The following is a 223666-nucleotide window of genomic DNA, read 5'->3' as shown; positions in this document are numbered from 1 at the left end:
ATCTGTCTATCTGTCTATCTGTCTCTGTCGGGCTGTCTGCCTGTCTGTCTGCTCGTCTATTTGTAATTGTCTCAAAAACACATGCACACACAAACTGCACACACAAACTGTACACACTCAGAGGTTACAAGTTCATTGCATCGACCTGCTCTGAACTGAACTCATCATTTACACCTGTACCAACAGCTGGGTTAAAGACCCATTGATTTCCATGTAATGCCTGAAATTATTACTTTGCCTAATTGTTACAAGAGAGTAAAGGGGAAAACAAAGCCAGGCTATCAAGCGTTCTGATTAATGCTTCCACCAGCACTGCCCTCTGATGAAAAACAGAGGATCTATATGGCACTTTGTCAAACATACTCTCCCAGGACTTGACGTTAGGTCCTTCTGCTTTAGGGGCAACTAGGATGAAGCCCAGTCAGCAATCCATATTATCAGAAATCAAACTCCTGACTTAGCTGGGAGGAGAAAGTGGAAAAGGAAGGCCAGCGTTCACTGTCTGGTAATTAAAAGCCATTTTATCAGACCCCCTCTCTTGTCCAGTACCTCTTTTCTAGCTATTGACAAGCTGCTTAGCACAAAGTGAGCTCAGTTTGACTCTAAATATATGAGGCACACTTATTTAACTTTCTAAGCAAAGAGGGAAAAGCAAGTAAACAAGACAGCAACAAAATTGTCCGGCAAGGTTGCCCTGTAGTTGTTTACTATAATTTTGGTATTAATCCATGGCTGGTTTTTGTGTGTAACTGAGTGTCCCAATGCAACCCATGTTTGCTTTGTCTTCCTCTGATGATGATTATTATTTCATAAGTCTATGCCAAATTTATTGGTTGGTTAGTGCTTATTGATTAATGAGCCAAAGTCAGTTCTGTCTTCCGTCATTGTAATGCTGATAGAAGATCTTGAAATACTATTTGTTAGCTGGTTAAGCATTGATTGCTCTTGCAGATATTGACTGTTACTTGGTAGCTTTCTATTTACTATGCTTCTTAACATTAATATAATTATTTAAAGAAAAAATGTGTTAGTAGTTTGTTTAAGGCCTTATTTACCTTAATTGAACCAACAGTGGGTAAGATATCACTGACTTTGGTCTCACAAAGGAGCTGGACCTGCTGTGAGTTAACCAAAAAAATAAAAGAAAAACATCCCACCATATGTCCAGGCTACGTCCCAACTCAGGTATCCAGATGCGAAGCCCCCAGCTGAAATAGAGATGTGTCTCCTCAGCCTTGAAGCCTGAAGCCTGTTGTTTATTGATGCTGCCAGAGTCCCTGCTCAGATCGATACCATCTCCCTCAGATGGGCCTTCAACATGCAGACTCCAGATTGAGGTCAGGATATTTGGAGCGTTATGGCACTTCAGCAGATATGAATGGCCCGACAGGCTGAGATCATTTGTTACATCTTCCTTTAAAGTTCATCTCTAAGTTGACCTGTGATGAAGCATGGGGTGTTTTTGAGTCACTGGTGTGAGAGTTATGAGGAAATGCACCAATACATGGACAAGCCGGTGGGAAGAAATGGACTGTGTGACTACCTCTCAGCTCTCTGAGCAGCATGCTTTCCCTGCCATTCCCACTGTTTCAGATTCACCTCTGAGGTGCCCTTTATGGCTGCATGTTGTTTCTGTTGTTTCTAATAAAGAGGAAATATTGGTGCCTTCCTGACCTGCTCATAGAGGCCATAGAAAAATTTATGGGGTGCATCTGCTCCATAGAGGCTGCTTTTGAACTGAGCCTGACATAAATAACCCATCACCAGTTCACCACAGCTCTATTGGCTCTTCTTTCATGCTGTGGTCAAGTGACTTTATTGAAAACAAGATGTGACTACATGGTGTTGTTTTTCACATGATACACGTGGACACAAAATGCCATCAGATATATTTCACTTTGCTTGAAAAACATTTTTTTTTGTCATGAACATGGCTTACACACATAGACTACATTCAAAACCTTTATGTTTTCTCCTGTTTTATACTCTCATCTACATCACTAAGTACCAAAATGAGTTTGGACATATAAAAAAAAAAAAATAAACAATGCTGAAACAGGTCATGCCAGTCCTCAGAGCTACCAGTTTTGTAAATATCACAGTGTAAAAATATCCAGCTCCAAGTAAAACTCCAGAATTCAAAATCATACATGAGTCAAAAATAAACCTATTTCTTATTCAACAAAATGGCCCTTTCCACTCTTACATAGTATAACAGTTAATTATGATTACTGATGTTAATGTTGTAGCTGTTGGGTAGTTCCATCTACATCAGTGATTTATGTATTATGTAGTCATCACTGGTTTTACACGTAGGATCTTAATCTGCAAACTGACTTGTACCCATAGCTGCCAGATAAATGTACTACAGTGATAAGGAACAATATTCCCCTCTGAAATATAGTGGAGTAGATAAATAAAATAAATAAAAACATAAAATACTCAAGTGAAGTACAAGTACCTTAAAATTTCACCTAAGTACAGCACTTGAATAAAGAAAGATTCCACGACTGCCTATGCAGTTTTTTTGAATCTCAGACTATTTTACCTGCTTTAAATTAAGCCATAATTATTCTCATTGGTTAGTTGTGGATAGACAGAACTAAACAGAGCTGACAAACACACAGACCACGACAATGTATGTAAATAAACAGTAACTAAAACATTTAGAACAGAATAGCAACAACAACAACACTGTAACTGTATATACATGTGCATGCATATGTACATGACTGTGGCCAAGATGAGTGACCTCTCTCTAACCACACATTGCTTCAGTGCAGAGTGTCAGGTGGCCTGTTTGTCATCTGAAATATTCATCAAACAGATCAACGGAAAGTCTGGCTGTCTTTTCAACTGACAACTGCACGTCAATAATTGATAAGGAATGAGCTAAATGACTGAGTGAGTGTTTGAGGGGTCCTTCTCTTTCTGTAAGTGATGCCTCTGACCTTTGCTGTGTGAAAGAACTCATCATGGTCAGTGCTCACATGTCATATATAGCCCAACACAATGAACACAACAGTGAAAGTAATAAAGAAAATAAATAAGATGTTGAAAGAAAGAACGTTTCAGGTATTTCAGGTGAATCAGTGTTTTAAAAGATGCTTTTCAGAAAACATTTTTATGCTTACAAAATTAAATTATTACTAAACTTGCAACAACAGGAGCTTTTCATGCTGATGCTGATCCACTAAATGGTTGGATATTGTGCTGATATATAATGGAAAATATTATGTTGAAACATTACATACTGAACCCACAAAAACAGTGGATTTATTTATTAGCTTCTGAATTTAATTTAAATATGAAAGACATTATTGAAGTTTTATAAATGTGCTACATCAGTCATGCAGGCCTATGATAATTTCAATCAAGATGATGATACGATAAAATGTTTATATCAGCACATTCCTTAAAACCTGAAAATATTTTTTAAAGTGTCTTTAAAGTGATCAGTTTCAATAAAGTAATTTCCCCAAACCCATAACATCTGCACATCCTTCTGTATTTTCTTAATTTCCAGTTAAAAAAGCATCTGTCATTCCCTGGTGCCCTTCAAACATACATATCCTAGTAACTACAAAACAACTGTGCTGTCACTGACCTGACCTCTGACCTCCCTGGGGAGAAAACTGTTTATCAAACTCAATAAAATTTGGTATCATTACGTTATTGTGATAAGCATGTGGTGTGGGTAACAAATTATTTACAGGTTGTGGTCAATAAAATAGGCCATTTTCACACGTACGTACATTTGCTCTAATTTATGGCAGACAACATACCTGATACTGTGGTGAGTCAGTGGAAAGTTGTGGTGGGGCTGGTGTGAGTTGGTCCTTCCTGTCAGATGAGATTCTCCCGGCTGCCAACACACTCAAATCTTTATCCTTCTGCCTGTTGTCTGACCTTCTGCTTGCAAGAGCCGGTAACGGCTGAACCGTGTTTTCATGGTTCCAATTCCCTCCAAAGCATCTGCAGAACAGAGTGTATTTAAGCTTCACCATGAAGTGGTGCACTTGTCTGGGCAGGTGTAATATTTTTGAGTTATCTTACATGCATGAACTGTAGATTACTCCAACCTATTATAGACCAGAAGCAGCACCAGTCTATTGTTGGAAGTGTTCTTAGCAAACATTTGTTCAGCAGACTGGAATACTAAAAGCCAAATAAATAATTTTATAAATCATACTTGAGCACAAAATATAACATAAAAACTGTGACAAGGTAGACTCACGTCAACTCAGCACTAAGCAGTGTTAACCTTTATTCTACTGCTGAAACTGTTAATCACATAATTTATTGTCAATAAATAATAAATAGAGTAAAATCCAGATTTTCACAGAGAAGGATCAAATTATCTTGGGCAAAATTATGTCAGTGTAAAACATCATCTTTTAAACCTGGCCGTCCCTTTAGCTTAACAGTCTGTGTAGCAGAAGAGATTCATTGTACAGGAAATTAGTAGCTGAGTAGCTGTTCCACGATGTCATTGCCTTAGCTAGCTAAGATATTTCCTGACTCATGTGACTCATCTTTCAGTTGGTAAAATTACTCCAACTATTATTATTATTATTATTATTATTATTATTATTGTTGTTGTTGTTGTTATGGAGCTTCATGCCTCTGAAGCTGGTTGTGGGAGGCATCTTTGTGTTGTGATGAGATCTGAGTATGTGGGTCCAGCAGGGCAATAAACAGCTGGTTGGAGAAAACAGCACAGATTAAATGCAACAAAAAGCACACTGCTGCTATGCAACTGCTATATTTCCCAGTTATTTGCACTTCTGGAATTTCAAAGCAAGCTATCTCAAACTGTCAGGGTCAGTCGTGCAGTCAGCTGTGGGTGGCATAATAAAGTTTTTGAACTGCTGAGCAAACAATTTTCAACTGGGGACAGACATGTTATTTGCTAACAATAAGCCACAGTGTCTGTGAAGACAGAGGTGTGTAGTGCCGTGTAGGAGAGTATAACCCTGTGTTAATCAGTGTTTCTGAAACACCACAGCTGGTAAAATTTAAAGGTGGCCACTGGATAGCTCCAAAGATATATAAAGTAAAAGCCTGCTGTTCTTTGGTTGTGTTGGACTCTTTCTTCCATTTTCCTCTTTTTGTTTTTGGGTGTCTCCTTATTCATTTGGATGATATAATGTTCAGAGGCACCGATGCAGCAGACCCAGGAACCACCTAAAGCCACCTAAAGCCTGGATGTCCATTAGCCAAATAAAATTAATCATTATTTTATTCATATGTATATTTTTCTCCTGGGCCTCTACTCTTGTTGTATGTCACTGGAAACTTCTGGTTTGCTTTTCTTCTCCTTTACTAAACCCTGATGACTAAATGCCTCATTGTATGCCATCATGTGCTGCTTCAAAACTGATAAAAAAGAACTGGTCACAACAAAATTTACACAGTAAAAGCCTTATCCCGTTTCAGACTAGTTTTAGGAATGATGAAATACGACTCTAGACAATTATCAAGTGTGACTTCCTCAGAGGCATATTTCAGGCAGTTCTGGTTCACCTCCTTGCAAACCTTAAACAGCTTAAATAAAATCTCAATAAAATTTCAGACTCGTCTGTTTATTTGTTTATTTATTTATTAAGTTCTATAACACAAACACATTGTATTGTACACTTTATTCAAAAATCAGTCATAAAACCTAGCAGGATGTGAGTGTTATCTGTTAATCACCCCTCATCCCGACTGAAGGCCAACATTTGCTGCTGATACAAAACAAGTTAGAAATGAGGAAAAAAGACCAGCGTTATTCAGATAGGAAAATTATAACATTTTGAGGCATTTCAACTAATAGCAATAAGACTGAACAAGTCTGGCCTTGAACATTACAATGGGCCGACAAAGAACTCCAAAATGTCTGGCTGTCTGTTTTATATTATTACCAGAAACACTAAGATTTCCAAAGTGGCAAAGTTGCAAAGCGGCAAAGTTCTTTTTACAGGGAAAAAAACATGTGTGTGTATTATCAGCCACTACTGTAGCTATCATCGTCGGGTTAAATCTGTATGTGTGTGTGTGTGCGTGTGTGCACACGTGTGTGTGTGTGTGTGTGTGTGTGCGTGCTCGTATTTGTGTGTCCACATGGCCTCATTGTGGGATATAACAAAGCCCTGGAAATACAACCTCCAGGGGTCTTACCTGGATGTGGCGGCCCCCACTTTTTCATTAAAAACTGCAATCCTGCAGCTGAGGCTCTGTTACACCACAATGTGACAGAACTATACAAGGGCAAACATATGCGACCTGGACCCAACCTTCAAATATGCCCCAATAGATAGATCTTTTGCTCCTCTCTATTTTACAACAACTTTGAATGCAAATTAATGCAGACCGTTTTCAAAGAATAGGTGTCGGGCATTGTCGCTGGCTTTGCTGAGCTGTTTTCTCAGGCTTTCCTTGTTTAAGTACTGAAATGTCTGCATATTGAAATGGGTAGGCTCTAAGAATTTAAAAGCCTTTCTATGGGGATGCATCAGGGTTCAGATTTTAGTTTTTAACCCCTGGAAAAATCCTGCCTATTGATAAGTGTACAAAGAGAATAACAACACTTTCCTGAAACCAAAAAAAATAAAACAATTTAAAAAATCAGTTTCATTTATTTTGTTATTTTTCTTATAACATTCTCTTTTTGTAGTGGCTGTCTGTTTTGCTGTGGCACATGTAGTAAAATTTGAATCAGTCCATTCCCTGGACTATCATTATGATTTTGCTGGCGTGTGAGAGCAACAGAGGCACTGAAGTGAGGTAATTGAAGTATCCAAGACCAACCTGCTCCGGTGAGATGTGAGAGCAAAGTAGCAATGTAATTACAGGTCATAAGTTGACCACCTCAGGACCACAGCAGGTGCAGGGAGAGCTGAGCCTGTCAAGCACTCTGACAAACATACACACACACACAGACACACACACACACAGAGGCACAAACAGCCATAATTTTTGCCATAAAGCCTAAGAATCAAGTCTTATTTCACCGTCTTTAAGCTTAACATTGTATGACCCATCCTTGGGGTTGTCAGTGTATTTGCCAAAATCATATCTGATCATTGCTGAACAGCCCTGTGGCAGGATGTCAGGCTCTCTCACTGGGAGTTAGTCAGGTCATTCCATATAATACTACCCCCTAGTGGTAAAATAAGGGACTACTAAGGCAGGGAGTGTGATGCAATGCAAGAGGGAAATGTCAGTAAAATCTTAAAGAATTAAAAATAGCATTTATATAAAATCCTTTAATATTCAGATAAATTGGATTTAAATGTATTAATCTATAGATTTATCAAAATTAGAATAAAACTGAAACAGTGATTCTAAAACAAACAACTGATCCATAAAGTGTGAGCTATTTGTAATTGATTTGGAAACATCCTTTACCTGGTGAAGTGGTGGAACCGGTGCAGTGGAGTGATTCTGGCGTAGCACCCAGCCCCCTCAGCTGAGTCATTTGTTATCACCTCATGGCTCCTCCAATGCACTGTGCAATTGGCCGAGATCCTCCAGGGTGAGGGGTCAAGCCTTTAAAGGGGAATTACTTCATTGACACAATAAGAGATGACAGTTTATTTGACGTCTTACCACCACTTCACTCCCCTCCTACATCCAGCCCTGCCCTGCGTTCTAACTGCTCCCCAGGGTGCACTGTATCTGTGTGTGTGTGTATATATGTGCGTGTGTGTGTGTGTTAGTTAGTGGGTACATCCATGTGCTTTGCTGTGTGTTTTTGTGTATTTTATCTGTCTCTACGTGTTTATCTGCACCCAGTGGACCTTTTTCTTTTTTGAGAAAAGCTTCTGTGTCTGAGGAAACTGACTTAGCTGTAATCACAAACCCTATATAATCTGACCAGAAGAAAATTAAGACACCACATTGGAAATTATTGTGGTTGTGAAAAGATGCATTGAAATGAAATGGAAGAGTATTTATGTTTCTGGTGTTAGGCTGTCAGTTAGTATCAGTGCATCCAGTGCTTGCAATGTATTGTGTGGTGTGCTTGTGTGTATTTATTCCTGCATTCCTGTCAGGTGTACTTAGAATGAATAGACTGCAGATGTTACTTAGGATTCAAGCACAGTCCTGGGGCTTCTGTTTGCGCGTGTGTGTTCATCAGTGTGTGCGAAAGAGGGAGACGGAGAGTGAGTGAGTGAGTGAGTGATTGACACCAGACATGTGTGCCACACCCAGGGGGACTGGAAGAGGCCATGCAGCCAGTCTGGCAGGTCATTATCAGTGTGTCACATGGCGGCGTGACGGCTACTTCCTCAGAGACAAAACACACCACGCACACACACACACGCACACACACACACACACCAACTCCTTCCCTGAGTCATTGAGGAATGCCTATCCAAGCCAATCAATTGGGCGATCAATTGGGGACCAACTGGCAATCCCCTGCAATCAATACGCCTCTTGTTGCACGGCTCCAGAAGTGCCACAATGGCTGTGGCACTTAATTAAGTTGTTAATTGCAGTGTTAAGCTTTCTCAGGTACCCTCCCTAGACGGTAATTGAGAGTGGCTGGACAATTCGGCTATCGGCAGCACTTTGCTAAATTTAATCACAAATCCAACTAATGGCAAAGGCTGTAACACAACGAGCCAAACAACAGTGACAGTGTCAGTTTACGTGGAGGAGAGGCAGTGCAGGCTGTTGCAGCCTAACTTCTGGAAAGCAGACATAATACACAGTTCTGTTTCTGTTTAGCACCCTATTTATTGCACCATGTACACATCTGGATGACATCATGCAGCTGTGCCAGCCAATCACAGAGCGCAGGAGGATGAGATTTATTTTGGGCGAAAAGGTACACTCTCTCCACAGGAGGTCCACAAATCCTAATGTTTTATGATCTAAACAAGCACATCCTCCCAGGGTGCTGTTTATGTTTTGAAACTCAGGTTTTAACTTTATTAAACTTCAAAACAGCAGCAATCACTAAGTTATCCACAGTTAAAATGAGTCATTATTTAATTAACTGCATTTTGTCAACAGTCGTTTCTGACTTGCAAACTCTGCATGATCTTGTTATAGGAAGACAGATGTTTTAATCCCTGGCTAATCACTTTCATCTGAAAGCTACTTAGTAACAGCATGAACCTCCTGTCCATAGTATTAGAATAAATATTTTGTGATGAAATTAGTTTAATGCATATCCAGTTCCCCTCACTGTTTCTCAGTGGGCAACTTTTCACATTTATTAAAATTACATTCTACAGTTGAAATGTGTTGGTGCAGGATCACATTTTGTGTACTCAGAAGAAATAATTAAAACAGCTTAGAATTTCTAAATGTGTTCAATAAAAAGACATCAATGTTATTTATGTCTGTTGTGAGTTACTTACATGATTAGGTCTCTCATGAGTCCATAAAGGCAGCACGAAATAGAGTCAAGTATGGCTGTCGGTGCCTCAAGCACCATCTAGAGAAAACAGGTAAAGTCTGAGATACACAAAATCAGGATTAAGGACATGTCGCCGTATAAATAAAATCCCTGATCAGTCGTAGTTTTCTGGATTCTAGTGTGGTGTGACCTGATCTATGCTCATGTATGGAGTTGCCCGAGATCATGGCAAACAACATGAACTGGGATTCAAATGGACTTCATAGTCATTATATGCCATCAGATGAAAGACATCCAGCACAACGCTCCGCCGTCTGATTGCTGTTCTGTTAATATTTATCTAGTTTGAAATGAAAACAGCAGGTGCTTCATTTCAGGTAGTTTTGTGTGTTTGTCACAAAATGGGTCTAATTTAAAGAAATACTCATGTTCTTGCAAGAGTTCTGTGATAAAATCAAACACTCAACCTCTCATACAGATACAACCTTATTCCTCACTCCCCAACGTGGTGCTTAGTCTAAGGGGGGTGATTACCAGAAGTGCCTCCACTCAGGGTGGGGTTACAAGGGAGTCAGACCACTGCTGGCTGGCACTTTTATGGTGTTATTAGCACACTTCCCAGCGTCTCGGTGTTAACACGCCTTTTGTAGCCTAATCTCATTACTTTCAACACTCAAATGGAATTCAGATGGAATCTCCATTTTAAGAAACGACTCCAAACACAGCAGGTGTCTACATTCTTATTCCTGCTTTGCCGGGAAATTGGAACAGCGCAGGCAGGAGCCAAAAGCGTATCAAATCATCATTACAAAATAGGAGCTTTATCCTCACACATGGTGCAAACGTTTTCGCCGCAGCGCATCCACTTCTCCAGCTTCCAGAGAGGCCTGAAAGTGCTGCACAGCTCTTCAGAGATTTGGTAGGAAGTGTTGGGGTGTAGTGGAGCAGGAAAAGTGGAAGTAGCACTGAGACAATGAGAAACAGCCACTGCTGCTCTAGGCTCTGTGAACAGGCTTGCCATTGATTAAAACAGCAAGGTGTGCAATAAAGCGCAAGGCAAAGTGTTGCCTTCCATATGGACCCCCGGACCCTTAGGCTCTGGCCACCAATTGGGCCTTTCTGTCTACCACTGTTCCCCCTTTCCCCTTTCTGCTTCCCTTTCTCTCTCCCTCGGTCCCCAGATGGTAAAAACAATTTTCCAGCCCTCTGTCTCTCTCTGCTGCTGCCCGCCACTCCAACCACAAAGGGCCCTGGCCATGATTCAACCGTTTACTCCAGTAATTAACAGCACCCATACCACAACAATTACAGTCACTAGGCTACTACACTCCAAATATACACTCAGACACACACACTCACCAACACACACACTGTGTTAACAGTGTCACAGTGTGAATTAGAAGGGAAGGTAATAGCCGGAAGCTGTAAAAATAAAATGAAAATAGTATTAACAAAAAGGTGAGAACAACATGCTGGCACTACAGCAATGATTACCTCATAATTAGACAAGACAAAGCTCTCTCCCTATCTAGTGGCAAAAAACGGTAATTACTGCCGTGACAGAAAATCAAAGGCTACTTTGTAAGCAGCAGGAAAAATTAACATTTCAGGCCCCGAAGCTGTATGTCCTGATTAGAAACGTATTAAATCAATGCATTGCTAACTGCTGGGCATAAATACGTCCCTCTCCTGAAGGGGCCTATAATTGCGAGAGCGAAAAAAGTGGGTTTCAGTTTCACAAGGATGTGACATTAATTGTAATGGCAGTATTATGCGGCAAATGTACACTCCTTTTGTTATAAGATGATGCACTTAAAGCAGCGCTGTTTTTGCTTGGAGTGAAGATCAAAGCGCGTTTTACATAAACAGCTGGAGACCCCTAACCTAACACTGCACCAAAGCAGCAGTGTTTGTTGTAAACTCTGTTTGTCCAGGGCCATCACCTTACTGTACTGTGCTGGAGACTGGCTGCTGGATAAAGACACCGTTGAGGCATTTGATATGAAATCTAAGAAAAATGCAGTAGCTGTGTTGCATATTCACATCCATATCTTTCTCTGTGCGTCTGCTTTTCCTTTGCTTTGCTGCCTTTCTTACTGTGTTTTTTTCTCCTTTCTACCTGATCCGCTATTTAAGGCTTTATCTATGCAGGATGACATTGTAAATAAGAATGCGCTCTCAGGCTGGTTGAATCAAGGTTAAATAAGAAAGGAAATGAATTATGCGATAGCTGACACCCACAAACAACATGCAAAAAAAGCTGCTGTTGAACTGCACCCTGGTCATGGCTCAGAGCAAATTAAAGCCAGTTTTATTTATTTAATTTCACAAACTGGTGAGTGTCTGTAAAAGAACAAGTCAGTTTCACATCAGAAAAGTCAGCTCCAGTTTAAATTTTCTGCCACTGGAGATATTTCATCATGTCTAATTTCCAAATCTGCACAATGGACATGTGACTCATCAAAAACCACATGGGCTGTGACCCACCTAGCTTCTGTTCCTGTTTAAACGGATAAAAGCAGCTAGTAGGAAAGCCAGCTGATCCCTAGCATCTTTAACATGCCGACAAAAGGCTCTTTGGGAGTACAACTAATTATACCACATCTGTATTTATTTGATCCGCGTGGAATTCTCCCTTCTGTCACCAGTGCCGAGCTATGCCAGCTTGGACTAACAGTGATTTATCTAAGTGACACTTCTGGCGCGGATTCACATCAAAGCAGCGCCAAAATCAATAGAGGAAACATGGGGAAGACGGGGAGGAGGAAGTTTTTTTTTCTCCTCAGCAAAACTGTCATGCATAAAATCCACCAGCATAAATAAAGCACGCCTGTGCTTGCAGGTTTGCTGAATCAGATAGGGTGGAAATAAGACACAAGCTGTTTGTTAATGGCAGCTTAAAGAAAGACTTTCACAACTACAGCATATTTTGGGAACTTTAGTTCACAGCACACAGTGTGGCACACCGGCTCTGATGTGCCAACTTCATCCAAGAGCAGTTTCTAGTGACCTCTGTTGTCTATTGAGCGAATTGCAAACAGGTCACCCTGTTGTGGACTGATGGGGCCCTGTGCGGTGAACCAGCTAGATGAAAGGACTGGGAAGCTGAGCTACACTGCAACATTTTTGGCCTGTAAAACATCAGATATTTACACAAAACCACATTCATGTCAGCTCCTCATCACTACTTCACAAACACACATCTCATCCAAATTAAACTTGAAAAATGACCATGGCAGCCTGTTTTAAGAGAAGGAAAACAGTTTGATAATTGTTCTCATTAACAGGCTGAATACTAAAGTCTGAAGTGGCCCTCTAGAGGTTGCAACATTCATTGCACCATGTCAAAGTACTGGACAGAATAAACAACATACTGATTAATAAGTTATTATTATTACACCCTTGGAGCAAGTACAAGGCCTAAGTGTGGAAAAGGAAGGAAAGGTCATGATCAAAATAAATAGCACAAATGTGTCCAGGTTCCTCCCCTGGGGAAGATCCTTCATTTAATTTGTGATTTTGGCCATTTCAATTCTTCAGAATCTGAATGAGTTAACTTTTTAATTCCTTGCATATCATGTGACCTCACCTATTTATCTCAAGACCACATGAAGAGTCAGCTGCACCATGGCAACTTTTCTATTCTGTCTTTCTAAAGCACAAATTAAATGGTATCCATTTCTTTTATGGTGTCCATTAAAAAACAACAACTTTGTTTTCCCTTACACATATCAAGAGAAACACAGTACTGAAGCAAAAAGTACTGTTCGACTCACTTGATGAGTTACTGTCTCCCTAGTGAGCCCTCAGGTATTGTGGAACATCTCAGCATGAGGCACCGCAGCCTTTACATGCTGCTTCCCTCCGGAAAACAAACAAACTGAGGTTTCAATGAAAAAAAAAAAATCCCTGCATCTTCTCAACCTTAAGGCTTGGAGGTGATGGATGCCCCTGGCAAAGCATTCATATAGCTGTATAGTTAATTTAAAACAAATTTACATCATAGTGTTGATTATTTAAACACAAGTTGGAAAAAACAAGACTTTAACTTCTTAATTATTCTTGTTCACACTGCATTTCCCATGCACACAGTCGCCTTAAGTGCAAATAAAACCTCCCATCTGTTTGTAATTACAACTACATAATTTCAGTCATTGTGTCTAATTGTTTTGACTGCACATTCGATTAAAACTAGTGCGGCTATGGTACAACTTTGAGATTCTGTGTTAAACCTTTTGAGCTACATACAGATGTGAGCTGAAAATGTAGCGGATTAATGTCTGGCTGCAAAAAGAGAGACTGAAAATGTATAAAAGCTTGTGTAGGCCAACTGGCTAAATACTAAATCCTTTATAGCCCATTTTCTACGAGCACCAAAAATTACACTACAGCTACAAAGCTTTTCATCCTAGCTTGTGTGAAGCTTTTTATTTGCCTGATCCTCAAATTAAATGATGTTTGACGCAAGATATTTCAAACCTCATGTCATCAAGCCTCTGCTCTCATCATGTCTGATTTCCCTGTGGTGTCCATAGAATAGGACAAGCAGGCTGCATGGCAGGCTACTTCAATAAAAGGAGTTGAGAAACGTCATGTAGTATCACTTTACTGCGTCTCTATGTAAGCTAACGACATTATGAACCCCGGGGCAATGGTGAAAGCTAATGATGGGAGGATGATGGCAACGCAATGTTGCCGTAGAAGTCAATTTCCAGTGGCTTGCCAGATGTTAAACATCTAAATGTGCATTGATCAGTGACAGGATAGCCCATAGAGATTTCTTCTTTTGCCCAAAAAGAAAACAAGGTTTAACTACGCCCCTCTTCAGTTTAACAGGAACTGAGCGAAGCATAACTTGTATGATTTAAATTAATTACATACATAAAAACATCCCGTCTCAGTTGATTCAGTTAGCCTGCAACATGATTCCACTGGCAAGGGGTAGATTAGATGGTGTAATTAACAGAAAATGCATCACAACAAAGCACACACACACACACACACACACACACACACACACACACACACACACACACACACACACACACACACACACACACACACACACACACACACACACACACACAGGAGGAGTAAACCCTAATTAAAAAGTGATCAGCATTTCCAAACAGATGACAGTTTTGAGTTAAAAACTATTGGCCTTGCATTGATAAAGACAAAGTTCACTGTAGCACTGATGTGACTGATTAATCAATCAGTCAATCATCTAGCATTTAAACATTAGGTTCACATTTTCTTTGCTTTGCAAACTGAAGATCTTAGAGTTTTTAGACTGTTGATCTTACAGTTTGTAAACCAAACAAACTGATTAACCCAAAATATATTTGTCAGATTAATCAATGACGAAAAAAATCATTAGTTGCAGCCCAAAACACATTAAGGGTCTTTGATTTAATTTAATTCATTAAAATGGAAGTGTGCACTTACCATAGAAATGGCCACTTGCTACAGGTAGAAAAGAAGAGCTGTGCTCAAAGTGTTAGTGGTGTAATCAGGCACAGCAACTGAAAACACCTGTGCAGGTGTGCCACTGGTGGGTAGAGCCTTTTAAATGTTGACCAGAATTATTGCCTTGTTCTGCATTTTGAATCTGAGCAGGTTGCAGCGCTGAAGAGAGACTGCTGAATCTTCCCCTCTGTGGATTTGGCCGGTTCAGCAGCTTGTGATCAGTGCTGAGTCACACACACGATGCTGCTCTGGTATCATGCACCACCTAACGCGCTGTATTAATTTGGTTTGGTGGAGTATAATAATCACATGATGACACATGTTCAGGTCATCCTTAAACAACATGGTTATTCATAATGACAGCCATGCAGATCTTTGACAAACAATCAATAACATCATCCTCGTCTACTCCCAACTGACTCCAGACCAGCGAGAGCGATAACAGCGGCTCTAGTTACTGTCAAAATGATTTTCTCAACTACACAAAAGATGACAACCAAGTGACAGGGCCTCGCCCAATAAACACGAAACAAGCAATTAACCCAACTATCACCCTATAATCATGAATCGACTGTGGAGCTAGCTGGTTCCCGCTTTGCTAGTGATTGTCCCCATTTTGGCAGCAGAGCCTTTTGGAGGGAAAACATGGAACATCTGGTGGAGGAGACAGGGGCTGGCACAACACGATGGGAGAACAAGTGCCTCAAAGCTTCATTATGTCCCAGCTGTTGGGCTTGCTGTTGCCCTCAGCAAAAACAACCTCGGCAGGATGATGTTCCTGGCAAATCCGCTGCAGATTATTTGAAGCAAGACCTTTTTTTGTGTGTGGTGTTTTGTAGCTATTGGTGATTATGTTGTGTGTTCTTTTTCAGTGTGAGCTGACCCGTGTACATGAAAAGGTTGAGCCTTCGCAGTAGCAATATCAACATGTAGCTCAACATGAAAACTCAGAAGAGGGGAATCTGTCTTTGGACGTTTTCTCCCAAACATCATTTCTTTCTTTCTTTCTGTGATGACTTGCCGATGTTGTGGCCCTCAAACATTGTACAGTAGTGATGTGAATTTGTCAGTTAGTCCTAACTTGACTAAAAGCTACATTTTATACTTTTAATCTCACTTCCTAAATACTTACTACAAACTATTTTAACAGTTCTTGTGCAGGTAAACACACGTAGGCTCCTTCAGAAACCACTACCTTGAGCTTGGATCGAGTGATGGAAATACTGGAACTCAGGTTGTTTAAAACCCCGAAATTCCAAGAGACACAGGCTGAGGACATGTCCCACAAAGATTCACCTTAGCCAGTTACAGTTATGTGACACTACACCTGCCAGTGATGGTGCAAAATGGTTTATTCATAAGTATCTAAAACTTACTGCTCACTCTGAGTAAATTAATGCATGTGTAGAACAGTTAATAAAAGAACAAAGTGATTTCGAACATAACGTGGAGTCAGGGTGGGTGCTCAAAGTCCAAAGGTTGTGATGTGAACCTTCCTTGTTTCCCATTTCTAACTTTTCTTATTTCCTACTTTTTTCCAGCCGGGTGCTGTACCGTCAGCAGCGGAGCCCACTCTCTCAGGTTGGACAGCTTGTTCAAGTCGAATGCTATTAGTTCTGGGTCAGCGCCTGGGCTTTCTCTACACCCCAACAACACCTTTTCACCAGGCAGGGATTCCAACCACCATTAATCAGAGTGGTGACAGCCCATGGATGTCAGTAAATATGTTTCCCTCACTGCCTCTTTTTTTCCCACCACTTTCCATTCTCACTCTATTGCGTCTACGATTGTTCTTTTTTCCCTGTTCTTTGGGGTTTAATGTCGACCTGTTCCTGCTTCCATGTTTATTATTATCAGGATTCAGCAATGGAAGCTTTCCTATACACATCTATGTGAGATAGTTTTACGTCGGATGTTTGGTTTTTGGTTTTGGAGAGAGAAACTGAGAACAAATTGACAGAACAAAAACACTTAACCAAAGAGCAGAAAATTGCTTCCAGGGGCGAAACTGAACTCCTTTGGTTGTTTGATGCTGCACCACACATTCTCTTTACAACCAGCTTTCTTCTGAACATTTTGTCTGCATGTTTTTTTGCACTGAACATAAGTGTTTGCCAGGTGCTTATGAATGTTGTCTGAACAAAATGTCTACTCAGTTGAGACACTGTGACAGTTTCCTCTCCTGCACGGGTGGTACAGCTGACAGGAGGGGATGAGTGTTGGCTTGCACAGCGGCTGCTGATGTGTGTGTGCGCGTCTTTTTGTGTGCGTGAATGGGTGACATGCAGGCAGAGGGCCAATATCAGCCAGTTGGAGTAGTGGGTGCCCATCTCGGTTTGGCATGCAGGGCCGGGTACCTGCTGCTGTCCAGAGACAGCTGTAACGTAGCCACCCGTGGCTGTGCAATCAGGTTGGTGGCTACTGAATGCTGATAATGCTGCAGTCTGCACGTTCCTCTGCCTGGCAGACGGAGCCGCGACCAAGCCAATGACAGGCATCCCCCATGAAAATAACTCAGGCTGGAGCCAGAGAAGTAAACAGAGAGCAGGAAAGAGCAGGAAGACGAGAGAGAAGACGTGACAAAGAGAGGGAGAGAGACGAAGAGATGAGGAGAGGATAAAGAGAGACAGAAACAAATGGTGACCTTTGCAAAGATGGATTTGTTTACCAACAAATGTTCACGCTGTCAACACCTGCTCCAGAGTGACCTTCAGATGGCGACAGAGCTGACGGCTCTCATCTGTTCATCTTTGAGTCCACTTGTCAACACTAAGTCGTATCAATTCAACAGACAAACATGAGCCGTGTTTCTGCTGCGGCTGTCAATGCATGGAGCCCTTTCATTCCGCTGCAAACAGTCATGTTCATTCAATCACTATTAGCTGTAATCATGTGGGCTCAAACAGGCCCACGCTAACCCGCTCGTCATGATGCTTCTTCCAGTAATTTATTGGTTGGGGCAATAAATGTGCAGTCAATACTTGTGCAGCCATTGAATGTGCTCGCTATTATGATATATTAATATATATGTTATTATCATGATGTGCATATATATTATCATTCATGTTGTCACATAATGCGGTATGTGTTGTCTCGGGGCAAATGCCTGAGTTTTGGCTCATGTAAAACTCTGTTGTCATCTGTTTGAAAGGTGTGTTTCAAACACATGTAGTGTCTGTGCTATAGGAAATGTTCTCTCCGTCTAAAGCTGACAAATTTCACATACGGATAATACAAGTAATAGTATAAAACTAAACCTAATAGTAGTGTATCATCCTGTTGGTCTAAATGTCTAAGGCACTGACTATGTAGTTGCACTGATCCTTGTTTGAGTCCTATCAGTGATCTCTTGTCAGAAAACCTCCACTGTCAAATAATAAGACGAATAAGGTGAATAAGAATTTGGAGCCATCACAACATTAAAGTCGTTATATTTATGGCACTCATGTTATATTATGCTTGTAGCCAGCAGGTGGCAGTGTTGAGCTAAAACATTTCATTACCAGGCCTGCTGCTGATTTCAACTACTGAATAACATTAGAGAATACAACACTGATATTTTATCTAGACCAACAATCAGCTGGATGAATAATGGCGTTAACAGTATGGGAGCATTTAAAGGTTAAACAGACACCTCGTTGTTGAGCATAATGCACTTAACCTGAACTCAACCTCCCATTCTGTCAGGATCTTTTCCGTGTGGAGAAAATCATCTGAGGACATGATTTATAAATGATTTTCAGTGTCAGACAGGACCAATCCTCCTCTCAAAGAACCAGTGTCTGCTCTCTGATATCAAATACTGTATAACTTCAAATATTATTTCTTATACAGAACAGAATTAAACCTGTTCAGTCTTTAGCATAATAGGCATAATATCTTAATATTTAACATCTTGTGCCCATGTTTAGAGGAGGAAGCTCCAGATCTGATGTATGCACACGCACACATCTACAGTCTCAATCACTGATTCATAGTTGCCCTCTGTTTGACTCTCCAACAACCCACAGTTAATTATTAAATGCTTGTGTTGTCTGGAATGACGCTCAGGCTGTGGTGGAGACACACACTTTGGTAACATAAAGCTGACTGTGCGCAAGTTCACGCTTTAGCTCTTGACACCATCATACAATGAACACACTCAGCTCTACAACTATCACATACAGTACAAAAATGTAAAGAATTCATGATGGACAGTCTTGATACTGCGTCCAGAGTGAACCAGCAGACTGTTCAGCTTTGCTCCTGCCACCCTCTCGCTTCCAACAATTGATTTTCTCACGCACCCAAACTATTTGTCACCACAGTGAAGTGGTTTTTGAAGTACCTCGCAGGTTGTTCAGTCCTCTTTACCTTACAGGCATCAGAACAAAGCTTGCATTCACATTCAAAGCCACGCTGTGCCTCTGTGACAGCAGAGATGGTTTTCGTTTGCATTAGTTTGTAACATAGCAGCAAGTGAAGAAACCAGAGTGTCTGCTTTGGGCCTGTAATTATGGTTTCTGTCTGCTTCAGAGGACAGCGCCAAATTATTTACCACAGACTAGGAAATCCCCAAACTACAGAAGGAAACAGACAGACAGAGCACTCTGTAACATGAAACGTCTCTAGAGAGGCCTGTAAGAACCAGCTCTATGTGCATTTCAACAAACTTTTTAAGCTGCAAAATCAAGTTAGCACAGTGACTGTGATTTCCAATGCTGAATCCACATTTGACCAGCTATGCTCAACAAAGTGAATCTGACTGAATACAAAACTAACGGACAGTTACTGAAATAAAGATGCAGCTTGACCTTTAAGATTTGAACAACCCAGCTTCAGTTCCCTTCTTACTTGGCATTTCGACCCCGGTATCACCACAAGATATATATTTTATTCATAGACCAACAATAATAAACAAAAATATAAAGCATCACATCAACTTTTTATAGGCAGAGAAAAATAAAAGGGTATAATTTTATACAAGACATCTAAAAAGACCAATTCAGAGCACAAAAGCATAAATCACAACTAATAATCACGATTACAGTGAAAATTTAAAGGGGGGAGCACAAGCACTATATCTTGAAGTGTATAAAAATGACAAATTTGCTTGCAAAATATCCCCTACCGGGTAATTACATTGACTATGGGGTTTAAAAGCCCATCAGGATCAGGACACTAGAAGCTCTACAAAGAGCTGGCTTGTCTCAGATTGGTAGATGCTACTGTTTCTGAAACAACCTGACATTTTAGTTAGAAGGTTCACGAGTCATCATCATTTAATAGAGATCAAAATCTACCAGCTTTAAGTAAAAATCAAATCTCATGGCTTTGCTGTTCTCTTGAGTCCCTAAAATATTAAAGATTAGCACCACTGGGCTGACATTAACATCAAAAGCTGGGTTAATGTAAATAAGTACTGTAAAAAGATTCAAAATATTGTCCATGTTCACCCACTGTGTCTTTGTCTAGTGTTATGGAACCAGAAGGAAATCGATCCACTTCCACCACAGTGGGTGGCTGAAAGGAAATGGGACCAAAGCTAAGACTATGCTTCTCTATCTCACCAATAGCTTTCCCCAACTTAAACATTTTTTTTTTTTTGCATTTTAAGCTTATTTTTTGTTCTCCAGTTTCCAAAACCATCAACATTACACAGGTTAATGGTCACACAATAACACGTATGTATGTACGACATGTACATAGACCTAAAAAATAGGGACATCAGATTTTGAAGAGCTACTGTTCTATTTTACACGCCTCTGTCGATCTAAGCATTTCCCTTTGTAAAAAGCTGTGCTTTGTACTCAAACTGCTTCATCTTCTCAGGTACAAAAATACATGGTTAGTATCCCCAGACCTGCCAGCAGTATTTTCTGTCATTTCCTGCAAAAACACTTTAAGAGGACAAATTTGTCAATACGTTATCACCTTATTGTCCTACAAAAATAATTGGTAGCAAAATAGACTTTAAAAAGTCTCATGAGTCATGCATCTGACATTTTCACTGGTTTCTGTACATAATTCCACTGTTTTGTTTTTTCTTTTACCGTCTTGAGTGTGCAAAAAGTCATTATTACTGATGGTTAAAAATATGTTATGGACTGCTGAGAGAGAAAATTAAGAAGGCAAAGGCATCTTCCTGCTCTCTTTACACTTGAAAGCCTTCTGCAGAGCTCTCCTGCCACACACAAGCATTACAACTACATTTTGTGTGTTCGGTTTGTAATTTGACTAAAGGTTTGCACAAATAGTACAGTATGTGAGATGTTTTCAAGTTCTGTGTAAATGCATATAGGTGTTGCCTAGTACACAATACAATGCTGCAAATGTATTTTGCAAATTGGCAAAGCTTTCTGAAATTAAAGCAGGCTATATTCCACATAACCCTGTGATCAGCACTACTGAAGCTATACTGAACTACAACTACCACTGAATGTTCTTTGTCCACATTGCCTTACTAGAATACTAACATTTTACAAAAGTGCATCATCCATCCTGATGACATTTGATGAATCCCACTGTTTTTAAATACTCACATATGGGTTTAGAGAACCAACTGAAGCCTCAGACTCGCCTTTGTCAGAGTAATTTGAAATCAGTGAGTGGTTTACAGCTATGAGAGGGGGTTAAAGTTTAATCTAAAGTTTGACTGATTCCTGGCTGGCTTTAACGTTTGTTTCGGTCTGAAGCTCAGAGGTGTAAGTTAAACACACTGTTATTTGCCTTATCAGAGTAACACAGGCTGACGACAGTACGAAAACCTAATTATTTGAACTAGGCTTACAGTATATTCCTTCACACAGTGTTCACAAGTGATGTTTGACCATTGCCATTATTCCGTTATCTTCATTACCTATCAAATGCCCAAATACAGAAACAAAGTCAAGTGAAATGCATTTAACATGATCTTACATATGCTTTACAAAATTGTTATTAATGCTTAAAAAAATTAAATTCATTTTTTTAAATCCACGGTTCACTTTAACATCTGTACAAAAAAAAAAAAAAAAAAGTAAAAATCATGAAAATTAAATTTCAACAAAAGAGCAAAGAAAAATAAGAATCTCTTAATTGAAAAGAAAAAACCCTCCTCCCATTTCTACAGCCTTTCTGGCCCATAGACGCCAAAGGAAAAAATTGCCATCGAAATAATTCTGGACAAAACGTGGAGATCATACTAACATGGTACTGCTTTAATGCACTTGTCCCCTTTTGCCACAAACAAAAACATGTATATAAAAAGTGCTACTGACAGCTGGTGGGAAGGAAGGACAAAGTTACAGATTGAGGATTGGCTGAATAAGGGGGGCTCATCATCTTTCCGTACTTGTGTAGCCATTTTTGTCTGCGTGAAGTCTGTGTGTTTTTAGTCAATGACAGGAGATGTGGTGTACAGGAAGTGGGTGGATGAGGGGTCTCCCTAAGAGACGCTGGAGCAGCGGATGCTGGGGGAGCCCATTTGCGTGAGCACCTTGTCGAGCCACTGCAAGGGGCCGTTCAGGTGGAGCTCGATCCAGCAGGGGGTGCTGGTCACTGTCTGTCTCCTGGGAGACACACACAAGGAGAGCAGAAACAGATGTTAAGTACACAGAGAAAGCTGCTCAAAGGAGAGGACCAGCGTGAGTAAACTCGTAAAGTCAAGTTTCAGCAGATCCAAACCACTGTACTTTCATTTTAGCAGCCATGGAAGTCAGGCGCAAGAAGCTGGCCTCAGAAAAAAACAAGACAACAGTGTGTAAAAAAAACAGGGTAAATGCAGGTTTCTGTGAGTTAAACTTGAACAATTTTAAAACACATTACTGCTGGTTTTCGGCAAAATTTAAGACCAGTTTGATGTTAAATAAGTCCAGTGTGTGAACTGAAAAACCAAACCCCTCTTGTCTATTTGTGTTGTCATGTGTTTTTTTGTTTGTTTTTTTTTTACTGGGGATTGGAAAATCTAATCTTGCATGCTCTTAAAAAATGGTTTTAAGAGTAATTTATTTCTCTTTATTTTTGAAAAAGACACTCAGCCTTTTGATCTCCATATCCTTTGGCCCTCCCCTGATTCCCTATAGACTTTATACAGAAACCCTTAGTGCTTTTCCCACAGAGGAGAGGAGAGGAAAGAGTGTTCAAAGTAAGATAATGTATGAGTGTAAGTGGAGTTCAGTGACAGCTCTTTAAAAAAAACAGAAGGGTCAGATTTGCAGAAAGATTCTGTTTTCAGTTCGTCTCACCCGGCGATAACCCTGTCATTTCTGCCTCTGTGCTCTGCCACACTGTCACACACTGTTTTTTTTCTCTGGCAAATCATGTTTGACACCAGTGAGTTGTGTGGACTGGACACAGAAGCAAGACAGATGTGCTTTTTTTTCATTTTCAGACGGACTGACTGAGCTAGAACAACCAGTTTTATAGTAAACTACTAAAACACTGCCAGCAACAGAAGGTAAAATGAATCTTGCCTGTTGGCATCTATGAAATTTCTGCATTGACATGTCAGATGGGCAGAGACACTCTCTCGCTGCATGACTTCCCTCTTCTTTATATGGTTTATTTCATAATATATTGTATACCTTAATAAATTAGGTGCAACAATTATATTATTTGTTTTTGCAAGATCTTTTGTTCATATTTACATTTGTCTTTTTTTAATGACTTAAAAAACAACCAACAGTCAGCATTGGAAAGGACAGACAGAATGAGGTGTGGGTGGAGATGGAGAAGAAGGAGGGCTCAGCTGGTCCAGTAACCTGAATCTTGTTTTTAAGTGTATCCACATGTCAGCATTTGGTCTGGACTGGACTGGACTGCTGAGCAGTCGCTCACAGAACAAAGGTTTCTCCCTTGTGGAAACCTCCTGTGCAGAGCCAACTTCCATCCAATCGACTGCTCCCCTTTATTCCGTCTCCTCCTTCCTTACTATCAGTGAGTCAGACTGAGTGGAAAACAGGGAGGGGATGGAAGAGGGAAAGTCTGACATCTCTTTTTGACACAGCACATGTGTGTTTGTTTAAAAATAGTCTGGCGTGCCAGCTGGGGCCCGTTTCTATTGATGAGGGCTCGGCAACGTCACACACCGGATTCACCAGAGTGTGAGCAGATGCCTGGGAGTGGGGGCGGCTGGATTGTGGGATGTGATTCACAGTCTGTTTGTTTCTACTGTCTGTGTTTACATACAGGCTCGCCAAGGACTTGATCTTTACACAGCAGCGCCTATAATGTTGCTGACATGTTGGTTGTAGGTTTCATCTTCTGTTAAGCAGTTCAGCTCCGTGGCGGTCAAGGTTTACCGTTTAGGAAATGAGTGAGTGGTTGTCATTAACCCAAAGCGGATCTGTCACTGGAGCTTACCGGTACTCTGCTCCCCAGCCCTTGACAAAGCTCATGCGAATGGTGCACATCCTGGTGAGCTGGTACACAGCCTCAAAGCCCTGGTTGACAGACTGGGCCAGCAACGCAGCAAACTCCTGGTTGTTGAAGATCTTCAGGTTACATCCTGGAGGAAACAACACCAGGACAGATGTATTAAACAACCAAGACACTTTACTTTTACTACTACTAGTTTTTTTTTTTTGCCATTTTTCTTCTGACAACAAACCTCTGTTAAGACTTATAGATATCTTGTGCTCACACACTACAAATCTCTTTTTTTCCCCATTTTTCTTCCCATCAACCTCCCTCTCTCCTCGTCTCTCCATTTGTCTCGCTCTCCTCTGTCCCCATTTGCACGTCTCTCTGCTTCTAACTTTCCCTCCCTGTCTCTGTCAGACTGACACACACCTGGAGGGATCTTGCAGACCGTGGCAGGGTGCCAGCCGTAGCGCTGGTTACAGTTGGGGCTCTGGACAAAGATAGCGCTGTCACTGAGACACTCAGCAAACACTTCTCCTCCAATGTAATACAGCCGCACACCACGGCCTGGACAAAAACAAAGACAGAACAACAAACTCCTCAGATATAACTCATGTCACAATACACACATGAGCAGTAATTACACATGAAATGTCTTATTTAGTATTGCTATACTACACACTTGCAAGAGAAGAAGAACAAGTGGCTAAAGGAGCACAATGTGATGATAAATGTTTATTATCTGAGTGGAGCCCCACCGATATGTCTGCGTGTTAACTCCACAGATGCATTGCGGTTGACGTTGGACAACAGGCCCAGGCAGAAACGCTCTGAGTTGGACGGGTCTGTGAAGCCGTCCACTGTCAGCGAGGGCTGTGAGGCGTGGAAGGTCTCTCCTACTCGCTGGTTCAGCTCGTAGTATGAAATAGAGCACCAGAAGGCCGGCTCGCAGTATGTCACTGGCTGAAGGTCTGAGAGACAGAGATACGTACAGTTTGTTTTCATCACACTGAAATGGAAGCGGAGACACAGCAGAAACAGGAGAATGGAGTGCTGTAGCTCGTCAGGTGGCTGTGAATAGACTGAAATGTTCATATCAATAAGAAAAGTAATGCTTGAAATAATACAAGAGGAAAGAAATAAATGAGAAACAGGACGAGAATAAGAAGTGGGTGCAAATCAGAGAAATAATGGCCAAAAAACCAGACCAGATGGTAGAGAAAATGGAAATGAAGAGCAGCAAGGAAGAGGCAGAAATGTGGGGAGAGAAGGGGCTGAGGTGGATGTAGAGGAGGAAGAAAAATACCACCCAAAAAAAACAAAACAAAACATCAGGCTGAGTTTGCGTCAGAAAATGTCAAACCCATACGCCATTTCCCAGAAGCTTTTACCAGACAAAATGTGGAAACTCTCACTGATGGGACACTGAAGCCAAAATGGTCAAATTACAGGCTTATCCATAGTTTTCGGTAACTTCAACTGGTTCTGGTAATTTGCTCTTTTTCCCCTAAACATGGCCACTCTCTAACAACTTCAACATTTTGTCCTTGGCTTTGAAGTGCAGAACAGAGCTGGACAGCACGGCCAAATGAAACTGGTGTGATTTTGTTATTTCACCAGTAGCCTTCCAGCCAAGCCCCCTGGCGTGTGTCTCCATCCTGATAGAATAAACGTAGGATATTGTCATTGATGTTAGTGTGGGCTGGAAGGTGTCTTGGCCTGTTCAGCAGCTCACATGGTGCAGGGAAGACAAAGGCTTCTTTCATCACGTGGTTTCCTCTTACAAAAATGGAGTTAAATCAAACAGAGAATTCCCACTGGGGAGATACACTATTGAAACATTTGTCTGTATGTGAACGCAGACGGACGGAAAAGTACATAAATACACACTTAATGCACACACAGACACACAGGCCTTACCTAAGTTGCTGTGTGTGGGTGAAACAGGGTTAGGTGACAGGTTTGGGGAGCTTGTGTCCATGCTGTGGGTCATCTGGTGATCGCTGGTTTCTCCATCCTCACTGAGGTAGCCTGGTGGTGGCGTTTCTGAGACACACAAAAACACATGTAACACAATTACACACATATGCACACACAGAACATCTCATTACATTTGTGGCAAGGTTCCCTGAGCTATAAATGTTTAGTAGCTGGCAGATTGAAACACAACACAGGAAGACAAGAAAAGAATAAACAAAACCAACAATATACAAAGAATTACAATACATAAGATTAATACACAATACAGAAAATAATCTGTAAAGTTTTCTCACTTGTCTATCTGCTTGCTGTCTGTTTCTCTCATTAACTTGCTCTTTAAAAAAAAAAAAACTACTCTGACACTGAATAAAATTCACTTCCTAAGCCTGATTAACAGGAGTGAAAACTTACTAAATACATTTACTTTTTAGTATAATTTTGGAGTACTCATACTTCATTTCACTATACTGCACTACCTTTATTTAGATTAAACTTATATTTCAGTATTTGTACACTGTGGTATCACTACTTTACTTAAACAAAAAGATCTGAGTACTTCTTCCACCACTGCTGGTTAGCATCTGATCTGTGTTTAACCCCGGTTCAGAGGAGTAAGTTGAAACCATGTCGAATAACAATTGTTGACCCATTCATGAATGCAACTCTGGTCCACAAGATGTAATTGTCTCTGAGCAAATAACCCTGAGTGATAAAGTGACTAAACAGACAAGACAACAATGTGATGCATAGTAAAGATTCACATGTACGTCTTGGTGTTGAAGCAGGTATCTGAGACTCAGTGTGAATCATGTTAGGAGGCATGTTGGTACCTGGTATGTAGTTGCTCTGGGGCTCAATTCCAGCAGGGAAGTTGGTGTTTTCGGGGATTGAATGGCTGTAGTCATCCAGCGGTGGGAACTCACTGGGGATTTCTGTGTGTCTGGGCACCAGCACTGGTGGAAGTACTGTATAGTGGACATCAGGACAGACAAACACACACACAACAAATCGTTCCTTAGAGCATAGAAATAGAGATTGGTTTCATGTCTGGATAAAATAAATAAATAAATATCTTATGCGACTCGATTTAATAACAAAACAATAAAATGATGCAACAAAACAATAAAATACAACAAACTTATGTGCAATAAATTACAGCAAAAATACCAGATAGAGTCTGTACATAAAAACAAGTCAATAAAAGTGTGCCTTGGCAAAAAGGCAGATGGTTCCACAGAAAATGGCCCTCACATGAAAATGAAATAAAGTTGTGACAAACTGTAAAACATCATCCTTTAAATTCTTGGAAAAAGTTGTGTTTTTTTCGCAAAGTTTTTAGAACCATGATGATGTCTGCAGACGAGATAAACAAGCTCCAAGCTGTCTTACCCGGCGTCTCTACTCTCTGGTAGTGGTACGGGTTGACACACACTTCATCCTTCTTTGTGTGGAAGGCGTACTCGCACAGTTCCACTGCCCGCAGCTCATGGTGGGACTGCAGGTCGGGCCAGCGCCACAGGCGGCAGTAGATGACGTGGGGGAGACCTTTTCTGTGGGAAACCTGCAGACGGCCATCCAGAGACCTGCAGACGGGACGAGAGGAAGGCGCAGAGAAGTTCGTCAATAATGTGCAACTTTTTGTTTGAAATACTAGTTAGCGTTTTTCAAGCATTTTTGGGCTTTTTCCGTTGTGGGCTTTTAACTAAAAGTCATCTATTTTGTACTGCCCATCAAATGTTTTATATAAAAAAGAAATACACAATACACAATTTCTTTTGTCTACTCTGATTTGTTTTTTTCTGATTGTTAGATTCCTGATGAGGCTTTGTGATCAAAATGTTTGGTCTTTAATAAACTCAGAGCTGACACTGTGCAGGAATACAATATCAGAGTTCACCATACACAATCCTAGGTGTGGTGTTCGCTATTGTTGTTCAGTCTGGGCTCTGACACCACCACCTCTTGACGAGGGTCCCAGCTGTGTGTGCACCGGTTATGAGGTGATGTCTAATAATAAACAACCGGCAATGAGATTACAGTATGTATAACAAGAATTTCATTGTATTGTATAACATCTGCACTCATCTGGTATACAATACTGTCGGCAGGATGATGATTTAGGCCGCCAGATATTAATGAGCCGCAGTTCGACGTTACAGATTGACATAATGGGGTTGTAGCCTGTAATCTCTGAGCACAATGACCCATGAAAGAGAAAAAAAAACAAACTCATCATCTTATGCAAGAGGCAACGACCACATATGTCCCTTCTATCTCCCTCTCTCACCCACCCACTCTCACACAAATACAGAGTAAGGGTCAAAGGCTTAAGCTAAAGCCCTTTAGAAGGACAAATATCAGTCCCCAAATAAAAACAAGGCTGTGTGCTGTCCATCTACTGAAAGCTCAGTAGTGCCCCATCTAGGTCAACCATTATACATCCAGCAAGTGAAGAATGGTGTTTTAATTTTTCATGGCAAAAGCTTTCATTCACTGCCCCTGTACTTTAAAAAGGGGCTGGGGAGTGTGTATGTTGTGGGGGATGGTGTGTTGAATTTTGCAAATGGTGTCTGAGTACTTTTATGTGCACACAAGCATGCGGGGGCAAACAGTTGTAGAAGCAAGCCGTCACCGAAGGAAAGCTGGTGGAGTTCAGAATCTGAAAAACACAACCCTAAAGACTGCAATGCCCACCCGATTCACACCACAAATCTGCATCCAAAAGTTTAACAGGGGACCAAATGTTGGAAGAATAAATCCAGAAGAGCTGCCCTGTACCCTACAAACCTTATACTACATTAACTTTATACAGTTAAGGCAGAGCAAAGTTAAGGGAGAAGTCTTTTAGGTTAAGTGTTTTTTTCTTTTTTGGTATCTAGGTTAATAGCAGAGCAATCTTCAACCATGAAGGCTGCAATGGTCAATCAATTCCACGTAAAAAATATGTTTTTATTCATAAATGTCACAATAAAAACAGATATCACATCTTGCTCCTTGTATAACCTGTATTGTTAAGTGATACGATGTATTGTATTTACTCTATTAAAGCTTTTTTCTTAGTAACGGGATGTTTTTCAGAGTGAGCCATAGCTGCATCACACAGCTTATCACTGCTGACACATCAAAAAAGGGAAGTGAGCCACGTAATAATCACAGTATTAATAATAATAATAATCATAATCATAACCATAATATGACTTTTTGATCTTCCTCTTCAGAGATTTAGATGCTTCCACAAGTACAATCTGGATACTTACACAGAGCAGACAAATAAACTGGAAAACTTTGGGTTATTATGCAATGAGTACAAAGCCATGCAACTTTGCCAAAACCCTTGTCAACATTTTTAAAGTTGCATTGTAGCTTGTAGTCTTGTTAAGCTTTAAAGATTTTGTTAAATGCCTTTTGCTGAGTGTTTGTGAAGGCCTACTTTTGATCACTGTTCCTCTTTTCTAATGCAGTTTTCCTGTGTTTGACATATAACTAGTCATTATTTATTGAGGCTGTTTCCCTTTACAGCGTTGCATAAGTTTGTACTGTTTTTCACTGCTGCAGCAGAAATTCAGGCCTTTCTGTACCTCAGTAAGTTGCCTCAAAAGCTGATAGGTATTGTTCAACAAACATTAAAAAAAAAACATAAAAACTGTTGGTAGCTTTGAAATAACTAAATCACGGTTACGAAGGCAGCAGAAAAAGTGAATCATAGGAAATTGTCCAAAAGTCATGATGCCACGAGGGAAACACATGAAAAATGCATTTGCGAAGAGGAACAGTGATCACATGCAGACATTCAGAACACTGACCGGAGGAAACAAGATATCTACTTAATTACAGAGCAAACTGTACAAGTTGAAACAATACTTCTCTGACATTAACCACAAAAGCTGTACATTAAACGTGGCCCTGTGGTTGTACTGTAAGGTGCTCCCTTACTCCTTTGGAGAAGAAAAACTAAGAAAAATAAAACTTAGATGTGTTAAATGGTCAGACAGGGGCTGATCTGATGTCAGTGGTATGTGTGTTAGGTCCCTGCTGCCGTGTGGGTGTTTGGTGGGGCTAGACTCTGTGTGGGCTGAGACAGACATGCACAAACTGAAGTGGCATTACTGGCTATTTGGTGTCCTACTTAATATCCTTGTTTTTGCAAAGCCCCTTCCAGTCACTGTTCTTAAAGAAAAGGCTTACGGTAATGGTATGGTATGAGTCACACTAATAAGCGCAATAACCGAACTCACTCAAGACTCAAGACGAAACAACAAATATGACTTTATTTCGCAGCAACAACGACCAACATCACAAATCGTCAGACAGTATAAATAAGAACACAAAATACGATTAAAAGCCTTGCTATATCCCCCACTTGGCCATTATTCATTAACAAACCAAGTTTATTTATGTAAAATGAAAATGTCTCAGGGGGAAATACAGGTGCACTAACGCAACCGTTCACAAAGCAACTCAAATTCTCCAAGAAGACAAGAAAAAAGTCTCACAAAGCTCAGAGCATAGGGAGGGAAAAAAAATGGAAGAAACCAGGGGAACAGCTGATATCAATCTGAAACGCAGTGTCCAGTGAAACAGAAAGCAAATCAACATGGACAATCAGCACGTAGCCCCGATGAGTGTGGAGGTCTATGATTAAAATCTCCAACCTCCCAACAAAGGCTCAGACCTCACATTTAAACACGTTCAATTTCTGTGACAGGAACCATGGCGAATCTTAAGCTAGAACCAATCTCTTTTATTTATTATTTTTTTTATTTTTTCAAGTTTTCAGTGTCGTGTAACTTGTCACTGCGCTTAAAGGTCACCTGCGGTGTTTTCTTGTAAACAAACAAAAAGCATGTCTACAATCAGTCTGATGAACAAACTGTGTATAACTTTGAGGTCTAACAAACAGACACGTTCCTCACAAAACATTTAGAAAAGCCAGTTTTTAAAAAATCTAATATTGTGAACTAGGTCTGCAACTTACAGACTTACAGACAAAATGGCAAAAAGAAAAAAATCGGAATTTCAGAGACTGTGATTGATTAATTCTAAGGTGTCATGATCAGATTTCTTGTTTTACCTAAAAAATTTCAAAAACAGTTCAAACCCCCAGGATGCTCATTTTACTATCTGAATCCTTCTTCCACCACTGTTTGTCTACAGATAAAGAAAAGAAACAGCAACAGTCAAAACATTGTGCACATAAAATACATGGACAGGTCTGAACACACACCATACCCTTCTCAATCAGAGTGACTCATTTTATTGGAGAGATTTATGACGGCATGCTGAATGAGACTTTGGTGAGAAACAGATCCCTGACAGTAAAAACCACTTCAGCACCACCACCACGCCTCAGCCTGTTGTTTAGAGGAAGAGCCAGTAGCACTGTCTAAACAGTCAACCTCAGATCCTGCAAAACACTTTAAAATGATTTGAAGCTCAGAGTCCTTCAGCTATGTAGCAGGAGGAGGCGGGGGGAACTATGACCCCACATTCCCTGCTGGGCTCCGTAGTGTGTTCCAGACTGAAGATTTGAGGGACATGGGTGGGATCTGAAGGCTTCCAAGAATTCAGGCCAGCACTTTTCAACCTTCAGTTCCTCCCTACAGCACCAGACACTGGTCAACACAGGGCGATTTTATTTACAGACCAAGTCACAACTCACTCTGAAAAATCCGATGGATACCAGTGATGAACAAAAAGCTTTATTTTGTTTTGATTAAAATATTTTTACTTTTGTGTAAATGCGTTTGTCTGTACTTTTAACTTCGCAAAACATGTAAATAATTTCTAACCATCTGTGAAGACAACATGTAAGGCTAGTTAAAACGTGCCTGTGACTGTATCTTTAGGCCATCTTGATTCCCTTTCTGATTGAGAACAAGAGTCAAAGCACTGACGTTTCTCTGTCAAGAGACAGTCAGAGTGAAATTGGTGTCCAAAAATGAAAGGGACAAACTGGAATAGACTTTTTCACCAAAGGGGAAATTGTGTCGACATCATTTTGAGCTCGTGACCTGAAGCCGAGGCTGAACCTGACCTTTACGCCCAAACCAGCTCATCTGTTTGTGTGAATGGTAGGGAGTGCAACCTCTGTGCACGCACACACACAAACACAAAGATGTGAGTGATAGCGAGATTAAAAAAAAAAAAAAACTATACTGCCAAGGGATTCACACATTTAGTAATCAACTCTGTTAAGGGGGTGTTCGAAAATGAGGAGGAGAAGGAGGATATGCAGAAGTGAGTGATTGTGAAGAGCAGTAGATAAATTTTAGATGTGTGTGTGTGTGTGTGTTTGGCTGACTCATAAAACAGACTGAGACAGAGCAGATTGAGCTTCACTGAGCTGGGGAGGAGGGGGGCAAAACAAACACTCTGAGGCATGCCCAGTTACACTCACAAGAGACACAAACATATACAGTGTGTGTGTGTTCAGGCTGGAGTTTTTTTTTTTTTTGACGTGGACCTTTTACAACTCTCTGCCAAGCTGCAAACTCAAATGAAAGTCTAGGCTCACTAAACAAGTGCAAGCAAACACTGTGAGAAACTAAATATCTTTGAGTTAACTTTATTTCTTCTAATCCCCCAGCGTTGGTCATTAGACTGTAATATGTGAGCTTTATTTAAGTTGCTAAGCTCTCTCATTGCAATTCATAAATTGAAATGAGTAGCTGTGGACATTTTAAGTCCAAGTTTACATGTAAAAATCTGGACCTCCAGTCTCAGTCTGTCCTATAACAGCACATAGTGGAGACAACAAAGTGGATGACGGATAAAGAAAGGAGGGTGCTGCTGGACAATAGGGCTGGCAGACTGTCTCAACAGCTCAGGGCAGCTCAGAGTGTCTGTGACTGGGCCCCCTAAACCCCCACCCAACACCACCACTACCGCCCCCCCTCTTCCCTCTCCTCCGTCTGTCCCACTATCCCTCCGTCCCAGTGCTGAGTGAGGGGTGCGGATGGTGGGGGAGGGAGTGTGGGGTTGTAGTGCTGAAATGGCCTTTGTGCCTTTCATAAAGTCTGTGGCCAGTCTGTCGAGCCATGAGCAACAGGGCTGCAGTCCAGTGACATTCAGCAGAGGGCTGCTGTCCTCCAATAACAACATGTGAAGAGACAAATCATTCACTAATTCAGAAGGAGGGAATTAATTTAGTTTAGCTTTTAAACCTGACACACAGCTACTTCACCGTCAAGTGAATTCCAGTGCATTTCACAGGTTATTTTGCAATGAGGTGTTATAATTTAACAACGCCGGTGAATTCATTTTCCCTAAAACTACTTCACCTGCTACCTACTCCACTTTTTCCCTTTCATACAAGACTTCTACGTCACATGCCAATGAAAGCAGTTTCAACCCTCGCTGAACCGGTTCTTGTATGACTGTTATCACATGTTAATCCCTTGTTGTGCCACCATTCAAGGAATCTGCAACCACAGAATTACACAGAATTATCAATATTACATAATTACAAAGTTAGTTACAGTTTGAGTCCTCTCTGCCACTAACCTCTCCTCAAGCGCTCTTTCTATTCCTATCCTACTTGAGTTGGTTGGAGGAAGGGTGGTTAAATTTAATGTAAACAACAGTAACATTGAATTAAACTTACTGGAAACACCTGTTCTGCAAAGCTGAGCAAGTGCATTCAGCCCTGGTCAGGATGAAGACCATGAAGCCAGACAAGCACTGACCTTTCAGTTCTGTCACTTACGGTGGTTTAATGTCACTGAATTGGTTGCTTATGTGCAAAAGTCATGTGTAACGTGTAGATTTTATGTTTTGTTTTTATGCGTTTTGAGGCTTATGCTATTTTTTTGGACAAAAAAAAAAAAACAAGGCATTTTATAGACCAACCAATCAAACAACTAATCAGTAAATCAAACAGAAGATTAATCAATAATGAAAATAACCATTTGTTGCAGTGCTATAAAGAAGACCTCGTTCTTAGACACTGAGTGACCTACAGTAAAAACCTCAGACTTGGTAATTTTTATTTCACGTGGACATTTTCTCAGAAGTCAAACTGTATTTAGACTTTCTGGTTTGCAAATATTTTATCACTGTGGGCCAGCAGTGATCAACTTTATCACAGAAAAAAAAATGCTCAAAGTGCACAAACCTTGGCTTGTGAATGCATTCTGGCAATGGTGCAACTCACACAGAGGAACATATTCCACACACACCTCCCACTCTCTCTGGAAAAGCCATCAGACTTCTCGTTTTCTTACAAAAGAAGAGGGGAGGGGGCTTGTGGGGGTGGAGGAAGCAAACCAAGAATAGAGTGTGAGAGAAAAGCAAGTCCCACAGGTGATATCATAGGGCTGGAGTGTGCTGGGACCAGTGAAGGAGGGCCTAATGCGAAATAAGAAACCAGGAGACAGACGACTGGCAAGGCTAGACGACAAATAACAGAGTCTGAACTCCAAAAACCGGGGAGACGATAGAGGACTGGCAATCATTAGTTTTACGGCTAATAGTCAATGAGCTGAGCAGCCTGTCTCTCTTTTTCTGAATCAAAATGATGAATGACTGAATATATTCCAGATGCAAGGCATCAATAAATTTTTCCCCCACAGGCCAGTTAAGCAATTTTTCCTACAGTAGGGAAGGAGTGTAGGCAGGTCTACTCGTCCAGTGATAGCTCATCTTCCACCTGGATATAACATCCCACAAAGTGAAATGTCTAAAATCAAAAAAAAAAAAACAAAAAAAAAAAAACCTGTGAGTTTGCTTTATGTTTGAGCATTCAGTGTGATTTGATAAACAGCTGGTATTAACCCCACCATATATCGGACAGGTCGACACTCTATTACAGGGCTAACATATACAGACAAAGTCTCCAGTTCACCTAATTTTAGGTTGTAAAGCACCAGTGATATTTAACTATGCCTTTTTTCCCAGGGTCCTCTGTGTTCCCTGTCACAGTCCAGGAAACCTGGAGGACCCTGGGAAAAAAGGCATAGGAAAATATCGCTTTTACTTCACAACCTAAGTTGGCTAGTTGAGGGAGTATCTATGGATGAATACTATATTATGACCACTTGTTACACTACACAACATTGAAATTCTACACCAAATAACAACAAACTCCAAAGCTGCTCTCAGATGAGGTTCCTTGGGTCAAAATCGCATCAGATTGGGGTCCACTGTCTTTTGTAATGATGAGGTTTGACAGCAATTTATGAAATCCAAATCAGATTCTCACTGGAGGTCAGAATCTGCCTATCAAATCTGAATGTCAATTTTTTTGGTGGAGAATGAATAAATCTGTTATTTTTTAAAAAAAGTAGTGATAAAAGTGAAAATAAATAACTAAACTGAATACAATGCCGCAGCACTGGCCGTAGGCTGAGGCCCATCACTCGTCCTTCTCAAGTTATCAAAATTAACACAAGTTCTAAGCTGGTCTGCCATGTTTGTTGTTAACAACAGCATTGCTGAGTTATCACCCGTTTGTTATGTCATCAGTCTTTTTATTTTTTGCCGCTGCCTGTAACGTCAGAGAGAAGAAAAAGAGACAAAACTGAGGATGTGAATGAAAGATTCAGTAAGAGCTAATCATCAAGCTTAACGAATGCAGGTATTTCACCAACTTGGAACCCATCCCTAGTTTCCCATGCTGCTATATTGTGTGTCCTTGACATTAAAGTGTATGGAGAGCTCCTCACTCGACTTAAGTTTCTGCTTCTTCTAATTTGACTTCTAATTTGAAGTGGTTCTCTCATCTTGAGAACAGATTCAAGGATGAGAATGATTCAGACAACTTAATAAAATAAATGCTCAACACATGATTTTTTTCCAACAAGTGGCCCACAAAGAATCATGTTTCTAGACCCTTACTGACTCATGTCCCAAGGCTTCTGAGTGAGTCCTTGGCAAGTAGGGAATCTTCAGCGATGGGAGCTGATTATCCTCAACAACTTCTAACCAAATTCTCAGCAACCTATTGCTCTGTTTCTGTATTTTAAGACTTTCACTTGTGCTCATGGCTTAAAAGTAATCTCCCTCTTTCCTTTTAAAACCCTGCTCCTTCATGTCACGTTTTCCCACACATATCCAGCTGCAGTCCAGCACCCATAGCAGCAGCAGCAGTAGCGCTAGTGGCCAGTGGAGCACAAAGGCAGGTTTGTTGTCTGGTGAGCGTGTCTGTGTGCGTGTGACTGTGTGTGTGTTTTTCTGCGTCTCGCACGCGCTCTCCCCCGCAGATAGTGAGACGGCCGGGGCCAAGTCGAGGCAGCGCTGTCTCTCTAACCCCCTCCACCTCTGGTGCAAGCCGCAAACCAAACAGCAGCCCACGCCCTCCTCAAGGCCCCGGCAGGCAGAGAGAGCATTCCTCTGAGCTGACTAACCACACACACACTCTCTCACACACTCACGCTCGCACAAACATGTAAGATGACATAAAATTTGTATGACATTAGTCTCCCACTCAGTGGCTTGAATGTGGTTATCACCTTTTTTTTTTTTTTACTGGTATATAATGATAATACAACTTGCATATAAAAAAAATCTAAACTAAAAGTTTATCACATCAAAGAATACTACAACGTTTCATGTACTTCAATGTGATTCAGTGTGGTTTCAATTAAAACCCTTCGATGAATTGCTCATAAACTGTTTCCTCATTTTTGTCAAATTGTCAAATAAATCAAAATTGTTGACTCTACTTAAAAACAATAAACAATTAAATTAAATTCTTACCCTGCAGTAGCAGCCAGCCGAAGACACTGAGGTCTGACTCATTCCAGTTTTTGTTTTATGTCATAACTTTTTGATTTGGACAACGTGAACACTTCAACACAGGTACAAATTTATGCTTGGAGTTTGTGTCTGTCTTGACTCAAAGCAGTTTCCCATTTCTATCAAGCAAATCAAACAATGACAGAAATCCTGAACCTAACTGAAGAGGGTAACATACTACCATCATCAGAGCAGCCGACCACTCACAGACAGACAGTAAACTCTCTGTGACCCGGCTTATATTGCGTCTCTGTCAGACAATGCTGTCTCAGATGACTCAGGTGTAATAACTGACGTGAAAGCTGCTAAAGTGAGTGAGAGACAGACAGAGAGAGTGTGTGTGTGTGTGTGTGCTTGTGTTAAAAGGAGATGGCAGACTTTTGACCACACAGAAGCATAATCAAGACAAAGGTCAGAGAGGAACAACAAGTGGAGAGTCAGCAACAATCTCCTCATAAGAAACTGTATTCATGGTGAGGGTGTCAGTTCAGGCACTCTGATTATGTATTTTATGATTATGTAATATTGTGATTATTTGATGGTTTACATACTTTATAAATGGTGGATTCTGAAGTGCATCTAACTGACACTGTCGATATTCAATTATTATATTCAAATATTTGAAGTAAGATGTTTAGAAAGAGAGGCAGTGGATCAAGCGTTAGGGAGTTTCTATATAACTTTTTAAACGGTTCCTACTTCTCAAATGCAGGTATTTGTACTTTTCTATCTTTTAACTTTAGAGTAAACATAACATCTTTGGGAGATAATATCTTTGGACTTTTGTTTAAAATTTTATAGACCAAACAATCAACATGCACCGATAAAGACAGGACTGCATACCTCTGCTGCTGCTGCAGTTCTACTATGTTAAATGAGAGAATGTGTAGGAGAGCTATGCATACTATAGGCACAGTGCATATGTGCAGTACTCAAGCAGGTGGAGTATGACGCACGGCAAGTGACTTTAATGCCGTCTGTCATCCACACACATGCAGACACACTTCTTTTGGTGTTGAACTGCTGTCTAGCTGGAAAACAAACCAGTTCTATCTCAGCTATTAGCGTGTTTCTTTACTTTCATGCAAACCACACTAACCACGGTCTCCGTCTGATAAGCCAGAGAATCCAACACGCTGCCTCTTGCCAAATATTCTGTCTCCTTCCCTTCCTACATCTAAATCCTTGGCTTTCTGGTTTACCTTTCCAAAGCCCCCCTAATTTCAATCTCTGTTCTCACCTCTGTTGATTACAGTCTTCTTATTCTGCCTTCTTTTGTCTATCATTCATGTGTCCTCAACACTCATTTAAGTACATTCTTCTGCAATCAGGGCAGGTCTTGACACTGGGAATCCCCTGCTCCTCTTCAGCACTCTGTGCTCATCTGTTATCTCTGGCACAGTTTCTCTCATTTGACCTTTTGTCCCTCTCTCACAACCCTTAACATGAACCTGGGTGATAACAGCTTGCATTTGCATATAGGTGTAACTGTATGAAACTGGTAGGGTGGGGAAGAACCAATAAGTTTCAGAACTGAGACCACAGTAATATTTTTTAACCTTTCTTTCAGAAATAAAACACATTTTTCTGCAAAACTGTTTCCTCATTTAACAAAAGAGGATAAGAGCAAGCACTAAGCCTAAAATCTGCACAACTTTGATTTAAATCAAAGATATTTGTAGAAGTTTAAAAAAGAGATTTTGACAGACATTAATGCTGGCTTTTGGTTCTCTGTGGTATAGGTATATTTCCACCAGTACCAAAAAAGTACTGCGGTTCAATACCCAGCCCAACCCGAGTTTTCCGCTTTGGGTCCAGTCTAATCTAAACAGGTTTTCCTCCAAGTCTGCTTTGGTGTGAAATGTTGACTACAAGGTTCTATAATTAGATAATTTCCACAAGGCTACTATGGAATTGATAAATGAAATCTATTGGCTTTGACTTATAGTTCTTTCAGTCATAAATTGTGGCATTCTGCATCACAAAGACACCTCTACGTGATTTTGGAGCTGCAGTTTTGGCTGAAATTCTTTCATAAACTGAATAAATCAACAGAACACATCCTCTACATTTATCCCAAATTTTCTGCAACATCCTCCATGAATTTCCACTACCATGCAACGCAATCACATGTAGGCGCAGTTGTGGACCTGGGTCTTGTCCTGTGAATGGTGAGGATTGTATGTGAAAAGGGTACTGGTCTCTGTCCTCCTCTGCTTCCTCCCTTTCTTTCCATTTCCCTCTTTCTCATGGACGCAGTCCCTCTCATTCTTAGTAATATAATGTCTTTATATTCCCTATCTTTCTTGTTTTATCCCATCTTTTATTTCTGTGCTTGGGACTTCTTCACTCCCTACCTCCTGCCCTGACATGCAGTATGAATCAGACAGTAGTCTTGCTGCCAGGAGGGATGTGTGTGAACAAGACCACAGAACTACCCAGCACTGGCCAAAAAACAGAGTAAGTTAAGGTAGGTAGGAGTGAGGAATCTACTCCCCCAGGCTCTGTGAAAAGACACAACACACAAATACACGCAACACATGCCTTGGATAAATTCTGTTAATATATCACCAGTGTTCTCACACTGAACTGCTTTTTGATTCCTGCATTATTTCACCACTCTGTAAGCTCCAACGCAACCCTATTAACTCTTAAGGCTGAGTCCTTACTGGCCCTTTGCTGCATGTCTTTCTCCCTCTCTACTCTGTCTCTTTCTACTGTCTATCTAATAAAAGCAGAAATGCAAAAAAAAAAAAAAAACTTATCCCTGTCCAAACATGACAGGACGGTTACAGATGTTACGCCAACACAATATTGGTGTAATAATTGGCATGCAATGCTTGACAATGCAAGACATTATTGAGACAGTTAACCTGTTATTGCTTCCTAATTTCAATGTGAGACTATTTTCCATGCATTGATGCAAAAGTAGAGTAGGAAAAGTAGCTTACGTAGGCTGTGAAAGTCTGCACCTTTGACGTGAAGTCCACGATCAAGATGTAGCATTTGCAAAACACTGAAAAATGCTACACGGTTCTAACTGGTCAAAAGTGGAGATTTTTCTGCTTTTACCTTTTTTACGTCATAGTAAATTGAAAATGTGTTTGGACCATTGGTGGAACATAAACAATTTACAGGTATCACCTTGGGCCCCGGGAAACGCTTAACAATTAATCAAGCAAACGAAAAAATTCTATTAACCAATGTTGAAAAATAGTTGTTAGGTATGATTGTCCTCCAGAATGACTAAAAATGGCCTGTTCTGTTCAGACAACCTCAACAGCAGGACGACGTCAAATGTTAGGGCCTTCCAAAACAGTTACAAATCACTACAAAGTTAAAACCATGTCCTGGCCTGACACCACTATGGTTAAGGTGTGGGCAGGTTTAGGCCCAAAAGTGACTTGGTTAGGGTTTGGGAAAGGTCGTGGTTTGGGTTTAAGTAAGTCACTGGTCAATTATAGAGGAACAGTGTGGTTTGGGTTAAAAGAACTGCTCCCTTAAACTTAGGGAACCTTCATCATCTTGGTTAAGGTTAGGGAACAATCATTACCAAAGCTAAAAGAAACTAACATTGACTGTCAGTAGAAAACAGGAACTGAGGAGCAGTCTACAGTTTTGTTGACCGATCCAACCTGACCTCCTCCCTCTACCCCTGACTTCATGCCTATTTCTTATTTTGCTCCCAAGATGGACAAGAGTCAGAATTCCTATGGTCACTGAAGGGCTTTGTTAATTCAGGGTATGAATATTTAGTTATTGGGCAGCCGCAGCATAAGAGATATTTACCAAGCCACATGTAAAACTGAAACAAACCTGGCTTCTGTTTGTAAGTGCACTGAGTCTTGTTAAACGCCAAAAAGAAAGTCATTTGTTAGTCATCCTGTCACATTCAAGCAACGTAGCCTACCACACTTCACATCCACCCCTCCACCATCGGAAACTGGTAGACTTTCTTAGCTTGACGCACTTTACACACCAATGTTTGTGACTAACCCAAGTTTACAGCTCATAGGAGGAGAGGATTTTAAAAGGAGAAACAAGGAGAAAAAGAGGGAGGGAAGGTAGGGCAGTACCACAATGCCACAACTGCTTGTTGTTGAGTGACTAAGGCTTGAACTTGGAAAGTAGCCCGAGCGTTCACTTTGCTTAGTGTGCTTCAAAAAAGTAAAAACAGCACACTGTCAAAACCACAGCGACCAAAAAGGCAAGTAAAGCAGTAGCCCTGCCCAAGCGATAGGCAAGATCTGATATACCGTAAAAGCCTTTTGTTTTCGACTTCAAATGGGAATGTAAGTCAGAGTGACTGTGACTAATGTTTTTTCATTGGGATGTGGACTTTATCTCCAGTGTAAACTTACTGGAACATATACACACACACATGCACAGGCTGACCCAACGCCCACATCTACCACCCACGCACCACACACACCCAAAAATAACTGTCTTGACCAAAACTCTCTAAGCTGTGATACCATGGCTTCTAACCACAGAATGACATGTTATTTTACATGTTATCTAGCAGCGCACAGCCCTTTTAAATCAGCTGGCTTTCTCAAAGCTCATGAGCATTTCATTTTTGCCACCTGGCAAGCTGAATAGTTCTAAGAAGGCAGATGTAATACAGACGTAGAACTTACAGGAACTCACAGAACATATAAACATCATTAACTTTGTTTGAAACAACTGGAAAACATTAACCTTGAGATTTCAAAATCAGCCTCTGGTATTTGGCCCTCTAAGATACGATATCTGATTCAGCTGTGATGAGTAAATCGCCCATATCCTTCCTTAAATTACCCCACCAGATACCCACTGGATGCAACTATCGACTCAACCAACGCACAGCGGCCGCTTCCTTCAGCACTCAGCATCCCAGCAAACCGTCATCAAGAGGGGTAGCGATGAACCTCACTGGGGAGTTCATGTGTCAGAGAGACAGGAGCTGACCTCCCCATAGACAGGCCCGAACACGCAGGCAGCTGCTGTCAGCGAGCCAGAACGTGGGGGAATTAATAGAAACAGCAGCTCTCCAGGGACACTGTTAGCCCACACTGACAGCCAGCCCTGATCTGGGGGTCATCTTAATGCACTCCACCTCTTCCCCTCTACATTAGTGCTGAGAAATATGAAACCTGGATCATGGCAAACATTATTTAACTTTCCGGGTAGGCTTAACTCTGAATGCTGGTCCAGACCTGTGCAAGCTGTGATATGCACACTTGCGGCAATCAAGAATGTGGGAGTGCCCTCTGTGGGGTTCAATTTTCATCTGAAACACTGAGTACTAGTAGATTTAAATTGCCCACACAGGCAAGCAAGATTTTGTGGACACAAGCAAAAGTTTGAGGCCTTTATTTATTACTTACTACAACTTGCAAAAATAGCAGAGACTTAAAAATAGCTGTGAACTGTTGCCAGTGTACGAGTTACACCTGACTGAAACTAATATGACAGCTCAATAAATCCTACTTTACTGTCATTTCAGAGCCTGTGGCATTGTTAAATTCTTTTGCACTACTGTGAGATGTAGACTGCCCTAGTTAAGGGATGTAACTAATTACTGTTTTCATTATTGATCAATCTGCCAGTTATTCTCCTGATGAATTGTTTGTCCTACAATGTCAGGAAGAAGTTAAAATGCTTTTTATTATTCCCTGCAGCCCAAGGAAATGTATTCAAACCAGCACTTATTAACTGTACACGGGGTGGACAAAATATACCTAGGTGTAAAAACACTGGCAAGTAAGCGTATGTATGACATGCTGTCCTATTATATCAAGTAAGACAGTTGGAGACTGTTATACTAAGACAGAACCTTAAATTCCAACTCTGCTCTACTAATATAATACACACATTTTAGGAAGTGAGATAAATAAAACTCAAGACTTCTGACTTACATGATCTGTGTTTACAAACAGAACCTCTCAAGCTCTTACCTCCCACAGCCATTCATCACGAGAGGGAAGTGAGCACTTATAAAGGAACTGAATCCTTAAAACTATGAGCAGTGATCCAATGTCAAATGCCAGTACAGTGTTGATTATATTTTCTAACTAATGTGTGAATGGACAGACTGCTGTATAAACAGGGTTTCTGTAGGGTTCATCAAGTAAAATCTAAGACTTTCAATATCACATAGAATTCAGTTTTACAAACCAAAGTATTAAATTCGAAAACCAGTAGAGACTATATAGGATTATAAGGCACACATTTTCTGTATTTCCCAGCTGTACATAACACAAATCTCTAACAATATAATTAGTTAAATTAGTAGATTAATTAGTTTAAGTTCATTTAGGTTTTTGCTAAAATCAACACTTACCCATGGTAAACGGATGAGCCTCTAAGCTACTGTGGCTATGGCAGTACTAACAGTAGTCGCTATAGGTTTGGTGTTGCTGACTGAAACTCAACAAAAAAAAACAAAACGACTGAACAGCATCCTGCTGCCACTGTAAGGGCAATTCTACATTAAATTTGTACATGTATAACTATCAGCAATCTCATCTAGCTTTGCATTTACATCTAATATTACAGTCTCCAGCAAGCATGATTGTGACTTTTGTGAATTAAACTGAAGACTATTTAATATATTCTGATGCATTGCTTTTGAGGAAACTTTTTTTTATTTACTTTTCAGGATCTACAGAAACCCTGACAGAGGCACTGAAAGGAGATAAAAGAGCCCAGCTCCGTATACCCGTCTACGCACTAACACTACAGAGCTAGAAAGCGTCCCAGATTAAGGCCAAGTTATATAACTTGGACTCCATTTGTGCTTTTGCATTGCATGTGCGCTGCTGGCTAGTCAATGAACAAACTGCATGCCCTTTACAGCAAACCGACTTCTGCTAAATGTCATTTTCATCACAGGAAACTGCAAAAACTTGTTTCAATGACTCGCTTCACTTCAAAGCGGAGCGCACATATGATGGCACGGCAGCCCATGGGGCGAGATGTTTTAGCTAGCTTATCTTATGGACCAGTGTTAGCTCGCTCGGCACTGCCTCGGCCACCATGTTACTGGGCAATAAACGTAAAGGAAAGAGTTTGAAATATTGACGCGAGAAAGGAAGTGGAAATGCCACCTTCTCAGTCAGGAAAGGATGCCAAACGTGCGCTTGATGAACATGCTACAGTGCTACAGTTAGCAGGATGTAACAGCAGGATGTGTTTATAGTTTTCTGTAACAGGGGTGTAAATAGTTAAGAGCTTTAAAAAATAAATAAATACACAAATAAGAGGCTAACCTGTCCACCTGTGATGGCTGTGATGCTGATTCTCACGGTCAACATCAACACAGCGCTCAAACTCCCCTTACCTTGGTATGGTGATGCATTTCGTGTTGATATTCTGGGTGGTGATGGCTTTCTCCAGTTCGTCCAGTTGTCCCGTCTTCTTCAGCTTCTTCACCAGACTTTTCACGGCTTTTTCGCACCATTTCTCCTCCTGGCCGTTCTGCTCTCCTTTCTTCCAGCCCAAAAGTCTTTTGACAATGGGGGGAGTGAAAGGCAAAATTGACATCTTGAGTTCAGTTCCAAGTCCTTCCAGTGTCGAGAAGTCCGTCGGTTTGGACAGACAGCTGCTCTTCAAAACGGTCCAAACGGGGGAAATAAGCGCGTTACTTAGCTGAAGACGGGTTGTTGTTGTTTGTTAATCGCGACACGGAAGCATCCCGAAGTTAAACCCTCCAGTTTTAGCGCACTTCGTCCGTCTGAATCGAGCTCAGCGGCTGACTGTGCACCGGCAGGCTGTTGCACTGAGGACTTAGTGCTACTCCGCCAGGAAACCTAGTCCCGTCCGCACTTCTTCAAGCCGGAGCTCTTTAAGGCCCGCAAACATACACCCAGCTCGAGTAACACACAGACAACGTATTTAAGTCGCACAAAGTTCAAACACCCAAGTGACAGCACTTTGTCCTTGTTTTACCCCGGATGCACTCAGTCCCCGATCAGCAAAGTTTTGCTAAGTTCATCCGCGGTGCTGGGTCCGCCGACTGAAGTCTACAAGAAGTCTGCATCAAATGCAAATGCATGAGCTGCTGCTGAGACTCTCCATTCAGGCTTCAGGCTGCACAGCAGACCCGTGAAAGGCTAGTCTGAGCAGCTGGCCAAATGTTCAGCGCTGATGTTGCACAATCCATGCCTTTCCCTGCTGTTTCTCGCGGAAAAAAAGTGCATGTGGCTGTGGCCTAAATAAGCTGTCACAATCACACACACACACAGATCACTTGATTTAGTTATGTAACACGAAGCAAAACAGTTTATTGCATGTGAGTGGACTTAGAAAGTTTTATGAAATTAAGTCCTTGTTCTTGGTGTTGATCCTTTATTCATTTATTTGTTTATTTTCTTTATTTTTGTGGACCACATAGGATATTGACATGGTTGGATCACCAAGCGGGCAAAGTATGCAAATTCGGCAGGGCCACAGACCCCCAAGGGGCCCCAAAAACCAGGTTAATACTGTATGTGTTTATTGTATGTTTTCAAAAACTCATTCAAAAACTTTTTTTTCAAATTTTAGGAATAGATCTTAATTTAACTAAAGTTGAGCTGTAAGAAATTGCTTCTAAGTAATTAACACTCTGTAAACTTGGGACAGGGCAGTATCATTCCAGCATGGGCGTACTGGTTGAATTCTGAGTGAGATAATGAAGCTGCCGCGTACTTTACAGTGGATCAGTTAGGGCCTGAAAACAAATTTTGCCCTGGGGTCCCCTTGCAGGCTCATCCAACCATGGACATAGGGATGGTATCTGAAAGAAGATGCATAGGTGCTGCTTAAACTGGGGAAAAACTACAGTTCCTTGAGCGAAGATTTTTTATGTATTCTTTGTGAATCGTCTTGAAAACTCCCCAAATTAAATCACCCATCTGTTTCAGTTTATCTGCTCAACATAATTATAGTCCAGAGAGGGCCATGATGTTCTTACCTCCTTATTTCCCTCCACACGGTAATAAAGTCTAGGTTTTTAACTTTAAGAGGAAAATACACTCATTTTTTCTTTTCCATTTTATTTTGGGAAATACACACATTCTTAATTATGCGACTGGCAGTCATGTAACTGCTATTGCATAAGGATACATTCCTGTGTGTGTTTGTTGTACAAAGACTTGACATTTAGCATCTCCGACACAGAACTTTCCAGTAATTGCTGCTGGGTTGTTTGTCTCCGTATGGGTAAATAACTTAGGAGCTGCTGTAAGATGGAAGGTGATAGAAGTCACGCACACACACACACAGTCTGAGCCACTGACTTGCCTCAGCTTGTAAGAGGTACGAACATACTACGCCCTCTCATCAAGGTGGCAGTTTGAAGGTTTGAAGAGCAGCTTAGCCTCTGAAATCACAGCTATAGGCTGACATGTGCACACGCTCATATGCATACAGACGTACAACCCCCTCCCTCACACTAGTCCACAAACACACACACACACTCAGTGTCAATGAGTCAAAGTGCCAGATGTACAATAGAGTGTATAGCACAGCTGAGCTCACCACAGAGAGAGTGATAGCCGGACAGTTTCTGGGTGTGAGGCTGCCTTTGTTCTTCAAGCTTCAAAGACTTTATTGCGTTCAAGAGTGGTTTCCAAACTTGAGAGCCTTTTTTTGCACACGATTGAAAGAGTTGTAAAAGTTGTGAATTCTCTTCACAGAGAGACCTGTGCACTTGCTGGGTGTCCATTTACAAATCCCAGTTTTTTAAAGAACTGTAATACATAAAAGGTATCGGGCTGGGCAAAGCAAAGCAGAAAAAACTTGCATACTCAGGACCCCAAAAAGACTGTGAATGGCCTTGGGAACTGTGCATTTAAAACGTTTGCTCATTTAATTTCTTTTACTTCATCCACTGAACTGAACTGAACTGTGTGATTAAGGAAAATTTAAGGAATGATGGAAGGTAAGCTAAACTTCACTTATCAATTTTCTCATCCACATATCTTTTGTTTTTGAGCGCAAACTTTAGATGAGTGCCTCTATTGATGAGTGCCTCTATTGACAGTTCACAGTATAGTATCATTGACCTGTAGTTACCATTTTGGTATGTGTATACAGGCGCACTGACATGCATCCTGCCGTCCCCCTCTCTGTGCACAGTGTGTAGTTTGTGCTAAAAATACAGCTGGCTTCAGGCTCAGCAGGACAGACACCTTTCCTTTTATCTATTTTGGGTACACAGCAATGTATATTTTTCTACCCACTAAAGGCATGTCAAGGTTCTTTCTTCTTTCTTAGAGGCTTTAATAAATGAATGTACACTGCACAGCAATGCCTTGAATTGAAAACCTTATATAAAATACAATAATTCTTCATCAATTGAATTAGGGGATAATAACACATTTGCTTTTTAAACCAGTTCTATTGCAAAGATTTACTGTGAATTGATGGCTTGACCCAGGGAGAAGGTTTTATATGAGGTGGTTTTCATAGCAATAGCCATCAACAACTCCATGTCTGTGGTAACAATCAAGGCTACAGCTGTAAAACGCACCTCTCTCTCCCTCTCTGGTGTGTTGGCAGGTTGGAGGAGAGGGCTGGAGGAGCGTGCAGCCATGTGTCACATGCTGAGGCCCTGCGGCCCTCTTGGCACCTGTTTACACCCCCGGGGACACGACCGGCCAAGACAGCTGGTTTGTTTTGGAGAAGTGTAGGGCGAGACAGGGCGGATATGGGGGTGCAGGATGGGGGATGGGATTACAGATGGGCCACAGTAGACGGGGGGTAGGACAGGGTGTAGGGTCGGGGTGGTGGTGGTGGTGGGGGTCTGTGGGGGCTTCTGTGAGAAGAATTACTGAGCACAAAAGGCACGTCAGCAAGACTGAATGGGCAGTGACCACATACAATCCGATGGATGATAATGACATTGTGCTGGCTTCGACCTCAGGGGACTCGGTCCAGTGTGTGTGTGTGGGTGGGTGTGTGTGATGTCAGCTGGTGTCCCAGTGGAGTAGGGGCTGAAAGAATTGAATCTGTGGGTCTCTGGATAGATGTGATAAGAACACAGATGACCAGTGTGTTGCCAGCTTTAAGAGAAAATTACAGTGGCGCTAATTTTAACAACTCTGTCGTAAAAAAAAAAGGAAAAGAAAAGGTAATCTGCAAAGTAATCAGGAACAATCGAAGTATAAAGGACATATAATGGAAACAGCCACGTACAGGTACCATAAAACTGTACTCCAATACAGGCCTTGAGTAAATGTACTGAGCTACATTTCGCCACTGGTATTTGAACAATGCTAAATATCAAGGATTGTAAATTAAATAAATATGCTCTATATACATAAAAGTGGCAAAAATATACACAATCACACATAACAGCAGAGAATAACAATAATATAAAATAAAAACAATATAAATTAATTATTTTAGAATAATAAATAAAAGAATAATGTACAAATAAAATATAGAATAAATATTTTGAATAGCACAAATCCTTCATCACACAAATGAAAACACACTAAAGGCAATCTAATTATAACACTATTAACAAAAACTAACAAAATAACAAACAAAAACTAAAACTTAAACCTGACCTTTCTGGCCTTCCTTGATGCAAAATCATCAATAATGTCATCACATGAAACCTGCTCCCCTATTGAGTGATTGATACTGATGACAGCAAGGCCAGTGAGCCATTCCTGACACATGGTTAACCTCAGGCACGACTTGATCAACTTTAGCTTTGAAAAGCTCCTCTCTGCTTGAGCCACAGTGACTGGCGGAGTAGATAAATGTCGGCACTCAAGGATACGGTTTTTCCATAATCCCTTGCGGCACAGCTATAGCACATATTTGATCAAGGAGCAATGTTGTTACTCAGGGAATTGTGCCAAAGTTTTGGATACACTGACTCCCCCCGTCGAGATGATGTGCGACAGTTACTCCTCAGTTATCTCCCAAAGTGCAGATCTGTATTGTCAGCCCTTCACGTTCAGTTATTTTGAAAAACAATAATGCTGTTCTGAAGTGTTATTTGATCTTGGTGTATATATTTACACTATGACAACATTCTATAGGAGCCTACAATCCAGAACAGCAGCAGCCTGCTCCAGCCATTGATGGAGTTTTTGGAAAGGACTGGTGTATGGACTTTTGGAGAGAAGAGAAACACCTCTCTCACAGAAAAGACACAATGGAGCCTGCTGCTATGACAAGCATGGGAGTACAGGTCAGTGGATCATTTACCAACTGGTTTTGGTTTTCATCTTCAGTGCAATAACTTCTTTAATGAACAAAGATGACCGAATGATTTTTATGTTCATAGCTTTTTGTCACCTGTCTTGTCGGTAGGCAATAGACTTGATGGAGAGGGAACCTGATCTCATCTTTGTCAAGGAGGAGTCATATGATGATCATCCCATTGGCCAGCAGATTAGTTTCACAGATAACAAGAAAAGTAAGTTTGCTTTAAAAAAAAAAACCCCAAACAAATCATTAAAATCCTGATAGTTTCTGTGACTTAACTGCATTTCATTTAACAGTTGGAATTTCTGAGGACAGCATGTTTCATAGATCTGTTGATGAGCTGCAGCTTCACTCAGGGGACTTAAACAACTTCCCCATGGTGGCTGACACTCAAACAGAACAATGCACACAGCCAACATTTATGGACAGGTTAATAGGTGATGCAACAATGAATACTCTGGTTGATAACACATATCCTCCGGGCGCTCTCATGCTCCTCTCTTGAGCTGTGCAATGCCCCGCGAGCAGGCCCGAGAGCCTGTGCACTTTCATCTCAGTCAGGGTGCATGCATATAGTGCTGGGATATACTGGGAGATGGGGATGGCTCCAACACTCTCCATGAAGCCAGCAACCACCCTGAGTTAGGGTGCCGTCTATACACGTACATGCTGGGAGATGGGGAGTCTGACTATCATGGAGCTAGATAAATAGTACTTCTGTTTGACTGCACCAGATGATAATGTGGTTTCAAGTGGATTAATAATAATAGAAAACCATGTTTGTTATTTTGCTTGGCTGATTGTAACCCTACATAATCTTCACTTATATTTTGTGTTGTGAAACATTGAAATGGTGCTGGTACATTCATGAGATGTGCCCTACAAATACAGACTGATGTCATTTTCACATGGTACTGGTGCAAATACAGATTATATCATGGTATGTTTTGGGCTTCGTTGGTAAAGAGGTTTATGTGTACATGGGTAAAGAGGGTGTGCTTGAAGAACAGGGCAGTGGGTGTGCTTGGGTAACTGTTTGAGTTTTTATTAAGAAATAACAGTTTTTCTACAGTTTTTAGACTCAGTTGGTTTCTTCTTTTACAAACTATTTCCCCAGCCTTGGAAAAAACCCGTTCAGATGGCACAGATAAGGCTGGGGTGTGCGTATGCATGTGTGTGTGTGTGTGTATTTATATGTAATGATCTATATGTCTTATCTATATATGTTTTTTAGGATTATATATCTATATACCTATCTATATAACTCTTTATCTATATCTATCTAATTAATATATATCTATTGCTCTATATACTGATTCTCCAAAAATACACTACTATCAAAACACCTAACAAACGCAACAAACCGACATACTCTGCAAAGAAAAATGTCTGAAACACTCACCTGCTTCGAACGTCATTCAAGTGCTTCAAACCACACCTTGGTACAACGGTTCAATACAACTGCCTCATGCGCTGCTGCGCATGTGTCGGAGCCTCGAGTGATAGAGGACCATCACTAGGAACGACTCCCACACTCTTCCGTCCTAACCACCAACCTGAGTCAGGGTGCCGTTTCTACATGCATATGCTGGTGGTGCATGCTGGGAGATGGGGACGGCGCCAATTGGCCAGTTTCCCCACACAGTAATATGATAGATAATAGAAAACAGCTTAGCGGCGCAGATGATTTTCTTTTCACGTGGTTGTGCCGCCCCCCATGTGATGCTGCCCCGGGCGGCTATCCGGTTCGCCCGTGCCAAAAACCGCCACTGCTTGTGCTGTTCTGTTGAATCAAGAGACATGGCTTTCCTCTCTCACCAACTAATTAAACAATGAATATGCCTCCTGTGTGACTTTGATTTTTATTATCATGTTTGTACTTAAACGTTTGATGCGGTCACCTGTCTTGGTTCTGTGTGCGCTCTCGACCTCCTTCCGCATCATATTGATGCTGACGCCCTTTCGGTGGCCAGTTATGGCGATGACGTAGCCTCCCAGCAGTCCAAAGAAAAAGTTTAACTTTTGTCTGTTTAATGGGTGCTTCTCAAGGTAACCTGTAAAAACAGAGGAAGAACACTGTATGCATAAACTTGTAATGTGACGTTCTTTGGCTAAGGACCATGGAGGGATGGCACACACACCATAAGAGACCAAACAAGGGCCACATGCTGACCACAAAATGCCACAAAGGACCACTGTGTTCTTCTATTTAAATGAGAAGAAATCACCAGACCAACATACATACATACATACATACACACACAAAACCCAGTTTCTGCATGTAGGTCCCTGTAATGTAAAAATGTGCAGGGCTCTATCTTAATCCAAAGCTGTGCATATAAACCTGCTATGTTTCAGCCCTGGATCAACTAACTTTATTTCATCAACCACCACAATACACAAAACTGGAAGATGTCCTAGTCATCAAGGCCATTGACATATTTGGAACAGCACAAGAGGACTGTGCAGTCCAGATTTGCGCGAAAGCTGTAGAAGTAAAAACAGTCAAAAATTAAAAAACCACCTAATGAACGCACTTTATTACTGGCCACCACTGACTGCCCAATATAAATATAAATTAAGCACTGTTAAGAGTTAAACAAGAAACTGGTTGTCAATGAAAAAATCTGCTCAAAAGAAAGAGCTCAGTCTTATTGATGACCTGCTCAGTCAATTGTAGGGACGGCCTTCCACACTATCCCAACCCAGATACCCTCCTAAGCCACGCCCCCTAGACATTTACTGGCCTCCCCGGCCACTGTGCTCTCTGCATCCCTGGCATTAACCGTGCACAGCCTTCTCACTCGTGGTGCGGTGGCCTCCCCGGCCACTGTGCTCTCTGCATCCCTGGCATTAACCGTGCACAGCCTTCTCACTCGTGGTGCGGTGGCCTCCCCGGCCACTGTGCTCTCTGCATCCCTGGCATTAACCGTGCACAGCCTTCTCACTCGTGGTGCGGTGGCCTCCCCGGCCACTGTGCTCTCTGCATCCCTGGCATTAACCGTGCACAGCCTTCTCACTCGTGGTGCGGTGGCCTCCCCGGCCACTGTGCTCTCTGCATCCCTGGCATTAACCGTGCACAGCCTTCTCACTCGTGGTGCGGTGGCCTCCCCGGCCACTGTGCTCTCTGCATCCCTGGCATTAACCGTGCACAGCCTTCTCACTCGTGGTGCGGTGGCCTCCCCGGCCACTGTGCTCTCTGCATCCCTGGCATTAACCGTGCACAGCCTTCTCACTCGTGGTGCGGTGGCCTCCCCGGCCACTGTGCTCTCTGCATCCCTGGCATTAACCGTGCACAGCCTTCTCACTCGTGGTGCGGTGGCCTCCCCGGCCACTGTGCTCTCTGCATCCCTGGCATTAACCGTGCACAGCCTTCTCACTCGTGGTGCGGTGGCCTCCCCGGCCACTGTGCTCTCTGCATCCCTGGCATTAACCGTGCACAGCCTTCTCACTCGTGGTGCGGTGGCCTCCCCGGCCACTGTGCTCTCTGCATCCCTGGCATTAACCGTGCACAGCCTTCTCACTCGTGGTGCGGTGGCCTCCCCGGCCACTGTGCTCTCTGCATCCCTGGCATTAACCGTGCACAGCCTTCTCACTCGTGGTGCGGTGGCCTCCCCGGCCACTGTGCTCTCTGCATCCCTGGCATTAACCGTGCACAGCCTTCTCACTCGTGGTGCGGTGGCCTCCCCGGCCACTGTGCTCTCTGCATCCCTGGCATTAACCGTGCACAGCCTTCTCACTCGTGGTGCGGTGGCCTCCCCGGCCACTGTGCTCTCTGCATCCCTGGCATTAACCGTGCACAGCCTTCTCACTCGTGGTGCGGTGGCCTCCCCGGCCACTGTGCTCTCTGCATCCCTGGCATTAACCGTGCACAGCCTTCTCACTCGTGGTGCGGTGGCCTCCCCGGCCACTGTGCTCTCTGCATCCCTGGCATTAACCGTGCACAGCCTTCTCACTCGTGGTGCGGTGGCCTCCCCGGCCACTGTGCTCTCTGCATCCCTGGCATTAACCGTGCACAGCCTTCTCACTCGTGGTGCGGTGGCCTCCCCGGCCACTGTGCTCTCTGCATCCCTGGCATTAACCGTGCACAGCCTTCTCACTCGTGGTGCGGTGGCCTCCCCGGCCACTGTGCTCTCTGCATCCCTGGCATTAACCGTGCACAGCCTTCTCACTCGTGGTGCGGTGGCCTCCCCGGCCACTGTGCTCTCTGCATCCCTGGCATTAACCGTGCACAGCCTTCTCACTCGTGGTGCGGTGGCCTCCCCGGCCACTGTGCTCTCTGCATCCCTGGCATTAACCGTGCACAGCCTTCTCACTCGTGGTGCGGTGGCCTCCCCGGCCACTGTGCTCTCTGCATCCCTGGCATTAACCGTGCACAGCCTTCTCACTCGTGGTGCGGTGGCCTCCCCGGCCACTGTGCTCTCTGCATCCCTGGCATTAACCGTGCACAGCCTTCTCACTCGTGGTGCGGTGGCCTCCCCGGCCACTGTGCTCTCTGCATCCCTGGCATTAACCGTGCACAGCCTTCTCACTCGTGGTGCGGTGGCCTCCCCGGCCACTGTGCTCTCTGCATCCCTGGCATTAACCGTGCACAGCCTTCTCACTCGTGGTGCGGTGGCCTCCCCGGCCACTGTGCTCTCTGCATCCCTGGCATTAACCGTGCACAGCCTTCTCACTCGTGGTGCGGTGGCCTCCCCGGCCACTGTGCTCTCTGCATCCCTGGCATTAACCGTGCACAGCCTTCTCACTCGTGGTGCGGTGGCCTCCCCGGCCACTGTGCTCTCTGCATCCCTGGCATTAACCGTGCACAGCCTTCTCACTCGTGGTGCGGTGGCCTCCCCGGCCACTGTGCTCTCTGCATCCCTGGCATTAACCGTGCACAGCCTTCTCACTCGTGGTGCGGTGGCCTCCCCGGCCACTGTGCTCTCTGCATCCCTGGCATTAACCGTGCACAGCCTTCTCACTCGTGGTGCGGTGGCCTCCCCGGCCACTGTGCTCTCTGCATCCCTGGCATTAACCGTGCACAGCCTTCTCACTCGTGGTGCGGTGGCCTCCCCGGCCACTGTGCTCTCTGCATCCCTGGCATTAACCGTGCACAGCCTTCTCACTCGTGGTGCGGTGGCCTCCCCGGCCACTGTGCTCTCTGCATCCCTGGCATTAACCGTGCACAGCCTTCTCACTCGTGGTGCGGTGGCCTCCCCGGCCACTGTGCTCTCTGCATCCCTGGCATTAACCGTGCACAGCCTTCTCACTCGTGGTGCGGTGGCCTCCCCGGCCACTGTGCTCTCTGCATCCCTGGCATTAACCGTGCACAGCCTTCTCACTCGTGGTGCGGTGGCCTCCCCGGCCACTGTGCTCTCTGCATCCCTGGCATTAACCGTGCACAGCCTTCTCACTCGTGGTGCGGTGGCCTCCCCGGCCACTGTGCTCTCTGCATCCCTGGCATTAACCGTGCACAGCCTTCTCACTCGTGGTGCGGTGGCCTCCCCGGCCACTGTGCTCTCTGCATCCCTGGCATTAACCGTGCACAGCCTTCTCACTCGTGGTGCGGTGGCCTCCCCGGCCACTGTGCTCTCTGCATCCCTGGCATTAACCGTGCACAGCCTTCTCACTCGTGGTGCGGTGGCCTCCCCGGCCACTGTGCTCTCTGCATCCCTGGCATTAACCGTGCACAGCCTTCTCACTCGTGGTGCGGTGGCCTCCCCGGCCACTGTGCTCTCTGCATCCCTGGCATTAACCGTGCACAGCCTTCTCACTCGTGGTGCGGTGGCCTCCCCGGCCACTGTGCTCTCTGCATCCCTGGCATTAACCGTGCACAGCCTTCTCACTCGTGGTGCGGTGGCCTCCCCGGCCACTGTGCTCTCTGCATCCCTGGCATTAACCGTGCACAGCCTTCTCACTCGTGGTGCGGTGGCCTCCCCGGCCACTGTGCTCTCTGCATCCCTGGCATTAACCGTGCACAGCCTTCTCACTCGTGGTGCGGTGGCCTCCCCGGCCACTGTGCTCTCTGCATCCCTGGCATTAACCGTGCACAGCCTTCTCACTCGTGGTGCGGTGGCCTCCCCGGCCACTGTGCTCTCTGCATCCCTGGCATTAACCGTGCACAGCCTTCTCACTCGTGGTGCGGTGGCCTCCCCGGCCACTGTGCTCTCTGCATCCCTGGCATTAACCGTGCACAGCCTTCTCACTCGTGGTGCGGTGGCCTCCCCGGCCACTGTGCTCTCTGCATCCCTGGCATTAACCGTGCACAGCCTTCTCACTCGTGGTGCGGTGGCCTCCCCGGCCACTGTGCTCTCTGCATCCCTGGCATTAACCGTGCACAGCCTTCTCACTCGTGGTGCGGTGGCCTCCCCGGCCACTGTGCTCTCTGCATCCCTGGCATTAACCGTGCACAGCCTTCTCACTCGTGGTGCGGTGGCCTCCCCGGCCACTGTGCTCTCTGCATCCCTGGCATTAACCGTGCACAGCCTTCTCACTCGTGGTGCGGTGGCCTCCCCGGCCACTGTGCTCTCTGCATCCCTGGCATTAACCGTGCACAGCCTTCTCACTCGTGGTGCGGTGGCCTCCCCGGCCACTGTGCTCTCTGCATCCCTGGCATTAACCGTGCACAGCCTTCTCACTCGTGGTGCGGTGGCCTCCCCGGCCACTGTGCTCTCTGCATCCCTGGCATTAACCGTGCACAGCCTTCTCACTCGTGGTGCGGTGGCCTCCCCGGCCACTGTGCTCTCTGCATCCCTGGCATTAACCGTGCACAGCCTTCTCACTCGTGGTGCGGTGGCCTCCCCGGCCACTGTGCTCTCTGCATCCCTGGCATTAACCGTGCACAGCCTTCTCACTCGTGGTGCGGTGGCCTCCCCGGCCACTGTGCTCTCTGCATCCCTGGCATTAACCGTGCACAGCCTTCTCACTCGTGGTGCGGTGGCCTCCCCGGCCACTGTGCTCTCTGCATCCCTGGCATTAACCGTGCACAGCCTTCTCACTCGTGGTGCGGTGGCCTCCCCGGCCACTGTGCTCTCTGCATCCCTGGCATTAACCGTGCACAGCCTTCTCACTCGTGGTGCGGTGGCCTCCCCGGCCACTGTGCTCTCTGCATCCCTGGCATTAACCGTGCACAGCCTTCTCACTCGTGGTGCGGTGGCCTCCCCGGCCACTGTGCTCTCTGCATCCCTGGCATTAACCGTGCACAGCCTTCTCACTCGTGGTGCGGTGGCCTCCCCGGCCACTGTGCTCTCTGCATCCCTGGCATTAACCGTGCACAGCCTTCTCACTCGTGGTGCGGTGGCCTCCCCGGCCACTGTGCTCTCTGCATCCCTGGCATTAACCGTGCACAGCCTTCTCACTCGTGGTGCGGTGGCCTCCCCGGCCACTGTGCTCTCTGCATCCCTGGCATTAACCGTGCACAGCCTTCTCACTCGTGGTGCGGTGGCCTCCCCGGCCACTGTGCTCTCTGCATCCCTGGCATTAACCGTGCACAGCCTTCTCACTCGTGGTGCGGTGGCCTCCCCGGCCACTGTGCTCTCTGCATCCCTGGCATTAACCGTGCACAGCCTTCTCACTCGTGGTGCGGTGGCCTCCCCGGCCACTGTGCTCTCTGCATCCCTGGCATTAACCGTGCACAGCCTTCTCACTCGTGGTGCGGTGGCCTCCCCGGCCACTGTGCTCTCTGCATCCCTGGCATTAACCGTGCACAGCCTTCTCACTCGTGGTGCGGTGGCCTCCCCGGCCACTGTGCTCTCTGCATCCCTGGCATTAACCGTGCACAGCCTTCTCACTCGTGGTGCGGTGGCCTCCCCGGCCACTGTGCTCTCTGCATCCCTGGCATTAACCGTGCACAGCCTTCTCACTCGTGGTGCGGTGGCCTCCCCGGCCACTGTGCTCTCTGCATCCCTGGCATTAACCGTGCACAGCCTTCTCACTCGTGGTGCGGTGGCCTCCCCGGCCACTGTGCTCTCTGCATCCCTGGCATTAACCGTGCACAGCCTTCTCACTCGTGGTGCGGTGGCCTCCCCGGCCACTGTGCTCTCTGCATCCCTGGCATTAACCGTGCACAGCCTTCTCACTCGTGGTGCGGTGGCCTCCCCGGCCACTGTGCTCTCTGCATCCCTGGCATTAACCGTGCACAGCCTTCTCACTCGTGGTGCGGTGGCCTCCCCGGCCACTGTGCTCTCTGCATCCCTGGCATTAACCGTGCACAGCCTTCTCACTCGTGGTGCGGTGGCCTCCCCGGCCACTGTGCTCTCTGCATCCCTGGCATTAACCGTGCACAGCCTTCTCACTCGTGGTGCGGTGGCCTCCCCGGCCACTGTGCTCTCTGCATCCCTGGCATTAACCGTGCACAGCCTTCTCACTCGTGGTGCGGTGGCCTCCCCGGCCACTGTGCTCTCTGCATCCCTGGCATTAACCGTGCACAGCCTTCTCACTCGTGGTGCGGTGGCCTCCCCGGCCACTGTGCTCTCTGCATCCCTGGCATTAACCGTGCACAGCCTTCTCACTCGTGGTGCGGTGGCCTCCCCGGCCACTGTGCTCTCTGCATCCCTGGCATTAACCGTGCACAGCCTTCTCACTCGTGGTGCGGTGGCCTCCCCGGCCACTGTGCTCTCTGCATCCCTGGCATTAACCGTGCACAGCCTTCTCACTCGTGGTGCGGTGGCCTCCCCGGCCACTGTGCTCTCTGCATCCCTGGCATTAACCGTGCACAGCCTTCTCACTCGTGGTGCGGTGGCCTCCCCGGCCACTGTGCTCTCTGCATCCCTGGCATTAACCGTGCACAGCCTTCTCACTCGTGGTGCGGTGGCCTCCCCGGCCACTGTGCTCTCTGCATCCCTGGCATTAACCGTGCACAGCCTTCTCACTCGTGGTGCGGTGGCCTCCCCGGCCACTGTGCTCTCTGCATCCCTGGCATTAACCGTGCACAGCCTTCTCACTCGTGGTGCGGTGGCCTCCCCGGCCACTGTGCTCTCTGCATCCCTGGCATTAACCGTGCACAGCCTTCTCACTCGTGGTGCGGTGGCCTCCCCGGCCACTGTGCTCTCTGCATCCCTGGCATTAACCGTGCACAGCCTTCTCACTCGTGGTGCGGTGGCCTCCCCGGCCACTGTGCTCTCTGCATCCCTGGCATTAACCGTGCACAGCCTTCTCACTCGTGGTGCGGTGGCCTCCCCGGCCACTGTGCTCTCTGCATCCCTGGCATTAACCGTGCACAGCCTTCTCACTCGTGGTGCGGTGGCCTCCCCGGCCACTGTGCTCTCTGCATCCCTGGCATTAACCGTGCACAGCCTTCTCACTCGTGGTGCGGTGGCCTCCCCGGCCACTGTGCTCTCTGCATCCCTGGCATTAACCGTGCACAGCCTTCTCACTCGTGGTGCGGTGGCCTCCCCGGCCACTGTGCTCTCTGCATCCCTGGCATTAACCGTGCACAGCCTTCTCACTCGTGGTGCGGTGGCCTCCCCGGCCACTGTGCTCTCTGCATCCCTGGCATTAACCGTGCACAGCCTTCTCACTCGTGGTGCGGTGGCCTCCCCGGCCACTGTGCTCTCTGCATCCCTGGCATTAACCGTGCACAGCCTTCTCACTCGTGGTGCGGTGGCCTCCCCGGCCACTGTGCTCTCTGCATCCCTGGCATTAACCGTGCACAGCCTTCTCACTCCTGCATCCCTGACAGGATATTGAGTTGAGGTGATTCAGTTTGAGCTGGGGTGCAAAGGCAAGTAGCACATAGCATTGAGCCACATGTGTCATTTGGTATCATTTAACAACATATGCTCTATCAAAGCACTTGCACTAAATTGGTTTGGCATGTTGATCCAGCTGAAGTTATGCATTTTCTGAACATCAGAGTAACAGCCCAAAGTCTTTCCACTGTGTGCACTCAACAAAATCCTTCCTACAAATGACTTAAAAGCACCTTCACTGATGAGTCCGGTTCATTTTACACAAAACTCATTGCAGTGACACAGTCGATGGAAGCTTCCTCTCTCTAATTTTTCATGATGCTAACACTGAGAAGGAGAAGGAGCACACCCAGGCCTCTAACAGCAGCATGAAATAACTGACACAGCAACACAGTGAGATCTGGACATAAAAAAACAAAACAAAACAAAACAAAACAAAACAAATAAAGTAAATGGACAGTGACACTTGGAGATCAGTAATGAGTTAATAAATAAAACAAAGAAAAATATGATGAATGAATGAATGAATGAATGAATGAATGAATAAATAAAAAAATAAAAAAATAACACATCGAACTGATTTATAATGCTTATCTCCTGAGTCTCCTGTCAAACATGAAGTACACTGTCCTAGGAAACAGTTACCTAAATATTTCTTCTTTGAAAATGTCAGATTATGACTAACAGGTACATTTAAACAGGTTAGTTAGTTCTGTACACACGGCCAAGCAAAACCAAATATTTTCCAAAAACCATAAAAGAGTATGCACAGACTACAATAACTCAGTGGTTCCCAGCCAGAACCAAAACAACACAGGTGACAACACAACATTAACTCACTCTGTGTAACCAGACTTTCCCAGCTGATCCAGGGATTTAACCTGGTAACCATGCAGCCTTTGGTCATTTCCACTCCTCTGAACATTATTATTATAACTCAGTTTTGTCACTTCATCCTCCAACTTTTCTCAGAACTAAGGTCTAAAAACCAACAAAATACAAATGAAAGCATGAAAAATAAAATATCTAAAGTGTATGAGCGCATCACAAACCTGTTAAGATAGAAAATTGTTACCAGAAAATTATAATTCTAAAACTATAATGACCTATCATCATATTAAACCACCACATACTTATTACAAGGAAAGAAAAAAAGGACATCTTGTTTTTAATATTCTACTGACTGTGAAGTATAATTCTAAGGGAAAAACATGTAATTAAATAAAAATCTGGTAGATTGTGCCACCCAGTGGTAGCAAGTGCCTTATTACAGGCATCTGACAGCTGAGAGAGGGGAGCGCTTTGACTTAACAGGCTGTCTTTCCATGAACAAAATTAAATCAATCATCATAGCTATCATATTGCCATCAAATAATAAGACTTCATCAAATCTGGCCATCAAAATCATCAACCATCATGATGAAGGAGACTGATGAGCCCTGACTATTACAGATTACGATCTACAGCAAATGAATTATGTCTCAAATCATCCTACTATGTGGGATTTGTATGATACTGTCCACTGCACATCATACTATGCAGAACACTAAAGAGGATTTGATCAAGTAAAATTCCTTTTTTTTGAGCCATAATTGCACATTACATCTTGCATACCAGTCTCCCATTTGCATTTTTATGACAACAAAACCCCTCAGTCTCAGATAACATATGCATAGATGATCAAGCATTTGGTCACAGACCATTGATTTTCTTTGTGGCTGATATAATTTCTCATTCTCCTAAGCCCTATTCACACACCCCTTAACAATATGCAAATAATGTCCCTGGGCTACCATTGTATTTCCACACTTGAACAGTATGAGTGAGAGGAACACTATTGTTGGTGAAGTTGTTATCAAATTCCATGAGCCTTTTAAAAGGGCTGCAGCTGATCATAATGTAGAGGCATAAACAAAGAGATCTATGTGATCTGCCTAATGTTGTTTTGAAATGAGAGTCCTGTATTATGAACAACATGGAAATGAGATACTCACATTCGTACCGCTCGTCTCCATTTATTCCACCTTTTTTTCTATTCTGCAATGACATTTGGTTACTTTGAGATTAAAAAAAAAAAAGACAGGACACGATCACTGGTGTCACAATCCGGCTCAATGTTTGGGACAAGAAGGGGAGCCACAAGTCAGATTAATGTCCCAAAATGTGCCAAACGTGTTTTAAAATAAACAAACAGAAGACAAAGTTCAAACATGGAGAGTGAGTGAGAAGGAACTGATAAATGTGGCCTGTGTGGAGGCATCACCAGGTGCTACCACATTTACACTAATGACCTCTGCTTGCCTGCAAAAGAGGACAGGTTTGTCAGAGCAAACACAGGAAGTAGAAATGAAGGTATGTCTCAGCTCCCATCTGAGGACAGAGCTCCACTGTCCACAAGTATAATTATTTATTTTACAGATTGTTTTAGATTTAGATTTGATTTATGACAAAGTAACAATTAAGCTTTAAGACATATTAGTTGTGGGAAATTGTAAAGCCCACTATGGATAAAGTCAGAAGTGTTTTCAGACGGTCTGAAAGCAGTAAAAAGTTTTTTTTTATCTGTACACAAGGGAGTCTTTGTATTAATAACTCATTATGTTTTGATGATGAAAAAGACCCTCAACATTTCATGGTATCGCTTCTTCTTGAATGAAACTCATGCACAAAAGGAGCGTAAAAATGACATGTCATACTTGTGCCAAAAGATGGCAGCAAAAACTAACAACACTGGCAGTAAAACTTTGAAACCCCACTGAAGACAAGGCTCTGGAGGAGGCAGAGACATTTAGTTAGGGTTCGGGTAAGGTTAGATTCAGGTCAAGGTAAAGGAAAACACATAGTAACAAGGAAACAGGCCTCAGTTCCCACAGAATCTAATCCCGAGCCTTGAAAACGAAGTCCAATTATAAATGTAATCACCACACCACACACTTTAGACATGAAGACAAATACTTGACCCGAAGCTTTAAATTCTTCACGGGGTCTAGTTCTAATGTCTTTTACATAAATCTTAGTCACAACTATTACTGATACTAATATGGATGAGTCCAAGAATTCCCAACAATGTAACATCAATTATTATGTGAACTGTGAGTAAACAATGAGACACCTGCGTACTTCTGTGATTGAAGATAAGGTGTGGTGGCTACTGATTTACTTAATAACAGTAATTAATTAGGACTCTTAAATACATTATCAGAGATCGGGACGTGGAATTCAGCAGCAGTAATAAAAAATAATATCATGACAGACCAAGAGTGACATTTAACCACCGTTACACACTGGGAAAAGGACCTGTTTCCCAGTTTCTGCACATTTCTTACTGTAGTGAAACAAATGGAAGTCAGTGGCTGCCTGGAAGACAGGAAAAAGGCAGCCTACACTTTTAAGTTCTAACACTAAATTGACCCAAGCGTGCTGGCTTGATCTTTCAACTGACTGAGCGTGTAACAAAAAATAAGAGAAGGTGCTTTGTTATTATTCTGTGACTGTTTGAATCTTCTGTCTAGACACAGCGTCTTTGGAAAAGTCCTGTGAAAAATACACCAAAATTCATTATATTCTTTTGGGAAAGTGTGAATACATCTCCTGTGTGGTGAGAAAATACTAATCTTACAATGCACATGTACAGGATATCTGGCATGTATGAGCTGTTACGTGTACACTATTCGATTTAAGGGTGCATTTAAGGTACAAGGTAAGCTCTAGTGCAATATTACCCCAACACATCTGTTGTAGTTTCCTCTTTATGTAATTTATGACCTACTTTTTAGGTTTTTACTTTTTAGGATGTCTTCATTTTCAGGACTTTCCAACATACCAAAATGAAAATATACAAACAAAACATTGAGCAATGAGAGAGGGAAAAAAAATCTGATTTTAATGCAGCAGCAAAGGCCAAGTGCAGCACTGCAGGGCATGTGTTGACAACTCCTCCAACAATCTCAAGAACATCAGTAGTTGTGGTAATGTTGCCTTCAGGGCTCAGGCTAGTACCTGCAACACTAGCACACTGACAGGCCGACATAGCTTTCTCACCTCTTCCTCAGTTTGACTGACAGGTTCATACAAAAATACAGAGAATCCCCATTAATGCACTTCAGCTGAACAAAAGTGCTGGAACTTTGATGTGTTTTGATGTTTTGACCCTTTGCTTCAGTAAAAGTATGAATATCACATTGCAAAAATACTCTATTACAAGTAAAAGTCCTGCATTCTGAAGCTTTCAGTGCTTTCCTATTATTTATTGTGTTTATTTTATGTTGTTCAGTACTATATGAGCTTTTGTGTAGCTTAATCTAGCAGAGTAACCAGTGACTAGAGCTTTCAGACAAATATAGTGTAGTAAAAAGTACTGTATTTCACTCTGAAGTGTAGTGGAGTACCATTAAAGTGCCTCAGATTTGTACTGTACATGAGTACATGTTAGTGGAGTTAGCTACATTCCACCCCTGGATTTGCTCTGACACTTCACTCGCTGAATCTCTTATTCAACACCCAAACTCTCCTTTTGAAAGACTATCTGGTTACTGTTGCAGGAAAACAAAGCAGTTTTATATTCCCTTGTCAATTTGATGAGCTGAAAGTGACTTCTTCAACTTCAAACATGTGGCCCCACGGAGCGGCGGTCTACAAAATGTTGCTTTTGTACTATGGAGACCAGACCTCTTGGTTCCACCCTTTTATATCTGTTTTTAACACCTTGTTTGAGACAAAAGGTGAGAGATGAAAAATGACTGTATACCTCTGAGTGGTTCAAGAGGAGGTCAGACAATAAGGCTTTGTGGCTTCAGCTAGCCGCCACGGTTCAATAAAACGCTTTGATATGAGGAATAATGTCTGTGTGTGTCAAAGAAAGAAAGAAAAGAAGAAAGAGAAAGAGATGAAAGAGTCACGTTTAATGTCTCCAACAATTTGGGGTTGTCTGATGAAGGCCTGCACTTTTTTTTATGCTAAAGTGCAGTTTAGTCTCGGTCACAAATGATGCTGATACCGCGGTTTGTAATGATGTGTACAGCCGGTTAGAGCAGGAGTAATTATACATACAAAGATGAAAGGCTTCAGAGATGATCCATTACTTTTTTGTATAATTAATGATTTTTATGAAAAGGTAGACTCATTAAAGTGATGACATTTTAAAGGAACAGTTTTATACTATCCTGCATTTAGGTATTTTCTGCAAGTGGAAGAGCATCCCACACATTTATGGTTGAAACGCCCTTTTCATTTCTGGCTCTGGGTCTGTCGGTCATGTCACCACTTTAGTCCAGACTGAAATATTTCAACAAGTGTTGAATGGATCACTACAACATTTTCCACAGACATTCATGGTACCCACATGATGAATCCTAATGGTTTGGTGATGACTTGGTGATGTCCTGATTTTTCACCTGTCACCAGGAGCAGGTTTGCATTTGTGGTTTTGACTAAAATGTCTCAACAACTATTGGATGGATTTATATAAAATTCATCTAGCACCATCATCAGGTCAATAGAGTCCTATTCTTGAAAAGTATATTCTCCTTTTGTCAGGATATATCAGCTGTCTGGGGGCACTGACCTGCTCTGCCACTGTGGGTCCATGTAGGCAGGAGACTGTATCTAAAAAAAAACATACTTTTGCCTTTTTGTGTTTAAATATTATCAGTGCTACTTTCATTTTTGTTCAAATTTTAACTAGAGTCCCCTTTTAGTTTATGTGCTCTCCGAACAACAATTTTTTCCCCTCTCAAGATGTTAGGGAATACATGCACTAGGAGGCTCTAAATGAACACAGACTGTGTACTGACACTTTATAATGTTGTCGGGTTCACTACGGTGTAGCCAAAGGCTCATTCTTTACACTGATTCCTGTCAGTTTTAAACGCCGTTTATACGATTTTCAACTGTGAGACTTCTCACAAGCCCAGCCCAGTGCTACTCAGGCTGCCAGAATGCAGAATAATGGTGCCGGGCTGGCTGCAACACACTGGATCTGCATGATTTCAGTGTGTTGCAGCCAGCCCGGCTGCATGATTTCATGTTCATGTTTTCTGTTTCACTTGCTTTTTACCATGTCAATGCATTTGTTTGTGTTTTTGAGTTGTTTAGTTTTTGCAGTTCCATCTGGTAGCCCCATCTACTATCAGTTAAAACATTGTCTATGATTGATGACAATCATAGACAATGATTATGTGCATGTTGGTACTGAGGTCTGCAATGGGAAAAACTGGTATGATCAACCACAGTTGACGGAAGCCTTTGGGTCAGTTTAGGAGCATCCAGTGCCCAGAAGGAAATAACAAGACTGTCCTCATGTCAACCAAACACATTTCCACTAGCTCTAAAATGAGCTGAATGGACAGCAAGAGAAAATGCTGTGTTCACCAAGAGAGGGCGAAGACTCCTGGAGTCTCTCTCCCAGCGAGAGGAAATCTGAGCAGGGTCGGTACCACGCTGGAATCTACCGCACTGGCATCCACCAGAGCCAAAACCTCATTCTGGAAGTTTGGAAAGCAGAGTGGAGTGACAGCATTTCCTGCATCCATTTAGAGTCCCACAATATGGAAAACATTTAGACCTCTTAAAGAAGAAAAGTCAAGTCTTACATTGGTTGCGTTGTGATTTTTTTTCTGGTGGTATTTTTGGGTAAATGCAAGTTTTGTAAAGGAAACCTTTTATCTTGCGAACAATAACAAATTGAAAACAGAAGGGGAGTCGGTTTGATACTTGATTGTGTGGTCTCAGGGCAGAATTGTTCTTTGTTTTTGTATTTGTAAAATGAATTACATTAAAACTCCCATGAAGGTTGTCAAACATCCTCTGTGCCCCTCTGAAAATGTGCTGCAGCTCTTGTCTGGGTGGTGTGGCTCTGTGCCAGGATAACCAGGCATGATATTTACACCAACCACTATCAAACCACTATTTAACCACCATGTTATATACATTTTCATTGTTTTCAAAACTGCAACTACATCCATTTCAAAAGTATGTGGGGAACACAAAAATGACACATTAGTCCTGACACAGAGAAGATAAAAGCTTTCTGTTGGTTTTTTAACTTCAAAATCATTCCCGTTTAGTTTTACCTAAAATCTCAGGGAGTGTGTCAGGTATAAGACAACCCCTTTCAGCACTGATAAACATTAAATATTCTCCAAATGAGTTTCTACATAGCTCCTCAGAGGCCATGTCCACTCTGTACTGTATACAGAACGCTGTTGTGTTGTTGAAACTTTTCTGTCCACTGAAGCATTTTCTAAAAGTTCACTATTCAAACTACAATGTTAAACAGTCTAAAACTGGCTTCAGACTCCATTGTCCTCCTATTTTGATTTACGACATGGACACAGGATGATGCACCCCTCTTGTTCCTTGAGGGTAAAGCTATTAATCACACACAGCGAATGGTTATTTCTGAGCTGTTACCAATGGGACCCACAACAATTTCATATTTGTCTGACAGAGAGAATTCGTGTGTTGTGTGACTGACTCTAACTCAGACAATTCACACAACAAATCAGTTTGTTTTTGTCGGCACCTGTCAAAAGGCTTGTCGTATGACGATCACACAGGAAAAACTACATTTTCTCTGGTCAAAAATACCTTTTTTCAACGAGCAGCCGAACTGGAGAAAGTAGTTTTCAGATGTGATGTATCGTTCAGAGATGATCTCTGAATGGCTGCACACTTCCTCTGTACAACATGAGTTTAACTTGTGTTAGCCCTCAATTTAAGTGATGTGTGTGACATTTTATTAAATTTGTGCTATAACCATGTTATGTATTTGAGCACAGAAACAACTGATACTTGATTGCAACTATATGGGCTTACATAATGCCACTGCTATCACCTCTGACAATGAGGTCTTCTGAAATAATAATCATATATAATATCTTTGTAAGACACAAGTGCATTATGTTATTTTTAATCGACATAAAGCATTGGGTAAAAGTTAAGAAAGGATCGTAGTTCTCATATTTGGCAAAGCAAATTAGTAGTATATAAACATATTTTAATGGAGACATGGTTATTTTTCTGGAAATGATCATCTGTGGTGTCACAGCTGACATTCAAGCCTAATTGCATTCATCAAGCTCAGTAATATACTTGAGCACTTGTATTTGCTCCAGTGTGTTAGTGGTTATAGGAGTCAGAATATGAAGTAAAATATTGTGGCCGAAGAATGAGTCAATATAACCGTCAACTTAGTTACATGATGCAAAAAGAGTAAATAAAGGCCTATGTTAATTGCAAGCAGTGTGTGTAAATGTTTCATAACTAATTAAAGAGTTCAGGGATGGACATTTTGAGACACGGCAGATAATTACTCATGAAACCCATTCCATAAATTTTGTGTCAGTTACTTTCCATGACCTTTTCCAGTTAGTTTCTGCCTCTCAGATCACAAGTGTTTCAGGGAGACCGTCAGGTGAATTGGAAGAAAGCGCTCTTTGGGTGATCTAAGGGGTTAAACGAATCTCTTGGCTGCTATTCAAGAGGCGAGCAGCTTCAGGCGGTACTGGTCGCGGCTCACAGCAGCTGAAAGAGAAGGCTGTCTCCAACACCCCCCCCCCCCCCCCCCCCCCCCCCCCACCTCACTCCCAACCCCCCCCTTCTGTGTCTCTGTCTCCATATAATTACACTATGGCTGACAGACATGGTGCTTAAAGTAACAAAACAAAGACAGACTGGAAAATAAACAGCACCTCACTCATTCATTGAAAGGGCGAGCCTGAGATGTGTGCATTGCTGAGTTTTATATTAATAGTTTAGTGGAGACAGGAAATAGTTTATAGTGAAAGCAAAGTTGCAGTATGTCCTTGTAAACCATTAAGGTGACAGCCAGTCATCCTATTACTCATTTCCATGTATTAATGAGGTAACAAGAAGCTCAGCCACAACTGTCATTATTCTTTTTTTTCCCACTGACATGTGGGTCATTTTTCTTTCAGTTTGTAATTAGTTTACAGTGATTTCATGCTTTAAATTTTAGAAATAAAACTGACAAAACTCTGTGGATGGATGTGTGTGTGTGTGAGTGTGTTAATGTTTGCTGGAGAGAAAAAGAAGGGGGAAAAAACAGAGGCAGAGAAATGGAAGAAGTGCAACTTGACAATTTTTGCAGACAGATATCCAGAACAATTCAAATGTTATATATGAATAATGAAAAATTATTTTTCTGGCAATAAAGGGAGACTCGTTGTCATCTTATTCTATTCATAAATTTAAATATGATTGGAAGACATCAGCAAAGACTTTTAAATAAATGTGCATCATGATGTATGTCAGCTGCAAAAATAATTGCGTTTGGTTAATCAATCAATTTGTTGATCAACAGAAAAAAAATTGATAAACTGTTATAACTATTTAATAATTTGCTGGTGACAGCTCCAATATTAATCCTGGGAAGACAAACCTTGAACCTGCAGTGACTGATTTTTTTGGCCACTTGGAGGAGATGGAAACAAGTTGTGAACACAGCACTGACATATCATCACAAACTCGTTAGGAAACAGTTGCTTATTTGCACATCCAACAGTTACAGAGCAACATAAAACAATAATTCATTCAAATGAATTCCTTAAGCCATAGCCTGCTTTTTCAGCCACAGTTTTCCAGCAGTAAATCCAGAGCTGAAGGGCCTGACAACAATGCCAGACACCAGTTAAACCATTTACTCTGTCCATCATTCAGAGATGGTCCGTACAGGCACATTGGTTTCACTATAAACTTTGATTCACTGAGCACTTTGTTAGGAAGACCACACCAAGACTGGGTAGTTCTTCCCTTTGGTCTCCTAACAGCATCAGTTCTTTGTGAATGGATTCCACAAGATGTTGGAAACATCCCTTTGAGATTCTGCTCCATGTTCCATCATATAATTTCTGCATATTTGTCAGCTGCACGTTCGTGCTGCCAATATCCTTTTCTACAACATCCCAAAGGTGTTCTACGGGACTCAGATCTTGTGACTGCAGAGGCTACTCAAGCACTCTGAACTCATTGTCATGTTCATGAATCCAGTGTGAGACAACTTTTGCTTTGTGACATGGTGCATTATCACACTGAAAGTATCCATTAGAAGTTGGTAAATTGTGGCCATGAGGGGATACACATGGTCAGCAATGATACTCAGATAGGATGTGGCATTAAAGACAATGATCAATTGGCATCAAGGGCCCAAAGTGTTCCATGAAAATATTCTTACAGTTATACCACCACCAGTCTGGACTGTTGAGACAAGGCGGGTTGGGTCCATGGTGCTGACCTCTAAATCTGACCCTGCCATGAAATCCAGATTCATTAGACAAGGCTACTTTTTCCTGTCTTCAACTGTCCAGTTTTGGTGAAGATTTGTGAAGAGTGGTTATCTGAGTGACCGTGGCCTTTCTGTCACCTCCAACCAGTCTGGCCATTCTCCTCTCATCTGACCTCTGACCTCTCTCATCAACAAGATGTTTCCATTGACAGAACTGATGCTCACTGGATGAATTTTGTTTTTCACACCATTCTGAGTTAAACTCTAGAGACTGTTGTGCATGAAAATAAATTAGATAGTACTAGATTAGCAGTTTCACACCAGCCCATCTGGCTCACATTTTTTTCCCCCCATTCCGATGTATGATGTGAACAATAACTAAATCTCCTGACCAGTATCTGCAGGATTCTATACACTGCACTGCTGCCACATGATTGGCTGATTGGATAATTATCACCACGCCTAATAAAGTGCTCAGTGGGCGAAATACGTTTGCAGTTTTTCAACAAACTGCCAATTGTTTATTTTTCACTTTTGAATTAATGATAAACTACTTAGGACTTGTCTGTCATCATTCTTTGGTTGTGAGGATGACTTTAATAAACACTGATGTGCAATCAGCAAGAAGACAGTGAAGTGATGTCTGAGCTGTCTGCGGTTTCACAGAGGAGGGCTCGCTAACAGCGGAGGTATCGATCCACATGCACTCCGAGCAGCAAAGTGACAAAACACTGTCAAGATGATGATGGTGATGATGATGTCGTCAAGATGATGAGGGTAAAAGACTGTGGAGTTTGAGGTTGGACTGTTTCTCTCTGGTGACCACGTGTGCTGCTTCAAATTTCTGCACTCGTGGGATAATTTAGAGTTGAATTGTCATGTGACAGCACTCTGATTTCTTCAAGGATGGATTTTTAGTTTCTAAGGTGTCAGCAGTGATGGAGGAAATGCTCAGATGCTTTACTTAAAACTGATGTAAAAAATTAGAACTCAAAGTTCTGCATTTAAAACCCCACTTAAGTGAAAATAGAAGTCCCTGTGACCAACACACTATCACATGATTCATTATTAGATTGTGAATAATGATGCATTAATGTGTGAGTAGTTGGTTCGAGGTGGAATTTTAAAAACTTTATTCACACTTTGATAGTTTAATCCGGTGTTTCCCAACTTAGGGGTCAGGACCCCTTTAAGAATCACAAGATAAATCTGTGGGGGGGGGGGGGGGGGGGGGGGGTCCTATTACGATTAATGATGATTAATTACAGTAATTAATTAGTTAATTAATACAGTAGCGAATGAGAAAAAACAAACATCTGCAGCAAAAATTTGTTTTGTTTTGTTTTCTCTCCAATTTTTGTGAAATATTCAGTAATTTTACCTCTTTGATTCTTGAACAGTTTTTTTTTAATGATAAATTAAACCACATGAGAACTTTAGGGGGGGAATTGCCTCTTTGGTGAAAACAGCTCATATGAGAAGAGCCACAAGTAGACACTGTTTTTCTCTAAGGGATCACAAGCCAAGAAAGCTGAGAGCTACTGGTTTAATATTTAACAACATGTTGTATTTCATAAACTTATCAGACGGTTTTTATGTTAAATCTTAATCTGAAAAGGAACCACTGTGCATGCACTGAACATGCACACAACACACTCTCAACACGCACTACTCCTTGTGTTGACATTTAAGATCAGACCACACATTGATAATGTAACACTGACATTGACCATTGAGGGATTTGTTCTTTTTTTTTTTTTGCTTCATTTGAATAATGTTTTATGGCCTGAAAACCTACAAAATCCAGTAATTCACAATAAAATAAAGCAAAGATTAGAGAAACATCTTTTGTTAATTTTCTTGCAACCCCTCAGATGCAACTTGCAGCCCTTTATATGGACCCTAACCCACAGGTCAGGTACTTCTCCAGAACATGCATTTGAAAATGATCAATAAATATAGAAGGTAGACATGATTTTCAGTTTAAGAGCTAAAAGTTGTAAACACTCTGTTATGGCCCTTTAAGCGATCACGCGTCTTGTTTGGAGCAAAAACAGAAAATGTCTTCCATTAATTACCCATCCCTGATGTATTCATTAACATAATTATAACATCATAATCTGGACAGGGATAATTACATGGTGAAGGGGTGGAGCTCGTGAGCCAGCGGCAGAATTAGCCCGTTTTCCTTCAGTTCACAGTGAGGTCAGTGCACACCGCAGCCCTGAAGCTGAGGGCCAAAAACCCTCCTCCACTGCTTGCTGCCTGGGATCCATTTCATCGTCTCCATGACTCTGAATCCTGACAAAGGAAAACAAAAAATAAAAGAAAAGAGACTGGGCAGGGGTGTTTTCAGATGAGAAAACCAAAAAAGACATGGAAAAGAAACATGGTAAGTTTTTTGGACTAGTCCTGGCAGCAGCAACTCTCCCACCCCAACCCCTCCTCTGAATCCTTCCATTGTATCCTAACCACAAATCCCACACTTTGCCTGGAAAAGCAGAGACAAGACTTGACTGAAATATACAGAAGAATTTTTGGGGGGTGTATGGGAATGTGCAGAGCTTTTATAAAAGGTTTTATTCAGTTATGTATGTTGTCATATACAAATAAGAGAAGATAAGGCCAAGGTTTTGTGTCCATAATGCTGTGACATCTATTTTAAATTCAGACTGCAGCCATACCGTAACACTGGAGAGATTTTTGAATGCTGTACGTGCCTCATTTTTTCCTCAGGACTGCTGCAAGTTTGTAATCAACCCTTCTTTACTTTTCAAGTTAAAGTTAATTACAGGTTTCAGCAAGCCGCCTGCAGAGGTTCAGGGTCAAAACAAGAATGCCTGTCCGCCTGAGCTGAGCGAGGTGCTGCTGCTGCTGCTGCTGTTGCTTCTTAAACATACGTCTCTGGAAAGGTTATAGCTTTTTAACTGCCTTCTACTGCTTACGTTGCTTTTTCATCTCACTGTTCTTGCTCCTCAACCTCTTCAAACTCCAAATATGAGTTTCCATAAATAATTGTGTTGTTGAAAGATTCAAACAGGATGCCATTACGCTATAAACACAGAACTTTCTCCTACCAGAGTCGGTTTGGGCCTGAGTGCCCTGCTGTGGTTTGTTGTGTAATCTCTCAGTTATGCACTTTATTTTCTTACCACTGGCACTGTGACGCCTTTCACTGTTTTCCATTGCCGCTGGTCCCTTTTAGTGCCAAGAAGATAGTTAAAACTTGATTATGATTTATACAGTTTGAACACATTTTTAAAAAGTGTGCAGTGTGAGACACAAACAACAAAACATGCATTTTGAGCAATGGGAACAACGCAATCAAAATTAGCTCAAAGGTCAACATACTAGCTTTTCAGAGCTTTCAACTGTATATCAAGGTCTTCTTCAGCAAATAGAGCTGGCTCAGGTGTTGACTTACAACTTCTTTTCATTATCAGTACAGTGCATCCGGAAAGTATTCACAGCGCTTCACTTTTTCCACATTTCGTTATGTTACAGCCTTATTCCAAAATGCATTTAAATCATTTTTTCCCTCAAAATTCGACACACAACACCCCATAATGACAATGTGAAAACAGTTTTTTTTTTTTATGTTTTTATTCATTAAAAATCAAAAATCAAGAAATCACATGTACATAAGTATTCACAGCCTTTGCTCAATACTTTGTTGATGCACCTTTGGCAGCAATTACAGCCTCAAGTCTTCTTGAATATGATGCCACAAGCTTGGCACACCTATCTGTGGGCAGTTTTGCCCATTCCTCTTTGGAGAAGCTCTCAAGCTCCATCAGGTTGGATGGGCAGCGTCGGTGCACAACCATTTTTAGATCTCTCCAGAGATGTTCAATTGGATTCAAGTCTGGGCTCTGGCTGGACCACTCAAGGATATTCACAGATTTGTCCTGAAGCCACTCCTTTGTTATCTTGGCTGTATGCTTAGGGTCATTGTCCTGCTGAAAGATGAACCGCTGCCCCAGTCTGAGGTCAAGAGCGCTCTGGAGCAGGTTTTCATCCAGGATGTCTCTGTACATTGCTGCATTCATCTTTCCCTCTATCCTGACTAGTCTCCCAGTACCTGTCACTGAGAAACATCCCCACAGCATGAGACTGCCAAAGCCATGCTTCACTGTAGGGATGGTATTCTCCAGAGATGGTTGTCCTTCTGGAAGGTTCTCCTCTCTCCACAGAGGAACGCTGGAGCTCTGACAGAGTGATCATGTCCCGGACTAAAGCCCTTCTCCCCCGATTGCTCAGTTTAGATGGCCAGCCAGCTCTAGGAAGAGTGCTGGTGGCCACTGTGCTCATTGAGACCTTCAAAGCAGCAGAAATTTTTCTGTACCCTTCCCCAGATTTGTGCCTCAAGACAATCCTGTCTCAGAGGTCTACAGACAATTCCTTTGACTTTATGCTTGGTTTGTGCTCTAACATGCACTGTCAACTGTGGGACCTTATATAGACAGGGGTGTGTCAACTGAATTTACCACAGGTGGACTCCAATTAAGCTGTAGCAACATTTCAAGGATGATCAGTGGAAACAGGATGCACCTGAGCTCAATTTTGAGCTTCATGGCAAAGGCTGTGAATACTGATGTACATGTGATTTCTTGATTTTTAATAAATTTGCAAACATTAAAAAAAAACTGTTTTCACATTGTCATTATGGGGTGTTGTGTGTCAAATTTTGAGGGAAAAAATGAATTTAATCCATTTTGGATTAAGGCTGTAAAATAAAAAAATGTGGAAAAAGTGAAGCGCTGTGAATATTTTGGGTGTGGGTCATGTACAGGTCAGTACCCATTTGAATCATCTTTTTTTTTTAAATAGTACAAATCAATACAATTTGCATATCTGTCCATGGTTAGCATAGCTTATTCAGACGTAAAAAACAAACAAACAAACAAATCATAAATCTCTGCTTCACTGATCAGTCAAAGACTCCTGACTTTTCCAACACTCAGGTAAAAGCATTTGAGACCAACACAGAAACCTATGTTTAATACAAATACTTTATTGACAACGTGTGTATGGCATACGTTTTGATGGAATTCCTAAATCATGAGAACATGAACCAGGTTTGTCTCATTTTTACAGTTTATATCTGCAAAATGACACTGAGAATCAGTAATGCATATATAGAATCAAAAGTGCATATTCTTGTTCCTTTTTATTTTGTCCATATACACATAACACTATACATAAATAATTGCATTGTAAAAATGACTCAAGTATTTACATGTATAATATATTTTATATAATATATAAATTTTATATTAAATCTAGGTAGATTACAATTAGGATACTGGGTCAGGAAACCTCATGTGAGTCTGTGAGAGTGTGTTTGTGTGCTATCTGTGGTTGTTGAGTAGCACCTCCAGCCAGCAGGGACAGGAGGTGATGAACTGTCTGGAGTAGCATGGGCCCCATCCTTTAGCAAAACTAATGCGAACACTGTGGGGGTCCCAGGGCCCCTCCTGGCTCTCAGGCTTCATGCCGTGCTCAGCCATCCAGCTGGAGCGCTCATAGTCAAACACCTTGAGTGAGAAGCCCGGCATCACCCTCTTCACACTCAGCCCTCGAGCACTGGGTGGGTCCAGAGTGGGTGAGTGGACAAACACCGGGTGCTGACTGCGATTGTACACCCACACTCCGTCCGGCTCACGGCTCAGCACGATGCCGAAACCGATTTTACTGCGTATCTGTTGTACACTGCTGCTGCTGCTGTTCCCTCCACCTCCATGGCTGTGATGTCCGTGAAGGCCCGATGTGCCGTGGGTGCCCAGGTCATCACGGCGGCTGTGGTAGGCATTGGCGTGGAGCTGGCCGAGGCAGAGGCCCGTGCCCTGAGGTAGGTCATAGAAGATGCTGAGCGAGGGTTCGTAGGCTGGATACAGACGACCCACGCGTGTGCGCTGCTCCCAGTAGGCAACGCTGCACCATTGAGAGCGATGTCCACCGGAGGTCGAGGAGCCGAGGGAGGTACCAGTGTCTGAGGGGAAGAAAAGAAGTGGAAGAATTGAATGTTTGCACTGGTAAGTGTGCTAATTTTTTTACGACAGTAATTCCTCTTGAAGGGAGGAGAATAATGTTATGTTAAGGGGGAGGAGGAAGGGAGGATAGGAGAGGAAGTCTTTATGCTCAGTTTGTTCTCTGTTTTCACTATGGGTGGATGATAGCCCGAAATCTGTTTTCGGTCCAATACAAAGTAATAACAAGGCCAGAATCACTGATATTTATCAACATGTTTTATATTAAAAACAGCTAATGGGCTCTCATGTGGTGGAGAGTCATGTGCCATGATTTATGGGGCGAATGTGTCATTAATAGGCTACTTCAGAATTTATTCTTATTACCACCAAATGCTTTGGAAAACAAGAAGTGTTTCTTTATGTACTAATTTATTTAACTGAAAGCTTTTTACAACACAAGACAATTTATAACGATGCATGCATGCACATAACAGCAGCAGAGTAGCAAAGAGTGCATGCACGAAAACAAGCGTTCATGTGCCCAAAACATTCTCTGTATCCTTGCTATTGATGATAGTTGTGACGCCCCTCCCTGTGACTGCATCCCCAGGCTGCTCGGTCCAGCCTCAGCAGGCACAGGAGGCTTGTCAGCTGATCTAGTTCACCTGGACACAGGCTGTGAAAGCTGACCCATGTGTTCACGCTGGCTCTCTCTTTCTACAGCTGACATCGTCCTTTTTGGTGGTTTGCATGTTCAAACACCTCTTGCTGAGTTCCACACTCCACTAACCAGTTGTCCTAACCTTATTTTTAATGGGTTACTCTTGTTTAAAGTATAACCTTTGCCATAGACTCCCTTCTTGTCACAGTCCTTGAGCCAGATTGTGACAGAATCCAGATTCAAAACAAGTAAGACCACCTCTTGTTATCGCACTGCGACCAAACATTCATTCTTCAATCCCACAGCTTTATGTCCAAAGTTTGGTGCAACCAAGCAGATCTACAGACGAGTAACAAAATAAAAGAAAATACCCTCATAAACTGTCTTTTGTGTTTTCCACCAAAAGTTTCAGGAATTCTGAATTTCCCAAGAACTAATGTCCAAAAACTTTCCTCGGGGAGGAAGTTTCCCCAGTGCATTGTGATTTGTGTTTCCACAGCGGATTAAACACAGTAGTCCACCAGTGTATCAAAAATGTGACAGTTGCTTCTCATGTCATTTGTACACGTGTATAGTTGTCCTCTGAAAAAAATTGGACAACAAAGCCTGGATTTTATCATTGGTTGTGGAAGTGGCTCAGTATTTTTCTGTCAAACACACACATGTACACATTTCTGTTTCCTATAGAACCTGCTGAGATTTTCTGGATGTGTGTGTGTGTGTGTGTCCTCTGTTGATTGCTCTACAGTATATTATTTGCATAATTCACACAGTTTCAAACTCATTAAACTGTTCAGTGACACCTTATATTCTGTATGGAATCACCTGCCTTGACTGTGTTTCTTCACACATTTATTCATGTTTTTCCTTTAATTTATCATCTGTCTGGTCTGTGTATTTTGAAAAGGGGGCTAAAACTGTCAACACTGATCACCCCGCTTCCTTCACTGACATCCCTCACCACATCCCTCCATCACACTCCTTCAGGACCAGAGTTAAACAGGAGGTAGAGAGCAGCAGAGAGAGAGGGGTGGGGGGTGGAAAGCATTCAGCTCTCTGTCAACCTAGCGCAAGCCCATGAACCCTTGACCCCCCAGCCTTCATGCTATCAGCTCACATTAACTCCCACACAGAGTGATGCCATTATTTTGCTCCAGAGACTCTATGGACACAGTGGATTTAAAGACCCATGTGCCTGTGGCCCCATTCCTTTCATATTCCAGAGAACACCCCCCCCCTTCATCCACCAGGGGCCAGAATGGCCGCGGCCCCTCTTCCATTAACGAGCTGCTCTTGGGTAAAACCAGGATCGAGATTAGGCTAGGTGTGTTATGTTTGCACAGCGGCCATTTTCATTTCAGGGGGACGACGTAGATGGGTGGGTGGGGTGTACGTGGGGGTAGGATGGGGGTTGTGGCGATGGGAGGAGGAGGACACGTAGGAGGAGATGTGTGTGAGTGTTTGTACGTAAATACAAGCAGACACACACACACACAGTAGATGTTGAGATAGGGCCTCACACATGCACACGGGTACACACAAATTGGGCCTTCTGATCCAAACAGTATGACTATAACACACACACACACACGCACAAACACACAAAATTGCACTTCTCATCTGAGGCCCACGTGTGTCATTAGTGAATTCCAGGCTGGCAACTCCTGCGGTCTGGAGTTTTTACAGTGCTCCAATAAGAGAGCTGGCTGCTCAGCTAGCAGGATCTCTCTCTTTCTCTCACTCTGTCTCTTTCTGACTCTCTCACACACACAAACACACAAACAAACACACAGATACACACTTTTACAAGCTATGCTCTTCCCTGTAATAAGGCAACACAAACACGTCTGGGGAAAACACAGGGAGACTTTATGAGCTCACGATCAAATTAATTCCCAAAGACGACATAAAACAAACTGGGACTTTTTGGGGTTTTTTAGACATGGCACACTTTAATTTCTATCATATAATGAATGATGCCGCAAAGGATAAAGTATCAAATCCTGGCTTTTAAAGTTTATGATGCATTAAGAATTTATAGCGCCCATAGTATATTGCAAACTGAGAGACGGCATCTATGTTTTTCAAAGTTTTTATGCACCACATATCTGGAAGAAACTCCCAGAAAACTTTAGATCTGCTCATAGTTCTTTCAAATCCAGACTTAAATATTAAATTTAATTTGGGACTAATTATTTGTATCTCACACTGTACTGTGTTTTTTATACTGTTGTATCTTTTTCTATTTTAGCTTATTTTCATTTTTTTCTTTTTTACTCTTTTGAAATCCTATTTATGTCTTTTCATATTGTGACCTTAGACTATTAAAGAGTAGAAAAAGGCTCAGAAACCAGCAAACATGGATCACAACTAAATTTCACGTTAAGCATTAGCACCACAGTCTTCTAGTTGATTGATTTCTATTGACGCTTGACTGATATGCTGTGAAGTGAAAAACACTCAATCACTATTTTCACCAGTGTCTTGACAGCCCAAGTGGAACAACATTTCATGTCACGTTTAATGTTTCTGGCACAGTCTTTAGTGTCATCATGCTCAGTCTGGATATCATCCAACTAAAGGTATAATGATCTTGTGTGAGAACAACAAGGGAGAGCAGGGAAGGAGGAGGAGGGGTAGGAAGGAGCGGGTGGCAACCAATTCTTCAATGGAATTTTTAAAGACGGGTTCAAACTCGAGGTTATCAGTTTGTTTATGTTTGAGTGGAGGAAGTCGAAAAACTGCGTGCGACTGTGTGAGCGTGCATGCGTGCGTCCGTATGTGAGGCCTGGCAGCAATTATAGCATCCTGCAAGCATTTAAGCCAACCACCATTTAACAGGTCTGTTTACCAATTAGATAAGTAGCCTTTGTTATTTCATTTCAAAATCACTGTCTCTTAGTGCCAATCTCATGGAAATGTCTGATCCACTTCACAGATGTTTTTTATCCAACTTTGGGAAGATAGGTGCACTATAGAATAAATAAATCACGATAATATGCAACTTACATGTATGGACTAGTTTTGTTTTTGGACTGATAAAAAGCAGAGGCAATCAAAGTTCAGGGATCAGTCAGTCAGTTTCCTGCAGGTTCCCCACAGGCTGTCGACCCTGGACTTCAAACAGCAACAGCACTGCCTAATCTTTCCTTCTTTCTTTTTCTCCTTTTTCTTTTTTCTCCTCCTGTCACAACTTCATAGATAAAAGAATAGTAAGACAGTTTGGGAAATACACTTTAGAAGATTGATGCCACTCTCATGTCTGTAGTGAATAGGAAGCTAGCGAGTCAGCTTAGCTTAGTATTAAGACTGGAAACTGAGGGAAACAGTTAGCCTGGCTCTGTCCAAAGGTAACTGCCTGCCATCACTTCCACAGCTCACAATATATCTCATTTGTTCAATTTGTATAGAAACCAAAGAGCAGGATTATTTATTTGCCAGGAGCAGTAACTCGACCTTACTGTGACAACAATACTCCAAGAACCTCCTACACTCGTAATTTCATTTTTACACTTGTTTTTTTTTGTACAAATTAAACACACAGGGAACAACATGTAGATTTGACAGCTTTAGAGGTGCTGATAGGTGGATTCCTAAGCTAACAGGCTGCTGGCAGTAGCCTCATTTGTAATCAATTAACATAAAAGTGATATCGACCCTCTCATCTTGTTCACAGCTTGAAAATGAATATGCATATTTCCCAACCTGCCTAATTATTCCTCTCTCTCTGCTTTTCCTCTCTCTCCCTCCAGTCTAAGCTGTGGAGGCTTCCTCTCGCTAACCTTAACCTGCACAGAGAGAAAGAGAGGGGAAGTAGAGGAGTAATAAAAAAAAGAGAGAGACAGAGAGACTGAGTGAAAGAGGGAGCGGGAAAATGAGAGGGAGAGAGAGAGTGAACCTGCCAAGCATAACCAGCATCCACGGAAAAAATGAAATGAGAGAAAGAGACTGTGAGAAAGAGAGGGAGGGAGGGAGACCCTCGTCTTTCATCCAGTGCCAAGGATTAGATTCCCCTCCAGTTATTAGACTCTTCCACTGTGCTGAAAGAAGTGGGTGGGTTGGGGAGAGGGGGGAGAAATGGGAAGAGGGGATGGAGTGTGGGGGGAGGAAGGGGGGACAGAGGGACGAGAAGGGAGGATAGAATTCAGCTACTGACCATTGTCGGTCGCCTCTAAGATGCTTTGTTTTGATTTAGCCTTCCTCAAATTTCCTCCCCAAGCGCTAAAAAAGTAGGAATAACATTAAGTAAAATAAGGGAATAAAAGAAAACACCCCTCTCTGGCTACAAATGGTAGGTTCAGTGTTGTTTGAGACAACTATCATTACAGGGCAACTTCAATCCAGCAAGCCACATTTAAGCTGGCGTCTCGACTATCTCTGCCATCAGAGGGCTGCGTTATCGCCAGACACGGTCTTTGCAGTCAAACACAACGGGGCTCTCGCTCACAAACATGTACAAACACACACATACACACACACTCATACACATTCTTACACACACTCCTTATTTCATCCTCTTTTTCCATTGTAAAGTGGATCTTGTGATGCAGCCTGCTGCAGTGTGCAACTATACCTCCTCCTCTGCGTTTTGTTTAATAACACCAATCTCTACCACCAATCCGTTATTTCACACAAACAATCGACCACATTCCTCGAACCTGCAGGGCAACGAAGCCAGAGGAAAGTTACTGTGCGTCCTTGTAAAATTCCTAGGAAGACGTGCTTGGAGGCAGTTTAGAAAGCTCTTCCAAGAGGAAGAGAGAAAGTAACCAGTTTCCTGCATTTCTGCTGCGACTTCAAAGTGCCAAACAACTCAAGCCAGGGATTATCTCAGGTTTTGCATACATCACTGAGCCCTGGACAACCCTGCTATCATGTCTTATATCATCCACCGAGATTCCAAGTTCATGTTGTCACTGTGGACATAAAAACAATGGAAATCCAAATATAGGTGATTTTGATGGTTTCACTTCAGTTTCATGATTACGGATGAGGAGATTCTCCAAACTCTTGCTCTGCTTGTGAAACTTATAATGACGACTGTTGTTCTTAGTTCCTTGAGAAACTGAGAAAAGATGGTTTCGGGTGACGTGAAGCACAGATTACATACTGAACTGATTACATACCATTTGTTCCAAGATTGTTTAGTGAAAACGTGCACTTGACACTGACAGAACTTTATCATTTATTATACTTTTTTTTACAAAAGATGAGTAAATAGATGGTGTCCGGGTGATCGAGTGGGCAAGATGCATATAAGTCACGCTCTCTACTGCTGACCTATCAAAATAAATGAATTCAGTCAGGTAATCAGTGCTCCTCGGGGGAACTGTAGATCTACTGTTCTTAGTTCAGTTTCAATAAACTCTGAATGAGGAAAAAGTACTAAATACTGTACAAGTTTCTGCAAAATGACATATCGGTTTACATCCAATCATTCAACCTCCTCTTGTAGAACATAAAGACGTGTTAGAGTCCTTGGTGTTTAGCTGTTGTTCAGATTTGACCAGCTCTAATTGATACAGTCTGGTTTTCTACCTTGTCACTAAAAATTGTGAATCTGGCAGCAGAAGCTGAAAATTTCAAAATTTTCTGCAAGTAAGTGCAAGAATAATAAAAGCTGCTTGCATAAAGCAGCACTGGGAAGTGTTCCTTCAAACTGAAAAATGACAAAGCACTGCGAGGATTGTTATTATTCCAATCTAACAGCTAGCTACCTCACCAGAAGGCTATGTTAGGCTGCAGATGGACAAAAATAATGATCTGAAACTGAATTTAAAACAGACTGGATGACCGGATTGTGTGTTATTGTTTGTAATTGTGGGGGCTCTTGAATTGTAAATCATCCCTCATCTGATTTTTACTTCCTTGCAGCAAGTTTAGTTTCAGCGCAACATTTGCAACCATTTTTAGTTCAACTTAACCAACTAAGCAGGAGATGGGTGGTACCAAAGCCTAAATTATACTTTTATATGACATTACAGTGTCACAGCAGCTACAGCACAGGGTGATTTATTGTTGTGCATAAGCTCTATCTCTTCGCTGTTGTAGCGACAGTATTTACATAGATTGTTTGATCGATTGCTGTGCTTTCCATCTATGCCTGATATAATCATGTTCATTCATAGTTAATTTGTGACAGAGTGGTGAAAACATTCACATCAAAGTCAAAGTTTGCACTGGAACACGCTTTGCTAGATGAGGATGAGCTCATCCGTTGACTGCTTTTGATAAGGAGAACATTAGTCCTTTCTTCAGTCTGCTCTGTGTTGTCTTTACTATCAGTAAACATAGAAGCTCAATCACAGCTCATGTGGTGTCTATATGCATGTAGCCTCTATAGACGTGGTTACATTTTTTCAAGAGCTGCAGAAGTGACAGAGCCCTGTGTGGAGCTACAGAGGCACAGGAGACGCGCACACAGGTATCATGACACTGCGACAGAGAGATAAATCAGGCTTGACTAAGACAATGCACAGCTTCATGAAGAAATATGGAATATTATAGCTTTAAGGTGAACTGGCCTTTAGTTTTTGACTTGAAGAAAATGATTTAAATCTGTATAGAGAGACAAAAGCAGACACAGAGAAGCAGAGCTCAGTAGTTGACAAGTCTCCCCTCCCAACACATTCCTGGACAGGCCCTCTTCCTCAACACTTCCTCCCCCCGCTCAGCCAGTCACAGGGGTCAAGTTGACAAGTCTCTCATTGAGCCTCACATGGTCCAACTATATGGCCTTCACTCCTCACAACATAATTACACACATTTATTGGTGGAATAGATCCATTTGTTCCACAGTGAAGAATGAAATTATGAAATTCCTGCTAAAACATAAATTGGGGCAATTATCTGAATGTGAAACTCAAGTGTAGGCGCACAGAAATACACAGACTGTGGACTGGCAACACAATGCACAATCACTATGCATAACTCACACAGTCACAAGAACTGCAACACTGCGAATAAGCAGAATGTGCACAAGAGCAAACACATTTTGTATGAGCGCATTTGCCATTTTCCATATATTAAAACTGCTTTAATTTGGGAGAAGAACAACACAACCTGACATACTATCACCTTATTGAGTTGATAGGGTGAACATGAGAATTTAAGTCTAATACTCACTTTCTTTTACCTCTGTTTTTGTCTCCAGTAACTCCTGTACTAATTATCTGGCTCTTAAGCTGCTAAATGTTCCACTACGCTCAGCTGCTAACTTTGTCTTAACAATGAGAAAGACGGTGTAGACCTGAGAGGAAGTGCATAATACGTTCCGATCTGTGTGTTTGTGGCTACTAGCAACCCCTTACACATTACACACTGCCATTGGATCGGTTAAAAAAATTCTGACAGGTGCAGCTTTACCCATAAATTTTGCATTCTTATTTAAGCACACAGGTTTTCTCCCTGTATAGACATCTGCACTGCGAGCGCGCTGACTGCACATGCACCAGACAAGTAAACTGGAAACTCATTTCGTGCACCATATGTAGGGACTGTGTAGGGACTCCTACCCTTGGTGCTATTGCTGTTCAGCAGTCACACACATGGATTTTCTTTTTTGACATTTTCATGTTGTTCAGGCTGTCTGGAAGATAGTGCACGTGTGGAACGTGTCTGCGTACGTACACCCCCGGTTGTAGTATGAACAGAAGTGGATCTGTGCTTGTAGCCATCCGGATGGGCAGAAACCAAATGAACTGGCTTTTAGTCATGGCAACCAGTAAATCGTCATTGGATTTAAATCAAGTAATTTCAATGCAGACAACTCAGAACGTAATGCTGACATGGGAGTTCAACGAGAGCTACAGTTACTAAAAGCTACAAAAAGAAGAAGCATTTAACAAGAAGAAAGAAGAAGCATTTAAAAAGATTATAACTGTTGAAAAGTGTCAAACATAACTGCGATCCACAATGCACACAAGTTTTTCCAAGAAAGAACTGAACAATTATTAATGGAAAGTTGTGTGTCTGTGAAAGAGGCGTGTGTATACGTATCCACACAGTGCATCTGTGTGTATACACATATATATGGTCTTATAGTTCTTATCAAATTAGTGAAGCATACATACTGTGTGAGTGTGATTTCCAATATCATGCGTGAACGCTCAGCTCAGTCACACAGGATTGGACAGGCTGAACAGGCAGCTACATCTCCTAAAAACTCCTGAAAATGTTGCTTCTTTCAAATAAACTTTAGTCTTAATTCAGCATTGCGTTCAGAGCTCACAGCACAGGCGACAGTTTCCTACATTTCATAGAGTCAGGGCCTGTCGACATCTGCAAAGAATCTTTAGGTTCAGCAGCATGGCAGGATTCCATTAAAAGCCAAATTGCGAGTTGGCAAAAACTCTGAGGGAACAACGGAAAGCCACAGCCAGTCCTGTAATTTAAACCTTATTTTAAATTGTGATGGCCTGACAACATGGACTGAAAGAGAGAGGGAGCAAATAAGAGTTAGAAAGACAGAGAGAAGGACAGGAGAAAGAAAAACAACAAAAGATTGAGAACAACTGGCAGCAGAGGCTAAAATGCGGCTATTCTTTAGATAATGAGGGATACCAACATCATCCACAAGGACAGAAGTGAAACTAACACTGGGAGAAAGAACTGCAAAAGTTGGCTAAAGACAAGGACAAAGATGAAGGGATAAATACTAATAAAAAAAAAAACCCATTCCTGCTATTTCCAGTGGTGACAGGTGACTCTTACTTCTCAATTAGTAATGCCACTGATGTGTAACACTTCCAAAACACTAGAACTTGGAGAGGTAGAGGTCTGCTAATTCACTTATACTTCAAGGTGCAAATGTCTGAAACATGCTCCTGCATCTACAGGTCTGTAAACACACTTGTATGTGGCTGTATCTACATTACACGCAGTGTTAACACAGATACACAAAACAATGTTGCATCCAGCAAGCGTGGATGAATGAAGAGCCAAGCTCAAACAGAAAGCCTAGAAAATAAATCTAGTAAAGAAATATAAATGATAATACAGGGATATAGATAAATACTAGTTAGACATCCTTTGCTGCTCAACCAATTATCATCTGCTCTAGGCATGTTAAGCATTTGGATAAGTATTTTAAAAGTATGCATGTCAGAACTGTTTGGGAGGAGCTTCAAGCTACGTTCACCCAGAAACCACATTTCTGTGTATCCACGCTATGACATTTATTTGTATCTTCGCTGACACATTTCAGCATTAAAGCCTTGGAGGTGATGGGGATCCATCAGCTCAGAGTTTGCTGCTTATGAAATGCAACATGTCATAATTAAATACAGATGAGAAAAAACAGGAGAAACATAACAGATTCTGAAGTTGGGCCGGATTCAGGGCTAACTGAGAAGTCAAGATAAACAACAAACTGAAATGAAATAACAACACAGCTCAAGCTGGAAAGCGGCACAGCTGATTATTGATGGTGTCAAAATGTCCTCGTTCAGACCTTAAGTTCAAATGACTGGCAACACTACAAAATATAAACTGTAATTTCTTCTAACAATGTTGTCCAAGACAGATTGACTTCTTTTTCAAGTCAGGTTTAAGCTAATCTAAGACAGCCTGATAAGTGTTATGATACAGTAAAATAAAGTGTCTGTTTTTTGTGTGCAAAGGATGAATGACAGGTTCTGGGATCAGCTGTTAGAGATGTAACACAGTTTGATGAAATTTAGTACTTTTCAGTCTTGTTAAACCTAAACTAAGCAATAAACATGCTGCACCTGATGCCAATATTTGAATTGTCGAGTCTTATTGTGATAATAGATGATATGTGTAATTTCTGTCATTGAATTACTGTGAATACATTTATGTAGACTCGCAGGAAAAATAGCTAATCTTACAATACAGTAGCTAATGGGAACTAAATAAACAAAAAAAAAGTAACTACATTCAGCATCAACATTTTTTATGTTAATAGAAAACATACATTTCCTTCAAAATGCATTTGTTGTTGCAAATTAATTGTAGATAAACTGTCTGTGGGACAGGGTTGTAATAACAGTGTCAACATTCTGGCATTCAGCCTAAAAAGTGAAAAAAAAATCTTAACCAGCTAAAGGACTTCAGAAAAAAAACAAAAAACAAAAATGGCATGAAAGAGCTGTCAGTGCACTGCGTCCTCATCTGCGTACCCTGATTGTAGTGAAAAAGAGCCGTGATGGAAAATATTTGAGGAAATGGCAAATGGTTAATGGGCCAGCACTTGATGTTGAATTCCATAGTCTAATGTGTCTCAGTCAGGCATAAGAGCAAGTGTTGTACGCTTGCCAGCAAACAGGCTGGAGGTTCAGGTCACTGAGAGGACCCGTCCAGACACAGACAGATAGGTTCTCACTGGACGAAGAAGAATGTGGGTATTTCGTTTTTGTCTTTGCGCTATTTTTACGTCTCAAGACTTTGACACACTATTGAAATGAATTGTACTTGAAATCTGCAAAGGCATCTCATTTAATATTCATGCTCCTGTGAGTCAAATCTTTACTTTGGAGCAGCAGAGTCTCAGTAGATGATTTACAAAGCCTTGTCCAACTGTGTCAACCTGGACTGACCTGGAAGGCTTCACACTTTCTGAACTAAACTCACTAAAACAGCACGGCGCAGTCAATCTCTTAAAACTGTCTTGCAAACTTCCCAGAATGTCGGCTCCGCTCCGTGTTTCTTAAGTATTAACAGCGATATGTTCAAACATGTATCAGATGTCACTCTCCAGAGTTAGACCCCCTTATCCTCCTCCCACCTCTTTCACTCTGAGACCCTACTCCCCCCTCACCTTCCCAATTTCCCAACATTCCTGGGCCGTGCCCCATCAGTCAAAGGGCCAATTCATGGGGTTAATGCTGCAGCGAGTGCAGACAGGGCTTTGAGACAGGATGTTTGGCTGATACCTTGCTCTGCTTAAGCAAACAAGCCACCAAAATATGATTACTGAGGGCAGAGAGGGAGCAGTATTCTTGTCTTACTTCACTGCATCCAGGCCATACTAATGTCCACTAAGTATTATTGCTTTACTTGTTTCCACATGTTCAAAAGCCAGAGCCTAATGACAACAAGGTGGACAAATGTCTGACAATCACAATCATGTCATATGGCAAAAGCTGACAAGGGCATCACTAACTTTCTTGGCATCGTCCTTCTCTCTTGGATTTTAAAGGACTGAGAGTCCTTTAAAATCCAAACAATGTGGTGTATGCTTGTCAGTGCTGTGACATGTAGAAACAAGAGTAAAAGTCTACAGTCATGCTAGCAACGCTGTGAGGCTTTAATGCTCATTACACGCCACAAAACAACAAATGGAGAGATGACTCTGTTCCACACCAAATATGAAACATTTGGCCTGAGGGTGTTCCAGAGGAAAATCCACCGAGTTGTGTAAAAACAAAAAAGTTTAACCTGTTTACATTGTGTGTCACAACATCATATCAGAACCAACTTTACAGTGTGGCCGAATTTGATCGCTTACATACCACAAAGCTGTTGAGTGGAAGCAACCATTAAGGCTTTTAGGATCTCAAGTATGTTCGAAAGCAGCTGGCATCACAGCATGGTAAAACTTCCTTTGCTCAGCAGAGCAAACATAGCTACCCAAATTTACAGCACCTACAAATGGGGACCTGAGCAGCCTGACCAGCTAGTAGAGGAGAACAGGTATGCCCTCAGTCAGCTTCTCACCTGCATTAAAACGCATGGAAAACATTTACACTTTTACTAAGTCAAATTGTAAATAATGTAATTTTCCGGTTTTGCATCTGTTCCAATTAGTGGTTGCCCCACCATTTTTTGCACCTAAAAATGTCACTGTTTATATGTAATTTAACCCGCTAATGAAAGTTATTTAAATATTATGCAATGTAAACTGCTGATCTACGCTGCTTTTTAATTTATGCGGTGTGACAACAGCAGCACAGTAATACAGGAAACCACGTTTGAATCATGTGCAAACATGTGCCATAACAACCCATCACTTCACATTTCTTCACATTCTGCTGACATGATCTGAATGTGGCATCAGACTCAGCTTGTCAGACTCAGATTTACATGTCATACTATGCTTAGTTCAGCTTTCATCTAGTTGTACTTTTCCTGTGTGGTAATGTGGGTAGACTCAGTCGTGCTTTGAGGTAAACGCTAACATGCTAGCATGCCCACAGATATGTTAAAAAGTACTGTATGTCAAGAACTACTGGATGTTGCAGTGATCAATAAGACCAGTTAAATTATTGCACTTCAAAAGTAGTATGACTTTCAGCAGAGTCATCTGCCAAGGCCAACTATTAACAGAAAATGCTGAAAAATTACCTGTTTCACAATGTTAGGGTAAATGATTTTTTAAAAAATCCTGGATCTGCCCCTTTAACCAGATCTACAACAAAATTTAATGGGTTCTTCCCTGGCCCATGCCCCATCCCTCCACCCAATTTGGTGCAAATCAGTTCAGTACTTTTTGTGTTATCCTGCTGACAAATAAACAAACAGACCAACAAACAAACAAGGGGGAAAACATAACCTCCTTTGCAGAGGTAATGATCAAAAAGCAGTTTTACAAGTTGTTATTTCGTAAGTTGGCTTCAGATGTCTGGGACAATGCTATGTTGCATATTATGTTAGCTATAATCTCAAAGTACAGCTGAGGCTACAGTAAGTAATTTTGGAAGTGTTCTCTCATGAATTAAGTCTTTGTTTTCCATGTACATTTTGATGCATTGGTTCCGCTAAATTAACAGTCAACAGATTCACTGGGCTCGTGAATGTCAAGAAGATAAATTCCAAAAAATGTAATCAATTAATTACAAGGATATTTCACAAAAAGTTTTTTTTCTTAAAAACTTGCATATAACAAGTGGTTACTTCATAACTGTAGCAACTAACATTTTCTCCATTTCCTTGATAATTAGTGCCAAATTTGTTGCCTTTTCTTGGAAATAATCCTAGTAATTTACAGATACACAGCAGCTAATTTTAGGAACTTTTTCAGGAAATTAGCTGGAAAATATGTGGCCTGTAAAATAAAGCGTTACCAATGTCAGTACAAAAAGACCAATTATGACAATATAGCCACATCTGGTAAACACTGGTAATGATTATAGGTTAATGTGATGCTGGCAAATTTCATTCCAATTTTTAGCAGTTTGTGCATCATCACAGCAAGAGGATAATACTGTATACAGCAGATAATTAACTTTAAGTTATACATGAATTATGAGGGTAAAGAAGCAGAACTTTGCCTCCCCCTCCAACAAATTGCGTGATTGGTGAGCGTGTGTGTTGATAAATGTCTGTGTGCGAGTGCGCATTTGTGTGTGTTTTTGTCCTGATAGCACCCCTATGTGAGTACTCTGAGACGATCTTATCACTAAGTCAGACAGAAATTCCTCCCTGTCTCTCTCCCTGTGACACACACACACACACACACAGACACACAAACACACACACACTGACAACATGCAACTGAATGACATGTTTTGTTGGAATCACACAGGGATGGCCCAAGTAGATATAAGCCTACTAAACTTCCAGCAGACATTTCCCTTTTCAAAGCGGGGCTGTTTGCTGTGGTTTTAAAGGAACGTTAACTGATTGAATGATAAAAGAGGCCAGGGCAAAGGTATGTATGGACCACACCCACACCCTGCTACAGCCTTTTTTTTCTTAAAGCTAGGGAACATAGTTGGCTTTAAAGGAATAAAAAAAAAAATGCCAAAGTGCTGCAGCATATGTTCAGTGCTTGTATTTGTTCTAAAGAAAACAGCACAGGCTTTAGATGATGTGCCAGAGGATCACCTGCACAAAAAAAAGATTCATTTACAATCTTGAAAGATCTAACCAGCATCAAGGGGTTTTTAAGCTCCAGACAATTCTTTGATACATGTTGGAATAATCTTCGCATTCAGCTTATTTCCTGTTATTCTACCATCTGTAGCTTAAAACAGGAGTTTTATAACGTGTCAAAGTTAACAACAAAAGCTACATGCAGATTTCTTGGCGACCTCTGTTTAGTCAAGTCTCGTTTCTACTCACGCTCTTGGCCTGAGCTCCAATTCTCTGCTCCAGCGTGTGGGGGGCAGGGGATCAGAGACCACACACACACACACACACGCACACCCACACACACAGACTCACCCAAACACTCCACACACCACAGCTTGTAAGAAAACTGATCTGTTTTCTCTCATTTCACCAGGAAAACAATAGGAGGTACCCGCTCTTGCTGTGTAGTTTGGAGATTGCTCAAAATCACAACCTAAAACTTGACTCTTGGTTGATTTGTGACCTTGACTGAGCGGACTTTGGATGACTTTTAAACACAGTTTACAATAGTCTTCTTTTTGTTGGTGTAAATCAACTTTATAGTACTTAATTAGGCAGATTTGTTTTAACTCAGAAGTGTTTAATGGGGGGGTACAAGCAAGCAAAGAAGTAGTGTGGCTACTTGCATTGAAAATACATAAGCTTTATTTATCTCAAGCCTCTAGACAGCACCAAAAGTTTCTAAACAGGTCTATAGAGCAGCTACCATTGTAGACAGGGGGTTCATGTTGAGAAGTGAAATTCCCAGAAATTATAACTGAGCAGTTCATTGAATAAGTAAAACATGGAAAATAAATCTTCTGAGAGCTGTGAAGTGAGCATTGGGAGTACTTGTGATCTCAGTATTTCTGAAATGTTGCCTACGGCTCTGCTCTAAATACATACATAATAACTCAATAAATAACTTCAACTTTAAACATCAACTTTAACAAAAAGTTAATTTCTGCACACAAAAGACAAACAAACCCAAGAAAGTCTCACTGGGATTAACCCAGTCCAGTCCCTCTCTCTCTCTCAGAGGACTCTGACAGGTCTGTGATGTCGTGACTACACTACACAGACTTCATAGGTGCCCATTCACCTTTCAACACCGTCCACAAGTGAGCCCAGGGAGGCTTGATCGAGTGGGTTTGTGGGTTTCTTCTAACGCTACAAGGAGCTCTCCACCCGACCCCAGCACGTAAACAAATAAAGCTCCAGTTTCATCATCTAGAGGGGGCTGTTTCCTGTCCAAAACGCAGCCCTCAGCCCACCCTCCCCCTTCCTCATATACACACGCACACAAAACTCTACACCTCCGCCTCATCAGAGCCGCTCGGCTCCCCCGCCCCCAAAATGCCAGTCTCTTTCCACTGCTCAATTGCCGAGAGGAATGGAGGGATTTGAGGGAAGAAAGAGGGAAAGAGGGGGGATGGGTGGTTTGAGAGGCAAAGGGGATTGGGAGTATGCACAGGGATCTTATTGCAGCTTCATCCCAGTGAAATATTTTGCTGTGGAGAAAGCGTAGGGAGGGAGAGAGGGAGAGAGAGAGAGAGAGAGACAGGGAAAGAGAGACAGAAAGGCTACACTGCTGTGCCATCTAGATAGTGAGAGACCCCAGACCCCCACCGAGCCCTCCATGCCTCTCTGACAATAGAAGCTTTATGCAGTGGAGTTTTTGGTTGTCTTAACAGCCTTTGAAAATAGGAAGGAAAGCACAACATAATAACAACAGTAAATGTAATTTACCCTTTTATGTAAACATCCAAAGAGGATGCATGCTGTGTGTTTGCTTGCATGAGTGTGTGTGTGTGCGTGTGTGTAAGTGGACACACATTCATGCTACTCAAAAACTTTTTCCATTTGTGCTCCCAAACTTATATGTGGGAAATGTTCCTTCTTCGGGAACACAAATCAGCTTTCAGCTTCAGAGCGTCCTCTGAAACTAACATCCATCTACCTGGTCACAATGTTCATGTACTGCAAATCACTCACCTGTGTAGTCTCTTGGCATGATGTGAGGCGGACTGGAGAAGAGGGGGGGCACAGTTTCAGTGTAAGACAGAGTTGAGTCTAGTAAAAGCGATAGAAAAAGCACAGACATACAGGAGAAGAGTGAGATCCAGATTATTAGTCGACAAGAGTTTTGGTATTTCAGTCATTTATCAAGCAAAAATTCAAAACCTTAACTGGTTACAGCTTCTTAAATGTGAGGGTTTGATGTTTTATTTTTAGGTTTTACATGTTTATAAATGTGCTTGAGTTTTGGACTGTTGGTGGGAAAAAAAGCCAATTTGAAGACATCACCTTGGACACATTGGAGTGTTATGAGCTTTTATAGGATGAGCCATTAATCAGTAAATCAGAAACATTATTGTCATATTAATCAATAATGAGTATAACCACTGATTGCAGCCCTAGTATAGTCCCTCAGACTGTTGAGCCGACTGCGTTTGCACACACAGAGCCTCCCTGTTATAAACTCCAGATGTCATGCTCATCAAAAGGGAAGATGAGCGCAGGTGAAGCTCGACTAACTCTGTCACCTTCAAAACAAGCAGCTTTTCAAAGATAATCTGTGTTTCCAGTCTAAAAATATGGTGGTGACGCCACCCTGTGTGACATTTACTGGTTTGTAACGTGGTAGCCCTTTTTTTTTTCCAAACTCACCCAGTGGCTTGTGTTCATCTGAACGGGACAGAGAGTATGGGGGAGGAGGTGATTCTGGAAATAAAACAAAAAAGTAAGGTTAAATTAAAGCATGTGTGGTCTTAATCCTAAATTATCAACCGAAAAAAAAGACAACTGAACTAATCGTGCCTCACATAGTATTAGTTGAAGCGCGAAACTATCAAAAAATTGTAGTCTTACACAACAGTGCTACCAGCTGCAGATTTTACTTGAAAAAGTGAAAAAGCTTCAGTTGCATAGTCAGTTATGTTATTCACTGTGTCATGAACATACAAGTTCCCAGGCCACACTGGATCATAAAACACTAAAAGTACCACTGCAGTGGTGAAACAAGAACTTCTCATGCGTAACACTACATTGCAAACAAATAACTCTGGCAACTGTCCTAAAATGAAATCAGTCTCAAAAACATTTCCAACATAAAACACAGCTCAAGTTTCGTATAATCACCCTTCAAGAAAAACTCAAGGGCACTGACTAAAAACTGTAGCCCTTAAATCCTCATATCGTGAATGATAAAAGTACATAACAAACAAAGCCTTTCGTCTTCAGACCTTTACACTATGTGTGTCTATAGTGAAAGGTAATATAAAGACTATGTACTTGAATGTATGTATGACTATTGGCTAAATCCTGCTCCACGTAAGACTCTATTCATGGTAGTTGTTTTTCATAATTTAGGTTTGTTCCAAACATCATCTCTCCTCATACTTAATGAACAATATGCACTGAGAACATGACTGCATAATAACTGCAAACATATCTAGTCTTTCTTTTGAATTTATAATATGTATAATTCACCATCATAACTCAGACACAATCTGCAAATCCATCCCAGCATGTATGTTTCTTTTAAAAGACAGAGCTCAATTTAATCGTCTGCTTCTTTCAGCGAAGACATTTTCATTCACACAGACTCTCAGGATGACTTCTGCTGCACTCAAAGCTAAATAATGCTGCTGCTACTGTTGCTGGGATAGTCCCTTCAGTCCAAAGTGGACATGGGTTTGTGGCTGCGGCCCCTTTAAGAGCAGAGCCAGTAATTGCCGGAGTCCTCAGTCAGTCAGATACCCAGCGAGTCAGTCTGGCGCCAGCACTAAGCAAACTGTATATTATCGGCACTCCTTCACCTAAATAACAAGAGGAGGACCTCCTTGTCAGAGAAAAAAGAGCCTAAGTGCAACTTGAGAGCGACCTTCAATTGGATGATGTGGGAAGCAGCAAACTTTTGCGCAAATTTAAATAGGTGTGTAATGTGTTTGGAATGTCGAGAGGAAATCAAAGTAATGGTTGACTAAAGTAAAAAGCTGAGTTATGAAAAGATTATAAAACTGTAGTGAAGGCAATAAAAACACGAGGAGAGTATCGGTGACATTTATTGTCAGGAGTTTCAGTGCTGCATTTTGAGCTTTAATGTATTTGTAGTCAGTTAAGACGCCTGCAAATGTTAGATGACTTCATTAGAAAGAAAGAAAGAAAAAACAACTTAATGGTGTTTTTTTTTTTTCTTGGTTGTGACACTGTTTGACACTTCAGTCAACAACAACAACAACATTCTTCTTTAGCTGCAGACCTCAGGCAAACAGGCAAACATCACTGGAAATCCCCAATGATTTAATGCTGTTTGCTATATTGTATATGAGTCTTAGATTTTTATCTTTTTGTTGCATGAAGTCTAATTCAATTCACTACACTTCTATGAGAGTTATACGTTTTGTCTCTGCAAGGCCCCTCAGCTGACTTGGGACCCCCTGGGACTTGGGGGTTCTTGAGGGAGTCCCAGGTGCCCCCCATAAAAAAAGTGTGTGATGGTTTCATTTCAGTGATGCTTAATTTGGTGGTAGTATGCAGGACAGAATAACAGAAGGACATCATGTGTTCTGTTCACTCATACATTTGATCATTTAAAAAGTTTTCTGAGGGGAAAAGGGTGTCAGATCTAGTCAGGGGCCCTTTGACTTACAGCCCCCCCCCCCCACCCCAGGTCCTCGTGCCATCCTGTGTCCGGTGTCCTTACCTGGCCCACATAAGCGGCTGTAGTGATAGGGGTTGCAGCACACCTTTGCGCTGTCCACTTCGCCGAAGCTCTGGCAGTGGCACAGCGCTTTGAGCCGGGCTGAGAGCGGCAGGTCGCTCCAGCGGTACAGCTTACACAGGAGATTCTGTGGAGAGATGTGATGTGCACCGAGCCGCAGCTCAGTGCTCGGCACCATGACGCACTCGCTGGGCAGCCCCCCTTTGGCCTCCACAGCCTTCGCCAAGGCGTCCAGAGATCTCTCCTTGAGTCTTTTCAAAAAAACATGAGCAGTGCTCGCGAGTTCATCCTCCAGCCCCGCATGCCTCGGTGTGCACTGGCAAGGGACACCTCCGTCTTTTCTCGGGGCCCAATAAGGGCTCCGAGGTCTGAGATCCCATTCTCCAAACAAACAACACGTCACCGTCCTACTGTCGCCCTCCTGTCCCGGCCGAGAGCCCCTGTGCTCCGGGACGCACATGGCACCCCAGTCATCGTCAGGTTGCTCCTCTTCCTCCCTCTCCGCGCTCTCCGTTAGGTCTCCAGCCTCCCCTGTGAGTCCCAGAGCCGGGTCAGTATGTGTCACCGACCGCGGCTCATGTCTGTGGAGCTTTCCTGAGTGTCTGCCACACGGACCGTTCCGTCCTCCCTCACCTCTTCTGCTTCCATCCCGCCCGTCGCTCTCGGTGACCAGACGGCTTCTCCAGAGTCGCCGTACAAGACCCGAGCGTTTCGACTTGAACATACGACAGCCTAGACAGTTTTGGATGTGTCCTGTCGGTCCCGTCCGGCTCTCGGAAGATGCCACATCGATTTAAACTCGTCGCGCAAGACCGGGGGTTTGTGCACGGTGCGCACAACATGCGCAGCCGGTGGTCACCGTTTTTTGGCTCCCCCGCAGCATTAGAAAGTAAGATTCAGTCATGCGTTGCGTTAAACATCACTAAACGTCTGAAGAAAGAGAAGGCTAGACACAGTCACTGCTCAGTGACCTGCTGTCGCCAACTCAATTAAGCCACAACTCTTGCCAGCCCTCTCACAAAGCCTTCAACTCCCCAACACTCTGGAGATCCCGCACACGATCCACAAACCATAGTCAGACCACTCGGGAACCGGATCAGTTTACATTAACAAAACGAGCATCAGAAACATAACTCCACAACTTTTCCAGAGTTTCTCTCCTTGAGCTGCGTGAACCCCTCGGTCAGTGAAATCCTTCCTTCACCCCGAAATAAATCCTCACAGCAGTGAAATCCCGGTGATTTCGGTCGCTGTGCTGGAAGCAACAATACCGCTGCAGAGTCCCGGTTTAAAGCGTAGATGGTCGTGGACTCCAGTGCCAAACTCCAGGACGGATTCCGTACAGAGAAGTTGTTTTAAAGAGAGCTGGAAGCACTCCACTCTCCACTACCCTGCAAGTCCTCTACGGACGCACACACAAACACACACAGGCACACGCACACATGCTCCTGCACATACACTAAAGTCAAGCCAGACAGAATAAAAACTGAATTCATGAATTTTCAAAATAAAAACCTCAACAATTAACATATTTGAACCTGTTTGTTGAAGAAACATGAGATTCACAAATTAAATTGAACCGAAATTCAAACTTTACAAGGTTCTTCCCAGGAAACATCTGTTATTAAAAGACAAACCATGGATCTGTTTAATTACACAGCTGACAGAGGCAAGATCTTTGTACATTTTTTTGAGTATGAAATTCAAGGCTTTTATTTTGAAGCCCCCATCATTCAGCATCTCATGTAATTCACTCTGACTTGACTCTCTCTCTCTCTCTCTCTCTCTCTCTCTCTCTCTCTCTCTCTCTCTCTCTCTCTCTATCGTTCGCTCTCTCTCTCTCTCTCTCTCTCTCTCTCTCTCTCTCTCTCTCTCTCTCTCTCTCTCTCTCTCTCTCTCTCTCTCTCTCTCGGGGCCACAGTGGAAAGCTCTGGAGCCATTGGTTGATTCCCGCCATCATGTGCCAGTCTAGACACTTTGGCGGCTGGGAGCTGATTGTTGCGCAAACACGGTTTCAAGTTTCTTAACTCTTAAAGACGCAACATCCTGCTCTGTTCTGCACAAACTGGAAATGTTCGGCAGCGTGGTGGTCGCAGTGAAAATCACATTGATCACGACTGAACAGATCGATGAGAATAGATAAATAAATAGAACATTAAAAATACCTTCATGGCCTGTAAACAACAAGAACAACAACAATAATACAAAGAATATGGTAAATAGTCAAACAAATATTCAGATGTAAGTAAAACTATATAAAGTACTGTTTATGCAAGATGGCCCCTTAAAAGTGGTATTTTTGCCCTGTAAATTCTTGATTTTCAAAGTGAACTACAGTTGTAAAATAAATGAAAAATAAAAATACATATATACACACAGATATTTTCCTGCTAAATGGAAATACTCAGTTGCAAGTGCCTCAAAAGTACTGTATACTTTCACTTTACAGCTGTTGTTATATTAGATCGCATTATCCCTTGCAAAAGAGATTTCTGATCTCAGTGGGACTTCTTGCTTAAATAAAGGTAAATTATCATACTGTTATATTGAATCTTAACCATATTTTCAATGCACTCAAACCCTGATTTTAAAATATTGTGAAAACCTTTTACTTTCCTTTGATATTTTTGTCCTTAGATAGGATATTCAGCAGCTGTCCTGTACTGTAAGTACTGCACATTTACTCAACTGTGAAAGGTTCCACTTTGTGAGACTTGGCAGTTTTACTTCTGGAGGACACTGAACAGCAAAAGAGCACTGTATATATATAAAGCCATTTAAGGATAAAGGTTAAGTTACAAACTCTAACTGTCAAAACAGTGGGTGTACACACAGTTACTGAACATTTGTAGCAAAGAGCACAGTGGGTAGATGGGGGGTAAACAAGGGGTTAGGGTATCCCCCAGTGGCATCTCGCCTCTCTGTGCCAACGTGACCACCTCCACCACTGCTTGAGGCTGGCATTTTAACAACTCCACAAGCACTGGTTCAAGTGGATGTTACGGCCATAGGATTAGCACAGTGCTCCTGGTGGACGACCGTTCACACCTCGTATCAGGAGAGTTAATCCTGGGTGCCGGTGGCGTGCCCAGTTATGTGTGCTGGTCCAGAACCAGTGTGCCCAAACTCTAGTTTGGGAGTGTGTGAAAGACGACGAGGCTGGCTGAAGAAGTGGGAGTCAAGTTACAATGACAGAAGGAGTGAGTCGAGGAAGAAGAGGAGAGCAGTGTGTGTGTGTGTGTGTGTGTGTGTGTGTGTGTGTGTGTGTGCAGAGGGGTTCACTGGGCACCTGTTCAAAATGTGTTCCCCTGTGTAACTCAATCAGATGCAGAGATGCAGAGAGGGGAGAGAGAGAGGTGTTTTGGAAGAGCTTCGTCCAGAGTTGCATGTCTCATTGGCCACAAAAACACTGGGATTTACAGCAGCAGCAAACATGATTAAATGGTCTTTAAAACAATATATATCTATATAACCTTTAAAAAAAAAAAGATCATAGACATGAGAAGTTCAGGAGCATTACCAGCCACTGTCAGCTCTGGTGGTGTTGTTTTCTATATATTAATGTTTTCTGTAGCTCATTAATCATCATCATCATAGCTCATTAATACAGAATGAAAAGGAAAAGTCAGAAGAGGGTTCTTACCTCAACTGAGTCAAATACATAAATCACAGTGGGTGTAACTTTCATTCCTAGTAGTGCACACTCAGTTACATGCCATGCTGTCAAAGTAGCAGTAGTGCAAAAAGTATTCAGAAAGTACCAGTACCTCAGTGTAAAAATACTCCATTACACGGCATTCAATAAATCTCAACAAAATATGTGAAAAGGAGCCCAAAATGGTTTTTCTAAAGGGTTACAAGCCAAAGAGGTTGTCATCTGTTTTGTAAAATCTTAATCTTTAAAGTAACTAGTAACTATAGCTCTCAGATAAATGTAATGGAGTAAAATGTGCAATGCATCCCTCTGAAATTTAGTGGAGTAGAGTAGTGCTTGGACCCTAAATGAAGATACTAAAGAAAAGGGCAAGTACCTCAAAACTGTACTGATGCACAGAAGATGAGTAAAGGCTCTGAGTTACTTTCCACCACTGCTCATAGTGAAAATGCGCAGGTGATAATTAATGTGAGTGAAAGAGGACACCATTGACACATCCTACTCCTCTATCCGGTATGTATTCATGGACAGATACAGTTCCCAGTAACTGTGTACATAGTGAGTGGAGGCCAAATAAGTTTTATTCACAGAGAGGGCAATACACAATTTATGTGTGATAAAATGACTATGTATGTAAAGGTTAATATGCACAGAGGACAGTAGCAATAACTATTCTTATTACCATATTTTTTCTTCATAATTAACTACAGCAATTATTAGATATTTATATTAAACATGTACACTCTGGTATATCCTTCATTTTATTCAATGTTTTTCTTATTAACTATGATATTGTGTGGTGCATATTTATCTCTTATTTTATATTTTGCGTGTCAGCCCTGGAATAGACTGGTGATCTCTTCAAGGCGTACCCCTCTTCTTGCCAGGTGTCAGCTGGGATTGGCTCCAGTAAATATAATGGATGGATGGACATTTGTGATCATAAAACTGTTTACAGACCTTGCTTGTAAACCATTTTGATTCCATCATTGGAATCACCTTCTACAAGAGAAATGGTCCCCATAAAACTGCTGTTTGTTCTGTGGATTATCAGGACTAACCGGGCTAATCCTGAATTCTGGATTATTTCATTGTATATGTATATAAGTGGAGGTAGAAATATAAAGACTGGTATATCACAAGCTACATGGGTAGATACCACAAGAGGTAATAATATTTTAGGGGGGTTTTGTGTGAACTGACCCTTTAACAGAATCTGCGTCAGTCTATCGGTTGCTGCTGTTGCCAAATAAAAGTGTCCCGATTGTGTGTCTGTTGTTGATAAGGTGTGTGTGTGTGCGTGTGTATTGTGAGAGCGGGAAGACGAGGGTGGTGGTGTATAAAAATTGGTGGGAGAGTAGACAGAGTGTCCGGCACCAAACCACCTCCCAAAATAAACGCCGTCCCTACGTCTCTGTGTCTGTCCAGCGGCAGACCCGCGGGCTCCTACGGCTCCACAGGCAGCAGCAGCAGAGAGGAGTCTGGGGCCAGGCCGCCTGTCACAGGAACAACATGTCATCAGCTTCATCGCTCCCCTAATGGCTCTCCTCTAGACCAGAGACATGACAGACAGTGTGTTACCCCACCAAGGCGGCAGTTAACTTTGCACTAACACACACACACGTGCGTACATAAACATTCATGCACGCACAAACACTCCTGCTGCCCACTCCCAGCCACTTACGGGCCAGCACTGGACAGACTAGGAGGCCCCCTTATGAAAACATGCAGGGGTGCTGGAGATAATGTCTAGCCAGACCTCTGGACTCACGCCAGGCTGCCCTCTTAATCTGAGGTTCATAGGAAACTTAGCATAGAAACAGTGCCAAGGGTTAGTAACATTAGCCAGCTAAAATATTTATCTGCTTGAAGCTGATCCAGACTTAAAGGAATTGTTCAATGTTTTTGGTAAATTAATTATTGAACAGAACAAGGCTAGCTGTTTCAAATTTTGCTAAGCTAACTCCTGGGGAAATCCCTCACAAAGTGAACGAAACATACATGCAAGCATGCACATGCACTACAGAGGCTGTGGCAGGGAGCTGGGGTAGATCAGTGCCTTGCTCGGGGGCACCACAGCCAATGGTCACAGCGGTTGGGGAGGGGGGCATCTCCTTCGCCACCACCCATATCCATTGTGTGTATCCGAGCATGTTTGATGCACAAAACAAAAAAAAAAGTTAGTGTGGGATATATATTTTTGAGGAAGCAAAGTTTGATTAATGTTCACCGTAGACCCAAAATATTCAGTTTGCATGTTCCTTAGTGCCAAACCTTGCTGTAGCATTTTATCTCAGCCTTCAGCAGAATGAACTTTACACATTAAGAGAGCGAGAGAAGTCAAGTAGCTGCCTGATCTGCTCTCTCTCCTTGTTAACAGTTCTCAGTTCAGCACACACCCATCCCTGTCTGCTGGACTTCTGGCTCCAGAGAGAACATAATCAAGCCTCATTCTGCCCTCTCACTCACAGTTCAGCTCTAATGCTATACCATCCCTTTGAAACTGCACTCAGCTACCCTTTCAATGAATTTCCATGCACATTTTTTTTTTTCAAGGGCCACGTATTTATTTTCTTTCTCTCTGTTTGCGGGTCCAACTCTCACGCTCACCACTGGGGCTAGGAAAGCTGCTGGCTGCACTGTAGTTAGCTCATTAATCACTCTTCTCCTCTCCCCCTCCTTTCTGAGAAACAGAGTCACTAATTAATGGAAAGCACTTTATGACAGAACATAAGGGTTTCCTGGAAATTAACCATTAATCTAGGCTTCCATTATATGTCTAATAGCATGAGGTGGGTGGGGATGGATGGGTTTGAAATGGTGGAAAAGGGTGATGGCCGTAACACAATGTCAGAAACAAGAGCTGCATAAAGAAGTGTTTCAAACCTCATTAATGTTAACACGAGCATTAGCCAAGTTAACCAGCTGTCCAGGTTGATGGATGCTGCATCAACAGCTGTATGTTCAAAGAAAAATGTAAGAATATTTACGTGGAATCTTATGATGACCTGTTGTATTTATGTGCACTAAAGCAGACTCACATGTTGAGTATTTTGGGTTTCATTTTTGGCTTTTATTCAGTAGTTATAACTAAAGAGAAACTGGGAGAACATGCGGTACAGGTCCTCGGGAGAACTCACACAGAACATTATAATTACATGCTATGTGTCACAGACAATTTGCCCTTCGTGCCAATTATCATCAGAGGCAGCAGCATCACATGCATCCTATTTCCCCATGCCAACAGAAGATTACATGAGCCCAGGATTTAAAATCTGATGTTGAGCTGAACTCTATTGGTCTAAAACTGAGGTAAACACAAAAATGACCATGCAGGTAGAAATATGTTCTGCAGCACTCCAATAAGATTTGAATCAAGGTCAACTGGACTTGGTTGTAGCTCTTGAGGACATTTCACCTCTCATCCAAGAGGCCTCTTCAGTTATTCTTCCTCTTCTTTCTCTTCTTCAAAACTGAAGAGTTGTCTAAGACCTCTGCAGTACTCTTGCTGATAGCATCTTGTTTCTTTTTGAATCAGCATGCTCACTTTAGTTTTATAAACATGTGCAACATCAAAAAATACTTATGTTTTGTGCTGCAACAGAGTCACAAACGAGATTCATACAAGATTCATATAACATTCTTGACAATCCATATTGTAGCTCTTTGGGCAAGTATCAGAATCATACCAAATCCCTGTCCTGGGATCCTCATAAAACTGGGTCTGGTTTTAGTAAAGGCCAAGGTTGTCTGACCTGATATTTGTGCATTTGTTTATTTTCACAGTATTGTATTTTGTTTAGACTTCCATCTGAGGCAACAGTATCTAAGAAAACGAGGAAGGAAACAGGACGAAAACAAAGGAAGAGGAAGGGAGCTCAGTGTGATGGAGCCTGTCCCTCGCTGGTCCTGGTTCAGCTGGAGTCATGCAGACAGTGGCGCCACTGCCACAATTAATTGTTGTGGTCACTCACGGAAGACCTTTTATTTAATTTAAAAAAAAATGAAAGTACAAATATCCAAGCAAAATAATGAATGGAGCGAGAACTGATGTGGCCTGCTTTAGTTGTTATCACAACTTGGCATCAGTCACTGATCCTCACTGAGGTCAAGGAAGAATACGTGTTTGAAATGTGACAAATGACAGGGTCCGTCAGATCTCTGGATCCTGTGATTAATATAAGCTGCAGGGTAGTCAATGCTTTGTTTGGTGCCTCTTTTTTAAAGCATTTTTTGTGACATTTTATGAATTAATTTGCAAGATTACCGTAGAGACATGACAAGAAGCGACAAAGGTGGACAGTCAGATTCAAATAGGGATGTTGTGTTTCAGGGTTGGCGCCTTAACCCAACATCACCAGTGCTTTTCCCTGTTGTGTGCTTTTTTTTAAGCAAATATTTTGTAATCAAGTTTTTGTTTTTTTCTGTGGCCAAAAGTCCTGTTGTGGGTGGGTCTTCAGACTCTACTGAAGACTACTGGTAAGTATTTCAGGAAAAACAAACAAACAAGAAATTATTTTTCATGATGGGCTTTTCTAAAAGAAATTGCATGTTCAAGGTGTGAGACACAGCAAGTACATGGTTCATTCAAGACATTTGCTACAGTATGAACTATGTAGCATCACAAAACTTCATTTGGAGAAAAACTTGAGACTGTGCATACAAGTTATTACAAACTCAACACACATTCCTCGGTGTACCATGAATTATTTATGATCGATTTAGCTCCAGAGCAAAATGTTCATCATTAACTTGACATTTCTGCGTCCTTGCTGATTTGTTAGTCTGTCCTTGAAGCACCTCAGATGCATGCATCCACAAATGAAGCGTTGCATGCAGATGATGTTTCTCCAAATCAAGAATAACGTGAAGCTAATTTTTGCAGGCTCTGACAGTGAAGTATTTCCTCATGAGATGGCAGCTGCAATGGGTTGCGTTAGCCAACACATTTAAAGGTACAAAACAGGACTTTTATGCCTTCAAGTTCATAACCTTCAAATTGAGGATTTGGCAGCGTACAGTGGGTAACTTAATAGAGGCAACTTAACAAAGCTGAACTCAGATTGAAGAGTTAAACAAACATTGAGATCCTCAGGACATTTCAGTCATGATGCTCATGATTTTCCTAGTTTCAGAGTCTAGGTTGGCACTGTTGCCTGAGCTCTGGATCAACTTCTAAGATTTGTATTTCTAGTAAATAAAATGTAAAATTTGTGTCCATGTACAGTAATCAATAGATGCAATTTTATGACTATTGCATGAACAGCCATGAGATTAGGTTGTTATATGTAGGCTGGGAGGGTGTCCAGGAAACCAGGCTTTGCATGATATTTTTGTTATAATATTCTTGTTGTATCTTTATCTTTGTTTTCATAGCACTATGAAAATATTTGAAAGCATTCCTCACCCATGTCAGAATCTGGAGCCAGTTGAATCAGCTCTTTGTAAGTCCAAACTTACAGTTCTAACATTAAGTGTTTACTAAGAGGAGTTTCATGCTTAACTAAATTAAAACAGGTTGCACTTATTAACTGCCAGGCGTGTCCGTTGTGTGTATAACTAAACCAACTGTCAAACCTAACAATAAGCTTGCCAGAATATGACATTAATATGGAACACAGTCCACGTATTTTACCTGAAACTTTGATCAGCTCTGCTTAATAATGATGTAAATCTTGAAGATTTTGTTCACCATAAACAATCCACTCATTCTAAACTGTGTGAATACAACTAAAAGACACTTATTTCACATATGGGAAGAAGGGTGGAGTAAAGAGGCAACATGAAAATGTAAGTATTCTTGTACACGTTTGGTCTTAGTCTCTTCCCGCACACTCTCTCGTCTGGTCCATAGGTCTGTCTTACCAGTCGAAGCTCAAGCTGCTCCACATAGTTCTCCACCTCGAGGCCTGGAAAACTATTATTGTGTCGAATATGCTGAATATGCAGTTGGCCATCCATCCTTGAACTTCACTGTAATGCAGACAACAGCATAGATGGGGGGGGGGGGGGGGGGGGGGTTATATGCAGACTTCTCATTCATCATTAAATATGTTATTGTCCAATATTTCAAGAGCAGTGCATGATCCAATAAAAAACACTCAAGAGCATTTATGAATGCTTTGAAATATACCGTTACCTTTAAATGAATCTGCTAATGGCTGCGCCGCATTAACTGATGAGACATTTCCTCCATGGTTTCATTGATTTGTCACATCTGTCTTCAGTTTGCAGTTGGTGACAAACAGGAGCAGATGACAGGCTGGCAGTGGACAGAGCGAGATGTTAAACAGAGGTGACAATCTCTGAGGAAGGTGGAGTATTTGCCACCAAGTCTAGTGCTCAAGATGCTTTCAGACACTCACTCACACACACACACACACACACACACACACACACACACACACACACACACACACACACACACACACACACACACACACACACACACACACACACAGCTTCCTTTTAAGGCTATGGTGGGAGCTGTGAAAGCTCCCTGGCTGGTGTCATCTTTAAGCTAAAGGATCATGCTGGAAATAGCGATGCTTATGTGTTAGTAGCAAAAGAAATCATGATGAGACAGAAACCCAGAGTGGCTGGGTCTTGCTTTATTCGTTCTTTTAAAAAAAAAAAAAGAAAGAAAAAAAAGAAATTCTAATGAAAAATTGGTGTCCTGTACTGACACTGGCCACTCCTTCACTAAAACCAAAACTGTACACAGTGCTTGGGTCAGTTTAGTCCAGAGTCAAAACAAGGTCGAAACAGAGTAGAGATGATGAACTTGAAGAGGACTACACCCAGCGTTCTGCCAAACACACTCAGAGGGCTCTGATTCTGTTTACACAGTGGAGGCTGAATGTTCAAGGGAACACACTCTGCATCGCATGTAATTGCTTGTGATTCACTCTCTTTACTTCAAAGACAGGGAGTGCTGCAGTTCAAGGGTCAAAGGCTTGACTGTTGCCCAAATGCCCCCCAATTTCCTGTTTTGTCTGGCACTGTGAGTCTAAAGGGATCTAAAATGTGAAGGCCATGTTCTGTCGGAGCCAATGAGACAAAAGGCTTCATTCCTGTCTGCCTATCATGCTGACTCCTTTCTTTTTTATCTCAGGTTAGATGATTTTTGTTAACTTTTTTATTTTACTCTCACAGTTATAATGGGTTTTACACTGTTCTCTTTTCATAGCATTCAAATTACTCACAAAGCCTGGAAAATGGAACGTAGCTTCAACTCCCTTATTTCATCTTGTCAGGGATGAACCCTTTTTTACTGCCATGATAAACAAGAACCTCACTCTCCCACTCTTTTCTTTTCTCTCTGTCTTAAATCAGCAGCCTAGACAGGGACTCTCACATGCAGCAAGTTATTTTCAGAGACACTTCTCTGAAGCAAGACAATTTCATGTTATGAAGACAAGGTAAAAAGAGTTTGCATATGAAAAAGCTCAGAAAATAAAAGGACAATCACATGTCCATTGTTAGACCGGACAAGTTTTCAGTCTCGGGTGGATGTTTCAAAGCTTTCACTGAGGATTCTGCACATCTTCTGATGGAAAACACAACAGTCAGAAAACACAAAGTACATATGTGAGTTTTGAGGGGGTGGGGTTACGTGCGAGTGAGTGGCCCCACTGCTAAATTACACTGCAACATGGTCCCTCTCAAAGCCCACATCTGGGATTGGCCCTGACAACTGGATGCCGTGCTGCTCTAATTTTGGTTACTTTGTTTATAACCCTATAATAGAGACAGTATAGGACCACAGGGCTGGAATGAAGGAGGGCAGGCGAAGTAAAAGCAGTCATTTTGAAAAAGCTTGTGAGGATGTTGATGTTTTAGGAAAAGTATAAAGCTAGGTACAAAAGAGCTGGTTAAATTCCTGTATGTATTATATTAAGGCAAACTTTGTAGTCGCCTTGCTGTTTTGTTCCCTTTTAACAGGATTCACACCATCGCAGAGATTCCCCTTCAAACCTGAAGACTGCAGGTTGTAGCTTGTTGAGTTGGGTAAGCATGGATGGAACAATAATGAGAAATCTGTAATTACATTGGGAGCAGATCTGGGCTTTGCCAGCCCACTCAGTCTCTTTGGAGTCTGAGCATGAACATAATCACTGAATACACTTTGTCAACACTTGGATAGACTGTATAAAGTCACTTAGCAGACTTGATAATAAACAACATTTTTGCCTGAGGACAAGGCTCAACTCACCGGATGGAAACAGAAACGTTAAATGTAGCTGTGCACCATGTGGTTGACATTTCTTCAGTATTTGGGGATTAAACTGTCATCTGTCCACTGATTTGTCAGCTGCAATCTTAAATCTCTAATCTCAAATATGTGCGCAGTTTCAAGAGTCATTGGAAAGAGGCAGGTGATGATGTCTGAAATGCAGCAGCCACTCACTTTCAAGTCATGTTCTCCTTAATTAATTAGTTTGACATAATCCATCCACATTTCACAATGTATTTAAAATTGTGCTGCTTGCTGTCCTCTAAAGCCTAAAGATTCCCCGTCATTCAGGAGGCTGCAGTGCTCTCATCTGTATGGTAACTGGGACTTAGGTGCACATTCAAATATTGACAGGAAACCCAAACATATTCTTTTGAAAGAATCAGATTAATGATAACTTTCTGTCTGATTGGACTGTTACTCGGACAAAAAAAAGGACATTACAGCCCTTTTTTCACATATTTTCTGACATCTCACAAACTAAAACAAGAAATGGATTAATCAGTAATCAGCAATCAAAATTAAAGTCAGGTGTAGCCCTAAAGTGGAATAAAGTAACATACAGCTTTACACCACTAAAAGCTCTGAGCATAATATCCTGAGATTACAGTTAATCCTGCCTGCTTTTCATACATTTCTTGCAGAAGTAATGACAGGGAAACCGGATGTCAGGAAGGTTCTTTAATTCCCTTCCAACAAATGCATAAACCACTTCAAATGTCTGTTGACAAAACTATTTGTTTCTATTTGGACGTGTGGCCCACTTGAATACTGCCAAACCAAAAAGATGTTTTTTTGAATAATTAGTTACACATGAATAGAGATGTTAGAAAAATAAAAACAGATGGAATGTCAAAGGTAAAAATGATCACCAAAGATTTAGAAAGCAAAAAAATTAATTCAGATTGATATACTGAGCAACAAATTAACTATGGACTATGAAATGGAACTACTGATAACTCCATTGTGAACCATCAAGGCCATTATTTTGGCAAACATTCCAACTTTTGACTGAGAAGGCTAAAATGTCCATCACATTATAACCCCTAACAGCACATTAGACAACCTTTCAGCTGGACTCAGCCATTTTACAAAACGATTGTTTCTTATGCTCAAATATATTTAATAAGGCACCAAAAGCAAATTTTAGCTTCCCAAGAAAACTGAAAATAATTGCTCAGTACTTTAAGTCATGACTGAAGGCAAGAAAAACAGAAGACACAGAGAGCCTGAAAACTGAAAAAAAAAAAAAAAAAAAACTCTTCTGGAAACAGATATTATGATAAACTCCACACACTGGAGGAAGATTTTTATTGCAAAACTGTTCCCATTTTCCTGTTAAAACTTGATTTATAACCATTTGATTTTATGAGACTTAATAGCTCACAAACAAAATCTCTCTATAATGACAGGTCACTGATAAATTGTGTTACATCAGGGACTTTTTGAAAATTAAAATAAAACAAAAATAAAAGACGTTCCATGAAAAAAGTGGCAGAGCAGATTTAGTTAGTACTCATTTTCGCCATTGGACGGTGGTATTTGGGGTGAAAAGGAAATCTGCAGGGGGCAGTGTGACAGGATTGTGCAACAACAAAGCTCTTAAATCTCTGCATGAGGAAAAATGATATTTGGACCGTGACATTATCTAAATAGGGAACATTTCATTTCATAATTTAGGGGGAAAATGAATTACAGGAGAAAGCAGGAAGAAAATAAACATGGAAAACAAGATTCCACAGTATCAGATTTGGATTGAGTTTAATTCAATAACAAAATTTCTTCCTGAATAACTTATGAGTTCCTCACTATCTGTATATTAGATTCTGTGTATAAAAATACTGCTTCATCTGCGCTGCAGCATCAGAATCTCTTCATCTGTCTGCGCTCTTGTCTTCTCTGCTTCTTCTCATTCACTTCTTCTGGTGCTGATGGGCTTTCTGCCATAAACCAGGGGCCCAAAAAGTTCACCCACAGAAGGTGGAGGGCTCGGGCCGGGGCCTAACACACACACACACACAAGATCAAAATTATTAGACATGAGGAGAGCAAAAAACTGAAAAGGAATCAGGCAGAAAAATAGGAGCTGTCTCACAGGACGTGGACACAGAACATTGTCCACAAAATCTCTTACCAGCAGCCAAAGATACCAGAAATAAGAGGAGATTGTGCTGAGCACTTGTACTATGGCTGTGAGCAGGATGACATCCTTCAGGTGCCTAAAACCAGAACACACAGACAAATTATCACTGATGCACACAGAGAAACTTTGTGCTCTTCATCAAGGGTAAAGGTTTAGTTTCATTCAAATCAAGCGAGTTCAGGGGTTCTTCAACCAGACAAAAAAAATGATGTTACTGCTATTTATTTATATGCTTTTATATTAACCAATAATGTTCTAATTACAATGGAATTTGTGCCTTCTGTAAATCCAGCAGAACAGCAAAACTTCTATGTTATTCATGCACAAACCAAATACCAAATTATCAGGCAACATTTGAAGGCGACCTCATCAATACGTCTACTGTATGCAAACTGAAAATGCATTTTTCTTTCCCAGGCAAACCACCTTAAAAAATGGACAGTAAGCATTTTCAGCATCTAGAAACATCCTGATACTTGATGCTATTTTTGAAGTTTCCTCACACTTTAGTGTAAGTATTTCAAAAAGTATGTCAAATTTTCCCACATAATTATGTTGTTGACATAGTGTATGTACATGATAAATTCCTCATGCTAATAAATTTGAATGCCATTTGCATTTTGGGGATTACTTACTCTGCCATTCCCTGCTCCATGTTTAAGTCTATTCCTCCATCCAGGAGACTTCCATCCTCAGCAAACACTGGCTTGGCCATTGCAGACATGGAGCGGTAACTCCCAAAATACACTGCTAGTGCAAACACAAGCAGCAGCTACAGGAGGCATACAAGGTTTAGGGCCAGGATGAGAGCAGTGTTACAAGAAATGACATAAGATTTGTGGATATGAAGATTTTAATTCTCTTAATCAAATACACTCACCCATGTCCAAAATGTGGACGAACTGTAGAAAACCAAAAAATTAACGGCAGCATATATCGCCTGTGGAGATGAGCAGGATATTTGAAATGGGGTCCTCAACCATTTCATTTATTTTTTAACATTTCAGACTAAAAATTCCTTGATTAGTCAAGAAAATACTCAGCATATTAACCAATATGAAAATAATTGTTAGTTGCATCCCTACATTATAATCTGTCAAAGATGTTTCTATATGATTGACACAAAAGTATCGATGTGTTTAATATCTCAGGTAAAAGTAGACCATTGCAGGCGTTGATGCAAACAAATGAAAAGGGCTGAATTATGGTCATTTTGGACTCACAGGAGTTTTGCATCAAAAATGATGAAATACTTAGATTTTTCAGGCACTTAATTCACTGTAACGGCAAAGGACAGATTCACGACTGACTTCAAAGTGAAACAACAAAGGCAACCTGGCTGCATGGATCATCTGCAGCTGGAACAAGTATAGACTGAAGAGCTGACAAACATTGACAAAGCAATGAACAAGCCTTGATCCAGAGCACTGCAGTGTCCATCTCTCTGACATTTAGACATTTAACTGAAACAACACAAAAACAACACTGAGGTTCTTACATTAGCTCCTAGGATGACTCTTGTGTAGAACTTCAGAGTCGCCTCGTTCTCCTCATAGATCTGCTTCTTTCCCTTTGTGCCAACTTTCCCTTTGGGCTGTTGGAAAACACAGAGAGGAGTTTCAGAGATATCAGGCTGTTTTTCAGCCATATCAGCCAATCAGTGCAGGCTATGCTTTTCAGACAGGCCCTTTTTATGGTATTTGGCCAGACCTCCTGCTTTCTGAAGGCAGTAAATGTAATTTAATATCTAACATTCATCTTTTAGGGTTTCTCCTTAGTCGTAATAACTAGGAACTAACTTAATCTGCAAACCTGAAAATTTGTGAATTTTATGTGTCCACGAATCCTAAGTTTTATTAATATAAGATTTACAGCTGATCAGAAATAAAACCTAAAAATAACTGTTCATTCACATGAACTTGGAAATCAAATCAAATCAAATCAATCTAATTAAGTTATTAAGAGACCAGGCTCATGGATAGGACTTTGATGGTTTCTGAAGGGTGAACCTATTTAAAATGAAGACCTTTTTAACACTACAGAATAACATTTAAAACCTGGAAAAGTACATTAATTTGTTTACATTTCTATCCCATTTGTCATGTTTTTCTTTGTACATTCCAGTTGTATATGACAACAATTCCTAGTGATATAATGAATCAATTAGTGTTACCTTGGTGCAGTCAGGTAGCATAAATTTAATGGAGGAATAAAGCAATTAAAAAACACCAATTTAATTTAAGCTTTTCCTAAATTCGACAGTGGGCTTCAGGATAAATATTCAAGTCCTTTGTAAGTAAAATTTAAGACTTTTAAATACCTTCTAAAGCCTTAAAAAGTCTTACGTTTTATTTACAAAGGTAATGTGATCAAACCTGCTTTTGGTTATTATGTGCACCCTTATGACTTATTGTATCTGTGACTCAGCTTTGTGAAATATTCTGTGTGGAGAGGAAGGGCTATATTTTCAGCTCCACAGACCAATGTCCAGCTCTTCCTGCAGCCCGTGGTGCGGTGGTTTCACCTGAGGTAAACAGGTGAAGTGAGTGTACAGGTGAATGAATCGGGTGTTGTTGCCTGTGTCGCTGCTGCAGCTGCATGTGTCTGGTTCTCTCACCGCCATTCGATTTCCGAGCCGGTGCTGCTGATCTCTCTGCCGCTGCGTCTTCTTTCACATCGACCTCAGTCTGACCCACAGCCGCTGCTCTCCGTTATTGTGATTACTGCGTCAAAAAGAAAAAAACTAAGGAATGAGTCTGCTTGTGCTTAAATTTCTTGTAACACATCAGCATTTGGGGATTTCTGAGAGGGTTAATATTTCCGGCGCATGAAAGTGTCGTCATCAACTCGTGCTCGTCTTCGTGTAGTGGGGAAAGCGGTTCGTGAACTTTTGTAATAGGGTGCCATCTGCTGGTCAGTTTTTGACTTTAACTGTAGTTCACTATTGATTTTTTTTTTTTTTTTTTTGTTTATTGGGTTTTTGGGTTTTGTTTTTTTTTTACGTATTTGTATTTTAGTTAATTATATTTTTTACTTTTTAAAATGTTTATTTGCACGATTTAACTATGGGATGTTGTTGATAAGATAATTGGTACACAAAAATAATTTGTTACACAAGATATGACACCATAAACAAGAATTACACCAAGCATATAGTAAAAATAAATTAGTACAGCAACAAGGAAACTAGATTCATGAAAGTATGGACTTAATATCAGGTTAGTTATATTGTTAGTTGTCAAAATTGTTGCCAGTTGATTTAATTTTCTGTCCACTGATTTATTAAATAATCATTTTCAGCTCTAGAGTACCGGTTAGTACAGGGAAATAGTTACACCTTCATGTATAGCAGGGGTAAGTAGGGCCCCAAGAACAAATCTTTGCCCTTGAACTCTTCTCATCACATCAAAAAAGCCTTTTTATATGTGACAAGTAAATGGCAGTATTCCCTTTTACATGCATGTTTATGTTTTGTTATTACAATTATTACAAGTAGGCTAGTAAGGAGATGCCATGTGGAGCTGTTTTGTTGCTGTTTGTTGTTATTCGCTGTGACGCTATTTTTCACCCTTCTCGGCCACCGTAGCGAAGGCAGGACCACTTTCCGAATAACAACATGATTGTGTTCGCTGGTCTCAGTGATAATCTTATGTTTGAGTACGTTAGCAAGCTTCATAGTTAATCTAATGATACCCCAGTTAGGAAGCATATCTCAGTCTTGAACTGACAGTTTATGCTACGAAATGGATTACCTGCTCCAGGTGAAAATAGGCGCTCTGGTCGGTTTATTGCTCTTAACTCTTCTTTTTGGATTTATCCCTGCTCGGGTCAAATGGTTCAGACACACAAACGGGACAGGTTGGTAAACGTTAAAATAACATATACAACTTATATAAGCAAGTGTTAACGTTAGTATTGGTGTACATGAAGACAGCTTGTGTCACTGTTTTAGTAATCTCTCAAAGAAGAGGGGTCGTTAAAATTGTTTTCAATCTCAGATAAACAACGTGGATCGTGACGAACAGTTTAAGCATTTTATTTTGTTTGGATTTCTTGTTGTTGTATTACACCGATGCCAAACTAACAAAGGAAAGTCACTCATTAATTTGGCAGTTTTCATTCCTATTGTACGATGTGTTACCTTTTGTAGATAAACAAGGCAACCTTAAATTGACAGAAGTTTAAATGAAGTTTGGGTGAAATACCCTCGCGTTAGAGTGTCTACTTCTGCTGGGTCTTAGTGGTTTCACCGGCTGTCTGTCTGACTGGATCACATGTTTTAAGTGTAGATAACTGTGTGGAGGCAACAAACATCCGCTGATTTTATCAATTGTGGCTTAGAAACTAGTACCGATGTGGTAACAGTTGCTGAGGTTACTGGTAAAAATGGTTAATAATAGGGCGGGTTCAGTCATTGATCATACGCCAACCAACGTTATAAAAAAAAAAAAAATTGACTCTTCCGGAAATGTTCTAATGTTATATTTTCTGATGGCATTTTCAAATGGTAAACGATGGTCTGACAGCATTTAATAAATCTTGCATCATTACATTGTTACAGTCATTTATGTCAACCTAAAAATGTAATGTGTAAGTCCTTTACTACCATTAATAAACCTTCCTCTCAACCCTGCACTGGAGTCACCTGATAGGGATGAAGCCTGAAGCCCAAAGCCTTTTCAACATATAGTCACATGCTGTCAGCAAAATAGAAGTGAAAGCATCACTTCCCCCCATTACATGTGTGTGCATGTTTGTGCTGTGCTGAGTCATTTTGATTTCCCATGATGTGTCACATGATATCCCAACGATTATTTTAATTTTGGCAGGAGGAACAGGTGATGGTTTTATCTGGAGTGTCGTGCCAGACATGAACTATCAATCCTTCATTTATAGGCTAATTAAATAATAATGGCTTTTGTTTCACCGGTTGATGATCAGAAGTTCCCCCTTAATTCACACAGAGATTCATAATTCACTAACAGATTTTGCACAAAATCAGAAGAACAGCTAACTGTGGCAAAAATGAGAAAATGTGCTTTATTTACTCTAGTTATTTTTTTCTTTTTTTTTTTCTGTAGTAATTTTTCCATTGTGGGTAAGCTCATGTTGAAATGTAAGAAATGTTTCATCTTTCCATTCACAGAAACCCACCGCACAGTTCTGAGCCTGATCAGCTGTTTTGCCGGTGGGGTTTTCCTGGCTGCATGTCTGCTCGACATCATTCCAGATTATCTGTCAGACATAAGCACTGAGATGGATGCTCGCAAAGTGGAGGTACGACCAAGTATGGACTGATTGGGACAAAATCCTTACATGTTATATACACACGTGGGTCTAATAATTGATTTTACTGGAAATCTATTTGTCAGTATTCTTTTATTAAGCATCTAGTCTATAAAATGTCAAATCCAAAACCTGAAAATGTTCAGTTCATAATGATATAAAACAGAAAAAGCCTTTATCGAAATACTGTTCTGGAGTCTGTTTAAATCTCTGTTCACTAATTCTTGACTTTACCAGACTTAAGCTGCAAACTGTTTAAACTCCTTATGGGTCTGAAACAGACCAGCTTTCCTCTTCCAGAGTTCATCATGGCTGCCGGCTTCTTTATGGTCCTCATACTGGAGAAGATTGTCCTGAACTGCCGGGAGATGGGAGGGGCTCAGGAGGAGAGGGCACCCCTTATAACGGACAACACAAATGGGCACGGGCACGTCCATGGAACAAGCCCGGATCTGGAGAGCAGCGGCCACCACGTCCATGTTGACTTTCAGGCTCACTCCCCTTTTCGATCCTTCATGCTCTTCCTCTCACTTTCGCTCCATTCGGTTTTTGAAGGTCTTGCTATCGGCCTTCAGAACACTGATTCAAAGGTAAGAAGAAAGAATGTACTTCACCTGATATTAAAGTTTGTTCAAAGTTCCAGAGTGTATCATTTGTTGTTTTATCCACTTTCTTTTTTCCCCACACTTAAAAAAATGAAATAGATAACCAAAATCATGACACCACGTCTACTAGCTGAAGTAACTCAAATGAAGCACAAAACATTCATGATTTTAACAAAGTTGATTACTTTGTGAGTGCAGAAAAAAAACTGTTTCCATTAAAGAAAACCACAAGCTCAGTAATTCTTACTTATCCATTTTCACTAGGTTTCATCCACATCCATAAAAACATCTAAAGCTTCAGTCCTCTCTGTCCTACTGTCATAACAGACATGTCATTTCATGCTAAAACATTTAGTCTTAAGGAAGTGCTGTTCAAATGAAGTTGGAATCATGTTCACAGCAGTCTCACATATCTAGTGTAGGTTTTAGTTTATAGCTTCAAGACGCTTTGACAGCAAAGGAATGTGACTATCACGCGAATCAAATCTGTTTCTACCAGTCACAAGACAGCCTAAGCAGTCTCAGAATACAATCAGTTTTCCCTCAGGACTTTTCCTCATATACATGTGTGTTGTGTGTGTGTTCAGCTGGAAAGCTACTTTGCTATTCAGGATGCCAATGAGGAGTAATATATGTTAGAACAAAGGAAAGAAGGATGAAATAGATATAAAATAATAAAGCAGACATTGTTCAGGTAAAACAAGTACATTCTGAAAACTGGGACTTAAAAACTTATTTCATTTCATTTCATCCTGTGGATCAAATGCAGGATAAACATGCATTTAGTTGACCTGAGTCTACTGTATGAAAAAGAGTCAGCTTACAGAGTAAATTAACACCTGCTGAAAATCTTGTTTTTGAATTTCTCACCCTGCTACAGTAATGCAGGAGTGTGCTCAGGATGTGGTCAGTACATAGAGTAAGGTGTATCAAACACTGAACATCTGACCACACGGGATCTGTTTGGTGTTAATTAAATTGACAGTATCGGCCGGTTTGTTCATGTTAAATGATAAAATGGAGGAAGTTGCCCATATGCTGCAATAGGCTCCCTTCTGAATTTGGACAATGCTATAGCTATTGCTAAAAACTATTGTAAGACACAGAAATTATCATAAAACCTCTTTGTTTTCTCCAGGTATTAGAGATCTGCATTGCTATACTTGTCCACAAGAGCATCATAGTGTTCAGCCTGTCTGTGAAGCTGGTCCAGAGCGCAGTTCGTCCATTATGGGTGACCGCTTACATTGCAGTGTTCGCCATGATGTCACCTTTAGGCATCGCCATCGGCATCAGTATAATGGAGGCTAAGCTAGAAGCCGGAGCACTAATCCAGGCTGTCCTGGAGGGGCTCGCTGCAGGGACGTTTGTTTACATCACCTTCCTGGAGATCCTGCCACATGAGCTCAACTCCCACGGGAAGCAGCTTCTCAAGGTCCTCTTCATCCTGCTGGGCTTCACCATCATGGCAGCGCTGACGTTTTTGGGCTGAGCCCTGTCAAGATGTGGCCTGGACAGTTTGTGCTAACCACTGCAGCTCCCACAAGTTTGTGGGTGACCTTTATACAGAAAGACAAATTGTCTTTTTTAGAAAAGAAGAAATAGGTTTACTGATGCACTGTTCAATCCAATCCAACTCTGTTTTTATTGTCAAAGGGAGCATGACAACAGTTGTTGTTGTTTTATTGCTGACAATATACTTTTAAAACATTTCATAAAGAAGGAGTCCAGCACATTTGTGTGTATACATATACAGTATATATAATTTCTTTTTAAGGAGATTTTATGTAAAGAGGAACCATTTACTGCAATGTTACGTTTGTTGCACAGGGGAAAGAAGTGGCATATCACTTCATTTATCACTGGCCATGTTTTGAAACATGTTTTGGACCTGCAAACAAGACAACCGTCTCTGACCTTTGGAAACCCCTGGAAACAAAGGGCCATGTATGTGTACGACACCTTGTGATTAATTCAGTCATGTCATGTGTATCTGCACCTCCAGATATTTAATGTTTACATTTTATTTGAAACACATTTAAAATGGTATGACAGCTTCCTGTTTACAAAAAAAAGCGCAGTTTGTGCCTTCACTTATGGTACGTTCTTTACTACAGGCTCAGATGGACAGTTGGTCTTTGTAAATTGTTATTAATTATGTTTATGCTGACCCAGGTTTATTTAGTAAATGCTGACATTTTCGTGCAATGCTTTTAGCTGTAGTCTAGTAAACTAATGCAAATGAAAACTGACTTCCAGAAGCCTTTAGAAGGTGCATGCAAAAGAAAAAAGAGTAACAATTATGAGAAAATGTGTGGAATCTCTTTTTATTTATTTAATTTTTTTGCACCTTTCTAATAAAGAATCAGCAATTATCTCCACAAATGAGCTAGGCTAAAATGTAATTGGGTTTTAACAACCCACTATTGGAACTGATCACTATTATTTACATTATGCTGACCTTTGTCCCAGTTTAGTTCACTCTAACTAGACCGGACTGTTTGTCCATTGTAAATACAGACAACATGCTGCTTTATTCAAACACCTTCTTTAAGTAAAAGGTATCAGTTGTATTTGTATTTGTGAAATCAAACCTTGCAGGACAACACTGCATGGTGCATTGGGTACATTAATTCAATGTATTTTAAACTACAGTGTGGGCTGAGAGCCAAAACTGTATTTTTCATGGACCACATGTCAAAAATTCTAAAGTCCACAAAAAGCAGTGCGTAAATGGATGTATGTCATTCTAGTTGTAAACTGTCTCTGTCACAGGTCCTGTTTTAGTCTGGCATGTGATGGTCAGATTGTTTCCTCAGCAGGAAGTTGGAATGTGTTGGTTTTGTTGTCATGAAAACTTGTACATGTCAGCGGTTTTATTACTTACAACACATTTTGTGCAGATGTGCACATTATCAGCAATTTATTTTTCATTGAAGACCATCTGACCAAAGCTGATGTAACAACTTAACCAAAAAAAAGGAACAGTAAAGCTGTCACTGCAGCTATCAAACTGTGCATTATAATGTGTAGAAGTCCTTTGTAAAGTCCAAAACCATTAACTGTCATTTTGCAAGTAGACTTATTATTTTGTGCCTTATGATCTTTCATTGCATGAGAGAAGCAACTTTGTTGCCCGTTGTGTAAACTTAAGAGGAATTTTCTGCCTACTTGTTCATTCTGTGCAGAGGTTTCAGAGCCTGTAATGAATATTAGACAGATTTATAGAATCAAAATAATAAATAAAATACACTTAAATGCTGAATGTTGACATACTTGAAATATTACTTCAGTTTACCCAAGTTACTCTTTCATTTAAATGTTAAAAGTCTGTTCAAGTATGTTACGAAAATGACTTTCATTCACTTAATTAAAATTAAATGTCTCAAAATAGCACAGCCAACTGCGCTGAAGTGTAGTCAAGTATCTGTTATGTATAAATTATACGATAAGCGTATAATGTTAGTGTTTCTGAAATAGCACACTATGGATAAATTAAGCATGAATGGAAATATACTAAAACTAAGTTCATTTTTCAAGATATTGTTTACAAAGGTACTGTGTGAGCACTGCAGATAACATCAGATCCTCCTTTGTTAAAACATATTAGTGCCTGTCATGACAGAAATTACTTTGTTGTCTGCTGTGTAAATTTGATGAGAGCAAAGATAAAAGAGGAATTTTCTGCCAACTTGTTCATTCTGTGCAGACGTTTCAGAGCCTGTAATCAATTTCAGGTCAATTTACAGAATAAAAATAAATATATTTTAATATTTTATTTTAAACTCACTGCTTTTAAATTGGTGTCTAAAACTTATTAGCTAATAGAATTTGAATAGACATATGGTACATGTTACAAAAATGACTTTAAATATATTCCATCAAATCCCCAGAAACCAGGCAAATAAGGCAACATTCAGAAACGATTAATACTGGAGGAAGAGAAAGTATGTTAACTGTTACTTAAGGTTTCCTTATTTGCCAAGGAACATTAAGTAACCATTTGGGTAAGGAAGCAGCAGATTACTGGTGCCACTAGGTGGGAGTGTTGATCCTCTGATTGATAGCCTCCCCCAGTAAGGGCAGTATTTTACAAAGGCAAGATTGGAGGTCTGGAAAATGAGTTTTTAGAATACACCTAAAGGATACATGTTAAGGATCACTAATACACCATTTCAGGAGGTTTGTAAACTGGCCCTCTGACCATCTCGATTAATTACCCTTCATCACAGTAGACATTTTGATGCATCACTGTATAAAAAAAAAAAAAAAAACACAGGTGTAAAGAATAAAATTAAGGATTGCTGAAAAACCATTTAGCTGCTTCCGTTTCAGTATCCTGGTATTGCGCATGCTGGCTCACTTTCACACTTTCATGGCGTACTGGGCCACCTGAAGAAAACTGAAAATGTCTGCTGTGAAAAACACAATTGTCTTTTAAAATATTCCTGTGATTTTTTTAAGGGTTCTGGTCGTCCCAAACGTCTTCTGTTTAAGGATTATGGAGGCCACTGTGCTCTTAGGAATCTTAAGTGCAGCAGAAATTTTTTTTGAACCTTGGCCAGATCTGTGCCTTGCCACAATTCTGTCTCTGAGCTCTTCAGGCAGTTCCTTTGACCTCATGATTCTCATTTGCTCTAACATGCACTGTGAGCTGTAAGGTCCTATATAGACAGGTGTGTGGCCTTCCTAATCAAGTCCAATCACTATAATCAAACACAGCTGGACTCCATTGAAGGTGTAGAACCATCTCAAGGATGATCAGAAGAAATGGACAGCACCCGAGTTAAATATATGAGGGTCACAGCAAAGGGTCTGAATACTTATGGCCGTGTGATATTTCAGTTTTTCTTTTTTGATAAGAAAAAAAAAATGGAATTTTTTAATAATAAACACATTATTTATTTTTTTTATCTGCTGTCCCTTGTAGTGGACATTGGGTCTTGCTTGATACATAATGTAATGATGTAATGTTATACTGAAACATTTTTGTATGGATTTCCTTTAAAAATTATGTTCATTTCATGAACATTAAAGTAGATAAAAACACTTACATGAACTATACATAGTTGAACACTTGAATTTTGAACTATTTTCATGGATATCATTTTAAATGAAGGAGTCGTGTTATTTTTTTATGTAACAAAATTAATTAAAAGTATTCAGCATACATCCACACAGCATGGGTCTGACTGATAATGTGGAGGAAATTATACTGTATGCATGGGTGTTCAAGAAGGCCTATTTGTTGGCTTGCAGGGTGACATAACTGGCAGGAATTCCTTCACATCAAAGAACTTAACTGGATACCAGAGACAAAAACACTTGTATAGCCATGTCTAATGTGCTACATGAAGGCATTGTTAACCCCTGGTTGTGTCTGCAAAGGGAATAGGAGGTTATTCATGAACATCCACTAATGAGACTTGCTGGTAAAGGAACAATGGCAGAGTACAGTAAGTCTGCCAGTTCTGGATGACAGAGGCCTCAGTGTGTGGAGTAGGAAGACCCAGCGGAGCATCGAGCTTTAGTGTGGGATGGACGCTTCCTCTGTTCACCCACAGCTCATTAACCTCTTCTATCAGCTTTGCAACAGCACTCTTTCACTGTGCCCCGAGCCTGCATTAGGTTTGCTTTTTAATGCATGCCTCAATCTTGGACTGCACAATGTCACGAGGGTAGAGGAAAATATGCAAGCCATGGTGGATCATTTAAAACTTTTGAATTGCACAAACAATTGTCAGCTGATTAATGCACAATTCTGTTCAGTTATTTTTCTATAATCGCACAAAGAAAGCTCTGGAAAACTCTACACTTGAACCTCTAAGAACAGGAAGTTGTTTACTTTTTTGTTTTTTCTACAGATTAAACAAATGAGATATAACATATTAATTAGTGACTGAGATGATGGAAGCAGAAGTGAAATTAAATATATTTTTAAAAATGTGAATAAACAGGAGCTTGTGGCACTATGAGGTTGCATTTAGGCAGACTGTTTCTTTGAACTGAACACTAAGGTCAGCTTTAACTTTAGCAGGTGTAATGTTTACCTGATGATGGCACACGATGAAAGTTCAAGGGACTACCAAAGTGTTTACAATTCATCCTGAGGTGAACATGAAGGTCTGCACCTTCACGTTCAAGCTAAAACGAAATGTGATTTTATTTTTAGTTATTATATTTAATTACTGGCACTAAACGAGAGGCAAGTTGTTTGATGCTGAGCGATCATGGATAAGAAATCCATAATCTGGGACCCAAAACAAGTGGTTCCCTCTGAAGAGGATTTTAAAGAATGTGAAGGGAGGAATGTGTAATATGGAGCTGAGGTCTCCTTCACAGGTGGTCGTCTCTCTCATATGACATTTCCACAGGCAAATCCCACCTTTCATGTCACATGTGCTGGGTTGAAAAAAAGCATAACTGTAGCCGTGGCAGGCGTCACACTGGAGAAAAAAAAAATCTGCGAATTATTCAATTTCATACAATATGTGATGCTTAATAGGTAAATACCTAACACCCTGAGGGTGGATGCTGAAAGAAAAACATAAAAATAATGTAAAAAACATAATTAAGTACGTGTCCCCTCGTTACACAACAACACTGGACTAAACACATGAACAAAATAGTTTCAGTTTTGTTAAAATGTTTTCTGATTTGTTAGTCGATTTTGAACTGGCAATGTGTTTTTTAAAATCTTTTTATACTTTCTTTTTCCATTTCTGTCAATTTACCTTATCTAAATTTGTTGTATATATGCAGAAATATCACTGCATTTTATTTTTTGCTCTTGTGTTTTTTGTTTTTGTAATTTTTTAAATGATAATGACAAGGTTGATGTGGTTTCTTCTAACATTGTGGTGTTTTTTTTGCCCCACAGGAGCAGAGTGACTGTCCACGCCAGTGCCATACACCTCTCTTCTTCCATCCCAGCTCCCCCTTCACTTCACAGTTTGCATTATGTAGATTAGCCACTCCTTGTAATCCACTGTGTCATTTTAATCCTACTTTGAGCGACGTTTTCAGTAACTCCTCCCCTCCTGGTCCTCTCTCCTCCTGTTGTCTCTTCTGCCACTTTGCCTACTGGTCTCATCCCTTCTGCTTGAGGTAAGGCTGCTCAGCTCTTTCATTAAAATAACACCACGATAGATTTGGAAATAAAGATGATAAAAGTTGTTACTGAAACAAAACTGAGATAAGCAATGCTTCTTTTTATTGGAGGTTGAATGCCAGATGACTATAATTTAGTGTAATGAATGAATGTGTCGTAGTGTGTTAAGTGTGTAAATTCAGTGTCCGTGCATTGTATGTTCTGTGCATTGTACTTTTTGATGTTCTGTGTTTGACGTTTTATATATAATTGGTCACATCTTAAACAGTGGAGCTGCAAAGTATCTGTCAAGATAATACTTTACATAAGCTAATCTCCGTATCGGTGTATGGCTTTATCCTATATTATATATGTTTTTAAATGTTTTTATTATCACTGAAGAATACTTTGAATGTGACCAATTGACCAGGTCTCTCATATATTACCATGACATTCAAGTCACAGAGGTGAGCATGTAATTTTAGTTTCTTAGCATTAGATTTTTAACTCAAATTGCACCAGTTTCCTAATCCAAACAAAGATGAAAATGATATGTCTCTTTGTTCAGTCTGTAGATGAACTACATGTAAAATTGTATCATATATTGTAAGATGCTGATGTTTCTGCACATTCACAAAAAACGGCACATCATACAATTTTCTCTTTTACAAAAAGAGCAAGGGCGTGTCATATGTCATTTAATAGTTTTTCAGATATGGCCAGGCATTTCTTTTGTAATGATATAGTGGAAAGACATGAGAAACAAACTGGACTAAATCAGTTTTCTAGGGGAGCAGTGCTCAGTAGGCATCTACTGTTTTATTACGTGTTATATAAGAGGATGTCTGCTCCACTGATTAGTAAAGAAACCATGCTTCATTTTCAATATTTGGTCACTGAGCCAAAACAAGATATTGTTTTTAATCCCACAACGCTACCTGTTGTATTTATATAGATCATTATGCCATACATCAATAACTGCACTTATTTTTGTTCTCATTGCCTTTGCTTGAAACAAACTTGTACAGATGATTCTGAAAGAAAGAGACTCTGTTTTGTTCACGGTTTGATGTGTTCATGTTCTGTTTGTGCCAATCCTTCTTTCTTCACAGTGTTGGTGAAGCTGCTGAGAGACGCTGCAACCATGGCTGCTGTAAGTTTAATTACTTTGCAACAATTCAGAGAGAGTACTTGAGTGTCACTTAATACCTTGGGCCTGGGTTAAAAGCATCAGCTCTTGGAGGTTTGTCAGCGCATGATGCTTCTTAATGCTGTTATTGTGCCACTAGATGCTGGCCCTGGGATGGACCCTTAAGCTTCTTTTTAAGAAGTGGCTTTAGAAGTCCTTTCTGTAATCATGTGAAGCAGATTAAGCGGCCGTTCACTGGCGTTCATCATTTGGGGTCTGAACTGACTCAGATGGGTTGTAGGTTCTCATGCAGTGTGTATGCATTCTGTAGATCCACATTCTGTGGATGGATAATCACCTGCGTGATCCAGTGTGATGCCTTCATCTCTAAAATCTCTCACACACTGATCTTTGTGCAGACTGGGTCTTTCCGTATGGTGTCAGAGGAGGAGCAGGCCATGCGGTCAAAGCTGGAGCATTTGACAGTGAAGGATCATGGGCCGGTGTTTGGGCCGTGCCACAAACTGCCTGGCCACACTGTACAAAAGGTAAAAAATGATAACTGGATGGTAATATAAACAGAGTTTAATAACGTTTAACAATCTCACTTTGAAATTGAGCATCTGCTTTTCATTTATTTCTTTTTTTCTCAAGGCGAAGGATGAGCTGAATGAGACAGATGAGAGGCGGGCGTCGTCACTGAAGGACCTGCGGGCCCTGATGAAGGAGAGGGCAGCGGAGGGAGACGACCTGGCCAAGCTGGTGCTGGAACGCTTCGGGGACAAACCCGACTCTCTGCTGCTGCGTTTCCTCAGAGCTCGCAAGTTTGATGTTGTCAGAGCCCATGAGCTCATGAAAGGTGAGTTACAGAGGAGACCACTTGTCAATCCACACAGCTTTATGTCAGTGACTCCTATTTGAGATCTGCTGTAGAAACACAAACTGCGATATAAAAAATCAAAAGTGATTTTTTAAAAATATGAATTTGGCATTGATAGGTTTTTTTTTAAGTCTCTGCAGAAATTTTCCAATAGCTTCAGTAATTGAGCGTGAGAGCTCTTTTGTGCTCCTCGTTTGCATGAATCCTGCCCATCACTGAGACAGGGAGGCATATGTTCATTAATTGGGGGCTTTGAGATGCTTCTGAGTTTTGCCCAACAAAGCCCTCCTTTGTGTCCAAATGGGACAGCAATTTCACTATTACTTGTGAACCCACAGTGTTCTGCTGTGCTGATTGGGTTTATCTGAGAGAGGAGGTGAGATGAAAACTCAGAGCAGTTTGACACTCTTGTGAGAAGACACCATGCTTTTTTGTAAATGTGTGTGCACATTTATTTTTTAGACTTTTTTCAATTTTTCATTTCATTTTTCAATCTTCTTGATGACCAAAAATGTAAACTAAAATGCTATTTCCCTAACCACAAACACATCAACCCACACTTATTATTCCAACTGTAACCTTCACTCAGCCAAATTTATACCAAATGAGTCAATGATCCAAATGTAAAGCTTCACCCCAAGGTTAAACCCTGAGCTGTGATCTAATACTCAAAAAACACAGATAAACCAGAAACACCTGGACCAGGTGGAAGACCAAAAAGAAACAATTTCACTTTTTTTCTCCACATTTGCTGTTGTTATTTGAATATTTGGTCCTTACAAAGACAGAAGCACAAGATAAACACACACACATTTATGAACATAGTAGAAGAAGTTATTAGAGTGAGAGGGGAATGTGATTGGAATGTGAACTCGTTCCCGTAGGGTTAATTGCTACTAGCTCAATACATGCACACACACACACACAAGCAACATGCACGTGCAAATGGACTTTCTCAAATGCACACACATTTAGGGTGGGTTAATTGGTGCCTCGGTATGAAGAGGCTTAGTGCAGCTCTATAGATGCACTAAGACAGTGGTGTCATTGTGTTTGGCACATCAACAACCTGCACTGAGCAGTTCCACACTGTACACAGGGTTTGTGAACCATCAGTGCCTGATAAGAGAGTGCAGCTGATCTTTCAGATGTGATGGACAGATATGTGTATATCAGTCAGCAAACAGTGGCCCGTGGGCCATATCCAGTCCTCCAACAAAAATGATTAGCTTCCAAATGAAGGATGACGTTTTACCTTTCATAGTTTGCATCCAACCTTTTGCATAATAGTTGCATAAAGCTACTGTTGGTAACAGTGTTAGCAACAGGCCTGAGTAACAAACATGACCTTGTAACAACAAACAGAATCAAACAAAAACAGGTAAAAGTTTAATAGACACGGAGTGCTGATAAAATATTCTAACAATTACATTCAACAATGTTTACTGAATGTGAATAACCAATTACATTTGGCCCCTGCTTTAGGTTATTCTCGCTTCAGGAAGGAGTATCCTGAGCTGTTTGAGAACCTGACCCCTGAGGCGGTCCGCAGCACCATCGAGGCGGGCTACCCTGTGGTTCTGCCCAGCAGAGACAAGTACGGCCGCGTGGTCCTGCTCTTCAACATCGAGAACTGGGACCTGGAGGAGATTACATTCGATGAGGTAGCGGTGAAGCAAGTTCACAGAGCACAGCTGCACATTTAGTTGATTTTTTTAAATGAAAAGAAGTAAAACAACAAAATATGTAAAATATGTAAAAAGCACAGTTGAAAAGAATTTTGCGATAATTTCTAAGTGTGTGTGTGTGTGTGTGTGTCTCAGATCTTGAGAGCCTACTGTGTGATCCTGGAGAAGTTGCTTGAGAATGAAGAGACGCAGATCAATGGCTTTGTCCTGATTGAGAACTTCAAGGGCTTCACCATGCAGCACGCCTCAGGAATTAAGCCGGCTGAGCTGAAGAAGATGGTGGACATGCTGCAGGTCAGAGAGGACTCAAAACAAAAGCTGAGAATTTCTTGAATTGGAACCAAAGAACTGCGACCTTTCAAACCTTATGCTGTCTTGTGTGTTGTTCTGCAGGACTCCTTCCCTGCTCGTTTCAAGGCAGTCCACGTAACCCACCAGCCCTGGTACTTCACCACCACATATAATGTGGTCAAACCCTTCATGAAGAGCAAACTGCTGGAGAGGGTACGCACAGCTGCTGTCACCCCGTGTTTTTTTCTGGCATTTTCCTGTGATCTGAACGAGTCGCCTCTTTCCTCAGGTCTTTGTTCACGGTGACGAGCTGGATAACTACTTCAAAGAATTCGATGCAGACATCCTGCCGGCAGACTTTGATGGGAAGTCCCCCGTTGCTGACTGCCAGGCCATCGCCACCAAGCTTTTTGGCTCTGAAGACACTGCTCTCTGAAAGAAAAGTCCTCCCATTTCAAACCCAAGAGTTATAGTGTCCTTCACCCTAGATGCTTCTTTTGTGATCAGATCAGATGTGTGGTCTATTTTGAAGCTAGGTTGATATTTTTTTTATTATTCAGTCAGTTCCTATGAGCAAAAAGAAGTATCTAGAGTTAGGAGCGGGGGATGGTTTGCAAATGAGTAATTATATGGGAACGAAAAAGGATGTTTAGATATCACAGAAAAAATAACTGATGGCTAATGTTTGTGATTTTATAGTTCTGACGAGTTTTGCTTCTCTTCTGATTGCATTCCTTGTTACTACACAAGCTGAAGGAAGACAAGAAACTTTGTAATGTGATGACGTAGCTCACAAACAGAATGAAGTCAGGTTGAGTTCGGTTTGGTGCTCCTTGCCTTAAAAAAAGAATTTCACAACATACAGTACAGCCGAGTGCCTACAACTCTGTCAAATGAAGGAGAACAGAAGTGTTTTACATTGTCAAGGGTGAATTTTAGAGGGGTATGAAGAGGGAAGACTGATAATGGATACGCCTGCACACGATTGTCGTGTTAGGAGCAAGCGCCTCCTGATGCAGTGCCATGGAAACAGTTCTTTGTCTCAGCAGCCTTGTTTGGGTTGTTACACTCAGATGCCTGATGTGCCACAAAGATCCGTTCTGCAATGTGCATTGACTTGGGAAATTTTCAATAAAATAGTTTTTTGTTTGTGTGTGTCTGTAGTTTTACATGAGTTGTCATTTTTGTCCTTTGACTAATCTGATGGGTGTTTCAGCCAAAACCAGGCTTTCCTCAAAAAATCAGGCCTGTTTTCAACTAATTCTGTCCCATAGAGGAGGCTTAAATTAGTCTGACCTAAGTTACTGATGTCAGATCAGTATTAGATATTGGCTGTTTCAGTCTGAAAACACAGCGTTTTCCTCCCCCTATAAACCTTGATATTAATCAGATAACTTCTCTTATGCTGCTAAAGAAAAAAAACATCTAATCGTTAAAAAAGAAACAGTTTTTCTTTTGAGAAAATAATTTATTTTGGAACACAATAACCATATTTCCCCACATAATTAGATCACACACACACCACTGGTTTTCTTCCCACAAAAACACCCAGTGTTCAATATCAGAGTACATTATGTTGTGTGACTATGTGTGCTCCTTCTAGTTGTCTCCACATCCTTGAACCATCATTCAGCATCAAAATGTTTGTAAATGTAAAATTAAAGCTGTATAATTATTACTGTAGGTTAACATACTGTGGGCTCTCATCCACTTGCTTAGGCTGAGATTTCAATTGAAAAATCCTTCTAGAACAACACAACACTGAGCAATGTTCGCCCCAATACGAGGTGTGTTTTTGGATTCATTGACATTTTAAGTCCCTTGAGAGGTTTATGTTTGACTTCCTCAGTTTCCAAGCAATTGAACATGAGCCCACGATCTTGGGAAAAAAAAAGGCTTGAAGCACAGGGGTTAGGATAAGTACAGAGGAGCACATTTTCATATCAACACAGTAAAACACATCAGATCCCACGCTCCATATGGAAACTATCTCAATGTATGTGACATAATTTGGTCTAACAGACTTTGACACTATTTCCTGTCACAACAGCATCAAAATGAAAAAAAGATTCCCTCCTGGTTGGTTATTGCCTTTATTTTTTATCCCTGGTCCCTCAAATATTTGAGTATACACTATCTTTATATAATCATTTTGTTTTTCTATTGTTAAAGTGAAGACGTTTTGGTTTTTATCAATCAGAGGTGGTGATATGATACAGTACACACTTACTCATCAGCACTCACACTCTGATGCATTTGCACAATAACACAAAGTCATTATAACAATACAAAATAGAAAATAATAATTCAAAATAATGAACTAGAAAAAAATACATCCAAATAATACATCTAAACCTGCATGTTTGTGCAAAGTTGGGGGGCAAAAGAACACAAATGGCTCTCACTGCAGAAACTGGGTTTGTGCTGGTGTCATCAATAGTCATCGGATTTTTCCACAAGCCAGAATAAATCTAAACCACGGGATTTGTTGTTTTGTTGTTGAAATGAGAGTGAACCATGAACACTGTCATGTCTCTGTAGGTGAATGAGAGGATGTCTGCCATCAGACTGGCAGTTGTAGTTAGGTCTCCCTGACAACAGATGGCAGCAGTGATCTGTGGTTTGACCAGTGCAGGGTGATAAATCTTCAGAGGGGCAAAGAAAGGAAGGTGGTGGCTGAGACAGACACATCCACACCTTTCAATCAAAACCTTTCAAAGAGACACACCGACCCAAACACCAAACACTCGACCAATACTTTTTCAAATTCATGGTCGTTACAAAATTTAGTGTTTCCCCTTTCAGTTTCATGAATTCAGTCATGGCGGGCTGCTGACTTACAAACACAGCAATCCCTGGCCACACTTTACCTTATAATACCACACAGGGAGGTGTACAGATTTTAAATGTGGATGTCAGATCAGTATTAGATATTGGCTGAGTTTAATTTTAGCCAAGCCAGCACTGGTGAGATTAATACCTGGATTTCATAGTATTTGCACAGAATAATCTCCAACAAAGGAGGTTAAGTTTAAGCCATTACATCTCAAAAATCAACAGATCTCTGAATCTGAAACTGTTTGTGAAATTGTCCTTAAGCCAAAAAACAATACAACTTCAGTAGTGAACTTATTCACTAATACAGCACTATTCTTTTGACAGGAATAATCTCAACCCAAGCTACTATTTCCAAGAATGAAGTTTGAAGCTGAGGATAATCATCCCTCAGCCATAATGTTATGAGTCGAATTACAGTTCCTCCTGTTTTGTTGTTGTTCGCAGTCAGTGTGAGTGTAAACAAAAACTGAAAAACTGTTTAGCATTCACAGAGGCTTTCGACTCTTAGAATTTGATAGTTTTTAAATATTCTGCACACCCCTATGATTGATAGTGTGTGCTATTACAGAAATTGCCCTGCTATGCCAAACGTTCTGCAACTGGGATAAACCTGGGCCTATACACCCTTACAAGATGCACTGCTGTCAATCACTGAGCGTCCCTTTGTCATCTCAAACCACCCATCTGTCTTATCACAGTGATCAGTGGCAGGTTTTAGATTACAGATTTACTTGGCTGGACTTCGCCTCGGAAGAAGCTTCCTAATCCCTTACAACAAGGTTTGCAATAGGTTTCCAGTCAGATTTGAACAGTCCACAGGTCCAAGTAGTACAAAAAGATTTTATCAGAACAGGTTTGTGATCATTTTTAGATATTAACTGCAGTTTTCAAGTCCATGTGTTGTTGCAGCTTTAACGCTAAGTCCAGTCAAGAAAACAGGAAAAGCTCGTCAATGCAGTCTTTGAAACAAAAATATTCCCTTGCATTAAATCTGTCTCTCCTTACTCGCATGCAGTGTTCTCCATCTAATTATACACAATAACTATCAGCAGTATTTTACAAACAATCCACTAAAATAAACATTTGGTTTAGAGTTGGTATCCTCCACCCTCTTACTCATCATCAAAACAAAAAAAATCTGCTTCACACTGCTGAACTCTTCCTTTAATAGCACCACACCAGCCAATCAGTAGACTGCCTTTTCAAAACTTCAATACCACAGGATCACCTGCTGGAAAATACGGACGTTTACTAAGATGTTTGCATTAAATGAGGTGTGTATAGGGTTGAGTATTAGCCTCTGTCCAGTGGCAGTAGGCTTCTGGCTGTGCAGTAAGAGAAGGATGGACCAGCAGCCGATCAAAAGCAGACAAAAGAGTAAGAGGGCTCAAAGACACCGACCACAGACAACACAGGGAACATCTGAATCATCTAACTTCTTGTTATCATCCTTGCTCCCTTCTGTTCTTCCTCTCGGTCACAAGGAGAATTAATCCAAATCAATAATCTCCATACCTGCATCTTAAATAACGAGATAAACAAGGGGAAAAAAAAACCAAAAAGATTGTGGCATACAGGGTTTAAAGTGCATTGAATCAAAGTGATAGGATGCGACCGAGGGAATGTGTATGAATCCCGTCATGTCTGGTAAGCTCTGAACACTTTCATTTCAAGTGCCAAATGTAAGATGCCAGGAGCTGGGACTAAAGTGTAAAATCCCACCATAACTCTTTATGTTTTCTACTTTTCCTACAAACAACAGTTCACCCAAAAGAACAGACATTAAAAAGGCCAGTAGACCATGAACAGAGAATTTGGATCACACCAACCGAACACAAAGGTCACATGCCCCATCAGGAGTCTTTAACTCTCTGTCTACACAAGCGCACACAGACATACAAACTACATCTGTGGGTCTCTCTCACACACTCACACACTCACACACTCACACACTCACACACTCACACACTCACACACTCACACACTCACACACTCACACACTCACACACTCACACACTCACACACTCACACACACACACACACACACACACACACACACACACTACAAAGACGCTGTGTTGGTTTAGACAGCAGACTAGGCTATATGGCCTTGGCGGTGATAAGCAGTGAGCTTCTTAGAGGTGCACTAAATGGGCACCTTCTGCAGCACAGTCCTTGTTTACTTTAATAGGAGGCTTCTTGTGTGCTCTTGTTTTTCACTGGACTACTCTAAAGTGGTACTCTCACTTTCCCTTTAACGCCAGCTTAACTTCCATCTCTCGTCACATTTGGCCAATGCCTCCGTTAGCCAAGGATCATTGTTGTGTACATGTAAAGAAACAAAACTTTCCCGTCTCTGAATTCAAAGTTTTCGCAACGGAAAGGAGCACAAAGGCAGTTTGTTGTTTTTGTTCCTTCACATACTGTAAGGTGATGGTGATTACAAAGGGGAACTGTGGTGAAGGCGAGGACAAATGTGGGTCAGTAGCAGTGAGTAGCACCAGAGGAGAAGGCAGAGAAGAGAGAGCAGTTTAAGGTTTAAGTTCAGGTGTCTCCTCAGTGCTGGGACAGTGGTGTTGGAGAGGGTGAGAGGTGAGAGGGAACAGAAATAGTGAGAGAGATACAAAGGACAGAGGTTTAAGCTTTTTCCTCTGCACAGGAGCTCTCACTCAGGTGGCCACTTTGGCACGGCGGTTTCTGTTTCTCCCACTGGCACATGGCATTGGCGTAACCCACAATCACTTTGTCCATCCAGGTGAGGGGCTGGGGGAAGAGCACCGCGCCCTCGAAGAAGCCCAGGTGGCCACCGTGTAGTGTCAGGGCAAAGATCACATTGGGTTTCTTTGCTGAAAGGGTGACACAACATACATTTATTAGGCTTATGGACTCTGCGCATTGTTTACTCATTTGTTATCTAAAAACCAACACTGTTCAAATGTGAGCTTTCCAGAGATTATTGTTTTATGCCTGTTATAAATGGTGAGGGTGGGTTTGCATGGTCAGACAGATAACAGCAGGACTCTGGCAGGTGTATGCAGATGTGGCAACTACCACTACTCAAAGTTGCTAAGGAACAAAACACCACTTCTATTTTGAATTACAAAGTCAGCAAATGTTTTTCAAAACTTAGGCTCTGGACAGTTAATGAAGTTGTTTCGATGTGTAACTTGGAGGTGATTCTGAAAAATATAGGATATCCACACTTAACAGGTTTTCCTTGACTGACAAGTCTCTGAGGCTGTGGCAACCAGGCTTTTGTCTGTTTGGCTAACACAAACAGCCATAAGTATGTGGACATGCCTGGCCATGCCCTTACATACAAATAAGCCCATAAAGATTTTTTTTTTTTTTTTTTAAGTTTGCCAGTCCACACCCAGCCCTAACCTCTAAGGATGAGATGCCAACTTATTGCCCAACATCAGTATTGCACCTCATTAACGCTCCCGGGGCTGAGCGGGAGCAAATTGCTGCAGTCAGGTCCCAAAATGCTGTGGAAAGTCCCGCGCAAGAGTGGAGGCTATTCCACCGGCACAGTAATGCCTACTGTTTTGGAATGAAATGTTCAACAATCATATATGGGTGCAATGCTCTGGTGTCCACCTGTTTTTGGCCATGTAGAGTAATAATTAAGGGCCGACAAGAAAGGATACTACATCTTCACACCAGGCTTTAAAACTCTCCTGAAGAGACCTATGACTGATGCTACATCTGTGTCTTTCCTCAGTATATAAACACAGCAAGAGGAAGTGAATCCATTCATACTGGTTTTATTTCATTCACAATAAATAACCCCTAAAAGTGGGTCATATCCACACAGCGGACAAACCATTAATCTCTTTCCGATTTCCATGTGAACCAATCCAGAGTGCTGCAGCTGCGGACAACCGTGCGGGGTGGTCTCCTGAAAAGGGCTGACCTGGATCTCTTATATTCTTCTGCTTTTATCTGGGTTAGTGGGGGAGCCTGATGCGGTTGACTAGTGATTGAGATCCCACAGGGCCTTCACCACTCAGCACAGTTCATGACAGCTGCTGATCTGCTCTGGGACAACTGAGTGCTCGCCCAGACCCAGAGCCACCATCTCACCAAACACTGAGTGGCAGGTGGGGAAAGGACGGTCTGGACTTACAACTAAACACGCAAGGTTTGAGGACAAACACATGGGCACATCACTTACTGAGACATGACTAATAAATTCGTGCTTCAAGAATTTGCTCTGCTCCACTGAATAAAACCTGGTGCCTCTTTCCCTGGTGCAGCTGTCAAGTTGAACTTTATCTGACACTGTATCACAGCAACATACAGTGCATGAATGGAATAAAGACAAAATAACTTCTGAAGACTACAAATCAGAGCTGAGTATACCGTGTTTAAGTATTCTTAAAGCAGATGTAACCCATTTACTTCCACGCAACTGACTTAATAGTAAGCCTCCTCTTATCAAACATTTTTAATGTAAGCTAATTATAGCACCAACACAGCGAGTGTGATTCTGTTGAGCCCTTTCCTGGTAGTTGTGTGTCAGAGTCACTGTATCGCATTTTAAAGCAAAGCAGCAGCTGATCCTCTTTTCAGAAAGTGTTGCTCTCTAGAGTCGCTTACTCTTCCAGTCAGGACTCACCCACCCACATGCCCACACACACACATATACACACCCGTACATGAGGGATTTTCCATTTCCAAAATAGTTAAAGTGGTCAGTAAGTTTAAGTATAGCACTCAAAGAGCAGATTGCCTCTTTGTGTTTGTGAAAACATGGTTTGAACTCTCTGATTTTGAGAGCTTGTGAAGGAGTTAAAATCCCTTCAAACAGATGGATAGAGGGACCTTCACCTGCATGTGAGTGAGTGTTACAGCTGCTGTTTATAAAAAAAAAAAAAAAAAAAAAAAAAAAAAAAAAAGACATCACTCATAAACTTGACCTCTGTGCCACACCGTGTCCTGCTCAGAATGTGGAGCCAACACACCAGAAGGCCTTCGTACAAGCATTTATTAAAATAAAAACATGGACTAAATAGAGAATCAACTGCAAATGTGCCACAATCTGTCTGCAGGCACATCCATTACTTACAAACTCAAGTACTGCACAGAGCCAAGCACAGACAATTATTTTTGGTTTTTATGTTTTTAGAAATCTGAGAAGTATTAAGTATTCAGCACAAGTGGGGATTATTAATTTTTCAGCTTGTCAAAATTAGATTATAAAAATGCCATATTAAGTTTAAAATGACTCTTACCTCACTCACTGCTTGTCGCCATTACCGAAACGTGAACAGAATAATTTGAATTATGCCAAACTCAGCGCTCAGGCTACCAGGTAAATGGCCAATAAAAGAAAATAACTAGAATTACTGCCTTTCTGGTAAATAGCTGGTAAACACTAGGGTTTAGTACTGCTGGTGTTGTCACGATGCACAATGTTAGTTACCTGCTAGTGTGCGAGGGATGGTGAGCAGAGAGTCATGAACCAGAGGATCATCTGCAGAGTTCACTAGCAGCAGTGGCACATTCACCTAAAAAGGAGAAGATAATAAAAAGACATTCAAACACACACACGATCAAAAACAGATACAAAATATGAGATGATGTGAGGTGGACGCAAAAGCACTTCTTACATTGTGAATGTAATGAACACAACTCTCCTTCTCATAGTATTCTTTGAGAGAGCTGTGGCCGTGGAATTTTCTGTTGAAACCCAAAGAAAAAGAATAATCGTTAGAAGAATTTGATGAAGATGGAGAAATGTTGGCGCACAATACAGATAAGGATATACAAAAACTCAGATCTGTACTCTACTCCAACAAAAGACTGAGCACTATGACTTTCACTGGAGGCAATCTCAAATTGTTTCTCCACATACCTCATGATGTTGTCATCGATCTGCATGAGGGATGTTGCTGTGTACAGCCGACTAAGATCTGCATCTATCATTTTCAATGAGCTTCCTCCAAACAGACTGTGCCTGTAACAATACAACAGTATTGGTGCAACTCAATTCATCATTAAGAACTAAAAGAGGCACAGCAAAAAGAATTTAAGACTGTGTACCATGTGTAAACTTAACTTCAGCAAAAAAAAAAACTGAACTTCCCGCCCAGTAATTTTCATGCGGTCCCTTACTTTAAAGTGTAGCAGGCATAGTGACTGTAAACCATATTCTCTTTGCAATCAAACAGTCTCAAAATGACTGCTCAAGACTGCACTGAAAACCTCTTTGCTGTATCAAGAGGGTGAGCCATAGTTTTCATGGTAGTTTAGGAAAAGTTAATGGAATTGACAAACCATGTTGTCCGTTATACTGATGTGCAGTTAATAGTATCGTCTTTGGCAAAAACAAAAAAAACATGTGGACAGAACTTTAAAAACTGAAATGAAAAACTATAGTGAAACAATTTGCACCTGTGTGAGAGGATGATTTTCTTCATGTTATCAGCCATGAGAAAGTTATAGAAGCGTCTGAACTGATCCCACTGTAGGAATGTTTCCTGAGCCCTGAGAGACAGAGGACACAACACACAGGAAGTTAGCTTTGTGCAGTCTGTCTGCATTCCAAACAACACATTCAATGTCCTGTATAATCCACTGCACAAAGAGTCACGCTGGTGGAGAGTAGCAATGGTGTCGGGCATTAATATGCAGCTCACTGACAGAGACAGGCTGAACCAACATAGCAGCTAACGATATTCAAATAACTGGCCATCAGCAAAAAAAAAAAAAAGAGAAAAAAAAAAGTTTTGACATTTTTGAAGTTTCAGCACCATTTGCATGGTTTGATTTATTAATCACACACTCTTTGTAGAAAAGGGCAATAGCCACAGCTCTCAGGGAAGACTGAAAGAAGAGCCACCTTAGGTTTGGATACTGATTTGAAAGGAGAATTAACTAAAAGGGGAAAAAACTGCAAATCCAATGTCATAAAAGGCCAGTCTCCACCTATGCCCAAGCTACAACAGACCCAGCCCGTCATGTCTGCCAAGAGACGTTGGCTACATTTAAAACAGGTGTGGCTCAGTCCAAATGAACACAGGGTACAGAGTCCACTCTTACATCCACACGCACCGGTGAGTTAAAAACAACACTGTAATACACTGGTGTTTGTCCTGGATGAAACGTGACAATGCACACAAAGTGTTTATTCAGGACATGTTTTAGACAGTCAGTGCAATCCATCACATCATGCAGACTAACCCTTTCTGCGTTATCCCTGTCTAATCAAATAAAAAGGACTCTGGCAAAAATGCATAATATAAAATACACAGTGGAATACAAATGACTGGATGAACCAGTTCAAAGTATTAACCAGCACTCTCAGGCTAATGGCCCCTGAGGACAAATTTTTACAACCCGTCTGTCTTGTTGGTTGCGTTTGACCAAAGTTCTTCAAAATGGCAAATGACAAGTTCTATGTATTAATTAAGATTAAAATGGTAAACAGAACAGCTGAATGATTCAACAGCTTTTAAGAGATGTTTGGTAAACTCCTGACTTAACGTGTGATTATATTATGCAAGTACTTATGTTGTGATATTATGCTGGGCTCCATTTATATTTAGAAATGTGTTTACATCAGTAGCCAGATTTATAAAGGGGCTTTGATGATACAGTGAATTTTAATTAAGAGATGAGAGGACAACAACCCACCTGAGAGCACTGTACCCCTGACAGACGCTGACACAGCACAGCACTCGCTCTTGGTTCGTCCTGTTCTCGCCCAGGAACTTACATACAATGTTTCCACCCAGACTGAAGCCAACCACAATCAGCTGGGTCTGAGGATATGTCCGCTTAATGTAACCAACCATGGACGCAAACTCCCATGTGCACCCTGTAAGAGAAAGAGTACAGCGTTACCAATCAATACAGAGTAACACCTCTGTAGGACGGATCATTTTTCTTTGCTCAGCAGTTCCTGCTGAAGGTGCTTTTAGAGCAGAGTATTAAATTCATGCCTTTATCAGACCTTTTAAATAAGCTCAGGTCTGAATGGAGCTTTAGGGTCACCCACAAGGTCACATAGCCTTTTAACTTTTACCTGGGGATAATAATGTACAAATAATTGTCTAAATGAAGGCAAATTATGAGATTAAACCACCTCTGACTAAACCAGATTACATCAGAAAGAAGTTAAGGTGCTATCAAAGAACATCATTTTTATTTCAAAAGTGATGACGTGTATTAGTGATCATCAGACCAAACCAAATCCCTTCTTTCATGTTAAAAACTGGGTCATCATTCTTAGATGCGGTTATGAAAAAGTGACTGAGGTCAGCTCCTTGGCCTCACCGTAAGTGAACATTCGTGGAGAGGTAAGCTCGATGTTGGGAAGAGCTCCTAGGTGGTTCAGCACAGCACAGCGGTAACCGTCCTTTTGGGCGTAATCCACAAAGGTTCGGATGTAATGCTTCTCACTGTGGTTACCGATACCGGGGCATATCACCATGGTGATGTCATCTGGTGAAACAGGCAGACGTCCCATAAAGATATTTGCCAATGAGAAATATGTAAGCACAGATAAGGAGGAGAGCATGTCACCCTCCTAAACAGCACATCAAGACAAGGCACTGCAGTCAACCCAAAATAAAGGATCAGGCTGTCTCTCTGTCAAACATAGCTTTAGCAAAACAGAATGGAAATAGCAGCTCTACTTTTTTGGGGAATCAAATGTCATGTGAGTCTTAAGCTTTCTGGGAGGACTACGAGATCAAAGCTGAAGTGGTAGGGTCAGAGTTCACCTGAGGCATCCAAAGAAGGGAATCCATGTTTAAAACAGCGATAAAGACATGGCATGCCTCATTTAAAGATCAGTAAGTCAAGAAAGAGTCCATTATATTGTCACAGCTGACCTGCAAAAATAATCACAGCTGGACATGACACTTCTGGCAAAAATACTTCATTTTGTTTTCCAAATGTGTCAAGTCAAGCTTATATATGCATTCCAAAATCCCACGTTTGCCTCAGAGAAATTTACAGCTTATGGCACCCTCTATTCCTGACCCTCGAATCCAAAAAGGAAGAATTCTATCAGGAACAACAAAATAGGAGAAACCTCAGGAAGAGCAGCAGAGGAGGAATCCCTCTTCCAGGACGAACAGACTCGCAATAGGTGTAGCATGAACAGACTAGACAGAAGCAGCAGCAGTGGAATTACAATGTAAAGAAACAGAATTACAATATACAACTAAGAACTACAAAATATATGAGGTTTCTATGTTTGCCATGGCAGTAAAGAGCCAATTAGCCATCATCTAATAAGTACTGTCCAAACAGCGGCAACCAACAGTATAAACGTGTTGGTAAAAAAGACCCTGATCAAATGCATCACCTCCTGTTCGATGGTCCCCCAGTGGCTCAAAGAGGTCAAAGGTCGCAGTAGCCCCATCCTGCATTGGTAAGTACTTCCTGATTCCACTGGGGTGAGGGGAGCTCACCCGACCAAGTTTACCATACAGTGCCGTCTGGAGGTGACCGCTCTTGCCCCACAGTAAGGGAGGAATGTACCTGAAAAATACAAAATTGGACCCTGCTATTAAATTCAATCTAGAAATATGAGCTTATTCTACTAATGCACTTGACAAGAGCACAAGGTGAGAGCTCACAAATAACATCAATACAATGCTATCCTGAGCACATACGTTTGCACTGGTGGTTTATAATACAGACATGAATGTTCTGGCACACAGTTTGCATGCAAAGTCATATTTCTGTTGCAGTCTGTTGCTATGTTTTGCTAAGTTATGTTACGCATGTGTACTTGCGATCCAGCGACACCCCTGTAGGAGTTAGATGTAGGAGTCAAGTCTCTGGATTACGTAATATTCCTTAGAAATATTAGGCCTTATGTTGTGCATTATCATGAATCACCCTCTTATTTTCGCACTAAGACCAAAAGCCAGTGAATAACTCGACAGGAAAACCCTTTTAGATAGTGTTTTTTCAGCCACTTGTCCTGTCATGTAAAGGAAAGCCACATCAATGCAATGATATATTCACGGCTAAGAGCCATAGGGATAACAGCTAAGACAACTCTTTGATTGCTTTAAATGTAATACTGCAGTCATAAAAAAGATGATAAATGAAAGTTCAGCTCATGTGATTTTCTGAAACTATTCAAGGGGGAATTTACATTTTAGTTTCAGGTTCAGTTGAAGACAAACCAGACTCCATCTGGAAACACAAGCTCTTACGGGACAAATATGACTTGCTCTCAGTGTTTGGAAATTACACATTAACAAAGATTTGAGCGTCTCTGTCTCACTTTCCTTCAATTACATAACATCCTATCTGGATTTTTTCTTGTTACACTTGCTAACAGTAAAGTGCAGGGTGGGCCAAGCTGCAGGTAATGAGATGAGATACACAAGGTCAGCATAACTGTAGACTAAGGCTAGTTGTTTATACAGTGCATAGACCAAAACACAGAGACATGAGGGTAGGTGCAGAGACCAAAGTGTTCAATTACATCAACAGTTACACAAGCCTGTTAACCTCGTGTTTCCTCATGTCTTAACATGGCTCCAACAGTTACTGCACCTAGAAAACACATTATTACATAAGAGAATTGTCAATCACAATGCGGACTGCTTACATTTACTGATAATGTAATCTCCTCAAGCATGAACGGAAAGGGGACCTGAAGCTTAACCACACTTTTTCTAGAAGGTACTCTGCAGGCTTATGACTTGATGACTACAGGAAGAGGATAACCTCATTGTTGTAATGTGGATAGGAGGATAAGCATGTTGCCAGGTTAGCTCAGCTCATCATTGGGAGCCTTTTTTCATACAGTGGTGCAGGAGTGCCTCATAGCTATTAGGCAACTGAAACAAGAAACGGACACATCAGTGTCATATAGATAAGATCTCAATTCCAGATCAAAGTCCAAAAATAAAGTCATAGACTTTTGAAACCAACAAGCCGTGCCTGTATCATGCCGATTCAAATCCATCTAGTGATCTTTCTTGCTCTCATTTATATTTTCTTTCACTTTTGACTTTTAACTGTACTTTTTCCTCTTGTTATGGCTAGACACTATTTAACTATATTAATGCCTATGTTTTGTCAGGCATTGGCTTGTTTACTGTTGCTTTAACATCAAGGACCAAAATTTTAAAAAGTTATAGGATCTTGTTGCTGAACACTATCCTTAACATTTAGTTGTGGCATCTGTGACTGTATTATTTTATTTTGTCAATTTAAATAAAAAAAAACCTAACAAGCAAACACCAAGGTGCACTTCAAGAAAAAAAATCATTTGTTCTGTGTTGTCCTCTACATTAGCCAAAACCCCCGTGTGCATGTTCCCAAACACAGCCAAACAAGAACGCTGTTGACCCAGTTAACCTCACAACACCCCTCCTATGCTTTCTGCTGTGTAATTGATCTCTGTTATGCAACACTGCAGGATGTCATTATACGTTACAAACGTGACTTTTAAATAACACCAATTATTCTGCAACACTAGCATCAACAATGCCGATGGGTTATAGTTATGTCCGTTACAACTACATAAAAGAACTTGCATATCTATGACCCAAACACTGAGGTTCAGTAACAAGCCAGACACAAATGTAAACATCAGCGTGGCCTTATGATTCACTGACACCACAGCTGAAAGGCAAAGGGCTCAGTAACAATCGGTTACACAAGCAGACACTCGTGATGAAGAGCAGTCCTACGGAGCGGAAAGTTCATCTGGAGTTTTACAACAGCAGCAGACCACAGGACATGGACAGTGATGCTCATTCAGAAAAAGCAATTAGGTTTACACTGTTCAAAGAGGGAGAAAGGTTTACCTCCAAATCACAGGACGTTGGAGCCCTGTTGCTAACCTGGATTATGCTACACAGAGAAGACCTGACTGTTCCAAAAACCAATGGTTTGCATCAGTTATTATAAACTCAGATGGAAGATTCAAATTATAGTAAGCATCAGACTTACCCTGAGGGGGAGACTAGCATCATCAAAAATGCAAATCCTCTTGCCCTATGGTGAATGAGTCTATATTTGTAATGCAAGTGTGACAAACCCAATCTACCTTTGGGATATCCCCAGAAATACAGCCGGGTGTTTAATTCATACTAGAACTGAGGGTAAAGCCAGACATGTCTGGTACAGACATGTGGCACAGTCGGGAACACTGATGACAGATGGGACCATCACCAGACAAACTGCTACCTTCACTGCAGCCCCAGATGGCGAAGCAGCAGCACCACATTCATGGTAACGCCTTGAGTGCCAGACTCAGAGCTGAGAACACTACTCACTCTTTGGTCAGCTGAGAACAGGATTTGAGAAGGAAGTGGTTGAGGGGCGTGTCCTGATAGGTGAGATCAGGGGACGCAGTGGGGCTCTTGAGGTTCAAGCAGCGGACGATTACGTAGAGCACCGTGGCCACCGCTGCCAGCTTCATGCCGTCAAACATCGCCGGCAGCTCTGGAGCGATGGTGCCCACGTCTGACTCGTGGGTGGTCATGATTATTCTGAAAAACAAAACAGGAAACCACACTTCTTTAATTTCAGAAACAAATATCTACTCAGTTACACAGGTCACAAATTAAAAACTTAAAAAAAAAAAAAAGTGCACTCACTTTCAGTATTTAAACATGACTCATACAAAATAAAATTATTTTCTTGAGTTCTTGGTTAACTGTGACCAAGTCAGAGATAGGATTAAGGACAAAAATGGAAAAGGGAAATACCTGGTAGCCTAAATAATCCTCTTGGTGCCAAAGGTGCTGTAGCAACAGATCTGTGAGAATATATAGAGAACAATTCACTCAGATAAAGAACAGTCAGTTATTTAACACGCTCACCTTAATTACATTACAGCTTACACAGAACCAATAGGAAGCCTTGCTACCTACAGTAGATTTAACACTGAGTAACATGGATTTTAAAACACAATGCACCAACAAAGTTATGCTATAAACCACTGAAAAGTTTCTATATTACAAAAGTCACCTGTTAAGTTAAAGGGGAAAAAAAGCAGGAAGTGTAAAGAGTACGGAAGGGCAACAGTATCTCCGGATAACAGAAAAAAGGGAAGTTGTGGTACAGGGTTTCACAAAAATAAATGACAGTGTTGTTTATTGTTACGACCATGAAGCAAAATGCAAAGCTACAAAAAAAAAAAATACCCAAGGCTTTTACTTACACTGTATGTTGAAGTCAGCCTCCAACAACCACTTGTCCCCACAGTCTGAAAATGCCAAAAGGTGACGTCACAGTGATGTGGTCAAACCTAAGGAGCAGATATATGAGACAAAGAAAATAGTAATTTATCAGTGTTTTTCTTTCCAAACATTTTCATTAAAGCATGGTAATACCACCAGCATTCTCAAGACTCGTCCTCAGTGTGTTCTTAGGGCTCCAACTAGCGATTACTTTTATTACTGATCAATCTACTAATAATTTTCTCAATTGGTCAAATCAAGTATTTGCTTTGTCTAGAAAATGTGCGTAATGTGTGAAAAATGTCTGTTACAATTTCCCACAGCCCAAGGTGAAATCTTCAGATGTCTTGTTTTGTCTGAATACCAGTCCATAACCCAAAGATATTCAGTTACTATCATGTGTGACAAAGAAAAACAGCAAATCCTCACATTTAAGAAAGTGAGGGAGTAAAACGACTAAAACTATGATTTAAAAATGAAAATAGTTACCGAATCCTTGCAGCTCTAGTTGTTCCCTCAGCGTCTTGTCACAAACTAACTCTCACTGATGACCAGCATAAGTATTATGTCACCAAGGTGCTTTCAATTAGCACTAAAAAGATTAGTCAATTAACAGACATCACCAACACTTTCACCCACCTAAATATTTTACTTTTTTAAACTAGAGTCTTTGAACTCAAACCACCTTAAGAGATATCAGGAACAAGCACTGCATTTTTATCTGTCCCCCTGTTCCTGTACATAATAAAGCGTACACAGTAGTTTTAGACCGAAAACTAATGGTCAAATGGCCATCACCTGTGAACACAACTCAGCCCACAAACAGACATGGTGGCAGAATTATCCCCACCTGCATAAAATTAGCCTCATTAAATAACCCGCCCCACATCCACATACACAGCTAATACCCGTCTCATCCACGGCAAGCAAATCCAGTGAGTGTATCTGACAGTTGTATGCAACTCCTGCCAAGACAAAATGCCCTTATTATCAGCCACACTGTGTCATTTAACTAATAAACGAGCCAAAACGAGCTGCTAATATTAGCTCTTCCTTCTTTGTCACGACTCTCAACGAGCAGGAGAGGCGTTTACAGCCAGAGGGGCACATATTGTTCTGAGGTTAGTTACTGTTAGCTGGCTGGCAAAATGAAAACGGTTATGAAGAGACACGTTTGTGGACGAAAGGACGTTCACCCGTGCATCTGTGTTGTGTTTGCCTGAGGAGGCCAGCCGCTACGCTGGTCCGGAAAAGAAAAAAAAAAAAGGAAACATGTCGCTTTTGGACGAGCTTGCTGACCACCCCGATTTATTTAGCGCAATATGTTCACAGTAAAGCAACACTAAGACGAGAAAGCATCTCCGTTATACCAGTATTCTCCTTAACTACGTTTAAAAAAAATAGGTTGTTTTTTAAAGCAGAGCATTAAACGATGCGATTCCTTCCGTTAATTATCGATCTAACGAGGCAGCATCATCCGAGGAACGACACCAAACCCCCCCCCACACACACACACACACACACTCACATACAGAACGGCAGCAGTATCTTTAGCTTACTTACATCAGCATCAGCAGGAAAAAAATAAATCAACTCCTTGCTGCTTAAAAGGTCTTATTTATATTCGTGGCGTTTCGTTTGTTTGTTTGGCTTGTAGGACGCCCCCTGATTCACGGAGCCGAGGCTAGGAACAGTAACTCTGACATATCCGATTCCACTTCCTACGAGAATCTGGAATTTGCATGTCCGTTTTGCCATTGGTCAAAACAACCGATGACGCGACTACTTAGGTCACTTTCCACGCCCCCAAGGTTTAGACCATTTCTGGTTTATTTATTACATTTATTTATCAAGTTATTGTATGTTTTATTTTCTATTATTTACGCAATTCCCATTCTGTTACAGTTTAATGTTATTAGCTTTATTTTTTTTTCTCTCACTACTGGGACACATGTCCAGTATGTCCGTGGTTAGCTTGTTCAATAAAGTATATTTTAAAAAAAGTGTTAGTACAGTGCATGTTCAAACTCTAACTTGCCCAAAAAAAGTATATTACAGCAAGCCGCACGAATTTTTTTTTAACACAAACGTTGCAATCAATAACAAAATAACAAAATTCGTAAGTTATATGTTTATAACATTTCCACTGTGGACAGTATTTTAAGTGTGTTGGACGAGATCCTCCCTGAACGTGAGCTCAAACCTGTTACATAACATTTCAGCTTCACTGATCCCTATACGGTATACTGGCATGTACCATCAGATAATGTGGCAACACAATTTACAGCGAAGGCTAATTTTGTTGTATGAATATGGTAATGATAATTTAGTCACCGGAAGCTGTACTTAGATGTTGTGTAGGAAATAAGATTGTGGGGAACAAGGAAGTAAACAGAAATAAATTAAAAGCCTACCATAACTATTTTTGTTTTTTGTTTTTTAAAGAAAAAAAAAGAGTGCCAGCAGAGTGCCGTGCTGGGAAAGAAACGTTTAGGAAATTAAGGAAAAACTGTGTTAATCTTACTCTTACTATGTGATTAAAACAATTAATTGTAGGTTCCTCGTGTATGTATGTATGTATGTATGTACGTATGTGCATATATATATATGTGTGTGTGTGTGTGTGTATATGACATTCCATCTAGAATGACAATGGAAACCTTTCATAGCTGTGCATTTGATAAAGGTGTGTTTGTTTTCAACTCCAGTATACCTATTATGAGGAACTGGACAGTACTGGGCAAACATGCCTGCCGGGAAGGCAGGGTAGTTATTTAACTAAACACAGTCATGAAGTGACAAATGTGTCTTATGTCTTAGTTAACTTATGACTAAGTCCAAATACAGCCCCTGCTGCAGTTACAATATACTATCCACCTGATGGCGACAGAGTTTAACAGGCTGTGTCATGAGGCTCTTTACCCCAGTGATGTACAATTTTTGGACATTTAAAATTTTATTGACCTCTCACATGAAGGTTCCCTTCATACAGAAGGCAATGTACAGAATATATCAATTTACACCCTTCACGAGTCCTTATGTCCATAAATATCAGATTGGAGTAAAAATCCTCCAGTTGTGAACAGGGTGAATCAAACCTGTGTCGCTGCATTACAGTATAATCTCTGGTCAGGCAGTTATGGTCTTTCAAAACAGAATTTTTTCCAGTTATCCAAAGTTAACAAATGGTAGCCTCATCTTTGGTATTAGTATTACTCCTGCTAGTGCCCTTGACAAAATGAAATAGTGGCCTCAGAACTGGATTTGGTCGGGCACTGCACTATGGCTGCTCTGTTCCTAAATAGCTGGCAAGGATCAAATACAGAGTTTTCCCACAGGGATTAGTTCAGAGTACCAAATTGTTAAATCGCTCCAAGTGTGATGCTGAAAATGGGACGATCATTCTGTGACTCCAGAACAAGGTTGGATTACTAACTGGGCCAAGCGGGAAAATACCCAGGGGCTCCAGACCACCAGGGGCCCTAAATCCATTTAAGCAAATTTCAAAAGTAATGACACTGTCATGTAAAGGGGGGTCAATAAGGGCCCAACACCATTTTTTTTTTTTTTTTGCTCCAGGGCCCCCCTTAATCCAGCCATGCTCCATACCCCACCAATAAAGTCTGTAAATGAAATATGACTGTTTTCTTCTTGAATATGTATTTAAAGGTCATTCTGTGCTACAAGTATTTTCTTTTACAGATGGAATTTTGGGAACAAAAAAAAATGTCAATGTCAATATTGCTTGGAGCCAAATTCAACAGCCCACCCTGTCAAGTGATGCCTTCACATGCTCTTCATAAAACAGGATATTTAGCAACACAAATTCTTCATTGTGCACAACCATCAGGAAATGACAACTAATCATACAGTCTATGCAACTAATTAGATGCTTTGATGGATTACAATAATTTTCATTTTAGATCACCAGGTACCAGATCTGAAGAGCTAGATGTAAAAGCATAGGACCTGTGGCCCGGGGTAGAAATTTTTTTTTGTTAGGCCACAACTGACCCCTGCTACAGGCTACATAGTAGTTTCATTATTTCTCCAGGCAGCCAGAGACTGACCAGTCTTCTATGGCTGAAAGTATTAGTTGATTAATCAATCAGGCGATTACAGAAAACTTGACTTGGGCTTCAGGGATTAACAACAGGCATTTTCCCAGTGTTTTCTGACATTTCATATACTAAAAATATTAACCAGTTATTAAAGGAAATATTCATAAAATGTATAGAAACTGACATAAATATTCAATAAAATGACCAAAAATGAAAATACAGGAATGCATTGAAGGTCAAACAAAAGGCAACCATGAATTAATATGCTGGGAAACGTTTCTCTCGCTGTCTGTGTGTTAATGAGCTCTCCGCCCCTTAGACAACGTCACATGTCATTAACTCGGGTATTATGAAAAATCCCAGCTCCCTCATTCATCACGTCGTCCTTCCCCTGGATTCCGATATTTCCGACAGCACTTTAAGGCAGCACTACTTACAAGTTTAGCGGCACCGAGTCGCTCCGAGCAAACAAACAAACAAACAAACAAACAAACCAACCAACCTGCGGACCAAACAAAGTAATAGTAAACAAATATGAAACGTCCCGGACATGTAATAACAGCGTTTTTAACAACATCTACTCTTCTACTTTGCCTGTATTCAGTCAGAGGTAAGTGTTTCTTTTAACCACCGACACGTATCAAATCAGATTAATCGCATTCATACAGAAACCCTGATCAGCTCCTGTTTTCTGTTTATGTTGCTGACTTTCTACTTCTAACACCAGACTTCATTCATTTTTCCATATTATCCACAAGGGGACTTTGGCTCTGAACTATGCCACCTAGTCTTATTTTCCATGCTATTTTCTTCTCTTTTTCCTTTACGAGGTTAGTTCAGTCTAAAGTAATCAAACAGGTCTACAGGCCTGCTGCTTTGACTGACTCAGGGAGATCCAGTCTTGTCTTTCTGGGGGTTTGAGTGAATGTCAAAGAGATAGATGTGCAACAGGTTGGTCATTCAAAAAAAAAAATACACGTCCTTCCTTAGAAATCAACTATGGAAAATGTCTTTTTGTTTTCTTTCCAGTTAACATGCTTATGTCTTAAACGTTTTCCATCAACAAATTGCCTATGAAAATGAGTTAAACATGCAGGATTCAGTCATGAACATATGCAGTTTTTCCTGAGAGCAGTCAATATGTAATTTGTACACCATACATCCCAAGATACCAGCTTATTATTGCCATGGTAAAATAGGTGATTAAATGTGGGACTACTCTGCTATTACCTGTGAGACTCTGTTATTACCAAGTTCTTTTTTTGCACAGTGGTTATATTGTAAGAGGCAGGTTTGTAAAAGAAATGTTATTTGCAATAGTGAACAGTTCTTGTATATATATATATATATTTTTTTTTGCTTTTCTTGCATGCTCCACCTACAGCACAACATCGTTTGTTAAATGTATTAACATATCTGGACACTCTTGAAAACAAGATGATGCATCATGAAGGGCTCACCCTGTAAACAATGAATTTGTTGAAACTGTGTTTTTAGGTTATATTGGTATATATATTATTGTCCCTGTGGAGACCTTTCTGGTCACACTAAGATGTGGTACAGATGGAGAAGAAAATAACACCATATGTGGTCTTGTCTGGAGCCAACGAGAACCAGCTGTCCACTCGCCTAACTTTAGCTCAACCTGGAAATATGTTGCCAAACAGGCGTACTTAAAACACTCTGAATAAAATCTGTGTCTTTATGGTATGTGGCCGCTCTTCTTTTGCTGCTGTGATGTTTGTATACATTCATTGCCAACAGCTTGGCTCACTACCCACCTGTCAGTCAGGTGTGCAGCATGTCCTGAGCCACTCCTGAGCTGCTGCACTGTCATGTTGTGTAACTGCTCATTCCTGAAAGAGCTGCATGCTTCTGTGCAACCTGGCTAATCCTGCAAGCTCTTAATCCTTTAGATTTTTCCATTAGAATCGGTTAGAGCTGAAACAGCTCGTCAGTTAGTCAAGCTACAGAAAAATAACTGAAAAAAAACTGAACTGAAAATGCTTTCTTTTTTTTTTTTTTTTTAGCAAAAATGCAAAGCCTTCCGTAGCTCCTGCTTCTGACTTCTAAGGATTTAATGCTTTTCTTTGGCTTATGTGATAACACTTCAGACATCTTTGTTTTGGACTGTTGGTTGAACAAAACAAGCTTTTGTCATTTTGGGCTTTAGAAAATAGTGGCATGCGTTTTTCACCATATTCTGACATTCAATAGACTAAATGAGTAGTTGATAATTAAAATATTTTTTCACAAAATAATACTGTGAATAATAATTTATTCACAGTGCACTTTTTTAGGATCTTGTTTGTGCATTGAACTCAACTGTAACCACTTTTATTAAACCACAGAAAACTTGTTTTTCCCTCCTGAAACATGTCGCTTCAGGTTGTCTGCTTAGTTCAAAGTGGTTTGACACCAACTGTCAGATGTGTTCCTGTATGAACACTTCTAGTTCGAGTACAGTGACAAAATATGCCAAATTATTGTGCTCACATACTCAACATCACAGTCCTATGCCTCATTATTGTGGTGGCACACTTTCCAAAAAGAGACATTCACCAATATCCTACAGGTTTTTACCTCATAGATACCAAACAAAGTCTAGTTAGAGCTTGAATGATGACTCTGACGTGGCATCTGATGACTCAAACAGACCAGTAAAAAAAAAAGAAAGAAGACAAATGGTAACAACGATTGTGAGTTAAGGGTTTTGTGACTCATGAACCTGTGCCTGCCCTGCCACTCCCACTCAAGGTCTCTGCCATCCTGATTCAGCCAAGATCTGTGACTCAGCACTTGAGCACCACTGTTGTTACCAACAGTCAGGTCAGATACTCCAGTAACGAGAGGTAACACGTCTTGTTCCCCTCCTAAGGCAGATTTTGACACTTATTAAAACTCAGTGTATTGGCTGAAAAGTCACACACGTATCCCAAACTCAACCTTTAGATGTTATATCCCTCTTCGATATTAAAGGGGCAGATTTAAGTAATTTTTAAGTCAAAAGAAAGTTTGTGAATAGGAGTAAAAGTTTGTTTTTTTTTTCAAAAATTTTACCCACCCAGGAATAATTTTACGATGAACTGCTGTCACTTACTCTTTCACCTACTGTTTCATCCCAGCCTTCCTTCTTTTCTTTTACTTAACATATTGAGTTGGAGCTTGTTTTGTTCAGTTGTGGTTTAAACCTGTTGATGGAGCATAACAATAACATGAAACCAAGAGTTTCCTTGTTCAAGAAACAGAAACAGCAGATGACTCAGAACAACATGTGCTGTAGCTGCAAGTTTATTGTAGCTTCTGGGCAGAATCAGTATCTCTGGTTTACATTGCAACAAGTTAAATACATCATCGCCCTACGACTAAATTAGTTAATTTGTGAGGTGCATTTGTATAGTTGCTGAAGTGATTGTCTTATTGCCCGGTTTTTCTCAATCTCATTTACTCAGGTGATTACTGCGAGGTGAATCTTTGCCACAATGGAGGAACATGTGTGACAGGTGTAGGAGAGGATCCCTTCATCTGTATCTGCGCAGATGGCTTTGGTGGAGACACCTGCAACCTGACAGAGACAGGTAGGGAGAAGAGGATTTTTTTTTTTTTTTTTGGACGAAAAGCTTAATTAATCACGCACTAAATCTAATCTCTTTCCTCCTTCCTCCTTACCCCTCCCAGGACCCTGCAGCCCTAACCCCTGTAAAAACGATGGGTTGTGCGAGGTCATTGCTCCAACCAGACGAGGTGATGTTTTCAACGAGTACATCTGCAAGTGTCAACCCAGCTTCGAGGGAGCGCACTGCCATATCAGTGAGTTACTGTACTTCTGGCTTTGCACCTATACATACGTCACATTTTCACTTTCCAAAAATATTTTCCATAAATATTTTAGTCTCAGTTGAGCGCACATCTCTATACCACCTTGGTAGTTTCTCTGGAAGGATTTTATTTAACCGCTGACATGAAGGATTTATTGTTAAGGGAAGATTTTTATGGCCTAAATCAATAGCAAAGCAATAATTATATAATAATTCTGATGAATTTTAATACAGAAGAGAAAGTCAGTGGGAAGTATAAAACAAATAGTACTGGGTTCCACTTTCAGCAGATTTCTCTGTATGTGTGAACACATGAGGTTTTTCCATGCTGTCACAGCATCAGTGGGGAAAGAGATGTGCAGTCAGCTCAGCAGTTTCATGAAAGGGTCTCATTCAGTGGGCTCTTTGGTCACTCTGTTTGGCTAATTAGTAAAAGACCACTCCAAGTCTCTTAGCATTCAGATGCCCTCCACACAGGTTTAACACTGAATCTGTTTGTGCTCAAGCTTGGCCAAATCAGATGAAGAATTTGATAATAGTGAATTTCATAATATCCTCTTAATTTAATGGCTGAATTGGCTTGGAATTACTGCAGAAGTTTTGTATTATTAGTAGAAGGATGACTTAAAAGAATGAGAAGAGGAAGGAAATAGAGGATTATATTTTACCAGTGTGAATGTTACTATAAAAAATGTTTTGGAACAACTATAAACTTTGTGTGTATGACTGTTGAGAGTAAAACTCACATTGACGAAAAAGATAGAATTATAGTTTCAAAATATAACTGTCATTCATCTTTTGTGAATGAACAGCTCACCCTCCCAAAACCCACAGCCTGACCACCAATTGCAGTGTTTGTGCAGTCTGGCTGTCCACTCCCAGACATTTTCTAATTTTGATTCAGTCAGACGTCATAGGCAGGACTGGTGTTGAGGTGCTGGAATGGGGTGGAACCTGTCATAGTTAAGACTAATGATATGGTTTCATCTGCAAGTAGCACCTGAAATAATGGAAAAACAAGCAATTTAGAATGACATTTTCAAATTCTGGACCATATTTCTTTAATTCACGCTTATTTGGCATGAATGCCATGTCATAAAGTTTTGCCAAAACGGGAAAAATAATCCTAGTTAGCAAAATAAAATGTTCAGTACAGCCAGCAAATCAGAACGGCTAGTTCACAGTTCGTCTAAAAGGTAGGGTCACTTGTTTCTCAGCGTTATTAGCTGTGCTGTGCCAGTGTTGTCACTGCCATACAGGCATTTGTTTCTAAGTTGTGAGCAATCCTCTTAGTGTTAACAGGAATAAGAATTAAACAGACCCATGTGGCATTACGTCAACCTGTCATCTGCTTTAGTTCTGAAGTCTGGTTTCTTAGGGTCAGTAACACAGGTAAAATAAGGCTGCATAAAAACTAAATCTCATTATTTCATTTTTAGGAATCTTATTTTGATTTTAGCTTGTATTGATATTAACACTACCTAGCACTTCAATGCAATGATTTTTTATACAGTATATGCAAATATAATACCTTCTGAACAGATAGTAAACGGCCAAATGCATGTGACTTGTGACGTGAAAATGACTTGTACAAACATCCAGTTCTATTTCTGCTTTTACAAATGATTTCTACTGTTTATATATAAATCAAAGTCAAATAAGTGAAAACAGATATGAGTGTGACTTAGACTCAGATAGTAGTTTTGTGTTATACCCTTAATACATGCATGCGATGTGCTAGTTGGCTACAGCGAGGACTGTCTCAGTGTATAGATTGGGGGAAACAACATAACCAATAATTTCTTGAAAGAACTATTGTTATTGACCAGATCATAATGTAAAGTATATATGCGAAGACTATCATTACCAAGAGATCTTAAAGCAAGTCCTATAGTTTTCTGTCCCATCATCTACTCACCTGCAGGCACCTGGTGTCCCTTAAAAACCTGAATACGGTTTGAATCATCATTGCTCTCACCACTTCAGCAAGCTTTTCTGTGTGGAAACATTTAGATCCTTTCTGACGATGAGTGAAAAGAGTAAAATGTTTATGCTTATCTCTCGTCTCCAGAGAAACATGCTGTGTAAGTGTGCCACCTTGTGGAGATTAGAGAGTGTCACATGGGCAGGAGGGACACGTGAGGTGAAAACAGACCTGCATTGTTGCCATGGCTACTGTTGTGGAAAGCAGGCTCATTAGTAGAGGGAGCAATAACTGGAAAAACTCACATACAATATTTATTGGCTAATTTCACTAAAAAGCCCAGTTTGTACATTTCTCTTTTGTGGATACGAGGGGCCATATTTACAAAATATCCTGAGTTGAATTATTAAGTTTTAAAAGAAAATATTGATGGCGGCATGTTAATAAGGATTTATCTATCTAAAATGGTTATTAATTCACTGACACAGACCAGTCACCTGTCAACCAATTACTGCAGACTTGTGTGTATAAGTCCATTTATGAAATACAAAGTCATCCAGAGCAACACGGTTGACCTTAACTCTTCTCTTAGCTCAGCAGTTCTCTTTGTTCCTTGGTCAAGTTGCTCTCAGCAGCTTTGTGAATATGTCTTGTGAAAGAGCTCTCTGTTCTCTCCGTTCAGATTATTCAGTTGTGCACAGTTAGTTTGTGGCCAAACTGATGATGATACAAAATGGATATAACCTCCTAAAATCTCCCGCGCCTGTTCACATTCATCAAGTCATAATACAAATTACAATTATCAACTGTGAACTTTGACCTCTAATTTACTGTGCCCTTTACACTGGTTGCCAAGAGTGTCCCTTCTCCTCCGTGTTGCCCTCAGGGGCATTTCTGTCATCATATTAGATTTAAAAGAAACTACTTGTCACCAACTGTATGTTGGAGACAGTGAAACGATTGTGGCCATCCACCTGCCTCAGCCCCCCCCCCCCCCCCCCCCCCTGCTCTCCCTCTGAATGTTAGTGACCAGGTGTGCACCACATCTGTGACCATCAACTTTTCTGAAACCGTTGTTTCTCAATAAATCAGAAGTTTAAGGAGTTAAAAAGAATCATTTGCTCTGTTTTTCAGATGTGAATGACTGTGCCAGCCAACCTTGTAAGAATGGAGGGACATGCAGAGATCTTGATGGCGACTACACCTGCCAGTGCCCCTCACCATATGTTGGAAAGCAATGCCAGCTACGTATGTTCAGTTATATATATATGCTCATTCACTTTTCTTTTCCTACATCCATTGTGTGAGTGACCACTTTTGAGATACTTCCTTGTGTATGTCCTGTACATCAGCTGCATTCCCTCAAAACCTTTTATGTGTCTGTTACATATAATAATCACTAGTGCATTGAGTAGCACAATGTCCAGATTCAATACTTTACTGTTAGTTTACTCAAGCACAAGTAAAATTCATGTATAAACTAACTTAAGATATACTCCGATTAAATGTTACTGAGTTAATCCTAAGTAAGGAGAAATACACTGTATTTGATTTGACTTTTTACAACGGATTCCAAAAGATTAGTAAGAAATACTCTTTCCATTGGATAAACTGGGAAATACATAATAAACCTTTGTAATCAAATTAAAACAAGATTGCTGTTTTGCCCTAACTAGTCTAACTTATATAATAATGTGAAAAGTGTGTAATTTAAACTGTGAACATGTAGAAGTACAATTATAGGAACCAAATTTGATGTAATATGTAATGTAATTAATTTTTTTCCACCCTTGGTAATAGTCTAATTGCTGTGTCCCAGGTTGCATTTCTCTGCTGGGGATGGAGGGAGGTGCAATTGTGGAGTCCCAGATTTCTGCTTCCTCCGTGCACTACGGCATCCTGGGTCTCCAGCGCTGGGGTCCAGAGTTGGCTCGCCTCAACAACCAAGGCATCGTCAACGCCTGGACATCAGCTGCCCATGACAGGAACCCCTGGATCGAGGTGAGGGAAGCCCCACTGAACACATGAATTAAAAGCTCGGGGGCATATTTACTGACCAGTGAGAGCTGTGAGGTTCACTAACACTCGACCACTTGTTGTTGACTCCAGATTAACTTGCAGAAGAAGATGCGTCTGACGGGCATCATCACTCAGGGTGCCAGTCGCATGGGCGCAGCTGAGTACATCAAGGCCTTCAAGGTGGCGAGCAGCTTTGATGGAAACACTTATACCACTTACAGAACGGATGGTCAGCGGAGGGACATGGTTAGACCTTACCTTCTATTAAATATACTTATGAAGTGTTAAATTCTCACCATAGCAGCAGAAAGTTCTTTTTCTTCATCTCATTTCCTGTGCATGTGTTTTGCAGGTTTTTGTGGGCAACATAGATAACGACAGTACAAAGACCAACCTTTTTGACCCGCCAATCATGGCCCAGTACATCCGCATCATCCCTGTGGTTTGCCGCAGGGCCTGCACGCTGCGCATGGAGCTGGTGGGCTGTGAACTCAATGGTAAACACATTGAAAACATCCAGTACAATTTTAATGCACACAGCAAGTTCAAGAACTTGAGTTATAGCTGTTGTGAAGTTTCCATTTTGAACAAAGGTAAAAAAAAAAATAAAATTCTTGCAGCGAGGAAAACTAAGGAAAGCCTCTTTTGTTTAACTTTCCCTCTGTCTCTTGTTTTACTGTGTTGATTTCTTCTTACTGCGGTCATGCTGACAAGCATAATGACAGTCAGAGAGTTTATTTCAACTGCATAACATCTTGCTGTGACCAGAGCTAGACCACATAGAAAACGTATACTATAAATAGTACTCTGTGGGTAACCACTCACAAACAGACACACAACATTTATGTCTTGTCCACCTCAACCCTTTTGTCCTTTGTCTCCTTTGACTATAAAAGTTAAAACATTTAGGGAAACATGGTAAATGTATACAGACTGCATTTGTAGCTCTGTGCACTTTATTGCATGCATTCTTCTTCTCTGTGCACCTCTCCCTCTTCTTTCCACTTGGTCATTGGTGGGTGTAAAAATGATTTGAATCAGTCACATGCTCTGTTCCTAATTTTCTTCAAATGGTGGGTGAACTTGATTTGTCTTTTCTTGGGGTGTATTCATTTGTCGCTTCCCCCCCTTGTCCGCTCTTTCTCTTTCTGTCGCTTTCCCTCCCTCCGCCTTTCCACCTACTTGTGATTCACAGTTTATTCAAACACGGCAGGTTGCTCAGAGCCTTTGGGGATGAAGTCTCGCCTCATCTCAGATGGGCAGCTTTCAGCCTCCAGCTCTTTCCGCACGTGGGGCATTGATACCTTCACGTGGCACCCTCAGTTTGCCCGGCTGGATAAGCAGGGAAAGACCAACGCCTGGTCTCCTGCCCATAACAACCGCTCTGAGTGGATCCAGGTGAGGAACACCTTAGTTGTAAAATATTATCATTGGTAAAAATGTCTCTTGTGGCCAGCAGATGTGGCAGAGTGTAACTGTTTTCTTTGTTTCTTTGCCAGGTTGATCTAGAGAAGACAAAGCGCCTCACAGGCATCATCACTCAGGGGGCAAAGGACTTTGGCGTGGTGCAGTTTGTGTCAGTGTTTAAAGTTGCTTACAGTAACGATGGAGAGTCATGGAGTATGGTGAAGGACGAGAACACCGACAATGATAAGGTCAGACATATAGGAATCCCTAAAATATCTTTCCCTAATACACATGATGTGGTTTTTTGTGTCCATCTTGTAAGAGTATTAAATAATTTAACAAGTCTTTTTTGGGATGTTCTTGCGTTGACCCTAGTTTTTAAAAAGTAATACACAAAGCCTACAGTTTGTGAAAAAAGCCTGTCAGCCTCCCTTTACGATGAGATACATTTTTGGTTCTTGACGGAGCAGAGGAAGGCCTGTTCTCCTTACCATAGCCTCTTTCTCTGAGAGGAAATACTTTGTCCTTTATTGGAGCATTTTAGCTACAGTGGCTGGACCCATATGATCCAATAAAACTTCAAAACAAGCTTTGATGTTTTTACTGAGCACAGAGCTGGTAGGCTCACGACATAACGATGCTGCCCGGGGCTTTGTCTAAACGCTCTGAACATCTGGGTGGGGCTCGGATGGTCAAATTGTCAGAAAGCGCCGCAGCTCAGTTTGATTAACAACCCTTGAGAACAATTGGTCACTGAGACATTTGGAGACGTTCTGAGGAAAACTGAACAAAATTGAACAGAACATGCTTTATATACAATCATTTTGTTCAACAGGTAATTATTTTTGCTTTAACTATAACCTGAACATTTATTTGCAGCTTTTCCAAGGCAACACTGACAACAACACCCATAAGAAGAATGTATTTGAGCCTCCTTTCTATGCCCGATATGTTCGAGTGGTCCCCTGGGAATGGCACGAGCGCATCTCTCTACGCATGGAGCTGCTGGGCTGCGATGACTAGAAACTCATCAATAGCCATTTAACAGTGCTCCATCCTCATCCAGCTGCTCCATCGCCTCAGACCACAGCAGAGAATGGATCTTGAACAGAATCATCTGTTTTGTATTCCAGGGAGATTGTGCTTGCTGAGTAGCTTGGACTTTAACACTTGTAGCACTTTTGGACTAGTGACTTTTTTATGTTTATGTTAATACAATTGTTTGACGTTTAAGCTTGTAAGTGCTCATAGAGTCCCTCTGTTAAGTATCCATGCTTTTAAGAGTTTTTGATCTTCACAGAATTTGCACAGATTTGCTCTTAGTCTGTATTATTCGCTCCTTCGTCAAAGTTGAAGTTGAAAGTTTAAAACTTTTTCTGTCCTACCTTTGCAGCCCCACACCAGGGAATAACCTTGCTATTTTTTGTAGTTGTAACAGTCCTCAGGAGACAGAGGACAAACATCCTCACCAGCATACTCACTATGTCTATTGTCCAGCTGCTGTTATTCAAGCACAAACTAGCATAATGATGCAGGGCCTGTGCAATATATTGTATATTTTGGCATCCAACAATCCTCTTAAGAGAAAATATTAATGATTAAAATTTTCAAATTTGAACTGCAGCACACAGATGAAGTCAATCAACTGATTGAATGACAAACTCTAGGGCTTTTTGCATTAAGTTTTTCATGTGATGTCTGTTTTTACACATTTTAGCAGGTTTTTCTGTTTCATTCTTACATATAATTTCATTTTAATTGAATCCTTTTTACAACAAATGTGAAATATGTAGAAAATAAACATTATTTTACATTCTTTTTTAAAATTCATTGTTGGTCTTGAACTGAGATCATTTATTAAATGCTAAAAGAAATCCATGTTTCCTTTCAATTGAGAGACACATGTCCTTATCATGCTTTACTATGAGCTGTTGTTCTGAACGTAAACAGTTTACTTCCATGTCTGAGTGGGTGTTGGTGGCTGGTTTTTGCGTGAACAGACTGGTCAGTGAGGCCACGTACAGGGGACACAGAGGGAGCAGCACGAAGGAGAGGAACATGCTTATTAAAAAGCACTGTAACTGGCCATGTTAGGGGGTACCTGCATTATTCAGATACACATATAATCCAAAATCCAGAGCCAACACGAAAAAGGAAGCTACAATAGGGCTTTCCATTTGACTTGAAGCTCTCAGACAAAACAGAGTTAAACATTTCAGCACTGTCAGTTGTATTCTGCTTTCCTTCACAAACTCTCCCAACAACACAAAGATGTTGTGAGTCTTCTCTATGACGGACTACCAGGCTTTCACCCGGTGTTTACGAGAGTAATTACACCCTGTTAGCCCCTCATCTCCCTGCTAAGCTCGCTGTCCTGGTATGTTTAGCCCCTGGCAACAGCTTTCATCTCTAAGGAGCATCTCTGTCCTCACAGTGTACATCTACGTCTACTGTATGCGAATGTGTACTTCGTTTATGTTTTCCAGCATGGTTTCCTGCAAAAGATCGCAGTGCCTCCAGGAAAAACACAGCTGCCAGCTGGTGTGATGTGGGGACCCTCCGCAATAAACATCTGCTTTCAGACAGTTTAGGAGTTGTCGCCCAAGATATTCCTCCACAAACAGCTGTGCAATATGAAGCTACTTCTTATAGTTGAGCCTAGTGTGATTAAAAAAAAAACAAAAACCTGAATCTGTAACTTATGTTTGTGGGAGCAGGACCCACACAACTGGTCTGTACTTTGAGACAATGATTCACCCAGTGCACTTAAACTGTTTTGCAGAATAAAATGTATGATACTTATGACAAAATTATGTAAAATCTTATATGAAATTATATGAAATCTTATAAACTTCACTTCATATTACTCTGAAAGCAGACTGAGCAGTGCTGTGTGATGTTCAATGAGAAATAACTAGTTCTACAAGCAATGCTGGGGAATTAGACATTCAAAATGGAGGAAACAAAAAACACATTTTGCTAATCTACACTGGACTGTTAAAGATCAGATCTATTATTGAAATCATTATCTCTCATAAATGAAACTGGGGATTATCCCATATGAGGCATCACTTCACTCACTGGTTGCAGAAACACGTGGGGGGAGGGGGGACCAGCTCAGCAGCCGGAGCTGCTGTTCCAGTTGTAGTGACAGAGCAGCATTACAGTCCTGACACTCTTCAGCGGAAAGTTAGTAGGAGTACACTCCTCATTATTAACTCACCACAGCTGCACCTGTTTTATCATCTACAAGGACCGGAGGAGACTATAACTGAAGCATTCTGTTCTTTGGCCAGTGAACCACAGAGCTGTGTTGGAGACGCTAATTTGCTCCCAACAGACTCCAGCACATCTTTTTTTTTTCTTTAGCTCCTCAGCATCAAAACTTTACCTCCGAGGGCACTGAAACCACGCAAGCAGAATATCAGGGTGTTTCGCGGTAAGTGAAGAAAATGAGGGGGCGTCAAATATGATCTGAACTCTTCATATAATATGACTCACTTTATTAGAACTTTTGCATTTGGACTCTTTTTTTTTCGATGTCACCTGGCGTCCAGGTGTTCTCTGTTCCCAAACGGCGTCAACAAGTGTCACAGGTGGTGCACTTAGCAAATGTCGGTGCAGGTTAAGGATACAAAGGTGAAAATATATTCTCTTAACAGAAATAGCAATATCCTACCTGCAATGTGGGGAAAAAAACATCTGCTAGAAATTATAACGCAAATAAATATTTATATCATTTAAATCGGTGATTTGATGAACAGTTTTGCGGTGCCATCACGCAGCATTAAAACTATTTTCACTGATTTGTTAAGCGCAGCAAAGCCGTCGAAATGGAAAAGGCCTATTACACTTTAATGGAAAATTGATAGAGCTCACTAACATGATATCATGCTGCCTGCTACTGGCACTGTCATGTCACAGCATCTTATGTGGAAAATCAGCAGGTTTTGTGTTAATTTAATAATAATAATAATAATAATAATAATAATAATAATAATAATAATAATAATAAAATATTCAATTTTGCTTTTGGGGAACTAACAAGCAGCTTTCTCTCTGCAGACTTGAGGACTGCACAGAGACCATTAAGGATCAGGACTTGTCATTACAGCCTGGATGATGATTTGTTTCCTCCAAACGCTGCTGTTGTTGGGGGCTCAGCTGGTTCTCTCAGGCACATCCCTGACTGCTCACACAGTCCCCAACAATTTCTTCTACCATAACTTCCTCAGTGGAAATGGCAACAAAGGAAGTATGCACAGTGTTTTTTGTTTTTTTTTTTCAGTTTTGTCATTTGGCTTCAGGTCATATCTTTAACATAGGTTAAATAGGTGTTTATCTGCTGTCTGTATTTCCTACAGTTCATTTTAGTGATGTGAAGCTCCATGTGGACTCTGCTCAGTCGTCAGTGTTTGCAGTCAGAGGGGGTAATGCCACCCTGCCATGCAGGTTTTGGTACGAGTCTGAGGTTAGCTCACCACGGGAGGTCAGGATCAAGTGGTCTTGGCTCCCTACTGCTGGGGGACATTGGACAGACGTGCTGGTGGCGATCGATTCCCACAGTCGAAGCTTTGGGGAGTTCAGGTTGTAGGACTAATAATTAATTCATGATTATTAGTTTCTGTTATTTTCTGTGTGGCCTTGTTTGTCTCTAAGTATGAGTCACGGTATGTCTGTCGATTAGGGGCCGTGTGCAGCTCAGACAGGATTTCCCAGGAGATGCTGCACTGTTGATGACTGAACTTCAGTTGAATGACACGGGCCGTTACCGCTGCGAAGTGGTGGACGGACTGGAGGACAAGAGCACTGTAATTCATCTGGAGTTACGAGGTATGATCAGTGTTACCAGATCCGACTGTCACAAAGAGGTCTTTGACCGGTCTGTGCACTGGGGACCCATTTTCTCATAATACGTCTATGACTGCAAAGAATAAAAACAATATTAGTGTTAGCAATACTAATTAGTAGATGTACTGATACTAGCAGTGACAATAGAATTTTTTTCCAGTGAACATGTCACTGTCTGTTTTTATACATTTAAGCCCACATGCTTTTTGGAACAGTATGCCTTGCAGCTGTCTGATTAAGTCCTTCACCCAGGTGTGGTGTTTCCCTACCAACATCCTCATGGTCGTTATCACCTGAGCTTCCTGGGAGCCCAGCAGGTGTGTGAGGAGCAGGACTCCTCGTTGGCCACCTTCACACAGCTCTTCCAGTCCTGGAAGGAAGGCCTGAACTGGTGCAATGCAGGCTGGCTGTCTGACGGGACAGTCCAGTACCCCATCACCCGGCCCAGAGTGCCCTGCGGGGGGCACGGTCTGGCCCCGGGTGTTAGGAGCTACGGCAGGCGGCACCTGCACCTTCATCGCTACGATGTCTTCTGCTTCTCCTCTTCGCTCCGAGGTGAGTTGGTGTGAGACTAACAGGTTTAAAATCTGCTTCTAAAAGGCCCTTTTCACAGCAGTTCAACAGTATGATTTGTCATTAATGGAAAAGCACAGGTGTTACTAATGACTTTACTCAAGTGTCTCAGAGAGCAATGACAGTGTCATCAATTTAACACTCACCGGCCACCTGTGAGTACACCTGTTCAACTGCTTGTTAACACAAATATCTAATCAGCCAATCACATGGCAACAACTCAGTGCATGTACACATGGTCAAGACGACCACGATTAGCACTCTTTCTCTGTCTGCATTGACCAGCTCAACAGTGGGCAGTTATATTACCATGAGCTTCAAGATGTTTAATGCAAAGAAATTAAAATAAAGTAAAATCACTGACAATTTTCTCAAATGTCATACACTAACAGCTACAGAAGTTTTCCACTTCATTATCTAAAAGAGCCACCAATGGCTTAAATATTTTTTTAAAAATAATTGTTTTAACTGCATAGTTTTCATTTAAAAGTAAATCAGCAACATCAACAACACAGAATTTTCATGAGTTTCTGGGACAAACTAGTCAAATTGTTGTCTTTATTCTAATGTTTAAGGTCTGAAACATGAAAATGTTTAAGATCCTGACCTAGTGTGGCAGAAAGATCTTCAAATATCACAATAAATGTATTTCCTTCAAAGGAAGAGTCTACTATCTTCAGCCTTCTCACAAGATGAACCTGACTGAGGCTCAGCAGGTGTGTCAGGAGAGCGGAGCTCAGATCGCCAAAGTTGGACAGCTCTATGCTGCCTGGAAGTTCAAAGGGTTGGACCACTGTGAGGCCGGCTGGCTGGCTGACGGAAGCGTTCGCTACGCCATCATCAGGCCACGCAAAAACTGTGGTCCCCCTGAGCCGGGGGTCCGCAGCTTTGGCTTCCCACCTCCACAGCACAAGCATGGAGTCTATTGCTACAAGTCAGATGATGAATGAATACAGATTCCCACAGCCCCTCTGTTAGGTCAGACATGTAAAGTTGACACTGATGTTTTGAAAATACTGTCTGTATCCTTCTGAGTGTCCACTGTAAACCAGTGGAACCATGCAAACCAGGGATGTTTTACTTGCACAGTGTAACACAAGGAGCCCAGGACACCTTGATGTTCCTTCATTTAATAGTTACAAGAGAAAAAGGTTGGGAACCACCGCTTTTATTGCATTTTTCTGTGGTAATTTCTCATTTTGTACATGAGAGCAAAGCTTTTACCTTACTGTGATGTTGTGTCACCATTTCGGTCACACTAGCATTTCCAAAATGACATTTGTACATGAACTTGAAGGTCTGTTCTCTGATGAAGGCCATGACCTGTGATTCAAACTCAGAAAAACCTAGTAAGTAGATTTTGAGTTGAGGTTATTTTGTTACTGATACTTCTACTGTATAACCATGTTCCTCAGGTGACTTACACATAACAGAAGGTGTTGGTTGATCTATTTTTTACATTACTGGAAATATAACTTATTTTTGTTTAATGCTTTTCCTAATCATTAAAATCCTTGTACATTAGATTGTCTCTCTCCACACAGAAACTGACCACCCAATACACAACTCATACACACACACACACAGTGAACACAGCTATGAAAGAAAAATCTGTACTGAAAATTCAAAACATGGTTGAAGGCCACTACATTCAGGTGCTTTATTTGAATAAAAAAATTATAAAAAAACAACTCATAACATAGGTTTAACAAACAGTAGTATTAAACCTTAAATAGTAGTATTAAACCTTGGCTTAGTGTTGTCCAGCTCTGAGACCATTTCTCCATATGTGCATCTATCTGAGGTAGGCTGAGCAGTCTTCACTGCATAAATCTTCGGTTATTCTTTATTAATCATACAGTACATCTTTCTGTCTTGTATCAAAAGTATAAGTCTTTAACATAAAGTCTCTGTCTATTTTGAGGAAACAATCGGCATTCTCATTTATAACTACTCTAAAACATGATGGATGTTTCAGCACAGATTAGTGCTGCATTAAAAGGAAATACTGAATTCTTCCTGTGGTTGCTGGTATTTTGAGTATAGGAAACGTGGACAGTAGCAGCAGTCAGCAATGGGCTGACACAAATATACAGTCAGAATACAAATAAAGCCAAGATACGGACACTCTGCTTCTCATAACTTCCCAGTAACACAGTGAACAAAAAAGCACTTTCGTTTGTGCATGTACAGCCTTTTCTACTCAAACTCAGCTTCAAAGAGAAGTCTCTCGATTTTCATCCTGACCTCTGCCTTTTTCTGTGGGGACAACTTTTTAAACATTTTCACAAGGTTCATGAAGTAATATTCATCGCAGTCTTGTGGTTTTTCAATGTTTGTCTGTACAGTTTGGTGACACTTAAAAGATTCTGGTTCCATACTCCTTTTCCCCACAGTGCCACATTCATTTGACTTGGGGACGATGGGGGACACTGTCTCTCTGCTGCTCGCTCCTTGGCTGCTGTGGTCATCTGAATCAAGGAACGTCTTATTGATGCTCTCCTGTGAGGACAACAACAAAATACATGAAGATGTAGGGTTCAATGACGGGCCTTAAGAAACATAAACAATCAAAATGGTTTTAGGTTGTGCGATGCACAATTTGTGAGAGACAACATCCAAAAGCGGGACTGTCATTATTAACATTCAAAAAACATTTTTAAATTATTTACAAAACACATGGCCAATCTGAGATGTTTGGCAAATTTATTTAATCATATCATTAATCAATCATACCCTATCACATGCAACTTATGATTCCAAAAAACTAACTGGGGAACAATGGAGTTACATACTGAAAACATGGTGCAGACATAATAAATTCCAAGCAATAATCACAAAATCCTAATCACAAAATGTGATTTCCTTTTAAATAAGTGCAATGTGGTTGTATATTGTGTTGGCAGCTACACAATTCATGCCCAAGATTTACATTATCCCCCACAAGATGGAGCCCTGTATGTGCAGCTAAGTTTTCTTTCTGTGTCATAATATTAAGTGCAACACATTAAATTTAAATATTTAGGTACACTGTTAGGAGGCAATGCACATCTTCTATGACAAACAGCTTATTTAAAGGTGCATCATACATGATCACAGACTTACTCCATCACATGAGGCGGTGTCCCTCTCTCCAGGTGTCACCCATGGAGCACCAAGTCCTTTGATCATGGCTGGCTGTATTTGGGACAGCTTTTGTAATCTCTGCTGCAGCACCTGGCGGCACGATGGTAGATGATTGATGAAATCTCTTCTCCTAATCAACGTGGATGTGCAGTACAAACAGTGGTAATGTGGGTGTTTCCTGCAAACCAGGCTGCATCTGTGGATTGTGTATTCTGAAATATGAAATACACATTTCATCATTAATGAATCATTTGGCCGAAATTGTTTAGTAACTACAGAAAAGATGATGTAAACAGCTTACCTCCAACATAAAGGGCTCTCTTCAAATGATTGTCCAAATGAAGTCCAACTCTGGAGCGTTTGGTGGGTTTGAAGAAATGGGGTGAACAAAATGGACAGTGAAATTTGCCCGGAGAGCAGCAATTGTTGCACTTTTGAAGAGGAGGAAAGGACAGTCCCTTCTGGATGGATACATGCACCTGGAAAGTATAACAAAGTAATGAGTCATAAAAGTAGATGCATCAACTGCGGTATCTATCAACTCGAACCGAAAGATGAGTCATATAAACTACAGACATGGATGTGATATGAAAGACTGAACGCTGGCCAAGAATACAAGTTAAACCAGGTTAATTTAATTTTAAAGAAGAATAGACACGCAAATGCAGGAACGTTAATGGCTACCATTGGGCTAGCCTGGCTAATTTTTAAACAGCTGCTGATCTGCTTTATTGTGGAAATTGGTTTCCTTTGACACTTATTTGTGGTTAAAGTCTTTTCTTCGTATCTTCTGAATGACTGCTCAGTGCTTTGGAGCAAAGTGAAAAGTTGGCAGGAACAAATAAACATTACTGAGATCGGCGTTGGTTAGCTCGAAGTTAGCTAGTAAGACAATTACTCGGCTAACAGCTTGGTAAATCACAACAAGACGACAACTCTTCTCGTGTGTTTAGTCCAGGATAACATAACAGCCACATATCAACTCTATCACGAAGATAAAATGTTAATAATCATTAATTTGTCGGTGTATTTTCTTACTTGTGCTTTATGACCACTGTCCATCTTCTTTTTCTTTTTCCCCCCCCTTCACCTTCTTCTTCTTCTTCGGTTTTTACATACCAGCGTAACAGGCGCATTTACTTTTTTCACACCGAAAAATTCTTATTCTTCTTTTCGCCTTCACTGGCAGTTGGCAGCCTTCAGGTACGTTACCGCCATCTACTGGTACTGATGGCTGATCGAGGCTTTGTTGAAGCTTCGACACCTGATTCAAACAAATGGTTCATTACCCGAGGCTTCAATGACACAGTGCTCAAGTAGGACATCTAGTGGTCAAAAAAATGAAGTGCAATCAAGATGTGTCATTTATTGGTTCATGCATTGTTTGGGATTTGATTCAAATTCTTGTTCGACTACACAACAGGTTTGTATGGTTTCAAGCTGACACAAGAAAATATATATATTAAATACATAGACTATATTATTTGACATGTCTGACTGTCAGTCCCCAGATGGCAAATGTGACGATTCATGAGCTAAATAAAACGCAGCATAAATTAATTATTTTTTTTATAACTCTCTTTTCATATTGTTGTATAGTTTTCTTTTTATATATTTTCGACTTGCACTAAACTTATTTAATCTTATTTTATTTTATTCTATCCTATGTTGTATATTTATACACGTTGCACTGAAGAAGATGCTTTTCATTTCGTATATGTGAAAGATGTATAATGACAATAAAAGGCATTCTATTCTATTCTAATTTATATATTATATATTATATATCTATTGCTCTATATAGGCCTACACTGAATCTCCAAAAATACACTATCAACACAACTAACTCTCAAAACACCTAACAAACGCAACAAACCGACCGACTCTGCAAAGAAGAACTCAAATGACCGCCCCTATACAGAGCTATCCTACCATCGATCCCGCCACGTGATTCACAACCGAATCAATCAGGTGATTCGAATGACGTTCCAATCTAACCACCGCCCTGAGTCAGGGTGCAGTTTCTACATGCATATGCTGGTGGTGCATGGTGGGAGATGGGGACGGCGCCAATTGGCCAATTTCCCACACAGTAATATGATAGATAATAGAAAACAGCTTAGCGGCGCAGATGATTTTCTTTTCACGTGGTTGTGCCGGCCCCCATGTGATGCCGCCCCGGGCGGCTGTCCATTTCGCCCATGCCAAAAACCGCCACTGACTACTTGTAATACTGATTGATGTTTCAAGTGTGTGAGCAGCAACAGTGAGGCGGTTTCTCAAGTTTTGACCGATGGAGGGCGCTGTAAACCCATATTACTGCTGTTAACTTCCACATCAACGCTGCAGCATCATGACCATTCAGGGATAGCCTACAGACATTAAAACCCCCTTATACTTTCATACTCATTAGTCATACTTTTTTTTTCTTTAGTAATATACTATAAGGTTTAGTCATACAGCGCAAGTATTTTAAAAATGAACTCAAAATTTAAGCAGCGTGAAACTCTAAGAGAAATAATTTCATAATTTATCACAACAGGGAGCTGATTGCTCTCGCTCTCTCTCGCTCGGGTTTCAAAGAAAGTTGAACCTGTCTGAGCTCAGTCAGCTGTGGTAATATTTCTATGAAACCCTGCTCTTATTTATCTAAAAAATGTTTGAATTATAAGGGAAAAAAAACATTTAACTCGCAGCTTGTTGACTGTGGCCGCTCTCCGTGGAGGATGAGGACTCTATTTTGAATCAACAGAAGAAAATAAAAAAAGAAAAAGAAAAAGCGTCGCTCGTATCCACCTTAATATGCAAAATATTAGTTTGACCCAGTCCAGAGGTGATAATCGTAAAAACAAAGATAATTTACAAGAACTGAATGAATATTGTGGAATTTTAATGTATATTTCTCACTAGAACTATCATCAAAAGGCTTTTTTATGTCCAAACAATCTTGAAATAATGCATTTTACACTGAGAATGAAAGGAATGGCCGCCATGCTTTTATTTTGAGAAGACCTGCAATCAGTCATATGACCCGTCGGCAGGCCAATAGAAAAGAATGGGACAAAAAAAAAGTGACAATTTCACACTTTTCAGTTCCTAATTGTGAGACTGATACGTTTTGTACTGTGGACAAACGTAGCTATTTCACATTTTGATGGCTTGTCTGACAGGCTGGCCGATTGGCGTGAGCTCCTAAGTGTAGAAATTGGAACCGTCAGCCAGGGGTCCTGGCTGGCTGCCTTATATGGCAGGCCGGCCGAGGGGTAATTTTGAGCCCGTCTGTCCTTCGGGATTGTACGAGGTATGGCTGCGACGTTGAGTCTGTCTAACAGCTCCGCCAGCCAATGGGTGTGATCAAACCTGCTTGCACGGCTGGTTTGTTTGACAGTGGCCGGCCTGTCAGACAAACCAGCTACTGGGTGCGATCGAGCCCTTGTTCAAACTAAAATGTTGGCCGGAGGGACTGCTTGCACGGCTGGCCTGTCTGACAGGCCAGCCGATGGGCGAGATAAAGCCTACCTGTATGGCTGGCTTGTCTGACAGTGGCCGGCCTGTCAGACAAGCCACCTACTGGGTGCGATCGAGCCTCTTTTTTTCTAACTGTACAACTGAAACATAAAAGACCTGGCTAGCTTGCTCTCTTGGCTGGTGATGGCTGATCGAGGCTTTGTTGAAGCTTCGACACCTGATTCAAAAAAATGGTTCATTACCTGAGGCTTCAATGACACAGTGCTCAAGTAGGACATCTAGTGGTCAATAAAAGTGCAATCAAGATGTGTCATTTATTGGTTCATGAATTGTTTGGGATTTGATTCGGCATGCACGTTCTTGTTTGACTACACTACATGTTTGTATGGTTCATCAGTGGCGGTTTTTGGCACGGGCGAACCGGACAGCCGCCTGGGGCGGCATCAAATGGGGGGCGGCACAGCCACGTGAAAAGAAAATCATCTGCGCCGCTAAGCTGTTTTTTATAATCTATCATATTACTGTGTGGGAAATTGGCCAATTCGCGCCGTCCCCATCTCCCGGCATGCACCACCAGCATATGCATGTAGAAACTGCACCCTGACTGAAGGTGGTGGTTAGGTTGGAAGAGTGTGGGAGTCGTCCCTAGTGATGGTCCTCTAACACTCGAGGCTCCCACACATGCGCAGCAGCGCATGAGGCAGTTGTATTGAACCACTGTACCAACGTATTGTTTGGTCACTGATGTTTGAAACAGGTGAGTGCTTCAGACGTCATATGAATCATCTGATTGGTTCGGTTTGTCATGTGAATCACATGGCGGGATCGAGTGTGTTCAGAGATAGAATAGCTCTGTATAGTGGCGGTCATTTGAATTTTTCTTTGCAGATTATGTCGGTTTGTTGCGTTTGTTAGGTGTGTTGAGAGTTAGTAGTGTTGATAGTGTATTTTTTGAGAATCAGTATATAGAGCAATAGATATAAATTAGATATAGATAAAGAGTTATATAGATTGGTATTATCTATATTATGCTGTGGGAAATTGGCCAATTGGCCAATTATATATATAAATAAAGAGTTATATAGATAGGTATATACATAGGTATATAGATATATAATCCTAAATAACATTAGATATAGATAAGACATATTGATTCATTACATATAAACACACACAGACACAGACACACATAAACACACCCCAGCCTCATCTGTGCCGTCTGAACGGGTTTTTTTCAAGGCTGGGGAAATAGTTTGTAAAAGAAGAAACCGATTGAGTCCAAAAACTGTATAAAAACTGTTATTTCTTAATAAAAATTCAGTTACAAATAAACAGTTACACAAGCACACCCACTGCCCTGTTCTTCAAGCACACCCTCTTTACCCACGTACACATAAACCTCTTTACCAACGAAGCCCAAAACATACCATGATATAATCTGTATTTGCACCAGTATGTGAAAATGACATCAGTCTGTATTTGTAGAGCACATCTTATGAATGTACCAGCACCATTTCAATGTTTCACAACACAAAATATAAGTGAAGATTATGTAGGGTTACAATCAGCCAAGCAAAATAACAAACATGGTTTTCTATTATTATTATTATTATTATTATTAGCATATGCATGTATAGACAGCACCCTAACTCATGGTGGTGTCTGGCTTTATGGAGAATGTGGGAGCCATCCCCATTTCTCAGCATGCCCCAGCAGCAAATACATGTATAAATGACACCCTGACTGACATGAGAGAGAACAGGCTCTTGGGCCTGCTCAGGAGACATTGCACAGCTCGAGAGAGTAGCATAAGTGTGCCCGGAGAATATGTGTTGTCAACCAGAGTACTCATTGTTGCGTCACCTATTAACCTGTCTATAATTGTTGGCTGTGTGCATTGTCCTGTTTGAGTGTCAGCCACCATGGGGAAGCTGCAGCTCATCAACAGATCAGGTTCCCTCTCCGTCAAGTCTGCTTGTCACCGACAAGACAGGTGACAAGCAGCTATGAACATAGAAATCATGGGTGTCGGCCACTGTGCAATGTGGTATTGTGGGACACACGGCCGCACCGTGGGCGAAGGCCACTGTGCAATGTGGTATTGTGGGACACACGGCCGCACCGTGGGCGAAGGCCAGTCCTTACCAAAAACTCCATCGATGACTGGAGTAGTGATGGCTGATCAAAGCTTTGTTGAAGCTTCGACACCTGATTCAAAAAAATGGTTCATTACCCGAGGCTTCAATGACACAGTACTCGAGTAGGACATCTAGTGGTCAAAAAAATAAAGTGCAATCAAGATGTGTCATTTATTGGTTCTTGAATTGTTTGGGATTTGATTCAGCATGCACGTTCTTGTTCGACTACACTACATGTTTGTATGGTTTCAAGCTGACACAATAAAATACAAATATTAAATATATATATTAAATACATATTATTTGACACGTCTGATTGTTGTAGGAAACAGCGATATACTTGGCCTGATAAATTGTGTTATGAATCTCGAGCTATCCAAATACAAGTCTGCTGTGTGCTGCTTTGTGTCCCACAATACAACATTGCACAGTGACCGACCGATGATTTCTATGTTCATAGCTGTTTGTCACCTGTCTTTGCAAAAAACCCATTCAGACGGCACAGATGAGGCTGGGGTGTGTGTGTGTGTGTGTGTGTGTGTATTTATATGTAATGAATCTATATTTCTTATCTATATCTGATTTCCTCCTTAATTTAAAATGATATCCATAAATATAGTTCAAAATTTAAGTGTTCAAATATGTGTTGTTCATGTAAAATGAACATAATTTTTAAATGAGAGATGGGGGTGGCTCCCACATTCTCCATAAAGCCAGACACCACCATGAGTTAGGGTGCTGTCTATACATGCATATGCTAATAATAATAATAATAATAATAGAAGACCATGTTTGTTATTTTTGCTTGGCTGATTGTAACCCTACATAATCTTCACTTATATTTTGTGTTGTGAAGCATTGAAATGGTGCTGGTACATTCATGAGATGTGCTCTACAAATACAGACTGATGTCATTTTCACATGGTACTGGTGCAAATACAGATTATATCATGGTATGTTTTGGGCTTCGTTGGTAAAGAGGTTTATGTGTACGTGGGTAAAGAGGGTGTGCTTGAGGAACAGGGCAGTGGGTGTGCTTGTGTAACTGTTTATTTGTAACTGAATTTTTATTAAGAAATAACAGTTTTTATACAGTTTTTGGACTCCATCGGTTTCTTCTTTTACAAACTATTTCCCCAGCCTTGGAAAAAACCCGTTCAGATGGCACAGATGAGGCTGGGGTGTGTGTGTGTGTGTCTGTGTGTGTGTGTGTATTTATATGTAATGAATCTATATGTCTTATCTATATCTCATTTTTTTTAGTATTATATATCTATATACCTATGTATATACCTATCTATATAACTCTTTATTTATATATATAATTGGCCAATTGGCCAATTTCCCACAGCATAATATAGATAATAGAAAACAGCTTAGCGGTGCAGATGATTTTCATTTTGCTTCCCCCCATGTGATGCCTTTTTATATAAAGCTCAAAGCTTTAAATAAACCCTTAACCAACATTCAACGCTTAATATAATTTGCATATTTTCTTAAGGTTAATCTGGAATGTGTTTTAGAGTATGGGGGAGAGCATCTGCATATTTTATTGTAATGACAATATAATCATTATTTGGTATGAATGAACAAAACACTTGAATGACCACACAGACTTTTCTGAACTTTTATTGCTGTCATGGGATTGGAACAGTGCCAGTGCTTCAGTTGTGCTCTTTAGAGGTTGCTATAGCTTCAGTTGTCCACCAGATGTCACCTTCACTGAAGTCTTGAAGCTTTGACTCTTTTTCGGCACAATTGTTAAGAAAGCCTCAGTGCTTCATGAGGCTTCACTTGCCCACCACTAAGATATCCTATCTCTGAACACATTCGATGACGTGATTCACATGACAAACCGAACCAATCAGGTGATTCGTATGACGTCCGAAGCACTCACCTGCTTCGAACGTCACTCAAGAGCTTCAAACGTCAGTACTCACGTGACCAAACCACACCTCGGCACAGTGGTTTGATACAACTGCTTCATGAGCTACCGCGCATGTGTCGGAGCCTCGGGTGTCAGAGGACCATCACTACCTACTGGACGAATTGTGCTTTGTCATTTAGAATAACCAAGTCTTACTGTGTTGAACATGACTGCCTGTTTTTAATGTTTCTAGATATTGAATTGACTTTGTTGTTTAAAAAAAAAACAACAACAACTTCGCTTTATTCTCTGCATTTTGCTACCACGTTACTTTTCTACAAATTATTCCCTTATCCTCTGACTGTTTTCTGCGGAGCTTGTTTAGCTGGTTTATCTACCTCCCAATTTTCCTCCAGACCTACTGGAGCAGGAACTCATACAAAGAAAATACTGAACTAGTGAACATTTAACCTCACAACTTTTTTTGTTCCATCAGGAGCTGAATAAGCTGCTGTAGTTTTGTAGCTCTCATGTCCATAGTTTTTTCACTGATGTTATTGTTTTTATTCCTTGTGCAAATCTAGACTTACTAACCTGATGATTATCTTGGCAAAGCTGCACATTATTCAGAGTAAATTTACCAAAGTTAATCCCTGTTTTAAGATTTTTTTTAAAGGGAGACTAAATGTTTACTTCAGAAAACATTGTTACCTAGAAACACAGAGAGTGCATTACTACCACCTATTGGTCTATATATATTTTTTTAAATCACTTCCTGGGGCAGTTTGAGTTGTTTCCTAGAATTTTCTTTACCGTCATTCTGTTCACATGCTGTCCTTAGTTAATGCATGAGACAAAAAACACTCTGTCAGTTCATCCATCCTTACTGGTGTGACTCAAAGAGGGAAACGGCTTCAGAGTTTGATTAATCAATTTCTGTACTTCTCCCATCAGTAAATCTTAACAGCATCTTAAACTCATCTGTAGTTTCCATCTTCAAATAAACTGGCATTGTTGCATGTCATTGCAAACAAGCAGGCATCTTTTTGAGTGAAATGGCTTTTAAAAAACAAAATACTGCCTACCTGTCTTTTTGTTGAAATGGAGAACCAACAGGCAAAGCGTACAGGACCAAAACCTCTCAAACAGAGGTTTAATCTCAGCCACCAGATGGCAGTCAGTATCTGTTTGGGTGTTTTCAGTCATCAGTAAGAGCAGAACAAAATGTGCAGTAACTACTAAACTGTACTTAGCTGTCTCGGTTATAAGTACACAACCTTTAGAGAAACCTAAGGTTTTATTTGCCCTGATTTTACACAATCTTCCAGCTGTGTCACACCACCAGACTGAAAAAAAGATCTCCTGAATTAGCTGTGAAGAAGCTGCAGTCATGCAGAAAATATGGCATTCATGGAAATACAGTCAGATTAAATGTGAAGAATGCATGAGGTGAAATGTGACGGCTGAGCAGTGGGATGGCGGGGCGGGGGGGTGGGGGGTGAACAGAGTGTACGATCAGTGAAGTATGTTCACAGACCCCGCAGTATCTCTCAGGTTTATGAGACATTTATATGTGGGCCAGTGCATTATTTGCAGTTCAGCTGATTCAGCATCCCAGGTAGTGTGAGGTTCATGTCGGTGACAAAATCTTCACCTACAAAACAAATTTCAGGAAGGTGAATCTCAGTTCATATGGATTTAGAACGGTTAATTGTGCTAAACGGCCAGTGGAATGACAATAACTTACACCCGTAAAAAGGAAGATTCATGCACTTTTAGCTTCATTTCCATGAAAAATGTAATTCAGTGTATTATTACATCACAAAACAATAGCATTGTGCTGATCTTTACTTCTTCATTTGGTTCTGCCATGTTAGGGCCACAAACTGTATGTATTTCCATTTTATGCTACTTTCTAAATGTACTTTACACTTGTACTTACCATTTTTTTTTGTCATTTCTACTTTACACTACATTTCAGAAAGAATTAAAGTACCCCCCCGTCCCCCATTTACATTTATCTGATAGTTATAGTTACTAGTTATTTTTCAAATTAATGTTAGCATATCAAGTAATAAAACATATTATAGATTAAAACACCAAGCAGTTTATAAAGTGATTAAAATGGTCTCCACCTCTTCCACTTCCAATACAACACTGAAGAACTTCTTCCACAGTAATGCATCAGCAATAAAAAAAATACAATATAACTTTTGCCATTCATTTCATAATTTGTACTTTTGGTACTTACTTACTTATTTTATGACATATTTCCAAATTTTTATATAAAAAAGGTTTTATTAAATATGTGAAGCACAACTTTGATTTTAAGTGGTGTATTTTGACATTGTGGTATTGCTACTTCTTCCTCAGGAAATGATCTGAGAACTTCTTTCACCACTGGTTAGCAATTGTGATACAAGAATACAAGAGTGCATTGTACTGCTGCTGAATGCCACAAAATTAAAACTGTCTTTGATATTCTAGATATTTATTTAGGTATTGGCACCATTGGATATGTTTAAGTTAAAAACGTGGTTACTAAAACAGCTTTGTTCAAACTTAAAAGACACATCTGATCTGATGCATGCAAGGTTGTCAAGTAGTGGAGCTATTGTATGAGGATATGGGGTAATAAAATCTGACCAACCAAATCTCAGTCAAATCAGAGTCTATTATTTTCTGTGAATTTCTGAAGAGTTACATAAAGTAGAAAATGCTTGCGTGTAAAATAACCATCGTGTCACAGGAGTGAACAAAAAAGAGGATTCACAGAAAAGGTCTTCCTCAGTAAATCTAGTAAAAGCATGAAAAACATGATTAGGTCTACGTGTTACGCTTTTAGTAACAAGAACCTCTTTAAGTACCAAGAATTTCTTTCAGTACCAAGAGTTTCTCAATTACATTTCAAAGGTATTTGAAATGTATTGTCATTATATCACATGGTGGTCAAATGAGAAGGCAAGTTTCAAAGCAGTTCATCTGGCTTGTAAGCCTCACAGATGTCAGCCTTTTATCTCTGTATCAGTAGGAATGGAGAAGTTAATTTATCTCAACTGGACCCCCTTGAAACGTTATACCAGATTCAATCCATGAAAAAGCCTTTGTGCAGAATATTATTAAAGATTTCAAGAAACTCAAGAAAATCTCATTCTAAGGCTGCAAATTGGCAGAGTGAAGCTGAGTCAAGCTATGAATAGAAGCCTTACAAGCTGAACTGAATTCCACACTTGGCAACTTCCTCTTCATATTTGAGGTTCTCGAGGATGTAAACCCCAACATAAGTAATATTTTGGTGTAACCTCAGCAAACTGTGTCATGGAGTTGGTTGGGAAGTTTCTAAACAAAACAGAGAGAGGTCAGCTGCAGGCGGGTGAAAGAACCACCACAGCAATGTGAGTGAGTTCAGAGATATCATCATTTGTCTCTTTTGTGTCTCTGATTCAGACACCAATATGAACTGTTTTCTATGGCAGCCCTGGCAGCCTTTTCTGACATATCATGTGTATACTGATGTGTACTGTAGCTAACACTGCTGAATGCAACAATATACTAACGCAGATAATTATAAAAGAGGAAAAGACTGACAGGTGATCTACACCATCCCCACAATGCAAAATTGCCCTGTAGTTAACACATGTCTGTTGAGGTCCCAGTAATAAAAAGTGGCCCTGTCTGTAGATTAGATAAGTTAAATGCTACCAACAATGAACTGCAACTGTCTCTGTTTGACTGTTTTATGGTTGTGTTGGACTTTTTTTCATAGCATTTTCCTCTTTATGGTGTTTTTATTTTATGTCTAGGTGGACCACAAACAATATTATATCTCCTGAGGATGAAGGTGTAGGCTATTCTAGTCTCTTCTAATCTTGTACATAGTCACTTTATTCATCAAAGATTCAGTGATGGATAAAGTAAAGTAAAAGTGGCACCAAGACAATTTCAAAAATACTAGAAATACTAACAAAAATACCTGAAGTAAAAGCTGAGATCTTTTGCTACATATGCATTCAAGTATGACATTCCAGAGCAGCTTTGAAGAGTGGTTCCTTTAAAATGATGTCTAAAATGATTTATGTGTTAATATGAGAAATGTTTTCATATAGTATGGTCCAGGTGGAGCTGTAGTTCAGGGGTATGTCTGTTATTTAGTCCACCCTCATTGAAGTGACCATAAAGCTGAATAAACACCTCTTTGAAAGTTTCTACACAAACGGATTAACATTAAAACCCTCATGAAGATAGGAATTATTGCAGGACTGTTGCATTAGACTGCATTAGTTTTAGCTCAGTGTATATAGAGGCGCAGTTCTTTTTCTGTCTATGCTTCACCAAAAAGATCTGAATACTTCTTCCAACGCTGCTACGACTTTCCACCACCGTGTTTTTTGTTTTTATTTTTTTCATTTCTTACATCAAAAATTCAAATTACATCTGGAGTTTAGGGTTGGAGGGGGCGGCACTGCGGTGACAGTCGCTCCTGATTGGTTGTTCTGGGTTTTCCGTGAGGCTCGAGGTGTTTAAATAGCCAATCACGTCGCTCTGTCCAGTATGTGTAGTAGCGACGTTGAACTTAGTGTTCTCTCTCGGTGGAAGACCGCGTCCGAGCGACACCTCGTCTCCGCTCTTACCTTACTCACTCAACTCAGCTGCCATGGAGGAATCGAGTAGTTGACGTTTCCTGCTGCAACCTCTTTTTTAAGCTTTCTTCCCGTCAGATCACTGAGCTCCTGGACCGGTTTACTGAACTCTCGGCGACTTCTTTTTCTACGAACTTTGACCAACCCATCCGAAAGCATGAAGTACATCATCGGCATTGGCGGGTGAGTTCTGACGGATGAATGGGCACGGAAGCTAAGCTAAGCTAAACTAAGCTAAGCCAAGCTAAGCTTAGCTAAGCTAACTGGCTAATCAAGTTGCTAGGCCCTGAAAGCCCGGTACACGTGGGGAAGGGCGAACATGACATCCGCTAAATCGCTGCTTCCTTATTCATTTTTGTTGCGTTGTTAATGTAATTAATGTACGTACATCATACAGCTTCTACAAACACTTAGCTTAATCCTCTAATGTTAATCGATTCAGTCAATAAACAAAGCTAATGGTTACAGGCATGCTGTCAGAGTAAAGAGCAAACCCGCCATACATCCAGTTGACCCACCCTTTTTTTTTTTTTTTTTTTTTTACTTTTACAGATACAGACATGAATGCCTAAAAACTCAACTGTATAGATTTGGATTTTGAATTAACGCGTATTAAAATGCTCTGACGATGGTTTAAAATTGGCTAATTTGTTTAAAACTCCGCACATTGTGTGTAAATTAATGTTTAATAGGTGGCCTGTAAAATGTTAAATGTGTACCTGCTCTGCTACATGGATGTTCCAGATTTAGTATTTTATGTGACGGTCTAATTGTTAACCTTTCAGTTCAGTTTTTATTTGGATTGCATCATCCACCATTGATTGTGTTTATTGCTTTGTTCCACGCAGCGTAACCAATGGAGGGAAAACCACCCTCACCAACAGACTGATCAAGAACCTGCCCAACTGTTGTGTTGTCCATCAGGATGACTTCTTCAAGGTGAGCCCCATACACACACATCTTTGAAATTTGGATATAGTTAACCAAAGGCATTGCTCTGAGTAACACAAGTTGGTGGGGTGTTAACCCTTTGCTGCTTGTGTTACTAGATAGTGTATGAGCTTGTGTGTAAAAACTCTATCAGAGCCGTCCATATAGCAGAGTGTAGCACTAGTGGAATGTACCTGGGTACATCTTATCAATGTATGTTTCAGCCCCAAGATCAGATTGAAGTTGGTGAAGATGGCTTTAAGCAGTACGATGGTAAGCCTGGGTTTTTAATGGCAGTGTGTGTTTGTGAGCGTGCACTTGTTTGTCTGATGTGTGTGTGTGCGCGTGCGCTCCCACTGTAACATGGTGACTCATTTGTAATCTGCATGCTATATAGCCTAACTTGAATACTTAACATGTTTCTTACTTGCTTTCTGCAATTTTCTATATGCTTTTTCCCCCCCTCCATCCTTCCTCCCTGCTTTTCTTTTCAGTCATTAGTGCTCTGGACATGGACGCCATGATGAGCACCATCTACGCATGGCTGGAGAACCCGGTGAAGTTTGAGAAGTCGCATGGCGTCAATAACACCCTGGATACTGAGATCGTCCCAAAGTCTGACCATAACAAGGAGGAGGAGACTCACATCCTTATTGTGGAGGGCTTCTTGCTTTACACCTATGGGTAAAAACATGTGTTCATATTTCTGTCAGTTGTTTCCCCACTGTAAAAGGAATGGGACCAGTAAACCTTGAAATGAATTTGTCTCTTTCAGACCTTTGATCGACGTGCTGAACCAACGTTACTTTATTTCCATCCCATATGAAGAATGCAAAAAGAGGAGGTGGTAAGTGCTTCAGTGTTCAGACACTGTTCTTAACTGCCAATTGTAGTCTAGCCTACTGTCTCATTACCTTATGTAATTGACACTGTCTCTCTCTACAGCTCTAGGAACTACACGGTGCCAGACCCACCCGGCCTGTTTGATGGCCATGTCTGGCCCATGTATATGAAACACAAAAACATCATGGAGGCATCAAGTGTTGATGTTGGTAAGTCTGCATGTTTTGTTAGTTGTTGTTGTTTTTTTTTTTTTTTTTTAATTGTCTTTGTATTGTCAGATTACAGTTCTCATTGTTTGTCTCACACTTTGCGTTTCAAGATTAAAGTTTCTCATATTGATTAAATGTTTGCTACTACAGTGCAGCTAGATGGAACCAAGTCAAAGGAGCAACTGTTCAACTTTGTCTATGGCGACATCCTGAATAACATCCAGAAGTCTCTTTAACAAACAAAGGTACACACATCATCTGGCTGTCCTGTTACAGAATCCTTTTTTCTCAAATGTGAATTTCTGATTGTTTTTCTTTTTATCACAGGTCATATGATCGGCTAAAAGGAACATTTACACAACCTGCAAGCAGAAGACCACCTTGCCTTAAGTTTCTACCTGGCAGCTCATTTAGCTGACTGCTATGCTAATTTTTTTTGTTTTTTAATGTAAATGTTTTACTGGCAGCATCAAATGCTGGCATGATTTTATATCTACCATATTTATTGCTTTGTTACAGCCTGCACTCCAAAGAGAATTGATGGATATGTTCAGAGGATACACTTAGTTGCTTATGTCAATAAATGATCCTCCTGCTGACTCTGTTGTCTTGTGATTATTTTCCAGAGATAAGTTCCTCTTGGCATGTGTAAAATGCACATTTGTAAATTGTAGTGTTCAGTGTACTCCCCCTCTTCAACACTTAGCTGCTAGGTCGGGCACAGTGAGGTGGCAGCTTTCACTATCTTTCTCCCAGGCAACAGTTGCTGTGAGTGATAAGTGGAATCACATGGTGTCCTCAGGTTTTGAGCTTATCTAAATTCAAACACTTGGGTTCAATTTCTTTGGAATAAACGTAGAATTAAGATGTAAATAAGTTGCAGTATCAAAAGCCCTCTTAACCTTCTTAGACAGAGCAACATCTTTGCAATAATGCAGAAGAGTCATGTTAAATGCAGTGTGAAGATATTAGACCATGGTCTTGTTAAGCTTAAGCAGTGTGCACAGTATATGATCATTTTTTTTAAATATTTTTTTCAAAAACATAATATTGAAAGCTTGGTGATACAGTTTTGGGTACCTTCTTGCTGTAAACAAGACCAAGCTGTGCAGACTTTCTGGGCTAGAAAGTAGCATCACTTGGAGTGAGTGGAAAAACCACTTTGCTGCTCTTTATTTGAGTGAATGTTTTTTTTTTTGTTTTTTTTTTTTAGCGCAACCATTTACTTCCTTCTGCAAAGACAGTTTAAAGACATGCTTTATCCCAGTCACAATAAGCTCAAAAGGTTCGTCAGATGCCACATGAAGCTGTAAAGAACACAAATGTCTCTTTATCTGCAAAGCAGAAAGTTTTAAAACTAAAATAACATGAATCTCTATCAGCTAGTGCAATTATGCAATGCCGTGCCATAAGAATTCATTAGGCCTATATATTAATATTATCCGTGTGTGAGTACATTTTTTCCTGTAATGGAAAAATACAGCTGATGAAAACTTAATTTAAACATCCACTGAAGTCTGGAACTATCTGAGTCATGGGTGTGTCAGGCCCCATTGAGGGAGTAAAATCTGTTTCACATTGTCCTTCCTTCACTCTGCTGTAAAAGCTCATGTTATGTAATGTTACTATAGGAATGTATGGAAGTAGGTCAGAGATGTATGTCAGGAAAAAAAAACCTGGCCTACATATGAGAAGTAGTTTTTTTTCTCCTTAGTTCCACATGAGGATTCTTGCTGCTGTGTGCATAATCCATCATAGTTACTGTTTAAAAGATCCTTTTCAATATGTTATGTATTAAATTTGATGTATACAATGTGTAAGTTATTTTTTATTCCACTGTGCTGTTTTTCCACCCACTTTTTAAACAAACTTGGATTTTAAAACAAACTACATGATATTTTTAGATCTATTGAATCCTTTTCCATTTAACAGTCACTGTGTCATTCTGGAATAAAACAATCTTGAAATGTTGATATTACTCTGCATGCAGGGACAAGTGGAAGTCTAACAAAAAGAGCATGTGTTGTTCTATTCACAGAGCACAAAGCAGCTCTTATGGGTTTCCCTGGTTCGAGACAGACTGCATGATTACTGACACATCTGAATCTCTGCAGCAACAGCACAAACACACAGTGAACATCTGTCTTATAAAGCATGTTTTTTTCTAAATGTTCTTGCATCAAATATGGAGGCGTGTTGGGTTTTCACAATCACGTGTATTGCTGTTTACTTATAGTTTATTATTGAGGTTTTATTGTATTATATTTATACATTTTGATGGCCTCAAACAGACTCTATTTACTTCACCCACTTCCTTTCTGGTACATTACAACATATCTGCTGTATGTGTCCTCACGCACATAAATGTTCACATCTCCCTTAACTTCCAGCTCTCCCAGTGTGGCCTGTGATTGTTGTGACTGTTCAGCCGCAGGCCTCTTACACCATATATTTATTCGACACACAACTACACAACCACAAGCTGAACAGTAAACGGTATATGTAATTTACACTCCAGAATATTCTTTGTGCGCTACCATTCAAGCCTAAGTTAGATGAAACTTTAAGGTTTGGGTTGTTGTATGGATTGAGTTTGAATAGTTCACACAAGCATATTCAAATATATCAAAGACTGGACAGAGATAGTGAGTGGGAGATCCTGTTACAGTCCCATCCATCTTGGGAATTTCCTGCAGCCAACTTTAGTTTTGAGCAGGACAAACACCAAAATACTTCACCCTGTCTATGTAAAATGCAATTTGTGTGAATGTTTTCAAAGTCACGAACAGAGATATCAGTTTTTGAGTGCTCTCTGTGTGAGACTGTTGCTCAAGCCCAGGTATTTTAAGTGTTAATGTCTCATATGTCTCAACAAGTCAACAGTAACTCACAATATGCTTAACTTTGATGCCAATAATCATTTTGAGATGGTGTTAATTTCCTCAAAGGGCAGCTAACTCATTTTAAAACAGGTGTCACTTTGCAGTGTGAGCAAGCTGGTCAGTCTGGACTTGAATGTGAGAGATAAGCAGTTATATAACCTTGACTGCTGCTGGAGAGGCCGCCCTAAGAGTAAAGACCGTTTCTGATCTGCGCGGCTGCATGTTTCACTGATCTATTTCTCTATATGATGTGTTTCTGCAATACTTTACCTCCTGCAATACTTTTTGCTCAAAACGGTAAAGATAAAAATAAGAAGTTAAAGCTGTATTTTTTTCCAGCAATGTGGGCCCTAGCTTGCAGAAACTAGGTTACCGTGAACTTCTTCTCCTCAGATACAATACTTCACAGGCGAATAGCACTGCGGTGATAGAGGACATCGTCTTCTGACACCCGTACTGCCTCTGGACTACAACAAACCCTGCAGTTTTCTAAACCACACCAACCACCACACTAGGGGTTATGAGGGTTGCAGTACTGGCTCCTACTGGATCTTGTTTATGTATGAGAGCAAGTGTGCGTCTGGTTGCCTTTCTGACTTCATGGGGTGAATGTGTGTTTGTGCTGCGCCCGTCTCATGCTCTGTCTCCTTACACACCTCTCCACAGTGTATCCAAAAAGCAGAGGAAGCAACAGTCTGCTGTGGTTGACTTAAATAGAGCATATAAACAACACTATAAATCCTCCCTTCAGACCTCTAACTCCTTACAGTTAAGGTTTGGATTATCACATCTCCACCTCACACAGGTCAGACAGGACACGGCCATGCAACCACTAACCATCGTGGCAGCAGAGGTGACTGCGATTCTGTGGTCGCCTATATGAAAACAATTTCTTTGTCTTGCTCACAGCTTTGCAATGTGTCCTTCAAAATATTCCCTCCTGTTTTCTTATGTTACCCAACCCAAGAAAACATCAAGGACAGGGTACATTCATTTAATCAAATCATCCTTTCCCTCCGCCACAAGTACGCTGCTCTTCAAAGCCTCCTTTTTCAGTCTACAGTTGTTTCTATTTTTACTGCTTCTACTACAGTCTAAGAGGAGCCCTTGAAACCAGCCATTCGTGCCATAAAATCTTCTCTGACGATTGAGGCTGTTGCAAGGGCTTGTTTTGAAAATGTGACCCTCCAAAGCCAGCATGGGAGTGAGCTGAGCAGGGGTTAACGCTGCACCTGTGGGGCTGATGTGAAAACAGATTTTCGCCTACTGTGGTTCACCCACTCTGTCTGTGTTTACGCTCAGTGGAGCTGGCCTCGGGAGAAATTACACCACAGTGCAGACACAACAAGACACTCTGTGGCCCATACATAGCATTAGACACTTGAATTGTACAGATTTCACTGCAGCGCATAGGTGGTGGAAGAAGTGCTTAGATTATTTACTTCAGTAAACATTCCAACACCACAATGAAAAAAATTAGTCAGAGGCTAAAGTGAATTCACTTTTTACTGAAATAAAGTTATATAAGCATTATAAGATCAGTGTCCTGCAGTGTTAAGAATACAGATTTTGCACAAAGTGTATACATAGGCTGTATTTTGTTTTTGGACCCTCACTAACACCAGGGACCCCAAAGGTCCAGGCTTAGTGTCTAAAGCATACTATTATGGGCTTAATGTTGAGTTTCACTTTATTACCTCATTTTTACATTTTAATGTCAATTTTGGTGTTGTACAAACAAATCAACAAAACCATAATAAAAAAATTGAATCTTACAACTCTCCTTGGAGATGAAAAATATAGATTTATAGTTTTTTTTCCAAGGCCTCCGATGGAGTATTTTTAGGTTGTTTTATTGAAATTTTTTACTTATGTAAAGGATGTGAATACTTCTTCCATCACTGGCTTTCATATTGCATATCCCTAAATTAATTTGTTTAATCAAATTACCACACAGCAACCTTGGGGCTAACTACTGTTCCAGAATAGAGAAAAACGAGAGGAGCAGGAGGCTACTGGGGGCCTGCAGCTGCTCATTTTTGCCCTGTGGCCCCTCGGCAGGTTATCCTGTCAAGATGAACTCACTTTAACTACTTAATGTGCTATTGGGTTGTTTATTTATGTAACAGGACATGTTGTTTTATAAGCTGATCATATGTTTTGTATGTAAAGTCTGCAAAGAAACTAACTGTCGTGGAGTAAGAAGCAGAATATCTCCCTCTGAAATGTACTGGAGTAGAAGTACCATAAAAAACAAAAAAACAAAACAAAAAAACAAACAAACCTTAAGAAAACACCCAGTAAAACATCCACAAACTGTTTTTCTTGTTTAATATGTTTTGTTACTTCCCATCGCTCCACCAGGTTCAAATAAATGTGAATTTTATAATTATTGTTTTGAAAAGATGTGGTGGTTACATAGTAAACTGTTGTGCTTAAATATCTACTTTGTACAGTCAGAGAAACCTAATTACTAATGTTCTCCATGCCCACTTATCCAGACTTGCGTATGAAGAGTTATATAAGACCTGGTTGAGAAGGGGAAGTAGCCTCATTCACTGTCACTTTGGTCAAAACACCACAAAGAGATATGTTTTCCAGAACCATTGGTCTAGCTCTTCACATGGTACTCAGCGTGCATGAATACTACCATGCCAACCAAATGGTAAAACCTGAGGGAAAAAATAACATGATGCAACCATTCTCAGTGTGGGCCAGAGGACCATATCCTGTTATGGTGGGTCTGGGAGAGGCCTGGTGCTGCCAGTCTGATGCAGACCACAGCCTCCCACTCCTCACCCGTCTGAATCACTGTTTACTTAGACAGGAAGACTGCCCGCTACAACATCATCAACTGCTGCTGCTCCATGTCTGTGACTCGCTTGTGGCTTTGGCGAGTGGGAGGTTGTGTTTTCTCCGACGGCCAAGTTTCTAAAAGCAGAGACAAGTTAAAACCAAACGCTTGGAGGAGCAGGGCCCAGCCTCGGAAACCACTGCTCCTCTGAGCTGTCTACTTTTGAGGCCTTATACGCCCCGTCCTTTGAGAAGAACAAAGCCTTATTCAATTAAAGTATTAACTAATCAACAACAGATTCTGTTAAAGACTCAGTTGTTAAAATATTACGATGCCAAATTGTGAAAACTCATAAAACAAAGGCAAAAATATAAACATAAAATAAAATAAAAATAATTTTCAAGTGAATAAATGAAATAATGATTCATAAATAAAAAGGAGAACCTTGAGATACAACTGAAAGTTCAGGAAAAAGCCTGCAAATCAAGATTTGTTGGTCAGATTTATGTAATGTGTGGATTCACTAGTTACTGGATAGGATGGATAGGAACTTTATTGTCACTTGCACAGAAGTACAGGCGAAATTTCGTTAAGGAGTATAGCCTCCGGGCCGCAGCAAAATGTTTGCGCCGCCACACGCTTGCATTCACTTTGGCTTTGTGAAATTTATTTATTCAATTGTTTTGTATTTTTTCTTTGTGGTTAGAGATCCAAGGGCCAGCCAAAGCCTCTCTGGAGCCATAAGCAGAACTGCATTTGCTCCCACCCATATTCACATGCTTAAATAACAATCTAAAATCACCAAAATGCAGCAAATGAAATGGGATCTGCTCATTTCATGCCTGTCTCTGGTAAATGAAATTCATAAATAATGATACATTAAACAAATATAACTGAATTCATAATTGAAATTGATTCATATCATAATTTATATTTTTTGCCTCCAATGAGCCCCTCTCCGACTTTTATAAATCACAGACCTGAGCAGAACTTCTTTCCTTGTTTGGTTTTCACATTTCAACAGTGACCCAGTTTCAGAAAAATGAACAACAGCAATTAGTGTTGCAAAAGGCATTCATATATGGAGCCAGTGTATTTAGACACACACAGAAAAAATGTCAAACAAAACCCAAAGTCAAGGTACTGAAAACTATATCCAAAATGCGGTTTCCACTGCCCTGGCTCACTTTCATCAGTCTGGAATCAGGTTGTCCCTCTCTCTGAATCTGGACCCCTCCATGGCCACACTGTGGTGCAGTTTCCGTTCCGAGGAGGACTGGGTGGGGGCGGACCAAGCCATGTTGGTTTTGACTGAGTTTCCTGCTGTAGTAGTGAGTATAAAATTAGAGTTTTATGTGAAATGGAGGGAGGTGGGACAGATGCATGGTTGTGTTGGGATACAGAGGAATGTAACCTACTTTTATGTCCATAAATTCCTGTTTGTACGGCTGCTACGTGACAATGCTGTATAAATGTTTGTGAAAAGCGACTGTGTTTGTTGAAAACATCTGCGCAGTGTTTACCATTTCACTGAATATTCAGGGTTTATGGGAGAAAGGCTGAGGTTGAATTGGAACAAGTGTCAGTAAACCATTATCCGTCCTGGTGCTCTTTTCTAACAGCTAGTTACGTGCTTTCAACTACATCCACCTGCCACCCACCGTGACAGTATAGGCTGAGGTATGTGAAGTACTAGTTTATATCCTAAATGATCAGTTGTGTGTGATACATGGAAGGCAGAGACCCTTAAAAACCAAAGGTTACACAAAGATATGATTAGGCTGAATTCATTAATCAAATCTTCCTTTCTGGTTGCAGGGGTACTTAAGTGTTGAAGGAAAAAAAAAAGAATTAATATGACTTAACCACAGGGCAGAGAGAACGGTCTGGTAAAATGAACTCGCTGCTGCTGACACCTTGTGGACTCAGGTGCTCAATACAGTTCATGTTGTCAATCATGATAGTAGCACCACAGAGTGTACAGCTTAGAAGACCTTTTACTGAAACTAAAAAATGTGAGTCAGTTTACTACAGACCAGTTTGTATTGCTTTTATTATTAATGGTACAAACAGTGGAGTTCCAGGCAAAGCAGTGCATAGAAGTCTCTTGAAAGGTCCGTTATATGTGTATGGTGATACTGTCTATGATGAGGGCAAAGTTTGGTGCATATGATCATCAATTATCGTACTATCTGGACTCCAGAAATACAGTCAGTCAACTTTAGTGCAGACCTATTTGATTTTAAACAACATACCTTTTATAACATTCAGCACAAACGTATATTAACACTTTCACAAAAGACAGAAGACGCACTGATTTTCCTCCTTGTCATTGTCTGATGGCTGCAAAAGTGTCTTTGAGTAATTTGTTCCTCACTCAGGGAAGTGCTTGAGTTTGTGTCATCAGAGGTTGATAGTGGGAAGAACCAGCATTAGATGATTTAGTCCTTGTCTTTGGTTTGTGGTGATCTTGGTAATCTCAGAAATAAAGGATAATTTTTTTTGCAAGTTTTAGCCCCTTTACTAAAAATCACATCCACTGTCGGTTAAGTGAACCATTTTCCAAAGCATACTGCTGACTAATAGATTTTTGAATGGATTTTTCTTAGATGTGGAGAGCCACCGCTTTCATTTCTGTCATTACAAAATGACAGAAATTTCTAATTAAAAATTCTAGCTTGCTCCAAGTTTGGTTCCTACTGTAGGTGTATTTCAGTAGGTAACAGGTGGTAAACCTGAACTAAATCAATTTCACAAAACAAAAATGGCAACTGAAATGGCCTGTAATTTAAATCTGCCGAGCCATGGTTTTATTGCTTTATTGAGAAAGGCAATAAAGCAATAAAATTATGTCTACTTTTGAGTAGACAAAGCAAACCTGTCACATCAGTGAGCATTGTCAAATGCATTACCATGTAACACTGATTTATGCTGGACAGTAATGGCTGCCTGGATGGCAGGGAAACACATTAAAAAAATGTACAAAATGGTGCGGTGTCGGGGGCCATAGACACATGCGAGGTGACCCCAAAAACTCCACTTGGGAACTGGTTGGAAATCTTAGTTGAACCTCATCTACCCTGTTCCCTGCCCTCGCATTGCCCGTCTGATTCTTTACTGTTGTATACCAAATAAAAGCAAAATACCCAAGAAATATCTTTAACAAAAAAAAAAAAAAAAAAAATCTAAAATATCTGCGCTTTGGAAAATGGTCAGCAGTAATGTGCTGTGTAGCTGATATGTAATAAATAGGCCAAAACATGCAAAACCCCCTGTATGGTCCTTTAATACAGCAGGCAAACAGTACTTAGGGATCCTACGTTCTTTTAGCAGGTTTGGCAATAAGCTGCCTTTCTCTCTCCAGCTCCTTCTCACGTTGTTGCTCCTTCTCCAGCGCCTCCTTCTGCTTCTGCTGCTGCAGCTTCAAAGCTCTTTTCTAAGAGAAACCAACAGTCAACATTTAATTAGTGTATGCATTGTTTGATTTGCATCCATCCAGCAACTTGTCTGCAAGCACGGGGTCACTTACATTAATTCGAGAAAAACACTCATGTTAAATCTGACTGATGTGAGAGATACCTTTAGTTTAGTTGTCTTCTCGTGGAGCATAATCATCTCTTTCCTTATGTTCACCAGTTTATTGTGGTAAACCTTCGCCTCTGTAAACTAAAGACAAAGATCTGGATTAGAAATCACTCCTGGTATCTGGTGTACAGAATACAAAAAAACATATGTGTACAGATGAGATTATAATTCAGTCCAAACATACCAGTGAATTGAGGTCGAGTAAGGCATTACATTCTCTGAATTTGGTGACTTCTTGGTCCAGTGTGTCTAATAATATCAGCTGATTTTGTCTGGTTGAGACAAAAAGACAGATAAACACAGAGTAAGAAATAAAGGCCATCAAGTGCCATCAACTTAACTTTAAGGGCATCTACTAAATATTCAACACCAAAACTTATGACAAACTCAATGAGAAGAAAAAGGCATGCTAATCATTCAGACAATGACAGGGAAGCTGTAATAGTGCTTATTGTTGTGCTTATGTCACATGTCTTACTACGGACACATGTACACCCGCACGCTGATAGTAGAACAGGAGCAGACATTCAGGACTAAAGGCATAAAAGCAACTGCCCAACCCATCTATCCAGTTCTGCTTGACACATGATTACCTGAATTGCTTCTGTGTACTGGTGTCTGGGTGTGTTAACATGTATGGCTGTGAATTACATAACTGACAGCTGTGCAAGCAAAGACAACTTGGTTTTAGAGATATTTTACACATCATTTTATTCACATAGTTTTTTAAGAAAAGTTGCATGTAAAAGAAAACCTTTACACTTTTTAGACTATTCAGATCCAGCCAGTGCTTATTCATCAGGTGACTAAACTAATCAGTACAACCAAGCAAGGAAATACTCACGTGAGTTCTTGAAGTGCTCGTTTATTGTTCTGTAGATCTGGTAGGTAGTGAGAGAGTAATCCCTCTGTGAGTTTATCCACCGCTTTCTTATCCACAAACACATTCTCTACAGGGGCTGAGCTCTCCAGATGCTGGGATTCCTGCTGTGCCAGTTGGAGATCTGTCAAATATGTAAGAAAAAATGCACAAGTACTTTAGCATTGTGTCATAAAAGTCCCTTCAATAATTGAACCAATTATTGTCCTTTTTTGGTGGCCCACAGGTAATTTTATCTTGTCACTGACATCCCCGAAATCTGACGCACTGCCTCTTCTACTCTGACTGCTGACACGTGAGATGTAAGATTGCACTGTTTTAACTGATCTACTCTGGGTCATGACTTTGACATAAAGGGCTGAAAGCTGTTTATCCTTCAAAATAATTAGGTGAGTCTTGCACAATGCTGAATCGTGGCCATCTGACCATCTTAAATCTTATCTAATCTTGTATCTCATTTCTGCTGCTGTAAAACTGGCCTAACCTGCTGGCCTCACTGATGCTTCAGGAATCCTCTACGAGAAATGACCTAGGAAAGACTGTTTACAGTGTTAGAGTGGTGTCCTCATTACATTTACCTAAAAATGAAAATGTTTACACCTCTCTATAATTTCATGGCTGTTCTCAATAACCACCATCCTCTGCCCATTTACGGCTGCTTTGATTGAGCTTGTTTATTGTCTGTTATTCTATTTTATTAGAGACTTGGTTTCTGTTCTTTTATTTCTCAGTATGACTCTGCTGGTACTCTGCTATTTTACTCATAAAGGTAGGTTTGCTCATCATGGGCACTACTCAGCCTGTGCAAACAGTCGTATAATGTTTTCTGTGGTTCTGGAGGAGTTTTCTAAAGTGTGTTAAGATAACCATGATGAGGTCTTCAGGGCTATTTCAGCTTTGACTTTAAGTATTCAAAACCATTGATTATTCTATCTGCAGATCAGTAATTTGAAATTTCAAGTTTATTCCAAAACACCAACCAGTTATTTGCTGCTAGTTAATGACAAGTTGATTAATCAACTAATCGTTGCGGCATTAGTGTATATGTGTAAGTATATGCTAAATCTTTAACTCTAAACATTGTTTAGATGTTCCTGGTCCCTTCCTTGGGCCCAGACGTGTTAGAAGTGGTCACTCATAAGTGAATGAGGATGTACAAACTGGGGCTGGAGCTGCCGTTGGATCCACGTAATCTATACTGAAGTTCAGGCAGGAAGATCGTATAGGTGTGGACAGGTAGAGAGCAGGTTAAAACACTCACACACACCTTCGCTCTGTGGAAATTCACTCTGGGAGGAAGGTCCTTCATCCTCCATCCCCTCTGCCTCCATATGGAGCGACCCACACTGCTTTTATAAACTGAAAACAGGCACCAAACAATCAGACGGAGGTTTTCTCATAGTTTTCAGTATCAAATGAAATATTACCACGGGGTCATAGTTTATCAAAACATTGAGAATATAAACCTTAAGGAAGTGTTTAGCTTAGCTGCTTCATAATGAGCATGTCACATTAGCAGCCAGACAATCTGTAATCACTCCACCTCCGTTAACATCATCTTACCTGTTCGAAAGTCTATTTAACAGAACTTGCAGGTATGAGGAGTTGAGCTTTGTTGACCAAAGACAGAAAAAAAAACACAGTTAGTGAGATTGTGGATTTGTTGCTGCGTCCGAACAAACGTCATGTGACTGCTGCGTCATCACGTGACTGCGAACGAAACCGAACTTGCTTTTGTGACTTCCGACTGCGGAGATGATGTTTGGACACTGATGATTACACCTGATTTACCACGAAAGTTTTACTTTTAAAAACCCGCAAAGTTTATATAAGGGAAGCGTACATGTGTCGGTAAGTCTGAATCATATTTCTGAACAAACAACCGCAAAAGAAGGGTTGTCTTTAGTCGTAAACTGACGTGACATGACAGCTAACCTTTACTAGCTAGCTTGTTACTGTTTAGCCGAGGCTGTTAAAAGGAGGACTAAAGTTTATCAGCACGCGGGGATGTGAGTGACTCAAGGATATTTCGTTAACATGTCAGCTTCATAATGACAATATATGTATAATATGGATGAAACTTTGGAGCTGTACTGACGTGCAATAAGCTCTTTGTGTGTTTTTTGTGCCCTTTTGTTGCTGCTCTAGGTGCAAAGATGGAAATCAAAAGCGGACCCCGCTACACAAATGTGAATGATTACCTCGGAGGACAGTAACCTATAGACAGAGCTCACCTGCGTATAACCTGCCCTCGTGATTATTAAAGATGTCAGGTGGGAACCTCCTCAGCAAAGTCCGGTCCGCCTTCAGGAGGGAGCGGAGCGACTGGGACCTGAGCGACTCTGCGCCCTTTGACTTGAACGATGAGCTGGGGGACGATGAGACGCCCAAATTCAACAAGCTGAAGGTGGTGGTGTCCGGCGAGATGTCAGACTACTCTGCCGGAGCTCCGTCCAACGGGGTGGCGGTGAACACGATGGTGGTGGCGGATGATGATGATGACTCCCTGCTCGACTCCTCTTCGAGCCTGGGCAGCCCCGGGGTAAATATGGACCCCTGTGACAACTGCACCAAGAAGAGGGAGAGGATCAAGCACAGGAGAGTGATGAAGAGACTTGTCATTGCAGCTTTGCTGTATTTTGTTTTCATGATAGGTGAAATTATAGGTAAGCAGGTGCAGAGCGAGCCACACACTACATAATTATTTTATTAGAACTACAATTAGTTTACAGATGTCAGAAAATAGTGCCTAAATAAATACCTAAATTATTTTAGTTTACATTGAGCTAATTTGTTTAAAGTGTCTTAGTAAGATGTTGGGCCATCACGTGTCACCAGAACAGCTTCATTGCACCTAGACATTGATTCACCAAGTCTCTAGAGGACTGCTGGAGGGATGGAACGCAATTCTTCCAAAATATAGTCCCTCATTTATTGTTGTGATGATGGTGGTGAAGAGCACTGTCTAACACGTCAGTCCAAAATCTCCCATGGAATTTTTTTCTTTCACGAGTCAGGGGGCCTTTGTTTTCTGTACGAGTCAGTGGTTTCTAATGAAAAACTTGTGACTGGAACATAGCTTCTTTAAGTTATTGTGTATATGAAAAGTTCAACAATTTTTTCATTCTCCTAGGGGAGCATTAGATCATACACTAATTTATATCATCATTCAAAACTGAGTTAGTACTTACAAAGTGAATTGCGCCCCCAAAGTACTGCTGTCAGTTCACAGCACATTACCTGAAAATCCAACTAGGTACTTTGTGTGTTGTATGTTGATGTATATGTGCATGGAGCCACACCCATCTAAAGCTGTTTGTTGTATCTCAAAATCAATGTATGCACAAACGGCATTTATCATTTTAATTCTTCACCTTGTCTTTTAACTTCAGGTGGTTATGTGTCAAACAGCTTAGCCATCATGACTGACGCTTTGCACATGCTAGCAGACGTGGTGGGCATTTTGTTTTCTCTCCTGGCCCTCTGGCTGTCCACCAAGCCACCCACCAAGAGATACACTTTCGGACTGCACCGCCTTGGTATGTCTCTGATTTCAGAAGCCTCCATGCTTCTTCTTTTTACTTCCCTTTTCACTCTACATGCTCTGTCTTGTATGAGGCAAACAGAAATATTTGGTTTTGATGCAGATGAATCACGGTCAACACTGTTCAGCAGTGTTCGATCCAGATCAGATTACTGATAGGGTACTTTAGTTTCAGTTATAAGTGGATATGCAGATGATTTCGATATTGCCCTAAAAATTTAGACCCACATGGTGACTTCCTGTTACCAGTATGTATATTTATCATTTCATTAAAACTCCACTGAGTTTCCACCAGTGGAGATCATCTATTACTGTGTAACTGTGGTGTTTAGTGCAGATATATATCTAAAAATACTGCTTATCCTGATTTATTACACTGTTGCTCAATGTCTTTAATCAGTTACAGAGATAAGCATCATGGGCTAATACTGTTGCAGTAGGTGGATCCTACAGAGCCGTTTGTAAGAGGCGTGCCACTCAGTCACTTGAAGCAAAACTAAACAAGTTTGATGTAAACTAACCCCTATTCATACAGAGCAGGTTTGGTAACACTAGTAAAGTTAAGGTGTAAGATGGGAACTGACTTTTCTGAATCCTCTCTCTGTGCATCAGAAAGAAGCTGGTTCTGTCTTTGTGCAAAAGCATTTGTTGTATTTTACCGTCAAGGTTCTTTATGTTGAATGAACTGCAGTCTGTCTTCAGGTGATGCTATCAAATCTGCCAGATAGACGTCACTGATCTATTGGGCATAATTCTAATATTATGTTCATCATTAACATGTTTAATTGCCCCACACTGGTTACATGACCTGTATTGTGTACTCCTAGAGCCCACAAAAGGCACATTTTTTCTGTCTGAGCGCTATTGAATTGAATTGAGGTTTTTCTCACAGCTTTTATTGTTATTGTTATGTTCATACAACTGATTGTGATTTCCTGGCTTAGAGGTGGTATCGGCGGTCCTCAGTGTGGTGCTCATCTACGTTCTGACGGCCATTCTGCTCTATGAGGCAGTTCAGAGGACGGTGCACCAAGACTTCAACATAGATGGAGATGTCATGCTCATCACTGCAGCTGTGGGGGTGGCTGTCAACCTTATGTAAGTGTAACGCTCATATTTAAATGTTTGTTTAGAGAAAACTGAGGCTTTTAAAACATTTTTTAAACCTTATTCTTATTGTTTTAATTGCAAAATAAACATAGAATAAACATAACAGACGAGGTCCCCTGGGTCATTACATAATCCCATGCAATACCAGTAGGTTTGCTTTATGTTAAGAGTTACATTTTCAGGTTTCACAGGAAAATTAGATACGTATGGTGAGAAACACAAACAACAACCACACAGAAAAACCTTCTAGAAATGAGTTACACTAAACCTTTTGTCCAATACGTTAAATGTATTGACACAGAGTCTCAAAGGAAAAGTCAGTCTCTCCTTTTTATACATTTCCTTTACAGTTGCTATCCAGTCTACTTTTGTTGGCGGTTGAAACTGTGAGGCTTTTACAAATTAAGAACTGAAGTGCAGCGACATGACAACACTGAGTGCATTCCTGTTAGTGTAGGGTATCATCATAATTTAACAGCTCAGTCCAAAGTGCTGTCTAAAGGACACTTCAAAGGTTTAAGTTGCTGATACCCAGTGTGTAATGTTTGACCACAGTTGGGTGAATAAATGACAGCAATTTCTTAGGCAATGAAGCCATGATGGGAATTGGACAGAATATCTATAATGTTATTGGTTAAAATAAATTAAAAATTTTTTTTTTTTCTTGTGTCTTTAGAATGGGTTTCTTATTAAACCAGGGTGGTCATCTCCACTCTCACGGCCATGGTCACTCTCACGGCTCTGCAGCTGCCTCAGGTTCACAGTCAGCTGGGTCAGGTCAGCAACAGAGGCCGCACGGCAGCCTGGCTGTCAGAGCGGCCTTCATCCATGCTTTGGGTGACCTCCTCCAGAGTGTCGGGGTGCTCATAGCTGCCTACATTGTCCGCTTCAAGGTATCCAGTCTTTTTAAAGAATTGTTTGCCATGAATGTTAAGAATTAACATAGTTTGATTTTAATGTTACTTCCTAGAATCCTTGTTTAGGAAACATTAAATCTCTTTCATATGATATAATTTAATTTAATTTTTTTTCTTTTAATCGACTAGATTTTTTTCTATGTATATGAAGAGGATTGTTTGGTAATATTTTGTTTAGTTGGTCTACTGTTTCAATAGATTGAGATTTCAGTTGTTGTGATGTGACCCTGTGTCTTCACAGCCGGAGCTTAAGTTGGCAGACCCCATCTGTACCTATATCTTCTCTGTTCTGGTTCTCTTCACTACATTACGCATCATACGAGACACAGTAGTTATTGTGCTGGAGGGTAAGTCTTGCTCCTTGTCCTTTATGATTATGTTGTTTAGTATTAACAGTGTGGCGTTGTAATCGTATTGTGTTCATCTCGCTTTATCAGGTGTTCCCAGGCACCTGGACTCTCAGCGAATCAAAGAGGACCTCCTGAAGCTGGAGGATGTCCAATCAGTTGATGAGCTGAATGTCTGGGCACTGACGGCTGACAAGACTGCAGCACTAGTGCATCTCCAGCTCAGTGAGTATAACATCAGTACAACGGAGTAAGGGAGAGGGATTTGGGGAAATGAGAAAATATACTCCTACATATTATTTTGTAAATTCCAGTGAACTCCAGAATTTACATTCAGATGAAAAATAAGTCACCCATATTTAGATTTACTTCCTCTCTGTTTACACATTTAGCAAATGAATGGATTCATCATCATGTGCAGTGATTTCTGATGTATTTTTACATTCATAAACAATCTACGTGATGAGGCTGTTAGCTGAAGTATTTCCATAATCCTAAAGTCAGTATAAAGCACATTCTGACACATTTGAATTATTGGTGTTTTGGCTCTAATTCAGAATGACCACTGTTACATATTTGCCTGCAGTCTACACGAAATATCGTATGGTTATATGATGAATTACGTTTTTACTGAAAATGTCATTGAAATGGTAAAAATAACACTGACAGTGATAACAGCTTGAATTGTTTTTGGATTTGTTTCTGTCAGCTTGATGTCTCTGGATTTTGGCGTATCATTTGTTTAAGATTTTCTCAGACTCAGTCATGTTGGATGAAGAGTGTCCATGAACATTTTATCTTCAAGTCGTTCCACAGATTCTCGGAGGAATACATGTCAGTGTTCTGGCTTAGCCACTTTTGGCTGGACCGCATTGATTTAGACAGTTAGTGTTGATTTGGCAGCACGTTCGATGTCAGTGACCTGTCAGAACAGAAATGTTTGTCTTCTTCCCTCTGCAGCAGGGGCTGCTCTGGAATTTGTTTGTATTTGGCTTTGATCTTTGTTTTGGTGATACTGCCACCATCAGGCTTCATGATAGGGATGATGTTGGATGGATGTTGAGCTGAGACTTGTTTTCAGCCAAACATGTTGCAGTATGGCTGAAGACCTCCGTTTTTGATTAATCAGAAGATCACCTTTCATTTCTCAAGAAATTTGCTCAAGAAATTTGAATGCAGGGTCTTCCCTCGGCTCTCACACAATGCCCTTGGTTCATCTATGTTCATGTAAAAAACAGTCATTGTATTATTACTGTATGTGTAGTGACAAAACATCACTACACATGCAAGAATCTTAACTATATTGACGTGTGAAGCGCCTCTCATCTCCATACACTTTAGAGCTTCTTCATTTTCAGATTCTCCACAAGAGGGAGCAGTTTGGACATTATCAAAGCAGCTCTACATGTGCAACTTGCCTCGCCTGCATGAAACAAAAGTGATAGTAATCACACATTGTCAGTTGTTTTATGCAAATTCAAATGCATTTTTGTGTTCACAGCGCCCTCTAGTGCTAGCAACTGGGAGGAGGTTCAGGCGAAGGCTCGCCACCTGTTGCTTCACACCTATGGTCTCAGCAGGTGCACAGTGCAGGTGCAGACACACAGGCAGAGGCCCGTGCGCACTTGTTCACACTGCCAGCAGCTCAGCGCCTAAAGAGAGACTCGCGCTCACATGGACTTCCACGGTGCATTTTATGGGGCCAGGCGGCAGAGAAAACCGTAAATAGAGGGCTTGGATGGATGTCACACCACTGTCACAGTTCAGTGCCTCAGCAGGAGCCACAGTATATGGTGTGCAAGTGGAAAAAGACTGGTGCCAAAGGACAGTCCGTGAAACAAGGGCAGATGCAAATTTCTAATTAAAGGATCACGACAGCCTCACGAGACTGTGTGCTCTTACGCTTGCAAAGCTTTTGGAGTGGAGGTTGAATGCTTCAGCTGAGAAGAATGGAAAAAAAAAAACACGCTCTTAATTCACCATTAAAGCCTATTCCAGGAGGTAACTTTTTTTTTTATATTTTACTGTTTGATTGGTCACAACTGATGTTTTGTCATCAGATGTATATTTAACTTTTTGTTGGTAGGTGTGAGGACTAAGGTTTTATTACTTTACTAAGGATGTCAGCAAATGAAAAGGTACCTCATGTCATTTGATAATTACTGTGGTCACAGTGCATATAAGCTGTACTCCTCACCACTGTCATAAGTGAGGCTAAAAACCTTTATCATTGTGTCCCTTTAGCAGACTTAAAATTTATCAAATTAACCTAATCTTTAATACTCTTCAGCCAAAGTCTGTTGTAAGGCAGATTTTTTTTAAAAAGACAACAACCTTAGATATTCTTGGGGTAGTCTATATTGGCAGCACTGACCAACAATTAAAATAACTTGACACTTTTGACGTTAATATTTTATTCTAGCATGTCTCTTAATTCATTGTGCTGAACAGGCAACTGACAATCAAAGTGTGACTGACTTTGAATAATGGTAAAAGCCACAGTTGAACGGTTGACCCGACTTCAGTGTGGTTTCAGCCTTACACTCTACGCTCAGCTTTTTTTTTTTTTATATCATTAACTGACAGTGTAATAATGCAGGCAGGTTTGTGAAATCTTCAGTATTTCAGCGTTGCAGTGTTTTGACGGAAGAAGGTGAGAGTTGTATTTTGCCAGTAATGGTGGTTATAGTGTTTTCTCTGTCCAGTGTTGAGAGGCTATCGGGGGTTGCAAACTTTTCCGCGTCTCTGATATTATCATCAAAGGATATCAGGAACTGGATCACTGTTTTTGTTTGTAATAAAGTATTTAATCTTTTATGTCTCTTAATTTCTCTTTTCTCTAGACAAACTGAAGTTGGGAAGCAGTGTGGTAACCCATAAGTTAGTGATACTTTAGTCTAATTTTACTGTCAATCCAACTCAAATCTTTTACTCAAATTCAGATAATTATTTTTACTGAATGAGACACTGTCGCAGGTGTTTGACCCATCTCCCTCCATATTTCTCTTACTGATTTCGAGAGCACTTACATTTACAGTTATAATTAAATGATTGTCACTTGAAAAACTTAACTTGTTTGAATGGTTTGTTAGATGTAGCTGAATTCACACTGTGGTTTGCTGGATATGTTTCTGTCACTTTCCAACTCTAGGTGGTGCACTTCTGTCAAAGCTGATGATGCTGAGAAATGATTTTCATGACAGGGTATTTTGATAAGATAACATGCATATACATAGTTTGCATTACACTTTTCCATTAACCACCTTTAGCCTCTTAAGTGACAGTGCACATATGTGCTGAACAGTAGCGTAAAATGTAAATTTCTGTCCAAAGTCCTTGTTCTTTAGCTTAAAATGGGTCAATTAGTCTTTTAACATGACAGCACGGAGGCCAATTTAACACTGAGACAAACAACTTCACACAAAATTAAGTTAATGTTCAAAATGTGGCTATAACAACAGGTTTATTATTGACAACATGAGTGAACTGGGAGTGTCTCAGTTTCCAGGCAACAGGTGCATTCATATGAAGCCACTGAACCAGAGGGAATTAAACTGTGTTTGTAGTAGAGCTGAGCAAATAGTTTACAGCATCTACCTGACTGCCCTGCCTTACTATAAAAAGTACCATAAAATGCTGTACCGAGCCCACCACATTGTTACCTTAGACTACATTAAAGAAACAGTATATACACACACACACACACACACACACATATATATATATATATATATATATATATATATATTTTATTTTTTTTTTTTTTTTTTTTTTTTTACCGAGAAACGAGTCTAAGATGTCACAAGAGTTCACTCTCTGACTGTTTTCATTGTTAAAGCACTGAAGTGTACCACTGGTAACGCATGGGGAATTCCTCTCTCAGTTCTCATGCACTGTATGAGCAGTACCTGTTTTCCTCACTAGTCACATGGTCTGTGGTGTCACGATATCTGTGACCCAGTCACGTACACAAATTCCAGCACAACAAAAAAAAAAAACACACACACACACACACACTCACGCACACTACATGCTTCCTCTTCAGTCATTGTTTCCTTAAATAACCTACCAGTTGCACACAGCTTAATGTGAAATTAAGATGTGACTGTAGCACACACCTGCCCTCACAGAATATTTGTCTATATGATGTAAGACATAATACAAGTCAGTGCTTGTCTGTGGTGGCTCTTGTTAACATTCCTTAAAGCTATGAAATGTGACTGACTAGCATGTACGAAGCACTCAGGGTCAGAGTAAAATATATACACTGATGGGCTGCAAAGAGGAAGGAAACGTTTTGAATGTGTGAAACACCCTTCCTAATGTGCATATCTAACCTAACATGCATGTGAGTGAAACCAAAGAGGAAAATGTTTCCCGATAAAAGAGCAACTCAGACAGGCCAGGAAACAATACCCGTGCCTCTCCTTCTCTCTTTCTCCTTTCACACCTCTTGTTTAATGTTTAACAATTGATGAGGAGTCCATTCAGATTCACGGTGCGGCCCACAGTCCTGCAGGCTGTGTGTGTCTGACAGTGTAGGAGTGTTTTCTGATGTTATTTTGCTCTCCACTGAGATACGAGAAGGACGTTAAGAGGATTGTCTCTTATTTTGAAACACAGTGGGAGTGCTGACTGCCCACGCAGCAATAAACTAAGCAGATGAGTGCATTTGCTCATTGCTTGGCAGTAATGACTTTACAGCTGTTTTGGCTGGCAACATCTCATCATTCAAAACATTCAATCATATACTGACTGTGTCTTTTAACTAAATGTGGAGACTGAAGATCAAAGGGTGAAAAAACAAGTTATCTTGATGAAAGCATACAGTGGGTACGGAAAGTATTCAAACCCCCTTAAATTTTTCACTCTTTGTTAAATTGCAGCCATTTGCTAAAATCATTTAAGTTAATTTTTTCCCCTCATTATTGTACACACAGCACCCCATATTGACAGAGAAACACAAAATTGTTGAAATTTTTGCAGATTTATTAAAAAAGAAAAACTGAAATATCACACGGCCATAAGTATTCAGACCCTTTGCTGTGACCCTCATATATTTAACTCGGGTGCTGTCCATTTCTTCTGATCATCCTTGAGATGGTTCTACACCTTCACTTGAGTCCAGCTGTGTTTGATTATACTGATTGGACTTGATTAGGAAGGCCACACACCTGTCTATATAGGACCTTACAGCTCACAGTGCATGTCAGAGCAAATGAGAATCATGAGGTCAAAGGAACTGCCTGAAGAGCTCAGAGACAGAATTGTGGCAAGGCACAGATCTGGCCAGGGTTCCAAAAAAGTTTCTGCTGCACTTAAGGTTCCTAAGAGCACAGTTGCCTCCATAATCCTTAAATGGAAGACGTTTGGGATGACCAGAACCCTTCCTAGAGCTGGCCGTCCGGCCAAACTGAGCAATCGGGGGAGAAGAGCCTTGGTGAGAGGGGTGAAGAAGAACCCAAAGATCACTGTGGCTGAGCTCCAGAGATGCAGTTGGGAGATGGGAGAAAGTTCTAGAAAGTCAACCATCACTGCAGCCCTCCACCAGCCGTGGAGGGCTGCAATATAACAAAGAGTGAAAAATTTAAGAGGGTCTGAATACTTTCCGTACCCACTGTATAAGCCCTTCATAGGCTTTGTTGTGTTTCACTTGTTGATTGTAACTACTGTTGTGCAGAGTCATTCTGTATTTTTCATCATCAAATACATTAAATCAATCCATCAATCAACTTTAAGGTCAATTTTTGAGTTTCAATAGTAAAACCGAAAATTAATCAGCAACAATTCTGATAATTGATTAATAGTTTAAATTATTTTTCCAACAAAAATGACCACATATTCTCTGGTTGCAGCTTCTCCAATCTAAGGATTTTCTGCATTTTCTGTTTTACATCATTAAAAACTGAATATATTTGGGTCTTGGACTGTTGGTTGTACAAAACAAGCTATTTAAAGACATCACCTTGGACTTTGAGGAACTTATGGACATTTCGTAATATTTTCTGACACTTGATAGAAAAAATGATCAACATATTGATCATTAATGAAATATTTGCTAGTTCCAGCCCTTGTCCATTTAGATTTTGGTCATGGTGTATTATCGTCGTCATCAGATGGAGTTTGCTCATTTGTCATGGAATTGTATGTGTTCAAATTTGCTCAAATGACTAATGCTCACATGAGACCATGAAGTGAGATTGTTTTAAAACATAAAGTTATTAAAATTTAACCTACTCATTTAAAGCATTAGATCATTTTCCTTACAGGCTTTGTGATTTGTCAAAGCAGGAAAAACAAGCAGACCGGGCAACATTAATCATGGCTGTTTTCCACTTGGATAGATACTCTGAATAATAAGTTCAATGCTCCTGTCATGTCTGTTTGATAAATGGATATGAAGCTATAGCCAGCAGATGGGTAGCTTTGCTGAGCATAGCATAAACACACTGCAAATTGGGGAAGCAGCTTGGCTCTGTCCAAAGGTAACAAAATCCAACTACCAGAAGCTCTAAAGTTCATATCTCATTTGTTTAATCCTTACATTTAAAAAAAAGTTAAAAAATGAGAAGTTGTGGTTTTATAGGGGTTATTTGCTCAGTAAGTATTCGTCAGGCCCAATAACTTCCTTTTACACTTCAGTTTTTGTATGGATTAAGCAATAAGATATAATGCGTAACTGTTCTTTAAAGGCTGCTGGCAGGAGGATTTTCTTACCTTATTTTTCGTAGGTGGAGCCAGGCTAGCAGTTTAAGATAATCCAACTCTAAAATGACTGTTGGCGGGAGTTTCATATTTACTGTACAGATTATCAATTTTCTCATCTGACTTTCAGAAAGAAAGAGAAAGTGAAAAAGTGCGTGTTCCAAAATGTCACAAATACATAGTTTCCCCTTTTACAAAAATCTCAGTAATGTCCTAAAGGAGCTGGGTACAGTAATGTTACTCAAATAGGAGTAAGTAGTGCATTGGTTGGGGACTGTTTTCAGCGGTGGATTTATACACATTTGGTGCACTAGTGATCCTACAGTGCATGTAGGATCAAGTCAAGACAAACTACAGTGCCCATGGCTGTGTTCATGCAATCATAGTTATTATCAAACACTTCTTGGGAGGCAGATGATGCAGGGAGCAGATATTACTCTTTGCTCTATAACACAGAAGAAGCTACGAATATCAGCTTAAAGACACAAATATGAATTTGTTTATACATTTGAGAACAAAAGCAACACTCTGATGAAGTAAGTTGTGCGTTTAAAATAATAATTTATTGACACTGTACAGTACATTATTTACTCAGATGACATTTTGTGTCTTTAAGACACTTGATGTGACTATGAACGGCCCTGCCACATTGAACATCTTATTCAAGATAAATATAGCTTTCTAGTTGTAAGCACAGAAACCTGGAATAAGAGCATTTTTTTCTCTATGACTTCATGACAGTATGATTGTCTGTTACCATAGTTTTCTACTGATGTGGATGGGTGTCCTTGGGTTTAGCAGGGTGAACCCCCACCAGTGGAGCAGAAGCATTTCCGCACACTGAGTGTCAAAGAGTCCTAGTTTGTGCAGAAAGGATTCTGTTAGACTGATGGGGGGCAGGCAGGTAGCCAGACTGAGGACCTTTCTAGCAGATGCCCGCCTTTTTTATTTGGTGAGCTTCTTCACCAGCTCCAGCTCCTCCACTGGTTTCCACTGCTGATTGATGGTGATGAGCTGCAGTGAAATGCCAAAAATAAAAATTAGGCTTCTCCTGACCTATTTGCAAGCGTCACACCAGCCTAAAGACATTGGTAACACGAGTAGCTGCACTGTGTCGTGTTGCACCATGTGTGGAAATATTAATATCACTACTCAGATCACAATAGAAGGCTTGTACTAATTTGATAACACTTCTTCCTCAGTGAGTCAGCAGATTCAAGCTGTAGACTGGAAGATTCTACATGTTTTAAGGCTTATTAGCAACCACCCAAACACACAAAAATGTTAATGTAATGTTAGAGATCACCTTTTGGGGTTTTGATGGGTCCACTCTCTCCCATGGTTCTGGGTTTTGGGTCTTATTCAGACTAAAAATAGTAAATAAAAATGTTTATTGTGTGTTTTTATACTTACTTATATACTTTTACACTAACAGAGGTTAAAGTATGAAAACAGGATTAAGAGTTAAGTGCAATTTAAAGCGTTTCATTACAAAATACATGCAGTGGAATATTATTTTGAAATTGACATGAGAAAAAAAAGCAGTGACACTCACACAACATCAGGTTTAGTAAATAGAAAGTAGAGCGCAGCAGAAGTGGCTCCTGTTCCAGCCAAAGCCATGAACCCTATCAGAGGGATCAGCTGGAATACATATTAAAAAAAAAAAAAAAAAAAAAAAAAAAAAAAAAAAATATATATATATATATATATATATATATGTATATATATATAATTTTTTGAATCATAATATTAAAATGCACATAATATCCTACATGGGCTATAAAACTAATATCCACAATACAAAATCATTTAACATAGTAAAAAAGAAAAGGGCTCACCTCCTTTCTTTTTCTCAGCATTTGGAAAAATCCACTCATTTTTCCGATTTTTCAAATACCTAAAGGAAACTGAATTATAATTCCACTTAAACAATGACGCTGAGAATCCATTCAGTGAAATAAAGTCAATAAGTCCCAGAGGCAGCTGTGTGTGGCAGGTCTCACCTGTTGTTGCAAAGAAGTCCTTGACGTTTCTTAGCGCAGCGTCCTGTGAGCCTGGCTGATGTAGGCAGGATGAGGGGTTGTACGAGGTAAAAGGCACGTAGACAGACAGAGCTTCCTGCACTGAAATGCACCAAGGGAGTCCCAATACATCAACAGAGCCACTTTGCTGATGATCAATACATTTTCTGAGTGTGTCACGCCACCTTCTGGCCATACTTAGAAACTGAAAGTCAGTGGTTGGTGGATGTTTTGACTGGGAGAACTGAAGTGCTTGTCAGTGACAAAAAACAAGACAAAATACAAGACACCAACAATCATGTTTTATTAATTTTATTTCTAACCAATTTTTGTGTAGTAATACCATTTATCAATGCAGATGACACAGTCATATGTGGTTTGTTATCTGAATGATGTTTGATATGTGTGTATCTGCTGGGCAGTGAGAGAAGGGCTCATTTTTCTGAGGGACTGTAGGAAGTAAGAGTGTGTGATGACAGAAGCCTCCATATTCTCCTCTTGAAGCGCCAACAGAGCAGCCTGGAAAACAAAAACATATTTCAAATATTCCTGCTTTTATGCGTTTCTCTATGTAAACATTTTTTTACTGTATAGCAACGTGTAATAAAGTACGGCCTTGGACTGTGCTTCACATTACCTCTTTACACAGATTTTCCAGATCAGCTCCAGAATAAAGATTAGTCTTTGTCGCTAGCTCCTCGAGACACACATCAGCACCCACAGGCATTGACTTTGTACACACCTTCAGGATGGCAAGTCGAGCCTAGACACACGAAATGACGCACATACAAGGTTAGTCAGCTTTCTCTGCGCTCTTAAAGACAGACTGATACCAAAAGGTACAAAATGAACAAGTTATATTTAATTCACCTCTAAAAATCATGTTGTACATGTTGTACAGCTGCTTTTATGCCATAATGTTTTAGATTTTTATTCACCAGGAAGATATAATTTACCTGCTGGTCAGGTGGTGGGACATAGATGATGTGGTCCAGTCTGCCAGGTCTAAGGAGGGCACTGTCCAAGCAGTCAGGTCTGTTTGTGGCAGCTACAACCATCACATCCTTGTTGCATACTTCCTGGCAGTCCAGCTGTCAGAGAGTTCATGTCATAACATGTTCGCTAAACAAATTCATACAGATCAGTGTTTTAAGTCATGGAAGGTTGAGTGAGCCTTGAACACATATGATTAATATCTGACCTGATCCTCTGTGGGATTCTCCTCCACTCCCTCTGCCTGGTGGATCTTCTCCGTCCCTCTCCTCTCCAGCGTCTTCAGGCCAACCCCATCCATCTCATTCAGGAGTACAGACAGGAGGCGTGTTTGTACACTGTTAGGTGTCTGACTGTTTGACCGTGAGCCGATCAGAGAGTCAATCTCATCAAGGAACAGGATACAGGGAGCACAGGCTCGGGCCTGACGAAACAGCTACATGTGGACAGACAGGTGCACATGTTTATGGATGAAACCGCCAGTAGAACACAAACACGGCAGCCAATCATGGGTCTTATTACAGGTTGTGAAAAGACAGTACCTGTGCTAAAGCCTTCTCTGAGTCTCCGACATAGGGAGAATAGAGGTCAGCTCCACTGACAGACAGGAAGGCACAGTGGGAGGAGGTTGCTGAAGCCCTGACAAGTGTTGTCTTTGCACATCCTGGAGGGCCGTAGAGCAACACGCCACGGGGCCGACTCAGACCCAGACGAACAAACGCCTCGGGGCATCTCATCGGCCACTCAATGCTCTTTGATGATCAGACACAGGGTAGGACAAATGGAGGGAAAGTGAAATCAGTAAATTCCACTAACAGGTTTTTCTGAAAATTGCAGGAAACACTTGAGCTCATTATTTATTAGTAAACAAGCTCAGATCACAACTCTTTTTATTTTACGCTGTATAGTTCAAGCACTGCCACCCATTTACCTGTATTAGTTTGAGTTTGACCTCATCCAGACCTCCTATCTGCTCCCAAGACACTGGAGAGAGCTCCTTCCTGCCCAGGCTGCTCCGCAGGCAGGAAGGACGCACCAGCTTCAGGGCTTCCTGGAAGTGCTTCATACGCACCGTCTGTTCTCCTGAACCCTGCAGACAACAATGTCACAGAGAAATAAGAAGTCATTCAAAACATGCTTGAGTCATAATGTGTGAGCTGCAGTCAAACCTGGATATGTCCTGACAGAAATGGTTTGAAGGGAGCTAAAATATTTCCCTACAAGTAATAAAATACTAAGTGTTTTGTTTCTATATGAGACGAGTATTGATTGATGTATCAATACCTTTGAGTTTTCCCGCAGAGCGTGCATGGCAGCCTCCCTGCACAGGGCACTAAGGTCTGCTCCTACGTAGCCTGTAGTTCTCTGTGCAAGCTCTGCCATGTCCACATTGGGACACACAGGCATCCTCGCACACAGAACAGACAAGATGGATTTTCTCTGCTGCAGGGTCGGAGCTCCAATGATAACCTAAAAAATATACATAAAATTCAGAGATATTCATTTATTACTGTGCATTGATTTATTTATTTCATCCTTTGTACCTCTCTGTCGAATCTTCCAGGCCTGCGCAGTGCTGGGTCTAAGCTGTCCGGCCGGTTGGTGGCTCCGACGATGACGAAGCGATCAGATTGATTCATCCCGTCCATTAGAGTGAGAAGCTGAGCAACCAGGCGGTTCTCTGGTGCTGACGAGCCTGTTCTCCTCGGACACAGAGAATCCAGCTCATCTAAGAACAACACGCATGGACCTTCTTCAGCTGCAGATCGAGCTCGCTCAAACACAGCCCGCAATGTCTCCTCGCTCTCACCTGGCCGTGATCCCACCACCTGAAATATTCATTAACAATTACTATCAACAAACTATAATTAGAAACAATGTAGCTCAAAGTGTTTTACTAAATAAAAATGTCAGTACATAAGTAGATCACAGTGTCGCAGTGCAGGATGTCATCAGTATTTTTTTTTTACCTCAGGACCTCTGACCACCACCAGGCTGGCTCCCACCTCTCCCACCACTCTGTGGACCAGCAGGGTCTTGCCCACACCTGGAGGCCCCACCAGGAGCACACCTCTGGGACACGACACGCCCAGAGAGCTCAAGGTACCTGGATAGAGCAGAGGCAGCTGCAGCATTTCTTTCAGGGAGGCACTCACCTAAAATACAGTAAAAAGGACAAATGTATTTGTCATATCCACAATATACTCTGTAGATAAATACCAATAATGTAATTACAGTGAATCTATGCTGACCTCCTCCAGACCCCCCAGTGGCACTGTGTGCTGGTCCTGCAGCTGACTCTTGTAATGCCTGACCGTCTGGATGCCAGCTATCTCCACACCAGTTTTTGAGGTGATAAATCCAGCACTGGCAGAATCTGGATTGATGCTTTCAATAACGATGTATTTAATCTCTGTATCAAAATCTTCAAGATTTATCACATGCTTCTCGTGAACATATACACCTTTCAACATATCTTTCACAAGCTCATGAACAAGGCGGGGAGGAGTGTGTTTCTTAAAATCAACACTCTGGACTACCACAGTTATCTTAACACCTTTCAGTTTGGGGCAAGGTGCAGGTGTGAGCTGGCCGGGGTCCAGGTTCAGGTACGTGGGAGGGTGAGAGATCAGACCAGGAGAGGAACATTTCAAGTCCATTTGCAGAAAGCCCTCTGCCAGGTCAGGGCGGGGCCAGGCGGTGCACAGGCAGCTTCCCCCTGGGACAGACACCAGCAGGGGGGAACCCAAACTCAGACCCAGCTCCGTCATCAAGCCTGGACCCAGCCTGCATCTCTGAGAGCCCCGGTCTGATGGATCCACTGACAGCAGCCTCAGAGACTTCATTGACCAACAGCAGCCACCGACTACACTGACAGTAAAACACAGAGGCAAGCAGGTAGTGTTAGTTTTGACAGTACGTTAACCATCTGAGGTTCAGGCTCAGTAACTATACAGGAGTGAAGTCGTAACTTGTGATGAAGTGTCAGCAACATGCTACTAGCTATTAGCTACAATTTCATCATTAGCAGCGATAAATAGATTTTAATAAAAAACTGGCACGCAGTTACTTACCAAAAGGGTAAAGGGTGATACTAATGATCGGTGGCTTAAATACTGTGAGTGTTAGCGATGCTGACAGCAACGGAGCGACTCGTGTTTACAAAAACCATGTGGAGTTAAAATGAGACGGTCAACCAAAACATTACCAGAGGCGGAACTTCTTCTTCTTCTTCTTTATTCCGGCAGACTAGGTACAGTTCAGTGTTCTGCTGCCTCCCGCTGGTGTAGTAATGTCATTGCTACTTTTGCCACTTAAGGACTTTACAGTTTAATCACGGACTCTGAGCAATTATTGAACATCACTATCTATACTGAGACCAGTCAATGAGTTTGCGAGTGATTTCAGGTTCTAATTCTGTATTTTTAGTTTTAATAATGGGGCCAACTTTTTAAAAAAATATATATTTGAGCTTTGCCTTTGAGTTATTTTATTTTATTTCTATGTTGCTGAGCTAGCACCTGCTGGGAATTAATTTCATTATGAAATACAGTAATACAATGATCATTTCTTTATGTAGGCTCTAGGGTAACACTATGAATGTATTAAAAGGGGAAAGGGGCCCCCGTGATGGAGGCTGCATATGCACAGTATGAGGCCCAGATTTTTGTGCCAGACCCCTGAAAGCAAGGAAAAAGTTATGGTTGTCCAACATTTGTGAGTTTTATAGCCTTTCTCTGCTACTCTGGCGTCACCATGAGTACAGAAAAGAAAATGCAGGAAAAAATATTAATAAACAAAGATATTGCCCACTTATGTGTGTGTGCTACTTTGAAATCTTTTTTGTTTTATATTTGCTTGAAGGAGTAAAGCGAGACCGTCCATCCATGCCTATCTTTTAAAAATAAAATTATCTGCAAGTCACAAAGACCAATCTTTATCAGTCACAGCTCAGTATTCATTCAGAACTTACCTGAGAATCTTAATGTTTTTAAGTGTTCTTCAGTGTCACAGTAATTTATTGGTAATTGTCTGGACCTCCAATGGTCCATATTAAACAGGCAATGCTAATAGTAAATTCGGCGAACTTAATATTCTAAATTAACACATATATGTACTAAAAAACGGGGCTCAAAATGTGTACCCTACGATGTAACTCAGTGAATCCATTCTACAATGCATTATATTTATAGCTGTATATATTATACTAAATTGATAGAGTGCGAAGATGTGCAAAAATCCTCTCCTAAATGAAAATCAAAAATCGGGCTGCCTTTGCGATGGCTGGGCGGGTTCTGGGCTCTGATTGGGCAATGTTTTGTCAGTCAGATCTGGGAACACTGTTTACCACTGACTGTTTCTGATAAACATGTTAATCCAGCCCTTAATTCGCAGGTAGTCTGGCGGTGTTTTAAGCGGCCTCCGTAGGGAGTGTATCTGCTTCAAGGGTGGTCATGAGTGAGATCACGTGTCTTGCTATTTATACATAAATAGTGCAGCAGTGATATCGAAACTGCGGAAGGTCGTTTGTCTGTACCTGCGAGCAGGCGAGGGAATTTTGGGTAGGACGTCTCACAGGTGACCCTTCCGCTGAGGGAAAGTTGAACCATTAAGCTGCTCTTGCTGGAAGTCTGAAAGGCAAGTCTGAGAATAGCAACGCGATCAGCCAGTCTTTTGTCAATTTATGAAAGAATTAGTAAACGGGAGGTGGACGAGGAGGGACACTGATTGGCTATGTGATTCTCTGAGTGAATGAATGAATGAATGGAGGGATGGGGTAAAGATAGCAAATACATCAAATACACTATCAGAAGCAACTGGTCTGGGTCAAAAATCAAAACACCAAGCAGAGTACTACAAGGTTCCACACTCTTATTTGTTTTTTGATGATAAAATGATGTGTTTTTGGAGAAACGAGTATTTGTAAACACCTGAGCTGTCCCCCCTTAGTCCCACAACGTTTTATGTGACTTATCTACTTCTCTGCCCTCTTTGCTCTGCTCCTGCCCACAACTACTAGGCCAGACTTGGCAGAGTTTCCCTCTGTGCCGTCATAATTCCAGATCTCGCGAACAAGCCCGGACTCTGTAATCAACCCTGGGCCCTGTGTGTGTGTGTGTGTGTGGTGTCCTGTAGAGCTGAAATGACACTCTGCTTTCTGTAGGCCTCACAGCACAGATAGCCTGAGTGTGTGACTGTGGGGCTCAGGACCTACTCAGGGGGTGATTAGAATGTTCTTTGTTATTTGACAGCAAATGCAGAAGTAGTGTTAACTTATCACCCGCCACTGTTTGTTTCTGTTCGTTTTCAAGAGCCAGAGGGAGTCTCAGGGCGGACGCTCAGCGGCCATGTCGACCCTCCTGCGCTGCATCTCCAGCTCTTCTGTCATTTTCCTCCAGCGTGGGGTCCGTCAAAAGATACCTGGAAGGAGGCAATTCAGGACTTTCCCTGTGTTATGGGACCAAAAGGCCACTAGAGGTAGGACGTGTACAGCTCTGTTACAATCTCTCTGCTTAACCTTACATTACTTTTCACAGAGGACAGGCTGGGTCTGCGTGCTTTCTTTGGTTTGGATTTCCTCTCTGTCTGAGCTGAGGAATGAGAGCGTAACAGTTCACTCAAGGACACCCTCCTTCTGGCCAGAAGAGTGGAAAACTCCACAGATCGTGAACTGTTTGCAGCAGGTTGCTAGAGATCTTCCCAAAATAGGAAACACTGTTGTGGACCAGGCAGTAGCTTTGCTCACTGAGCTTTAGGGGCTGCTAACATGTAAGAACATCTGAGAGGTCAGTTAAAGGTGACATGTAAAACTTTAACTTTAGTCTGGCATATTCTGTTCAGACATTTGTTTATGAACTCGGTGCTGTTTGTGGGACGCTTGTAATCGAGTGTTTGTGAACGTTTTGCAAGTTACAGAGCGCTTTTAAGTTTGAATTTTAAGCGTGTCTGTGTGGGAGTGTAGGCCGCTCTGTGTATGCTGGCTCAGAGCCAATCACCTGCTAATAATGTCTCCATGGTGGCGAGGTCACCATGCCGTGTATGGAGAGAAATGCGTAACCTGACACTGTTTGCAGCCACACAATCTCGGCTCTATACGCATGCTCTCCTGTGTTGTTGCACAAAAAGATAAAGACACAAAAGTCACCTAGTTTTTGTAATTTCTTTTCTGTCACAGGTTCAAATATTCATCTGAAAATGTTTTTGCTTTTCAACGGAGACTTTCAAATGCATTTGTGTGTGTTCAGGTGTGCCCTACAATGACATAGTGGTGGGCGTTCCAAAGGAGACCTTACAAAATGAGCGTCGCGTGGCGTTGTCACCTGCCGGGGTGCAGGTGTTGGTCAAACAGGGATTCAAGGTGCAGGTGGAGAGTGGAGCTGGAGAGGAATCCAAGTTCTCTGACCAACAGTACAAAGATGCTGGAGCCAGCATCACTGACGTCAAGGGAGCCTTTGGCTCAGACTTGGTCCTCAAGGTTCGTCCACGTCTGCTTTTTGGGTCTTCTAATAATACAATTCTCTCTATAGTCAGTAGTCTAGATATTACTGAATTTCCATTCATGATATGTATCGCCTCTTTTCTGCTCTAGGTCCGAGCCCCCAGTTTGAGCGAGGCAGATCTCCTGAAGCCTAAGAACACCTTGGTGAGCTTCATCTATCCAGCGCAGAACCCGGAGCTGATGAAGAAGCTGTCAGAGAGACAGAGCACTGTGCTGGCCATGGATCAGGTGCCCAGAGTCACCATCGCTCAGGGCTACGACGCCCTCAGCTCCATGGCCAACATTGCTGGGTAATAAAAAAATGGACATTAACATGCAGAGTCTGCATGAGACATTTGGAGCTGTTCAGGAATGTCTAGTTACAGTAAACGTGACTTGAATGTTTGTTTTTTAGGTATAAGGCTGTGGTTCTGGCCGCCAACCACTTTGGCAGGTTCTTTACTGGTCAGATCACAGCTGCAGGAAAAGTACCCCCGGCTAAGGTAATGGTCCACATATTGCATAAGTCAACACAAGTGATTTCCGTCTTCCCAAAATCTTCCCTTTCTCAGCATAACTCAAATAAAAAAATGTAACTGTGCACTGTACTATTCTCCCCCCTGTACGACTGTAAGTGGATGTTTCTGTTGTGCACAGGTCTTGGTTATTGGAGGCGGAGTGGCTGGTTTAGCAGCCGCAGGGGCAGCCAAGTCTATGGGAGCCATAGTCAGAGGATTTGATACAAGGTATAAGATGGGAAAAAAAGACATTATGTCTCAGACTTAAGACTGAGTGAGAATGATTGTAATGATCAAAATTTTGACATTAACCTGGCTGTTTCTTGCCTGTCAGGCCAGCAGCTCTGGAGCAGTTCAAGTCATTTGGGGCAGAGCCTTTAGAAGTAGACATCAAAGAGTCTGGGGAGGGAGTTGGAGGTTACGCCAAAGAAATGTCTAAGGAGTTCATTGAGGCTGAGATGGCCCTTTTCGCCAAGCAGTGTAAAGAGGTCGACATTGTCATCAGCACTGCCCTGATTCCAGGTTAGTCACACTGCTACCTTGTCCTTGTTTTTTATCTTTTGTTGTTTAAAGCTGCATTAATCAGTATTTTTTGCGTAGTAAATCACTTGCAGTGTCAGGTGGCCAGACACAAGACTCAAAGCAAATGCTAATGTTGCCTCCTGTCTGTTGATTGTGTAAGTAGGAAATGAATTGCTTACATGTTATCCATAACAACTTGCTCAGATGTTTTTCTTCCCCTTTATGGCCAAAAATTGATTAATGCAACTTTAATGTGGACTTTCCTGTTTCTCACATTGCGTGATGTTGTAAACATTTGATCAATCTCACCTGCTCCTTTGTTTCCTGTTCTCACGCAGGGAAGCGGGCTCCCATTCTCATCAAAAAGGACTTTGTGGAGTCGATGAGGGACGGCTCCGTGGTGGTGGATTTGGCTTCAGAGGCAGGGGGAAACATTGAGACCACCAAGCCTGGTGAGCTGTATGTTCACAAGGTGAGCGCTATGCTTACAAAACAAAATAAATTCTGTTTTCATGTTATTCCCTTATGAATAAATTTGACTAATGGTATGCTTTTCTTTTAATGACAAGGGTGTAACCCACATTGGCTACACAGACCTACCCAGCCGCATGGCCACCCAGGCCAGCTCTCTGTATTCAAATAACATACTGAAGCTGCTGAAGGCCATTAGCCCTGACAAGGAATACTTCTACTATGAGCCCAAGGACGAATTTGACTATGGAACAATTGACCATGTCATCCGCGGGACTCTTGTTATGAAGGTGGGTTTTCATTTGCTGTAACTGTCTTTTGGCAGCCTCCATCTCCGCTGGCATCCCTCCATTCTCAGCATGAACTAGCAGATCCTGTCATGCTAGGATACTGCGCCAAATGAGTACTAAAAACCCGATCCCAGCTGGGAATAGCTCGTGTTGGATCCCAGCAAGAATGTTATGGACGTTTCAAAATATACTTTTCCAGGAATTTTGGCTTTGACACACTGTTTATGGCAGAGAAAGCGTGCAACCTCAACAGGACAGATCAGTTTACCCCTTGTTAAACTAAGCATTATTCAAGCCCCTTAAAAGAGAATTTATCTTTCAAAACCACTGGTAACTGGTTCGTGATTGCTGTTTGTTCGGTATAATCTCCTATAGTCTGCGAGTTTGTATTTTGAGTGCTCCCACCATCCAGGCGAGATCTCCCACAATGCAAGACTTCAAAGTTCTGATGTGTGTTTCTCACGCAAAACTCTGTGGACGTCCTCTGTGTTCTCACACTGGTCCTCTTGTGTGTTTTCTGGTGTGCTCAGGAAGGCAAGAACATGTTCCCATCCCCGGTCCCTAAAACAGCCCCCCCAGCACCAGTAAAACAGAAAACAGTCGCAGAGTTGGAGGCTGAGAAAACAGCAGCGATATCCCCCTTCAACCGCACAATGACCTCTGCTGGCGTCTACACTGCAGGTCAGACACAAATGCACAGATCCACGCCGAAACATTCAAACGTTTGGACGTGTTATTTTGTATCATTATCTAATGAAGACTGAAAAAAAATGTAGATTCAATTATACAATTAACCCAATACAAATTTAGAGCATAGTGACATTCTCTAGTTTCGTGGGGCCTAAATTTCTCAAACATTGAAAAGCTGTCAGCTTTTCCTATCATTTCTTACTCTGTTATATTTTGGTTGTAGCAGCTATTTTGATAATCCAGATCCATTTTCAAGCAAAAGTATGCCAAATATTTTGATGATTTAAGCCCCTGAAATGTAAAGATTTGTCATAAATCATAGTAAACAGAGTATATTTGGATTTGGACTGTTCGTTGGACAAGAGAAACAATTTGTCCACCCCTCAGGCTTAAAAATGTCACTTATAATAATCAGGGAATAATCCTTTGTTACAGACCTAGTTCCAAACAATATCTTATTTGGAAAGTTTTTGCCTATTTTGAAATTGAGATAAAACAAAAAACACTAGATCTTAATGGGGACTTTTGAATGTAGACACTGTCATAATTAAGCACAGTGGGGAACATATGTTTCAGTTCTTTGAAGTCTCAGAGAAACTATGAATCATCACACTTGCATAACCTGTTATGAAAACATAGATGTGAGTGTTTTTTGTATTCAATTATTCCATTGCTTTCATGGTTAAAAAAAAAAAAAAAAGAAGAAAAGAAAAGGGCTGGAAAAAACAACTGAAACTTCAAATTTTTCCCTCTACAGCAGCATGGAAAGAACTGTACACAGGCATACAAACACAGCAAAAACACTGCTCTGTTTCTCTGCAGGTCTGTCCACCTGTCTGCTTCTGGGCATCATTTCCCCCAACACAGCATTCACTCAGATGGTCACAACCTTTGGCTTGGCTGGGATTGTGGGATACCACACTGTGTGGGGCGTGACCCCCGCTCTGCACTCACCCCTGATGTCTGTCACCAATGCCATCTCAGGTCAGGAGTTGTTATAAGACTGTAAGGTGTTTCTGGCCAAATTAGGTGTTTTTGTGATTTTTTTTGTGACATTTTTTTCCTTCCTGTTCTCTCTGTCAGGCCTGACGGCAGTAGGAGGTCTGGTGCTAATGGGTGGAGGCCTCACACCTTCCACCTTACCTGAGAGTCTTGCTCTGGCTGCCGCCTTTGTCTCCTCCATCAACATTGCTGGTCTGATATTCAGCACAACTGCAACATCAGAGAACATGATTCATTGGCTTCCCAATCAAATAAAACATCCAATTTCTTTTTTTTTCTGTGTGTGTGTAGGTGGGTTTCTTATCACCCAGAGGATGTTGGACATGTTCAAGCGTCCCACTGACCCTCCTGAGTACAATTACCTGTACTTGCTGCCTGGGGCTGCATTCGTTGGAGGATACGGAGCTTCGGTGGCAGCCGGATACAGCATTGAGCAGGTGTCAGGCTATACATCTTGTCATTCCATCATTCCACTCACATTTGTTCCCAGTAAAAATATATTTAATTACTAATATTAAGTAGCTTGTCAGTAAAATTAATCAGTTGTCAGCATTTTGTTACTGTAGATGACTTGTGTTCATAGGGACTTTCTGTTTTTGTTCCATGTAGTTATAAATGTTGCGACCGTGCAACAACTCTGCACATGATACACATAATTTTATCGATTAGTATTATTGATTACTGAACTGTTACTGTGTCAAGCACAACACAAAAAAGTCTGACTTGTGTTTTCCTTTCTTTTTTTTTTTTTTCCACCTCAGATGATGTACTTGGGCTCAGGCTTGTGTTGTGTTGGGGCACTGGCAGGCCTCTCTGCCCAGAACACCAGTCGCTTGGGGAACGCCCTGGGCATGATGGGAGTGGCAGGGGGCATCGCTGCCACCCTCGGTGCCCTCAAACCCTCACCAGAACTGCTGTCTCAGATGTCTCTGGCCATGGCCACTGGTGGAACATTGGGTGGGTTTTGACTGCTTTTAGAGGATCTGCAGTTGAGATACACGTCATGTGTTCAGCTCTTTTCAAACAGTTGATAGACAGGACACTTGTGCTGCAAAATTCTTACCCTGGTTCTGATTCTCTTTGCGGCACTGCCTAATTTAGTTTCTGAATATATCTGGTTGTCATTCACTATCTAAAGCCTTAATGAGTATCCTATGCTGTATCATGGCAGGGAGACTACCTACCAAAGAGGCATCCCTGGGTTTCAGTCTCCATTTAAAAAAGAAATCAAATTAATAAGGCTTGGGCATGGCTCCTTTGACGTTCAACAGTTTGTTTACAAAACTGCAAAACCATCATGAATGAGTTTACATGTGATTAACTTTGCATGCGACTCCTCTGGTCTTGAGAGTGTGATTATTATTTTTTTGGGGAGGGGGGCCTAATTCATAACAGAACATCAATGATCCTGTCCAGATACAGAGATAAGTGGATTTCGTCATCATGTCTGAATGTTGTACATGTTAATAGTAATTTACGAAAGCAGGATGATAAATGATGTTATAATCAACACACACACATACAAGCAGCAGAGCATGAGGGTTTACTCAGTGTTAAATTAGTGCCTCTGTGTTTTCAAGAAAACACACTTAAATACTTAACTCAGGATTCATCAGATCGGCTTTGAAGATCAGACCCTGTAATTGAAAACAGGTGTCTGCCTTTTAACCATTTGCTCTTTTTTAACTATATTTTTTTAACTTCATAGATGTTTTTTGGATTGTAACTTAGCCAATGTGCATGAGAAGTTTGGTGTCTGGTGTTTGACTTATCCAAACATAGTAACTCACTGAGATTTTCTGAAATCTGTCTCTTTGTTTTTTTTTTTTTTCCTCTTTTGGGCTGATCTTCATATCTCGACATCAGGCCTGACCATTGCCAAGCGTATTGAAATCTCAGACTTGCCGCAGCTCGTGGCTGCCTTCCACAGCCTTGTGGGGCTGGCAGCGGTTCTCACCTGCATCGCTGAGTTCATGATTGAGTACCCCCACCTGGAAGCTCACCCCGCTGCCGGTGTTCTCAAGACAGTGGCGTATCTGGGCACCTACATTGGAGGCGTCACCTTCAGTGGATCACTGGTGGCCTATGGCAAGCTTCAAGGTGCATCTGCAGTAAATTTGTCTGTATAGATTTTGTGCACGTTACAACTCTCTCTCATTGATCTTCATTTAACAAACTAATGTCTATATAAACACACTGAGCTTTACGTCCTCTGGCACTGATTGTCTCTTTCATCTAGCTAAAGCCAAAGATCCTCCAGTAAATCCAGGCCTGAACTGTGTGCATGTGTCAGCAGTCACTAATTTACATTGCAATGTGAATGATCAAGAGAAACACATGTGAAGCTTTCTGGTAATTTGTTCTGGGTAGGGCAGGCCAATGGCTGCATGGCTGTGGTTGGTGGAAGGCTGCTGTCTGATTTATAGATGGGATAGACCCTCAGTCAGCCAATTAGAGGCCTCCACAGAGAAGTCTTGGGGGTTCAAAGACTCTTTGGGGGTTCAAAGACCCTTTTCACAAGAGAAAAGCGTGCTTGCATGTTTCATCTTGTCACATTATTTCGCTTTAGCCCTACAAAAAAGTGAAAATGTTTGTTGAAAATGTTTGTGGTTGTAGGAATCCTGGATTCTGCCCCCCTGCTTCTGCCAGGGCGACACATGTTGAATGCCGGTCTGATGGCAGCATCAATGGGAGGTATGGTGCCTTTCATGCTCAGCTCCAGCTATGGCACCGGCATGGGGTGCCTACTCGGAGTGTCTGGGCTGTCCACTGTTATGGTGAGTTTTTTCTAGGCTTAGAACAGGTGAAGTAAAAAAAAAATATAACTGGAAAACACTGAAGATGTATTTCAATAAATGTATTTCATCAATTTATTTTTAAAAAGTGTTGTTTTATCCTGTTTTGTAACATGCTACAATGTCAATCACTCTTTTAAATACATGGATTAAATAATATTTTTACTTCAAGAAAACACTCGTACCTTGCTAGTGACTTGCTTCACCCATTGAGTGAAATCTGCTAATATAATGATAAAATACTTTTGAAACTTACTACACACTTTTAAACTCTTGGCTGAATATTTTTGCATGTGATCCTGGAAACATTGTTTTTGCTAAGTGCTTGTTTTTACTTCTGTACAACTTCCCCAACCTCTCCATAGGGAGTGACGCTGACAGCAGCCATCGGGGGCGCTGACATGCCCGTGGTCATTACTGTGCTGAACAGCTACTCTGGATGGGCGCTCTGTGCTGAAGGTTTCTTACTGGACAACAATCTCATGACGATTGTCGGGGCTCTCATTGGCTCCTCTGGTGCCATCCTTTCCTACATTATGTGTGTGGTGAGTAGACACACACATATTCAACCACAGGTGAGCGTACACAGTGTACTCAGTTCAATTCCCTGAGCCTGGGTTATTTTCCTCCCTCTCTTCCAAGGCTATGAATCGCTCCCTGCCCAATGTGATCCTGGGTGGGTACGGCACCACCTCCACAGCAGGCGGTAAGCCCATGGAGATTGTTGGCACTCACACTGAGGTCAACGTGGACCAGACCATTGACATAATCAAAGAAGCCAACACCGTCATCATCACACCAGGTACACACAACTCAAGGCATTAGTGAACAGGGTTAGGGAGTCCACTGGCTGTTTACAAGGAATTTCATTTTCAGCTTTGTGACACAAATTAACATGTTAGCTCACCTGTCAAAGGTTATAAATAGTTCAAAAACCAAAACAAGTCCAAAACTTATTTTACCTGTCAAAATAATTGATAGCTTTTTTTTAAGCTTCATTTTCCTGATAACATTTTTATCATGTGTTGTATTGAATTAGATTAGGTTTAATTTAACATTCATTTTTGTCTTTTGTCAAAAAAAACAAAAGAAAAAACAAAAAAAAAAAAAAAAAAAACCCACAATGCAGCAACAGTTTATGCATTACTGTACATGCATTTATACTCCCCAAGACCTGTGAACAGACTTTGATGTGTAAAATCAGTGGAATTCCCCTTTAAATTTAAGCTAAAGCCAGTTAGCAATCAGTGCACAAGAGGAACACCAGGGGAATCTCTGCAGACATTGCTATCATTTTGTGTGGAGTCAGTCCAGCACACAGCCTAATCAAAAGCATAATTTTAAATACCTCAGCTAATACGCAAAAGACTGCACAGTTGTCAACATGAATATGGTTTGGGAATAGGTGAGAATGAGAATAAGTTTGAATTTTGGTTAAAACCAAACCAATGTTACTCTTTCAAAAAGGCATCTGCTCCTTCCCTGGCAGAAAGTGGAGACTGAAAACAGTGTGGAGACAGGTGTAGAAAGCCCTTTGGAAGAGACAGGTTCACATCAGAGACTAAGGTGGAACACCTCTTTAATATCAGATTCTCTCATCACTGGACAGTGTAGATCCTCTGCACTCCAGCTGCAACTGTCTGGATCAGTAACATCAACGCTCTCCCTCATCTGATTAACTACACCTGACAAAACGGCTGAGCCTGACTGCTCTGCCTAATGTGGATCAAAAATGTTTGTGCAGCAGCTCTGGAGAAGCCAGAAGCAAAACGTTTGGAAATGGTCAGGGTCTTGGGCTGATTGATATGGTAGCAATTAAAGTCAGAATACTCAAGCATGGTAACCACAAGAGGGAGCAGTTTGCCCACAAATGATCCCACAGCCTTTTGGTCTCTTGTGACATACATGTAGCATATAAAGTGAGTGTGTCAGGGCATGTTTGTTAGCAAAGGGTAAAGAATGATGGGTTTGATTTTTGAGTGTGAGATGATGACCACATCTTGATTTATTGAACAGAAAATGCCAGACTTGTCTGACAACTGAGTAGCTGTTGAGTGGCCTGAGCAAGAGAAACCACTCTGAATGACTTGGATACTTGGATTGCTGTTGTTTTCCAATGGCTCCGAACCAACGCAAGGACAGCTGTGTGGTCCAACATGCTGGTTTGATTAGAGAAACAGTGAAAAGTCATAAGAGCTATTGAGTCCAGACTCAAGACTTCTCCATGCGCTGTCAACAACAAAGCACGGCAGTGAGGAAACAGAAGGCTCCAGTTGTCTGGGGAATTAGAAGATACGGGTTATGGACGACTGGCTTCAAAAAAACTCGATTAGGGGTAATGCTGAACTCTACAAGGTACCTGACCACCGGGGTCAAATAGGGGTTGTGCAGACATAGAGAAAGGAGTTCTTTGCACGCATGCAAAGGTTTTCTTTAGAAAAATGTTCCTCAGACCAATGAGCCACTATGATTTAATACAGAGAGGAGACTTGCGGTGGATGTGGATGGGGAGAAGAAGACAAAAGAAAGAATGAAGGGTAGAGGAATAACTGGTTTTATTGTTGCTGAACGCCAGCTGGATCGCTGTTCTATCATTTAAAAGATGGAACAATAACTGTCAAATGCTTATTTATTCCAATAGGGCAATAAACAATAAGACAAATACAGAAAATGAAATGCTCAAAAATTGGATAATAGACACCAACAACCAAGGAGGGATTTACAAAACTCGAGATACTTGTTAAATAAAGCTGATTATGTCCTACAATTAAGAATGCAATTTGTTAAGCTATTGTGTGTTTGTTCTGTGTATGATGTTGTGTTTAGGTTGGGGCCTGTGTGCAGCCAAAGCCCAGTACCCAATTGCAGACATGGTGAAGATGCTGAGGGAGCAGGGAAAGACCGTCAGGTGAGTGTTTCCACTCATGCTCTAAAAAGGAGTAATGCTGCCTCGCTGTCCTCAGTGAGGGTTAGACTGAGATTCTGCAGTCACATTAGTTTTTTTAAAGAACTATTTTAAATTAGGTGATCTAACCAAAAGCAAAATACCCTTTTACTTGTTTTCTATGCATGTTACAACAAATGTGATATAGTTTTAAAACGGACACATGCATTTTTACTTGTGGCACCATGTGAGCCCGGCATCATTAATCAAGGACTTTTGCGTTTTAAATGCAAATCAGTCAAATGCAATTGTTGATGAGCAGTAATGTTATGTGTCCATCTCCAACAGGTTTGGTATCCACCCAGTTGCCGGTCGTATGCCCGGCCAGCTGAATGTCCTCTTGGCTGAGGCTGGTGTTCCCTATGATGTGGTCCTGGAGATGGATGAGATCAATGACGACTTCCCAGGTTAAAAAAAAATTCTAGAGAGAGCTGTTTGAATATTTACTGCAACATGGTTGTCACTTTGGCAGGACAGTGTCAGATAATATTACTGAATCAATTATGCGTAATAATCACATCCTCTCCTTTTATCTACGCTTGTAGCAGCCTTGTGTTGTCTTGATATTTAGACATACCATGTAATCAGGACAACAGTCTTGTTTTCTTAGCAACCAGGCATGCAGTCTGGGACATGTGGTTCTGTTTATGACCGAGGGAGATAAGTGTGGTTCTGGGGAACCCAATAACATTAGTGAGGACAATTGCAGAACATTTGGCCAGCGGTTTGTGTGTTCATCTGCCATGTGAATAAATCTCTAAATGTCTGTGGCCCACAGAAACAGACTTGACACTGGTCATTGGAGCCAACGACACCGTCAATTCTGCAGCACAAGAAGATCCCAACTCTATCATTGCTGGCATGCCTGTCCTGGAGGTGTGGAAGTCCAAACAGGTTGGTCTACAATTTTTTTTAAATTACCTTTGATATGTATTGATGCAACAACATCACTGCATTTTTATCTTTGTGGCACAAAAAGTAATCACATACACTTTTTTTGAAAAACTTTATTCCAGGTGATAGTGATGAAGCGTACCTTGGGCGTAGGTTACGCTGCAGTAGATAACCCCATATTCTACAAGCCCAACACATCAATGTTGCTGGGAGATGCTAAGAAGACATGTGACAGCCTGCAAGCCAAGATCAGAGAGACCTACTACTAACACCCCCTAATATCATGCACAGTAGTTCTTAAGTACAGACACAGGCTGACAGATACTGTAATTCCAGCATTAGTTTTCAGGATATATATTTTTGGAGAAACGATTTATTGGGTCTGCAAAAAAAATGAGATTCTGTTAGAGAGGTACCCGAAATTCATAAGATTTTTTTGGGAAAATAAGGGACATGAATAACTTAAACATAAATATGTACTGATTTGTAAATAAAAATATTTAAACATATCTAAATCAATTTCCTTGCACATTATTACATTTTATATTTTAAAATTTAAATAATAATAATTAATAGGAAAGTAATACTCATTGTAACTTGGATGGATTAGAGTGAGAAAAACAAAAATAAGTCTCAGGGTAACACCATCTGATTTTAAAATACCCAAATTAACTGTTTTTGCCTGTTTATCATTTTTCAGACAGTTTTGCTGAATCCTTCAGATCTTTGATTTCAGAGTTATATTTCTTGTATTCACTCATTTATCAGACACCTCATTCATGTTTTGTAATTGTTTTATTGCATATTCTTGGACAAATAGATGTCATTTCTTACAAAATAAAATATCACTCAGCCAGACACTAGGCTTTCCATGTGAATCTCCTCTTTAGCTACAGTTCATCATAGTCTCTTGTAGCTGACACAGCTACAGTTTTTCCTCACGGCATTCTTCAGCATTTTCCAGCAGAGATCTTGGCTTTGTTGACAACTGAGTGCAAGTAGGAGTAGAAGAAGAGAAGGTTATCATATTCTCCATTATACTCCTGAGCAAGGCAATGCTCATGGAAGTCCTTGAAGAAATAATAAATAGCCTCGATAGTAGCTAGGTAGGTGTCTGGTTTGCCCTTCTGATGGCGCCAGAAACATGTTTTCCTCATCTTCAGCTCTACCTGGAGAAAATCTGAAGGAGAACACATTTCTCAGTCAGAAAGCACAAGAGAACTCAGAGAGAGATCACATTAAACAGAACTGTGACTGAAGTAAATTTGCCCCTACTAATCACCAATCACAGTCAAAGCTCTTTGAAAAGCTACACAAATGCAATCATTGATGGTTACCTTGCAGTCTCTCATCTGTGCTGATCTTGTTGGTCTGGTTCCATGTGCTGTCAATGAAGACCACCCTCTGTAGGGGATACACCCTTGACTCCAAGCCCTTTGCTTCATCTGGGATGCCTGGGTTCTCAGCAGTGTGTGTGGCACCCTCACTTTTCAGCCTCTTTATGCAGGGTTCATCTGAGTCATGTGACCTGCTGTCAGTCCTGTCATGCAAACACTGCATCATGTCTTGAACTGAGACAGCCCCTGGCCCAGGGAACACTAACACCACCTGGAGAGAACAAAGAGACAACACAGATTGAGAGTAGAATACCATCATACACACCAAGACTACAGGTTTAAAATATATGTTTTTAAGATATGTTGAGATTGTTCAATTGAGTAATATAGAGGAGGAGGGAATTAGAAAAATGGAAAGTTTGAAATTGTCAAAGACAATAAACATACCGCACAGCCTGTGCACTGAAGCCACTGTGATTCTGTATTTGATCATGTAACGAGTGCTAAGCTTGCCAAGCATGAAATATGAAAATACAGTAACTGACTTGATCTTCCAAATTTGTTATGAATTCCACATTTTTCATTACAAAGTTGTATAACTGTATAAAGTATGGATATGTACTACATACATACAGTACACAGTATGGATCAATGGATCAGTATAGTTGTAAAGAAGAAAAGCAGAAATATGAATACAAACATGAATTCTACAGACCCAATAATTAATCGATTAATCTAGGATAATAAAATTAAATATAAATCTAATTAAATCTATCTAAAATTATGGGAAATCATGAGTTGCAGCCATAAAGAGCGGAGATTCACAATGATAATTAAATGTGTTGAAATAAATTAATGTGTTGTGATGAAAAACAACTAACCTTGTCTTTGTCATACTCCGGTATGCAGGGGTATGTGTATATGGTGACATCGCTGGGTGCGAGGATCTTGGCATGGATTGCAGTACTCTTGCCATCTGTCTCATTTGGATGTTTGATGATGTCTATCTTCACAGGAAGCTGAGCACAACATACAATATGTAGAGGACAGTTACATTTCAACCACATGAACAAAATTTCATAGAACCTAAAAGACATAACATTTTCCATCACATTAAGATACTACTTTTACAGAAACTCCATAGCTGAAGGCCTCTCTTAAAAGAACAATCAAGTGAGTCCTAACCTCTTACTGACCTTGATTAAGGGGATTTCTTGCAGACTGACACCCACTAATGAGCAGCATGTGTAGCAGAAAAACATCCTTGATCCTCCACATTTAGAGCACTTCAACCTGCCCCTCTGCTGCGCTTTCTCCAGCACTGCATGTGATGCCAATTTTAGACCGTGGAGAGGCTGCTTGGCAAGCTCACGAGTGTCCGATGAATCACTAGAGACTGTTGTTTTGTCACGGCAACCAGGATGGAGACGCTGGTCTTGATCCAGGCTGCTCATGTTTGCTCTTTAAATGTTGACAGACCAGTGCTGAAGTACGTGGGCCCTACATTCATAGCTGAACAAGAATAATAAAACAAAAGATGCAAATATTAGCAGACAGAAATAATCAAACATTTACATAGCTATAAAAGTGAAGGGTGCAATAATGTGGAAAAGTCATTAAACAGTCCTGGGGTTGTTAATAAAAAGGTCATAGATTATTTCCATAATAATCATCATCATCATCACCCATTCCTTGTTAAAAATGAAAAGTATCAACACACAAAATTTCATGGTCATTTTGGGGGCTGCAGTTTGTGTTGCTGTTGAACTGTAATGTGTTGGTAATATTTTACCCACCACATTTATATCAGTGAGATTAGGCTACATAGAAAAATAAACACCTCTCTGCATCATGTAATACAGTTCCACCACAACCTACATCCTGCAAAATTATCAAACTGTTGAATCAATATCTCTCTAAAACAATTTCAATAAAAATGGAACAACATACATCATGAAGGTAGGGTTTATCGCAGGACTGTTGTTGTAGAGTGCTTAGTTTTGCCTTGGCGAACTGACAACAGTGTAAAATAGTATAACACTCACTTGAGACATTTTTCGGCGTTGGGTACTTTGAAAGGTACATTTTCCTGATCATACTTTAACACATTTACTTAAGTAACATTCTGAATGCAGGACTTTTGCTTGTTATTCCTACAGTGTGGCATTACTGCTTTTACTGAAGAAAACAATCTGAACTCTTCCTCCGACTCCGGAGAGCATCGGCTAATGTGACAAGACGAATGAATGAATGTAAAGCGAGCTAAGCAAATGCGTCTACATACGACTCAATGATAAACATGTGCAAGAGCATGGCATTCGGTTAACATTGTATTTTTATGTCCGTCTTGTCTCTGTCTCTTCTTTAGCTGAGTGGGACAATATACTTTAGATTTACTGTAGCTAACGTTACAGAGCAGTCAACATTACCTGATTCATGCTAGTGAAGCTAGCTTCTGTTAGCATGCTTGACATATGCTCAACATCTGTCGCTTCGGCTGGCTCTAGCAGACACAAACCATACTGGTTTACGTTTGACAGACCGAAAGAAAACAGACGTTTGTGTCGTTCAGCTGAGTTGCATCTTGTCCACTAGCTTGTACCGATAAAAACGTGACTGTGGGTTTTTGTTTATATGACGTTCAGCAGGGTCAGCGTCTTCTTCTACGCCGGAAATCGTGTTCAGAATGAAGGAAAGGTAAACACGGAGCGGGAAGAGATTTGAAGTTAGGTGTTGTGTTGTGGGTAGGTTCAGTTTAAGGTTTCCGTGTAAAAATGGTATATGTCGCATTAATGTGTTGTGCGGTCTAAGACGATATATTATTCTGTAATTTGTCAGAGTCAGAGAAGAACTTGAGACATTTTCGGCATTTTTCGGCGTTGGGTACTTGATATTCAATAAATAGTATTACTTTCTAACGGAAATTACAAAAGCCTATG

At 41.2% G+C, this 223666-nt stretch overlaps 16 protein-coding genes across 25 annotated transcripts; 7 read left to right on the top strand and 9 right to left on the bottom strand.

Annotated features, from left to right (window-relative positions):
* Window positions 1-19680: 19680 nt before the first annotated feature.
* LOC121179137 (mothers against decapentaplegic homolog 3) lies at window positions 19681-44949 on the bottom strand. Its single transcript, XM_041033789.1, has 8 exons — window positions 44187-44949; window positions 27518-27711; window positions 26959-27093; window positions 26069-26194; window positions 24907-25119; window positions 24578-24715; window positions 24149-24293; window positions 19681-22356 (listed from the first exon to the last, which is right to left on the bottom strand). The coding sequence occupies exons 1-8, from the start codon at window positions 44387-44389 to the stop codon at window positions 22233-22235; spliced, it is 1278 nt and encodes a 425-aa protein (XP_040889723.1). The 5' UTR covers window positions 44390-44949; the 3' UTR covers window positions 19681-22232.
* Window positions 44950-73950: 29001 nt separating this feature from the next.
* Window positions 73951-95519, bottom strand: LOC121185269 (mothers against decapentaplegic homolog 6-like). Its single transcript, XM_041043359.1, has 4 exons — window positions 94101-95519; window positions 92063-92116; window positions 91388-91465; window positions 73951-74960 (listed from the first exon to the last, which is right to left on the bottom strand). Exons 1-4 carry the CDS (start codon window positions 94840-94842, stop codon window positions 74320-74322), a joined length of 1515 nt encoding a protein of 504 aa, XP_040899293.1. The 5' UTR covers window positions 94843-95519; the 3' UTR covers window positions 73951-74319.
* An 11767-nt stretch (window positions 95520-107286) lies between these two features.
* tmem208 (transmembrane protein 208) lies at window positions 107287-110971 on the bottom strand. Its single transcript, XM_041067139.1, has 6 exons — window positions 110770-110971; window positions 109651-109746; window positions 109033-109092; window positions 108788-108924; window positions 108144-108228; window positions 107287-108010 (listed from the first exon to the last, which is right to left on the bottom strand). Exons 1-6 carry the CDS (start codon window positions 110773-110775, stop codon window positions 107873-107875), a joined length of 522 nt encoding a protein of 173 aa, XP_040923073.1. The 5' UTR covers window positions 110776-110971; the 3' UTR covers window positions 107287-107872.
* Window positions 110972-111760: 789 nt separating this feature from the next.
* On the top strand, window positions 111761-117111 carry slc39a1 (solute carrier family 39 member 1). Its single transcript, XM_041044435.1, has 4 exons — window positions 111761-112010; window positions 113299-113429; window positions 113720-114028; window positions 115182-117111. Exons 1-4 carry the CDS (start codon window positions 111896-111898, stop codon window positions 115533-115535), a joined length of 909 nt encoding a protein of 302 aa, XP_040900369.1. The 5' UTR covers window positions 111761-111895; the 3' UTR covers window positions 115536-117111.
* Window positions 117112-122277: 5166 nt separating this feature from the next.
* On the top strand, window positions 122278-125557 carry LOC121184831 (retinaldehyde-binding protein 1-like). The gene is made up of 7 exons (XM_041042768.1): window positions 122278-122286; window positions 122634-122810; window positions 122917-123121; window positions 124628-124806; window positions 124966-125124; window positions 125224-125334; window positions 125411-125557. Exons 1-7 carry the CDS (start codon window positions 122278-122280, stop codon window positions 125555-125557), a joined length of 987 nt encoding a protein of 328 aa, XP_040898702.1.
* Window positions 125558-126568: 1011 nt separating this feature from the next.
* LOC121180052 (monoacylglycerol lipase ABHD2) lies at window positions 126569-142837 on the bottom strand. Of its 2 annotated transcripts, none has more exons than XM_041035176.1 (12): window positions 142695-142837; window positions 141113-141199; window positions 140658-140707; window positions 140223-140438; window positions 137282-137457; window positions 136243-136410; window positions 135601-135784; window positions 134359-134451; window positions 133820-133921; window positions 133575-133644; window positions 133388-133472; window positions 126569-130805 (listed from the first exon to the last, which is right to left on the bottom strand). In XM_041035176.1, exons 4-12 carry the CDS (start codon window positions 140429-140431, stop codon window positions 130597-130599), a joined length of 1296 nt encoding a protein of 431 aa, XP_040891110.1. In that variant the 5' UTR covers window positions 140432-140438; window positions 140658-140707; window positions 141113-141199; window positions 142695-142837; the 3' UTR covers window positions 126569-130596. The 2 variants fall into 2 exon arrangements, with proteins under 2 accessions (XP_040891110.1, XP_040891117.1); XM_041035183.1 differs by lacking the exon at window positions 142695-142837 and adding an exon at window positions 141621-141693.
* A 2759-nt stretch (window positions 142838-145596) lies between these two features.
* LOC121186014 (EGF-like repeat and discoidin I-like domain-containing protein 3) lies at window positions 145597-156233 on the top strand. Of its 2 annotated transcripts, none has more exons than XM_041044596.1 (10): window positions 145597-145802; window positions 148645-148770; window positions 148871-149002; window positions 152069-152182; window positions 152754-152935; window positions 153044-153199; window positions 153306-153450; window positions 154149-154351; window positions 154453-154608; window positions 155240-156233. In XM_041044596.1, exons 1-10 carry the CDS (start codon window positions 145727-145729, stop codon window positions 155381-155383), a joined length of 1434 nt encoding a protein of 477 aa, XP_040900530.1. In that variant the 5' UTR covers window positions 145597-145726; the 3' UTR covers window positions 155384-156233. The 2 variants fall into 2 exon arrangements, with proteins under 2 accessions (XP_040900530.1, XP_040900537.1); XM_041044603.1 differs by having other exon boundaries at window positions 154167-154351; window positions 155240-156232.
* Window positions 156234-157664: 1431 nt separating this feature from the next.
* Window positions 157665-161075, top strand: LOC121185769 (hyaluronan and proteoglycan link protein 3-like). The gene is made up of 6 exons (XM_041044175.1): window positions 157665-157799; window positions 158426-158615; window positions 158725-158947; window positions 159048-159193; window positions 159464-159766; window positions 160445-161075. Exons 2-6 carry the CDS (start codon window positions 158480-158482, stop codon window positions 160732-160734), a joined length of 1098 nt encoding a protein of 365 aa, XP_040900109.1. The 5' UTR covers window positions 157665-157799; window positions 158426-158479; the 3' UTR covers window positions 160735-161075.
* On the bottom strand, window positions 161054-164016 carry LOC121185777. Of its 3 annotated transcripts, XM_041044196.1 has the most exons (5): window positions 163949-164016; window positions 163212-163389; window positions 162890-163122; window positions 162255-162286; window positions 161054-162215 (listed from the first exon to the last, which is right to left on the bottom strand). In XM_041044196.1, exons 1-5 carry the CDS (start codon window positions 163970-163972, stop codon window positions 161984-161986), a joined length of 699 nt encoding a protein of 232 aa, XP_040900130.1. In that variant the 5' UTR covers window positions 163973-164016; the 3' UTR covers window positions 161054-161983. The 3 variants fall into 3 exon arrangements, with proteins under 3 accessions (XP_040900130.1, XP_040900121.1, XP_040900139.1); XM_041044187.1 differs by having other exon boundaries at window positions 161054-162286; XM_041044205.1 differs by having other exon boundaries at window positions 161054-162286; window positions 162890-163000.
* Window positions 164017-174935: 10919 nt separating this feature from the next.
* On the top strand, window positions 174936-177604 carry mibp2 (muscle-specific beta 1 integrin binding protein 2). 2 transcript variants are annotated; one of them, XM_041042587.1, is made up of 8 exons: window positions 174937-175206; window positions 175872-175962; window positions 176178-176226; window positions 176448-176637; window positions 176729-176800; window positions 176899-177005; window positions 177156-177250; window positions 177333-177604. In XM_041042587.1, exons 1-7 carry the CDS (start codon window positions 175181-175183, stop codon window positions 177239-177241), a joined length of 621 nt encoding a protein of 206 aa, XP_040898521.1. In that variant the 5' UTR covers window positions 174937-175180; the 3' UTR covers window positions 177242-177250; window positions 177333-177604. The 2 variants fall into 2 exon arrangements, with proteins under 2 accessions (XP_040898529.1, XP_040898521.1); XM_041042595.1 differs by lacking the exon at window positions 176178-176226 and having other exon boundaries at window positions 174936-175206.
* An 8244-nt stretch (window positions 177605-185848) lies between these two features.
* Window positions 185849-188851, bottom strand: bloc1s6 (biogenesis of lysosomal organelles complex-1, subunit 6, pallidin). Of its 2 annotated transcripts, none has more exons than XM_041033835.1 (6): window positions 188710-188851; window positions 188408-188505; window positions 187111-187270; window positions 186451-186538; window positions 186261-186347; window positions 185849-186117 (listed from the first exon to the last, which is right to left on the bottom strand). In XM_041033835.1, exons 2-6 carry the CDS (start codon window positions 188475-188477, stop codon window positions 185998-186000), a joined length of 525 nt encoding a protein of 174 aa, XP_040889769.1. In that variant the 5' UTR covers window positions 188478-188505; window positions 188710-188851; the 3' UTR covers window positions 185849-185997. The 2 variants fall into 2 exon arrangements, with proteins under 2 accessions (XP_040889769.1, XP_040889777.1); XM_041033843.1 differs by having other exon boundaries at window positions 188414-188505.
* slc30a4 (solute carrier family 30 member 4) lies at window positions 188840-195879 on the top strand. Its single transcript, XM_041033822.1, has 8 exons — window positions 188840-188997; window positions 189295-189812; window positions 190539-190685; window positions 191635-191788; window positions 192477-192693; window positions 192959-193064; window positions 193155-193289; window positions 194566-195879. Exons 2-8 carry the CDS (start codon window positions 189413-189415, stop codon window positions 194718-194720), a joined length of 1314 nt encoding a protein of 437 aa, XP_040889756.1. The 5' UTR covers window positions 188840-188997; window positions 189295-189412; the 3' UTR covers window positions 194721-195879.
* A 4434-nt stretch (window positions 195880-200313) lies between these two features.
* On the bottom strand, window positions 200314-201869 carry c1h15orf48 (chromosome 1 C15orf48 homolog). Of its 2 annotated transcripts, none has more exons than XM_041038270.1 (5): window positions 201776-201869; window positions 201611-201679; window positions 201325-201413; window positions 201076-201136; window positions 200314-200783 (listed from the first exon to the last, which is right to left on the bottom strand). In XM_041038270.1, the coding sequence occupies exons 2-5, from the start codon at window positions 201647-201649 to the stop codon at window positions 200715-200717; spliced, it is 258 nt and encodes an 85-aa protein (XP_040894204.1). In that variant the 5' UTR covers window positions 201650-201679; window positions 201776-201869; the 3' UTR covers window positions 200314-200714. The 2 variants fall into 2 exon arrangements, with proteins under 2 accessions (XP_040894204.1, XP_040894195.1); XM_041038261.1 differs by having other exon boundaries at window positions 201611-201669; window positions 201776-201868.
* Window positions 201870-202099: 230 nt separating this feature from the next.
* Window positions 202100-206000, bottom strand: spata5l1 (spermatogenesis associated 5-like 1). 2 transcript variants are annotated; one of them, XM_041035724.1, is made up of 11 exons: window positions 205861-206000; window positions 205039-205652; window positions 204757-204942; window positions 204331-204615; window positions 204071-204256; window positions 203718-203876; window positions 203329-203538; window positions 202995-203222; window positions 202750-202884; window positions 202431-202556; window positions 202100-202312 (listed from the first exon to the last, which is right to left on the bottom strand). In XM_041035724.1, exons 2-11 carry the CDS (start codon window positions 205630-205632, stop codon window positions 202175-202177), a joined length of 2247 nt encoding a protein of 748 aa, XP_040891658.1. In that variant the 5' UTR covers window positions 205633-205652; window positions 205861-206000; the 3' UTR covers window positions 202100-202174. The 2 variants fall into 2 exon arrangements, with proteins under 2 accessions (XP_040891658.1, XP_040891649.1); XM_041035715.1 differs by having other exon boundaries at window positions 205039-205657; window positions 205861-205999.
* A 1290-nt stretch (window positions 206001-207290) lies between these two features.
* On the top strand, window positions 207291-220184 carry LOC121200416 (NAD(P) transhydrogenase, mitochondrial-like). 2 transcript variants are annotated; one of them, XM_041065835.1, is made up of 22 exons: window positions 207291-207424; window positions 208099-208264; window positions 209032-209261; window positions 209376-209575; window positions 209680-209767; window positions 209922-210010; window positions 210117-210304; window positions 210643-210776; window positions 210874-211065; window positions 211596-211746; window positions 212578-212739; window positions 212839-212949; window positions 213049-213194; window positions 213519-213714; window positions 214624-214857; window positions 215374-215534; window positions 215918-216097; window positions 216195-216354; window positions 218379-218460; window positions 218785-218903; window positions 219275-219390; window positions 219513-220184. In XM_041065835.1, the coding sequence occupies exons 2-22, from the start codon at window positions 208135-208137 to the stop codon at window positions 219657-219659; spliced, it is 3216 nt and encodes a 1071-aa protein (XP_040921769.1). In that variant the 5' UTR covers window positions 207291-207424; window positions 208099-208134; the 3' UTR covers window positions 219660-220184. The 2 variants fall into 2 exon arrangements, with proteins under 2 accessions (XP_040921769.1, XP_040921702.1); XM_041065768.1 differs by lacking the exon at window positions 207291-207424 and adding an exon at window positions 207627-208008.
* Window positions 220185-220340: 156 nt separating this feature from the next.
* dtwd1 (DTW domain containing 1) lies at window positions 220341-223388 on the bottom strand. Its single transcript, XM_041065959.1, has 5 exons — window positions 223157-223388; window positions 221924-222239; window positions 221609-221746; window positions 220728-220998; window positions 220341-220570 (listed from the first exon to the last, which is right to left on the bottom strand). Exons 2-5 carry the CDS (start codon window positions 222179-222181, stop codon window positions 220341-220343), a joined length of 897 nt encoding a protein of 298 aa, XP_040921893.1. The 5' UTR covers window positions 222182-222239; window positions 223157-223388.
* Between the last annotated feature and the right edge of the window lie 278 nt (window positions 223389-223666).

The sequence above is a fragment of the Toxotes jaculatrix genome, chromosome 1 (assembly GCF_017976425.1).
Source record: "Toxotes jaculatrix isolate fToxJac2 chromosome 1, fToxJac2.pri, whole genome shotgun sequence".
NCBI lineage: Eukaryota > Metazoa > Chordata > Actinopteri > Toxotidae > Toxotes > Toxotes jaculatrix.
This window is presented reverse-complemented; position numbering and strand designations above follow the sequence as displayed.

Bases quoted from the DNA above. Each gene is read 5' to 3' on its own strand.
- LOC121179137 (XM_041033789.1), bottom strand. From the start codon at position 44,389: ATGTCAATTTTGCCTTTCACTCCCCCCATTGTCAAAAGACTTTTGGGC. The intron at 27,094-27,517 runs GTAAGACAGCTT...TCCACTATACAG, and splicing joins CCAGAGAGTAGAGACGCCGG to TACTTCCACCAGTGCTGGTG. The intron at 25,120-26,068 runs GTAAGGCCTGTG...TCTGTCTCTCAG, and splicing joins ACCCACACACAGCAACTTAG to ACCTTCAGCCAGTGACATAC.
- LOC121185269 (XM_041043359.1), bottom strand. From the start codon at position 94,842: ATGTTCAAGTCGAAACGCTCGGGTCTTGTACGGCGACTCTGGAGAAGC. The intron at 92,117-94,100 runs GTAAGGACACCG...TTTTATTTCCAG, and splicing joins CAGCCGCTTATGTGGGCCAG to AATCACCTCCTCCCCCATAC. The intron at 74,961-91,387 runs GTGAGTGATTTG...TCTTCCCCTCAG, and splicing joins CATGCCAAGAGACTACACAG to ACACTGGTACCTCCCTCGGC.
- tmem208 (XM_041067139.1), bottom strand. The intron at 108,229-108,787 runs GTAAGTAATCCC...TTCTGGTTTTAG, and splicing joins ATGGAGCAGGGAATGGCAGA to GCACCTGAAGGATGTCATCC. The intron at 108,011-108,143 runs GTAAGAGATTTT...TGTGTGTGTTAG, and splicing joins TCTGGTATCTTTGGCTGCTG to GCCCCGGCCCGAGCCCTCCA.
- slc39a1 (XM_041044435.1), top strand. From the start codon at position 111,896: ATGGATTACCTGCTCCAGGTGAAAATAGGCGCTCTGGTCGGTTTATTG. The intron at 112,011-113,298 runs GTTGGTAAACGT...TTCCATTCACAG, and splicing joins CAGACACACAAACGGGACAG to AAACCCACCGCACAGTTCTG. The intron at 113,430-113,719 runs GTACGACCAAGT...GGTCTGAAACAG, and splicing joins TGGATGCTCGCAAAGTGGAG to ACCAGCTTTCCTCTTCCAGA.
- LOC121184831 (XM_041042768.1), top strand. The intron at 123,122-124,627 runs GTGAGTTACAGA...CCCCTGCTTTAG, and splicing joins AGCCCATGAGCTCATGAAAG to GTTATTCTCGCTTCAGGAAG. The intron at 125,335-125,410 runs GTACGCACAGCT...CTCTTTCCTCAG, and splicing joins AGAGCAAACTGCTGGAGAGG to GTCTTTGTTCACGGTGACGA.
- LOC121180052 (XM_041035176.1), bottom strand. From the start codon at position 140,431: ATGACCACCCACGAGTCAGACGTGGGCACCATCGCTCCAGAGCTGCCG. The intron at 137,458-140,222 runs GTGAGTAGTGTT...TGTATTTTTCAG, and splicing joins TGTTCTCAGCTGACCAAAGA to GTACATTCCTCCCTTACTGT. The intron at 133,473-133,574 runs GTAAGAAGTGCT...TCTCCTTTTTAG, and splicing joins GTGTTCATTACATTCACAAT to GTGAATGTGCCACTGCTGCT.
- LOC121186014 (XM_041044596.1), top strand. From the start codon at position 145,727: ATGAAACGTCCCGGACATGTAATAACAGCGTTTTTAACAACATCTACT. The intron at 153,200-153,305 runs GTTAGACCTTAC...TGTGTTTTGCAG, and splicing joins ATGGTCAGCGGAGGGACATG to GTTTTTGTGGGCAACATAGA. The intron at 154,609-155,239 runs GTCAGACATATA...ATTTATTTGCAG, and splicing joins AGAACACCGACAATGATAAG to CTTTTCCAAGGCAACACTGA.
- LOC121185769 (XM_041044175.1), top strand. From the start codon at position 158,480: ATGATGATTTGTTTCCTCCAAACGCTGCTGTTGTTGGGGGCTCAGCTG. The intron at 158,948-159,047 runs GTTGTAGGACTA...TCTGTCGATTAG, and splicing joins CGAAGCTTTGGGGAGTTCAG to GGGCCGTGTGCAGCTCAGAC. The intron at 159,767-160,444 runs GTGAGTTGGTGT...TTTCCTTCAAAG, and splicing joins CTTCTCCTCTTCGCTCCGAG to GAAGAGTCTACTATCTTCAG.
- LOC121185777 (XM_041044187.1), bottom strand. From the start codon at position 163,972: ATGGACAGTGGTCATAAAGCACAA. The intron at 163,390-163,948 runs GTAAGAAAATAC...TATACTTTCCAG, and splicing joins ACAGTGGTCATAAAGCACAA to GTGCATGTATCCATCCAGAA. The intron at 163,123-163,211 runs GTAAGCTGTTTA...TTCATATTTCAG, and splicing joins GAGAGCCCTTTATGTTGGAG to AATACACAATCCACAGATGC.
- mibp2 (XM_041042587.1), top strand. From the start codon at position 175,181: ATGAAGTACATCATCGGCATTGGCGG. The intron at 176,227-176,447 runs GTAAGCCTGGGT...TTTTCTTTTCAG, and splicing joins TGGCTTTAAGCAGTACGATG to TCATTAGTGCTCTGGACATG. The intron at 176,638-176,728 runs GTAAAAACATGT...TGTCTCTTTCAG, and splicing joins TTCTTGCTTTACACCTATGG to ACCTTTGATCGACGTGCTGA.
- bloc1s6 (XM_041033835.1), bottom strand. From the start codon at position 188,477: ATGGAGGCAGAGGGGATGGAGGATGAAGGACCTTCCTCCCAGAGTGAA. The intron at 186,539-187,110 runs GTGAGTATTTCC...TGTCTCAACCAG, and splicing joins CGAGCACTTCAAGAACTCAC to ACAAAATCAGCTGATATTAT. The intron at 186,348-186,450 runs GTATGTTTGGAC...CTTTGTCTTTAG, and splicing joins TACTCGACCTCAATTCACTG to TTTACAGAGGCGAAGGTTTA.
- slc30a4 (XM_041033822.1), top strand. From the start codon at position 189,413: ATGTCAGGTGGGAACCTCCTCAGCAAAGTCCGGTCCGCCTTCAGGAGG. The intron at 189,813-190,538 runs GTAAGCAGGTGC...TTTTAACTTCAG, and splicing joins CATGATAGGTGAAATTATAG to GTGGTTATGTGTCAAACAGC. The intron at 193,065-193,154 runs GTAAGTCTTGCT...TCGCTTTATCAG, and splicing joins AGTAGTTATTGTGCTGGAGG to GTGTTCCCAGGCACCTGGAC.
- c1h15orf48 (XM_041038270.1), bottom strand. From the start codon at position 201,649: ATGAGTGGATTTTTCCAAATGCTGAGAAAAAGAAAGGAG. The intron at 201,414-201,610 runs GTGAGCCCTTTT...TATGTATTCCAG, and splicing joins TGCTGAGAAAAAGAAAGGAG to CTGATCCCTCTGATAGGGTT. The intron at 201,137-201,324 runs GTGAGTGTCACT...TACTATTTTTAG, and splicing joins TTTACTAAACCTGATGTTGT to TCTGAATAAGACCCAAAACC.
- spata5l1 (XM_041035724.1), bottom strand. From the start codon at position 205,632: ATGAAGTCTCTGAGGCTGCTGTCAGTGGATCCATCAGACCGGGGCTCT. The intron at 203,539-203,717 runs GTAAATGGGTGG...TGATCATCAAAG, and splicing joins TCAAACTCAAACTAATACAG to AGCATTGAGTGGCCGATGAG. The intron at 202,313-202,430 runs GTAATGTGAAGC...TTTGTTTTCCAG, and splicing joins TGGAAAATCTGTGTAAAGAG to GCTGCTCTGTTGGCGCTTCA.
- LOC121200416 (XM_041065835.1), top strand. From the start codon at position 208,135: ATGTCGACCCTCCTGCGCTGCATCTCCAGCTCTTCTGTCATTTTCCTC. The intron at 210,777-210,873 runs GTGAGCGCTATG...TTTAATGACAAG, and splicing joins GTGAGCTGTATGTTCACAAG to GGTGTAACCCACATTGGCTA. The intron at 218,904-219,274 runs GTTAAAAAAAAA...TGTGGCCCACAG, and splicing joins GATCAATGACGACTTCCCAG to AAACAGACTTGACACTGGTC.
- dtwd1 (XM_041065959.1), bottom strand. From the start codon at position 222,181: ATGAGCAGCCTGGATCAAGACCAGCGTCTCCATCCTGGTTGCCGTGAC. The intron at 220,999-221,608 runs GTTAGTTGTTTT...TGTTCTCTCCAG, and splicing joins CGGAGTATGACAAAGACAAG to GTGGTGTTAGTGTTCCCTGG. The intron at 220,571-220,727 runs GTAACCATCAAT...GTTCTCCTTCAG, and splicing joins CACAGATGAGAGACTGCAAG to ATTTTCTCCAGGTAGAGCTG.